This window comes from Geotrypetes seraphini, chromosome 4 (genome assembly GCF_902459505.1).
Source record: "Geotrypetes seraphini chromosome 4, aGeoSer1.1, whole genome shotgun sequence".
In the NCBI taxonomy this organism is placed as follows: domain Eukaryota; kingdom Metazoa; phylum Chordata; class Amphibia; order Gymnophiona; family Dermophiidae; genus Geotrypetes; species Geotrypetes seraphini.
In genome coordinates, this window is record NC_047087.1 from 245691527 (window position 1) to 245935319 (window position 243793).

Genomic DNA, 243793 nt, shown 5'->3' on the forward strand with positions numbered 1-243793 from the left:
CTCAAGGTTGGAGCTGTTTAATCATAGGTTATCAAAAAATCTTCACTCTCAAATATCTCAATATGAGAACTCAATATTGTTCCAAAAAATGCATGTGAAATTTGCTTCTGGTTCCAACTCAAAACTGTATTCAATACATGCACCCATGCAATTATAATGCTCCAAATCTCTCAAAACAATTATACAGTAACTTATCTTCCTCATGTTTTTAAATGCTATATTAAGTTATGTTATGTTAATCAGGTTTTCTATTCCATCTTTACCTATTCGGTTTAATGTTGGATTACATTACAAGAGGTTGGGTCAATTACTCAGGAAGTTACAATGGATATTTTGACATGGATATTCAACAGAGTTGTACAGGCACATCAGTACAGTTATTAATACAGTCTCAACTTCCTGAGTAGCTCATAGTTTCCAACAGGGGTACTTCCTATTTCGCTAGACCTGCATCAGGGGATAAAGTTGGACTTTCCCTCTTCATGTGATGGCATGGCAACATATTTTGAGAGATTTTGAGCATTATAATTGCAGAGTACATGCACTGAATACAGTTTATAGTCAGATATGGATAAAAATTTCACATGTATTTTTGGAACATTAGAATTGGCATGAGAGAAAATGTCATATATATTTTTGAATGACAAAAAACAAAAAAGTAGAGGAGAACAAATAAACAAACAACAGCTGTAACTCCAGTTATATTTGCTGCCGACAAAAAAAACACCCTCTTGCCAGACTCTCTCCTGATGAACTTATGCGCTTATAAGTAGGGGGAAAGGCCTCAGAAGCCACGGGGCAAATCGTTGCTCCGGAGCTATGAAGGGGAGCTAATAGTTCTCAACAGCTCTCCTCCATTGGCCAAAGATCTCCCAACCAGCTTATGTTTCTTTTATAAATTTAAAGTTCAGAAGCACTGGCTATTTTTTAAACAGTACACTACTGACTGAATATCAAAGAAAATGCAAGCGTGTCTTATCTTTTAGAACACAGGTGTCAAAGTCCCTCCTCGAGGGCCGCAATCCAGTCGGATTTTCAGGATTTCCCCAATGAATATGTATTGAAAGCAGTGCATGCAAATAGATCTCATGCATATTCATTAGGGAAATCCTGAAAACCCGACTGGATTGCGGCCCTTGAGGAGGGACTTTGACACCCCTGTTTTAGAAGTATGTAGCTTGCTTTTCCGTGTCTCCCCACTTTGTCTCTGTCTCTGTGCAGACTGTGTTAATAGCGGGATGTCCTCCCGGCTTTTACTCTGCCGACGGCCAACATTTCATGAAATAATCAATTCTTCAAGACACTTGTGTTCTCAATATATATTTTTTTATTTTATTTCTTCCATTTGTGCGTCGCACATACCTATACAAGCTCTAGGCAACATTACAGAGGAAGGGGTTAGAAGAGGGTAGGGAGGACTATGGAGGGCAGGAAGGAATGGAGAGGAGAGAAGCATGTAGAATATTTCATAGAAATTCCTAACTTTACAGATAGAAGTACCATTTATGTAAATAATATGTAAATGAATTAAAGTAATATGTAAAAAGGAATAGAAGGGAGGAACCGTTAAACAATAGAATTCAGTTAATAAAATAAAAATAGGGTAAAAACAATGGAATAAAATTAAAAATAATTCATAAACTGGAAGAAAAAATTGAAAAACAAAATCAAATAAGTCTGGCAGAAATCCAATTTCCTGAAGCAGCTCTGTTGCCTCAGCATATTTTAAATAATCCCAATGGCAAAAGTCCAGACGGGACAGATATCAGCTCGGGCTTTCCAGCTGCTGCAGCCCCGACTCATCGCTTCCTGGCAGAAGATGCACAGAGATAGAACAATCCCGCACTGCTCTATATATTTTTGAAACACTATTATGTTCTGTGGAGTGGAGCTTATGACTTATGCATTTAGCAGAACCAGTGTAAGCATGGTGGACCCCTTAGGTGCCTGACACTCCACCCTTCCAATTAACTGTAAGCTTCCTAGTCTGCAGCCACCTCAAAATGTTGATTATAAAACTCTACTGCCATGATAATCATAAAAGCATCCTATTAAAATATGCATGGATGGTTCTTTGAATTTGTGTAGCTGTTGGGACCTATTGTTTTGCTTTGACTGCAGCCACTTGTTTACACACCCAGAAGCTGCTGCCCTAGGCAATTGACTTTCTGGCTTAATGGCTGGGCCAGTCTAGATATTTATTTATACATTTAATTTTCTATACCATTCTCTCAAGGGAGCTCAGAATGGTTTACATGAATTTATTCAGGTACTCAAGCATCTTTCCCTGTCTGTCCTGGTGGGCTCACAATCTAATGTACTATACCTGGAGCAATGGGGGATTAAGTAACTTGCCAGGGTCACAAGGAACAGCATGGGTTTGAACCCACCACAACCTCAGGGAGCTAAGGCTGTAGCTTTAACCACTGCACCACTCACCTACTTGACTGGAGCTCTGGATACTCTGAGTCTCCTCTTACCTGTATCATGACAACAGCAGAGCTCAAGGCATTTCTGAACAAGCTAATGGTGGTTTTAGACTGGCCTTGACATACCTAGTCCATAGAAAGGTGTGTAAAAATGACAACTAAGGCTGCTGGTCATGTGTACAACCAGGAGAGGAGAGAACATTATATTAGGGGTCTGATGGTCAGCAGGAAGCTTATAAGCCGAAACAGATGCAAACAAGATATAGCCTGTTTGCTGGATTTTGATAAATAACATTTTAAAGATAAATGGCATTTTAAAGACAATTAATTGGCTACAGATGTAGTACAGACTATTTGTACATTCAAATAAATAGTACTCAATTTCTATATATTTCGACCGTGATTTGATGTAGGAAAGACTCATTTTAAGTAGTTTCTGTAGATAGCTTTAGATTCAGCATGCAAAACTGCATAATCTGGTTACTATTAGTTTGTAGAGTTTGAAAAATAAATCTACTGCTAAAACAGACATACCGTATTGTTATAAGAATTCAGTATACTAAGGGCTCCTTTTACAAAGGTGCGCTATCGTTCTTAGCGCACGCACCAGATTAGCGCGTGCTATAGCACGCACTAGCTAAAAAATTACCGCCTGCTTAAAAGGAGGCAGTAGCGGCTAGCGCGTGCGGAATTTTAGCGCGTGCTAAAACTGTTAGCGCGCCTTTGTAAAAGGAGCCCTAAGTCCCTGTCTTGAAGAGCTTATGAAATAAGTAGGTACCTGAAGCATTGGGAGATAGAGCAACTTACCCAAGGTCACAAAAAGTGTAAGTGGCAAAGAAGGAACCTACCTTGACCCTGTGTTCCAGCCATTAGGCTATTTCCTCTCCTTGGTACAAATCATTATTTAATCCTCTATACTACATAATATAAGAATAGTTTACCATGATACTTTCCCTCAGAATTACAATTCTATCAGGTTTCATAAATATAGCAATTAGAAAATGACTTTAATCATTCACAGATTGCATCCAGTAGCTGTACTAATGGAATGACAATACACAGCTGAGTGCTTCCAAATAGGATGGACTCCCATAAAAATAACTTGTATTTAGAATTAAGTCTGGGCTTCTAGAATCATGTGATCACTAATTTGAAAAAGTCCTGACTTTCTTAGCAGTTGACACTAATAGAAATCAGTGATCCACATCAATGCAATGTGAAAAACAAACTTGTGTTCCCACATTTAACTGACTGGTGCCACAAATGGCCTTGTCAGATCAACTTTGGTTCATCTTCTCTACAGTATATTTAGTCAACAAGTCACTTAAGGATGACTTATGGGTTTTTTTACATAATGTTTTTGAATGAATGAAATGCAGTAGTTTATAAGACAGAAATAGAAGAGAAAACATAAAAGGAGGGTGGCAAAAATAAGCTACTGAACATGATGATGCTCTACTGTATTCACTGATGAAAGATGTGGAGAAAGAGCACATGTGAATATGAGAAACACAAATGGAAGAGAGGTGGAGTCTAGTACATGTACATGAAGGAGTCCAGACAAAACAAGACAAATTACAAGTGGAAAAGGCAAAGAAGTATAGACTGGAAAAAACATACTATGATGCAGCAGTGCTTGAACCAAACAAGAAAGTTGACCCTCGTTCCTCCACCAAAAGGGAAACCAACCAAAACAAGAAACTTATGGAGGGTCGATGTCCAAGGTGAAGGCTTTATTGAAACCACTTAATAATCCAGATGGAAATGTCTAGGACCTAATACACTGAAAGCATTTGGACCCAACACGGTCCGTGTTTCGATACTATTGTCTTCCTCTGGAGTCCCTTTAAGTCCTATAAAGAAACTCATGGATTATATACTAAAAACAAACAGGCCACCAGCAACAAGTTCACTCATTGCCTCTGACTGCTGCCTGAAGATTTAAAATGACAGCAGCCAGGGAGAGGATAGGTGGGGGAGCCGAAGAGAGAGGGCTAGGGCAGAGATTTTGGGCCCCTCGAACAAAATGCGTTCTGCTGCCTATGATACATGTACCTAACACACAAGCTTAGATAGCCTGTAATAAAAGTATCCTCTTTGGGGTAATTTATAAAATATGCCGCACATATAAAACATGATATACAAGCAGAAGGCGACTCTTGGAAAACTGTATAGAACATTATCAAACCTGGTCCTGGAGGCAACTCAGCCAGTCAGGTTTTCAGGATAACCAAAATGAATATTCATGAGAGAGATTTGCATGCACCACTGAATTATCAGTAACAAAGTGAAGGAAGTTAAAATCGGAACTGAAGAAGAATATTAAGAGATGTTATGGTACATTTTCGTGTCTTAAAAATAGAATGTGTTATTTCTTTCTTGCTCCTGATGGTTCAGAATATTATTTTTCAAATGTATCTACTGAGTCTTATTTTGTTATGAGTATTTTTATGGGGTTTTATAAAACTGGAATCCTGGTATGAAATGACCTCTTTGTTCCAATACAGTTGATAAAACCAGAGTAGCTAGCTATCAGCTTTGTTCCCATGGCTTAGCCTGTGGTGCTGGGAGCAGAAGGGGAGGATTTCAGGCTGGAGCAGAATATCCTTGGCAATAGAAAACTGAGGGTGAAGCTGGAGATCAAAGAAGGTCTGTGATAATGTAACTGGAAGACATGTTTGATAAATTAAATGGACCTTATGATCATTACTTACCATTAGCTTCTACCATTCATCTTTCACAGCTTTATCCTAGAACTGCTTTGCAGTATTGGAGTTATGGAATTGGGTGATGTGAATTTAAAATTAGTAAAGCTGATTATACTGTAATAAATCAAATGTAATGCATTCATAATCAAAATGAGGTGGATAAATATTGCTTCTAAATAACATTTTAATTATTCATTGGCACAAAGGCTTCAGCTATATTAACTTATTGAATGAATTGTTTAAGTTTTACAAATCATGAATAAACTGCTCCAGCGTAAGAAATTCAGTGCAGTTTTTAAATCAGGTCCTAACAAGTTTCAAGTTTATTAAAAATTTGATATACTACCTTATCAATTTATTTCAAGGTGGTTATACATTTTAAAATAGGGTAAAAACAGAGAATACAAATTAACATAACTTTAACAAAAAAAAAAAAAAACCCATACACGACAAAACAATAATATACTCGACTAGACAAACGGGTACGAGTGGAAAAAAGGGGGAAAACTACAATGGTTAAAGAAAAGTAAGATATAAAGGAATAAACATAAGGAAGTCCAATACAAGCGGACTCATAAAGGATAAAAAAAAAAATTTTTAATCCTTAAAAGGACATTTATACTTGAAAGGCATCTTTAAAAAGGAATGTTTTCAGAAAAGATTTAGATTTTTCAAGATTAGTTATCTCTCTTAGAGCATTTGGTGCTGAATTCCAGAGGGCAAGCCCCATATCATTTTTGTCACTTTCTCTGGACCGCTTCAAGATTTATTACATCCTTAACCAGATACGGCCTCCAAAACCGAGCACAGTATTCCAGGTGGGGGCCTCACCAATGACCTGTACAGGGGCATCAACACCTCCTTTCTTCTGCTCCTTATGCCTCTTTCTGTACAGCCTAGAATCCTTCAGGCTACAAACACTGCTTTGTCGCACTATTTCATTGCCTTTAGATCCTCAGACACTATCACCTCAAGGTCCCTCTCCCCATCCGTGCATATCATTCTGTCACCTCTCAGCACATACAGCTCCCTTGGATTTCTACTCCCCAAGCGCATCATTCTGCACTGTGGAGCAACTGTGGAACTTTTCCTAGTGCAACATGTCAGTGACTAAAGGACTATCACAGAGTAAACTGTGAGTTGAAATCATTAAATTACTGAACCGGCCATATGTCATACATTCAAACACACATGAGCAATTCATAACTGGGAGCACTCTTGATTTCAAGGCCTGGGACAGGATTTATGTCAAACTTCTGAAGTCTCAATAGCTAGTAATTTGATAGAAAATGAACATAAAGCCTTATACCAATGATGTGGTACAATATTCAGATCAGTGTCTGGTTAACTTGCTGCATAAAGTTAGAACAGACCGAAAATAGCCTCTAATCATCTAAATAGCCACTCCGTCCTAACTCTGGTTAGGTGGGTTCTGTGATTGGATAATTTAGACATGTGACTGAATGTTTAAAAGGGGAAAATAAACATCATGGCTATGTTTTTGCCTTAAGAGTGTGGTATGTAGTAACAATGATGCTGGCTGGCTAATGTAATCATAGTTTTAATTTTTAATGTTTAATGAGTATTTATAAAATATTTCCAAGATGTGCACTTTAATAAGGTGTCTTTTATTTATAGGGGAAATCCTTGATAAAGCTACAGTGAGTATTTATTTAAGTATCTAATTGCAAGTTAACTTAGTAACATAGTAGATGACGGCAGATAAAGACCCGAATGGTCCATCTAGTCTGCCCAACCCGTTTCAATCTAAAAGTTTGTTGGGGGGGGGGGGGTTTCTTCTTCTCCTTAACTATTTCTGGGCAAAAATCCAAAGCTCTGCCCGGTACTGTTCTTAGGTTCCAACTACTGAAGTCTCCGTCAAAGCTCACTCCAGTCTATCTACACCAGTGGTTCCCAAACCTGTCCTGGAGGACCCCCAGGCCAATCGGGTTTTCAAGATAGCCCTAATGAATATGCATGGAGCAGATCACATTCCAACTTCGTTTCCCCCCCAGTGAGAGGTTGCAAACTGAAAAAACACCATGAATTCCTTCTCTCACACCAAGCAGCATCATGGGAGTAAAGACCTAGAACAATTACTTTCGCCCTCTACTTATGAGGAATTTAGGAAACGTCTAAAAACACACCTGTTCCTAAAACATCTTGACAACTGATCCACTTATCTCTTTCCTCTCAATAGCGACCTACTGTCCTTTTGATCACTTTTCTCCTCAACAATGAATTTCCTGTCTAATTACTTCTCTTTCTTCTTCCCCTCTTGAAGTCAGTCAATTTGTACCTTTGCTTAATCTTTTGTAAACCGCATAGAACTTCACGGTATTGCGGTATATAAGCTGTTATTGTTATTATTATTATCTGCATTCCTGGCATCTCCATTATATGCAAATCTCTGTCATGCATATTCATTAGGGCTATCTTGAAAACCCGACTGGCCTGGGGGTCCTCCAGGACAGGTTTGGGAACCACTGATCTACACCGTCCCAGCCACTGAAGCCCCTCCCCAGCCCCTTCTCCCCCAAACGGCCATATACAGACACAGACCATGCAAGTCTGCCCAGTACTGGCCTTAGTTCTTCAATATTTACTATTATTTTCTGATTCTAGATCCTTTGTGTTCATCCCATGCTTTTTTGAACTCCGTCACCATTTTCCTCTCCACCACCTCCCTCGGGAGCGCATTCCAGGCATCCACCACCCTCTCCGTAAAGAAGAATTCCCTTACATTGCTTTTGAGTCTTCTGATCCTCAACCTCAAATTATGCCTCTGGTTTTACCATTTTCCTTTCTCTGGAAAAGATTTTGTTCTACATTAATACCTTTCAAGTATTTGAACGCCTGAATAATATCTCCCCTGTCCCTCCTTTCCTCTAAAGTATACATATTCAGGGCTTCCAGTCTCTCCTCATACATCTTTTGTCGCAAACCTCCTATCATTTCCGTCGCCCTCCTCTGGACCGCTTCAAAATTATAATTCAATTTAGAAGCTAACTTTTATAAGTTTATAGAAGAGTATATGACCTATGAAGAATTTGGTATATTAAGTTTGAATTGACTCCCCAGTCATTAGTAGCAGTATAGAAGCCTTCAATAAACAGTAAACAATCTGTGTGGTTTGTTTTATGCAGAGAGTTGTGGTTTAAATATGTTACTATTTAGCATGCTCTAATTCCTTTAATGCATGTTAAGGCCATAATGCTACTTTACTTTATGAATTTCTCCCAAGTATCCTTATAAAATTTGCTAAAAATGGGCACCTTCCTGCACTATTAATCTAGGCACCCAGTTATAGAAGTGCCCTCTAAGAGGATAATTCTGTAACAGAGAGGCCTACAATAGCATATTCTATAAAGAAAAGTAGACAATTGCTTTCCTTTACAGAATACTAGTACTAGTGGCAGAAAGCATGCTAACATCTAGATGTGACCACTTATACCAGTTTGACAGCTGGTGTAAATATTCATGTCTAGATTTAAGCATGAACATGTCTAAATGATAGTAGTCTATAGTTTATGTGCATACATTTATACTCCACCAAAGCTATACCCATGCAAATGTAAGGTCATGCATTTGGGCTGCAAAAACCTGAGGGAGCAGTACAATTTAGGGGCTGAAGAACTTTTGCGCATGAAAGAGGAGCGGGACTTTGCAGTGATAGTATGAGATGATCTTAAGGTAGCCAAACATGTCATAAAGGTGACGGCGAAAGCTAGAAGGATGCTAGGGTGCATTGGGAGAGGTACGACCAATAGAAAAAAGGAGATATTGATGTTCCTATATAAGACTCTGGTGAGACCTCATTTAGAATATTGTATACTATTCTGGAGACGGCACCTTCAAAAAGATATACACAGGATGGAGTCAGTCCAGAGGAAGGTTACTAAAATGGTCAGTGGCCTTCATTATAAGGCGTAAAGGGACAGACTTAAAGATCTCAATACGTATAGTATACTTTGTAGGAAAGGCGGGAGAGGGGAGATATGATAGAGACATTTAACTACCTACATGGCATAAGGTGTCTCATGGCATGAGGTGTCTTCATTTGAAAGGAAGCTCTGGAATGACAGGTCATAAGATGAAGTTAAGATGTGATAGGCTGAGGAGTAATCTAAGAAAATACCGGAGAGAAGCGGACTAAAGGGAGCACTAAAGGAGGACAAAGCAATCGCCGACAGACTGAACATGTTCTTTGCGTCTGTATTTACTGAAGAGGATATACACAGCATACCGGAACCCATCAGGCTATATGCTGGAAGTGAAAACGGGAAACTGACAGGGTTAACAGTCAGTTTAGAAGAGGTATGCAGGCAGATTGATAGGCTCAAGAGTGATAAATCCCTGGGACCTGATGGTCTGCTGTACCCAACCCTTCCCTCCCCACAGCCCCAACATGAGGTCTGGCCCCATCTCCCTCACAACCCCAAGAACTCAACGTACTCCAAAAATCTGGCGGGAAAGTTGTAGGCAAGGGTGATCCCCACTTGTTTCTGCCTGGCACTACCCAACCCCTATTGATAGTGTCCTGGTACAACTGCTAGGGATCAAGCTGCCAAATTAGAGAGCATTCCCTTATTTGGCAATCTGACCCATGTAGATAAAAGGCATCATATAAACTTGCACTTGCATAAAAAGAAAGATGATCAAAAGTGGAATTTAATTTTGTGAAAGAAACAGAATTAAATGTGTTCCCTGTTAATCAGACACTAGCTTTTGCCTGCAACTATACAAGGGACCGCTGAAGAGTGCTCAGCCCAACCAACAAAGCTGGGGCAGGCTCCATCAAGGGCTACATACTTAGTTCAGTGATTTTCCACTTTTATTGTTCTGTATTTTTCCAATGGAGTGAAAAAAGTGGAGACTGCCCCAACTTTGTTAGCTGGACTGAGAACTTTTCAGTGGCCCCTTGTATGGCAGTGCTGTTAATGCTTTCTGATATTGCTTTGCTTAATAGTAAAGCACCTTTTACCATTGGAACTTTGTATAAGTGTTACCAACTCAACATAAATAATCTCCAGCTGTTAATTACTTTAGATCATGTTAAGAATGAAAACTAATAAACCTGTACTCTGTTTGCCAGTTTCCAGGGAAGATAAATGAAGGAAAGCAGGAAGGGGAGGGAGACAGTATCTCTTTCACTGAGAGCAAAGTACAGTGAGTCTGATTTTAATTTAAAGGGCTATCATTTCTTCTCAGCAGGAAAACATTGCTTTTCCTCTAGATTCAGCCATTATTATTACAGTAGTTCCCTTGAGAAGATGGAAGAAAGATTTCACCTTGTTTCAACTGCATTTGCAAGAAATCTCACTTGTCATTGTTAAACTCTTCTAAATGGGTACAAGCAATTATATTAATACACATAGAACAGACTACATTATAAGCCTATAATTCCACTGATGGGTTCTTGTGACATTTTAATAAACTGCAAGAGAGGAGCTTGAGTAGTCTGTTAAGTCATTAGACACCCAAGGAAAAATGTGACAGCATAATAATAGATGGTTATTTTCACTGCTAATTTTTATAGTCAAAGGAATTTAACAAGGTTTAAGAACATACATATTAGGTAAGCCAATTATACTGGGCATAGTCCAGATGAAGCTACACAAAAAGATCCTTGGAGCCTCTGAAATCAGAAATGCTGTCAAGCTTTTCCATAAAAGTTTCTACAAAACTAAAGAACATTACATATCAAAACCCATATTCCAAAGGGAAAAAAACCCAAAAAGGCAGGCATTATTCAACTGCTCTGGTCAGAGTTTATTTAACAGAGGATGGGAAATGAAAGTCTTCTGGCTATGTAACAACAAATGAAAAAAAAGTGAGGCTCCCAGAAAACAAAACCTGATAATCTATCATAATAAAACCCTTAGTGCACATACGCACTTTAATCTCCGTGCTTCCGTGCTTTGTGCTACCGTGCAGCGCATGCGCAGTACAATAATTTGCCTGCTGCCAATCACCCATCCCTGCCTCAGCTGATTTCCTGCCTTCTGCCCTAATCTCTGATGCCAGCTGACTTCCTGTCTTCTGCCTACGTCGTCAGGACGCCTCTTCTTCTCACCCCAGACCAGCAGCAGCCACGGTTTCATCAAGCAGCCGCAAGGCCTTTGCTAGGCCGGCCCACTTCGATAATACGAGGCGGACCGGCCTAGCAAAAGCCCCGAGACTGCCCAAGCTAGTGGATGTTGGACATGGGGAGCAGAGAAGGGAGAAGGGGTACTACTGGACAGGGGGGAGGTAAAAGAAAAGAAGAAGGGCTATTGCTGGACAAGGGGAGCAGGGAAGGGGTACTGCTGGACAGGGGGAAGTTAAAAGGAAGGGAGAAGGGCTACTGCTGGACAGGGGGAGCAGGGAAGGGGTACTGCTGGACAGGGGGAGCAAGGAAGGGGTGCTGATAGACAGGGGGGAGGTAAAAGGAAGGGAGAAGGGCTACTGCTGGACAGGGGGAGCAGGGAAGGGGTGCTGCTGGACAGGGGGAGGTAAAAGGAAGGGAGAAGAGCTACTGCTGGACAGGGGAGCAGTGAAGGAGTGCTGCTGGACAGGGGACAGGTAAAAGGAAGGGAGAAAGGTTGCTGCTGGACGGGGGAAGCAGAGAAGAGGTACTGCTGGACAGGAGGGAGGTAAAAGGAAGGGCGAAGGGCTACTGCTGGACAGGGGGAGCAGGAAGCAAAGAAAGAAAGAAAGGCCTCATCGCCCCATTGTGCTAAAAGTTTACACATCTATTCTAGCACCTGTTAATGTAACGGGCTTAAACACTAGTGTGGGATATAAGAATGTTTATTGAATCAGTATCAAATCCATTGTTTAAATATGTCTTACAACCTTATAAAAACATAACTAAAAAAAGAAATACTGTATATTACCTTTGTTGAAAACATGGACACGTGAAGGGGCATAATAAAAAAAAACGTTTAAGTCCCCTTTTGGTCTAAGGCCTTAAACGTTGAAAGTAGAAGCAGGGAAAATGTCCATTATAAAAAACGCCCAAAAAACGCCTCTACATTCAGCTGTTTAAATGCCCAGACCACCACTATGTCTACAATTACTACATATAATGAACCCAAAAAAAGCCTAAGTCCCAAACGCCCAAAACAAGGGTTTTTAGGCGAAGGAGGAGCCAGTCCTACCCCCCCCCCACTACAATATGGGCAGGAGGGATCCCAGGCCCTCCTGCCCTTGACACAATACCCCCCAACGACTGGCCCCCCCGGAACCCCCGATCGGTGTCCCCCCCGCCGACCCGCGATCCCCCGCCAACCCCATGACCCCCCCACCCCCAATCCCACCCCGCATACCTGTAAAATGTTGGCCGGACGGGCGGGTGCCAAACCCGCCCGTTCGGCAGGCCAGCCGGCTGCAGAATGGAGCCGGATTGGCCCAAGCGTCTGAAACAGCGCCAACAGGTGGGGCCTAAGGCGCCTGGGCCAAACAGAATAGGCCCGGGAGTCTTAGGCCCCTCCTGTAGGTGGGGCCTTAGGCACATGGGCCGGGTTGGGCTTGAGCTCCCTCTTGCCCCGATGTCATCGGGGTGGTCGCGGTTCAACGGGGTAAGAGGGCTTGGGCTCCCTCTTGGCCTGATGTCGTCAGGGGGGGGGTCGCGGTTCGACGGGGCAAGAGGGCTTGGGCTCCCTCTTGCCCCGATGTTGTTGGGGGGAACGCGGTTCAACAGGGCAGGAAGGCTTGGGCTCCCTCCTGCCCGGATCATTGTAGGGTGGAGGGGGTGGATTCTGTAACCGGTGTTGTTTTTGACAGACACCGGTTACAGAAACCAGCTTTTAGGCGAAGGACTGGCTCCTCATTCGCCTAAAAGCCCTTGTGTTGGACGTTTGGGGCTTAGGCATTTTTTTGTTTCATTATGGGGTATAAGTGTAGACATAGTGGTGGTCTGGGCGTTTAAACAGCTGAATGTAGAGGCAGGCCATTATCAAAAAAAACCTCCATTTGGACGTTGTTTTTTTAATTATGGACATTTTCCCTGCTTCTGCTTTCAACGTTTAAGGCCTTAGGCCAAAAGGGGACTTAGACATTTTTTTTTTATTATGCCCTTCCACATGTCTAATAAATAAACTTAGTGCCATCAGTATGGGCCCCAAGTGACAGACTGGGTTAGGAACTGGTTGAGTGGAAGGCGACAGAGGGTAGTGGTCAATGGAGATCGCTCTGAAGAAAGGTATGTTACCAGTGGTTTGCCTCAAGTTCGGTTCTTGGGCATGGGTTTTTTTTTTGTAAATCTTTATTCATTTTCAGAACTTATACAAAACGCCAAGAAAATATACAGTCAAATAATACAAATAACAGCACTTATCATTGAACAAATAGGAAACAAAGTACTTTACTCCCTCCCACCCTCCCTGGATGTGTGTAGAAATCATCAAGATTAATCAATCAATCAGTCTTTTATTTGACAAATGCCTCTAATGGCTGTTTCGCTGCTGTAGTGTATGCAGAATCCTGATTGATATTCATGCAATATTGAGAATTTTTCCAGGTAGTTTGTTAGATCGGTGTTGATCAACCCTGCCATCAGTTTGGTGAAGAAGGGGATGTTGGCTACGGGTCTGTAGTTGGTGATTGATGATATGAGATCTTTGTGGTTTTTCAAGATGGGTGTGATGAGGATGTGGCCAAGGTTGGTCAGAAATTCACTGTTAGACAGTAGGAGTGTGATCTAGTCGAAAAGCATTGCCTTGAAGGAGGTGGGGGCTGATTTCACGGTTATGGGTGGGAAGTTGTCTAAGCGGCAGTAGGAACTGGCATATTTTTTGTACAGCTTGAGAAATTGGAACCAGTTAGGGTTTTAAAAATGATTCCAGTACCTGTCTACTGGGGTTGTTTTTGGGTATGGTCGATGGGGGGTAGTTGAGAGGGGAATTTTGGAAGGAGGCTCTTAGATTGAGAACTTTTGTTTTGAAGTATGATGCAAAGTTCTCTGAAGATGGTGGAGGAAGATCTTTTGAGGAGGTCTATCTCAAATTGGGAGTTAATTAATCTGAAGAGTTCTTTGCTATTAGTTGTAGAATATCCTATTTTCGCCTACATATATTCATGAATATTCATTAGAGATAACCTAGGGATCCTTTTACTAAGGCGCACTAACTAATTTAGCACGCGCTAACCGATTTAATGCACGCTAAATGCTAAGGTGCTCATAGAATATAATGGATGCCTTAGCATTTACCATGTGCTAAATCAATTAGCGCGCTAAATCAATTAGTGCACACTAAATCGGTTAGCGCACATTAAATCGGTTTGCACGCCTTAGTAAAAGGACCCCCAGTTTTCTTACACTGACTATTTAGATTTATCCAATTAAGTGCTATATAACTGGTCAGTGTCATTTCTGGCCAGTTAAATAGCACTGAACATCAGCTGGTATAACTATATCTTTATATATTGCAATTAGACAGATTGTTGATCCCCTATGAAACTCAACGATCACTACATTCTTCTCAACAATATCTTCTTGAAGTTCCTTCCGTCTGTCTGGCAGTTGTTTTACGATACAACACGCAAAACAATCTTCTCAGTAGTTGCCCCCACATTGTGGAATGCCCTACCTTTGGCCCTTTGACAGGAAACTAACCTTTAAATCCAGTCTTAAAAGCTTTCTCTTCAAAGATGCTTATGAGATCTATTCCTAGGACTAATTGCTCATGAGATTCAGACAATTGGCCACACATTAAAGACTCCGTTTATCCCTTTTGTTCTTCCTATTGCTCTTTCTTTTTAGCTTCATGCAATGTGTCCTACCCACTTCCCTTATGTAGCATGTTTTGTCTATATGTTCATGTAGTCTGTTTTTTCCTATTTTTATACTTTTAAAATATTTTTTTTTACAAAATTCCTGTATAATTTTAAACCATTTTGCTTTTAAAAGTAGTATATCAAGACTAAATAAAATTGAAACTTGAAACTCTGAGAATTATTTTTCTGAGTAAGAGATGACTGTTTAATCTTTAATTTCATTTTCCTGCTTCTTATCAGAAATATTCAGCATAGTGCTTTGACTCCTCAGAACTCTCGCTGTAGAACTACCTTAGAGGAGAACAAAAGTTTGAACAGGGCATAGTTTTGCAGCAGTCAAAGACACATAAAGAAATGAAGCCACTGCTGCCAGTGGAACTGCTTTCTAAAAGGAAAATTATAATGAGAATGCAGTGAATGATAAGAGGACCGTTTTTCCTTAGGGCTAGAGAAGAAAAAAGGCGTCTTTTATCCCTTTGATTCTGCTGTATGGAGTTGATTCATGCTTCACACAATGTAAGACAATAGAACGAAGGAAGCCTTGAAGCTGAGCAAAAGAGAAATTAACAATAGCGAGAAATAGTTTTATCAAATATGAACTGCTGTATCATTTATAAAAGAAAACCAGCATTCTGCTCCAAAACAAAAATGGAAAATCTGCAACGTATTGTCTTTATTGTTTTTTAACGTGTTGTTTGTCCATTCACCCATGATAATCTTTATCTCTGACTCATGATGATAAACTGTTTGCCTATCTATAAGAAAACTGTTATTGGAGACTTAGAGATCTTCTGTTCTGGTCTTTTGAGTTTTTTTGGGTCACTCTATATAATCTTTTCCTAATCCTTTATCCTAGTTTTATAGAAATCAGCGCTGTGTCTACCACTAGATGCTTGGAATGCCCTCTTGGTGGAGGCGATAGAGACATTGATGGAATTCAAACAAGCATGGAATGAACACGGAGGATCTCTAAGAAGATCTTAGTAAGAAGATGGAATCAAAGTATAAAGTATTTTTGCTCAAACCACAGCATAAATGACTAACAAATGCAGGATGGGAAGGGCAGGCACAGCTTCTCTTTACCTTTTCCATCACTTTTCCCATTTCTTTTAACCTAGAACTTCCTAAACCTGTCTTGCAGATTATAGACTGTCTCCTAAAACTTTGTATAGCTAGTTCTCTGGGGCTAGGTAATGCATAACTTTGTAACAAGAAACCCCACCAGTATTAAATCTCTTAAGCATTCATTTTATAGATCCTCAGCTGGCTCTTCAGAGTTTGCGTTCATGCATTCTTTGTATGAGCCGCTATCGTCATTGGGTCGAAACTTTTTACTTTAAACTTTATTTTACTTTTAATTTCACTATTTAATAATCAAATTTTTAATATCAAAGCAACTTATCTGTTTTAGGCTTATTTAGTGGAATGCCTCTCCCAACACGATCATGTTTCATTTACACTTCCTCAGGGTTGAGGCTCCTCCAGCGCTCTAAACTGAAATAGAAAAAACTTTTATTAAAAAAAAACTTCCTTACACATCCAGGGTCGGGGTGGGGTGGGGGGAGGAGCTGGATTTTGAAGTTATACATTACTTAATTATAATAATATTATCACACAATATGTCTTGTGGTATTAATAAGTGGGAGGGGGGAGGGAGAAAGTGTCTGTTTTTATGTATAACTTCTGTAATTAATAGTGCGTTTTATGCTGTATTTTATGTTAAATTAATTGTATTGCACTTTCAAAGATTTATTTAAAAAAACCAAAAACAAAAACCTATCATGCCTTGAGGATAACTATTCTAAATTATATAGTACTTTAATAATTTAGCACTAATACAAGAGAGCCTAGTATCAGAACTTAGGGCTCCTTTTACTAAGCTGCGATAGCAGTTTTACCGCATGCTTAGCGCACACTGAATTGCCGTGTGTGCTAGACGCTAACGCCAGCATTGAGCTGGCGTCAGTTCTAGCCGTGTAGCATGGGTTTAGCGCATGCGGCAATTCAGCACGCGCTAAGCGTGCGCTAAAACTGCTATCGCAGGTCGGTGGGGAGGCGGTCTTGGGGGGTTGTGTCGAGGGCAGGAGGGCCTGGGATCCTTCCTGCCCGTATTTTAGTGGGGGTTAGAGGGTGTCACAGGTCAGGAGGGCTTGGGCTCCCTCCTGGCCCCATCGGACTAGGCGGGGGAATCACGGAGCAAGAGGGCTTGGGCTTTGGCTAAAACCAGCTTTGATTATGGGTACTTGGACGATCAGGCTTTTTGATTGTCCAAGTAGCCATTTAGGCCACTTTTTAGACTTTTTTTTTATTGTTATGAACCCCATACTGTCAAAGGCTTTGCTAAAATCTAAATATACCATTTCTTGCACTCTCCTCTCCAATTTTCTTGCCATCCAGTCAAAGAAATTGATCAGATTTTGTCTGATAAGACCTGCCTCTAGTGAATCCAGGTTGCCTAGGGTTCGGTAATCCACTGGATTCCACAAATGTCACTATTCTCTGTTTTAAAAGTATTTCAATTAATTTACTTACCACATAAGTCAGACTTATCAGCATGTAGTTCCCTACTTCTTCCTTACTTCCACTTCCATTTTTGTGGAGAGGGTCCACATTTGCCCTTCTCCAGTCCTCCGCTATCACTCCCGACTCTAGAGAAGCATTGAAAAGGTCAACTAGTGGAGCTGCCAGAACTTCCACAAGTACCTTCAGTACCTTCAGATGTACACCGTCTGGTCCCATTACTTTGTCCACCTTTAATTTAGCTAGCTCTTCATGAACACAATCCTCTGAAAATCAGTCAGGGTTTATCAAACCTCCAGCCATATTTGCATTTGTTTTCTGCAGTCTCTCTAGGCTTAGCATGTGGGAAAGTCCTGTGTTAGCACACGCTAAGCTGAACTTTTGCCATGGCTTAATACAAGGGCTTCAAAATTACCAAAATTGGGGGGTGGGATGTGCATGTATTAATCTGCAAAGTCTATTCATAAGAACAAGCAGCAAACTCAAAACAGGGCCATAGAAAGGCATAAACAGCTGGTGCAGCCACACAGAGTGCAAAAGAGATGATGGCATCAAAATTGCACCCCATTCTTTCTCACCTACTTCAACATGAGGTGGTAACTGTTGTGGGAGGACTAGGGTACTAATCACATAGGGCGTGTTTCTAGTTCAGGATGCTCCTGATACAAATGTACAAATACCATTTTTTGGGGTGGGGGGATTTAAGTCAGTTATTTCATTTGGTAGCTCAAGGTAAGTTACAAACAGGTAGAGTAGATATTTCCTGCTCCCAGGGAGTTTACAATCTAAACTACATTTAGGCTTTCTTTTACTAAGCCACGATAGAAGTTTCTACTGTGGCCCAGAACGCTACATGCTCCGACGCTCATAGGAATTCTTTGAGTGTCAGAGCATTTAACACTCCGGGCCATGGTAAGAAACCTCTACTACGGCTTAGTAAAAGGGGGGAGGGGGGTACTAAAGTATGCTGCCTCCTTAATGTGTACTAACACTTCTATCATGCATCTTTGGACCTGTAAACTATGTGCATTAATTCATGATAGCACATACTGACCCAATAGAACTTTTTAGTTTACTGAGTTAAGGCAATAAAATGCAATATTTGCCCATAATTTAATTCTCCACTTAATAATAATAATAATTTATTTCTTGTAAACCGCTATACCAAAAGTTTGAAGCGGTTCACAACAAAGGATAACATACAACCAGTATTTAAAATACAAGATGAACAATTAGTATCTAATACAAAATAAAAATAATCAGTAAAAAGGATACATCAGGTAAAATCAATAAAAGTTAACACATGGGTTCAAGGTGGATTACAAAATAAATTGATCATATAACTGGTCATTCTTATAAATGATTTCCAGAAAAATGGTACAACTATGTAATTAATCAAACAATATCTAAAGTCAATTGCAATCACCATACAATCTTTAAGATTCAAAAACAATACAAATTATGCAATCAGTCATATAAGATCAGCCCAGGGTAGTATATAATCCTTAATATTCAATCATAATGCTTGACTAAGGACCTGTTTTACAAAGCCACGCAACAACAGCCCAGATGCCCTTTAAATCTCTATGGGCTTCGGGGCCGTTACCACGCAGCAGCCGCTAGCACGGCATTGTAAAACAGGCCCTAAGTAATAAAATAATCCGTTATACTTAAATAATTCTACATAAGTAGAATCAAACCTATTCTAATAACAATGTCCTAACATCCCCCACATCATATATTAGATATTGCAAGAGCAGACAAGTTTTTAATTGCCACCTAAAGGTCATATAATTATTTTCCAGCCTAATCATATCTGGAAGAGAATGCCAGTGAAATGTGACAGTATAATTTAAAACTTTCTTTTAATACTGGATATTTTTTACTGCAATGCACATTAAACAATAATGACACAATATATGCAAAGCAGCTCATTATGATGCAAAAAAATATTGCAGCTTGCATTAAACCTTTCAGGCTGCACTATTCATAGAAAGTTAACACCTCAAAAAATGTCAGTAACTTTCTTCTCTGGAAGCAATTTAAGAGGGCCAGTGCTTATATAAAAAATTACTATCCCCAATCCATTTTGAAATCATCCTACCTGATCTCTTTAACACCACACAATTGTTTCCCACGTACTCACCTTTATAGGACCCCCAGGGACCCCTGAAGAAGACTTTTTGTCGAAACGCGGACCGTGTTGGGTCCTGTATCCCTAGCGGACTAGGTCCTTTAAGGCTCTTATGTGGATGATTTATTTTTATGTGGATGGAATTATTTTATGTGGATGATTTTAGTGTACCTTTGGAATTTTGACATTTTCAAATAAAGTGCATTTGGGAACATCGTCACTCCACAGAGTTTTTTTTTTTGTTTCCACTGAGAGATAGTACCATTAAACTACCACTAGGTGGCTGAGGTCACCATTTTGAATCAAGGAGCTGTCAGGGCAGGAGCTACTGAGGATCACTCTTGTCCCTACCTCTTCCCCCTCTCCCCCCATATTTTCTGGGGGTTTGGGAGTTAGGAGAACCAAAAACTTTGATTTTAAAAAAGGATTCAGGCATAGGAGTGAATTTAAGGGGAGTAACAATAGTGGATTAAGGGTACAGTGGAGAATGTTAAATGCTTAGAAGTAGTGGATATTGCACGAATACAGGATGTCCGGGGCGGTACTTGGAGAGACCTCCCAGGAAAGGGACTTGGGAGTTCTAATCGAGAAGTCCATGAAGCCATCTGCACAATGTGCTACGGTGGCAAAAAGGGCGAACAGAATGCTAGGAATGATCTAGAAAGGGATCACAAACAGATCTGAGAAGGTTATCATGCCGCTGTACTGGGCCATAGTGTGCCCTCACCTGGAGTACTGCGTCCAGCACTGGTCACCGTACATGAAGAAGGACACGGTACTACTCGAAAGGGTCCAGAGAAGGGCGACAAAAATGCTTAAGGGGCTGGAGTTGCCGTACAGCGAGAGATTGGAGAAACTGGGCCTCTTCTCCCTTGAAAAGAAGAGACTGAGAGGGGACATGATCGAAACATTCAAAATGCTGAAGGGAATAGACTTAGTAGATAAGGGCAGGTTGTTCATCCTCTCCAAGGTGGGGGAGAATGAGAGGACACTCTCTCTAAAGTTGAAAGGGAATAGATTCCATACAAACGTAAGGAAATTCTTCTTCACCCAGAGAGTGGTAGAAAACTGGAACGCTCGTCTGGAGGCTGTTATAGGGGAAAACACCCTCTGGGGATTCAAGAAAAGTTGGACAAGTTCATGCTAAACTGGTGAGACTGGACTCATTTGGAGCACTGGTCTTGACCTTGGGGCTGCCACGTGAGTGGACTGCTGGACAGGATGGACCATTGGTCTGACCCAGCAGCAGCAATTCTTATGTTCTTATGTTCTTATGTTCTTTCTGTTGCTAGTATGGCCCTTTGAAATATGTAACTCTGGTCTCATTCAAACAGTTTCAGGGTACCAGCTATCTCTTCAGGTCAGGGACCCACAACCAGGGCATACAAAAAAAGAAGAGTGTTTTTGAACTGGGTATAGGCAGCAGTTAAATTGATAACTTGAACTTTACTTGACTCTTGATAGCAGTTCCAATCTTTTGACTGTTTACAGCTAAGCCTTTAGAGCACATAAATTGCTCAAACTGTCCTTTTACAAGACAGTTCAGTTATTCCATCACAGTATCTCCCAATCTCATCATACAATTCTTTCAGTACTCGTGGTGAGCCACAATGAGTTCCCCTCTCCCCTCAGCCCGGGACCACGCTATCTTCCTGCGAAGCTGAAACACTCCACTTGGGCTCTGCTGAAAGCAGGGTCTCTCATAGTCACATTAACCCACAGAGATGGGTATCCACACAGTCCAATTTCTGTCCTCGCCTGGTGACAAGCTCTCAAGGATAGAGCCTCTATTCTTTTTCTCGTAGTGGCCATTCCAGGTACTACCCTTGCTCCACAGCTCAGGACCACCAAGCTGAAACACTCCACAGTCTGCTCTGCTAGCAAACCCTCTCAGAATATTATCCCACAAGCTGTCAGCACACCCAGGAGTCTCCCTCAGTACTTGGGCTCTGGTAGATCAGGATAACCAAAAGGGCATAGCTAAGAGCAGCTTATTTGAGGAACAGAGTTCTTTGGGAGATATATAAGGAGAGAGAAGAAAGGAGAGATGAGGGGCAGCAGAATGAACACACTTGTAGGTCAGCAATAGGAGCTTGAACTATATGTGATGGTGGATAGGGAGCCAGTGAAGATTTAAGGAGAGGGATGACATGAGTGTAGTGAGGTTGGTAGAAGATGAGTCATGCAGAAGAGTTTTGCACAGATTGCAGGGGAGAGGCAACACTGCTGGAGACCAGTTAGAAGTAGACTGCAGTAATCTAAGCATGAGGTTACGAGAGTGTAGACAAGGGTCTGGGTAGTTTGCTCAGAGAAGAAGGGGTGAATTTGGATGATATTGTAGAGATAGGGTCGACAGACCTTAGCAATTTGTTGGATTTGCGTAGAAAATGAGAGATTGGAATGGAAGACACAACTCCAAGGTTGCAAGCAGAGGAGACTGGAATGATGACAGTATTATTTACCAATATGGAGAACAGAGGAGGAGGAGCAGAGGGTTAGGAGGATAGAGGAGCAGCTCAGTCTTGGACATGTTTAGTTTTAGATGATTTGAATAATGGCTATGTTAGTTGTATTATTATTGGAGTCGGATGACAGCAGCCACCTCAGGAGACCCTTGATAAAGCGCAACGGCGCGAAACATGTCGGGTCAGGCTCCCAGATGTTGGCCAATGCAGAGATAAGTGCACATTATATATGATAAAATAGCTGAAGAAAAATAGAAAATGAATATTTAAATATATATAAAAAAGTAGACATATTAGTATTGGACTATTGGTAAATGCATAAGAGCCAATGATGAAAGTCACCACGTAATTTCTTCCCGCGGTTCAGAATCCTAACAGCAGTGGAGTGGTGGGACTGAGGCTTTTGCATTTAATCAACTATTACTCTATGAAACAATTTTGGTATCTAGTCCCATTTCTTACCATTAAATCATAGTTTTAGATGATGGCAGGACATCCAGGCAGCAATGTCAGCCAAAGAGGCAGAGACTTTTTCTTGGACTTTAGGTGACATTTCGGATGTAGAGATAGATCTGGGAGTCATCAGTATATAGGTGATACTGGAAGCCATGGATGTTAATAGGAGAAGCAAGATATGAACTGAGACTCCTAAGGGCTCACAGTCTACTGCTTTAACCTCTAGACCACTCCCCTACTCCAAAGTTAATGAGCTGCTGTAATGCTAAAGTATGCAAAATAGCTCATTAATTTTGTATCTAATGAAAATGTGCCTATGAAAAATGATTTGAAGACACGTTTTAATAAAAAATATAACTTTATCTCTTTCGTGGGTTTGCTCAGTAGCCTATGGGGTAAAAAGATTGCTACCGAGATAATTTGCATCCATAGCAAACTTTCTCCCCAGAACACTAGCTCCCTCTTCTACGAAACTACGCTAGCAGTTTCTAGCATGGGGAGCTGCGCTGAATGGCCCGCGCTGCTCCCGCCGCTCATAGGAACTCAATGAGCATCGGAAGCAGTGTGGGCCATTCAGCGCGGCTCTCTGTGCTAAAAATCGCTAGCGCGGTATCATAGAAGAGGGGGTAAGCTCTGGGAAATTGTCCCCTAAATGTTTAATAAACGTCCCTTACAGATATGTTTACGTGCTTCCAAGAATTTAAATGACAGGTGTTAAGGATACGAGTATATTACATTTCTGATGTTGTTGTATTTTCACCTTCTCTTTCACTACAAAATCCCCACACATCAAGATATAACCACCAAACAATGATTTCAGGGAAGATCACATCTCTGCTGGAGCAAGGACAACACTGCCCTAAAACATGCAAAGAAGCTCAGGCAACCATAAATTGAATGCAATAACTACACGTGCAATTCAACCCATCAACAGCAATTTAGGGTTGTGCATACAAAATAATAATAATGATAATAGTAATTTTGTCTTCCTTTCATGTAATTGTATTGCATTTGTTTCATGTTGGGGGTTTTCAAAAATCTATTTTGTATTTCTTTTGTTGCATGTGTCTAAAGCATATTATTTTCTAACAGTTCATTCACAACAATATAAATGGCAATACGTTGAGTTCATTTTATCTGCTGTTTCATGGAGACAATGAGACAAAACAACTGTCACTGACATTTGCATATTGTTTCCAACTGCACATCCCAATAGCACAGAGAAAATGAACTGCTTGTCTTAATGCATCCAGATTTATTTGCAACTTGCTGTTCAATTTGTTCATTAAGGGCCCCCTTTACAAAGCCATGGTAGCAAGTCCCAGCATGACATATGCGACGCAGCCCATTAATTCCAATAGGCTGCGTCGCAATTGTTGCGCTGGGACTTGCTACCACAACTTTGAAAAGGTGGCCCTAAATGTAAGGCTTTGTCCTCCCCCCAGCTGTGAGTCTTGTAAAATAGGATTTATAAGGTTGTGAAATAAACATCTTTGCCCAGGTAGGTAGATATTTTCAGTGTATCAAAATAAAGCAAATTAGTGCCTGCACAGTCAACCCGACAAAGAAGGCCTGACTTTAAAGCTGAGCAACTCTATGAGAAGTCCAAAAAGGTCTATTTTTTAAAAGCTTCTATCCACAAAGCACCTTCTCAAAGAACGTGTGTAAGTACTCAAAATAGGTAATAGAGGTGCATTTAAGAGAGAACAAAAAGTCAAATTTCATCAAGCAATAATAAACTTCTATTGATTATGACAGGAGTCGCCATGCAACATATCACCAGTAACTGGAAAAATTACAATAATCTTAGCTATACATTCTGGTGAAATTTGTTGTGCCACATTTACAAAATGGAAAGAACAATTGCTATATAGAAAGGGAATTATAATAATTTTAAAAAGATTTGGGGGCCATTGACAAATTATTGTAATGATTAGACATCATTTTCCACTGACAGTATATTTATACATAGGGGGAGGGGGGATGGTATAAAGTTCTATTAAAGGTTTAATCAATAGATAAGAATACAATATTTATATGATATTTTTGATTGAAATTTTTGTAGGAAGGGTGGGTGGGGAGGGAATACATTTATGTATTTACGATGACAATAGAAAGAAATTCAAGTGATGTGTAAAAGTTTTAAATGATGTAATATTGTGTACTTGATGTAAGATGAAAAATGAATAAAGAATTTGAAAAAAAAAAGAAACTACTCAAAACACAATTGTTTGTAAAAGATTTTCTGAGGATCTGATTATGTTTATTTGTTTTTTTATTTAGTTTTAAAACTTATGTAAGATTTTGTAAACCGTTTAGGCTTTAGACCTCCCTGGCATCCTGAAGACCTGTTCTGACCGGTCAAAGTTCAGGAAAATGTTAAAGACCGAACTATATGTTGAGGCCTTTTCCTGAATTTTTAGTGTGGATTTAACTGAACTATGATTACTGTGATATAATTCAATGATGATTGATACTTCCTCGGGTTCTGAGGTTATTCCAAGGGTGTTACGTTAGTGGGTGATGAACTGTATCCAAAATGCTAGCTTTGCTGTTGTGAACTATTGTGAATGTTTTTATTGTGAGTGCTTTTGTTGTTAACCGCTTAGTTATAGGCAGTCTATCAGTTTTGAAATAAATAAATTAAATAAATAGATGGTATAGAAATTTTTTAAATAAATTAATTTTTAAAAATACATTATAATTGTAGAAAAAATCTTTTTATGGGTCATCAAAATGGAGGCTACCATATTTCCACATATATACAATATACAGTAGAATCACCTTCTGCATATTTTGTCATCAGTCCATAACGGTTTTCTTGTAATATATTCAATATTTTCAAAAATCCAGAGTCCTGACAAGGAAGTACAAGAAAAAAAAAGGTGAGCAAAAGGAGTACCAATGCGATTATGTTTCGAGCACTGGCTCTGCTTCAGGGAACAGCATCTCAAAACTTAATTGCAAATATATTAGCCTTTCACTTCAATAGGTTATAGCAGTATCCTGCAAACTTTTTCGAGCCGGAGCACACTAAACCTAGTGTCCCTGGCTTGAGACACCGGACGTGCACTGGCATTGGCATGATGACATCATATGCATGTGTGACAACAGCACACTGCCGTCAGCATGTGCGCAAAGGCCCTTCAAACGGGCCTTGCGCCGAGAGAAAGACCCGCGCCGGAGAGAAGGGCCAGCAGAGAGAAGAGGAGCCGGCGTCAGGAGATTGCTTACAGGACGTGCCTCTCTTCGTGAGAGGCACGTCCTGTAGACAGTCATCAGACGCCGGCACCTCTCCTCTTCCCCAGTGTACCACAGCACGCCAGAAATCTCAGGAGGCACACAGATTGCGATACACTGGGTTATAGAATACTATCACACACACAACTGACATCAGATAAGCAAATGTATTTGTGCCAGCCATTGAGCTGGTGTACGTTGTCACGCCTAACGTTACGAGGGTAAATGGGGACTTACATGCAATGCTCCCTCTAAAGATTGACTGGTTGCATGCAAATGTTCTCTCATGTGAACATTTATCAGTGCTAATTAGCTCATTAATCAATTAAATTGCATGCACAAATTGGGCACATGCCCAAATTCATGCATACAATTTTATTACTTTTTATGTTGGTATAAAGAAATAAAACAAAAGAAAAAGGTAATACCTTTTTATTGGACTAACTCAATGCATTTTATGATGAGCTTTCAAAGGTAACCCTTTTCCTTCAAATCATAAATAACCAATGTTGACAAATAGCAATATATATAAGGAAAACATGAAAGCTTTTTATAGAATTTGGGGTAACTGGTAATGCACGTTTGTGAATAGGGCTGAATATGTCTTATATATTCTTTGACTGTAAGAAAACACCGCATGGCATCAGTAAAAACAATCTAAAAATAGAGTTTTGGAAGATTAGAGATAGCACTGTTTCATTTTATATCCTACATCTTTCTTCATACTTATCCTGCATGGTCTGTTTGATTAAGTAATTAAGCTACAGGACTGTGCTCTGCCTGCAGTATTCAGTATGGGGTTAATGCTTTGCACTTATAGCAGTAAAGCTAATTGACCTTTACACCAGAATGCTGCTGGGGAAAGAACATTTATCAGCAATGTTTTTTGAACCATTGTAGGATCCTTTTTAAAAAGAAAGAAAAAAGCTTATCTCAAGAAGGAATTCACCGTTCTTCACAGATTGATGAATGAAATAGTCAATATAATGACCCAAGCTTTACGATGTCCTTAAACTGAAACAAAGGACTGATTTAAAATATGCTCAGGTTGTGTAATTTCTAAGAAGATAAGAACAACCATATTGGGTTAGACCAATGGACAATCTAGCCTAGTTTCCTGATTCCAATAGTGGCTAATCCAGGTTGCAGTGCCTGGCAGAAACCCAAATAGCAAGATTACATGATATAGGTGGTTATATGATAAGAGATACTTCTTTTCATTAGATGTACTGCAGAAGACATCTTCTTGCATTTTTCTCAGGCCTGTGCATGGATAGGGCAGAGCTAGATGGGTCTTGAAGACACTAGGGCAGGAGCCTTCCCTCTGAGGGTTCTTTTGCCAAGGTTCAAATCATGCGGCAACTAGGTAGACTGGGCTGCCATTTGTGACAAAATGTCATTGGGCTGATAATAGTGCATACGCTTAAATATTGTACACTATGGGCCATATTCTATAAATGGCACTAAAAATTCAAAACTTGCTATTTTGTAACACTGTGCACATCTTTTGTGAATGCTCCAGAGATGCCCAAGTCCCTCCCATGGCCACACCCCTTTTGGGTTGCATGCAATCCAATTGAGGCACCCATTGTTACAGAATAGAGCATGCCAAGTCAGCATACAGTATATTATTCAGGGAAAAAGTTTCTCAATGCTGAAATATATTAAGCTTTTCAATTATTTGCACGTATGCAGTGATTAGGTGGTGGGTTCTCCTATAGGGTTTATCCTGGGGGGGAGGGGCTACACACTTCTCAGCATATGTGAGATTGAAATTTATATAAATTACATAGTTTAAATATAAGTTATACCAAACAATTAAAGTACATGTACATTACGAGTGTACAGAATAGAACATAGCCAGATCAATACCAATTAAGTGCTTGTCAGCTCCAATAATTATAATTAAATCATTGGAGCCCATCAACTAATTATTTTAGGCATTGATCTGGGATCCACACCCAATTTTGGGTTCCTAAATATGATCAACCTTAATAGAATTCAGGGGTATGTGCAAGCAGAATACATCCTTTAAAATGTGCACACTATCCCCCGGATTCCATATAGGCTGATGGAATTTGCACGTGGATCTGTGATCCACATGCAACTTAATGGGGAAATGACACCGATTGGCCAATGAACTGGTGATAATTGGTGCTTGATTGACGTTGCACATGGATCATATGGTTCCATAACTTGCCACCTAAGGTTTTCCAAGTCCAACCCAAAAAGAGATGTGACCTAATGGAATTGGGTTGATCTGTACCTAACTTTAGGCACTAGACTTACATCAGTTTCTGTCAGATTTACGTCCAGCACTCAAAGTTAGGCATCACCTGTGTGCCAGTATTCTGTAAAGGTCAGGTGCCCTTTACAGACTAGGGACTCAGTGCGTGTATTTTCAGTGCCTAACTTTCGGCACTATCCATAGTTGAGACAGCTGAGATCAGAAAGAGCAATGAGATTATCTACAGAGAAGATGGTAGGAGTGAGGTATGAGAAACTTATGCGACAGCTATCTCGGTGGCTGGTCCACCATTAAGAAAATACCTTACCAGCAACTCTGACATTGTGTCGCAGTGTGAGACAGCTTAGGAAGATGTTAAAGACACAGTATTTTGTTCAGGCTTTCTTAACTGATTGATATGATTAGAGACTGATGCAGGAATATGAGATAGTACTGGTATGAGAATTGTCGGTGGATATTTGTGTTGGCTTTCTTATATTTTATTATGTATGTTTTTCTATTGTGCTTTACTTAGATTTTAGGCAAAGAAAGCATTTTTAATAAATTCCCCCCCTCCCCCCACACACACATCCATGCATGCTTTTTTCCAGTAGTTGTTGTTGGGTACTATCGACTCGTGTTCAAGTTCTAGCAACTTGATGAATTGTGGATCTAAAAAGAAATCAGTATTGTGCTAGTCCGGAAAGGTCCTCCAGCATCATCCCCATGGTTGTTTTCAATATGTCCAGCCATCTGATTGCAGGTCGCCCTCTTTACCTGGTTCCTTCGATCTTCCCACATGATGTCCTTCTCCAGTGATCTCTCTTTTCCGATAGTGTGACCATAATAAGACAGTCGTAACTTCATCATCTGGGCTTCGAGTGACATAGCTGGTTTGATCTCTTCCGGAATTGATTTGTTAGTTCTGGAAGTCCACGGCATGGCTAAAATCCTTCTCCAACACCAAAGCTCAAATGAGTCAATCTTCTTTCTGTCTCGTTTCCATAGTGTCCAGCTTTCCAGTAGTACAGAATACATAATGGTTCATGCATGATTGATGGTTCACACATGTGCACAGTATCGGGAAAAAGTATGCACTTTTTGCACATTGCAGGGAGGGGAGACTTTAAGCTGTTTGTAGTCTTTTGATGGGCTCAAGTGGTGATACTATGCACTATAAAGCCAAGACTTTTCTGATTCCATTAACTGTATCAGTGTTTCCTCTATTTACAGAGAGGCATTCTAGGAGGTTAGGCAGGAGCTCTGACTGCCCATATTCATGATCTGGTCTAAAACTAACCAGTCCAAGGAGTCCAACAAGGGTGCCTGCTTCAGGAGTCCAATGCACGTATTGCATTAGCCTAAGCATGAGCAGGCATTGTGACATGCACAGTAGCTCTTTTGCCACTTACAAATACATTTCTTCTTCACTGCTTTTACTGTGATATACGATGTGCTTGTGCACTGGACTCCTGATGCAGGCACCCTTGACCAAATACGGCTGTGTCGAAACATGCTTCTCCTGTTGCAAGTGTTGACCCTGTTGCTGTTTCTTACATAATAAATAGAAGTTTTGAATTACCTTCAGACTCCTTGGGCTTGCTGGTTTTAGACTTATATTTGCTCCTTTGGTGTTTGTTACCTATAAGGATCTCACACTCTCCTTTTTCTTGCTTGTTCATAATTGGAGTTTTGTTTTGTTTTTAAGTTGAGATATAGTTTTGATTTTACTAGAAACTCTTTTCATAATCTCTGTAAGGAAAGATAATATAGTACTCAAATATAATATTCTTCTTGTTATCATCATGATATTTATAGTGCATACTAGATGAACATAGCACTTAAGCTGCTGTAGATGTTGTCTGTTGAGGACAGGCTGTTACAGTTTTGACTGCTAGGGGGCACTGTGTTCAGTGAAAGGCACATACTTTGCACAGATCATGTATGTGGAAAGACAGTGAATACTGGAGCCTCATGGGAATGTTGAGGGAAAGGCACAGGGATCAGGACAGGCTGAGAGGATAGATGAACCTGTTCAGACCGAGTGGAAAAGGGAGGGAAAGTAAACCTCAGGTTGGGCCCAAAGATAAGGATGGAGATGGAATGAAAGTACAAGATATAGGGGGTCTTTTACTAAGGCGCGCTAGCCAATTTAGCACATGCTAAATGCTAACGTGTTCATAGAATATAATGGGCGCGTTAGCATTTAGTGCATGCTACGCGCCTTAGTAAAAGACCCTCATAGAGAAGGAAGCATATGCTCCAGTGAATGTTCACAGTGACAACCAAGGCAGGATTAACCAATAGACCCAGTAGGCATGTGCCTAGGGCCCAAAATGGTCAGGGGGGCCCGATGAAGGAGGGCATCAACATTGTTTTTTCCAAATGGCGATGGGCCCCTCCAGCATCGATCGGCAACGCGGCCCCCCCCAATCAACGGAAAGTAAGACAAGCAAGCAACGTGGGTAAGAAAGGCAACGGGAACTATAATTTTGCAAGCGGTGCTGCATGCCCAAAGCTTCCCTCTGACGCAGCTTCCTGTTTCCGCCTGGGCACATGGTGGGGTGGGGCGGGGCAGGGGGCCCAGTATATTTGTGTGCCTAGGTGCCCTCGACGAATTAATCCTGGCCTGGTGACAACTAGTTTTAATAATTATACAAGATTTTGTTCCTCAGCATGCATTTATTTGAATTTTGTAGCTGCATAAAATAAGTTTTGACTCATTTGGTATAGAATTTTTAATGTTCACTAAACCAGTCCTCTTCTATTATACATGTTTCTCTCACATCAGACATTTATTCCTTTGGCAGGCTGAAGGTTTTATCAGACAATTATTTGAATAAACTTTAACAGATTGTTTTCATATATTTTATTTAGTCAACTTTTCAATGGCTTCTCCTGAAAAGCCTATCTATTGTGCTTGATCTTAAATAAACTTTAGCAAAAATGTCATATGTTTTTCTGAATTCTGACCTCTACCCCATGAAACAGTGACGAGAATTTTTTTCTTATAAATAATATTCTTTTAGGCCCCGATTAGAGCAAGATTGACGTCAACTGCAAATAATTTTGACAAGAAAGAAAAGAATGAAGGCCCCCGGAGAAGCTTTAAATATTAAAAGGCAGCTTAGCTGGAACTGGCAAGGTTATCTGAATGCTTTAAATATATATATATAAAAGAGCCATGAGAAATAAAAATGTCAAGAAATCAAATGCAATAGAAGGAAATGGCAACTGAAAAATAATAGGAAGACAATGAATTCCTCAGTGCCCTTGATTTACAGCTAGATTTGCCTGTGTCCATCATCAGAGCTCTGTGCATACTGGAAATTATTTTTTACTGACTTATCCTTAAAGGATGAAACTCTGAGGAAGACAATTCATATTAGACGCTCATAACAAAACTAACTATGCAAACACTCATTTCAGAGAAATCTGCATTTTCTATGCACTCTGTGATGCTTAGGATTGAGATAGGCAAACATCCTTTGACCTGATTTGAATCCAGGTTTGAAATCTGCAAATATATGACTTTAACAACACTCATAAATCAGAGTCAGCTTCGACCAATTCAGATTGCAGGCTTTTTAAAAATAAAGATCTTGCTTTCTTAGCCCAGTTTGGGTCTAGATAGCTGTTTATAGTCTTAATGTATTTGAAGAATCTGTAAATGTTCAACTACTGTACTTTGAAGGTAAGTGTGAACGTGTGAATGCTCACATTTGAAGCAGATGAAAGACATCTGATGCAAATAGCTGTGATATCAATGTGTGTATAATTTTATGAGCGACTTGAGTGTGGAGCAGCATTTTTACATGCTCAGATACATAAAATTGCATAGTAAAGAGCACATAAAAGCAGGTGTTCAGAAATATAACATAAAAGCTTATTTCTATACTGCAACACCGTAAAGTTCTACGCGGTTTACAAAATAAATTCAACTAACAATTTAATGGAAATTTCAGTTACAGTTACCCATGAAACTAGCAGATAGGTTTTTAGATTTCTCCTAAAGCAGGGGTAGGCAATTCTGGTCTTTGAGAGCCGGAGCCAGGTCAGGTTTTCAAGATCTCCACCATGAATATGTATGAGATGGATTTACATGCACTGCCTCCTTGAGATGCAAATCTATCTCATGCATATTTATTGTGGATATCCTGAAAACCTGACCTGGCTCTGGCTCTCGAGGACCGGAATTGGCTACCCCTGCCCTAAAGTGTTGGTTAAGTACTAGAAGTCATTATTAGAGATTGCAAATCCCTATCCCATGATGCTGCTTGATATGACAAGAGGCGTTGGTGATTTTTTTTTTTTAAATTTGCATCCTTTGACAGATGGAAAAACAAAGAGAGCTTATGTACGTCTTGATTATGAGAATATGGAAATATGGGAGTAATTTTATGAACCATCAAATGAAAATAGCTCCAAAAAAGGGGGCTCACCTACTATAGGTATCAGTCAGTAACAGTCCTTTAACAATTCGACCACTTCACTTATAGCCAATCAATATGGGCATTTAAATACTAGCAAAACCTAGGGGTAGGAAAAACCTCAGATTTACACCGGGAGACCGGGAGAGGGAAAAATCCCTCCAAGCTCCCTTTTCTCAGGCACTGGCATAAAAACCTATCCACCGGTGATCAAAATTTTAATCCTTTAAACAGAAATATTTTTCTAAAAAAATAAAGCTTCAGCTTCTTAGATTCACTGGGTCAGTTTATCAACTGTACTTGCTGTGAAACTTTTCAAATATATGTATGCTGTAACATTCAAACACAGTTTGTCAAAAGTTTTACTTTCAAGAAATCCTCATTATAAATAAGTGAACATCTTGAACATTCAAACCGGTAAAGATTCCGGAAGACTGGAAGGTGGCAAATGTTATGCCGATCTTCAAGAAATGTTCAGGAGGAGATCTGAGAAACTACAGACCAGTGAGTCTGACCTCGGTACCGGGAAAGATGGTAGAGTCGCTGATAAAGGACCGCATGATTGATCACCTTGATGGACACGGGCTGATGATGACCAGTCAGCACAGTTTCAGCAAAGGCAGATCGTGTTTGACGAATTTGCTGCACTTCTTTGAGGGAGTAAACAGACAGATAGACAAGGGCGACCCGGTCGACATTGTATATCTGGATTTTCAGAAGGCGTTTGACAAGGTTCCACATGAACAACTACTTCGGAAAATTGCAAGCCATGGAATTGAGGGTGAAATACTCACGTGGATTAAAAACTGGCTCGAGCATAGGAAACAGAGAGTGGGGGTAAATGGACAATACTCGGACTGGAAGAGCGTCACCAGTGGGATGCCGCAGGGCTCAGTGCTTGCACCCGTGCTCTTCAATATCTCTATAAACGATTTGGACATTGGTTACGACGAGTAAGGTAATTAAATTTGTGGACGATATAAAGTTATTCAGAGTAGTGAAGATGCAGGGGGATTGCGAAGATCTGCAACGTGACATAATCAGGCTCGAGGAATGGGCATCAACATGGCAAATGAGGTTCGACGTGGATAGTGTAAAGTGATGCATGTAGGTAACAAAAATCTCACGCATGAATACAGGATGTCCGGGGTAGTACTTGGAGAGACCTCCCAGGAAAGAGACTTGGGAGTTATGATTGACAAGTAGATGAAGCCGTCCGCGCAATGCGCAGCGGCAGCAAAAAGCCGAACAAAATGCTAGGAATGATAAAGAAGGGGATCACGAACAGATCTGAGAAGGTTATCATGCTGCTGTACCGGGCCATGGTGTGTCCTCACCTGGAGTATTGCGTTCAGCACTGGTCGCAGTACATGAAGAAGGACACGGTACTACTCAAAAGGGTCCAGAGAAGAGCGACTAAGATGGTTAAGGGGCTGGAGGAGTTGCCGTACAGTGAAAGATTAGAGAAACCGGGCCTTTTCTCCCTCGAACAGAGGAGATTGAGAGAGGACATGATTGAAACATTCAAGGTAGTGAAGGGAATAGACTTAGTAGATAAGGATAGGTTGTTCACCCTCTCCAAGGTAGAGAGAACGAGAGGGCACTCTCTAAAATGGAAAGGGAATAGATTCCGTACGAATGTAAGGAATTCTTCTTTACTCAGAGAGTGGGAAAACACACTTCAGGGTTTCAAAACAAAGTTGGACAAGTTCCTGCTAAACTGGAATGTACGCAAGTGAGGCTGGACTCATTTAGAGCACTGGTCTTTGACCTGAGGGCTACCGCGTGAGTGGACTACTGGGCAGGATGGACCACTGGTCTGACCCAGCAGTGGCAACTCTTATGTTCCTATGGTAGAAAACTGGAACACTCTTCCGGAGTCTATCATAGGTGAAAACACCCTCCAGGGATTCAAGACAAAGTTAGACAAGTTCCTGCTGAACCGGAATATACACAGGTAGGGCTAATCACAGTTTGAGTGCTGGTCTTTGACCAAAGGGCCACCGCGTGAGCGGATTGCTGGGCACAATAGACCACTGGTCTGACCCATCAGCGGCAATTCTTATGTTCTTATGGCATTCCCGGAGCTTCTTTATAGATTTCAAAATCTCTAACACTGACAGTGTTTTGCGGCAATGATTGCCACTGCATCAGAGAAATCATAATTGTCATGCAAACAATCCCCATGTAAGTTAAGAATCCTTTAGTCATAGCAAATTAACCCTTAATTATATAAAGCCCGTTTTACATGAAGAAAATGATAAAAGGGATGGGACGACTTTTCTATTAGGAAAGGCTAAATTGGCTATGGCTCTTCAGCTTGGAAAAGACAAGGCTCAGGGGTGATATGATAGAGGTCTATAAAATACTGAGTGGAGTGGAAAGGGTAGATGTGAATTGCTTGTTTACTCTTTCCAAAAATACTAGGACTAAGGGACATGTGGTGAAGCTACTAAGTAGTAGATTTAAAACAGACCAGAGAAAATATTTCTTCAAACAACGTATAATTAAACTCTGGAATTCATTGCCGGAGAATGTGTAAAAATTAGTTAGCTTAGCAGGGTTTTAAAAAAGTTTGGATAATTTCTTAAAAGAGAAATCCATAGGTCATTAATGAGATGGCCTAGGGAAATCCACTGCTTATTCCTAGGATAAGCAGTTTCAGCAGCCCCCCAAAAAGACACATAGATGTCCTATCAAAAATTCCCCTCTAAGTCCAATTTTGGACATTTTGAGAAAAAAATTAAAAAATTGGGTAGAGAAAAAGTCCATTTTCGAACCCATAAGAAGTAGAGGATTTTTAATGGCCCAACTACACATTTTGTCTAGCTGGATATCAAATGTTTTTGCCATTATTGAAAAAAGTCCAAATTAAAAACATATAAAACAAGCCATTTGATTATAGAAAGGGCCAGCATTTGTAATGGACTGGCCACACAGACATGCCAGCATAGCAATGGGGCAACCTAGGGGGCACTGCTGTGAACTTCACATTAAGGGTTCCAGGTACACATCTCACCATAATCCCTGTACATTATATAATGAACCCTCCAAAACTCCCCAAAACCTACTATACCTATCTGTCTACCAGCCCAATAGCCCTTATGCCTGCAGGTGTCACTTATATGGCAGTACAGAGGATTTTACTGGGCTCACATTTTCCATCACAAGTGTACTAGTTAGGGTGGCATATGGGCCTGGGTTCCCTTTTCTGTATCCACTGCACTGCCCACAAGGCTACTTCCACATGCATTTTCTCACATTCACGATCTATCTAAAAGGGACATCCTTCGTGTACTCTTTGTAAATAGGTGTTCCCTATTTGTCAATAGTGCACAATGTTAATGAAAGACTAAAGCAACAAAATTTGGAGATGGGTTACTGTCATTTCTGTTAGGAAATGATTGCACATCCCTAATATTAACCACCAGTGTGTAAGAGATATCTTCGAAATGATTTCAGATGTTCCCACAGTCTGGAAAGTGCAAAGTTCTCAGCCGTGCCAATGCATGATAAATTTTGTGCAGACATTTACTACAGATGCAGATGAATATGGACTGGGCTAATACATCGTTCTCCTTATTTCATGCTCTCTTCTCTGACAGGGACTGGCAAAGAGAAATAGCAAGGAAACTAATAATTTCAGCTTAGCATTTCTCCAAATTACTAAACTCTCCTTTTTACCTCCAAAGAGTGTTGTCAGCCTAGCTGTCGCTACCATTCAGCATTTTTAGTTGGCATTACTTATGTCAGGGAAGGCCTATGGAAATTATATCAATCTGACTCTGGCATGGGAATGCAGATAAACCCTGAGGGCAGGGAAACTGTTTCAAGTAGCCCTGATTGAATCATGACTAGCTAAAAGGTGTTAATGTCTGATTAAGAGGGTGCTTAGGACAATGGGTCCAAGTGCACAGATCAAGCACAGAGACTAATCCCATCTTCCATGCTTGCAGGTATCACACCCTCCTTTGTCAATTAAATTGACCATTGTCTCAAACAGTTTGCAAGTTCTAAACAGAAAGATACTGGGACATACAATATTTTCTATATTCAGAATAAGATTCCAAGGTATAAAAGCCTTCTCTCTTTCTATCTAGCTATCTCTTGGCTCTTGGCTTGGCACTCTGGTTCTCTCTTGAGCTCTCTCTATCTCTCTGTCTATCCTTCTCTTTATCTATGGAACACGAAACATCACCCCATCCCCCTTTTCTCTCTCTCTCTGCCTTTCCCTGAAACTTCACGCTTCCTTCTGGACTCTGTAAGGCAGGGAAACTGCTTTGCTCTCTACTTAATTGTAAATGCTTCATTGTAATGCTTATAAATATTGCTTTTCTGCAAGACTATTTCTATAATATATTCTTTATGCAATCACCTCTGGCTATGCCTTCTTTATTCTACTTCCTGGTGAGTCATCTGTGAGGGAACTGAACCTGGGACCAGCGTTTGTCAGTACGCCTTTCACTTAACCCCTACCACCATACATTGTGGGGGCTACTAACAAAACTGACAAGTGTGTGGTGCTAAACATTAGCAAGACCACAGGTCATATAAAGAAAAGAAAAAAAAACAAAAAACCAAAGAAAGGTCTGCCTATATATGAATATTGCCCCAGAGAAAATGTGCAAAGAATATTTTTGGTTGTTGCTATGTTTTTTTTTAAATTCCAAGAAACATATCACATGATGACTTGTAGCTTTCCAACATTTAAGGTGAAACTGGTATATCCAGTTTGTCAAAACATCAGGTTGCAAAGCTTGTCTTTTGTTCTCCTAATCTGCAATAAAGATCTCCAAAAGTATATACCAGACTAAAGTTATTACAGCTTGTCAGGCTGGACACTGAAAATAAAGGACAGCATAGAATTGGGGTTTTTTTAGCCACTGCCAGCATTATTCCTGGATATTCAATGCCGGGCCATGTCTGGGCTGAATTTTCAAGCTTATGTGGTTGGCTCTCTCTTATGTGGTTAAGTACAATATTTGGCACTTAACTGCATAAGTAACACTGTATTAAAAATAGCACTGTATTTAAGGGGTCTGACAGAGCCACTTAACTTAGGGAGTTAAATGCTGAATATTAGCACTTAACCACATAAGTGCCAGCTCCAACCCTGGACCGCCCACAAAATAGCCGGCTTTCACTTTAATGGTCCTTGGTGATATTCAGCAGCTCTAACTGGTTAAGTGCTGTGGAATATCAGTAGATAACCCCGAACAAGCAATTTAACCAGTCAAAAGCTGTTTCTGGCCAGTTAAATCACTTTGAATATCAACTCCAAAGGTACTAGTTTATGAAATGATATGTAGTGCAATGCATAGTATCTATTTAACTAGGATGGTGCATACTATTCATGGCATCAGAACAGGGTAGCCATAGGAACCATGCCCCCCCCCAACAAAAAAAAATGTGGTGGTCTGTTAGAAGAGATGGCTTTTCTGCCTCACCCACCCACCTCCTCCCCAGCCTCTCTCATTTTAAATCTTCGGGCAGTGACAAGGAGAGAGCCTGCTACTGCCAGCATGCCCCAGAAGTCTTCATTCTGCAGCGTCCAGGGGTAGGCCGACGGCAGCAAGCTCACTCATTGCCATTGCCCAAAGATATAAAATGAGAACAGATGGGGATGAGGTAGGTAGGGGAGGTGGGAGTTGGAGAGAGAGGTCTAGGGCAGAACTTTTGGCTCCCCCCTCCCAACAAAAAGTGTTCCACTGCCTATGTTAGTTCTCATTCACAGCCTTTTTGCTGTTCTAACTTTATCCAGATGTGAGAAAACAGCAAGGCAATCAGTCCACTATAGTATCCAACGTGGAACAGAGACAACAAGCAGACTATATGGAGATAAAACAAGGTTTAATCAAGTTGCTCCCAGGAACAATTCCCGACGTATTACGCCAACAAGGGTGCCACAATGGTGTCACAATGGACTCAGAATTTTGTTTTTCTTTTAGAGTTGGAGGATGCTGTTTTTCACACACTAGTGAACTGTTATTGTTTGTGAAAGCTGTTCTCTTATTCCAGCTAGTTATTTGCCCCTTTTTTAGATAGTGCCCTCTCGTTCTCTATACCTTGGAGAAAGTAAACAACCTGTCTTTATTTGCTAAGTCTATTCCCTTCGTTATCTTGAATGTTTCGATCATGCCCAGTTTCTCTAATCTCTCATTGGACAGCAACTCCTACAGTCCCTTAACCATTTTAGTTGCTCTTCTCTGGACCCTTTCAAGTAGTACCGTGTCCTTCTTCATGTACAGCATCCAGTGCTTGACGCAGAATTCCAGGTGGGGGTGTACCATAGCCCAGTACAGCGACATGATAACCTTCTCCGATCTGTTGATGATCCCCTTCTTAATCATTCCTAGCATTCTGTTTGCCCTTTTTGCTGCTGCCGCGCATTGCGCGGACGGCTTCATTGGCTTGTCTAACAGTTCTCCCAAGTCTCTTTCCTGGGGAGTCTCTCCGAGTACTGCACCGGACATCCTGTATTCGTGTATAAGATTTTTATTATCAAAATGCATCACCTTACACTTATTCACATTAAACATCATTTACCATGTCGCGGTACATTCCTCAAGCATGTTTATGTCACCTTGCAGGTCTTCGCAATCACTACTCTGAATAATTTTCTATCGTCTGCAAATTTAATCACCTCGCTCGTCGTACCAATTTCCAGGTCATTTATAAATATGTTGAAGAGCACGTGCCCAAGCACCGAACCCTGCGGCACTCCACTCGTGACGCTTTTCCAGTCCGAGTATAGTCCATTTACCCCCACTCCCTGTTTCTTATCCACCAACCAATTTTTAATGCACTTGAGTATTTCACCCTCGATTCCATGGCTCGCAATTTTTTTAAGTAGTCGTTCATGCGGGACCTTATCAAACGCCTTCTGAAAATCCAGATATACAATGTCGACCGGGTCACCCTTGTCTATCTGCCTGTTTACTCCCTCGAAGAAGTGCAGCAAATTCATCAGGTAAGATCTTCCTTTGCTGAAGCCGTGCTGGCTGGTCCTCATCAGATTGTATCCGTCAAGTTGATCAATGATGTGGTCCTTTATCAGCGCCTCTTCCATCTTTCCCGGTACCGAGGTCAGACTCACTGGTCTAAAGTAGAGGTCTGCATGGGAACGGGGATCGTGGGAATCCCCCCTAACCCACGGACTCCCACGGGGACCCCCCTCTAGCCAACGGGTCTCCCACGGGGATGGAAGGCTTTGGAAGCAGGGTTCGTCCATATAATATAATGGACACATCAGCCTTAGTAAAAGAGGGGGTTTATAAGTTAATTACCTGAACAGAAAACAAAAAAAGGGTTCCACAAAGAGATTCCACAAGGAAAATAGCAGCGCAAACACAAAAGAAATTGTGGAATTGATGATCCTGTCAGAAGTAATTGCTGCTTTTTATGGGGATGGGCGGGGATGGAGATAATTCCTTGCGGGGATGGGTGGGGACGGAGAGGATCCTGTCGGGAACGGGTGAGAACGGAGAGGATCCTGGCAGGGACGGGTGGGGATGGGTGGGATTTCTGTCCCCGCGCAACTCTCTAGTCTGTAGTTTCCTGGATCTCCCCTCGAACCTTTCTTGAAGATCGGGAGTAACATTTGCCCCTTTCCAGTCTTCTGGAATACTTCCTGATTTGATCGACAGATTGGCTATTAGTTGGAGCAGTTCAGCTATATCCCCTTTCAGTTCCTTGATTACCCTCGAATGGATGCCATCCGGTCCCAGGTATTTATAATTTTTAAGCCTATCAATCTGCCTGCCTACCTCTTCTAGACTGACCGTCAAGCCTGTCAGTTTCCTGTCTTTGTTTCCTGCATATAGCCTGCCGGCTTCTGGTATATTGTATAAATCCTCTTTAGTAAATACAGACGCAAAAAAATGTGTTCAGTTTGTCGGCGATGATTTTATCCTCCTTTAGTACTCCTTTTATTCCATGGTCATCCAACGGCCCCACCGCTTCCTTCGTGGGTCGTTTCCCCTTAATATATTAAAAGAACGGCTTGAAGTTTTTTGCCTCCTTGGCTATTTTTTCCTTGTAGTTTCTTTTGGCCCTTCTTACCGCCTTATGGCACCTGCTTTGATGTTATTTGTGCTTTTTTCAGTTTTCATCCGGTTTTGACCTTTTCCATTCCTTAAACAAAGTCTTCTTGTCTCTGATTGCTTCCTGGTGTTCTTAACACTTTTGATTCAACCATTGGGTTTTACTTTTTTCATTTACTGTACACTGACAATATTTTGCTGCTCTGTACTTCACTCAAATTCATCTGAATTGATTTCTGATATCAAGTTTCAAGTTTTATTTTGTCTTGATGAATCTCTTATTTACTTTACTAAGCGATTTACAAATTTAAAAAAGGTATAAGCATATACCAATTTAGTCATTAAATATAATGGGTTTAACTGACAGACTTACAGACTAACAGATACATAAGGTAAGAAGGGTAGAACTACAATTGTATTTATTAGAATATAAGAAGAGACATGACTGGAAAGAACAATAGGGGGGGGTGGAGAGTAAAAAATAAAAAAAGGACTAAAATGAACTTTAAGCATAGTTAAAGATTAAAAGCGTCTTTAAAAAGAAAACTCTTCAGATTGCCTTTAAAGCGACTTAAGTCATTTTTTCTCTTAAATTTTGAGGTAAGGTATTCCAAAGTTGTGGAGCCATTACTGAAGCTGGATAACATTGCAGACTGGCTTACTAGTAATGGACTAAAGCTTAATCCATCTAAGATGGATGCCATTATTTTTTCTTGGCATGATACCAATGCAATTCCACCTCTAACATCTATTCTTAGAGTTCAGGTTCCTTTAAGTAGCTCAATGAAGATTCTTGCAGTAACCTTGAATAACACCTGACATTTGACTTGCATATTTCTAACATAATGAAGAACATTTTTTACCCTGAGACAACTTTGAGCAGTCAATTCCCTTCTTGATAAGAGATCCCTTGTCATCTTTCATGTGGATTACTGTAATTCCTTCTATCGGTAACTGAAACTCTCAGGTCAGAACATTTTAGCTCATACAGAATATTTCTGTGAAGCTGTTCTATTGTGCAAAAAATGATTTGAGTTATCCCTGTTGATTAAAAAATATTGGCTCCTTATTTAAGATTCTTTGTATACTTCTCCCTCCATATTCGCGGGGATTAGGAGCCGTCCCACGAATAGGGAAAATCGCAAATAATTTTTTGGTCCGGCTCTGACCCACCTCCACCTCCCTCCTGCATCCCCAACCTTAGCTGGTGGTCTAGTGGTGATGCGGAGCAGGAGCGATCTTCCTATGCTCCTACCCCATGCAGAGCCGTCATCAAAATAGCTACCATGAGCTCACAGCAGCCATTTTAATGATGGCTCTGCACGGGGCAGGAGCATAGGAAGATCACTCCTGTCCCACGTCATTGCTATACTACCAGGTAAGGTCCGGGGAGGTTCAGGCAGCCTTCAAAAAGAAGAAAATAAAAAATTGCGAATAACTAAATTCGTGAGTAGGGAAACCACGAATCCGGAGGGAGAACTGTATTGTCCATTAGATTTTCTTTGTGATTACCCCCATTTCTGTACATTTCTCTTATCCTTAAGACACTTGTATGATCACCTTGCTGTTTCCAATATAATCTTGTTGTTCCAAACCACCAGGCCTGTTATGTTTATATCAGGTATTCATGCCTAAGTATTTTAGCCCTGAAACTTTGAAACAATCTACTCTTGATATACATTTGGAAACCTCATTTAGAAATTGTAAAACAGACATGAAGATCTATCATTTTTGTCAGGGATTTCCTACTGAGTAATTTTCCTATCATATTCTGTATGCCTATGAGTTAAGCTTCATGATGTTCTATGCCCTGCTTGCACAGTACATGCCTCTTCAAACTGTGGTAAAAGTTACATATAAATCCCCCCTTTTACAAAACCGTGGTGTGGTTCTTGACGCCAGCCGCAGCGGTAATAGCTCCGATGATCATAGGAATTCTATGAGCATCAGAGCTGTTACCGTCACGGCTGGTACTAAAAACCAATTTTATAAAAATGGGGAAGGGGAGGGAAATAAAGGATAATGACAATAATAACCTCCAATATACCCTTAAAATTCAAGAAACAAATTTTGCGAACTATCAAGTATATCAAAATAAAGCTGAGTAAAATTTCACTCATGCTTCATCAGTCCAAATTTTTTCAATAAATTCAGTATACAGTAAATTATCTTATAAGTATCAATATAGCACACTTTTCTGTTCAGTCAGACTTATCATGACACAGTTGCAATGATCAGTCACAGAGGAAGCTGCGTCAGTGATATGCACAAATAAAGATATATCAAAAGAGGTGACAAGTCAAAAGCGCGTGGGACAATCGCATACCGACAAAGCTGCTCAGACAAATGTGCGCAGGACATCAGCGTGCTTGATTAAAAGTTAACTTTAAAGTGCTCCAATGCGGGGTGTGGGGGGGGAACCCCTCACTTTACTTAGAAGTGTTGCTGCTGCTGTTGGGGGGTGGGGGAACCCCCCAGAGAGGAAACTAATTTTTCCCCTAAAAAAGAGGGAAAGTTATACTTTCCTCTGTAATGGGGGGGGATTTCCCCCCACTCCCACCCCCAACAGCAGCGGCAACACTTCTAAATAAAGGGGGGGGGGTGGGAGTTAGGCTCTTGCGCGCTTTAAAGTTTTAATCCGGCATGCTGACATCCTGCACGCATTTGTCCGAGCGGCTTTGTCGGCGCACGGTTGTCCCACACGCTTTAGTCTATGTACCATCAAAAGAAGATAGACCTCCGTAGTATATACTGCATTAGGATCACAACATGTTTTACAAGGTCATGGCAACATCATTGTTTCTATATCAGACCAAGATAGTGGTAGTGTCTGTTTCAAATACAAACAGACAATAGTCAGCTGATCCCTGCAACCAATCAAATTAAGCCACAGAGAACCATTCTAGCTCCTAATTTAGGCTGTTGGACATAACTGTATTTAAAAAATAAATCCAGTGTTCTCTGTTTTAATTTGATTGACTGTAGGAATTAGCTATTGACTTTGTATTTCAAACAGATGCCATCTTGATCTGATATAGAAACAATGATGTGGCATGAACTTGGAAAACATTTTGTGGATATCTGGGGTACTGTGATATGTGCAGGCATAATTTTCAGTTTGCTGTATTGCAACGAAATGCACAAAAGGGAGAAAGAAAATCCAACGTAGTCTGCAGTAAACAACAGCAACCAGAAAACAACGAACAGACTGCAGATAATGTACAAGATGCAGGCGTTGTTTATTAGTAAATGCAGTAACATATACAACCTTATAGCCAACCAAGGGATCCGACATGGTCCGTGTTTCGGATAACACGCTTTCCTCAGGGGTCCTAATGAATTTAAGCATAAATACTTAAGATATTGTGTAAATATAAAAAGAACATATTAAAGAGAAATAAAGTGAAAATGTGCAAATAAATAATATCGGGTGTCTCTAAGTGTGATTGAAATATATAGTGATATAGTGCAAAAGGATGCAAAGATTTTTAATGACTAGAATATCACTGAATGAAAAACTAGAAATAAAGTGACACGTGTCAAATGAAAAACAATTAGTATCAACATAGGGATACGTGACAGACGGAAGAAAAAAATCACAAATATAAGAAAAAAATCACAAATGCAACGACATGCGCCATTCTCTTCTTTCTGAGTTTCTTTTGGAGTTTTTATTTACTAATTTTTGCTTCAGATTCAGTGATTCTTGGAAGGGCAGCTTTGGTGGAACTAGGAATATCTTTTTTGGTGATTCATCCTTCTAGAGAACGTTGTGATTTTTTTTCAGGTTTTCATGCTCTAGATTGTACAAGGGAGAGGCTTTCTGAAGTTTTCTTTTCTTTGTACTGCAGTGTGATGTCTCTGTGTGTTTTAAGTGAAGAGGCAATCTTCCTAGAGCTGTAGTCTGTTTGAAGAATTCAGTCAGTATTTTATTTATTTATTATTTTTAGTATTTATATACCACTTATAGCCTATGGGGCTCATAATAATTTTAAAAAAAGTCTAAAAAGTGGCCTAAAATTAGGCATGGGTCCCAGCCTAAGCTCTATTCTATAAATGGTGGGTTCTCTGTCCTGTTGGACTTTTTGGGTGTTTACTTTGCCTAACTTTAAGCACCATTTATAGAATAATGCTACGCAATGTTTATTTTCACTGCAGTAGCTCTGATTTGATGAGCCACGATCTTGGAATTGAGAAGAGCATCTGCTTTTTCATGGAAAAACTGAATATATGAAATCGGCCTATTTAGATTGAAGGAGATAAAAAAGTTGAGTACAGTAGATTTTCTAAACAATTCAGTTCTTTTCAAATAGCAGATGAGAGCCCATTTACAGTCTAGAGCAGTTTCTCTACCCAGGCCAGTTTGATGTATAACATATCCACAATGAATATGCATGAGATATATTTTCATGCACTGCCTCCATTGTATGCAAATATATCTCATACGTATTCATTTTGGATATCTTGAAAACCAGACTGGCTTGGGGCTTCCCCCAGGACTGGGTTGAGAAACCTTGGGTACAGTATGAAGGGCTTTCTCATGAGGAACCACTAGTCAATGGACTGTCTACCTCATTTATCTCTGTGACTCTGTCTATCTCAAGGTATCTTTCATTGAACTAGATTAGCTCTCCTACTGTATGTTATCCTCCCCTAAATGTTCATACAATGTACTTTCTGCAGCACCTCTGAACTCAAATCCCAAAGGTATTGTAATGTATCTTTATAGCATCCTTGCTCTGTACTATTCTCCATAAACTGCACTGTAAGTAGCCTTGAGTCTTTGTAGGCACAACTCACAAATCCCAGATTGGGACAAAGGATGGCAAGCACTATTTCATCATTTAGGTGAAAGGCGTCAGCATTTTAGGCAAGAATTTGAGATGTGGTGCAAGAATTTGGGAAGCACGCACAGAAAAAAAACTTTCTAGAATCATGCTTAGTGCTGATTCCCACACATGATTTTGGGCACCAGACTACCTCTTCTGACATTTGGTGCATATGCTGGTATTCAAATTCAGTGCATTGACACATTATTCAGTAAAAACAAACAACATGTTAGAACACCCCTGACACGCCCATGCCATGACCCTTTTCAGCTTATGCCCTATGTGATTTGGGCGCCCAGTGTCATAAAACAATGCACAGTCAGATGCATGCACAAATCCTAATTGGTGCCAATTGTCAATAATTGGTTGTATCCACCCAATTATTGCATAGTAATGTTTTGTTAGCCAATTAAAGGTGTTATCTATGCTGGAAAATTAGGGAAATCTCTTTTCTTCAAAATCACCGAGCTTTGGAATAACCTTCCTGCCCAGCTGTGGAATCTGGGATCCTTCCAATTATTCTGAAAACATCTGAAAACTTGGCTATTCTCAAAAATGTAAATCTTTTTTTTTTTTTTTTTTTAATCTTTATTCATTTTTAAAACTCACAATAAGTGTAACATAAAATACAATCATTTTATACTTTAACATCACTTAATATATCATCAAATTCAAACTCACATCAAATATTCCCCCTCCCTTATACCCAACAATTATTCATAAGCAAAAGAAATCATGAAATATTCCCACCCCCACCCCACGTGTATGAACAAAAGGGAAAAAATTAATATATATTCTATATAATTTCAATGTAAATCTTGCTGCTCTCTATATAATCACTAATTCGTATTATGTTTGTTTCCTTATTTTAAAGTTCCTGTACACTGTGCCGAGCTCTATCTTTATAGAGATGATGTGGTATATAAATTAAAGTTTAGTTTAGTTTAGTTTTAATAATAATAATAATAACAGTTTATATACCACAGGACTGTGAAGTTTTATGCGGTTTACAAAGATTAAAAGATGGTACAAACAGGGATTGAACTTATCAGGGTGGAAGCTAGTGATTAACAGCTCAATGGATCAGTTATTGAGGAGAAAGAGTTGTACGGGTCAGCTGCCTAGATATTTCAGGAACAGATATATTTTTAGGCGTTTCCTGAATTCCCCCTAAGTAGTAGGCGTAAGCAATTGTTCTAGATCTTTACCCCATAATGCTGCCTGATGTGAGAAAAGGTATTGATGATGTCTTTTGAGTTTACATCCTCTAACTGGAGGAGAAACGAAGTTCAAATGTGAACTTCTCTTATGTCTGTTGGCTGAGAAGGAGAAAAGGTCAGTTATGTATTTAGGGGCTAGACCATATAGTACTTTAAAGCAGAAACAGGAGCATGTCAAAATTTGAATGCCAAATTCTGGATGCTATATATAGAATCCAGGGGATCGTGTCTAGACTGTGAGCACCGATACTCATGTTTCATCAAAAATTCTTCCGTGAGCATGCCTACTGTACAAGCGCACATCGGTTTGCACAATGTGCACATTTAGGAGTTACGGTTTTATAAGATGCCTTTCGAATGCATAACAAATTCATAAAATTGTCCTCTGCAATCCCAAGAGCAGTTAGATTAATCTATTTGTGCCTTACCTTTGATATCAGTCTGAAAACACACTTCATAGCCAAGCAGGCTTAAAAGCTATAATGAGCAAGCATTATGATAAAGTAGGATCCAGAAATAAAACTGAGATCTTATGTAAAGCGGAAAATGAGTTAACATGTGTTGCTCAAGTTTTCCTTGAAACTTCCCAAACCACAGAATCCAATATAGCAGTGACAACAGCTTTTGTAAATGAAAATGCAAATCTTCAGAGCTGGCACAGTAATTTTCAAATCATTTACAGGTAAAAAAAAAATTGGACCTTATTGGGTCTGTGGAAGGTGCCAAATTTTAATAACTTTCTAGCAGGATTCTGTCATTTTTAGACCAAATGTTAGACACTGAAATTACTTCTCAAGACCAAAAAAGCTTATAGGATTGGAAAATCTGTTAAGAGAAGGAATGATTCATGTGTAACAGAGCAATTTGATTAATACGCTATTGAAACAGATACAACAGAACAATGAGCTCAGCTTTTATGATCTCTTTATATTCAGAACTAGATAAAGATTTGGTGGTCAATTCACCACAACACTTTGGGCTTAAATAGGCCAGTAGCAGCCAAATAACTGATTTTGCCAGATAACTGCTGCATAAACAAGGAGATTTTGCCTGTTATGCAGCATGTTCTGAAATTTCTGAACAAATATGTGGAGAGTGATGAGGAGAAAGCAAATGTGCTAAACAAATACTTCAGTTCTGTGTTCACAGAAGAAAATCCTGGAGAAGGACCGAGATTGTCTGGCAAAGTTACACAAGAAAATGGAGTAGATTCTGCGCCGTTCACGAAGGAGGGTGTTTATGAGCAACTTGAAAAACTGAAGGTGGACAAAGCGATGGGACCAGACGGGATCCATCCCAGGATACTAAGGGAGCTCAGAGAGGTTCTGGCGAGTCCTATTAAAGACTTGTTCAACAAATCTCTGGAGACGGGAGTGATTCCTGGGGATTGGAGGAGAGCGGATGTGGTCCCTATTCATAAAAGTGGTCACAGGGATGAAGCAGGAAACTACAGGCCGGTGAGCCTCACTTCAATTGTTGGAAAAATAATGGAAGTGTTGCTGAAAGAAAGGATAGTGTATTTCCTTGAATCTAATGGGTTACAGGATCCGAGGCAACATGGCTTTACATAAGGTAAATCGTGCCAAACGAACCTGATTGAATTTTTTGATTGGGTGACCAGAGAGCTGGATCGAGGACATATGCTAGATGTAATTTACTTGGATTTCAGCAAAGCCTTTGATACAGTTCCTCATAGGAGGCTGTTGAACAAACTTGAAGGGCTGAAGTTAGGACCCAAAGTGGTGAACTGGGTCAGAAACTGGCTGTCGGACAGACGCCAGAGGGTGGTGGTTAATGGAAGTCGCTCGAAGGAAGGAAAGGTGACTAGTGGAGTCCCTCAGGGTTCGGTGCTGGGGCCAATCCTGTTCAATATGTATGTAAGTGACATTGCTGAAGGGATAGAAGGAAAAGTGTGCCTTTTTGCAGATGATACCAAGATTTGTAACAGAGTAGACACCGAAGAGGGAGTGGAAAATATGAAAAAGGATCTGCAAAAGTTAGAGGAATGGTCTAATGCCTGGCAACTAAAATTCAATGCAAAGAAATGCAGAGTAATGCATTTGGGGATTAATAATAGGAAGGAACCGTATATGCTGGGAGGAGAGAAGCTGATATGCACGGACGGGGAGAGGGACCTTGGGGTGATAGTGTCCGAAGATCTAAAGGCGAAAAAACAGTGTGACAAGGCAGTGGCTGCTGCCAGAAGGATTCTGGGCTGTATAAAGAGAGGCGTAGTCAGTAGAAGGAAGAAGGTGTTGATGCCCCTGTACAGGTCATTGGTGAGGCCCCACTTGGAGTATTGTGTTCAGTTTTGGAGACCGTATCTGGCGAAAGATGTAAGAAGACTTGAGGCGGTCCAGAGGAGGGCGACGAAAATGATAGGAGGCTTGCGCCAGAAGACGTATGAGGAGAGACTGGAAGCCCTGAATATGTATACCCTAGAGGAAAGGAGAGACAGGGGAGATATGATTCAGACGTTCAAATACTTAAAGGGTATTAACGTAGAACAAAATCTTTTCCAGAGAAAGGAAAATGGTAAAACCAGAGGACATAATTTGAGGTTGAGGGGTGGTAGATTCAGGGGCAATGTTAGGAAATTCTACTTTACGGAGAGGGTGGTGGATGCCTGGAATGCGCTCCCGAGAGAGGTGGTGGAGAGTAAAACTGTGACTGAGTTCAAAGAAGCGTGGGATGAACACAGAAGATTTAGAATCAGAAAATAATATTAAAGATTGAATTAGGCCAGTTACTGGGCAGACTTGTACGGTCTGTGTCTGTGTATGGCCGTTTGGAGGAGGATGGGCAGGGGAGGGCTTCAATGGCTGGGAGGGTGTAGATGGGCTGGAGTAAGTCTTAACAGAGATTTCGGCAGTTGGAACCCAAGCACAGTACCGGGTAAAGCTTTGGATTCTCGCCCAGAAATAGCTAAGAAGAAAAAAAAAAAAAAATTTTTCAACTGCAGAAGGCAGAAGCAGCTTATGCATTATAGGCTTTGGGTCTATCATCTTTGCTACACAAAAACTACAGTTTAATCAGCATGCATCCCACTTATTCGCATCCTCATTGAAATGTGCTCCTGTTCAGGGCATGTGTAAGTCTAGCTAACTACTCTTTGGTTCATTGTTTTCTATAGGAAGACAAAAAAATAACATTTTCTCATCTTGGTCTCCTTAGTAAACCCTAGTAATGGGCAGCTGACATGACAATGAAATATGTCTTTTAAATGTTTCTGGTTGAAGTTAAAAACAGTTGATCTTGTGCCATTTCTTGCAACTTCAAAATAATAATAATAATAATAATAACTTTATTTTTGTATACCGCCATACCCCGAAGAGTTCTAGGCGGTTCACATTAGTTAGACAAAGATTACAAGTGGTTACATATCTAATTGATCATAGAGTTGGGAACAGGAGAGAAGTAGGGGGGAGAGGAGGGAGACGGGGGAGGGGAGTAGATCAGAAGAGGGGGGTGAAGGAGGATTGAAAAGGGGCATTAAGGGTCTTGGCCTCGGAATAGGTGAGTTTTGAGTAATTTTCTGAAAAGAGACAACTGACAACTGAGAGATTGCCGCAGCACATAATGGCACTTCCATTTCCAGTGATGGATTGTTCCTCCAGAGATCACTCAGAAGAGAGAAGTCTATAAACCTGGTTCAAAAATGGCTACCTTAAAAACATTTGCACTAACAGGCAAATTCTAAATAGTCCACCTAAAGTTAGGGACCTCCATTGTTGCCTCTAGCCAATGTAGGTGCCTAACTTAATTGTTTAATAGACTTAATCAATACCAATAATTGACAAATAGCACCTCATAATGACATAAATTGTTCTTAATTAGATGTAGGCACCTAACTAAGTAGGCTGTTACCAATTCAAGGCAGGCGCCTAATTATGGTTACCAGATGTCTGTGAAAATCCAGACATGTCCTCTTTTTAGAGGGCTGTCCAGGTGCCCAGAGGGATTTCCAAAACCCAGCAGTTTATCCAGGTTTTAGAAGGCCCCGAGTTTGTGGCCGCCTCTGGAGGGCCTCTGCGCGTGTGCGGACATCGATGTGATGATGTCACATGCATGCGTGTGATGTCATTGTGCCGATGTCCACATATGCGTGGAGGTCCACCAGATGCAGCCCCGAGCTCGGGGAATGAGACAACGAGGTTCATGTAGGGGCTGGGCTGGGGGCAGAATGGGGTGGGGCCAGGTGTCCTCTTTTTTTAAACAGGAACTCTGGTAACCCTACGCCTAGTACAAGGTGCCTATCACAAAGTAGGTGTGATTTAAGGGACAACTTGTGGAAAGTTTTGCATGTAAGCACCTATTTTGGGCTTTGGTGCCAGTAGGCACCTAACCTAGGCTCATGCATTTAGGCCATAAAACCCTAGCATAAATAGGGTACGCCTTAAGTTAGAATGCTTAGCAATGCCTAGGTGGCGATAAGCATGATTATGTAAAATGTGTCTAACTTTTATAGAATAGTGCTTAGCGCCAATTCCTGTACTTAACTTTGGGTGCCAGACTTGCATCTGCTGAAGCCTGGTGTAAATACTGGTGCCCAAGTTAAGCGCGTTTACCCAGTATTTTATAACTACACGTGTAACTTTTCAGAACGCCATTGACACGCCCATGTCTCTCCCATGGCCACGCCCCCTTTTAGGATATGCACTGTGGAGCTAGGCACCCTGTCTTATGGCATAGTGCACAGCCAGAGGCATCTACCACCCTTTCTTAACACTCCATTGCCCCAGGTTCATTAGTCAGATTGTGAGCCCACCGGGTCAGAGAGGGAAGAAATACTTGAGTACCTGAATGTAAACCACTTAGGCTATAAGTGGTCCAATCTACCAGCATCTACCTTAAGGATGCCTAAGCATACCTAGATGCTGCTAAGTTGGATTCTATAAGCGGTGCCTAGCAGTTAATTAACAACCGCACTGAGCCTCCTACAATGTACTGTAGGCGTGCTTTGGTACCATTTATAGAATTTGGCCCCAAGAATCCAATATTCAGACTGTGGGAGGGAGACTGACTAACTCCCATGGTTGGTACTGACAGCAGATATTCAATGCTGTTTCTAGTGACCTGCACTGAATATCTGGTTTGCATTTGGACTGCATAAACCCAAGTAAACAGTACAGTTTAAGAAGGTGAAAAACTTTTGTGCACGAAAAAGGAGCAGGAATTGGGTGTGATAATATGTGATGATCTTAAGGTAGACAAACAGATTGAAAAAGTGGCAGCAAAAAAACTAAAAGGATGCTTATGGAGAGGAATGGCCATTAGGATAAAGGAGGTATTAATGACTGGTGAGACCCCCATTTGGAATATTGTGCACAATTCTGGAGACTCATGAGTAATCTAAGGAAATACTTTTTTATAGAAATAATAATTAATAATAATAATAATAATAATTTTATTTTGTATACCGCCATACCCAGGGAGTTCTAGGCGGTTCACAGCAGTAAGATGAAATACAAACAATGGAATTTAAATTGAAAATATGAACAATGCAATCATAGAAGTCAAACTAGTTATATGTCTACAATTTAAGTGAAGGAAAAAATACATACAAGCCATAAGGAGGGAGCAACAATCTTAAAAGAATGAAAGGAGATAGTAATGAAGTACGTTAAGGATTCGGTCTGTTGAATAGTTGAGTTTTAATCTGCTTTCTAAAACTGAAATATGAAGAGGCATCAAGCACAATTTGGGCGAGCCATGAATTTAGTTTAGCCACTTGAAAAGAGAAGGTTCTTTCGAAGAATCTTTTAAGATGACATGATTTTAGTGAGAGAAAAGCAAACAGATGTATTCTGCGGGAGCTCTTATTGTTGTAACTCAGGTAAAAATAATCCGGTAACACACCAAGTACTGTTTTATAGCAGATGCATGAGAACTTAAATAGAACTCTGGAGTCTAACGGCAGCCAGTGCAATTTGTGGTAGAAAGGGGTGATGTGTTCCCATTTCTTCAAGCCAAAGATGAGACGGACGGCCGTATTTTGGACTAACCTCAACTTCCTGGAGATTTTCTTAAAGGTGCCTAGGTATATGATGTTACAGTAATCCAGAACACTCAGAATAGAAGATTGTACCAACAGACGAAAAAAGGTGTCATCAAGTGGTAGATGCATGGAATAGTCTCCCAGTAGAGGTGGTGGAGACAAAGATTGTGTCTGAATTCAAGAAAGCATGGGACAAATATGTGGGATCTCTTAGGGAGAAGAGGAGATAGGGATGTTGCGGATGGGCGGGCTGGATGGGCCATTTGGCCTTTATCTGCCATCATGTTTCTGTGAGAGATTTTAGCAGTTTTGAAAAGGAAGAAACATGCTTTATCAGTCTTATGGGTGTATGTAGAAGAGAGAGAGGTATCAAAGACCTAGAATCATCTTTTATCGACAAATCTGGCTTCCTTATTGCAAATGGAGAGGTACTGAATGATATCTCTTGGGACTTTGTAACAAAGGATAGTTGCTGACTGTGATGGGGTGAGTGACTGATCGGTTGAGGGGTGGAAAGGGAGGGGTGTTTCCTGTGGGTTTTGTTGTGCTATTTTCTTGTTGGTATTCGGCCTGTATATTTACTTGTTCAAGTGCAAATAAAAATATAAAAAAGGCCTTTAATAATCTGAGATGATAGTGAATATGAATAACACATTCAAGAAGTTTAAATACAAAAGAGAAGAGGAAGATCACAAAATAGAATGGTTAAGTGGATCCAGTAAAGTCTTTTGAGGAGTAAAATGGTCACAGCATGTTTGAAGGAAGAGGGAACTGTTGCTCTTTATCTTATTTTCATGGATATCTAATTCAAAATAATATATGAATCAAAACCCCATGTTTTTGTCATATTGTTTAATAGATAAAAGTCTGACCACTGCTGCAGGGAAAGCAGCCATCGTTCCCTGCTCGATGACCCGAGTTTCAGTCCGCCTCCTCCCCACAGCCAGCCGGGAGAGGAGTCTTTTTCTCTTCAAACTGCTGCAGGGAAAGCAGCCATCGTTCCCTGCTCGTCGGCTCAAGTTTCGGTCCGCCTCCTCCCCACAGCCAGCTGGGAGAGGAGAACTTCACGGCCCCTGCATAGGCGCAGGTCATGGGCAGCAAACCCCCCCCCCGTCTGCAGGATCACTTAGACTCGGGCTCGACTCTGCCCATTTCAGTGTCCTGCTCCTCTCCAGCACACTTGAGAGCCGACAAAAGTTTTGCCCACCTGAGGACCGCCGAAAGTTTTGGCGTTCCCTACGACTTCACAAGGCAGAGGAAGGAGGAAGCTTCCCTCCATCTTGTCCCTCCTTCCTCCGCCCGACACCACTAGAGCCCTGCTGCGGCTCTCTCTTACAAAACTAATAGACACCAGCTAGACATAATTGACAAGTTTTATCCTGATCTGATTCCATGTTCAAGTTCTTCCATGTTCAAGTTCTTACATATTCTTAATATGTTTAAGTTCTGCCCAATTACCAAAGATCAGCAGATTTTATTCAATTGTTTAAGTTCTACTAAGGATCACTAGACTCTATCTAATTGCTTAAGTTCTGCCCAACTGCTAATGTTCATCAGATTCTATTTAACTGTTCTAAGCTCTGTCCAACTGCTACAGTTTCATCTGATTCTATTTAATTGTTTAAGCTCTGTCCAATTGCTAAGGTTCTCCAGATTCTATTTAACTGTTTAAGCTCTATCCAATTGCTAAGGTTCACCAGACTCTACTTAATTGCTCCAGTTTTGCCCAATTGCCAAGCCTATCTAATTGTTTAAGTTCCGCCCAATTGCTAATGCTCACCAGATTCCATTTAATTGTTCTAGTTTTCCCAGATTCTAGTTCACTAGATTCTATTTAATTGTTCTAGCTCTGCCCAATTCCCATGCCTATTTAATTGTCTAAGTTCCGCCCAATTGTTAAGGTTCACCAGATCCTATTTTAATTATTTAAGCTCTGCCCAATACCTAAGATCCACCAGATTCTTTTCAATTATTCTAGTTCAGCCCAATTGCTAAGACTTTCCTCTGTTCCTGCCTCCCAAAGGCTTCCCCAACCCCACCATGAAGCCACACCCGTGGATTTTTCTTCTCCTTCTCTGCTCATCCTCCAATATCACCCTCTGCCTGAAACCCCCCTCTCCCAACTTACCCGACCCCATTAATGTCAGCACTATTTGCCCAGGAGTCAAAATCCCCACGCTATTGCGCACCAGAAATCATCCTTTCAAAAAAAAACCCTTGAAGAATCAATCATGCCTCCTTAAAGCCCATTCCCCCTGCCAACCTTCCCAACCATGCCTCTGACTCTCTCACCCCAGTCCCGACACTTTACTGCAATGGCAGATCTGCATGCAACAAAACCCAAATTTTGAAGGACCTACTTGAAGATCTCGACCCCGGATTCCTATTCATCACTGAATCATGAATTGCAAAAGACGACATATTTACACAAAACGAACTTTGCTCACATGGTTACCAGGGCCTCTTCTCCCCCAGAATTAACCGAAAAGGAAGTGGCTTGGCACTCCTCCACAAATCATTCTTTGATGTCCAGCTTCTCGAAAAGGGTAGCCATGCCTCTCTTGAATATATGATTGTCTCTGTCAACGACAAACTCCACCCTCACCCACTGGGTATCCTGCTATTATATCATCTACCATCCCCCTGGAACAAATCCTCTGAACCCGTCCTTGAGACCATTACAAATGCCTTCCTCAAATTTCAAAGATTACTAATCATTGGGGATATTAATCTCCACCTAAATGATACCACCAACAAAGATGCAACTGATTTCAATAACTTCCTCACTTCTTTAGGCTTCCCCCCCCCCCCCCCCCGGCACTCTCTCCAACCCATGAAAAAGGGCACACACTGGACATCATCAGTTTCCTAGATCTCACCGATTCAAAACTTCGGTCGATGACACCCGTTGGGAACATGTCCCCTGGTCTGACCACTTCCTAGGGGCTTTTTGCCTCCCCATTTTCATGTCTTACCTCGGGCCCCCTCCTCGTTCCTCATACTCCATTACCTTCCGAAAAAAAATTGCTAGCGAACTATTCTGGACCAAATTCCTAAACCTAATTTCCACCATTCCTAGCCCTACAAACCCTGAATCCAACTGGCACAACTGGATCACCCTCTCTGAGACCACCTACCACTCTCTCGCACCACTATCCACTAAAACTGTCTCCTACTCCCTCAAGGCCCCTTGGTACCTCCCATATCACAGAGAACTGAAACAGAAATGTCGAATACTGGAACGCAAATGGAAAAAATCTAAATCCCCCACTGACAGACAGTCCTGGAGGGTTAATATTAAGACCTACAATACCGAACTAAAAAAAGCAAGGAAGAACTACTACGGTAACAAAATCTCCAGATCCAACAACCAAAGTAATACACTGTTTAACATCTGGCGCTCCATATCCTCGAAACATGTATCCACCACACTCCCCTCCTCTCCATCTGCCAACGATCTAGCAAAATTCTTCAATGAGAAAGTCACTACCTTACGATGCTCATTCCCACTAGCACCCTCTTACAATTCTCTGGTGTCTACCGACTCCAACCCGACTCTAACCGTCGCCAACCATATTCCAGTAGACAGATCCTGGACTGCCTTCGAGCTCGTATCCGATTCCCAGGTCGCTAAACTCTGCCTCAAGTTGAAATCCTCCAACTGTACCTTGGACCCTTTCCCCTTCTACCTATACGAGAAAATTTCCACACAAGCCATCTCATCTCTCACCAAACTTATAAATTCTGCCCTACTTTCAGGTCTATTTTCTGCAGAAATGGGACACATTGCCTTATCCCCACTTCTGAAAAAAGCGGATCTAGACCCCTTCACACCAGCCAGCTTTCGCCCAATAGCAAATATTCTTCTTCTGACCAAGATGCTGGAGTCCATCATATCCACCCAACTCTCATCCTATCTTGAGAGATTCTCCATTCTCCTATCCTTCCAACATGGCTTCAGACCCAACTTTAGCACCAAATCCCTCCTGGCCTCATTAATCTCAAAGGTCCAACAACTTCACTCTTGCAATAAGTTCGCTGTTCTTCTTCAATTCGACCTTTCTGCGGCTTTCGATATTGTCCATCATGATATACTAATTCTCCAACTTTCTGAAATTGGCATAAACTCAACAGTCCTAGATTGGTTCTCAAAATTCTTACGTTCCCACTCCTACTTCGTTAACATGAATGGCTCCTCATCCCTCCCTTGGAAACCGATTTGTAGAGTTCCCCAGGGTTCACCTCTATCTCCGATTCTTTTCAATGTTTATATGTCCTCCCTGAAACTCCTCCAACTATCCCCCTTGGGAACACTTTACACTTACGCCGATGACATCCTTGTCCTCGAGACCGACTCTAACCTCACCAATCTCTCTGAGAACATCTCTTCATGTATATCAAACCTCCAATCCTGGGCCCTCACCGTACAAATGAAACTAAACAAGACCAAAACAAAACTACTATGGCTCGGCCCAAAATTAGATCAGCTACCCACCCTCATCCCACTTTCCTCTGGCACCACTTTGCAGCTTGAACACTCAAGCAAAGTTCTGGGCATCATCATTGATTCTAAACTGTTCTTTAATGACCACCTTAACTCCCTAGTAAAAAAATGCTTTTTCAATCTTCACGTTAAGGAAAGTGAGATCCTGCTTCCATCAACAACACTTTGCAGTCCTCGTTCAATCCATTATTCTTTCCAGACTGGATTATTGTAACTCCATCTACCTAAGCCTAACAAAGAAAAGCCTTCATAGACTCCAGTGGATTCAGAACACCGCGGCTAAACTAATCTTCGCAAAAAGCAAATTCGACCACGTCTCCCCGCTTCTGTCTAAGCTTCACTGGCTCCCAGTAATCCTTAGAGTTCACTACAAATGCGCCTGCCTAACCTTCAAGTCTCTACACGGCATCCTTCCTTCCCTTTTTCCACTATCTTGGAACTCCTCGAATCCCAACACCACCAAATCTACTCAAAAATTCAAACTATCCTCCCCTCTTTAAAGGGCATATCCCATGCAGGAAAATTAGGGACATCCCTCTTCTTCAGGATCACCGAACTCTGGAACAGCTTTACTATCCCGCTTCGGAGTCTGACCTCCCTCCAACTCTTCCGAAAACATTTTAAAACATCGCTTTTCTCTAAAATGTAACGACCTCTCCCTCTTCGATATACTAAGTCTCTCTAAACTTCTCTGTACCAAGTTCTTCTACTTTTCTTTGGAGTTCCTTTCTATATCAATTCCTGTAAACCGTGCCGAGCTCTACTTCTGTGGAGATGATGCGGTATACAAACTTAAGGTTTAGTTTAGTTTAGTTTAGATCCAACACTATGGGCTTCTTTTAGTAAGGTGCGCTAGCGTTTTTAGCGCACACAGGACATTACCACGCGCTACGCTTCTAGAACTAATGCCAGCTCAATGCTAGCATTAAGGTCTAGCGCGTGCGGCAATGTAGCATGCGCTATTCCTTGCGTTAAAGCCCTAACGCACCTTAGTTAAAGGAGCCCTTTATAGTGTTGGTGATATTGTTTAATAGCAGAAGTAAACTATATATTATAATCCAACATAAATATCATACATTATTGTCTGGGAGCTCATTGGAGAATTACATCTGGAGAAAGGAAAGGAAATATGGCAAGGTTGAAACGTCATATTTGAGTTTGTTGTGCACTCATGAAAAATGTTTACTTCCTCTTAGAACCCAGTGTTCAGTTATTGTTTTTAAAAAATAAAGGCATCCATTCTTCTGACTAGTCAAATCTGCCTCTTACTTGGCAGAGAATATGCTATGACTAACTAAATGTTTCCTGAAATGATTTCTCTTCTTGACTTTTAGTGAGCGCTGTTCAAGTGTTTTGAAGAGCTGACCTTTTTCTTTCCAAACCATTCATTTAACACATTTTATTTTCTTGGAACAAACATGTCAATTTTCCTGTAAAGTTCAGTACTCTTCAGTCTGATAAGATCGCTGACATTAAGCTCTAATACTTGTTAATTTATCATTAATTGCTTTTACAGATTGTCATTTTACAAGAGATAAATAAGTCAAGGCGTAAAATTGGTTTAGATTTATATTTGATACACATATTCAATTTAGCTTCCATCGACCATCTGTAAAGGTCCTTCCAGATCAAATGGTTTGGTCAATGTTAAATCAATTTACCTTCAGAAATATTGTGCTTCATTCTGCTTGTCATACAGAACACCAATATACAGCTGGGAACAAAGAAACAGAGAAGCATGAAGGCAGATAAATACTATATGGTCTATCTAGTCTGTATAACCATGTCATCTACTAAGTCCTCTTCTCCCTTAAAGATCCACTGTACTTGTCCCAAGCCTTCTTGAATTCAGATAGACTTTTTGTCTCCCTCACCTCCTCTGGGAGGCCATTCCAAGTTTTCAATACCCTTTTCATGAAAAAGTATTTTCTGAGATTTCTTATGAATCTATCCCCTTTCGCCTTCGTCCTATGCTCCCTCATTCCAGTTTCCTTTAAGTGAAGCCTATTCTTTACACTGATTCCATGTACTATAGATTGACACAGGTTTCCCTTCAGTCTCACTTACAGATAGATACCCAATCACTCTTCCCTAAAAGTTTTGCATTCATTCAGGACCAATGTCAGTCCATATAGGCACTCTCAGATCAGGTTCTCATTTAGGCCTTGAAGGCTCTGGTTTTTACTGGGTCAGACTAACCAATTCTGATCTAAAAAAATAACATAAATTCTACTAATTTATGTGCAGAATCATTATTCAGTAGTTACACTCTTCCAGAGATTCAGTCCTCAATAACCCACAGGACAATAAAGAAATACAAGTACACAATCCTTTATCTGAAATTCTGAAAAACAAAAAGCTCCAAAAACCAAACATTTTAGCACCAGAAGTCCCCCGACATGACACACCCTGAAAACTATGCTGGTGCTTGTATCTTTCCTTTTCTTCGCTTTCTTCATGTCGGATGTATCTATGCTGCTTATTGAGGACTGTGAAAATGTCAAAGAAAGCTGCGAATCCCCTTGGGGTGGCAATGAGAAGCAGAAAAGCTTGAGGATTGTAGTGATGATGATGACATTGTGAATACCAGAGGAAAAAAATCCCTATAGACATTATGGTGAAAATGTATGACCAGTTAATTGCAGGCAAGGAACAATGTGCATTTATCAGTGAGCATGAGATTATGGCAGTCTACTCGATCAAAGAGAAGCTGCTTAATTAGACACTGGAAGAAATTTTTTTGCTGTACTAAAGAACACTGTTTCTGTACCATTATCAGGTAGTCGACTGCAGACTAAAGATGATGCATTTTAAGTTGGTTTATGTTTGCAGGTATTGCTCCACTTCCATCAGCATGTCTTGGCTGACCTGAGATGCGTTAAGAATTATTTTGAACACTAGTGTTTAAGCCTATTACATTAACGGGTGCTAGAATATATGTTTGTCTGTCTTTCTTTCTTTCTGTCTCTCTCCCTCCCGCTGTCTGTCTGTCTTTCTTTCTGTCTCTCTCCCTGGCCCCCTTTGTTAGTCTGTGTTTCTGTCTCTCTCCCTACCCCTGTATCTTTTTTCCTTTCTTTCTGTCTCTCTCCCTCCCGCTGTCTGTTTATCTCTCTCCCTGGCCCCCTTTGTCCATCTGTGTTTCTGTCTCTCTCCCTGCCCCTGTCTCTTTCTTCCTTTCTTTCTGTCTCTCTCCCTCCCGCTGTCTATCTTTCTTTCTTTCTCTCTCTCTCTCTCCCTCCCGCTGTCTGTCTGTCTTTCTCTCTCTCTGGCCCCCTTTGTCTGTCTGTCTGTCTTTCTTTCTATCTCTCTCCCTGCCCGCTGTCTTTCGTTCTCGTGCGCTGCCTGCCTGTCTTTCTGTCTCTCTCCATGGCCCCCTGCCTGCCTGCCTTTCTTTCTTTCTCCGTGGCCCCCTTCTGTCTCCCCCCCAAAAGCAAACCAAGATTGCTCCCTGCCCCCCAGCACACCCCTCCCCCCAAAGCAAAGCAAGTTCACTCCCTGGCCCCCTTTTCCTCTCCCCCCCCACTTCCCTGTGCAACAGCAGCATTTCCCTCCCACCCTTCCCTGTGCAGTAGCAGCATTTCCCTCCCCCCCACTTCCCTGTGCGCAGAAGAAACCACTGCTGACTCCTTCTACTGAAAGACTAGTAACTGGGCTATGTCTCTTATGTCTGTAGAGTCATCCAGTTGGAGTGAGAAAGCAACACAATTTGAAACATCCTCAACAATTGTTCAATTGTGTCTGCACACATCTTTTCTATTCGCCGCACAATGGTGTTTCTTCACAATTGTACATCTTGAATAGCAGCTATGATCCCTTTCTTATTTTTAAATCCTTTAAAAAGATTGTCAGCTGCTTCAAGAAAACAATCTTTTACAAAATCCCCTTCAGTGAAAGGTTTGCATTTCTTTGCCATCAGGTTGCTGACCTTGAAGGATGCTATGGTTTTGCTCTTCTTTGGAACACTCATCTTCGTTATACTGAGGTGGCTGGATGTAAGAAGGCCAAATCTGCTAAGTTAGTATAAACACTGGCTGAATCTGGCCCAAAACTGTCACTGTCCCAAAGTATTAAAGATCAACAGGAACTGAAGACCTCTGGATGATGTGCAATACAAGGAATGGAGATGCCAAAAACACACATGCAATTCTAAAAATAAAAATTAGAATTTATCATACTGGCACCAATAATCAAATACACAGAAAATCCTCTGACAGAAATTTGTTGCTCCAATATCGGAGTTTTCACCCAAAAGCTTTAAGATACAGTATTCCTATGGGCCAATTTCTGTTCTGATAAGGTTGATTTTGATAATCAGGCCTTTGACATGAGCCAAAAGTTCAAACAACGGGGTTACCCGGGGAGAGTAATAAAAAGAGCTTGGAAAAGGGCTAAGAACTGCGAGCATCAATGGTTAATAAATTCTCAATCTGATAAATCATAGGATAACTTGGCATGTACCATCAACAGTCACTCTATAAAAAGAATAATACAGAAACATTGGGTGGTACTGCAATACTATGAGGTTTTTACACAAAGCCCCAAATTTGCCTTTTCCAGGTCTCACAATCTGGGTGAGATTCTGAAACATAGACATTTCAATAGAGACAACATCAGGTCAGTCCCTCATTCGAAGTGCGGTAAATGCAGTCAATGCCAGTATGTATTGCAACAAGATTATATGATAAAATGATTACGGTATATGATTATATGATAATTCCCCATAGCGTTTTTTTCTTACCACAGGTACAGATTATGATTCTGTTGGTGTTGTATACTGTGTAGTTTGCTCATGTGGCAAGTATTATATAGTATGAATTAACGAGTGAATAAACCACAATACACTTATGGTGAGTGAGACCTGGGGTGTCAGATGTGACCAGTTTAAGCAAGAACGCTTCCACGGTCTGTCAATTCTTCATACATCCCCATTCATCATAATAATATGCTTTTTATAGAAAAATTTTTTTAAAATTCTTTTTTCTTTGTCATATTATATCAGTGCTACTATCTAAGGTTTTAAAGAACTTATCTTTAAAAGGCTGTATCTTCAGTCCATTATAGGTAATGAAGGAACATATCGTGTATTCCAGTGTTCCTGGGCAGAGGGGAGTATTGAATTGCATGGAACACTGGAATACACGATATGTTCCTTCATTACCTATAATGGACTGAAGATACAGCCTTTTAAAGATAAGTTCTTTAAAACCTTAGATAGTAGCACTGATATAATATGACAAAGAAAAAAGAATTTTAAAAAAAATTTTCTATAAAAAGCATATTATTATGATGAATGGGGATGTATGAAGAATTGACAGACCGTGGAAGCGTTCTTGCTTAAACTGGTCACATCTGACACCCCAGGTCTCACTCACCATAAGTATTATATAGGCCATACTGTTAGAAAGGTCAAGGTACGCATTACAGAACATTTAAGCAACATTCGTAGAAGCCGGGCCACTGTTTCACTAGTAGCCCATTGGTTAGAAATGGGCCATACCAGTGACAATTTTAGGTATACGGTCCTGTTCCAAGCGCATGAGTTTACAAGTGACCTAATCAATAGGTTATCCCTTAGAGAGCATAAGTTTTTTTTCAATTGGTCCACATTAGCTCCTCGTGGACTAAATGCCGAAATCAATTGGTTTCAATTATAAAGTTATTTCACACACAGAGGCAAGTCTGTTAAGATATAGGGATGACATGTTCAGTGTCACTCCTGAGCTTCGGATGGGGGCAGGATATAAAGCGGGCGGTTTTTGCAGTCTAGCTCATTCTCGGCCCGGTCTGGTTTCCCTCCAGGTTTGTAACAGCCTAGAGAAGGTATGTTATAAGCGTTAAAGTTTAAAATAGGGTTTAGAGGTTCAGAATTTAATACATGGGAGTTACAATATGCTGTTTTAGTGCAGATTAATAAATGAAGCAGGATTAAATAGATTCATTCTTAGGATTAAGTAGATCAGTAGCGGATTTTTTAATGTTAAGCCATTTAAGTTTCAATTGATTAGGTTTTTATATTTATTTTCATTTTGATCCATCATTTTATTTTTATTCATATTCACTAGAGACCCCTCCTGAAGAAGGACATGAAACTCGAGTCGAGGGGCTCGGTCTCTCACTATACCTGGTTAATTACATGCATGAGCACTTTCAAAGCACTAGCACTTTAATCAGTTTAATCTATGATTGCCGAGTCACCTGATAAGGACACTCCCATCAACAACTTCAGATAAGTTACCATTTGATGTCATTATAAGTGAATGAATAATGGTAACCAAGGGAGGAAGGGACTGTACAGATTACGATGATGGTCCCTCCGGCAACCTTAGTTGAGTGATTACACTGAATAAAATTGGTTGTAGGGTCTGAGCACTTTACACAGCAATATGGGTTTAATCATTATTCACTTATTTATACATTTTTATCTCTTTAATGAGTATTTAAAGGACTTTGAACTGTGATAATGGATTGAAATTAGTTATATCATCACAGAATAGTATTTGTTATATCCCTAGTTGCTGGGTATACCAATAATCAAATACCACCAAACAATCATCAAAAAAACTCAAACACCTGTCCAGCAAACCAGATAAAATCAAATACGGCCAGACAAGTTCATATATCACCACACTTGATTTAATAAAATCTGCACACAGTGTAGAATCAACGCAAAGGCAAGGCAAAATAAAATTGCAGAGGCAAGCAAAAGTCACAGTGGTTTGAACCAATTCGAAGGCAAGGTATAGGCAACTTAGGACAAAATTGGAAAAGGCCGCCAAAATCACCAAATTATTGACACTTTGTTGTGTTTGCCTGAAAACGTTTAATGAAAGCGAACTATAAAGTGACCAGTGATCAGCACACAACACAACTAATACGGTAAGTGTATTCAGGTAAAGCCCTGGCAAATGGATATCGCCCAGTATATAACACACTTCTAAGGGGTGTTGGAGTGGGGGCAGGAATGGATGATTCTGAGAGGCAGGAGACCAGGTATGAAGCCAGGCCTGTGGCGTATCGTCATGGGGCGCGGGCGGCGGCCCCCTGGGGTACCCACAAACTATTGGCACAAAAAACAACAAGCACCCCCAATAAACCTGCAGGCAAGATTCCCACAGGCAGGGGAAAAAGACAAGCAAAGGATCAGCAGCGGCAACAAGCCCTTGGCAGATGACCTGCCAGCATGAGCTCTCTCCTAGCGACGGGGCGAGCTGCTGGAGAGATGGAGCCAAGTGGGGCTGGCGATCTACCTCTGATCCCTCCGCGATCTACAGGTAGATCACAATCTACCTGTTGGACATGCCTGTACTATGCTCTTCAATGTCCCTACTTCTTAGATTATTTTATTGTTCTATTGCTCTTCTTGATGTTTTCTGTTATCAAGTGCTGCTCTGTTTTAGTACTTATGTAAACACCAAGGGGCTCATAATCGAAACAGAAATACATCTAAAATCCCGTCTAAATCGGCAGTTGGACGATTAATAAGACAAGTCGTTCAAATGCTGATAACCAAAACAGGTTTTAGATGTATTTAAAAACAGCTTAGGCCTCTTCACTGCTGCTGTACGCCCAGAGCTGAAAGGGGAGTTTTAGGAGGAGTGGTCAGGACAGGATTTGGACGGGACGTGGATTGACACACACACTCCCCCAGTGATCACTGACCCCGCCCCCCTCCCACAACACCATAAAAATCAGAATAAAAACGTATATACCTGCCTCCAGAACATCAGCACCTGGCATAGGAAAGCTTAGTAAAGCAGCACAGAGGTGGCTTAAGTATTCTGGGGCTATTGGGGTTGTAGACAGGTGGGTCTAGTAGGTTTTGGGGGCTCACCATGACCTATAAGCAGGGCAGGATTAATTCATCGAGGGCCCCTAGGCACACAAGTACACTAAGCCCCCTGCCCTGCCCCACCCCACCATGCCCCGCCCCCATGTATTTACTTCTTTATTTCCACTTTATTTATTTTATTTTAAAACTAGTCTTTAAGCCCATTACATTAACGGGTGCTAGAGTAGATGTCTGTCTATCCCCCTGAGCAGTAGTAGGTAGTCAATCCCAAAAGTGTAAAAAGGTTTCTCATATATGTCGCAACGGGATATCAAATATGACCTACGAGTGTAGCACTCTTTAGGCTTGTCATCTCCTCATTCATCCCTGCGTAGTATATTTTTTTGGTGAAATTTTTCGTTTACTATTATACTATTATATAGCTTATAAATAAGTTAAATAGTTTGAATAACTTAGCTCATTAAGAACACATGCTGTATGCATGGTTCATCAGTAATTGCTCCAACTTTAGAGTGAAGCTCCCCCGTGCCAACGCGTATCGCACATCTTTGTCAAGGCTGGGGATCTAAAGGAGCACAAAAAGACATAAAAACTAGTTAAGTTCAATTATATCTAAAATATATACTAAACCTACCTTCTCTATAAACGTACCTCTGTATAACATAAACACTACTTGTTGTGCCGGCGGCATTCAAAAGAGAACCCGCGGCATTCAGACCACCCATTAAGTACACTCCCACCCAGACGTCATATCCTGCAAAATTAGCGAGCTACTGGAAATCTAACAACTACGGAGAAGGATCTCAGGAACATGGATTTAAATATCAACCTGAGCTAACCAATCTGAGGTTTCATTAAGCCCCTCCGGGGCCATGGATTTTAACATAAACATATACTATGCAGGGATGAATGAGGAGATGACAAGCCTAAAGAGTGCTACACTCGTAGGTCATATCTGATATCCCGTTGTGACATATATGAGAAACCTTTTTACACTTTTGGGATTGACTACCTACTACTGCTGTGTTTGTTTTTGGAATTTACATTTATTATAAGTACTAGTGTGTGAAGAGGATATCCCCCTGAGCAGCATGTTTCCATTGAAACCCCCCCCACCCCACCTCCCCCCTGATGCCAACCTGCCTGCCTGCCTCCCATCCCCCTGATCAGCATGTTTTTAAACCCCTCCCCTCCTGCGCCGACCCTTCCCGGCACACCAGAAACCCCCGTTGACCCTCCCAGCCAACCCTCCCACTGCTAGATGGCCGACAAATCTCGCAGCTCCAGCAGCGTCCCAGGCACAGTAAACACGCTGCTTCACGGTCTTCTACTGGCCTAATTTCCTCTGCCGCATCTCTGATGATGTCATCAGGGACGCGGCAGAGGAAATTAGGCCAGTCTGTCTACATTAAATTCTTTCTTACTATTCAGCCCTCAGTTTCCCTCTTTTCACTGTGTCTACTCACAGCTTTCCACCCCTTTCCTTCACCCCTCCACTATCTCACTAACTCTATCTTCTTCCCCCATCCAGCATGTGGGAAAGCAGTAGCAGTTGTGAGGAGGTGAGGGCTGGCCACAAGTTCTCCCCACTTCCATCATCTGTCCTGCCCTGCCCCTTTCTTCCCACATCCAACATCTGCCCTGCTCCCTTCTGTCTCCCTTCTCCCCATTTCCATCATCTGTCTTGCCCTGCCCTTTCTTCCCACATCCATCATCTGCCCTGCTCCCTTTGTTCTCCCTTCTCCCCACATCCATCATCTACCCTGCTCTGCCGTGCCCCCTTCTCTCTCTCCCTCCACCCCAGGCCCATCTCACCACTCACCTTTCACTCCTATTTTTTTTATTTTAGAGTGGCGATGCTTCCCTCTGACGCACCCAGGCGGAAAAAAGAAGCTGCGTCAGAGGGAAGCTTTGGGCAAGCAGCACCGCTTGCAAAATTACAGTTCCCTTTGCCTTTCTTACCCACGTTGCTCATTTGTATTACTTTCCGTCAATGGGGCGGACCTGTGTTGCCGATCGGGGGGGGGGGGGGGCGTGTTGCCAATCAGGGGGGGCCTCCTTCATCAGGCCCCCCCTTACAATTTCGGGCCTTAGGCACATGTCTACTGGGCCTATTGGTTAATCCGGCCCTGCCTATAAGGGAGTTCTGGTGAGATGTTTATATGGCACCCTTTTTGTGAAGTTCGCAGCAGTGCCCTGTAAGGTGCCCCACTACTGTGTTGCCATGTCTGGGTGTCCAGTCCATCACTTTGCTGGCCTTTCCCATGTCCAAAAGATCTTGTTCTAGGCATTTTTGACTTGGACAAATTTTTGGACGAGAATGGGGTATAAAGATAGACGACTTAGCAGTCTGGCTGATCAAACGGCTGGGCATATAATTAGACGATTTAAAAAAATTAATAAATTTTGGTACGTATTTTTCAGAAATGGACTTTAGGCACTGCCGACTTTGGCAACTAGCGACTTAGGTCCAAAACGGACTTAGACGTATCTTTTGATTATGCCCCTCCAAGGCTGTTTTATCAAATGTCAGTATAACAGAGACAGTTATGAAGTCATCCATGAGCTAGAATAAATATATTCAGGGCTGAAAAATCCATAAAATTAAAAAAATAGCAGATGTGGTAAAATCACCTTAGTGTTTCAAGTTTATTAGGATTTTATATACCGCCTATCAAGGTTATCTAAGCGGTTTTTACAATCAGGTACTCAAGCATTTTCCCTCTCTGTCCCGGTGAGTTGATTTATACCAAGGGAAAAGCAATGGCTTCACAAGTCTACTTAGCTAATAATGGTTTATGGATATTTCCTCTAGAAAGTTATCTGACTTCTTTTTTTTTTGTTGTTGTTCAATATGTTTTATTGGTTTATAATAAATTTACAAATCATTTGCAAACATTGACCCAGCTGTGCTTTTTACCATGCTTTCCAGCAATGAATTCCACTGCTTAATGGTGCACTGAGTTAAAAAAATACTTCCTCTGATTAGTCTTAAAAGTTCTACCTATAAGCTTCATTGAGTGCCCCCTAGTGTTAAACCTTTCCAATTTACCCATTTCACACTACTCATGATTTTTTAGACTTTTATCATATCTCCTCTTCTCCATCTTTTCTCCAGACTGAAGAACCCTAACCGCACTAGTTCTTCTCAATAGGGAACTGATCCATCCCCTTCATCATTTGTGTTGTACTTATCTGAAGCTTTTCCAGACCCACTGTATCTTTTTTAGAGATCAAGAGAGCAGACCTATACACATGGATCAATACAGACACATTAGAATAGTCTTTCTTTTCTATTCCCTTCCTAACAATACCTAGCATTCTCTTTGCTTTTTGGACAACCACAGCATTTTGAGAATTTTAATGTGTATTTCATAAATGATTTCAATCTTTAATAAGAATGTGATGGTAAAAGCAATTTTAGATGATAAGGAATGCCAGTATTACAATAAAAGAATGCCTTGCATTATATTAAATGCTATATTTATTTTCCCTACTGCTCGGTAGATCAGTTGTTGCTAGAATTATCTTCAATAACTTGCACATATTTTAAGTGCTAGTTCTTAGATAGAAAAAAAACCTAGACCATTACAGAAGAGCCAACATCTCTGAATTTATGGTAAAGCTACTTAATGTAACATAATCTGCAAGTTAGCATACATAAAATAAATAACTCTCCTCAACATAACATACAATTTGATAAAAATGCTTGAGTACCTGAATAAATTCATGTAAACCATTCTGAGCTCCCCTGGGAGAACGGTATAGAAAATTGAATGAATGAATAAATTATAAAAGTAGGCATGCAGTCATAGTACCATATTACTCGTAAATTCAAATAAAGGTCTTTATGTTAAAATACTACTACCAGATACATTACACAGTACAAAACCTAATCACATGTAAAGAATGAAGCTCAGTAATAAAAAGTGATAAGATCACTCGACAGACAAATAGACTGTATAAAAACATCCCAGTATATGGATTTATGTTGATCTGTCTACAGTGGAGTCTGCGAGTCATTCACGTGATTCAATTAGAGATAGGTTTGGTTGAATTATGCATATACTGTAACAAGAGAAAAAGTATGATGTAGAAACCTGACACTAGAGAACTCACTACCATTGTTTGTGCGTTGAACACTTCAAGAGCAAGGGAAATGCATTTGTATCTACTACAAAGAAAAATGGGGGGATGGGAAGGCAGACAGTATTTGTGTTTGTACTGAAAAGGTCTCTTCTAAATTTAAATACTACTAAAATGCAAGGACTCTATTTTTTATTGTGGTAAGATTTTGAAGTTGTGAGTGTGTTAATTGATAAAATTATCTTACAGTAACTGAATCTCTGTATTTACAGTTGTATTATTTTCAGTACTTTCTTATTCATATGCCCCCCCAGATTCTATGAAAGTTACCCAAAATATATAGTTGGTAAATGTTTGGCAATCAGCAATTGGCTGCTTGAGGAATCAAACTTAGAGGGAACATTAGGTAGGCCTCGTGGGAATGCCGGATCTGCGTTCATCCTCATGGGAGTCCCATGGACCTAGGGGGGGAGTCCCGTGGACCTGGGGGGGATCCCCGTGGGAGTCCCATACACCAGGGAGAAATCCCTGTGGGAGACCCATAGGCCTGGGGGGTTCCCCAAGGGGTCCCCATGGGACCCGCGGGATTCCTACAGTGTTTTTGCCTTTTCATATTCTGATTCTTTCCTCTCTCCTTAAAGAATCTAATCTAATCTTCTATTTGTGCATTGCGCTTACCTATGCAGGCTCAAGGCAATTTACAGACAGAAGTAAATGAAAAAAGAGAGAGGTAGGGAGGAGAGGAAGGAGGGGAGTTGGGAGACACACAAGTTCAAAGGTAGAATAGAGGGAACATGAAGAGTTCATGTATCAGAGAGGAGGATTTTCAGTTTTTCCAGAATGTGGTGTAGCTAGATTCCGTTCTGGTTGTTCTGACATGGGAATGGTTTCCCAAGGTTATCTGCAGGGATGGGAACGGTGATGAATTTTGTCAGTGGGTCATTCTCTACATTTATAAAAGATTTGTGCAGTATTAGAGAATAGTAGGGATCTGTGCCAATTTGCACACCAGAATTTATATCCAATTTCAGCTGACATGCAAACACACTTTTAGTAGGTTTATCTTCTACTGATTTGTGAAAATTACAAATTCTACAGAACATAAGAACATAAGAATTGTCACTGCTGGGTCAGACCAGTGGTCCATCGTGTCCAGCACTCTGCTCCTGCAGCGACCTTTAGGTCAAAGACCAGTACCCTAACTGAATCTAGCCTTACCTGCGTACATTCTGGTTCAACAGGAACTAGTCTAATTGTCTTGAATCCCTGGAGGGTGTTTTCCCCTATAACAGCCTTCGAGAGAGCATTCCAGTTTTCTACCACTCTCTGGGTGAAGAAGAACTTCCTTATGTTTGTACAGAATCTATCCCCTCTCGTTCTCTATACCTTGGAGAGGGTGAACAACCTGTCTTTATCTACAAAGTCTTTTCCCTTAATTATCTTGAATGTTTCGACCAGGTCCTCTCTCAGTCTCCTCTTTTCAAGGGAGAAGAGGTCCAGTTTCTCTAATCTCTCGTTGTATGGCAACTCCTCCAGCCCCTTAACCATTTTAGTCGCTGGACGCAGTATTCTAGGTGGGGTCGTATCATGGCTCAGTACAGCAGCATGATAACCTTCTCCGATCTGTTTGTAATCCCCTTCTTAATAATTCCCAGCATTCTGTTCACACTTTTCGCCGCTGCCGCACATTGCGCGGATAGCTTCATTGACTTGTCAACCAGTACAGCCAAGTCTCTTTCCTGGGGGGTCTCTCCGAGTACTACAGCGGACATCCTGTATTTATGTATAAGATTTTTGTTACCGACATGCATCAACTTACATTTATCCACATTAAACCTCATCTGCCATGTCACGGCCTATTTCTTGAGCGTGTTTATGTCATGTTGCAGGTCTTCACAATCCTTCTGTGTCTTCACTACCCTGAATAAATTTGTATCATCCGAAAATTTAATCACCTTGCTCATCATACCAATTTCCAGATCGTTTATAAATATGTTGAAGAGCACGGGCCCAAGCACCGAACCCTGCGGCACTCCACTCATGACGCTTTTCCAGTCTGCGTATTGTCCATGTACCCCCACTCTCTGTTTCCTATCCGCCAACCAGTTTTTAATCCATGTGAGTATTTCACCCTTGATTCCATGGCTCGCAATTTTTCGAAGTAGTCGTTCATGTGGGACTTTGTCGAACACCTTCTGAAAATCCAGATATACAATGTCGACCGGGTCACCCTTGTCTATCTGCCTGTTTACTCCCTCGAAGAAGTGCAGCAAGTTCGTTAGGCAAGATCTTCCTTAGTTGTGCTGGCTGCTCCTCATCAGATTGCGTCTGTCAAGGTGATCAATGATGCAGTCCTTTATCAGTGCCTCTACCATCTTTCCCTGTACTGAGGTCAGACTCACCGGTCTGTAGTTTCCCGGATCTCCCCTCGAACAGTTCCTACACGTGGCTCATGGGTCGCCCATAACTCTAGAGGGAAGGCTTCTGGGTCAGCCGTGAACAGCGTGTAGAAGTCTCTGTTTGCGGCTTTGTGAAGAGAAGTGCGGCTGGAATAGGTAAACTCCCCCCTCCCCCAAATATTCAAGTACAGGTGATCTGGTCATGCTCTGGCTTTGCAGTAGACAGTAACCACTTTTTATATTTTTTCTGGAAACTGAAATTGAAAGTTTGTTTTTGTTGATATCCTTCTTCATGCTCTTCTTTTTACTTCTGGGAATTGGTTATTGCATCTATATTATAAAACTTCAATACAAAAGAATGCTTAAAAAATCTGTCTAAGGTGGCAGACAAAACAAATGTGATATACATTAGCATTTTAGGATTATATTAAGTGTTCACTAATGCTGATAATGCATATTTTGCCACAAGGCTCATTTTGTGCTATTAGGGGGAAATTCTATAAATGGCGCAAAAATTTAGGCATCTAAGTTAATTGAGAAACATAATATGAAACAGCGATTAACAATGAATTTAAAGCGCCTAGCCTACCAGTGCCTAAATAAATGTTTATTTGTACTTAAAGATCACTTTTCGTTACAACATCATAGCAGTTTATAAAATGGTGCCAAAATCACATCTCCAGAGGTGCATTCTGGCTAATGCCGGAAGTGGCTTTCGGTACTGGGGGGGGGGGAGGGAGGGCATGATTTATAGCAAAGATAGGTGCCAGAAATGTAGGCCCAGAAAACCCTGGCCTACATTTCTAGAGCCTATTTTTCATGGAGGCATGATTCGCTATACAATGCCATCGTGTGATTGACACGTGATCAGCAACTGCTTTGTAGGTGGTCACCGATATTAGCGCTGTATATAGAATCCAGGCCTCTATAAAGGGCGCCAGTAGGTGCCCTACCAGCGCCTAAGTGAAATGGTGATTAACATTGAATTTAAAATACTTACCGGTGCCTAAATAAAAAGCGCCAGAATCGTGCCTCCAGAGGCACCACTATGGGCATGGCCAACACTGGAAGTGGTGTTAGGCGCCAGTAGGCACCTATGTATGTGTGATTCATGGCAAAGATAGGTGCCGGAAAGGTAGGCCTGGAAAACCCTGGCCTATATTTCCAGGGCCTGTTTTTCACAGAGGCGTGATCCTGTAGACGGCACCATCACATGATTGGTGGCCACTTTTTAGTCAGCCGCTGATATTGGTACCGTATGGAGAATACGGACCTTAGTGAATGACCCTGAGAGTAAATATATTATATATAACTATGAATTTAATTGTCCATTATGATTCCCTAGAGTGTAGAGAAACATTTTCATTTAAAGAATGCCATGTGATCTGCTAAATATAGCACCAAGAGAGTAATTTTAAAAGCCAGGTACATGCATAAATCTGAGGTTTAAGCACAGAAATTGCTTAACATTATAAAATTTCCCAGAGCACATACCGTAAAGGTAAAAGCGGGTATGTGATATGAATTCACACAAACTTTTGCCCAGGAAGAGTGGGCGTATTCTTGGTGGTGAATCTGGGGCTCTATTTCCACTAACACACATATTTTTGGATTTCCAAAAGTATGCAAATTTTCTTAAACGTGTTGTAATTACTTAATGGCAGATATAAATATGTGCATGTAGTTTGAGTGAGGCAATTTTTAAAGGGAAATTATGTGCATTTTCGCTTTGAAAATGGGTGTAAATTATGTGCAAACTTGCTACACAAGTTAGGCAGCCTATTATGATGACACAGGGTTCAGTTCTCCCTTATCCTACTGACTCTTGTGACCCTGACTAGTCATTATTTTCTTGTTTCTCAGTTTACACAACAGTAGCTGGATAAGATAGAAGAAAAACAACATTTTTCTTTCTGAGACATCTCCTTTAGAAACACTCTTGCAAAATATATTCCAGACTTTCCATTCCAAATGTGACTGTGTAAATATTTGATTAGTATGTATTGCATATTGAGATCATGGCTGGACTAGAGACATTATATCAGTCCTGGCTATTATAAGATTTAGAGTATTTGGCCTATTATTTCAAGTTCTAGAGAGGAGATTTCTTGAATACACAGAGGCAGATCCAAAGAACAGTAAGCTATCAGTTCAGTGCAAGCAGCCTGCCTACTGTGCTGACACAGGCTTTCCACCACTGCGATCCTGTGTATTTTTGCCATGCATGCATGTTTGAGTTCTGTCATTGATTTCTGTCTGACCATGCCACTGAATCTCTGTTCCAGCTGGTGTTTGCTATCCTCCTTGAAATAAAATATTTTCTCACCTTCCATTTGAATCTCTTTCCCTTTATTCTCATGTGGTGTCCATTGGCTCCTCAGCTTTTCATTCTATGAAAAATACTACTATATTGACTCCTATAACCATTTGAATATTTTAGCATATTTATTCATTTAATTTTAAAAATTTACATACCGCCTGGAGTCTCAGCAGTTTCCAAGATAACATACATAAAAATAACACATACATAACATTGTACAGTAATTCAAAACAACTTAAGAAGTGCAACCTAAGGACTCTTTAGTATCATCCTCCACTATCATTACAGGTAAATTTAGAACAAAATCCTAGGGAGCAATTCACAGATATGCATCAACAAATAGCTTTGTTTTAAGCAATCTCATAAAGATATGATGATCTGGGCATAGTCTTAATTGACCCCGTAGTTTATTCCTTTAGTCTCTTCATAAATGACCTTTCTGTGCAGGCCATACATCATTTGGTAACCCTTCCTTGAACTGTAGTCTCCATAAATGCACACATTGGGCTCCTTTTACTAAGGTGTGCTAGCGTTTTTAGCGCATGCAGGAAATTACCGTGTGCTACACTGCGCGCTACGCTTCTAGAACTAACGCCAGCTCAATGATGGCATTCAGGTCTAGCACACGTGGCAATGTAGTGCGCGCCATTCCGCACGTTAAAACCCTGGTGCACCTTAGTAAAAGGAGCCCATTGTTTCAGATAGGGTATCTTCCGAGATCTGTAAAGGGTTAATTTTACTTCTCTCTTCTATTAATGATGCCTCTCTCTTTTTCTTTTCTGGTGTAAATTGAAGACACTGCCGAACTGTTTGTCGAGTTTAGCATTTTTTCCTGTTGCTGATTCACGTTCCATTTTATAGCACATCATTTTTGGACCATTTCAGATTGAGGTTCTGTCACACTGATCCCTAATGCAGGTGTTTGTGTCGGCAGGAGGGAGCCCAACCCCTCCTGCCAAGAAGCACCCGTGACCCCCACCCCCCTAAAATATGGACAGGAGGGAGCCCAACCCCTCCTGCCCACGGCACACCCCCACCCCCCTATAATACAGGCAGGAGGGAGCCCAACCCCTCCTGCCCATGGCGCACCCCCCACCCCACCTAAAATTTGGGAAGGAGGAAGCCCAACCTCTCTTGCCCACGGCACACCCCCCTAAAATACGGGCAAGAGGGATCCTAACCCCTCCTGCCCACGGCACATACCCCCGTGAATGCCCCCCGAACCCCTGATCTGCCCCAACCCCTGTTCACCCCACCATGAACCCCCATAACCCTGCAACACCTCACCCCCAACACCCTCCTTGACTTACGGTAAGTTGGATGGATGGACAGTTGGGGGGTCCCAATACTATATATATAGTATTGGGCTCATAATCGAAAGAGAAATATGTCCAAAAACCAGCCTAAGTCGGCACTTGGACAAACATTTCTCAAAAACGACCAAGTGCCGATACTAAAAACGGGTTTTGGACATATTTCTAAATGACCTAGGCCTTCGTAATGCCGTTGAATGACCAAAGCTAAACGGGGCATTTTGGGAGGAGTGGCAAGGGTGGGAGTTGGGCAGGACATGGGCCGGCTTAGACTTAGTCTAGGGCTCATCTTCTACATTTACGCAGACGATATTACTGTAGTGATTCCTCTAACCTCCCTAGCGTCACAATACATCAATTCCTTAACCAACATCCTAAATCAGATAGAGCGCTGGATGATGGCCTTCAAACTGAAACTCAACACAGAAAAAACCAAATTCTTCCTGGCATCCCCCAACGAAAAGATAAAAGAAAATACAATTCACTTACAGAGTCGAGAATACAAAATTGACCAAACCATAAAGATACTGGGGGTAACCCTTGACAAGCACCTAACCCTGGAAAATCACAGAAACCTATTGTTTAAAAAAAGTATATCGGTTCTATGGAAACTTCGCACTATTAAAAAATTCTTCGACGAAAAGTCCTTCCGTTTACTAGTACAATCATCCATCTTAAGTACTCTAGATTACTGTAATATCATATACCTAGGAGCTTATAAAAAGAACCTCAACAAGCTGAGATTAATTCAGAACACCGCGATCCGACTAATCTACGGTTTAAAAAAATGGGAACACATTACCCCTTACTATCAGAAACTCCACTGGTTACCCATAGAATCCGGAGTCCTCTTCAAATTTGCTTGTATTTGTTACAAAGCTCTCTTTGGGATTCTTCCAGCTTATCTAGTCTCCCAGTTCTCTCTACAAGAGCACTCGCAGAACAAACCTATTTAATTACCCCTCCCTGAAATCTTACCAATACAAAAAGTTTCTAGATAGAATGTTATCATTCCAGGCAGCTAGGCTGAACACATGGCTTGGAAAACCCATACTTAAGGCCACTACATACGCTGACTTTAAAAAATCCCTGAAAACTCAATTGTTTAACAAATTCTAAATTCCCAACCCACCTCATCCTCTCTACAGCCCTCTTCTCTACCTCGCCACCATCCCAGTTCAAGATTTGAGACTAACTTATACTCTCTTTCCACCTTGTATCCCATGTACTGAAAAATGTATCTTTATTGTAAACTGCTTGTATCCCATGTACTGACAAAATGTATCTTTATTGTAAACCACTTTGAACTTCACGGTATAGCGGTATATAAGAAATAAAATAATAATTATTATTATTAGTCATACAGCATGAAAGTTATACAACCCACGATCGACGGAACTTGGATGTAAACATGGTCTAAGTCACAAAAACCCACCTAAACTCACCAGATAAGCACTGAAAACACATAACACAGACACCACACACTACCCCAGTGATCACCGACCCCCCAACCCCCATAAAAATATTAATCACATCTTTAAAATTCAGCTTCCAGACCATCATCACCTGCAAGCCTGGCATAGGAAAGCCTAGTCGTCCAGCACAGAGGCAGCTTAAGTTGTCTTGGGGGTGGGTTAAGGACCCATAGAGAGAAGGCCCCATGCCCATAAGCCCCTGTAATCACTGCATTGATAGTTAAATATGTGCACTCCCCTATATACCCCCAAAACCCTTTTTTTACTGGCATATAAGTAGCTCTTGCAGCCATAAGGGCTATTGGGGAGGTAGATAAGTGGGTCTAGGGGATTCTAGAGGTGGTTTGGGGGGCTCACCGTAACCTATAAGGGAGCTGTAGGGAGAAGAAGACATGGCACCCTTTTTGTGCCCTGTAAGGTACCCCACTATTTAGGTGGCATGTCTGGGTGTTCAGTCCATCACTTTGCAGAACCCTCCCCTGTCCAACAGGGCTTGTTCTAGGCATTTTGGATTTGGATGAAAAGTTGGATGAAAATGTGGTATAAAGATGGATGATTTAGCGGCTTGGACGATCAGATCGGCAGGACGTATAATTAGAGGATTTTCGAAACGAAAAAAAAGTTGGACGTATTTTTCGAAAATGTGTCTTAAGCTGTTTTTTACTTTGGACGACTTGCAAGTTGGACGTAAACGGACTTAGACGTCCCTTTCGATTATGCCCCTCCACTTATATAACAATAATGCCTTTCACCTGAATTGTTTCTGTTTTAAAACCAACATAATCCAAACTCATAAGAACATAAGAATTGCCGCTGCTAGGTCAGACCAGTGGTCCATCCTGCCCAGCAATCCGCTCACGCAGCAGCCCCCAGGTCAAAGACCAATGCTCTAAAATGAGTCCCGCATCACCTGTGTACATCCCAGTTTAGCAGGAACTTGTCCAGCTTAGTCTTGAAACCCTAGAGGGTGTTTTCCTCTACAACAGACTCTGGAAGAGCATCCCAGCTCTCCACCACTCTCTGGGTGAAAAAGAACTTCCTTATGTTTGTACGGAATCTATCCCCTTTCAACTTTAGAGAGTGCCCTCTCGTTCGCCCTACCTTGGAGAGTGTGAACAGTCTGTCTTTATCTGCTAAGTCTATTCCCTTCAGTATTTTGAATGTTTCGATCTTGAAGAACAATAGGTAAACTATCACAGTAAAATACGCTGGGCAAGTTGCATGCAGTAATGCCATACCACTTCCCAGTATAGCAAACATTTTCTTCATTACTTAGGGGACTAGTTGTCAACATGGACTACTATTAAGATTAGGTATTGACCACAAATCATGCTATTTTAGCACAGGATCCTATTTTGGGGGGAAGTTATCAACATGGTTTAGTTGTTGGGTTTATTTTTTAGTTTATTATCATTTCTAGCCCGCCTTTATCCAAGGCGGGTTACAAAATGTATATACATCATAAAACAAATAAACGTGCATACACAACAATTAACAAAACAACTTGTCCATAACAATCAACCTTATCACCAAATGATATACTTCATGGTACAGAGTGCATATCATCCTATCCATTGTTTCAGTTATTACATCACGTTAAGTGCCATATATCATAACACAAAAGAGATGTTTTTTAACATTTGTTTCAGGTGACTTATTTTACCACAATTCGTGCTTTTTTAGTACAGGGTTCCATTTTATGCAATGAGATCCATCCTAATGGGAGATCATACTGATAACTTCTCCACTAAGAGTTAGATATTAACCTAGCAATACCATATTTTACATTACTTGCATACGTCAAAATATCAAATATCTTGGCTACCGCTACACAAACCTCGACAGGGTTTGGCCCTTCAAACAGACATTTAACACTCATGGTAAGAAAACTTGACTTAACAGCAGCCAACATTGATAAGTTCTCCTCTAAATTCAATACTCAAAATCTACCCCTTCCCCCTTTCACATGTCTAACCATAAAACACTGCAATAATCTAAACAGCTATTAAAACCACTGAAGGCCGGTCCTGACATCTTCTGCTACACATCTGTTTTCACAGACATGTATAAACAAAAACTCAATAGCCCTTTTACAAAAGTGCAGTAAAATTTAGGCTTAGCACTTTTTTTAAGAGCCAAGTGAAAGAAAAATCCAGAACATATTAACAAATGTCCTTTCTAAGCACGTTGCCAAGACCCTCATCCATGCTCTTGTCACCTCTCGCCTGGATTACTACAACTTGCTTCTCATGGGTTTTCCACTTAGCTCTCTCTCTCTTCCCTTCAATCTGTTCAGAATTCTGCTGCATGTTCGTATTCCACTAGTGTCATTATGCTCACATTACTCTTCTCCTCAAGTTGCTTTATTGGTAGGGTTACCATATTTTCCCTACACAAACCCTGAGCGGAAAATCCAGACCCATGGCCACGCCCCCAGGTCCGCCCAGTTCTGCTCGCATCCCGCCCCAACCCTAGCCCCCCTTAACCTGTTCGTGCGTTGGGGCGGCATGCACAGATGCGACATGATGATGTCATGCGTGTGTGTGAGACGTCACCGCATTGCATCTGCACATTCGCGGATGCCATCCCGACATCAGAAGCGTTTCAAAACCCAGATGTTTGGTAACCCTATTCATTGGTTCCTTTTCTGTTTCCGCATACAGTTCAATCTCCTCTTACTGGCCTACAAGTGTATTCATTCTATGGCTCCTCAATATTTCTCTTATTTTTCTCTATGTTCTGTCCCAGGAACTCCGTTTGTCAGGCAAGTCTCTTTTGTCTGTACCCCTCTCCTCTACATTTACAAAGTCCTGAGTTTCAGTGGGCTTTATGCTGCTTTTCAAATACTTTCCTATCAACTGGCCAATTATGTTACTTAAATTTTAGAGGAAGTGGGAACTTCAATAACCCCCACCCCCCTTCTGACTCTGTCCCTTCTGCCTTGCTGCGCTGTATGCATGGAACAACCTGCCTAACTCAGTACTTCGGGCTCTGCCTCTGGTGGTATTAAAATCCAGGCTGAAATTTTCCAAAGCTGAGTTTAAGTCCTAACCCTACCAACTGGTAAAGCACTATATTTGTTTATCATTCCCTCTGTAATCCTCTACCCTCTCTACCCCTTCATCCCTTTCTATTTCCCTACAGGAGTAGCTTATATTGATTCACCATTTTATCCACTGTATCTGTCATAATTAGACTGGCTCTTTTGAGGAGGGGTCATCTCTAGCATGTTTCATGTACAGTGCTGTGTGCGTCTGGTAGCATTATAGAAGTAATAAATATAAGTAGTAGTGAGCTTTTAACTTGGACTTGAACACCAGGATGTGATCTCAAAATGGAGCCATGGCTGGCATGAGCAGCAGGTGGAAGATGTTGCTCGCGCTGGCGAACATTTCAAGAGGTATGTTTGGGGGGGGGGGGAGAGGGGGGCGGGGCGCTCCAGCAGTGGAAAAAGTGTGTGTGTGGGGGGGGGGGGGGCTCCAGCAGTGTAAAGAGCGCTAACCTCCCTCACTGCGCTACAGTCTATGACTTTTGTGGCTGATTCAGGCTGATATACAGTACTGATAACTGGATAACAAACTAGATATAATTATAACTTCTTTTTATACAATTCCACTCAGCCAGTAACCTACCAAGGCACAGGCATTAAATATTGACAGTCCCCAAAATAACTTCTGAGCCTTCCCCAACTCTGCCTCTGGACCACCCCTGCACTAACTGCCCAGTTAAATACAAAAGTGTTCAATACCTACTCCTTCAAGGGAAATGTTCAGCAGGAAACATATGATGAATATTCAGCGATGATAAATGAGTCAGAAAAATGTGATAAGGTAGCATTTAGCTCTCCTTCCAGTTATTTATAGACACTTTTATTCTTTCTTGATAGACAGCAAAACCTATAACCCGTACTAGAAATAGAAAATGACATGTATTTGAAAAGCAGAAATATCACTGCCCTATTCAATACACTTGATTTTTACATTTAATTTTCTTCCAGGGCCTCATCGAGGACACCCACACCGATATTTCAGGTTTTTTGTGTTTTTTTTTATATCTTTATTAGCAATTGCAAAGGGAACATACAATATCGGCATCAAGGTTTCTCCCTCTTCTCGGCAGTGCCGCTGTCACCTTTCAACTTGGTTCTTAGCTAAGAACCAAGCTGAAAGGTGACAGCGGCACTGCCGAGAAGGGGGAGAGACCTTGATGCAGCAATAGCAAAACATAAGTCGTGTCACTCATCGAGCCCCCTGCCCAATATTGATTCATACTTTGAAGAGAATGAGATAAGTGATTTTTATTATTAAAAGTATTGATGAAAATGCAATAAGCGTTTATACTATAAAGTTTAAATAAGTAATGAATGCTGAAGACTACTGAAGACTGAAGTGAGAATCAGATTAAGACTATGGGAACCGGTAAAGATAGGATGAATAAATCCAAGCCGATATAAAACTGAAGTATCAGTGCGGATGTCATTGCTGAGGCTCCAGAAGAAAATTATATATAAAAATTAAATATGTTGAATAGTGCAGTGATAGTTCTTATACTTAACCCCCCCCCTTAACAAAAGCTTAGCACGGTTTTTAGCGCCAGCCGCGGTAGTAATAGCTCCGACACTCACGGCCAATGCTAAAAACCATGCTACGCTTTTGTAAAAAGGGGGGGAGGGGGGTTATTGAAGCTCCCACTTCCTCTAAAATTTAAGTAACATAATTGGCCAGTTGATAGGAAAGTATTTGAAAAGCAGCATACAGCCCACTGAAACTCAGGACTTTGTAAAAGTGGACATGAATGGTGTTAAATAAGCGTGTGTGTGTGAAATTCATTTTTCCAGTTTAAGAATATTTTTCTCACTGCCTTCCTCAACCTGAAATCAAACCGAGCAGAGTGCTGAGAAGCAATTTCCCTGACATAGGGTCGCACATTAAGAAATGTCCACAATGCATGAAAAGGGGAAAGCCTTGTAATTTTAGGAGTCACACCACCACCACAAAACAGTGCTTATTCTTTGGTATTTTGTTAGTGCATAAGTTAAAACTGCTGTTCAGTTAAAAGCTTTACAATCCTGGTGAAAGCTGTCAATCAGTTAACTCCAAATATATGGTAATAAACAATCCCAGATGTTTCCCTCAAGGCTACGCCGCATAATCCATTGTGCAACAGCTGGCAACTGTTAGAACCTTTAAGGGTCAAGAGCAGTCCTAGAGAAGAAAATGAGTGAAAAATTTTTTTTTTAATGTTGCCTTTGGGGCCTTTTACTAAGCTGTGCTAAAATTTGCAGTTACGGTGATTTAACGTGGGACTTTACTGTACAGTATCTGCAAATTTAATGCAGCATTCCCAGCATTTGCCATTACAGTTTCCAACCCGACCATGTGCCTCAGGCCCTGCCCCCAGGAGGGACCTAAGGCTCCCTGGCCTATTCTGATTGGCCCAGGCGCCTTAGGCCCCACCAGTAGGCGGAGCTTTGGGACGGATGGGCCAATCCGGCCTCATTCCGTCGTTGGCTGCCTGCCGGACAGGCGGGTTTGGCTCCCGTCTGTCCGGCCAACTACAGAAAGGTACGGGGAAGGGGGTTGGGGGTGTCGTGGGGGTCGGCCAGGGGGGTCGCGGGTCGGCTGGGGGGGCGGTCGGAGGTTCTTGGGGGGGGGCGGTCGTTGGGGGGGGGGGGGGGTTTGCGTCGAGGGCAGGAGGGCCTGGGATCCCTCCTGCCCGTAATGTAGTGCAGGGTGGGGTTAGGGGGTCGCCGTGGCCAGGAGGACTTGGGCTCCCTCCTGGCCCGATATTGTCGGGGAGTTGGGGAATCGGCGGGGCAAGAGGGCTTGGGCTCCCTCTTGCCCCGATCGTGTCGGGGAGTCGGGGGGGCAAGAGGGCTTGGGCTCCCTCTTGCCCCGATCGTGTCGGGGAGTCGGGGGGGCAAGAGGGCTTGGGCTCCCTCTTGCCCCGATCGTGTCGGGGAGTCGGGGGGCAAGAGGGCTTGGGCTCCCTCTTGCCCCGATCGTGTCGGGGAGTCGGGGGGGGGCAAGAGGGCTTGGGCTCCCTCTTGCCCCGATCGTGTCGGGGAGTCGGGGGGGCAAGAGGGCTTGGGCTCCCTCTTGCCCCGATCGTGTCGGGGAGTCGGGGGGCAAGAGGGCTTGGGCTCCCTCTTGCCCCGATCGTGTCGGGGAGTCGGGGGGGGGCAAGAGGGCTTGGGCTCCCTCTTGCCCCGATCGTGTCGGGGGGGCAAGAGGGCTTGGGCTCCCTCTTGCCCCGATCGTGTCGGGGAGTCGGGGGGCAAGAGGGCTTGGGCTCCCTCTTGCCCCGATCGTGTCGGGGAGTCGGGGGGGCAAGAGGGCTTGAGCTCCCTCTTGCCCCGATCGTGTCGGGGGTGCCAGGGACCACACGGAGTCACCCACCGTACCACCCGATTCGGGTAAGCGCAGGTATCGGTGGGTGGCTTATTTGCGGGGGGGTGCCTTATTTTACATTTTTTTCTAAAAAGGGGGGGCTGTCTTATTTGATGGCCCTGCCTTATCATCGGGGAAACACGGTAGAAAAAAAAAATGAACAGTTAAGTCCCAGTTTTTGCCGCTGAGACTCTGCCCTCTCTCACTGTAAAATTAGACTCTACTTAGTCTGTCTTTAAATTTAAAAAATGTGTGTTGTTTTAAAAAACAATTATGTTTTTAGATGTATCTAAATAAAAATAATAACCAAAAATTTATCTTTTTTTATGTCATCTTAGCATATTTTATGCTGCAGAACGAATTATTTTTTTTTACATGTATTCTTATGGGAAAACGCGTTTCACATAACGAACGTTTCGCATAACAAACTTGCTCCTGGAACCAATTAAGTTCGTTGTGTGAGGCACCACTGTATTTGTTTGCATATGTTTAGTGAAAAGGGCATTTCCTGTTTCTAACACTCTTGTAAGCAGGCTGTTCACTGCACAAGGGTCCGGCATTCTGTAAATAAACCTCTTGTACTTTCTTCACACCTCTGACTTTGTGTGTCCAAGTGACCTTTCATATCCACTTTGGTCTCAGGCCCACCCAAAATTGGCTGCCTGTCTACTCTACTGATATCTTGTCTGCTTGTTTTACTTTATGATTTTTTTAAAAACATACAGACTACTTAGAATTGTAAAGATGAAAGGAATATAAATGTATTAAATTAAATGAAATCTCTCAGCTAAGCTTTACTCTGATTTGGGGTGAAACAGCTAAAAGTCCAGAGACACACAGTAGGGACAACAGGAGAGAAACCTGAAACATGTTAGAAACATAGAAACATAGAAAGATGACGGCAGAAAAGGGCCATAGCCCATCAAGTCTGCCCACTCCACTGACCCACCCCAATAGTCTAGATGCTAGTGACTCGACCTACGTAGGGATCCCACGTATGTGTCCCATTTTCTCTTAAAGTCGAGCACGCCGGTGGCCTCGACCACCTGCACCGGAAGCTCATTCCAGTGGTCCACCACCCTTTCCGTGAAAAAATACTTCCTGGTGTCACTACTAAATTTCCCCCCTCTAAGTTTAAGCGGATGCCCTCTTGTGGTCGAGGGTCCTTTGGGGAAGAGAATGTCATCTTCCACCTCGACACGTCCCGTGATGAACTTAAATGTCTCAATCATGTCCCCCCTCTCCCTGCGTTCCTCTAGAGTGTAGAGCCGCAGTCTGCTCAGTCTCTCTTCGTACGAGAGACCCTTGAACCCCAAGACCATCCTAGTGGCCATCCGCTGAACCGACTCGACTCTAAGCACGTCTTTACGGTAATGTGGCCTCCAGAATTGCACACAGTATTTCAGGTGAGGTCTCACCATGGTTCTGTACAGCGGCATTATGACTTCTGGTTTCCGACTGACAAAACTTCTATTGATACATCCCATCATTTGCCTTGCCTTGGATGTGGCCTTCTCCACCTGTTTGGCAGCCTTCATGTCTGCACTGATGATTACTCCCAAATCTCGTTCTACTGAGGTCCTAGCTAATGTTACTCCATTTAAGGTGTAAGTTCTGCACGGATTTCTGCTACCGAGGTGCATGACCTTACATTTCATAGCATTGAAGCCTAGCTGCCATGTCGAGGACCAGTTTTCCAACATACGAAGGTCCTTTGTCATGCTATCCTGTAAAAAGCTTCCACTTACTATGTTGCACAGTTTTGCGTCATCGGCGAATAATGTTGCTTTACCCTGTAGTCCTAGTGTCAAGTCCCTTATAAATATGTTAAAAAGGAGAGGACCAAGGACCGAGCCCTGCGGCACTCCGCTGGTCACCTCCGATGCTTCAGATAGGGTACCGTTAACCACTACCCTCTGAAGTCTACCACTCAGCCAATCATTGACCCATGCAGTTATCGTCTCACCCAACCCCATTGATTTCATCTTGTTTAGCAGCCTGCGGTGTGGTACGCTGTCAAAAGCCTTGCTGAAATCCAAATATACTATGTCCAGAGACTCTCCTGAGTCCAACTTTCCTGTCACCCAATCAAAGAAGCTGATGAGGTTGGATTGACACGACCTACCCTTAGTGAATCCATGCTGACTAGGGTCCCTAAGATTCCCCTCATCCAAGATCATGTCCAACTTACTTTTAATTAGTGTTTCCATGAGTTTACATACTATCGATGTGAGACTCACTGGTCGGTAATTCGCAGCCTCCGCTCTGCAACCCTTCTTGTGTAGAGGAACAACATTCGCCGTTTTCCAGTCCAGGGGGACTCTCCCCTTTTTTAGGGAGAGATTGAAGAGCATGGCTAATGGTTCCGCCAGGACATCGCACAGCTCTCTGAGCACTCTTGGGTGCAGTCCATCTGGACCCATGGCTTTGCTTACCTGGAGTCTTGACAATTCGCTGTAGACATCAGCTGGTGTGAACTCGAAATTCTGAAATGGGTCTTCCACGCTTGACATTGCTTCCAGATGTGGCCCTTGCCCCGGTGCCTCGCAGGTAAAAACCGAGCAGAAGTATTCATTCAGTAGTTTGGCTTTATCGGAATCTGTTTCCGCGTAATTCTCGTCCGGTGTTTTGAGGCGTACTATCCCGTTTGTGTTTTTTTTTCTGTCACTAATGTACCAGAAGAAGGATTTGTCCCCCTTCTTAATGTTCTTTGCTAGAGTTTCTTCCACTGCAAGTTTGGCCTCCCTGACTGCTGTTTTGACTGCTGCAGACCTGGTCCTATATTCAGTGTTAGCTTCACCTGTTCCCGTACGTTTGTATGAAAGAAACGCTCTTTTTTTCTCCTTGACGAGGTACGCGACCTCTTTAGTGAACCATTTGGGTTTTTTGTTTCTTTGTTGTTTATTTACTGATTTTGTGGTGAGCAGAGCAACATGAGATTCCAAATCCCTCTCTAGATAAAAGTTAAGATTGGGGGAGAGGGGAATAGGAAAGCTGATTCTATCTTGAGAGAAAATAACAACAAAAGGAAGAAAATGAAGAACCTAAATGGGATCTAGTACTGGTGTCTCATTGGTACAGTAATTCCAACTGCCAAGATCTTCAGCGGGAAAAAGAGACAGATGGAGTAATGAAGCTAAAATTGTATGTACACTGTTTGTGGCTTCTGCAGTGCCTCATTATATAAAAACTAGGTGAATGGAATTTCTGAAAAACAATCGTGGGGCGGGATCCAATCTATGGAGAAAGAAAGTTCACAATAATGGAAATTTATCCTGCTCAAGTTTAGTAATTATTCATTGGTTTGCATATTCCTAATGATCAAAACTAAACTCTGGCTAGGCTTAAGGCCCATTGACAATTTTCTACATATGGATCTTCCAGTTAATTTCTCAAGTTTTAAGTTATTTAGGGGTCCTTATTTAGGGGTCCTTTTACTAAGCTGTGTGTTAACCTGCCTTTACAGTTAAAACTCCATTGGCATGTACTGATTTAAACATTAATGGAGTTTTTGGTTATGAGGCATTACCAGGTGGAGCATGGGAATGGAGTGCTCCCTGCAGAGGCATAGCACCTCCCCCGCCCTCTTCTCCGCTCCCACCCCACCCCCTCCTGTCACGCACGTTCACACCCCTCCTTTCCCCCGCACCTCTTTAATGTTCGCGGCGCGAGCAGCCAACCCAACCTGCTGCTTGCGCCAGCTCTTCCTCTGACGTCAGGGTCCAGGAAGTGACATCACAGGAAGAGCCGATGCTGTCGGCGCTCCCACCATGACAGCGCCCGGGGCGAACTGCCCCCCACTTACTACGCCACTGATGTTATGCTGACTGACTAACATAGACGCACTTACCAACTCCTAAATACGAGGGGAGAGTGTGGCACAGTGGTTAACGCTACAGCCTCAGCACCCTGGGGTTGTGGGTTCAAACCCACGCTGCACCTTCTTATCCCTGGGCAAGTCACTTAATCCCCCCATTGCCCCAGGTACAATAGATAGATTGTGAGCCCACCAGGACAGACAGTGAAAAATGTTTGAGTACCTGAAAAAATTCATGTAAACCATTCTGAGCTCTCCTGGGAGAACAGTATAGAAAATTGAATGAATGAAAAGTGCCTCTGTGGTAATGTGCTGGTCCTGCACATTACCAGTAAATTTAATGCTTGACCAAAACAGTTTTGTTAGCCCAAAACTTAACTCATTTAGGAAAAGAGTCCTTTACTCAGTTAGGAGCCCTTTTACTAAAGTGCTTTAAGCACTTAGGGCCAGATTCTCAACATGGTGATTTCAGTTAGGCAGCAGTAACTGCATTACCACTGCCTAACTTAATTGGTTTGATTTGGTTTTATTGACGCCATAATTGGTCACACCCATAAAACCCAATTAAAAAAACTCATTAATAAGTCCCCACTGCATAGCCTACCTATCAACACCTATCCATGGCAGCTATTAACACCTAGTGATGCCAAAGGCCGGCAGTGGCCGTGGTTAGGGGCACTGCCAGCCTTTGGCATCGCTGGGCGATGATAGCCATGATTCATGAAGGATCCTGGGCGCCGGAAATGTAGGTCTGTGAAACCCTGGCCTATATTTCTGGCAGCTAGGGTCCTTGCTAGGCGCCAGTATGCCCAATTCTATACACTTCAAACAGTACAATAGCGCTGGATGTGTCATCAATATTTTTTACTTTTTCTCAATCCAATTCACCATTGAGAGTACTTCTTGGGAGTTCAGATTTCCACCATTATCAAACAGATGCAGGCGGTGGGGTTCTTCATAATTCCCAGTACTTCATCTGCTTTCTACTTTTTATATTTCTTTTTCAATTATATTATTTTTTCATTATTTCATTTCCTAATCTTATTGATAAATATATAAATAGTACAAATAGTATAACTTAGCTTTGTTAGAAGTCCATTCTCCTTCCCGATGCGTTTCGCCTAGCTTTCTCAAGGTCGGGGGAACTATAAAACAAAAGGTAAAAATTAATTTGTCAACAACGGTAATCCCCTTTTTACCCTAGTAAAATCAATCCTAACTTGTGTTATACCTGAACATTACAGCATTGCTTCTCCTGTTGTAACCAGCCATCTGCGGTTCAAAAATGGCCGCAGCATTCTCAGCCAGCACTAAAGTACACCCTCCCTAATCGTGATGTCATAGCGTCGCCGTGCTGCCAAGTAAACTACTGAGGAAGCCAAAGGTCAAGTTAGCTATCAACTTGGGCCATCCAGTCCGAGGTTTCATTAAGACAATTCGGGGCCATAGTCTGAAGTTCAAACATCTATCTAAGTTCCCTAAGGTTCAACGTACGCTCTATGTTAGCTCCCTCCCACCCTATCTGAATAGCATAGAGCGTACGTTGAACCTTAGATGGATGTTTGAACTTCAGACTATGGCCCCGAATGGTCTTAATGAAACCTCAGACTGGATGGCCCAAGTTGGAAATCTGAACTTCCAAGTACTCTCGATGGTGAATTGGATTGAGAAAGAGTAAAAAATAATATTGATGACACATCCAGCACTATTGTATTGTTTGAACTGTTTTGGTTTGACTTTTCGTAAAGAAATGTGAGGTTTCTTCTACACATTTTAGGAATATAGGAAGTTGGCTCAATTCTATACACAGCGCCTGTCTTTTAGTAATGTAGAGAAATCAGTAATATGAATATTAATTAAATCTTAATCCTGAACAGTGGTGTAGAGAGGGTGAATGGCACCCAGGGCAGTGGCGCATCACCCCTGATAATAATAATAATAACTTGATTCTTGTATATCGCCTAACCATAAGTTCCAGGCAGTTCACAGTCATGAAGAACTGTACAATCAGTGAAGCATACATTAACAAAGTTGAAAACAATAATCATGTTACAAACTTATCAAACAAATATGTTTTCATGAACTTTCTGAAGACATAATATGAATGCATTGGTAGAACCAAAGGACTTAACCAAGAGTTCATTTTTCCTAACTGGAAAGCAAAAGTCTTATTTAAAAATCTCTTGTAGCGACAAGTCTTTACAGATGAATACATGAACATACAGTCGTTACGGGTATTTTTAGATGATTTGTATAATTTAAATTGGGAGGATAGATATCCCGGAGCCAGAACTGGAGCTTTGAAGCAAATGCAGCCAAATTTGAAAAGAATTTGTGCTATGAATGGCAACCAATGTAACTGCTGATAAAAAGGACTGATGTGGTCATATTTTTTTAGGCCAAAAATTAGATGCACTGCCTGTTCTGTATTACTCTAATACGATCTAAGATTTTCTTGTAAGATGCCAAGTAAATAATGTTGCAATAGTCAAGAGCAGACAGAATTAGAGACTGAACTATCAGTCTGAAAGAAACTAAGTGCTCCTTTTACAAAGCCACGCTAGGGTCTTAACACACAGAATAGTGTGCGCTAAATTGCCGCACGCGCTAGCCGCTACCGCCTCCTTTAGAGTAGGCAATAAATTTCCAGCTAGCGCGCACTATAGCGTGCGCTAATCCGGTGCATTTTTAAAACCGCTAGCATGGCTTTGTAAAAGGAGCCCTAAGTCCCCGCCCCCTTCTCCCCCCCCCCCCCCACTGCTCATGCGCGTCCCTTCCCTGTACATTTTTAACTTCTGTGCAAGCAGCCACTAACTTACTGTCTGCATCAGCTTTGGCGCTTTCTCTGATGTCACTTCTTAAGGTGTGGGTTCCGGAAGTGATGTCTGAGTGAGTGCCGAAGCCAACACGGGCAGAAAGTTTGTGGTTGCTCACACCGAAGTTAAAAAGGTACAGGGGAAAGAAAGGGGCACACCTGGCAGGGGGAGGAGTGGGAAGAGGGGGTGGCAAAAAATTGATATGTCTTTAAAAGTTTCCCAAACTTGAAATGATGATGAACCGCTCGAAGTTGAACTGAAAGATTATTCCAGATCTTGGCTCCTAAATAATGAAAAAGAATACTGCAACAGTCTTTAAAAGACTGTACAAATAGGTAATAACAAATTCTGAAAACAAACAGAAAATACAGAAATAAGATATGATTTGTGAACTGCCTCAAGCTATATTAGACAGGCAGTGCCTGCTGAAAGAAATAGTATCTAACTAATACGAGAAATTCTTGAACAATAAAACATCCTTCTTAGCAAAGCCAGACAGAGTAACATTAATAATAATAATAATAATGTCTATATACCGCAGGACCGTAAAGTTCTATGCAGTTTACAATAATTACAAATACTACAGATTGAATAAAACTTACAAAGCTAAAAGCTCGTACACTTCTCCCTCCGTATTTGCGGTTTCAACATTTGCAGTTTCGATTATTCACGGTTTTTAGCTTGCTGGCTCCTCCCCCTAAATTACATCAACTTGCATAAAGAAATCGCTGATTCCAAGCGTTTACAGAGAAAATCGCTGATTCCCAGCACTTTGTTCACCATGTTTTGCTGCTTCTTCAGATACAGGCCAGGTCTCCCACCATGTTATTTGTGGTTTCACCATATTCACGATGGTTTTTAATAGAAAACAGCAAATAACATATAGAAAGGTTTTTCGCGTTTTTTCAGTATTTGCAGTTCTGTTAATCCCCTATCACAGCGAATAGAGAGGGAGAAGTGTAACTAAAACCTTAAAGATCAATCATGGTATAAAATTTTTAATCAGCTACCTAAGTGCTTCAGGAACAAATATGTTTTTAGGTGTCTCCTAAATTCCTCATATTAGCAAGCAAAAGCAGTTTTTCCAAATTTTTACCCCATAATGCTGCCTGATACGGAAAAAGACATTGATAATATTTTTTAAATTTGCATCTTCTAACTGGTGGGGAGACAAAGTTCAAGTGTGAGCTTCTCTTATGTCTTAGAGAATGACACGGGGAAAAAATCTGTCCCCGTCACCGCCCCGTCACCGGCCCACCATCCTCTGCACCGCCCCGTCACCACCGTTCCCTTCACCGCCCTGTCACCGTCACCGCCATCCCTTTCACCGCCCCGTCACCGCCACTGCCATCCCATTCACCGCCCCGTCACCGTCCCCACTGCAGCCATATAAGCCTTAGTACTGTAATATTTAGCTTATTCCTTTCTTATAAATCAAAGTTCCTGCTGCTGAACTAGAGAAAGAGATGTTCAGCTGGCAGGGCTTTGTTTATAAATTTTTATCAACACAACTAATATACTATTTTATCCTAAAGCAAAAAATAAATAAATAAATATAATTTTTTTTTCTACCTTTGTTGTCTGGTTTCTGCTTTCCACATCTTCTCATTCAATTCCTTCCATCCACTGTGTGTCTTCTCTCTGCGTCTTCCACTTGCTGTTACTGTGCCTCTCCCTTCACCCCCCACCCCCTCCAATTGGTCAAGCACCCATCTTCTTCCCTCCGCTCCCCCATAGTCTGGCATCTGTCTTCTTCCCACTCTGTCTTCCACATTTCCCTTCGGGGTCTGTTCCTCTCCACTCTCTTTCAATGTCTGTCCTATTCCTTTCCACCACCACCCTTCCCTCCCTCCTTTACCATCTGTTCCTTTCTACTACCCTTCAGCTCCTCTCACGTGGCCTATCTATCTACCTTCCTCCCTCTTATTTTCATGGCACGTTACAATGTAATTTGTGCAAGCCAATGGAGCCTGCGAGCTCGGTCCCTGTCCCATCCCCACAAACCATCTCGCTTCTGTGCTATTTTCCCCATTTCTAATATCTCCCCTATGTATCTGCCATCCCCCCCCCCCCCGTGTCCATATACCATCTCCATGGCATGTCCCCTTTATGTCACTATCCCTATGCCCCATGCACATAATTTCCCCTCTTTCTGTTACCTTCCTGTGTCCAGATTTCCCCTATCTTCCTCTTCCATACCAGTGTGTCTCTTCTTTTCAACCCCATCTAGCTTTTTTCCCTCTTTCTTCCCCTCCCCCCCCTTGCTTCTAGCATCTGGCTCACCTGCCTGTCCTTCCCTTTCTTTCCTGCTGTGAGTTTTTCTTTCCGTCTTCATCCCCTTGGCCCAGAATCCTTTTCCCTTTCACTCCCTCCTTCCAATTTGAGCCGGGAACACGAGCGATCGCACGGTCCCCGCAGCCACCACCCGCCTGCCCAATGGATCCTACTGTTTAGCCAGCTCTCTCCCTTCTCCTCACCTTAGTTTGTAGGTTTTGTTTTTCGGCGACATGCACGCGCGGCTTCTCAGTGTTCAATCTTCTGCTCTGCTACAACTTCCTGTTTCCAGTTGCGTCAGAGCAGAAGATCGAAACTGAGCAGCGGCGGGTGCGCAGCTCTCTGATAGCGTGCGGGTCGCCGAAAAAGAAAACCTACAAACTAAGGTGAGGAGAAGGGAGAGAGCTGGCTAAACACTAGGATCGATTGGGCAGGCGGGTGTGTGCTGCGGGGACCGCGTGATCCTTCATGCCTCACTGCGGTGAATGGCCTTGTCCCCGTCGCCGCAGCAACTGCTAGTTTTCGTTCCCCGTTTCGGCGGGTGACCCGCGGCTAAAATGCGGTGGCCGCGGGTAAACCACCACCGTGTCATTCTCTATTATGTCTATTGGTTGAAAAAGAAAAAAGGTCAGTTATATATTTAGGAGCCAACCCAAATAAAACCTTAAAATAGACACAGCCAAACTTAAATTTCACACGTGCCTCCATCGGCAGCCAATGCAGAAGTCAATAAGAAGGTGTCAGCCAAAAGATCAACCTGACTGCCGCATTTTACACTAATCGCAATCGCTGCATATTCTTCTGAGAAACTGCCAAATAGGCAATATTACAGTAATCTAGTTCACAGTTCTTCAACCGCCGGTCCGCAGACCGGTGCCGGTCCACATAAAAATGTTGTCGGTCCGCAAAGGATTCAGGACCCCGCCCCAGCAAAAAGTGCCGGCGTCAGCTGACGTGCAACTTCCTGTTGCCGTCGCTATGCCGACACTCCTGCCTTCCAATCAATTATCGGAATACATAGAAAAAACTAACGTATTACATCCAAATCAAACTGGATTCAGACAAAATCACTCTACAGAGCACTCTTTGATTGGAATGACCACAACGATACTTTACCATTTAGATCATCACACTTCGGTCGTACTAATTTCTCTTGATCTGTCCTCCGCCTTCGATACCATCGACCATACTCTTTTAATACACAGGCTTCAGTCCGTTGGTGTAACTGATCAAGTCCTGTGCTGGTTCAAATCCTATTTTGAAAACCGTTCCTCCAATGTTTTCTTTAATAATACGACCTCTAACAGCTTCTCATTACCTTATGGTATCCCTCAAGGATCAATACTTTCTCCTATTTTATTTAATATCTTCCTCGCTCCACTTATGACTTTATGTCAATCCATTGGTTTTTCGGTATTCGCCTACGCTGATGATATACAATTATTACATCCAATTGATCCCAATAATTCACAGGAAATAACAGCAATAAACGACAAACTGGAACAAATTCATCATTGGCTGGATGCTAATAAACTATCCTTAAATATTCATAAAACCAACATGATGCTCTTTCCATGGAAGGATTGTAGTACACCGCTTATTCCAATTTCTATTAATGGCACTCCATTGCAGATACACCAAAACATTAAGATCTTAGGAATAATATTTGACAATAAATGATCATACCACGATCACATAAGCAATGTGGTTAAATCCACTTTTTTCAGACTGCGCCAAATACGTTCCGTCGCCAAATTCTTATGTGCAAAATCCCTAAATATTCTAATACACTCTTTAGTCATCTCCAAACTTGATTATTGTAATGCCTTATTTAAAGGCTTACCGCAAAAAGAAATCAGACGGCTTCAAATTATTCAGAACGCATCCATTAAAATAATTCATAAAGCAAAAAAATTTGACCACGTCACACCTTTACTCAAGGAGTCACATTGGCTCCCCGTTGCACACCGCATATTATTTAAAATATGTTTGCTCACTTTTAAATCATTAATATTTCAAGCCCCCGCTTTTATTTTTAGAGTTTTAATTCCTTACACTACTTCCAGAACACTGAGATCCCAGGATCAACATTTGTTGGCCATTCCCTCATTGAGAGTCATTAATACAAGACGTCTTACTATTTTTTCAGTGACTGCTCCCCAGTCTTGGAATGATCTCCCACTTTATATAAGAGAAGAAAAGAACTTAGATAAATTCAAGACTAAGCTTAAAAGTTTCCTTTTTAATGATGCTTTTAGTGATTAAATGAGTCTTCAATTCCTCTTTATTTTTTATTTCCTTCTTTTTTTTTTTTTTTTGTTGGTTGTTTGTTTTTAATTTATTGTTTGTCTATGTAATAATTTACCTATGTTTTTAAATACTTTTACTATTTTGTATATCGCCTAGAATGTAGATTAGGCGATTAATCAAACTATATAATAAACTTGGAAACTACTCCTGCCGCGTATGTCTCCGCATCCCCAGACAAGCAGGGGCAGCTCTGTGTGCTTTTAACTTCAGCACACAGCTGCCCCTAAGCAGTATTTTAGCCGCGGTTTCATGAGGCAGCCTCGGGGCCTTTGGTAGGCCGGCTCATTTCGATGATGCGATGTGGGCCGGCCTACCAAAGGCCCCGAGGCTGCCTCATGAAACTGCGGCTAAAATACAGCTTAGGGGCAGCTGTGTGCCGAAGTTAAAAGTACACAGAGCTGCCGCTAGCCTACATCGAGGAAACATTTGCTGGAGAGGGAAGGGAGTAGGGGTGCTCCTGGACAAGGAAGGGGAAGGGGCTACTGCTGACAGGGGAGAAGGGAAAGGGAAGGGATGAGAATTACTGTTGGATAAGGGGAGGAGGAAAGGGAGAAGGGGTACTCCTGGACAAGGGAGGGGAAGGGGCTACTGCTGACAGGGGAGAAGGGAAAGGGAAGGGCCGAGAGTTACTGTTGGATAAGAGGAGGAGGAAAGGGAGAAGGGATACTCCTGGACAAGGGAGGGGAAGGGGCTACTGCTGACAGGGGAGAAGGGGAAGGGACGAGAATTACTGTTGGATAAGGGGAGGAAGAAAGGGAGAAGGTACTGCTGGACAATGGAGGAGGAACATTGGAAGGAAACAGCTGGCAGGGAGATTAGAGGAGGGGAAGGAGTCAGGATGGAATGGAGAGATCAGATGAGAGAAAGGGGAGAGACAGAGGAATGACAAAGTAGAAAGAGATTGATGCTGGGAAGGGGGGGGTCAGATGAAAAATAAGGAAAGAGGGACAAAGATGCTAGATCTGGTGTAGGAGAGAGGGGCATAGAAAGAACGCAGATACCATATGGAAGGGGGAGGGGTGGAGGGCAGACAGTGGATGGAAGAGGCAGATGCTGGATTGAAGAGACAGAGGGCAGACGCTGGATGGAAGAGAGTGAAAAGAAGATGAAAGCAGAAACCAGAGACGACAAAAGGTAGAAAAAATAATTTTATTTCTATCTTGTGATTAGAATATATCAGATTTAAAATATGTATCCTGCTAGAGCTGATGTTAGACAGGCAGTGCATCTTTAGCTTCCAGCTGGCTTAGGGCTCTCTCTGACCAGGAGGCAGTTGCCCTAGTTCCACTCCCCTAACACCATTCCTGCCATGTGTGACTGTGGTATTCTGTTAGCATGATATTTGTGTAGCATTCTGTAATAATTTGGCTTATTCCATTTTCTTGATAGTAGAGGGGATATATGTGAAGGGGAGGGGAGACGGGGGTTTTGTTGATCCTTGCCCTGTATTATTTATATTTATAACATGACAATTGTACAGAATATTGTTTCTTTTTATACTTTAATAAAATATGTTCAATATAAAATCATAACTATTTGAGGCTTGTGCGGATGGGATCAGATGGTTAACGGGACCGAGCTCGCAAGGATGGGGTGGCAATGGAGTCAGTCTTATTAGTTTGCCGGTCCACGAAATAATTATTTTATTTCCGCCGGTCCATAGGTGTAAAAAGGTTGAAGAACACTGATCTAGTTGACTTACTATAAGGGATTGTATCAAAATTCTAAATGTGAAACATCAAAATATGCTCTAAAGGACCGAAGCTTCCAAAGAGTAAAAAAAACCCTTTCTAACTAAAGAGTCCACCTGGTCCTTCATAGTCAAACCGTTATCCAGTATTACACCTAGAATCTTAATAGTAGATTGAATAGGTTAACTAAGGGCTCCTTTTACGAAGCCGCAGTAGCGGCTTTAACGTGCGTGACTTTTTATCACGTGATAACCTGCTTGCTAGCTGGAAAACTACCGCCTGCTCAAGAGGAGGCGGTAGCGGCTAGCGCAGCCGGCAGCTTAGCACACGCTATTACGCGCGTTAAACCGCTACCGCAGCTTCATAAAAGGAGCCCTAAGTTTATTGATACACAATGATGTTTTAGTATCAAACAGATGTGATGAAACTACAAAAAATTAAGCCAATGTCTCTATAAAAATGTTTTCCACATACTTAATCAAAACATGGCATAATAGTAGACTACCCAGCCTGGTATGTAGAACATGCACAGCCCGTCTTAACTATGAGTGAAAGTATGTTGTCACTCTTCACACCCTATGCCTCACAATACACCTGACAAATGATGCTGTTTGGTAAGGCTGTCTGTCATATCCTGTTTGTTACATGTTCCTGTTCTAGGAAGCAGTGCTCCAATTCAGTACAAACAGACTAGGAAAACCAGCAGAGGGCGCTCACTCAGATACACTGAATTATCAACATTTGAAATCCAGAGAATTAAAAGAATGAGAGAAGAATCCTTCTTACTTGATTTCTGTCATTTTTAGTTTATCTGATTATTATATTAAATAGGTAATGCATATGTACAATGCAAAAGCTAAGAGCTTGGTTTGAACTCATTTTAAACAAATTTTTCCTGATGTTAGGGCACTTTTTTCCTGTTCATTTTATCTATTCATTCTTTTAGCTTGCATGTTAAATATGCAAACCAACAGTTGACCTGGATTCTATGTATTGTGCCCATATTTGTGTGCCCAAATTTGCATGTGCTCCTGAGATGCATGCAAAAATTAATTGACAACCAATTATTGAGGTTAGTTGAAACCTACTAGAATTTACACAAGCATTTGGCTGTGTGTTATTCTATAAGGCAGGGCTCCTAATTTCCATATCATGTAACTGAAGAGGGAGTATGATCATGGGAGGGGCAAGGGCATGTCAGGGGCATTCCAAAAAGTTGCACATGTACTTAAAAAATGTGGGGTCAGTACACCTAACTTGAGTGCCAGCATTTATACCAGGTTTCAGCAGTCATAAGCTTGGCACCCAAAGTTAGGCACCTACATTGGCGAACCTAGATGATCTAGGCACCTAACTTAATTTTTTTTAATTGGCTTAATCGGCACAGATAATTTAAAGCACCAATTTAAAAAAACATTTTAAAATGATTTTAAAAATTAATTAGCTGGTGGGCGCCTACCACTTGGAGATAGGCATCTATACCAAGGTGCCTACCAGTGCCTACACAGCAAGTAAGCATGGTTAGAGCCAGATTTGGGTAGAGTTTGGGTGTGGATTTGACAAAATACCTTAAGAAAGACTTCTGAAGAAATTAGAGAGTCACGGGATAGGAGGTAATGTTCTATTATGGATTAAGAACTGGTCGAAAGACAGAGTAGGTATAAATGATCAATATTCTCAATGGTGAAGGGTAAATAGTGGGGTTCAATTCTCCAAACAAGCCCCTGTGGGATTTAAGAAACTTCCTATCACAAGGATAGCTCCAAGCACATATAACTCACAAATGGCTGGATTTGTTTTAAGAAGGAGGAAAAAGCCTCAGACTCAGGCTTACCGCCAGGGCAGGATTAATTCATTGAGGGCCCCTAGGCACACAAGTACACTGGGCCCCCTGCCCCGCCCCACCCCGCACCCAGGTGGAAACAGGAAGCTGCGTCAGAGAGAAGCTTTGGGCAAGCAGCACCACTTGCACAATTACAGTTCCTGTTGCCTTTCTTACCCGCCTTGCTTGCTTGTCTTACTTTCCGTCGATGGGGGGGGGGCACGCGTTGCCGATCGATGTTGGAGGGGCCTATCACGTTTGGAAAAAAACAATGTTGATGCCCTCCTTCATTGGGCCCCCCTGACCATTTCGGGCCACCCGCAGTCCAATGTGTTAAACTCTTTTGGCGGGGACGAGGTCTTAAGCTGGTGAGTTTGCTTTAATGGGTGGAGGGGGTGCAGAGATGAAATTTGTGGCCCACCCACTTTGGTCTCAGGCCCATCCATAATCAGCTGCCTGTCTACACTACTGGTATCTTGTCTGGTTGTTTTACTTTATGGATTTATTTTAATATACAGACTACTCAGAATTGTAAAGATGAAAGGAATATAAATGTGATGCCGATCTCCTTCCTTTCCCTCCACTTTTTCTCCCACCCTTTGCTGCACCATGATCTTCCCTAGTCTAGTTCTCTTTCTGTTCCCTTGTTCACATATCCCCTCATCCACTCAGGGCTCAGCCACCCCCCAAAAAATTGCAACCCCCAAATCCTGCCAGCAGAAGAGGTCCTCCTCTAGCTGCCAGAAACTCAGTGTTGGCAGTTGGGGGGCACATTTCATGGACTGCCTGTGCTGCTTTCCTCCCCTCCCCCCAGCAAAAACTGAGCATGCACATGGGGGGAGGGGGGCAGCATGGTGGCAGCTCATGGAAAATGTCATCAACTGCTAACATTGAATTTCTGGACACTAGAGGAGAACCTCTTCCGCTTGGAGATCCCCGCTAGCTCAGGTATTTAAAGTTTGAGTTGCATCATCATATTTTGTTTTTATTAAGGTTATACAGAATGACAGTAAAACATCTTTTTGGCTGGGAGGGCCTAAAAAAAAAAAAAAAGATCACCAGCTCCACCAGACTGTATGGGTAAAATATTGGGAGCCTTAGGAAGGGGGCACATGCAAGGCCTGGGCCTCCATTTGCCATTTGGGGAAGAGGAAAGACAGTGTAAGGAGGAGGGGGTAGGAAAAATAAGAAATGCTGGCTTCGAAGGGGATGGGGAGAGAGAGTGCTGTTTTGGGGACAATGGGGAGAGAGTGAGAAGTGCTAGCTGGGGAGGATAGGGAAGACAGAGTGAAATGCTCAGGAAGGATAGGGTGGAGAGAGTGTAGGAGTCGGAGATGGTTCAAGGGGACAAGGTTGAGAGAGATACTTGCTGGGGAGGAATGGGTTTGATAAATGCTGGCTCAGGGAGAATAGGGGAGGACAGGGGTGAGAAAGATGCTGGCTGGGGGGGGCAGAGTGAACGAAGATGAGAGATGCTGGCTTGAGAGAGAGGTGCTGGCTCAGAGATGCTGGCTGAGGGGCAGGGCCGGATTGTCCTATAGGCTAACTAGGCTTCAGCCCTGGGCCTCAAGATCAAGAGGGGGCCTACATTCAAATTCTAAGCAAAATTAAAATTACACTATTCTAAAAACAGTGAACACTAAAACACTGAACCGAAAATAAGGAGAAATTCTACGCATATGACTAATAAACAAACATAAAAATGTATTGGTTAAGATCAACGCGTTCGGCTCATTGGGTCTGTTCGTTTGTATATACTAGATTGCACCAAAGTATAGTTCATACGTTCACTGATTGCTATGGCAAATATTGACGTGCCTTATGCTACTAAGCTTTGGTTTGTTCTTGCATAAATAAAGTGCAGATTGGTGTAGATTGGAACAGACAAACGAACAGACCTATTGATATCCCGACGTTCGGTTATATTCCTGTTACTTCAATAATATGAAACACGTGTTAATGTTATTAGAAAAGATGAGACAAACACATAAACCTTCAAAAAATTCCACATTGTCGCATACAGACTTGTATCAAATAATATTCAAAGAAAATATTCAAGTGGCCTTCCCCAATGTGGAATCAATCTTACGGCTGTTTCTCAGTTTAATAGTCACTAATTGTACTGGAGAAAGGTCATTTTCAAGACTTAAAAATATCAAAAATCAATTAAGAAGCACAATGACCCAGACGAGGTTGTCTTCATTGAGTATTTTGTGCATCGAAAATGAGACCTTCAGAAAAATAGATTTTGATGAACTTATAGAAGAATTCTGTGTGAAAAAGTTTAGAAATAAATTCTTCTAATCTACTATTTCGTTTTAAATGTATACTTGGATTGAATCAGTTCTTAAATAAAATAGCTATTAACATAAAATTTAATATGATATACAATTTGATATTTTCTTTTTTGTGATCTGGATTTTGTTTGAATAAAATTCCATTTTTGGTTTAGTTTAAGACTTAAAATTCATAATAATTCATACTTAAACTTTAAATGCGAATTATTATGAAATAAATTTATCTGAATTGAATTTGGTTTAATCTTCAATGTATTGAATATATTTAATTTAATTTGATAGAAAATATGATAATTTTTATTGCGTATTTTATTTTCGTAGTCAAAGATTTTCATTATTTGAATTTTGTTTCTTTGTAAATGTTATGTGTTATGTTTGATTAGTTATTGTTACAAGTACTATATATGGTGCTGAGAATAAATGTCCAAATAAGTGTTCTCATTTATTATCCAAATAAGTGTTCTTATTTATTATCCAAATAAGTGCTCTTATTTATTATCCGTGTCACATTTTTTATAAAGGTTAGTACCAATAACAACATGTTTCATTTAATATATTGATATATATCACAGTAATGATGTATTTTATTATCTCTCATGTAATTTACAAACTTAAAAATGGGAGGTGAAAGAGCCTCATAAGTGGAATAGCCTAGGGCCTCTTTTCATCTAAATCCGGCCCTGCTGAGGGGTGTTAAGGTAAAAGAGGGATTCTGAATTGGGAAGGAATAGGGGAGAGTGAGAATAATGGATGAGTGAGAGATGAAGAATGGAGGGGTAGGGAAGAGAGGCTGGCTCAGAAGTGGAAGATCCTGCATACCAAGAGGCAGAGGCAGCGGAACGCTTTTGGGGTGAGGCCCAAAAGCTCTGCCCTAGACCCCGCCCCAGACCTGCCCACGCTCCTTCCCAGACCTCACCCATTTAATAACAGTACTAATTGTAAACACCATTTCTTCCATTCATTTTTCATATACACACAATATAATCTTATTAATAATACACAATGATAACCACAAAATTAAACTACACAAAGTGCAATCTTTTCCCCCTCCTCACCCCTGCACAGCATTTCTTCCTCTCTCCTCCACCCCCATGTGCAACATCTTCCTCTCTCTCACTGTCCACCATCTCTCTAAACTAAACTAAACTGTAACATCTTTTGTAATCTAGAATATATTGTAGTTCTTTATTCTCCACCAGTTGTAAATTGACTCAGTTGCTATGTAACATCTCCTGTGATATTGAATGTACTGTAATTCTTCACTATTACCTGTAATTAACTCTTCTCCTGTAATGTAATTCTACTGGAAATGCCCAGATATCTTCTTTATTGTAATCCGTTGCTATGTTATATCTGCTGCGATATTGAATGTATTGTAACTCTTCACTGTTACTTGTAATCTACTCTTCTCCTGTAATGTAATTCTACTGGAAATGCCCAGATATCATCTTTATTGTAATCCGCCTAGAACCGCAAGGCACAGGCGGAATAGAAATCCCTAATGTAATGTAATGTAATGAATATGTATACCCTAGAGGAAAGGAGAGACAAAGGAGATATGATTCAGACGTTCAAATACTTGAAGGGTATTAACGTAGAACAAAATCTTTTCCAGAGAAAGGAAAATGGTAAAACCAGAGGACATAATTTGAGGTTGAGGGGTGGTAGATTTAAAGGCAATGATAGGAAATTCTACTTTACAGAGAAGGTGGTGGATGCCTGGAATGCGCTCCCGAGAGAGGTGGTGGAGAGTAAAACTGTGACTGAGTTCAAAGAAGCGTGGGATGAACACAGAGGATCTAGAATCAGAAAATAATATTAAAAATGGAACTAAGGCCAGTACTGGGCAGACTTGCACGGTCTGTGTCTGTATACGGCCGTTTGGTGGAGGATGGGCTGGGGAGGGCTTCAATGGCTGGGAGGGTGTAGATGGGCTGGAGTTTTGACTGAGTTTTCGGCAGTTGGAACCCAAGCACAGTACCAGGTAAAGCTTTGGATTCTTGCCCAGAAATAGCTAAGAAGAAGAAAAAAAAAAAATTTATATTGAATCAAGTTGGGCAGATTGGTTGGACCATTCAGGTCTTTATCTGCCATCATCTACTATGTTACTATGTAAAACATAATACATAAAATTTGACAAGAAAAAAGTAGACTGAAATAGTAAATTTCCAAAATGTTTAGCAAACAAAAAAGTTTTCAGAACTTTCCAGACAAGGTAGAAAAAAGTTTTATTTTGGATTTATTAACTGGAATATGTTGGCTTTGGGACATGCACATCACAAATATTCAGTAATTGTATTCTGTTCAGTAGCATTTGTGGAGGGGAGGGCTGGATCCCAAAATGGGTGGATGGGCACCAAATTTTCTCCCTACTTGAATGCAAAATATAAATACTTGAGCTAGTGGTGATCCCCCAAGCCCTGCCAACAAAAGATCATCTCCAGTCTAGCAACCAGAAATCTCCAAGCTTTGCAGCTAGTGGCCCTATCCTCAATTTGCCACTGCTTTCATGAATGCATGAAAGCCAAGTGGGTGGGGAGGCAGCAGCAGCTCTGAAATACTGTTGCAAGCTGCAGAACTTGGAAAGTTCTGGTCTCTGAACTTGAGGAGCTGGTAGCTTGGGGAGTCCCACCAGCTACAACAAGGGAGATGTTCATTTTGAGGGGGGGGGGCCTAAGCTCAAAGTGAGAGGCCCGGCCTCCTCTCATGGTTATGCCATCGTGTTTAGTGCAAAATGAAGTACTGTACTTGCTGAGTTTGTTTTGGGCTTTCCAGTTCAATTGTGGGCAGGGCAGGACCTAGGGGCCCTCGAAGAATTAATCTTGCCCTGCACACAAGGAGTGTAAAGGAGGTGGTAGAATCGACTGGGACGTTTTCAGAGGTATAAACTTTGAGTGGTGGGCTACTTTCAGTTCTTGCTCATCGTTATGCTGCTTCTTTGTCTCTCGCCACAACGTCCTGAAAGGTCATTTGGACACACAAAGTCAGAGGCGTAAAGAAAGTACAAGAGGTTTATTTACAGCATGCCGGACTCTAGTGCAATGAACAGCCTGCTTACTAGAGTGTTAGAATCAGGAAATGCACAGACTTTTATACCCTTTTCACTAAACATATGCAAACTAATACATGCAAAAACTACAACTTCTCATTTGTTACTTCTATAACTTTTCTACAATTATTATTGGTCCTAAGCCAGCACTTATGATAGGTTAAGGGCTACAACTTATAGTCCTATAGGAAACTAGCTCATTTCTCTGCTTATCTAAATCTTACAGTTCTAAATGTACAGGAGGGAAGGGTACATCATGGCTCAAACTCTTATCTATTTAGCTTACAATGTGGTAAGGGACATACATTTTAGGCAGATGAGGTCAGTAGATTATACACTGTTTTCAGCTATGTAGGCCAGAGCAATATTTTAAACAACAGTTAACCATTTCATGACCCTACAGTCCTACAGAACGGGACGATTCATCACGGCCACTTTATCGGTGGTGGGTTGAAAAGGTGCTCATGCATCAGCTGCATGCAGCCAGACCAGAGGGAATTTAGGGGGTGGGGTTTGAAGGTCGCACAGCGGTGTTAAATGGGAAGGCAGCGCGCGCACAGGTGCACTCAGTGTTACCAAACTGGGCTTTTTCATACCCAGTAGGTTAGTTTATTTACTCCTTGGGCAGTTTAAAAAAAAACAACCCCAACAACCGTTGAGCGCGTTTAGAATCCAGCCTGCTGACGTCATCAATTTCCCCACGTGCTGCGCCTGCCCTTAAGTACGCGCACGTGGGGCACTTGTCTAGCCAACCTCGCAGCAGTTGTTTCGCTTATAGTACGTCCTTGTCTCTCCACCCCCCCCCCCCCTCCTGTTATTTCTATTAAAATTAAGTTCAGTCCTGCCCTGTGCTTGATATCAGTCACCTAATTGTTTTGCGTGCAGCATAGACTCTGACGAACCATCCCCCTCCCTTCCCTGGTCCTGGCAGCTGTGTAATAATAGTAGTTCGCCAGGAGGTGAGTCCTGGTGCTTTCTGCCTACCTGGTGAGAAAGACTTGAGAAACCACTCAGGGCGAGGAGTAGTAGCAGCAGCAGCAGCAAAAAAAAAAAAAAAAGATCTGCCTGCACACCTCACTGGCTGGGCTGACATCAAAGTGCAGGCACTGTAACGTGAGAGTAGTAGAAGCGTGGATCGCCTACCTCCCTGCCTGCTCGTTACAGGGATATAAAGCTCGCGTGGGGCGCTGCAGCCCGGGCTGGTTTGCCTTTGCCTGACTGAGGTAAAACTTGGCTGTGAAGACAAAAGAGAAAGCTATGCCCCAAGAGGTAGGAGAAAAAGAAAAGCGGTTGACTTGGGCGGGGGTGTCTCGGTTGAAGGGGACAGAGACGGATCGTCACTGCTGGCCATGGAGAAGGGTCATGTGAAGGAAGGGGGTTGCTAGCCCTGGTTGCATGGGATGGGAGGAGGTTAGCAGAGAGAAAGGGATGCAGGCAAGGAGGGGGGAGGGGGGAAGGGGCATGCCCAGCGATTAGCGGTAATAGGGGCTGGGGGCAAACGAGGACGGGGTCGCTGGGTTGGTTAGAAACTAAAATATGTGGAGTGGATGTTAGAAAACAATGAACAGCCGGCATGTCAAAGGATGCTTGAGGAGGAGGGAAATGCTATTCAGGGACACAAAGCAGATAAGATTTTTTTTTTTTGGGGGGGGTGAGGGGTTATTTTGGGGCTGTTGGTAGGTTAGTTTTATTATAAGTGGACTTCACCAGTACACCTCTCCAAGGTTTTCTTTCTCCCTATTCACATAGCAGCTCGCAACGCTCTTAGCTGTCTTGATTCACACTATTAGGTTTCATTGACTAGACCTCGTTGACGTCACTATCTGTGACGCAACGCATCAATCTCTTTAGCGCGTCTTTTTAAACAGCCTGCCTGGAGAACCTTATCGCTTTCCAAAGCTGCAATTTTATTGCTGTTTAGCTCTACAGGTAAGATCAGTGTCTGCACATAATCGATCAATCAGTCACTTCCCATTGTTTCAGTGCTTTGTCTTAGCAGTACCGAAGCTATTCACCGTTTTAATGGTCAGTCGGACACCTATCAATTTCTCGCTTTTTTTTACGTTGTAAATTGAATTTCAATCAGTACTGTTCGGTTTGTTTTTAAGATTTAGACTAAGTTACTTTTTATTCTTTATAAGTAATATTCATTGGTCGCTTTGCAGCATCTAAGGAATGGGCACTGCAACAAAATATCTACCAGTGCTCTACGTTTTGGTGATAGGTTTGGTATTGGTTCCAGGTATAAAACCTCCTAGTGGTGATGTGATGCAATTACATTACAATTTAATTATTACAAATAAATGTATGAGAGAGGGATTGGGACTTGTATACCGTCTTTTTGTAGTTTTATAGAACCATACTGGAGGCGGTTTACATATAGGTATTATTTCAGGCATTTTCTGTATCTATCACAGTGGGCTCACAATCTATCTAATGTACCTGGGGCAGTGGAGGATTAAGTGACTTGCCCAGGATCATAAGGAGCTACACCAGGGTCAGATGTTTCAATAGGCTTCCCCTTCCATTCACACTAACACAGAGGTTAAATGTTTTGTATTTGTTGTAACTAAAAAAAACATTAACACTTGAGGGTGAAAGGGAACTAAAAATTATGTCCAGCAATTGTTATCGGATGTTGTTTAGACAAAGTAGATTAAATTTAAATATAAACAAATAGCAAAGGGTCATTCTGTGTCATGTGGTCCAGAGCTCCCCACTCAACCATCTCAGAAACTGATGAAATTTTTTCAGGGAATATGTTGGGACCTCTAATGAAGATATCATCCAAAGTTTTGGGGCATGATCTCAATTAGGTCCAGAGTTATGGCCCCTTTATTTGGGTATCCGTGGAAGATGTTGACTGGTGACCCTGCTTGAAATTGGATCAGTTGACATAGAATTACCCCAAAGCTAATTTACCAAGTATACAGTACATTGATAATGCCAATATAGATAGTGATAATATTGAAACTTCAAACATATCATGCCTTTCAACTTAATACCAACTGTTCCAGGATATTCAGAATCGCAAGTAAGTATTTCAGGAGGAGACTCTTTTCAAACTAGAGGGTGTTTCTCATTCCCAAAGTTAAATAAAAATATAGTGAAACGTCGATTATCCAGACTATCTTCAGCAGAGGGTAGTCCGGATAATCAAATATCTGGATAATCCGATGTTAATTTTTTTCTTTTGTAATAAAAATACCTTCAGCACCCCTCCACCCCCCACCCCAACAAGAAAAGGCAGCATTCCCCCTGCCTCCCTGAACAGGCGCCACCAAACTCCTCCCTGACCCACAGGAAAGACCCTAGGCCTACCTTGTTTCCCTGGTGGTCTAGCGGCAGTGCTGGGGCAGTAACGATCCTACTCGCTACTGCCCCTGTTCTGTCAGTGATGAAAATAACTGCCGAGACGACCAGTGGCAGTCTCAAGAGGCAACGAGTAGCTTTAAACCTTCAGTTCTCAGAAGAAAATTTTAGCTTTCAATAAATAGTTTTAGATTCTCTAGACTTCACATAACTGAAGCCTGGATGCACTAAAATGGTCATTAAGACCGTGCGGGTCGCTGTGTTCTGATTTGTGGGCCAGTTTTAAAATGGCAAAGGATGTTCCCAACAAGTTTACATGCAAATGAGTTTCACAGAGATCAGCCATAATCCCATCCAATCAATCGTTCAGAAAGCGACTCTCACACATGCTCAGAGAACGCAAGTGAAGCTTGAACAGCTTAGTGGCAGGGGAAGCCCTGAAGCAGCCTCCTGCAACTCAGCTGTTTGGGGCAGGAAGACCTATTTAAAAAAATTAAAAAAAATTTGAACAGATGTGTGTGTTTTTTTTTTTGGGGGGGGGGTGTTACATATGCACAATACATGTCCCCATTAAAAAAAAAATGTACCAACCACTCCAATGATGGCCCCCCTCCCAAAAAAAAGAGTGGCAAGAGGGATGCCTACTACTTCCTGATGCTGGAATGCCCACCATGGCACCAACTCCCCATTGCTGTGAACAGACGCCCCTTCCCCACCCCTGAACTTAAAAAAAAAAAAAAAAATCAGCAGAAGGGATGCCTACTCCTTCCTGCCACCGGGTGCCCCCCATGCCAAGACACCCCCTCCCCCCACCCACCCCTTCCCAACTACCCATACCTTAAAAAAAACAGTTAGAGGGATGCCCACTCCCTCCTGTCTCAGCTTCCCCCCCCCCCAGGCTCCTTTATCTGACAGCAGGAGGGATGTTTAGTCCCTCCTGCCTGCAGGTCTGCCTCCAAAATGGCGAGCTTTCCCCTTTCTGGTGTATCCTGGATTGCATGGGGAGGGCCATAGGTGTTTGAGCCAATCAGAACCTAGAATCCTCCCAGTGTATCCCAGGATGCACCAGGCAGGCAGCCTGAAGCCCTGACTGGCTCAGACACTTAAGTCCTCTCCCTGTGCATCCCAGGATGCACTGGGAAGAGGAAGGCCCACCATTTTGGAGAGGCGGACAGAAGAGAATGGACATCCCTCCTAATGTCGTCTTCAGATAAGGTATGTGGGGTGGGAAATGTGGGGGTGCCAGAGGGCTGAGGCAGGAGGGAGTGGGCATCCCTCCTGACAATTTTTATTAAAGTATGGGGAGTAAGGAAGGGGAAGTAGTCTGTGGCATGGGGGGTTTACGACATGGGGGATTGATTCTGCGGTGGGCCTCTCTTTATTTTTGTTCTGGGGGGTGGAAGGGGGCTGGCACAACTTTTTTTATGGGGAAGATATTGTTTGTGTGTTACACAATGGATGCTTAAGAGAACATATTTTGGTTATTGTCCAGTTTGTGTACAAATATATTTATTGAGCTCATCAGAAGAAACCAAACAAATATACAAGATAAGACATCATATCCCTGATGGAGGCTGTTGCTGAACCATGCCATATCATGCTTCCTTTTGTTGATAAACCATACTGGTCTGTATCTGTGATTTGTTTTGGCTTTTCTGGTGTCTCCAGACCAGTGGTATAGCCAGGTGGCCGGTTTAGGGTGACCAAAGATTTATCTTTTCCTCATTCTCCATGCCAGCCAAAGCCCTCTTTCCAGCAGAAAGAGCATTTACACCCTGTGCTGCTGGCAACAGTGTCCCGGAGTCACTATCATGGCCAGCCTCTACATGTGTACAAACTGATCATGTGCGAAGGTGGGGTGGCAATGGCTTGGGAACGCTGAACAGGTTGTAAGGGCTTTTTATTGCCAGGATGAGATCTTCAGCTGGAGGGGCTTGAGTATCTCCCCCCCCCCCCCCCCCCACCAGCCATGCCACTGGAGCACTGATTTTGGGTGAATCTGAGCCAAAGGTAGGTGAGGCCAGACCCACCAGTAGCTAAGCTTTTACTCCAGACCAAGTTGTATTTTTTTTTGTTCTTCACATCCATGATTCGATTGCTTCTGGTTGTTTCCTTTAACATAACTGGTTTCATGCTTGTGTGTGTATATGTAATGCAATGTCTGCCATACTATGTTTTACCATCGGAGGACAGGATATAAAACCAAATAAATAATTTACAGTAGAGCAATACCTTGCAAGTTAAATGATTTGTTCTTCAGTCCCACAAACCTTAACATATTTATAAAGAACACATCTATCAAGCAGAATCTGACTACTTTGAATTGCTTGATCCTTAATGTTTTTCTAAAGTCCATTTTCTAAAGTACGTAAATTAGCAAATAATAGCTAGAGATTGAGTTGTGATGAGTAGCATTCATTAATTAACATAACTTGATATCATTCAATGTCCTGCCAGGCACAGAGTTGGTCACAGAGCTCTTGAAAGGTTAATGAGACAGATCTTTACTGAACACTTGAAAGGTATTCCTATAGAAACAAATTTCATCCAGAGATGGAGAAGCAGTAAACAAGGTGACATGAACTAAAGTTGCAGGATGGTAGACCTAGGAATAAAATCATGAAATACTTTCACACAGAGAGGAAGATGAATGTCTATGGGATAAACACAGAGGATCCCTATACTGAAAGAGGATGGAATCAAAGCAAGATTTAAATAACCTCATGGCAATTGATGGCAGGAGTGGTGCATAGAAGGTAAATCCGGCAGTTGAGAAGTGAAGCAGACTTCCCAGGTTTGTCTTGCCAAAATGGCAAAAAAATAAATCCGAATGGGCTGGAGAAGGGCTTTTTGCAGCAACTCCTGCAGTTGGGAAAATAAGGCCTGAAATTGCAAAGTCGGATCAACTATGTGTATTTTATTCTTCCTTGTTGGGTAGACTGGATGGGACCATGCAGGTCTTTATCTGTTGTCATTTACTGTGTTACTCTGTTACGTTAGCTGTTCATAACATATGAACAAACCATTGCCGTATCAACAACAAATGAGTATTGGGTCCTTACAGATCCACTATAATAGTTTTCCTTTTGGTTTGTATTATGAGGTGGTACTGTAAAACAGAAATAATGCATTAAGTAAAATGTGCACTTTAATCTTCTACTAGATGTTTTGAAGTTCTTCCAGTCCACCTTCGCCCCTATTCCCTCCAGGCCATTGCAAAAGAATTGGGTGTCCTAGGCAAGCCTTAGCCCCCCTCAGTTACTTTTCAAATCTGTAGCCTGTGGGTTTCCTATCTAGATTTTGATAATGAAATGCTACAATCAAAATCACCCTACAACAATTCTATAGAAAGACACAATTGAATATGATGCTTTTAAATGAAGTTTTGTAGAAAAAAAACTTGGTACTTTTTGTGGCTGTCAGGACTTGTTTGTTTTGGAATGCTGCTGCATTTTGCTGCCATACTGGGCAACTGCCTAGTCTTGCCTATTGATTGGGTCAGCCTTGTATTCCATCACCCCATTTTCTTCCATGGTAAATGTGTTTTCTTAAGTCTCTTGCCTCAACTCAATTAGCACTTCAGTAAAAAAAAAAGCTCATCTTTCTGAACTATGCCCAAGTAAAACAGGAATGATTTTTCTTTCTCAAATGTTTCTCAGAATTTACTGTATTAAACTAGAGGTCAGCTATTTTATTCTGACAAAAGAGCAGAGAAATGCAATCTGAACATAGGGGTCGATATTCAACTGGTGGCACTCAATATTTTGCTGACTACCACAAGCATTATACCTGGAAATTTAATGTCGTGTCTAGATTCCAGCATTGAATTTCCAGGTTTATAGAGCCTACAGAACTATAGCCAGTTAAGTCTGATAGCACTTAACTGGCATGGCAAACCACATAAAGATAAGATTGACTTTTAAATGGTTACTTTGGCTGGCTAAGTGCTGAATACTCTTAACTGGCCAAGTGCTGATTCCACCCCTGGAAGGCACCCAAAATAGCTAGTTTAGAAGAACAGGATGGAAGGTTGGTATCTCCTAAGCTACTGGTCCTGTCTTCCCCTGCAGTCTATTGGCTGGCTAAGGAATATCTGACCAATGGATTAATAGCAAAACAGAAAAGAGCTGCAGTATAGGTCAGACAGGCTTCCTGCCTTAGGTCTACCATAAAGAGGAGAAGTGCTGAAGGAGGCTCTGGGAAAATAATGAGGAAACAGAGTAGCACAGGCACTAAGAGCAGGAAGAGATGGGTTGTGAGGGGAAGAAAGGCTTAGAGAAGACACACGGGCTATTAAAGGAAGAACAGAGCTGAAGCAAATGTAAGCTGTGGGGGCATGGACTATGATACAAAGATGAGTGGGTGAGGAATGGGCTGAAGAAAGAAAAACAGATGAGAGGGAGAGGAACTGTATGGGGTTCAAAGAGCAGGGGACTGAGAAAAGGGTTCTTAGAAGAGAGGATCAGGTTGGAAGGGATGGAAGTGGCAAAAGGTGAAACTAGGAAGAAACCCCCACCCCCCCAAGAACAAACAAAGAAAAGATAACTTTTAGATTTTTGAAGGCATGGTTTGAATCACTGGGTAGGAATTGAGCTGGGTTAGTTTTATTTATCTGCTTTTTTCTTCCAGCCTTGAAGTCAGAGATAAATAAGGTATTTTATTAGAAGGATGGGGAAAGGGGATGAGGTTGTGGAAGCACGGAATTCCATGAACTGGAAATTTTCCTTTTAAAACTTGCTTTCTTTTGGCATCTCTGGTATTGAGATCTGGTATTGGTATAAAAGATGTCTTGATGGCTGATTCTTTTTGAATAGATCTGTACAAGAGATGATTTATCTTGGTTCAGAATTAGCTTTTCCAGAAGAAACTGAGTTAAATTCAATTGAAGTTCGTCTACAGTAACCCTGAGCTGAGATTTAGCAGGGGAAGCCACATTAATTGTAGTGATCTTAAGTGCTTTGCATTAAAGATGTGCACAGAAAAAATGTTTGGCATTTTTTCATATCGCATTTGGATTTTTTTGGCCATTTGGGTTATTTCAGAAATTAATGTAAATAAAATTTGATACATGTAACAAATGCCACATATACATAAACTTTGTGCTTGCTAATGTAGAGATTTAATCTGCATGAAGATGATTTAGCCTATATTTGATATATGAATAGCTTTTTTTGTAACTGGAAACTGAATACTCATGACTATTTTGGAACATGAAAGCAATTAAACAAAGGTATCATTAGACATATTTAGATTCCCTTGATCCATGAGTTTAATTATGAAATGGCTACTACTTTGTTATCCTGTTATCACTTTTCAAACTGCCTGAGGTTAGTACAATCCATACCTACTTTACCAGTAGGTATACAGTCCATTCTCGTTATTTGTGTGTCCCAGATCTGCGATTTCATGTATCCATGGTTGCATGCATTGTGACCACTATTTGCCATTTGCGACTGTGTGTATTTGCGGACCTATGAACTTAAAAATCAGCTTTCTTTGCTTTCACTTTGTTTTGCCATTTGCTCCCAGAAATGCCCACCAAGCGTTGAGAGTGACTTTTATAAGCATCTGCTACCTGTACTCCAAAAAGAAAGAGTGATAAAATATGCGTTTCATAGGTTTCATTCTGGCAAGTCTATCGGCTGTGAGTTTTATGTGAATGAATTAACAATTTGATCTATTTGGCAAAAAGAGGAAGATATTCATTGTTTAAAGCCACACTGGGAAGTTCCAAAACATCTGTGGTTTGTGATCAGCCAATGGAGAAGTGGCTAAATTTGTGGATAATGCAAATGGTGAACGAAAAAAAATAGCACAGTGGACAACATTGTAAATTTCTCTGGCTTTTTTCTTGACAACAAACATGTCGCCCAAGGGCAGGAAAACGTGAAACCATTTTCTGCAAGTTCAGGTTGGCTAGCACATTTTAAAAAGCGATATGCACTATAAAAAATAGCTGACAATGAAGCTACTGAGGAATTTAAAAAAAAAATACCTGCTAACCGTAATTGAAGAAAAGGGGTATGCTCAGAGCAGGTCTTCCATGTCGATCAGACTGGCCTGTACAAGCAGACTGGGAAATGGACAAATACTGTATAATGAAAATTGTAGCAAAAGCCCAAAGATTCAAGGCATTTTAAAGATTGCACTATCCTGTTAATGTGTGCCAATGCCAAGGGTGATTTCAAATGCAGACCACTTATGATCGACAGAGCCCAAAATCCTCATGCATTTAAGAGAGATGGCACCGCAAAGCATGGATGATGTGCACGTTATTCTGGTTCAACATCTGTTTTAATCCAGAAGTTAATTGTTATCTCTATGGTATAAACCTCACCCTGAAGGTATTGCTGATTTTGAATAATGTAGGCAAGACCTTGAATTACACACCCTGATGTTCTCTTCATGCCTCCAAACACAACATCCCTCGACATTATTCCCTCGATCAGGGAATAATAAAGGCTTTCAAGAGCCACTACATGTGAGTGCTATATAGCAAGGCCTGTAAAACTTTAGATGATGACAAGGAAATCACCATGTTTGATTACTGAAAGACAGCAACGATACACAATGCAACAGACTGTTGGCATAGCATGGGATGGTATCACACAGGCTATTTTGAACAATTGTTGGAAAATTTTTTGACTAAACTGTGTAACAAACTTTGAGGGCTTTGAAGGTGTTGCAGAAAACACAAATAGAAATGTGGAAACTTTATCATGTGCTATGCTCGGAAAAATCAATGGAGAAGGCTTCAAAGACATGACACATGACATTGAAGAAATTTTGAAAGAGTGCCATAGAGCCCAGCAATGAAGACCTTGATGAGATGACTCAACAAGGTGTCAGAGACAGTGATGATGGAGAGGTGTCAAACATTCCAAAACTTGTGCCTCTCGCCTCCTGCAAAAATAGCAGGATGGCCATCAACGTTGGAAAAACTATTCAGAGACATGGAGGAATATGATTCTATGCTGGAGCACAGTCTAAAATTCAAGCTGTACATGTGCCCCTTACACTGAGACACTTAAGGACTTAAGAAGGAAAGCCAAGCAGATGAGGCTGACATAGGTTTTTTCAATCAATGAGCTGCGAGACTCATACGTCAGATGTTGATGTAACAAAAGTTGACTTACCAGCCTCAACTCATGCGCCAGAGGTTGATCAGGCTAAAGTCGACCTACCAACATCGACATCTTCATCTCCTACTGTCATTCTAGAGCAGAAAGTCTCTCCCTCTCCAGTGGATGATCTGACAGAGGTTCACCTTGAGTGATACAACACGGTATGCTGTGCTGCATATCTGTATTTGTGTAAAGCTGTTTTGTGTCAAGCAGTGTTTTCATGATAGTACAGTAGTCCTAATGGTGAGCACACTAAGGGCCCCTTTTACAAAGCCCAATAGCATATCCCAGCGTGGGAAATGCATCAAAGTTCATTCAACCCTTTGGTACATTTGTCACAGGAATATCGCTAGTATGGCTTTGTAAAAGTGGCCCTAATTGCTTACTGCGGTTGTGCAATACTATGCAGTACATTACTATGTTTATTTTCTACCACTGTTCTGTGCAGTGTTTTTGTTTAACAATGTTACTTCTACTGCATAAGCAGCAAGTTGTGGTTTTTTTGGGGGTTTTTTTAATACTATACTCTGTGTTCATCTTATGTCTTTTTTTAATTCAGTCACTGTTTTTTTTTTTTCTGTACTACCTCACTCAGGGCTTTCCAGGCATCCACCTCCCTCTCTGTGAAACAGAATTTCCTGACATGACTTAAGCCTAGATGCACAAAAGTCAGTTGGTATTACCGATTGGATCGCTGTTGGCCGATTCGCTGGCCGATTTCCCCAACAGCGATCGATGTACAAACAAGTTTGCATGCAAATGATTTGCATGCATACGCGACCGATTCAATTGCTCAATGAGCGATTGACACATGCGTGAAGCTGTAACAGCAGTGACAGGAAATAAGCCTCCTGTCATTGCTGTTAAGGCTTCTGGTTTTGTTTTGTTTTTTATGACACAGATGTTCTGTGTTAAACACAATTTGTCCTATTAAAAAAAAAAAAGCCACCGGCACCCTGACCTGAAGCAAATTGGCAGGAGGGATGCCCACTCTTTCCTGCCATGAAGGTGCCCACTCCCCCTCCAAGCCCCCTGCTCCTGCTCCTCCTCCCTCAACGACAATACTGGGCTATAAGCCCCTCCCTGGTGCATCATGTAATGCACAAGGAGGTTCCTTCCTGGATAACACTGGGCCTTAGGCCAGTTACCGACAAATAACCAACAGGTTTAGTGCAATTGGGTTTTACGATTAGTAAAACCCGATGCTAAATAGCCAAGCGATGTTTGTGCAGCAGTTGCTTGGCTGTTTTGCATGGGGTTTTACTAATTTGCATGGATCAGATCACATCAAGGCTGCCCTGTGAACTTCTAAAAGCTAAGTTACTCAGCATTTCATATTCTGCTCTTTTCACTGGTTTTCAGCATTATATCTGCTTAATTTCTCTTCTCCTCCCTGTTTCTTACTAAAAAAAAAATATTAAAAAACACAAAAAAATAAACCCTTCTCTTTCCTCTGTTAAATCTTATTTCCTCTTCCTCTTCATAGGAAAAAGGGTAAGACTTTGTTAACTCTAATTAAATCCTGGTGCCTGTGGCTCAGGGTGACTAAAGTAGGGAAAATCCTGTTATAAATCCTGTGTTTTAGGGTAGCACTGATAGAACCTGCATTTTTGTTTAAAATACTGTGTTTTAGGTGGTATAGAGCCTATATTTCTGTCTTACTAGTATTCAGCCATTGTTTTCTGCTGATTAGGTGGAGAAGGGAGGGGCTCTGTTTTACTTCTAAGGTTAATTGCATTATCTTTGGGACAATGCTGTGAACAAGGCTGCCCTGTGAACTTCTAAAAGCTAAGTTACTCAGCATTTCATATTCTGCTCTTTTCACTGGTTTTCAGCATTATATCTGCTTAGTTTCTCTTCTCATCCCTATTTCTTACTTTAAAAAAAAAAAAAAAGCACAAAAAATAAACCCTTCTCTTTCCTCTGTTAAATCTTATTTCCTCTTTCCCTTTCCCTTCATAGGAATAAGGGTAAGACTTATAGTCCCACCAACCCCAAGGACCATTATTCATATATAGAGACCCATATAATCAGGACTACTCAAATCAAGTCACTTCACAACCAATCAAGATGACCTTTATTCTATGCAACCACTGTGGTGCTTTAATTCCAAGACATACTATTTGGAGGCTTAAGGCTTGCCCCATCTGTCTTCAACTTGCCAGTATTAAGGAGGAGCTCGGAAAACTTAAACAGGAATTGAATACAATTAAAGCAGCTTCCATCACTCCACAAAATCATACCAACTTACCACCTCTACCTCAAAGAATAAAACAGCCCAGGAATAAATGGGTCACAGTAGGCTCAGGAAGACTGCGACATGTAACACAGAAACATCCACCTTCACTAATATTACCTCTACAGAATTCCTTCGCTCCACTAGTGCACTGCGATACTCAGGAAAACAGAAGGGAGGTGGGACTGGAACCAATGAAGGTAACTCAAGAGAACAAGCGCACCCTAAGTACAAATAAAAAAGCCAAAAACAGAAAACTATTACTGTTGGGGGATTCCATCATCAGAGGCATTAACCTTGGAACACAGGGCGAGGAGACCAAAATAGTGAAATGTCTTCCAGGATCCTCAGCTACCAGGAGTTCCAGGCAAATATTGACTATAATTAAGGAAGAAACTAAGGATTTTAACACTGATGTTGTTATCCATCTGGGAACAAATGACCTGGCCAACAACTCCACACTTGCAGCACAGAAAGCTTTTCGGGAGCTTGGTGAGGGCGTGAAACCTTTTGTAAAGACTTTAGCTTTTTCTGAAATACTGCCTGCATATGGAAAGGGAGAGCAAAGAGTGAAAAACACAGAGGACTTTAATAGATGGCTCAGAGCCTGGTGTCATCAAGAAGGCTTCAGGTACATAGGAGGATGGGGAAATACATGGAAGGACAAGAAGCTATATTGCACTGATGGGCTACATATTACTACAGCAGGAAAAAGAAACCTTGCAGAGAAATTTAGACAATATTTTTCTAGGCATTTAAACTAGAAGGTGGGGGTGGTGTATGTACGAAGGACAATTATAGAGACCACCTCCGGCAAAAGAAAAGATGTGATAGTAGTAAAGGCTGCAACATAAGCAATATCAGCAACTCATTTCTTAGTATTGCAACGGAAAGGGAAACGACACAAAAATCCATACGAAAAAGGAGAGTATCGCTGAAAAATAGCTGGAAAGCGATGACCACAAATGCAGTCTAAGCATCAAAGTTCATGATCTGCAAGCCCTGATATTAGAGGCAGATCTAGATATTGTTGCTATCACAGAGACATGGTTCAGTGAATCACATGGATGGGATGCAAACATACTGGGATATAATCTTTTTAGGAAGGACAGAGATGGTCATAAAGGTGGAGGAGTAGCTCTCTATGTAAAGATCAATATCCAAGCGACCGAAATGCAAGGGACCTGGGGAGAGGAAGAAGCGATATGGATTGCTCTGAAAAGAGAAGATGGAACTTCTATCTACGTGGGTGTAGTCTACAGACCTCCAACTCAATCGCAGCAAATCGATAAGGATCTGATTGTGGATATCCAAAAGTTTGGAAGGAAAGAGGAGGTTCTGCTGTTGGGAGATTTCAACCTGCCGGATGCGGACTGGAATGTTCCGTCTGCGGAATCGGAAAGAAGTAGGGAGATTGTGGATGCCTTTCAAGAGGCTCTGCTCAGACAAATGGTGACGGAACCCACAAGGGAAAAAGCGATATTGGATCTGGTCCTCACAAATGGAGAGAGTATCTCTAATGTTCGAGTGGGTGTTCACCTGGGTAGTAGAGATCATCAAACAGTTTGGTTTGATATAACGGCTAAAGTGGAGAGCGGCCACACGATACTTTAAAGTCCTAGATTTCAAACGTGCGGACTTTAATGCAATGGGAAAGTACCTGAAGAAAGAGCTGTTAGGATGGGAGGACATAAGAGAAGTGGAAAGACAGTGGTCTAAGCTGAAAGGAGCGATAAAAATGGCTACGGACCTTTATGTGAAGAAAATCAATAAAAACAAGAGAAAAAGGAAGCCGATATGGTTCTACAACCTAGTGGCTGAGAAAATAAAGGCGAAAGAGTTGGCGTTCATTCAATATAAAAAAAACCCAAGAAGAGGAGAGCAGAAAGGACTACAGGGTGAAACTGAAAGAAGCCAAGAGAGAGATACGTTTGGCGAAGGCACAGGCGGAAGAACAAATGGCTAAAAAAGGGAGATAAAATTTTTTTCAGATATATTAGTGAAAGGAGGAAGATAAAAAATGGAATTGCTAGGCTAAAAGATGCTGGGAACAAATATGTGGAGAGTGATGAGGAGAAAGCAAATGTGCAAAAGTTCTTTCTGTTCTGTGTTCACAGAAGAAAATCCTGGAGAAGGACCGAGATTGTCTGGCAAAGTTACACGAGAAAATGGAGTAGATTCTGCGCCGTTCACGGAGGAGGGTGTTTATGAGCAACTTGAAAAACTGAAGGTGGACAAAGCCATGGGACCAGACGGGATCCATCCCAGGATACTAAGGGAGCTCAGAGAGGTTCTGGCGAGTCCTATTAAAGACTTGTTCAACAAATCTCTGGAGACGGGAGTGATTCCTGGGGATTGGAGGAGAGCGGATGTGGTCCCTATTCATAAAAGTGGTCACAGGGATGAAGCAGGAAACTACAGGCCGGTGAGCCTCACTTCAGTTGTTGGAAAAATAATGGAAGTGTTGCTGAAAGAAAGGATAGTGTACTTCCTTGAATCTAATGGGTTACAGGATCCGAGGCAACATGGCTTTACAAAAGGTAAATCATGCCAAACGAACCTGATTGAATTTTTTGATTGGGTGACCAGAGAGCTGGATCGAGGACATATGCTAGATGTAATTTACTTGGATTTCAGCAAAGCCTTTGATACAGTTCCTCATAGGAGGCTGTTGAACAAACTTGAAGGGCTGAAGTTAGGACCCAAAGTGGTGAACTGGGTCAGAAACTGGCTGTCGGACAGACGCCAGAGGGTGGTGGTTAATGGAAGTCGCTCGAAGGAAGGAAAGGTGACTAGTGGAGTCCCTCAGGGTTCGGTGCTGGGGCCAATCCTGTTCAATATGTATGTGAGTGACATTGCTGAAGGGTTAGAAGGAAAAGTGTGCCTTTTTGCAGATGATACCAAGATTTGTAACAGAGTAGACACCGAAGAGGGAGTGGAAAATATGAAAAAGGATCTGCAAAAGTTAGAGGAATGGTCTAATGCCTGGCCACTAAAATTCAATGCAAAGAAATGCAGAGTAATGCATTTGGGGATTAATAATAGGAAGGAACCGTATATGCTGGGAGGAGAAAAGCTGATATGCACGGACGGGGAGAGGGACCTTGGGGTGATAGTGTCCGAAGATCCGAAGTGAAAAAACAGTGTGACAAGGCAGTGGCTGCTGCCAGAAGGATGCTGGGCTGTATAAAGAGAGGCGTAGTCAGTAGAAGGAAGAAGGTGTTGATGCCCCTGTACAGGTCATTGGTGAGGCCCCACTTGGAGTATTGTGTTCAGTTTTGGAGACCGTATCTGGCGAAAGATGTAAGAAGACTTGAGGCGGTCCAGAGGAGGGCGACGAAAATGATAGGAGGCTTGCGCCAGAAGACGTATGAGGAGAGACTGGAAGCCCTGAATATGTATACCCTAGAGGAAAGGAGAGACAGGGGAGATATGATTCAGACGTTCAAATACTTGAATGGTATTAACGTAGAACAAAATCTTTTCCAGAGAAAGGAAAATGGTAAAACCAGAGGACATAATTTGAGGTTGAGGGGTGATAGATTCAGGGGCAATGTTAAGAAATTCTACTTTACGGAGAGGGTAGTGGATGCCTGGAATGCGCTCCCGAGAAAGGTGGTGGAGAGTAAAACTGTGACTGAGTTCAAAGAAGCGTGGGATGAACACAGAGGATTTAGAATCAGAAAATAATATTAAATATTGAACTAAGGCCAGTACTGGGCAGACTTGCACGGTCTGTGTCTGTATATGGCTGTTTGGTGGAGGATGGGCTGGGGAGGGCTTCAATGGCTGGGAGGGTGTAGATGGGCTGGAGTAAGTCTTAACAGAGATTTTGGCAGTTGGAACCCAAGCACAGTACAGGGTAAAGCTTTGGATTCTTGCCCAGAAATAGCTAAGAAGAAAAATTAAAAAAAAAATTTAAATTGAATCAGGTTGGGCAGACTGGATGGACCATTCGGGTCTTTATCTGCCGTCATCTACTATGCTACTATGGGTGATCGGGGGAAAAGCAGTGGGTAGTTGTGCAGCAGAGAATCCAATCCGATCGATATGTTTTGTGCATCCCCCAGCAAGTCTACTACCCTGATACCTCAATTCATGCCCTCTAGTTTTATCATTTTTTCTTCTCTGGAAAAGATTTGTTTCTATGTTAATACCGAACAAGTATTTAAACACCTGTATCATATCTCCACTGTCCCTCCTTTCCTCTAATATGCATATTCAGGTCTTCCAGTCTTTTCTCGTATGTCTTTTGGTCCAAGCCTTATACCATTTTTGGCAACTTTCTCTGGACCGCTTCAAATCGTAGCCAGATACGACCTCCAAAACTGAACACAGTACTCCAACTGGGGCCCCAACAACAACTTGTACAGGGGCATCAACACCTCTTTTTCTTATGCTGATTATGCCTCTCTCTAGCATCTTTCTGGCTATAGCCACCACCTTATCACATTGTTTGCTTACCTCCAGATCTCACACTATCACCTGAAGGTCCCTCTCCCTGTCGGTGCATATCTGCCTCTTGCCTCCTAGCACATAAAGCTCCCTTGGATTTCTACTCCCTAAGTGCATCGCTCTGTACTTCTTTGCATTGAATTGTAACTGCTAAATATTCATCTTAACGTTTTTTGCAGATCCTTTTTCATGTTTTCTACTCCCTCCGGGATGTCCACTTTGTTACAAACCTTGGTATCGTCTGTAAAAAGGCAAAGCTTATATTCTATCCCTTTGACAATGTTGTTCACAGAACAGCGCTGAAAACTAGCCCCCCCCCCCATGCCCAAAGGAAATAGGATGCAAATTTTATGCACACTAATAAAGCAAAACAAAGGGGAGGAATGTGATTGACACATGCACACAACAGCTGCATTTAATCACAAAACTCCTGTGTGAATGTGCCATGCAAAACAATATGAAAGAACAAACTGCAGCCTTTCCTTATGCCATGAAATATAAGCCCCCACCCCCCAAAAAAAGTTTTGCAGTTTAAATCCCTTAAAAGGCTTGCACCAGAGCACAGGACTATAGATGCCAATGCCCACCTTTATCTCCGGCTTTGCTTGGACTCACAGACTTGTTCCTTTTTTTTTTTTTTTCTCACTATCAACACTATAAGATACACAGGCTTCTTTCTCCTTTCAAAAGAAGCCAAGAACTGACAATTTAATGTGAAAAATGCAAAATAAATCCTCAAAACCCCAATGCCTTCCCTGACCTGACAGTATTAGTTTCTGCACTGTCTTCTGAGCATTCAGAGTGAATATATAATTGCCTGATTTGAATGAATTTAAATACAATTTGCACTGATCTTCAGTGCACAGATAGCATGTCCACTGAAGGATTGTGTGCATGCTGTGCACATTAACATGCATGCAGTCTCAGCGCTAATCACTCTTACCGCTAGCATTAGGTTTTGAGCTTCGTGACCCTGGAATTTTCTTTCCTGTTTAACTACAAAAAATCTAATTTAAACATTATTTGGGGCAATTATTCAGTGGGTACAAATCTACTAACATTTAGGTCCTGCTTAAGAGATAACGACCTGATGGCGCTGATTATCAGTGCTATAAAAAGAGGCACTACCAGTAGAAGAAAGAAGGTGTTGATGCCCCTGTACAGGTTGTTGGTGAGGCCCCACTTGGAGTATTGTGTTAAGTTTTGGAGACCGTATCTGGCGAAGGACATAAGACTTGAAGCGGTCCAGAGGAGGGCGATGAAAATGATAGGAGGTTTGCACCAAAAGACATATGAGGAGAGTCTGGAAGCCCTGAATATGTGTACCTTAGAGGAAAGGAGGGACAGGGGAGATATGATTCAGACGTTCAGATACTTAAAAGATATTAACGTAGAACAAAATCTTTTCCAGAGAAAGGAAAATGGTAAAACCAGAGGACATAGTTTGAGATTGAGGGGTGGTAGACTCGAGAGCAATGTAAGGAAATGCTTCTTTACGGAGAAGGTAATGGATGCCTGGAATGCGCTCCCAAGAGAGGTGATGGAGAGGAAAATGGTGACAGAGTTCAAAAAAAGTGTTGGATGAACACAGAGGATCTAGAATAAGAAAATAATAGTAACTATTGAAAAACAAGGCCATTACTGGGCAGACTTGCACGGTCTGTGTCCATATATGGTCTTTGGTTGAAGATGGGCTGGGGAGGGCTTCAATGGCTGAGATGGTTTAGATGGGCTGGAATGAACTTTGATGGAGACTTCAGTAGATGGAACCTAAGCACAGTACTGGGCAGAGCTTTGGATTGTTGCCCAGAAATAGCTAAGAAGAAGAGAAAAATTTAAATTGAATCAGGTTGGGCAGACTGGATGGACCATCCAGGTCTTTATCTGCCATCATCTACTATGTTACTATGTATTTAGTTAGCTTTTAGCCCCATCTCCAGGACACTGATTTATCGCTCAGACTTAAGTGCATAACTTTTCAGCTGTCCTGAATTTTCAAAACCAGTGGAAATCAAACCGCATAAATAGTTAAGACTATTAATAACCACAAATTTAGAAAACAACAAACATATAAAAATGAATACAAGCCTAGTTCAAACTGTCACTGATCATATGAGAAAATAAGAACTCTGATCACACAGACCTTCCCCTGAATAAACAGTGTGTTTGCACCATTTAAGATGTTAACGTAACTTTATTATGCCTAAGACACTGGGTCCGAGACTGCCATCTCGTAAATACAGGCAGTTGCCCTGGACCACAATGCCACAGGCCCCAAGACTGCCTCAGCTGAAGGCATCATAGCCCAAAGAGGGCCCTTACACATCTAACACAGGCCCTGGTCATGTAGATATCAAAATAAAATAGCTCATGGAGCTTCACAGCATATGTCTGTTTTTAATTGGTCTCTTCTTTGTTTCAACATCTGAGAGGAAAATTATGTCTTCAAGACCCTTAATTCATTATATGGAATCTTACCATGAAAGTGTCTTGGCTTATTGTTTCTTTTTAAGCTGTGTACTATCTGGTGACACTGGCAGCTCTAGCAGATGTCCTTGGACTTAATGCAAGGTCCATTGGACCTAATGCAAGTAAACTGAAAATGGAAATCTAGTATATGCCCCTTGTCTTCACATAGTCTTAAAAGGATGACTTCTGAGACTGGATGGAGGGCCATCAATGGGCTAGCTCTATCTAAATAAGAACAGCTAAGTGCAGAGCTATTGATTTTCATCTCTGCTAGACAGTAGCTGCTCTTTATTCACAGAAATAAAATGGTTTACTTTCTAGAAAGTATCTGGGTTGTAATGCTAGCCATCAAGAAAATAAATCATGCAGTTCTACAAGGTCAGTAGATGAAATGTTGGAAAAGTGCCATTTCCCAAGGGTATGATCTTGAAAAGGAATCAGTATGCACAGTATAGACCACCTCCTGGCAATTACCTCCAGTTACTCAAATAGCTTTTGCAAGTTATCTACAATTAAAGCTTCTAATCTTAGATACTTATAAATTATAAATTTTAGGTGTTTTTATGTTTACAACTTATTACAGGATCTTTGAGTTGATTTTAAAAAAATCACCGATCAATATGGATCTGTGGTGTCAGCATTTTCTTTTTTTTAAATTTTGCCCATACTGTGTTTTTTTTTTTGTACCAAGCTGTAACCAGATACTATGCTGAATATTATGCAGGTTTAATTTTAAGCAGTTGCCAGTTGTCTGGGTTCTAGCAACATTCAGACTAGTACCTCAAAGATAAAGATTGACCATTTAACCCTACCCTCTGTTTTTTATCCAATAACCAATTCCATTTTTGTCCTTGCCAAACCCTCTCCAAAATATATTTAAAAAATAAATAAATCATACCCCTCCTTTTACAAAGCTGTGTTAGCGGCTGCCGCTGGTGCGGTAATGCTCCGACATCCATAGGGATTTAATGGACGGAGTGTTTGCTGCTTGGCTTTGTCAAAAAAAAAAAGCCCATAGTTAACTTGTGCTTAGAGCATGCTAACAAGCGAAATACCGCAAAACGATTTAACACGTTTTGCAATGACATGGTTTTCACACACTAAACATGCGTTAGGACTCAACATCCATTGACTAACGGGCCCTTAAATTTGGATAGTGGACTACAGTTAAGACAGCAAAAAAAAAAAACACCTCTCCTTTTTTCTCAATTGAGGAGAGTAAACAGTGGAGTGCTGCACGGATCTGTACTGGGGCCAGTGCTATTCACTGTATTTTTCGCTCCATAAGACTCACTTTTTTTCCACCCAAGAGTGGGTGGAAATCTTGGTGTGTCTTATGAAGCGAAGGTACAAATTTTGTTACCCTCCCCCTGTACCATTGTAAAACCCACCCGCCGCGCACCTTTTTAAACCCACCCACTGCCGCCAAACTTCTTTTTTTTAAATCTGCCTTCCTGCTGCCGCCACACAACCTTTTTTTATGCCCCTTCCTTTTAACCCCCCCCCCCAGTCTGTCCATCCACCCGCCCGCCCTGGTCCGTCCACCAGCCTTCCCTGATCTATCCGCCCGCCTACTTCACCGTTGCTCCTGTTTACTTGGTGCTCCAGTGTCTAGCTGGCTCTTCATTTCCCCAGCGGCGAAACAAATCAGCAGCGCGGCCGTCAGGAGCAAACTTTACGCTCTCCTGCTTGGCCCTGCACTGCTCTCCGAATAGCTGTCGTAAGTTCTCGCGAGACCCTATGGCAGCAATTCGAAAAGCAGCACAGGGCCAAGCAGGAGAGGTAAAGCTTGCTCCTGACGGCCACACTGCTGATTTTGTTTCACCACTGAGGAGCCCAAAAGAGCGAAGGCTGCTGCGGCAGGCAGGGAGGGAGCGAAGCCGGCTGGAGTTTTAAGAAAATTTTTAAAAGGTACGGGGGTTTGCTTGGGGCTGGCTGTGTGGTTGGCCTGGAGATAGCTTGGGGCTGATTGGCCTGGAGTTGGTTGCCTGGCTGATTGGCCTGGAGCTGGCTAGCCTGGGGCTGGTTGGCCTGGGGCTGGCTGGATGGTTTGGGGCTGGGGGTCCTGGGGCTGGCTTGAGGCTGGCTGGCTGGCCTGGGGCTGGAGGGCTGGCTTGGGGTGGGCTGGCTGGGGGCAGGATGGCTTGGGGCTACCTACCATTAGACATGCCCACCACTAGATGTGTCCTGTACCCTGTCCCGGCCTATCACTATACCATCAGAGGAAGGACAGGGTACGGGGCACACTATTTGGTTCAGAATTTTTTTTTTCTTGGTTTATTCCTCCTCTAGAGGTAGGTGTGTCTTATGGTCAGGTGCATCTTATGCAGCGAAAAATATGGTAACTTATTTATAAATGGAATGGAAATTGGAACAACAATTGAGGTGATCAAATTTGCAGATGGCACTAAACCAGGGATCTCAAAGTCCTTCTTTGAGGGCCGCAATCCAGTCGGGTTTTCAGGATTTCCCCAATGAATATGCATTGATAGCAATGCATGCACATAGATCTCATGCATATTCATTGGGAAAATCCTGAAAACCCGACTGGATTGCGGCCCTCAAGGAGGGACTTTGAGACCCCTGCACTAAACTGTTAAGAGTTGTTAAAATGCATGCAGATTGTGAAAAATTGCAGGCACCAGTTTATAGAATTGCCCTGAGCACCAGCATATGAGAATGAGGCACCTCTACGCAGAGTACTGCCAGAAGTGCCTTGAAAAATATACTTCTCCCCCTCCCCTGGCTGCTGTAGTCATCCCACCCTCAATCTGATTGGGAGGGGCAAAAGTTCTAGATAGATGTGGTTTTCTGTCATTTGTACAGTAAAAGACTTTTTTTTTTGCTTTAGGTCAGAGGTGTCTAACCTTGGTGCTCGAGGGCCGTAATGTAGTTGGGTTTTCAGGATTTCCACAAACACAAATAAAGGAAGGATAAGATTTTAATACCACTATAATTTCCTAACTTATCCACAATGTATCTGAAGGATAAGGCAAAAACCCTTGACAATCACACCTGCAGTATCATTGGAAACTCAAAAATTGGGAGAAAAAAGGCCTCAGTTGTAGCCATCAAAAAAAACTCCCAGTCAGAAATATTTTTCAAACTCTTTTTACTTTTAAGGTCTCCAAAGCTGCTCATAACTTAGCGCTAGAGTTTAGACTTATCATTGAAAAAGCCAGCATCAAAATTTAGAAACCAACACTTAGCTTGTTCTTCAATATGGTCCGTTTGTTAGTTCTTCCCTGCACAAGACAAATTTTCAGGATTTTCCCAATCAATATGTCTTGATCTATATGTATACACTGCCTCCATATTATGCAGATAGATCTCGTGTATATTTATTGATCCTGAGAACCCAACTTGGTGAGGGCTGAGGTTGGACACCCCTGCTTTTAAGATGTGTTTAAAAAAAATAGGCTAATACCTAGTATCAGAAACCCTATGTATAATTATTTATATTAAATTTAAGGGCCCCTTTTGTGAAACCACATTAAGTAGCCTCACACTACTGTCTCCTGTGCTAAAAAGGCAGCCACTGTGGTAAAAATCCTGCCTTAGCTGCTTAATGTGAGAGGGGGACCAGATCTGGGTGTGACATAGGTGGGGATATGACCTGTGACAGCTAGCACTGTGGGTTGTTTAATGTGTTTTGGCTGTCATAATTGCTGATAGCTTAGTCAAACTAGAGAATGACACTTGGAAACTCATTTTCCCAACCCGGCGAGCTCTTTTCCTGTCCTTGTCCCATTCCTGCAAGCTCTGGCCTCATCTGCATTAGTCTCAAACACTTTTAAAATCATAAGTGTTCGAGGCTTGTGCAGTTAAGGCAGAGCTTACAGAAAAAGGACAAGGACAGCGACATTTGTGGGGACACAACAGGAAAATTGAGTTCCAACGGGGACAAATTTGTCCTTATGTCATTCTCTAAGTCAAACCTACCACCACCTCAAGAGGAAGACAATAAGTGCTGTTACACTACCAGCAATTGGGTAACTGGTTTCCATATAAGAAATAATTAGCAGTAGTACTGCCGCGACAGCGCACCCTTTCCCACGTTTCCTCATCCAGTCATTCACTTGCACTTTGATTGCTCCATCAAATGCCTACCAATAGATGCTTTGAGTTGGGGGGTAAGTGGCTTCCAACTTTTCTAAAGGGACCTTGCTCTTGTTTACACTTAGGAGGGATTTCTATAAATGAAGATAAAAAATCAGCGCTGTAAAAAAAAATTGGCACTAAGAACTATTCTATAAAAAGTACTCTGGGATGACCTGGTGTAAATGCCAGTGTCCAGCTCATGGCATTTTGGTACATAAATGGTACTATTCTATAATACTGCGTGTAGTATGTCTGCATGCCCTTGTTCCATCTGAGGCCACATCCCCCTTTAAGCTGTGTCTAGTCCTTTAGGCACAACCTATGTTATATAATAGTGTGCAGCCAGATCGGCACATGAAACATAATCCCAATTAAGTGCTTGTGAACTCCAATAATTAAATCATTGGAGGCTTGTTAACCAGTTTATTATGCATGCGGATTTGGGATCCAGACCCAAATTTGGTCTACGTTTATAGAATCTGGGGGTTAACATCGCACCTTAAACTCTATTTGAAAGGATGACCCTAGCGGTAGTACCACAAAGAAGGATTATTAGCACCATTTTGGAAACTGGCACCAATCAAGGTGGCAACAGGAAGGGATTACACCACCACTGATGGCTCTGGGTAGGTCTCAGGGGGAGGCATGGTCAGGAGGGTAGGAAGAGATAGAGCTTGGGGGCTTGTGTTTGTACAGGGGACTGTGTTTGCAAGGAAGGCAAGAGATGTTTTGTGTTGATGGAGGGGCATAATGTTGCAATTGGGGTATAGAGGGAGCACTTTAATGTTGGGATTGGATTGTGGCGGAGCACCTGATGGAGTCATTGGAATATGGGGGACACTTTGTTAGGATTGGGTTGCAAGGGGGTACGATGGGGCTACCAGAAGAGGGATCAATGGGGAAGGGAGTGGGGGAGCCAAGTGCCACCACACCATACAACTTTATTTATATAGAGTTGGCCCTGTACCATATTACATGCAAATGCATGAAATGTGGCTGCTCCCACATTCTCTTAGACGGCATATAACACAGTGCCATGCACTGCAGTAAGCAAATGCCCTGTGTAGTAAATGCAAGGCAGATACTGGACATGCTTCCCGTATTTATTGCATTAGCTCTGCAGATCTGACACATCAATTTTTGTGTATATATACGGTAACTGCAAACCCCCACTACAGATACATTGTGAGCCCACTGAATAAATCCATGTAAACTGGTCTGAGCTCCCCTGGGAGAACGGTATAGAAAAGTTAATAAATAAAATTAATACATTTTAATAAAAGGGTCCATAAACTATAAATATTTTATTATTAACTATTTATTAAATATATTGAAATTCTCCAGATGCATATTGGAAAGAAATAAATTAATATTCTGTTCTAGTGCTTACAACAGCTTAGTAAAAGGACCCCTTAGTAAACTAATAAGTCAAAATAAATAATTTGAATGCTGCATGATCTTCATAAGATGTGTACTTTTTTTCCCCTCCTCCCAGGCTATCCACAGCTGAATAACACATGAACAGTTCTCTGTAACGCTGGTGTGTAAGCACTGTTTGTCAAAATGGAGTTGCATACTTTTTATGGCTTTGGTTTGGTGAGTAGCAGCTGATTATCAATTACATTATTATTTTTTTAATTTAATTTCTTTGCTTGTCTCTCACTTTGGTCCACAGTTTTTCCTTTGATTTTAATACTGGGGTTTTTTAGTGTCTTTTTATATGAAAAATCCTTTGTAGAATCCAACTCCTTTCTCTCCTCTTATTGAAAAATGACATCTAACAGTGGATATTGGATTACATTTCTCTCTGCCTTAGAGGCACATGTTCAAATATGGAAATGGCTAACAAGCAAAACTAGGTGTTGTATTAATCCATAGTCAAGGTAGGCATTGCTAGAGTGAGGTGGGAGTTATGTATAGATCAGGCTTTTCCAACCTTTTTCTATCAGGGACCGCATTTTATATTTTATAACATTCAGAGGGTGCTGCTTCAAATAGTGGCAAAATTCAATAGTGCGTTGTCCCTTCCCTGACAATCTGCCTCTCTCATGCTCTCTCTTCTCTGTGTCTCATCTACTGCAGCCTTCATTCAGTCTACTTACTGTCTCTTTCCACTCACCTGGTCTGAAATTTGGCAACTAAGATTTAATGCTAAGAAATGCAAGGTCATGCAAAATACCAAGGAAATGGTACAGTTTAGGAGGTGAAAACTTTTGTCCACAAAAGAGGGGTGGGACTTGGCTAAACAGGTTGAAAAGGCGACAGCGAAAGCTAGAAGGGTGCTAGGCTGTAGAGGGAGAGGTATGACCAGTAGGAAAAAGAAGATATTGATGTACCTCTCCCCAGTGGCGTACCTAGGGTATGTGGCACCCGGGGCCCATCATTTTTTGACACCCCCCCCCCCCCCTCCTGTAAAATTTTTTTTTTTTTTTTTTTTTTTTGCAATAACCATTAAATGGAATAAATGGTCAGAATAGAAACAGGCAGTGAAAATTTTCTTTTTTTTTTTTTTTTCCAAAGTATTTTTATTGAGAATGGCAAAAGGTCCAGACAAGCAACCATGGTCTGTACAGAAACTTATACATTATCAAAAAGAACACAGAATGAGAGTAACAGCAACAACAAGCATGAACAAGCCTCTCCCAAGAGAAAATTGCCAATGAGAGGCATAGCAATACACAACAAAAGGCCAAAACTTGGGGCAAGCAAACAAATCCCACCCCAGAACCCACAAGAATAATAAGCCGGACTAGACCCTCAGCCATATTTTATAATGAAAAAAACCCCCACAAGCAACAACACCCAGACCGCTCACCAGACACACCAATCCGCACAACAAGCACCCAAGAAACACCCAGCCACCACCCAGACAAAACTACCAGACACACCTACCCCACCAAGCCCAGACCCAACCCCCCCTCCCCAGAGAGTGCAAGCGCAAAGTGGACCGTGAAAAGGGCAGCTGCAGAAGTGGAAAGCCCCAGATAAGTAGGTTAGCTAAAGAAAGCCCACAGATAGAAGAAATCAGGATAACAGAAGTTCCAACAAATGCTCCCACAGAAAATTTTCTTTTATTGAACCTCATTTATGTAACCATTATTCCAAACATAACATAACATAAATTATGTCTGAATTGTCATGACATCAGAAGTACATATGGAGTAGTTGCAGGTGATGCTTGGGACAGTTCTGATTATGTTAGTTTGGTTTTATGTGTTTTTTTAATAGAAGGGTTTTTATTTCTTTTTTTAAGGTTTTGTAGTTTGTGGTCGAGGTCAATAGGTTGTAGAGTTGGGGGTCAAGTGTTGCAGCTCGAATGGCTAGGAGGTTGTCGAACAGTTTTTTTCTTTTGACGTTTTTGGTTGGAGGGTGTGTGAATGGTGCGTGAGTTCTCCTATGTCTGTTTGAAGTGGATTGAATTATTTAGCTGAAGAAATTAGTTACCCCCCCCATTCCACACACATTAATTCTCTTCCATTTTTGTTCCCATTATAAAAAAACACTGATAAGTTCCCAGGAAAAAAATACATTAAAATAAGAAGTGAAAACAAAGGCCCCTACAGATGAGAACATAACATAAGAATAGCCTAACTGGGTCACACCAATGGTCCATCATGCCCAGTAGCCCATTCTCATGGTAGCCAATAGTGCTGCCCGATTCAGAGAAAAATATTTCATTCGATCCGATTCACCCTGTTGAATCGATTTTTCGATTAGATTCACTGTTAATGACACCGCTTTTTAAGTTTAAACAAAGTATAACAATAAATTTCACAACAACAATAAATTTCACAAAGTACTTAAAAAAAAAAAAATCAAATTTTTCCATTAAAGCAGTTCTGGAGACATTTGCTTGAACAGTCTTTTTTCCCAGTCCATAAGCAAGCAATATGAAAAAGATTTCCTTAATTATCTACTCAAACATTTTTGCTATTTACTTTCATTGTACCTATACTATTATTCAGTAGAAAAAATGGACTTAACTGTGCAGGAAATGAATCTCCTCATACACCCACCATATAGTGCAAAAATGTGCAAAGGTCTGTTTTTTTCTTTCGATCACTACATAGCCTAATGCCACACAAGCAGCGCTGTTACAAACATATTCTGAAGGTCAATGCTAAGGTTGACAAAGTTTCCTTCCTTGGACCAGAAGGAGATACTGACAAACCACTGGAAGAGATTCTAAAACAACTACCCAGAAATAACACCCAAAGACCCACTCAGTGTGTGAACCAGTTGAGTGGAGTGGACTAACTGGGGGTGGAAATGGGCCCAGAGTTTGCTCAGCAGAATTTCCCAGACTACCTCTTCCTCTCAACACACTGACATGCTACCACCACCACCAACACTAGGAACACCTCACCGAGTATGCCAGCAATGCTTATAAACTTTATAAAACACATTATTATATTTTCTTATAAAGCATATATTTTAACTGAACTCAGCCTTGCCATTCACAAAAATAGAAAAGTTCCCATTTCAAGCTGTCTCATGTACACTTTTCAAATCTAACATATTGTAATCACAAAACAGAAAATAAAATTATTTTTTCTACCTTTTGTTCTCTGATCAATATTCAAATCTTGTTGGTCCCAGGCTCTTGTTGTCTTGCTTGCCAGGGTCTCCTTTCTCCGTGCTAACCATCCGTCTGCCATCTCTGTTCTCCCCTTCCGTTTCCCTTCCCTCTCCCGGAGATCTGGCATCTTTCCTTTTTTTTGTCTCCATCCACAGATTCACCTTTTCTCAACTCCCCACCACCCCAGGATCCACCATCTCTCCCTTTCTGTTCCCAACTATCCTCCTATCCAGTATCTCTATCCCCCCTCCACACCATCCCCTGTTTCCAAGTTCTCTCCCTTTCTGTTCCTTCCCTCCCTAAATCCCATTATGCACCATCTCTCTCCCACTCCTCTGTTTTTAGACCCATTATTTCTAACCCCCAAAGTCTGGCATATGCATGTATCTTTGAACCCCCCCTTCCCTCTCTCCCTCTGTGTACTTTTACACCAGGACCCCCTTCCCCCGAAGGTCTGTCCCCCCTCCGAAGGGCTACACCCCACCCCTGAAGACCTGCACCCCCCGAAGGACTTTACCTCCCACCCGAAGGTCTGTCCCCCTCTGAAGGCCTAAACCCCACCCCTGAAGGACTGCACCCCCCCCGAAGGCCTGCACTCCCTTGAAGGTCTGCACCCCCCCGAAGGCCTGTCCCCCCCTTGAAGGCCTGTCCCACCCCCTTGTAGGCCTGTCCCCCCTATAAGGCCTGCCTGCCTGCCTTTCCCCCCCTTGAAGGCCTGTCTCCCCCTTGAAGGCCTGCACCCCCCTTGAAGGCCTGCACCCCCCCCTTGAAGGCCTGCACCCCCCCTTGAAGGCCTGTCCCCCCCCTTGTAGGCCTGTCCCCCCCCCTTGTAGGCCTGTCCCCCCCCCCTTGTAGGCCTGTCCCCCCCTTGAAGGCCTGCCTGCCTTTCCCCCCTTGAAGGCCTGCACCCCCCTTGAAGGCCTGCACCCCCCCTTGAAGGCCTGCCCCCCCCCTTGAAGGCCTGCCCCCCCCCTTGTAGGCCTGCCCCCCCCCTTGTAGGCCTGTCCCCCCCCCTTGTAGGCCTGTCTCCCCCTTGAAGGCCTGCCTGCCTTTCCCCCCTTGAAGGCCTGCACCCCCTTGAAGGTCTGCACCCCCCCAAAGGCCTACACCCCCCCCCGAAGGTCTGCACCCCCCTGAAGGCCTGCCTGCCCCCCTTGAAGGCCTGCACCCCTTGAATGTCTGCACCCCCCCCCCGAAGGCCTGTCCCCCCTTGAAGGCCTGCCTGCCTGCCTGTCACCCCCTCCCCCTTGAAAGCCTGCTTGCCTGCCCGCCCGCCCCACCCTGAAGGCCTGATGCCCCGACCCACCCCGAAGGACCGCTCGCCCCCCTGGCCTCCCCGCACCACCTATGAACAGCCGCAGCAGGATCGCGAAGTCAGCGTCGGGTACCAGCCCTAAGGGGGTGTTCCCGGCCTTGCCGTTCAGTCCCCCGCCACCCCCGAAGGACCGCTCGCCCCCCTGGCCTCCCCGCACCACCTATGAACAGCCGCAGCAGGATCGCGAAGTCAGCGTCAGCGATCCCTGCTGCTTCCTGCGCCACGGTCCCGCCCCTCCTCTGACGTCAGAGGAGGGGCGGGATCGCGTCGTAGGAAGCAGCGCAGGGATGCTGACGCTGACTTCGCGATCCTGCTGCGGCTGTTCATAGGTGGTGCGGGGAGGCCAGGGGGGCGAGCGGTCCTTCGGGGGTGGCGGGGGACTGAACGGCAAGGCCGGGAACACCCCCTTAGGGCTGGTACCCGGGGCGGCCCGCCCCCCCCGCCCCCCCCTAGGTACGCCACTGCCTCTCCCCTCTGTATAAGATTCCCCCCCTGTATAAGATGCCCCAGTATAAGATTCTGGTGAGACCTCATTTAGAATATTGTGTACAGTTCTGGAGACATCACCTTCAAAAATATATAAAAAGGATGGAGTCAGTCCAAAGGAAGGCTCCTAAAATGGTTGGTGGTTTTCATCATAATGTGTATGGGGACAAACTTAAAGATCTCAATATGTTTACTTTGGAAGAAAGGCAGGAGAGGGGAAATATGATAGATGTTTAAATATCTACAAGACATAAATGCGCATGAGGCGAGTCTTTCATTTGAAAGGAAGTTCCAGAATGAGAGGGCATAGGATGAAGTTAAGAGGTAATAGGCTCAGGAGTAATTAAAGCAAATATTTTCTTTAAAGAAAGGGTGGTAGATACATGGTATAGTAAAGGTGTTGGAGACCATGTCTGAATTCAAGAAAGCATGTGACAGGTACGTGGGATCTCTTAGGGAGAGGAGGTAGTGAATGCTGCAGATGGGCAGACTGGATGGGTCCATCATACATACTGTATCTGTCATTGTACAGTAGAATCTCAGTTATCCAGCACCCATGGGATTGGTGGATACCGGATAACTGTTTTTCTGGTTAATTGAGAGTGTGTTGGAAACCTTGTCTAACACTCTCAATCTCTCTCCCCCCCTCCCCCCAAAGCACCAGCGCCACAGCGGTCCTGAGCCACAAAGTCATCCCTCCCTCAAGCCCCAAAGTGGCAGAAGCAGGCGGTGGTCCTGAGCCGCGAACATCCTCACTTCTTTCCTCCCTCTCTATCTTCCTTACTCAAAGTGCAGTGGTCAGCAGGAGGCAACCATAAAATGGTCAGCAGGAGGCAACAGTAAAAGAGGCTGCTTGTGGCCAGCCCTGGCAGGACATTTCCTCTGATGCATTGGAAGTGACGTGTCGGAGGAAAAGCCCTGCCAGGGCTGGCTACAAGCAGCCTTTTTTGCGGTTGCCTCCTGTGACCGCTGCACTTCGGATAAGGAAGGGATGGAGGAAGCAAGGAGGATCGTGGCTCAGGATTGCCATTTGCTTCTGCCTGCGAGTGCTGCTGGCCCGATGCTTCTCTGCAGCAAGGTATTTATGGTCGTGGTCAGCAGGGATCAGTTGGGAGGGAAGGATGGAGGGTCATCGGCAGTTCAGCTGTGCAATGGGGGCGGCGGCAGGTGCTCAAGGGTTCTGCTGCACGAGGGATGGGAGGGAAGGATGGAAGCTGAGAAAAGGGTTCTGCACAGGGGGATGGGAGGAACGGAAGTATGGAAGCTGGGCAAGGGTTCTGCTGCACAGGGGGATGGAGAGATAGAAAGATGCTGCAGAGGGAAGGCACGAGGGGATGGGTGAGAGGGGAGGAAAGTTGTTGCACATGTAGGGAAAAGCAAAGAGGAAGAATTGGGGTGAAGGAGAAGAAGGGATAGATGATCATGTACGTGAAAAAAATAAGCCCTAACCAAAAATAAGACCTAGTGCTTTTTTTGGGCCCCAAATGAATATAAGACACTTGTCTTATTTCTGGGGAAACACAGTAGAAATTTTGTCATAGGCACAAACCCTATGGGCGCTAGATAACCCCAAATATTCTTTCCAATATTACCCAGACATCAGAGCTGCAATCATCCCAATGTAGAGCTTCAAGTTTCAAATTTATTAGGTTTTTTTATATACCGCCTAGCAAGGTTATCTAAGCGGTTTTACAGTAAGTACTCAAGCATTTTCCCTATCTGTCCTGGTGGGCTCACTATCTAATGTACCTGGGTCTGTGGAGGATTGAGTGACTTGCCCAGGGTCACAAGGAGCAGCACGGGGGTTTTGAACCCATAACCCCAGCGTGCTCTTTTCTTCCTACCTTGCAGTCACATAGATAACTAAGGTATTTTATAGAAGGATGGGGAAAAGGAATGAGGTTGTACAAGCATGAAATTCCATAAACTGGGAATCTCCCTTTTAAAACTTATTCCCTTGGAAGCTCTGGTATTGAGAGGAGTTATGGTCAAGGTTTGAACTGAAGAGGTATAGAGTAGCACTGTTCTATTCCTCAAAAAATATTATTCCCCATTATATCTCACAAGAGGTAGAAATGGGCACTGGGCTATGTGAGCCTAAAAAGGTAGCGCAGAGGTGTCAGGTAATCATCGACAAAGCTGGAAGGAGGGGAGGAAGGGACATATTGTGTCTCAAACTTTGTGTTTCTTGGTTTGGCTCCCTAGCGTTCCCCGCGCTTAATTGCTAAATCCTTGTTTTTGGCTCTTAGTACAACTCTGCAACCATCTCCCAGATCTCAAACTTGGCTACCTGAACAAGATGATTTTTCCTTAGCTACTGGAACAATATCATGTAGGCAGCCTAAACATACCACCCACCCACCCTTTTTTTTTTTTTTTTTTTACTAAGGCATGGTAGAAGTTTCTACCACATCCCAGGGTGCTAAATGCTCAAGACACTCATAGGATAGTCGGGATAAAGCCTGCAATGCTGTTCAACTCTTTGCAATAAGGTCTCGCGCTGCACTGGGTCTGTGGTGATGCCAGAGGCATAGTTAGTTATCCGTTTAACATTTCACTTGGCTGTGAAGGTAGTTAATGTCACAACCAAGTGAGATGATGACTGACTTTGCTACTGCCATCACCACAGACCCAGTGCAGCACCAGGTTTTGCTGCAAGGAGTTGAACAGCATCACAGTCTTTATACTATCTCAAGAAGACATTGAATGCTTGAGTGTATGGAAATCCACTGCTAGATGACTACACCAAAGTTTACATGGTTAGCTATTAGCGAAGTATTTTAGAATTGTTATTTTACACAATAATGTCTTTTTATCAATGCATCATTGCTGAGTGTGAAAACATAAAAGTTATAGCTATAATACCAAGAAATGTAGTCCATTAAGCAAAAATAAATAGCAAAATTTCTTTAAAATGGAGCTTTTTATAATCAGTGGCTTTGAAGGCAGACCTTAGGAAATTGGAAGACTGGGTGTTCAAGTGACAGCTGAAATTTAATGTGGACAAATGCAAAGTGATGCACATTGGGAAGAATAACCCAAATCAGTTATCGGATACTAGGGTCCTACCTTGGGGGTTAGCGCCCAAGAAAGGCATCTGGATGTCATCGTAGACAATATGATGAATCCTTCTGCCCAATGTGTGGTGGCTGCGGTGGCCAAAAAAGCAAACAGGATGCTAGGAATGATGAAAAAATGGATGGTTAGCATGACTAAGAATATTATAATGCCCCTGTATTGCTCCATGGTGTGACCTCATCTCGTGTATTGTGTTCAGTTCTGGTCTCCATATCTTAAGAAAGATATAGCGGCACTAGAAAAGGTTCAAAGAAGAGCGACCAAGATGATAAAGGGGATGGAACTCCTCTCTTATGAGGAAAGACTAAAAAAGTTATTTCTCTTCAGCTTGGAAAAGAGACGGCTGAGGGGAGATATGATTGAAGTCTACAAAATCCTGAGTAGAGTAGAACGGGTACAAATGGATTGATTTTTCACTATGGAACACTCAAAGTTAACAAGGAAATACTTTTAAAACCAGAAAATAGTTAAGCTCTGGAACGCATTGACAGAGGTTGTGGTAAAAGCAGATAGCGTAGCTGGTTTTAAGAAAAGTTTGGACAAGTTCCTGGAGGGAAAAGTCCATAGTTAGTTATTGAGAACGACATGGGGGAAGCCACTTCTTGACCTGGATCGGTAGCATGGAATGTTGCTACTCTTTGGGTTATGGCCAGTTACTAGGGACCTGGATTGGCCACCATGAAAATGGGCTACTGTGCTTGATGGACCATTGGTCTGACCCAGTTAGGCTATTCTTATGATCTTATGCCTGACCTCTCTTTGCTTATATTACGAGTAGACACACTTCAGTAGATGTCCAAATTGATGGCTTTGAAAAATAATTGGCTGACTTCTTACCACAAGATTTGGGATTGTTATTCTGGCTTGGCGTGAGTATACTCCATCATAGCCCTTCAATAATTTTACATTTTCAGTTAAGAACATAAGCAGTGCCTCTGCTGGGTCAGACCAGAGGTCCATCATGCCCAGCAGTCTGCTCACACGGTGGCCCATCAGGTCCAGGACCTGTATAGTAATCCTCTATCTGTACCCTTCAATCCCCTTTTCCTTCAGGAAATCATCCAATCCCTTCTTGAAACCCAGTAGCATACTCTGTCGTATCACACCCTCTGGAAGCGCTTTCCAGGTATCCACCACCCTTTGGGTGAAGAAGAACTTCCTAGCATTGGTTCTGAATCTGTCCCTTCTTAATTTTTCCGAATGCCCTCTCGTTCTGGTAGTTTTCGAAAGTTTGAAAAATCTGTCTCCCTCTACTTTCTCCATGCCCTTCATGATCTTGCAAGTCTCTATCATGTCCCCTCTAAGCCTCCACTTCTCCAGGGAAAAGAGGCCCAGTTTCTCTAATCTTTCCGCATATGAAAGGTTTTACATACCCTTTATCAATTCACATCGTTCTCCTCTGAACCCTCTCGAGTCTTGCCATTTCCTTCTTAAGGTACGACAACCAATATTGAACTCGCAATTGACACCTGCTTCCTTGGAGTGGTATGTGATTCTTGTGCATATGTTCCCCATTCTACCTTGTATTAGCTTTGGTGTGTGTGTAGGGGGGGCTTGGGATTGGGAGGGTCTTTTATTATTGTTGTTTGATTGCTGCTTATAGTCATGTACTGAAGAATTACAGTACATGTTTGCTTCTTATTTTGTTAATGTTTTTTCACATTTAAATAAAAAAAGAAATAAGTTTCAGGAATGAGCCAGTACTGCACACACTTTTCTACAGTACAGGCTCATTTAAATTTTGTTCAATTGGATCTATAGGATATTTTTTTCTGGAGAATGTCCCATGTGAAAACTGCATTTTATCACCAATAAATTAACTACAACTTCCTGATATGTATTTAAGAATCATGGCAAATTGTAGCTTTGTATAATCTTCTGCTTCATAAATGCTAAATCTAGCTAATGAAAAATGGTAAGCAATGCATATAAAATTTTTGGATGATTGTTTTTGCCCAAGTTAAAAGACTTTCATCAGAACTGATACTGTAGATGCAGAATTACTTCTCATGGTTCAGAAAACACTGAAAAGGAAATGTCTGCGAGTCTATTGCATGTGCACTCCTGAAAGAGTATACAGGACAAATAGAACAAATAACATTCTTTTTGGATATTTAAGGGTCCTTTTTTACCAAGCTGCAGGAAATGTTGGCTTTAGTGCACCCTTTTCTGGGTTTTTCCCACACGCTAAGGCCACTTTTCCCGCACCAAAAAATAGCTGACTTTTCAATTAATGACCATGCACTAATGTTGCTATTAGCACACAGCCATTAAGAAAAATTAGCACATGAACACTTACCGCCACTTATTTTGTGGGTGGTGAGGGTTCATATACTCATATGCATATCAGTTAGTGAGTGGTAGTGCTGTCCAATTCAGGAAAAAAATTTTGATTCGATTCAGCCTATTGAATCGATTTTTCAATTCTATTTTCCTGCCCAATTGGGTGTTGTTTTGGGTTTTTTTTAAACATTCTGGTGGGTTTATTGTATAACCTCTTCACCCTTTTTATAGCCTCTTCATCCCCTTTGCCTTCTCCTATGAGGGCGGGACCGAGGCAGAGAAGGCAGCTCGAAGACCCGATGGCAGCTTGCAAAGATCGCTAACACTAGCGATCTTATGCAGGCTGATAAACTGAGGTAAATTGATGCCGGGAGGCCAGAGGGGAAGCCGGACAGAAGCACCGACGCTCCCACTCGCCATCTAAAGCAGGAGCGGCAGCAGCTGGCCAGCAAGAGGCAGCGCTGCCGAACCTGCTTTAGGGGGCAAGGGGGGGAGGGTCAGTGCCGAATTGGGAGGCCAATTTTTGTTGTTGTTTTTGAATCAATTTAAACCGATTCACCTGAAATGAATCGGTGAATCGATTCAAATCGTGAATTGGGCAGTACTAGTGAGTGGTAATGTAGATGCACTGACTAAGGTAGAAACACGGACTCTGTACTTCCAACATGCTCCTACTATGGAAAAATATTCTTTTGTGCACGGTTTGTACATGTAAATGTCAAACTTACCACAGGATACCTGAGCATGTCCTGCAGTACGCCCTTTTAAGCTGCATTAAATAGCATTTGTGCCTAATGCAACTTAGTAAAAGAGACCCTTAATTTAAAAAAAATTGCAAATGAGCTGTGTCTGAATTAGCAAAATCTTAAGGATTAAATAGAACTAATGAGGCTAACCACCAGCACCACCAATCTATTCATGTTAAATACTAGCTTTGGCATTGGATCCTTCTCTCAGCATAAATAGCTTTCTTTCTGTCTGCCTCCAGCTAATCCTAGCTCCCTCCCTCCTGCCCCAATCTTTGCTTCCAACTTTCTCACCCTGCCTAACTTATCCTCTCTCTTTCCCTGCTCATACTCAAGAGCACTCTGTGCCCTGTTGCATCCTTGTCTCCCTATCTCACATGCTCTGCCTAGCAACAACATTCTCATGCCCAGCAGAATCCTATTTTCTTCCTTCCCCACCCTCTGCCCAGCATTGTCCTTTCATATCTTACTAGTCAGCAGCATCGTGTTTCCTCTGTGTGTGTGTCTCTTTTTTTTTCTCTGCACCACTATCTCTCTATCTTTAGCCCCCTCATCTCGCACAGCATTTCCATATCTCACACCCCAACATACCCCTCTTTGTAGGCTGATCTTTATTTACTCAACCCCCTGTGGGTTCTGGCTCAGGCCTAGTGCTTCCTCCCTCCTTTACTTCAGGGCAGTAGCTCTTCCATCGCAGTGATGAGCACTTTGTCTCCTCAGGCAATGGCTCAGCAGTGTCAGCACATACGAGTATGCCATTATAGCTCCTGCATGCGCTTCCCATGTTCTGTAGCTGCACCTGAGAACGTGAGCTTCAAGCCACCTTGTCATATTGATGGCACAGGCATGAGTGCCCTCTTATGCAAGATATCCTGGGGGCTGCATGCCCAAAAGCAGGGCTGCCCAAGTCCAGTCCTCGAGATCTACTAACAGGCCAGGTTTTCAGGATATCCACAAATCTCTCTCAGGCATATTCATTGTGGATATCTTGAAAACCTGGCCTGCCAGTAGATCTCAAGGACTGGACTTGGGCAGCCCTGCCCTAGAGCTTGCTTTAGCTATTTTCAGAGTGTAAAGGTAATACTCAGTACTGTAATCATGTGCCATAAACAGTTGTGTGTTAGGAAATAGGAAATTGCAAAATTATATGCAATCAGTAGGTCTTCTTAAGAGGATTTCCTTTAATTATGTAACAAAAATTCCACTTTCCTGTATTCTGTAAAAGTAGCAATATGCAAACTTCATTGGCTTGATAGAACCTGAAAAAACAGAGCATGGTTTTCATTATTAGCTACTGTTATCAGCTGTCATTTGCTTTAGAAAGCATTCAGTCTGTCTTCCCCATGGCTGTGTGGCTAATAGGGCACCTCAACTTGGAGAAGGCAACGCAGGTGATATGATATAGATGTTTATAAAATCCATAAACTGTCAGCAATATAGACTTGGGAAAGCCATCAAATACTTTCTAGTGATCTGGATTGGCCACTTTCCATTTCCATTGCATTTTTATCATTTGATATCCTGTGTGATGCATAGTGATAAAGCAGTTTATAATACACAGCAAAGCCACCAAAAGAGTAAAGATGGGAAAACACACCACTAGGGATGATCTTCCTATGAACAAGTTTATTATAACATGTAGGATTCAAGGAGAATCTGACAGTTTGTTTTGGCTCAAAAAGAGTCTGCCTCAGGGATCACAATATCCTATAATACAAATATAAAAACAATCAAATGTCTCACAAAAATTCATAAATATAAAAATGTAAACAATTGTGATAGTGATAAAGTCCATATATAAAACTAACTAAACATATACAATGAATAAAACATTTACAACATGTCTACGGAATATATGACTTACACAGACACCATTCAAAAAATAAGTAAATAAACACACTTAAATAATAACAATCATGAATAAAATCATGCATAAAGCTAAACAACTTATACAGAAAGTCAAAAGGATAAATGAATGAATAAGCCCAAATGCTCGGATTCTATAAGCTGCCTAAAAAATGAGGACCAATAGCTTGTCAATCATGCAATGGTGCCATTTATAGAATTGCTATGAAAGATAGGTACTGGAAATGTAGACCAGGGTTTTCAAGGCCTATATTTTCGGTGCCTGTCTTTCACATGAATCACGGCTACAGAAGCAGAGTAGCGATTGTGGTGGAGAGCAGGAAAGTTGGTGCAGAGAGCATTGGGACAGAGAACTGGAGACTTGGGGCAGAAGCAGGGCGGCAATCATGGCGGAGAGCAGGAAAGTCAGGGAAGAGAACGGGAGACTCAGGGCAGAAGTAGGGCAGCGATCGTGGCTGAGAGCAGGATAGTCGGAGCAGAGAACAGGAGACTCGGGGCAGAAGCAGTGTGGTGATCGTGGCTGAGAGCAGGAAAGTCGAGGCAGAGAAAGTTGGGGCAGAAGCAGGGTAGCGATCAAGGAGGAGAGCAGGAGAGTCATGGCAGAGAACAGGATACTCAGGGCAGAAGCAGGGTGGTGATCGGGGCAGAGAACAGGGCAGCAGAAAGCAGGGCAGTCGGAAAGGACCTGAGCGACTGTCCTCGGCAGTCGCTTATTTTTGGATCAGTCAGCCCAGTCGGTGTGCCTCGTTGTTTTTAGTGAATCGCTGCCTGCCTACATTTAAAAGCCATTCCCCTTCATTTGCAGGCATGGATCGAAGGATGATCGGGTTGGAGGGAAATCGGGTCGCTAAGTGGTTGGGACTTGATTGGCAGGCTTAGTGAATCTAGCCCTTGATCTGGCAGACCAGTGTCTCTCAAACTGTGCCACGGCACAGTGGTGTGCCCCAAAGAGATTTCAGAATTTTACACTCTTAACATTGTCAGATTCTTACATATGTGACATACATGACGTATGCGAAGTACTGAATTTTACTTTATTTTTCAAAATTCTCTTCATCTCGTACGTCATGTATGTCACATATGTAAGAATCTGACAATGTTATGAGTGTCTGTGTGCATAAGGATACAATCACCCAGACAAGCATCTTTCTTTGGCGTGATTAGTCCTTGAAAACTAACTGCAAGTAATTTTAGTTTTATTTTGTATGCAGTAGTTAGCGTAACTTGCACAACAAAGCAATCGAGGCTTTGTTACCGTTTGGATCTTCTTATCTTTTCAAACTTGCATTTTCAGCTTTGACAGAAAAAAAAAAAGAACGCCTGCAGATGGTGGATGATGAAATGTGTTTTTGCATGTCGACTATTGAGCTGCGTTGTGAGTTAATTTGCACTTAGAAACAAGCACATCCATCGCATTGATTAGTAATTCTATTCTATCTACTTTAGTTTTAGTGTTGTTACAATTACCGAAAATGAAAGACCCAGAGGAAGAACACCTCAAAATCAAATTATATAATAGTTCTTCAAGTGAGCACTGAGAGAGAAGCCGAATCCACTCAAACGATTGTATCACTACAAATAATAATTTGGTGACTTGGAAGTCCCCCGTGTGAATGCATAAGTCAGAAAAACGCAAAGCGTTCAATACTTATCTCATGCAAGAGCACAAGGCTCGATGCAGCACACCATCACAGGATCTTCCTGGGGTGTGATAATAATAGTGTAGAGTGTAAACCCACTCAGATAATAATGGAATGGAATGAGTGGAGACCAATCTCAAAACTGCTATAACATTGCACAACCCGCTAAGAGTGCAAAAATGAAAAACTTATCTTGTGCTGTAAATGTTGCCATAAGTGAATTTGCAGCGCCCGGCTCAACTGAGCTCGGTTTCGGGACCACCCCTTCATCGGGAACCTCCAAATTGCTGCTTGAATGATAACTCTCAGTTTTAAAGTAGACTTTTCAGCAGAGCAATTCACGTACACGCCTGACCGCAAGCTCCCAGCCTGAATTTTCCATATCTCGGTGTATTAAAAGCTGTGCTGTGGTTTTGAAAGCTTTGTAAAATAGAGATGAAAAACAATTCTGACACAGGTTGGCTAATCCCAGCCAGGTTAAATGTTAGAATCTTGGGCAAGAGCACTGTGGAAGCATCTGGCTTCAACATGATGAAGACAGGCTAGAAATGTACACATTATTGCAGATATAAACTCAATAGTCCTCAGTAGTAGAACTTACTAATTATCTTCTGTACATCCCCAATATCTCAGAATATGAGTAAATATTTTAGTTTGCAGCTTGAATTGGTTTCCATATTGCATATTTCTGCAAATATTTGCACACATTCTGACTAGGGAACCATGGCAGCATGCAAGCCACAGCTGTTTAAAGTGATTGACTAAGAACATCTAAATTAATTCTTTGTGTGCTCACTGAACTGTTTCCCTTGTATGTCAGGCACAGAGTGGCATCTACTGAAGACCCTCATAATAATTATTAAACATTATTTAAACATTCCACACACAATTTAAGCTGTATTGAATCACACAGCACTTCAACTCCAAAATATCTTCTAATTACAATATGTCATCTAGAATAGACATATGATATAAAGAGCTACTGCCACATCATGGAAATAATGTCATTTAGAGCCTTAGACACACTTTCAGTTATGCATCATTTTATTTGTAGTCAAGAATTTTATTTGCATGCAAACAGGATTTCATGATTCTGGGATTTCAAACTTGCAATTTCCAGACCTGTCTACCTCACGCCCCCCCCCCCTCTTTTACTCCTTTCTCCAAAGGCAAATAGGGTACCAGTAGGACCCCCCCATGGAGAAGTCATTGAGTCTAGGGCAGAAATTAAGGAGAAGACCTAACCAGTAGCAGGTGCCCTATAATGTCTAACACTAGTACTGTTCATTCTGTCGAATCAGAAATTATAACATGTATCCTCATAGTAGTTATGTGAACAAGTGAAGGGATGAGGGGAGGGGTGAATACAGAAATAAGGCAGTCCATGGAGGATGAGGGGAAAAAAGGACAAGTGAATAAATAGGGGACTAATTAGCATTGTTCCCTCTAAGCTGAGCAGGTATCCTGCAACTGCATTGCTGCCAGAGGAAGATGGTGCTTCAATATTGTGTTTTCAATTGCAAGGGGCAAGCAGATTCTCTGGAGTCCTGAAGAGCTTACCTGTCCCTTGCTAATAAAAATTTGTGACGGTGAAACAGTGCCCCCCAGTGGCAGGACAGTTAGTGGAGAATTTCTGCTCAGCTTAGATGAAACGGTGCTAGAGAGTATTTGAAGGATTAGAAGAAACAGGAGGCTGGGAAAATAGTGGTAATAGAATACTGGGAAGAGAGAAAATTTGGAATATTTGGGACTGGAGAAAGAAGAAAGAAGGTAGGATGCAAAACAATAAAATGTATAGAACTGACGAAGAAAAGCTTGAAAGAGATGGTTGGGAAACTATGGAAACTACCTTTGCTAAAGTCTCCAATGACCTGTTGCTGGCCAGATCCAGAGGCCTCTATTCTATATCCTTCTTGAACTATTAGTTGCTTTTGACACTGTAGACCACCACCTTCTCTTTTTTTTTTTTAATCTTTATTGATTTTCCAAACTTCCAATGTGCAAACAATTTCAAAATACATAATACAAGAAAAGTACATTAAACTTATAGACATTAACCTTTTCCTATCGTAATAAATTTTATGTTATGCTGGTTCCAATCGTAATTATTTTAGCAAAGTTTTGTATTATTCACCGTTATCATTTACGGCTATTGTAAACATAATGTAAATAAGTTATAAGTCTGTAAATTCAAATATTTTGTGTTCCTGGCTCTTTATTAGTCCATACAGACTGTTTATCCACTGTTTATGTCATTTTTGGAATGTCCCGTCATCCGGGACACACGATGGGAAAAGGTTAATGAACAAATATTTCCCCCACCCCCCACCAAATAATCAGAAAGAAACTACCCATATGTTCTCTGAATTAAACTCCAGTGCAAACCCCCTCCCCCTCCCACTCTCGATGTGTATGCTGAAAGGTCAACAAAATAAAATAAATTATCATTCCTTACAATACTTCGCCAATGGTTCCCAAACATCCATAAAATTCTTGTACCGTCCCTGTTGTATGGCCATCGAGCGTTCCATTTTAAATGTACAACACAGAGATTCCCACCAGAAAGTATAATTCAACCTATCCCAGTTCTTCTAATTCTTAATAATGAGTTGTATGGCAACCCCTGTCAATATAAAGTTTATTATTCTGAGCTGATATTCTGAGCTCTCATTAACGTACCAAACAAGATGGTATCATACGTCATTGCCACTGGATTTTCCAATATACTGTTCACGTGATCCCAGATAGATCTCCAGAATCTAAGTATGAAGGGACAATAGTACAGTAAATGATCCAACATCTCGGCTTCGAGATCACAGTGCCAGCATCTATTAGACTTTGAACTAGTTTCTGTAAACGCACTGGGATCCAAAATGCTCTATGTAATAAAAAAAACCATGTTTGTCTCATAGATGCAGACACCATACATCTCATCCTTCAAGTCCAGATTCGTGGCCATTGAGACGCAGTAATCTGGTGCTTTATCTCAATGCTCCAAATGTTACGAAGACCAGTTTTTAGTTTCTTATTTAAAAATCCAGATATTATTTTATACCACTGAGCGGCCTGGTGTCCCAGGAAGTCCGCCTGAAAGCATAAGACCGGCAAACTATACTGATTATTCAGTTTTTTCCGATCAGGGAACCCCTCCTGAATGGCCTGCTTCAACTGCAACCATCTGTAATTTTGTAATTTATTAAGACCAATTGTGTGTTGCAATTGTGAAAAGTCTTATATTACATCCACCACCTTCTTAATATGATATCCTTACTTGGATTTCAGGGCTCTGTTCTTTCTTGGTTCTCTTCTTATCTCTCACATTGCACCTTTTAGTGTATGCAGTAGTACCGTAGATCCTTCTCCACTGCTATCCCACTATCGGTTGGGGTACCCAAGGCTCAGTCCTGGGACCTCCATATATACTCATTCCCTTAGTGTTCTGATTTCCTCCCATGGTTTTCAATATCACCTCTATGCTGATGGCTCCAGATCTTCCTCTCTACAGCAGAAATCTATACAGTAATCCAGATTCAAGTCTCAGCCTGCCTATCTGACACTGCTGCCTGGATGTTCCACTGCCACTTAAAATTAAACATAGCCAAAACTGAACTACTTATCCTTCAATGTAAACCCACCTCTCCTCCCCTTCCTCGTTTTTGTCTCAGAAGATAACATTGTCATCCTCCCTGTCTCATCAGCTTAATCTCGGGATCATCTCTCTCTCGCTCTTTTGCGCGCTCATGCGTGCTCGCTTATCTGTTCAAAATTCTGCTGCATGACTTATATTCTGCCAGAGTCCTTATGCTCAAGTCACTTAATTAGTTTCCTATCTATGGCTTCCGCAAACAATTCAAACTCCTCTTATTGATCTACAAGTGCATTCACACTGCAGTTCCTCATGTCTCCTCTTATCTCTCACCTTGCACTCCTCCCCAGGAACTCTGTTCATGGGAGAAGTCTCTCCTACCTGTACCCTCTCCTTTCCTGCCAACTCCAGATGACATTCCTTCTCTCTTGCTGTACCATATGCTTGGAACAGGCGGCCCGAGTCAGTATTTCAAACTCCAGGCTAAAAATCCACTTTTCGAGGTTGCTTTTAACTCCTAACCCCTACGTGTTTGTAAAGCACCCTTGCATGAAGCTCCCTCACCCCCTACTTTTCCTGTTTGTCTGTTTGATTAGATTGTAAGTTCTACTGAGCAGGGACTGTCTCTTGAATGTTTTAATGTAGAGCACTGCCTAGGTCTAGCAGCTCTATAGAAATAAGTAGTAGAAATAGCCCATTTTGGGATAGTAGGAGTGAGCAATCATTCTAGTAACCACAAAACCTCTCTGGGGTAAATGCTGGGGATGTGTGCAACATCTTACCATACAGTTAACACATAGTAAATATGTATATTTGACCAGCAATAAGCACATTTCAGATAATGTAAATATTTTTAACACCACCTATTAAGGTGGCATTATATTCAGATTCTATTTAGGTTGTTCAGATTTGGACACGGAGCCCAGATGTGCACGTAAACTAACTATCAATTGGGTGCTAACAATTATAGAGGTTAATTGCTGCTTAATTGGCACTAATTTGGATTTAAATTTGCATTTACCTAGGTGCTGTTCTATAACACTGCATGGCCAAAATATCTCGCGGGCAACCCAAAAGAGGGAATGGTGTTCTGAATATTTTAGGAACAGTATTCTAGAATAACTGGGATATACGCCCCCCCCCCCTCACTCTTCAACTGATGTAACTCCTTACAACCAAAGTTGGACATAGGAGTCTGCTCTAAGCGCTAATCTATAAAGAGCGCACAGCCCTTGGCGACTTTTATAGAATAGCACTTAGCATTACCTTTTCCTAGTGCTTAAATTTCAGCATTGTTTATTGAATCTGACCCTAAGTGATTTAATGCACCATACCATACATAATATGATACATAAAACTGTTAAGGCCCAGTTCATGCCCATTCCCTTCTATGCACTTAATGAACAATTTACTGCAGTGACTTGACATTTAGCATGCACTAACTTACCACAGCTGTGCACTAACGGAGCTCACTAATTCATGCAGGTAAAGAACAATTCTATAATTGGGCACCCACATTTATGCAACACTTGTGTATAAAAATACAAACACGTCACAAGTTGACCAGCTGCAGAAGTCAAAGGTATTTTTCCCTGTCAAAAATTAGAGAACTCAGAATTTCACCAATAATAATAAATTTAATTTTTCTTTCTTTTCTGTTTATGTATGTATAAATGCTTAATAACTCAGAGTAAATACAAGTTTAAGTATGCATAGATACTTATCAAATCAAAGTGAATATCCTTGCTTGGAAATTCTTTCATTCTGTCTCTTTCTGCTTACTATAGTGAAACATTCTATGTTCTTTGCCCTTTACCTGCAATGGAAAACTTACAATCTTTCACCTGTCCAAACAGTTTACAGCCCTTTACCCTGTCCACATTCTATCATTAACCTTTTTTATGATTTGTATGCTGTTTCCAACTATACTGTAGTTACCTTACCTCTGAGTTAGGTTACAAAGTCTGTGTGTTCTGAGCAGCAGTAATGGTCAAGCTGTCAAGATTTTCTAGAACTGTTTCTCACAAATGCTCACATATGCCTCTGGAATCCCTTTGGGCCTGAAACACAAGCCAATAGCACTATATTCCAAGACTCACACTGGCTCCCAGTACAAGTACGCATACAAGACAAATCCTACTGCACCCTATTCAAAGCCCTAAATGGAAATGTACCAAGCTATCTGAACAACCACCTAATCAGTAAAAACACATCCAGACCAAGGAGAACTCAAGCACATTTTACGCACCTATTCTTTATGTACACTTGGGTGCACTGTCCTTTATAGAATACTAGTGTAACATTTAGGAGCTCCCATTTACATCCACCACAGAGCAAGTGTAAATGTGGGGTGCCTAAAACTAGATGGTAGTGGCGTACCTAGCATATGTGACACCCGGGGCCCATCATTTTTTGACACCCCCCCCCCCATCTATATGAAAAATATGATTTTTAGTAACAATCTACATATCGCACAACAAGAGTGTACCTAAGAAAAGGCAGCATCTTAAACACTGCAGTGAGCACTAGAACACCAACACATACATTGTAAAACTAAACAAACCAGATCCTGCACAGTCAATTGATCCAGTACAGTCGATGCTATCAGAAAGCCATGTCCCTTTTATACACACAGACAGATACACCCTCGCCCAATATGGAATAATCACAAACTAAAAATAGAAATATGTAGACAAAAGTTAAATTGAACTGCCAAGAAACCAGACTTTGCATACAATGCAACACCACAACACCACAAAAACAGTAATACATGTCCTCTAATACTGTGCAAAATATAAAGACAGTAGATGTAAATTTGAAAAAACTGATACATAACAATCACCACTTTACAAATTAACAAATAATGAAAAATTAAGAAAATACAATTTTATTGGACTATTCCCCATAAGCTCGGTCCTCATCCCCACAAACCACCTGATTCCATCCACACAAGACTTGAATTGTTTTATATTGAACTTATTATATTAAAGTATAAAAAGAAACAATATTCTGTACAATTGTCAATTTATAAATCAGCATCTTCTCCCTACTCTCTCTTCCCCATTTCCCTACAGCGTCCTCAGCTCACTCTCTCTCCACTTTCCTTCAGCGCACGCACATAAAAACAAGCAAGTAATTTTATATCATTTTCATTCTATTCATTCATAGAAATTAAAGTCTAAATAATGCCAGTCCCATAACAAAACATGATTTTACAAAAATAATTCCCTGCAGTCAAGCCTGCAAGGATTACTAGATGTCTTTCAACAGCTCCCCTCCCTCCCTCCCCGTTACCTTCGTGGCCAAGTCAAAATGATCTACCAACAATAAAATTTTAAAAACACAAAGTACATTGTACGCAGAGAAAATGTTAATTATCATTTATATTCCGTGGGTTTTCAAAGAGGTCAAGGCAGATGACTTTATGCAATGTCACCTCAGTAACAACTATACAAAAATAGACAAATATACCCCCTCCCTTTTTATTAAACCGCGATAGCGTTTTTTAGCGCAGGGAGCTGCGCTGAATGCCCCACGCTGCTCTCGACGCTCCTTGTGCTAAAAACTGTGCTATTGCAGTTTAGTAAAAGGGGCCCAAAGTGCAAAATATAGACAGCATATATAAATTCTCAAAACGGACACATTTTGATCACTAAATTGAAAATAAAATCATTTTTCCTACCTTTGTTTGGTAATTTCATCAGTCTCTGGTTGCACTTTATTCTTCTGATTGTGCATCCAATATTTCTTCCCTTCTTTCAGCCTCCTGTATGCTTCCTCTCCTCCAGACTTCATTCCCTCCCCTAACTTTTTCTTTCTTTCACCCTGCCCCCTTCTTTCTTTCTCTCTCCATGCCCCCTTTCTTTCTCTGTCTGTTTATTCTTTCTTTCACCCTGCTCCCTGGATCCACCCCCTTTCTTTCTTTCTCCCTTTCCTCCCCCATGCCACCGCCCCTACCACCACCATGCTGCCACCACCACCGGGGAAAGGCTGCCACTGGCCATCGGAAACATGCCGGCGCCGAATTCGCCCTCCTTCTTTTCCCGCGGGCCGACCAACTCTGGCTGCATGACATCAATTCTAACGTCGGAGAGGACGTTCCGGGCCAGCCAGGCAGCAATTGGCTGGCCCAGAACGTCCTCTCCAACATCAGATTTGACGTCAGATGGCTAGAGTTGCTCGGCTGTGGGAAGGGAAGCAGCAGGGAGGAAGAATTCGGCGCCGGCTTCTTTCTGTTGACGGCAATGGCAGCCTTTCCCTGGCAGCAGCCTATTGCCCGGTAAGTGGCCAGCTGAACACCCCCTCGGGCCTTGCACCTGGGGCGGACCTCTCCCCCCCCCCCCCCTTGGTACGCCACTGGCTTACATTATTCTGTGTATTGTCCTCCTAATTGTCAGCCCTACCTATGGCTTGATACTGCAACAGTGTGGAGCGTTTGAGGGGGGAGCAACATTTTAACCGGTTTTGGTGCAAGCATTACCAGCCTGGGTTTTTTTTGTTTGTTTGTTTTTTTTAGTTCAAAAATTTGTATTGATTTTGTATAATAAAATGGTACAATACCAACAGTGTGAATGTTCCCTAAAGGGGAAACAAATAATATAACAAGCATTAACACTTGTGAAGTACATCGAACAATAAAGTGATAATCTTATGCCGGTACATGCATAATCACAGGGTACGGGATAACAAAAGATGAAAGGTAAAGGATATGAGGTTTGTCATAATACACATGCCAGGGGTATATGGAAAGAGCAGTATACATAAGAGTTAGGTATGAGGAATTTCAATATAGGTAATATTTTAAGCTCCTGAGGCAGCCTGTTTAGGTGAAACTTGGCAGAGTTGGGCGTGGCTTTGACACCCCTCCCCCCCCCCCTCCACTACTGTTTGCTAATAAAGTTGGCTGCATGTGGAATACCTTTAGACCTTGGTGGTCTTGGTTTTGACTTTTGTATAGTCTGCTTCATCTCTCTGCCGGAATATCAATTAAACACTATTCTGGCATTCTCATGGGTAAGTCTACCCAAATGTCAGAATTTTGTACATTTAGGTACACAGTTGGTAAACGTAAGCAACGTGTTTATTGCCCTGTAAGTGCTTAATACTAAAAGCCTTTTAGTTTGATCTTTCATGCTGATTTTCATTCGCTTGGAACAGGAAACACTTTAAAGCCATACTTCTACTTTGCCCTTTCCAGCTTCTTTCTCGTTCTTGGCTAGGAGCTGATTTCAAAATGACTGGTAGTGCTAAACTCAACAGAAATTGCCCCTCCTTGGACTTGGTGGAGGAATTGTCTCAATACTGATCATGCTTAGGCACCCACAAAGCTGGCACAAGTGTCAGAATGCAGATGCCAACAACCTGTAGCTGGAGGTCCTTTTCTGAAAGCCCATCTTCCTCTGCATTCAGAAAAAGTTCTGATCTGGTATTTGCTTCGCTTAATTCCCTAATAGTCCAGTATGGTTAAACATTACAACACTTAAACAGAAATAAAATGTTTTGTGCTACCAACCTAGCTAGCAGGTTTTTTTTGTTTGTGTTGTTAAATAGGAGGTGTAATTTTTTAGTTTTGCCCAGGTTCAAATTGTTTCAAGTTTCTTTGGGCTTGAGACCCGGATACACTAAAATCATTGTTAAAATCCTGTGGGTTGCAGTAGGGCCATCAAATTGTCTGTTTTGAAAACAGCGATCGATCTTCAAAACGACTTCACATGCAAATGAGTTTCACGAAGGTCTGCTGTAATCCCATCCAATCAATTGTTGGAAAAGTGACTTTGACACATGTGCAGCGTTTACAAGGAAAGTCTGATCAAGTGACAGCAGGGGAAGCGCTAAAGCAGCTTTCTGCTGTTCAACTTTTTGAGGCAGGAAGGTTTTTTTTTTCAAATGGGCTAATCAGGGCCTTAGTTCTTAGACCATGCATCGGGAAGGGGAAGTTGCACTATTTTGAAGAAGTGAGCCTGCCATCAGGAGGGACTGGGCATCCTTCTGTATAAGGGATGGGTCGAGGGGGGGGGGTCCGGGCTGTTGAGGCAGGAGGGAATGGCCATCCCTCCTGCCAACAATCTTCATGTGAGGGGAGGGTCGGGGGTCCGGAGTAGGGGGTTCCGATGGATGCGATTTTCATTGGGGAAGGATCAGGGTGGCTAAGGCAGGAGGGAGTGGGTATCCGTCCTGCTGATCTTCACGGGACGAGGTAGGGTCGAGAGGTCTGGGGGTCAGTGGCTAAGAGGAGTGCGCATAAAATGTGTGTTTAACATGGTGTATATGGCAAACCTGTCGGTAATTTCAGGTTGTTAGAAGTTGGCGCTAGATTTTATACATGCTTAAGTGATGTTAGGGCATCGGTCGGAATGCTTGTTTAAATTCTAATGAGTTAATTTGCATAGCATAGTCGGAGGCTGCAATGAACCATGGAAAAGCCTGCGATAAGCCATTGTGTGCATCAGTCAGTAAATTATTGTGACATTAAACCAGTTCAAGTTGGTTTAGCGACAATCGTTAAATGCACAGTGAGTTTAGTGCAGCCTGGCCTGACTGGCAGTATTTTAACCCCTTCACATTGCACAGGTTCTGAGCCTCAGCCAACAGAACCAAAATAAATTGCCCTCTGAACTTAATTCCCACAGCACTTGAATCTTAGCCAGAAACCTAGTTTGGAATTTAGATATAAATTATCATGGAGTCTTTTGATTATGACAGAGTAAATTTAATAAGGAGGAAATTAGCAACCAGAATGAAGAAAATCTGGTTTAAGTAGTTCTTGCTACAGGAGCCACTCTTTTAGTTCAGAGATCACACATACAGCTTCAAATGCTCATAACCCATTTAAGAAAAATAATATTTAAGGCACTGATGTGCTGATGCACAAAGCCTAATGCTGGCGCTAGAGGCAATTACACCAGCATTAATGTGCACAGAAAGTTTGGAAAGCTCTAGCAGAAGAAACAAAATGTGTGCGCTAAAGATTAGCACAAGTAGCATTTAAATGAGGTCACTAGCTATTCCTATCCACCCCCCTCTCCTCGGTGAAATATCACATAAAAAAGCCCTGCCCTAATGCTGAAAACCTACCACCAATTCCAAGGTTGCGCTGAGAGGATTTCTCATGATTTTGATTATATTTGAACGAGGAAGGAAGCACATCCAAGCTTTTGAGCAACAAATGGGTATGAGTCTGAGCAAAACTGAAAGTAGAAGCATACACCAGCACCTGTTTTCTGCACTTAAATATAAGTTTTTAAAGTGAAAAAAAATTTGATAAGCTGATATATAAGGAACAGAAAAATGGTGCAGATGTGTGCCTGCACTTTGGGGTTTGAATAGGAATGCAGCACAACAAAGAAAAATGGGGAGACCCGATGATCCGCAGTCCTTAGCATTTTTTTTTTGCTACTTCAGCTTGTCTGCGGTGTTCTTTGCTCACACGTTTAAAGACAATAGACTGTTTTCAGTCCAATTCTTTATATGTGAGTTTACAAACCATTGGACCCCTGAGGAAGGCGAAACACGGACCGTGTAGGGTCTGGGTGGATTTTTATCACCATATTTTTTTAGCATTGTACTTTTTAAATTGAATTTTCATGGTTTTATATGTCAGTGTTTAATAAATTATCTCCAGAACATCTGTATCCATAGTTTTTGTTTTTGAATAGGAATGTACACAAGAGCTTCGCTTAGGCAAAACTCTTGCGTGCATGCTCCAGGCATATTCCTCTCTTGTACAGCTGTATTTTCTGGTACTGTCTCTATATAGTGCTGGAGTTTGAATGTCGGCCCATGAATCAGGAGTGGAATTCACATACACACTGATCTGTTAACATCTTTAGCAAAAGTCAAAAGAGAAACTTAAATCTTTATCATGTTGATTTTCCTTCTACCCAGTTACATGCTACTGTCTGCTAAAAGGTACCCACGGACAGGTTCAAATCATATGAAGCAGTTCTCCATCTTATCCTATTGATTCTATACCCAGCCAGGTTTTCAGGATAACCACAGTGAATATGCACTGGAAATTTTAATATACAGTCAAACCTTGGATAGCGAGTAATGTGGTTTACGAGTGTTTTGCAAGACAACCAAAACATTTTCTTAAATTTTAATTCAACAAACGAGCGTTGTCATGCAGTACGAGCACATGTACGTGCATCATGTCAAATACGCACAATATATGCGCGCCGCATCACTGATCGCGTCTGAGCGTAATACATGCCCCCGCAGTTCAAACGCGCACAACATACACACATCTCATGTGAGCATGGCTGAACATAATAAAAGCATCCGCCCAGTTCATCCGCAGTGTAGTGTCTGTTCGAAACGAGTGAGATCTTGCAATACAAGTATGTACAGTACTGTATGTTCTATTAAAGTTTTGGGGATATGGAATGAATCATCAGTTTCCATTATTTCCTATGGGGAAATTCACTTTGATATACGAGCGTTTTGCATTACGAGCATGCATCTGGAATGAAATATGCTCGCAAACCAAGGTCCCACTGTACTGGATTCCTCATCTGTAGAGTGGATTCATTATCTATAGAAATCTCACTGTAGCTATTCTGAAAACCTGACTGCCTATAGAGTCAGTAGGACAGGTTTCAGAACCACTCTCCTAGTCAGTGCAAAAGATTTGGTTTCCTTTTTTTTTCAAGTTTGTTTTGAAACTACAGTTTATATACAGATAGTGTAGTAGTTTCTGTCATGTTTTCTGCCCTCATGCAGTGTTTTTAAAAGAATAGCTGTCACAAAAAGAATTAGCCATCACCTTCGATAAGGTTAATGCTTCCATTCCACAGGCCTGAACCATAGTGCAGCCTAGGGGTTAAATTACAATTTGTGGAGCTCCCAGCATGCCTCACTTCAGCAACATAAATTTTTTTATCTTTACTAGAACTTAAAATATACATACACACACATCTTTATATCCTGCATAGGTGTTTTTAGTTTAACATTGTACTTTTGTATAGTGGAAATATAAGAAAAGCCTCACCTTTTTTCCTGAGCCACCTTTCACTCCCACAGAGTTTCAGGACTGCATAAGACTTTTCTTTTAAGAACATAAGAACATAAGCAATGCCTCTGCTGGGTCAGACCTGAGGTCCATCATGCCCAGCAGTCCGCTCACGCGGCGGCCCAACAGGTCCAGGACCTGTGCAGAAATCCTCTATTTATACCCCTCTATCCTCTTTTCCAGCAGGAAACCGTCCAATCCTTTCTTAAATCCCAGTACCGTACTCTGCCCTATTACATTCTCTGGAAGCGCATTCCAGGTGTCCACCACACGTTGGGTAAAGAAGAACTTCCTAGCATTTGTTTTGAATCTGTCCCCTTTCAACTTTTCCAGATGCCCTCTTGTTCTTTTATTTTTTGAAAGTGTGAAGAATCTGTCCCTCTCTACTCTCTCTATGCCCTTCATGATCTTATAAGTCTCTATCATATCCCCTCTAAGTCTCCTCTACTTGACTATCTCAGGAGTATGGTTGTATAACACCTCAACTCTTTTTTTTTTTTTCCCTCCTTTACTTTTCAAAATATAAAATGCTCTATATGGTATAATTTATTTTCTCAGAAAAACAGTAGTTCTACCAGTTAGAATTGGTGGTGTTCTTTTCTTACGAGTTTTCTGGGAAACTAAAAATTTTTGTTAAGAGGATTTGGTTTAAGCTGAAACTGAGTCTGAAACTAAAATTGACTAATACAGCCCCTAATCAGGGCTGCTGCTTCCTTCCTCTCCCGCTCTCACTCCCAAACAGTAGTCCCTCTCCAAGAACCTCCAAACAGGAGTAGCCATCTTCCTGTGCCTCCCTTCTACCAATCTGTAGCCCCCCCCCCCCAGACTATCTTACAATTGCTAGGAGTCTAGTGGTGTAGTGCTGTCAAAATGGTTGCCACAACCTCCACTGGCAGTCTTGCAAGATGGCCGCTAGAGATCACAGCAACCATTTTGATAGCGAAGCCAGCTTGGGCAGGAGTGACTGGGAATCACTTCTGCTCCAAATATACCACTAGACCACTATCGATTATAAGGTAGGCCTGGGGGGGAAGGCCTACGGGTGGATAGAGGGAAGGCACTAGAGGGACGGGGAGGAAGTAGGGGCTACTCCAGCCCAAGGGAGGGAGCAAGGAAACTACACAACACAGTGCTTTTAATTCTGGCCAAATCTGAAACAGGGCTGACTATGTATTATGGGCTGTTTTTGGTGATGAAATTGAAATTTAATTGGCCTCTAGTTTCTGTGTTCCTGGCTCTGAATCTGGTTTTGGTTTGGTTTCGTTTCTTTTCATGGCTATAAGAAGACCCCCAGTGAATCCCATTTCTTAGTGATAGATTCTAGGACTGCAAATACTATTTTTAGCAGGGCCCTGAAGAGTGGGAGGGAATATATGCTCCAGGATAAGAGCCCTGGAGACTTTCTTTGTCAGGCAGAAGCAAGACAGAGCATGCATAAGTAAAAGCATAAATATTTAATATATAGGCATTTAAATTAAAAAGACCCAACAAGTTGATGTTTTGCCCAAACATGGGTTGTATCAGGGTAAGCAGAGTGCAAGACATTTAAATGTTACAACCTGAAATACATATAAATTAAAATAAATAACAGCAATGTAAATAAAACTATAAAAGATGAGATACACATAACTAAAGTAGCTGAAAATAAAAGAATCTAACATACCAAACAAGTCAGTTGTTCTAATGACTGCTTCTATCACAAGGGCACCGAAAGATCTGATGATTTGGTCAACTAACCCCCCCCCCAAAAAAAAAAAACAAACCAACCTATAAAATTATGTGCAAACAAATTACATTGATACTCTTTCTAACTAAACCTCTTTATAAATATATATATATATATATATATATATATATATATATATATATACACGGGGCCACATTTTGGATTTGTAGGTACTTGGAGGGCCGCAGAAAAAATAGTTAATGTCTTATTAAAGAAATGACAATTTTGCATGAGGTAAAACTCTCTTTATAGTTTATAAAACTTTCCTTTAACAGTTAAAAGGAAAGATATATAAACTATAAAGAGTTTTACCTCATGCAAAATTGTCATTTCTTTAATAAGACATTAACTATTTTTTCTGCGGCCCTCCAAATACTCTATTTTTTTCTGCAGCACTCACATTTAAAGTTCAATATCTTTTCTTTCTCAAAACTGGCACATTTCAATCGCTAAATTGAAAATAAAATCATTTTCCTACCTTTGTTTGGCAATTTCATCAGTCTCTGGTTGCACTTTATTCTTCTGACTGTGCATCCAATACGTCATCCCTTCTTTCAGCCTCCTGTATGCTTCCTCTCCTCCAGACCTCATTCCCTCCCCCAACTTTTTCTTTCTTTCTCTGTCTGTCTTTCTCTGATTCCGTGCCCCATTTTTTGCTTTGTTTCTGGTTCCCTGTCCCCCCCTCCTTCTTTCTTTCTTCCTTCCTTCCTCCGTGCCCCATTTTTTGCTTTTTTTTTTTTTGGCTCCCTGTCCCCACCCCACCTTCTTTCTTTCTTTCTTCCTGCCCTCCCCCATGCTGCCGCTGCATAAGCTGCTGCCGCTATCGAGAACAGGCCGAGATCTCCCTGCTTCTCTTCTGCACGGGGCCGACCAACTCTCGCTGTATCAACTTCCTATTTCTAGGGAACAAGATGTGGTAGAGGAAAGGCTCTATGCTAGGTACAGGCAGACTTTTATGTTGCCCAAATCTTATAATATCGATGTTACTAGCTGGAAATATAAGTTTTTCTTATTTATGACGGGGTACAAACAGGAGAGCCATGGTCTGAATACTTGGGGGTGATCTAAGAGAAGCTGTCTCTCTCTCTTTTTCCCCAAGAATACTCTTTGTGCATAAATATTCTTCATCTGGCTGCCTGTAGTTACTCATTTATCACTTTCTAATTATAAGGCAGCACTCAGTCAACCAGAAGACTTCATTTCTCTGCATATGTTAAATGTATAAGCAGAGGAGTAAACCTCACCTGCAAGATCACTGGATCAGAGAGGCGATAATGAAGAATCCACAAGAATGATTATTTAAGTCACTGCTTCTGCTCAGTCTCCAAGACCACAGACAATGGAATGCTAGCCCATCAAAAATAAAATTTATTAAAGTAAAAGCAATATTGCTGTTGGATAGAGCTGATTAAATAAGCATGCTTACATGAAGGATGTGGCACCGTTTGGAGACAGGTAGAGAAACCCTGTGAAATTCTGCTGGGTAGCATGTACTGGGTAGCATGAGCATATTGACATGTGTATGTGCAAATGCATGGGTATGCACGTTGATGTGGTCATGCATGGTGCACGTAACACAGTGGAGCCTTTACCTACCTCCAAAGGCATTTCATGCTTCAGGTGAACAAATTCTATATTTTCATTATCGTTTGAGAACTCAGTTCTCACGGGAAGCAGCTTGGGACCAGGCAGGCAACCCTACGCACTGCTATGCCACCAGAGAACAGAAGAGGAGGAAGCCGTGTCTGCTGTTCTCGGCGGAAGTGGGGACCAGGCAGCCAGCAACCCTTCTGCACCACTCTCAGTGAGTGAGGCGCCAGAAGTTTTTTAAAAAGGTACGCGTGGGGGATGGGGGGGAGAGGAGGAAGAGGGCTGGTGGCAACATTAAAGTAAGTTAACTGGGGGGAGGTGCGCTTTGCTTATTTGCTCTATTAGACGCACCCTTATTTCCACCCACTTTGGGGTGGGGGGTAAAAAGTATGTCTAATGGAGTGAAAAATACGGTACTTATGTTTAGTTCCCCTTTCTGTATTTCCTATAGAAGCCAATGCTCTTATATTACTAATGTGATGTCTCTGGAAAGTTGCCACCGGGCAGTCTAGTGCTTAAGTTTCTGAGTCAGCAAAGCTCAAAAGTGTGTGCGGGGATTATAATGCAACTACTAGCTATGAAAGGAATGTCAAAGTGAGCCATGAGATTGAGAGAAACTTTATTGGCAGCACAGCTACAAGGAAGACAGAGGTAAAGTTAGGAAGCAAATTGGCAGCAGGCATCTTCAAGGTAAACTCTCCCCATTTGTTTCTCTGCACATCTTTTATCAGCAAAGAGACCCGCAAACCAATTGGTTTAGGACATTTTGCATCAGGTGTCACACTTTGAAACCAGATGTTTGCATGGCATTTCCACCACCAGAAGAAAAAGGGTTGCAGGTACGAGTTAGGTCCAGTCCAGGGTGGGTCCTTCCAGTTTCATACAGGGTGTCTTGGAAGGTCACTGAGCTCATTCCATAGAGGCCTGCATCTCTTCACAGTCAGAGCCAGTTCTATAAGCTTGGCAGAAAAAAAAGTATAAGCTTTGACATATTGGGACAAATTGAAGGTACATCAAGCCCAATATCCTGTTTCCAACAGTGCCCAATCCAGGTGACAAGTACCTGGCAAATAGAATAAAGCAGATTTTATGCTGCTTATGCTAAAAATAGACAGAATTTTCCAAGTCTATCTTAATGTTTTATGAACTTTTCTTATAGGAAATATTCAAACCTTTTTTTTAACCCATTCTAAGCCAACTACTTTTGTAAGTTTATCTGGCAACGAATTTCGGGGCTTAATTACATGTTGAATTAGAAAATGTATTCCTTTACTAATTCTGCTATATCTCTTATGAGATTTGATCATCAGAAGAGGGCAAAAAAAATACTTTTTCTACTAAAATTCTAACTTCACCTCTGTAACCTCCTAGCTCCTCCCTTGTGTTTTCCATTTTGGAAGTCCAACCAGAAAAGGCCTGGGGGCATATGTTGCTTTCAGGGCCTCTTGAATGATCAGCACTGATAAAATTATTTCCTGGGTGATATGAGTAAAATGTTTTAAAGGGAATTTAAGCTAATTAATTCCTCTCTTCTTAAAAAAAAAAGTCTATAAACATTAATTACTTGTTTAAGAAATAACTTAAAACCTGCTTTTCTGAGCAAGTGTTTAGTTACATTTCCTGTTTCAATTACTTGATTTTGATTCTATAGCACTCTGTGTGTGTGTGCCCTTGATTTTTTTTTTTTTTTAATTATTGGATATTTTTTTGAGGTTTTATGTCTTTTTTGCCTACTTTGTCGAGAATAATCCAACCTAGAATCTTTTGGGGTATAAATAGATAATGCCAACAAAAAATGTAGAAAGGCAATATTTCTACTTGCTATCGACAGTAAATAAATCTGCTTCTTCTACCAATATGTACATCAAACTTAGTCACAATTATAAATATAATGCTTATCCTCCTCATTGACACTTCCATCTCCTCCAAATTCCCTTGTCTCGTTTACAACTACTTTGTTTTTCACGTATATTGCATGTTTGATTTTCCACTAACCAATGTTGTTCTTGATGGTTGATAGGGCAGGCTATAAACACAGTTCCATGCAGTAAAGAGCTGAACTGCTGAACAAGGATATAGGAAAATCATAGTTTTTCTCTATCACATGATTCAACTGGTCACCTCTTGAAGAGTTTTAGTAATGTTTTTGTCAGCAAAGGGAGCATTTTTATGTTATGCATTTTTATGTTTTCATATATTGAGAAGATGACTTTTGTTACATAGTGCTATTATCATTTTGCTGCCTGTGGAGAATAGTGACTTATCTTACTAAGAACACCACCTATAAATTAACTCTTGGATTCTATATATGGTGCCCAAAATTGGGCACAGATATTTGGGTGCTAATATGCACCCAACCAAGGGCCCCTGTTATCAAGCTCCGCCAGAGGTTTTTAGTTTGAGCCGGTATGGTAAATGCGCCAACACTCATAGAATTCCTATGAATGTCAGAGCACTTACCTCGCTGGCCCTTGCTAAAAACCTCTAGTACAACTTGATAAAGGAAGTGAGGGGGAGGGGGGAATTGGCTTATTTGTACACACATCTTGCTATGTGCTATTCTATAGCGATGTGTGCCAAAATCCCAAACTATGCAACAAAAAAGGGGGCATATCATGGGAGGTGCATGTGTGGGTCAAGATTATTCCTAAAACTTACACATAATGTGTTGAAATACCAGAGATGTGTGCCCAAATTGGGTGCCAGGAATTACACCTGGTACAAGTCCTAGCACCCAAATTTAGGCGCCAGAATTGACAATCGGTATGATTCTATAATGGGTGCCCCATCCTTGAGTGCTCATAATAAAATAGTATTGAGCATCAATTTTTTTTTTGTACCATTTTAGCCCTAAATGCGAAGTTCCTCTGTCAAAGACAAACCAACTTGCTAGCAGTCTATGTGCAGCACAGAATAAAGACAGTTTTATAACTGGCTACAAATAGGTGCCTTCCAGCCCTCTCATCCTATTTTAAAGGCACATAGGCACCTATGTGTCTTTATAAAATGACCCCAGAAATTATGGCTACAATGAAACTGCAGATATTATGCCTGCTTGGGATTAGGTGTAAATATTGACTTGCAAAATGCACAAGTAAATTGTGACTTTCTCTGTGATCTACCCAAAACCTACCCTCAGCTCAGCTGTGTAAAGTACATATGTAGGGTAGAATTGAGAGGCATGAAAATGCCTTTATAAATTACTCTGTGTGTCCAATTATAAAGAAGGCATGAAAAAAAAAAGCACATGGTAATGTTTATTTCTCTGAATCTTAAGGACTGTGGCAGTCCAGATGTTTCAGAGTAAGCATTAAAACTAGTAAGGCTGCTAATGTACTTTCACTATTGCTTTATAAAGTTCCATTTGTGAGTCTTTCTCCTAGCAGAATATGGACTTACTACAGTTAAATCCCTTTTTTATTTTTGTAGGAGAAAAAAGTAAAGTAGAGCAATGCTCGTGGAGATTGTTTCTAGGTTTGGAAGAATGGTCAATACAGCTACAGTGTGTCATAGTCAAAGGAAGGGGACTAATGGGTGGAGCAGACAGCTAGCTAGAAGAAATATTTAGCAAGCAACCCTGGGGGAGCACATAAGAGAAATTGGAGCAAGTCTTTGAGCTCTGAGCAGATGTTTATTGCAAACAATATTTCATATATATTTACTATTTATAAACAAACTAAAAGCGACAGATATTCCACTCTTCCTCATGGTTTCATTCGATGAAGTTACAGGGAAATACTTTTAAAAGCAATAGGAGGAAATATTTTTTTCACTCTGAGAATAGTTAAGCTCTGGAAAGCATTGCCAGAGGTTGTGGTAAGAGTGGATAGCGTAGCTGGTTTTAAGAAAGGTTTGGACAAGTTCCTGGAGGAAAAGGCCATAGTCTGTTTTTGAGAAAGACACGAGGGAAGTCACTGCTTGCCCTGGATCGGTAGCATGGAATGTTGCTACCCCTTGGGTTATGGCCAGATACTAGTGATCTGGATTGGCCACTGTGAGAACGGGCTACTAGGATTGATGGACCATTAGTCTGACCCAGTAAGGCTATTCTTATGTTCTTATGAATAAAAAGGGTTTTGTCATGAACCTGAATTGATGTCAGTATCTCATTATTGATTACAGAAATAAAATACTCTAATTCTTCATCAAAAGTGAATTTACATTTTTTATGGAATTATGGTTAAAAAAAGTCTAACTATTTCCACTGAGAACAAAAAGATGTTACATAACATAATAGCCTTACTGGATCAGATCCATGGTCCATCTAGTCCAGTGGTCTCACACTTGCGGCCCGTAGACCACATGCGGCCCACCAGATACTATTTTGTGGCCCGTGGTCTGTACTAGTGCTGCTCACTCTTTGCAGCGTCCTCCGGCTTCCCCCTGGCCTCCACTCTTACCTTCAGATAATTACCGCTGCCTGCAGAGAGGATTGCTGATGCTGTAGCGATTCATGCAGGCTGCCGTCATCCTCAGCAGCACGTTCCTTCTGCTGCGATCCTGCCCCTGACATCAGAGGAGGGGCGGGACCGCTGCAGCAGGAATGTGCTGCGGAGGCCGATGGCAGCCTGCAAAGAATGCTACAGCACCGGCGATCCTCGCTACAGACTGCGGTAATTAGCTGAAACTGAGGCTGGGGGAGGGACAAGCCGGAGGACGCTGCAAAGAAGGGGGAACATACAGGCCTTCGGGGGAGGGGAAGATTTATAAACTATAAAAAGTTTTACCTCATGCAAAATTGTCATTTCTTTTACATTAACTATTTTTTCTGCGGCCCTCCAAGTACCTACAAATCCAAAATGTGGCCCTGCAAAGGGTTTGAGTTTGAGACCACTGATCTATCCCAATATCCTGTTTCCACAGTGGTCAATCCAGGTCACAAATACCTGGCAGAAACCCAAACCGAAACATTCCATGCTGTTAATTATCTACCAGAATTAAATTCTATCCAAATATTAAAGAAGGAGTGGCCTGGCCACTTCCAGTATCTCAGCAGCCTTTAGAAGAGTGGAAAAAGGCCTCTTCACATAGAACAGTGGGGTTGAGAATCAAAGAAACTGATGGCTAAGTCTTGCTTCTCCCATTGTGACACTGGGCAATTCACTTCACCCTCTAACTTTGGTACTAGGACTGTAAGCCCTCTGGAAAAAAAAAAAAAAAAGGCAATACTTACTGTATCTGAGTTGTAACACCTTAAACTCAGGTTTGAAAACTTGAGTAATTAAAAATCCAGATACAGGACCTACTGAGCACTGCTTGAAGGACATTATCACCTAACTCCAAATAACCTTATTTCTTTGGTTTATTTTCTGATCGAAATGAACTGTAGTGCGTGTAGGATAATATTAGGCAAAACAGCCAGCACATCTAATGTTAATTATATTAATTGGGGGAGAGAATATTTTTTTAGGGTAGAAATGAGGCCACCTACCCAGTAAAGCAGTAGATCGAAAATTGGGAATGAAAAGTATATCAAGTATGAAAATTCATATTGATGTCACGTTCAGTATTTTTTCCCAAAAGGCTTGTGACTCAATGTGGAAAGTCGTCATCTTCAGGCCCTTGAATGTGAAGTGTCTATTGGCATGGCTGGCAGTATCTCTTCACTCCTCAATAAACAAGGTTGATATACAAAAAAAAAAATTCAGATTGCCACAGACTAGTTCTGCTAAGGCCTATTCAGTGATAATGGGCCCCATGTTAGAAAAGACTCAGGAGATGCAGGTCAGGGCATTTCAAGTTATCATTAATATTTTGGTACAGAATCATCTGGTATAGAGACTGACTTAAAGTAAAGGAAAAAAGGATGTTTATGTGGCATAGACATCCATTGTACTGTAGAAAAAAAAATGCATCAAATTTCAACAGGTTGAAAAGCAACACATATACATTTATCTTTGTCATTAAAATATATATAATATATATTCTCCTATCACTATCACAGAGGATGGATTCCCTTGCTACTATGGCATTTGGGGGATGGGGAAAAAACTAATGAGGGTGCAAACTCCCCCCCCCCCAAAAAAAAAAAAATCCTTCTGTAGGGGTACTGCTTGATTGTAGCTGTTTACCAAATCCTAAATGTACTTGGTAGCAGGTGCAACTTCCACTGTCAATTTTTTTAGGATGTAGATGTTTATATAAAATAACACTTTTATATCCCGCAAAATCTACAGTTCTATGCGGGTAAGCTGGAGTGAGCTTGGATGGTAACTTAGCATTTGGAATCTAAGACGATACCAGGTGGACTTTACAGTCTATGACCCTGAAATATCAAAGAAGAGACAAGTTAATTTTAACATATAATGGGTATAACTAATGGGCAGACTGGATGGACTGTTCAGGTTTTTATCTGCCATCATTTACTATGTTACTATGTAAGTACAAAAGTCGCATAACCAGAAATAACAAATCAGGACAGTCAGCTATTCTCACCCCAAGAGAGGTTTGAAATAGGTACTGGTAGACCTTTAATAGCTTCATCAAGTGGAAACCCACCCCCCCCCATAAATACTAATGAATGAAACTCTAGCTCCCAGCTAGCAGCTTGATAGGCAACAATTGCCCTTGATGCATCTTGTAAACACAGCCTATGGGTAAGAGAAATGTTAAAAAAAAAATTTCACATTACACAGAGGTCATGCAGAAGTATATATATAAAAAAAAAAAATAGCACTTTATAACCAACCAACGATCCGCACTTCTACTGGGAGGAAGTGTAATTCGTAGAGATAAATGTTACATGATCAGTCTTACCTAAATTGACAATCGGGTGTACTGCTGTGTTTTGAATCAAAGCAAGCCTTCTAAAATGTTTTATAGTTTGCAAGATAAGACTATATCATAATGGTCAAGTACAGATAATACTAATGACTGTACCAAAATTTGAAAAGCTGGTTTCTCAAAACCACTCCAAATGGAATGTAATTTTCGTAGAGTAAGAAACTTGTACGAACCACAGCATTCAATTGATTTTCCATCGTTAAATTTTGGTTTAAAAATGCCCCAAAAACTTTCAGCATAGGTTCTATAGCAGTGGTTCCCAAACCTGTCCTGGGGACCCCCCAGCCAGTCAGGTTTTCAAGATATCTCTAATGAATATGCATGAGAGAGATTTATATACCTGTCACTTCCATTATATGCAAATCTCTCTCATGCATATTCATTAGGGATATCTTGAAAACATGACTGGCTGGGGGTCCCCCAGGACAGGTTTGGGAACCACTGTTCTATAGTATACACTATGCCAGAGGTAGGGAACTCCGGTCCTTGAGAGTCATATTCCAGTTGGGTTTTCAGGATTTCCCCAATGAATATGCATTGAAAGCAGTGTATGCAAATAGATCTCATGCATATTCATTGGGGAAATCCTGAAAATACGGCTCTCGAGGACCGGAATTCCCTACCCCTGCACTATGCCATTCAAATAAGGACAATATTGGGTAAGCTTAGATGGGAATAAATATCTACCCATTTTCCATGCCCTTGGCCTTCCCATCACATGCCCCCTTATCATTTGCATGCACTTGGGTTTGAGATGCGTACTTACCCAGCATTGCAAAATGGGGACTTCGTGTATGTAAGATAAACAAAACATTTAAGTACTGGTTTATGCAGGTTCCATGTGCAAATAGAGCTTGTAAAATGTATTATGCTTGTAAATGTGTATTATTGCAGTAGTGTATATTTATGACTAGGCCTGACCATGTAGTATAAATAGCTTTTATAAATCAAAGGACGTAACTAAAAATGCAAACACATAATTAAGCAGAATATAAAATAAGATAAATAGATCTAAATGGGAATGCAAGAACAGGTAAATGGCATTTTTGAGTCCTGAGTGTTATTTTCCATCTTGTGTGGCCTTTGATTAGCATGGCAGTTTAGAAATCAGTCAACTCTTTTTGCTTTGGAATGTGCATCTTGTTTTTCCATTTAAGAGAGGAGATGAGGACAAGGTTTTCCTTTCCTGTCCTTGGACTTGTTTACAGGCCAGCTTAATTATTTAAGCATTGTAAAACATTTTCCTGATTAAATAAATAAATCTCGCAATAAGTGTACAATGTGTGAAATAACCCTTTTATAACTGCATACAGCAGGTCCATGAGACTCTATACTCACTGAATTCCATCCCACCCCACAGACTCTGACCGATGAATCTGGTTTAAAGTGATTCAGAGTTTGAAAAAGCTAAAACTACTTTTCTTAATCTGCAGAAGAAGTGGGGTACTGTAGAGTCAGTAAACCTCACTTTGGAGGTTGGAAATTAGAGAATGACACGGTGGCGGTTTACCCGCGGCCACCTGCATTTTAGCCGCGGGTCACCCGCCGAAACGGGGAACGAAAACTAGCAGTCGCTGCGGCGACGGGGACAAGGCCATTCACCGCCCGTGGGGTGGTGAATGGTCTTGTCCCCGCAGTGAAGCATAAAGGATCACGCGGTCCCCGCAGCACACACCCGCCTGCCCAATCGATCCTAGTGTTTAGCCAGCTCTCTCCCTTCTCCTCACCTTAGTTTGTAGGTTTTCTTTTTCGGCGACCCGCACGCTATCAGAGAGCCGCGCACCCGCTGCTGCTCAGTTTCGATCTTCTGCTCTGACGCAACCGGAAACAGGAAGTTGCAGCAGAGCAGAAGATTGAACACTGAGCAGCCGCGCGTGCGCGGCTCTTTGGGAAAGCGTGCATGTCGCCAAAAAACAAAACCTACAAACTAATGTGAGGAGAAGGGAGAAAGCTGGCTAAACAGTAGGATCGATTGGGCAGGTGGGTGGTGGCTGCAGGGACCGTGCGATCGCTCGTGTTCCCGGCTCAAATTGGAAGGAGGGAGTGAAAGGGAAAAGGATTCTGGGCCAAGGGGATGAAGACGGAAAGAAAAACCCACAGCAGGAAATAAAGGGAGGGACAGGCAGGTGAGCCAGATGCTAGAAGCAAGGGGGGGGGAGGGGAAGAAAGAGGGAAAAAAGCTAGATGGGGTTGAAAAGAAGAGACACACTGGTATGGAAGAGGAAGATAGGGGAAATCTGGACACAGGAAGGTAACAGAAAGAGGGGAAATTATGTGCATGGGGCATAGGGACAGAGACATAAAGGGGACATGCCATGGGGATGGTATATGGACATGGGGGGGGGGCATTGACAGATACATAGGGGAGATATTAGAAATGGAGAAAATAGGAGCACAGAAGCGAGATGGTTTGTGGGGATGGGACAAGGGACCGAGCTTGCAGGCTCCAGTGGCTTGCACAAATTACATTGTAACGTGCCATGAAAATAAGAGGGAGGAAGGTAGCTAGATAGGCCACGCGAGAGGAGCTGAAGGGTAGTAGAAAGGAACAGATGGTAAAGGAGGGAGGGAAGGGTGGTGGTGGAAAGGAATAGGACAGACATTGAAGGAGGGTGGAGAGGAACAGACCCCGAAGGGAAATGTGGAAGACAGAGTGGGAAGAAGACAGATGCCAGATTATGGGGGAGCGGAGGGAAGAAGATGGGTGCTAGACCAATTGGAGGGGGGGGGGTGAAGGGAGAGGCACAGTAACAGCAAGTGGAAGACGCAGAGAGAAGACACACAGTGGATGGAAGGAATTGAATGAGAAGATGTGGAAAGCAGAAACCAGACAACAAAGGTAGAAAAAAAAATTATATTTATTTATTTATTTTTTGCTTTAGGATAAAATAGTATATTAGTTGTGTTGATAAAAATTTATAAACAAAGCCCTGCCAGCTGAACATCTCTTTCTCTAGTTCAGCAGCAGGAACTTTGATTTATGAGAAAGGAATAAGCTAAATATTACAGTACTAAGGCTTATACGGATGCAGCGGGGACAGTGACGGGACGGTGAATGGGATGGCAGTGGCGGTGACAGGGCGGTGAAAGGGATGGCGGTGACGGGGCAGTGAATGGAACGGCGGTGACGGGGCGGTGCAGAGCATGGTGGGCCGGTGACGGGGACAGATTTTTTCCCCGTGTCATTCTCTATTGGAAATGTACTGGAGGCACTGCTGAAGGAAAGGATAGTGAACTTTTAAAATTCAGTGGGTTGCAACATCTGAGAGAACATGGATTTACTAATGGAAAATCATGCTGAGTGAATCTTATTTCCTTAACTGGAGGACCAGAGAACTAGATCGAGGACACACACTATTTGGATTTCAGCAAATTTTTTTTTTTTTTTTTAAACAGTTCATTGTAGGAGCATGAATGAACTGGGTGAATTTAGACCCAGAGTGCTAAACTGGTTGATAAGACAGAGGGTAGAAAGGTAACTAATAGACTACCTCGGAGATCAGTACTGAGCAGACAGGATGAACCATACAGGTCTTTACTTGCTATCATTTACTTTGTTACTATATAGATGAGACAAGATAATTTCCATAAGAACAAATCATAAAGCATAACTTGTACTGATCTAGCCTAGATTTGAAAATGTTGAAACATTAAAGTGCCTTAGAGCAATAAGACTTTCCTAAATTGACTAGAATGGATAGAGTCCATGCAAGCAACTTTGACCATTGTATAAATGTCTGGCCTTTGTCCTAGAGTAGGAAGGGGTGAGTATTAAGGATAGAGCAACATAGGGTGATGGAAGGGTGGGTGTGATGGTGAAAGGTCACTTGGACACACAAAGTCAGAGGCGTGAAGAAAGTACAAGAGTTTTATTTACAGCATGCCGGACTCTTGTGCAATGAGCAGCCTGTTTACAAGAGTGCCAGAAACAGGAAATGCACGGACTTTTATGCCCTTTTCACAAACTAATATATGCAAAATCTACAACTTCTCATTTGTTACTTCTATAACTTTTCTACAATTATTATTGGTCTTAAGCCAGCACTTGCGATAGGTTCAGGGGTACAACTTATAGTCCTATAGGATCTTGCAGTTCTAACTGTTACATGTTTAGGAGGGCAGGGTACATCATGGCTCAAACTCTTATCTATTTAGCTTACAATGTGGTAAGGCAGGGACATACATTTCAAGCAGATGATGTCAGCAGATTGTACACTGTTTCCAGCTATATAGGCCAGAGCAGTATTTCAAACAACAGTTAACCATTGCATGACCCTACAATGGCACAAGGGGCAGGGAAGGAGTTGTTAAGACGTTCTGGTATCTTAAATTGTTTTTGTATGAGAGTTCTATTGTTAAATCTTTAAAATGACAAATAAAAAAAGCACTGACAACAATGCTTATTTTAATTTTGATACCCTTTTCCCTTCCTCACTTCCAACCAACAGCTACAAGTCACTTCTCTGTAACCGGATTGGAAGCCTCCTCCAGTGCATCCTAGATGATCACTTCTCCATTCCCATCTTCTGTCTCTCCTCAGATTGCCCAGAAATGGAAAAGAAATGCTCAAACGTAATTTAACAACAAAACATTCTCCATGGCTTTCCATGCAACAGTAGGAAACAATTTTTTTATAGAAAAATGAAAGATAGGATTTCCTTTTCATGCAAATTTGAAAGGTTAGAATTTTTACAGTGGAAACAAACATTATTGTAAGCACTGTTCCCTCTAAGCTGAGCGGAAATCCTCCAACTGCCATCTGTCACTGGGGAAATATTGTATTTCCAATTACTGGGGACAGGCAGGTTTCCTGAGTTCTGCAGAGCTTCTCAAGAACAAAAGCAAAAACAGGGGCACCTCAGCAAGTCAAACAGAATATTAAGGACGAACAGTTGCTTCCACTGTAGAAATACAATTACAAGGTCAGCTTTTATTTACAGAGGAACGTAATAACCTAAAGGAGATACAATCTGGCCAGTGTTTCAGAGTAAATAGTGCCTTCCTCGGGGGGTCTAAAAACAAATATAAAGAAATTAAATTAAAATAAAATAAACATTGACAGTTAGACCAATTGTTTATTGTTGGGGTGTCGGAAAGATCATCAGTCCTATGCTGAGGTATATCAGTGTTAAAAAAAAGATCAGTGATGTGCTGTGAGAGGGGAACAGAGCTGGGGTGGGGGGGTCACTGCAGGAAGGTACATTCCATTATTTATTTCCTGGGCCCACATCACGTTACATGCCTTAGCTCAGGGGTTGGGTAGCCTTGAGCTTCTGACTTGTAATCCCGTTAGGTTTTCAGGATTTCTCCAATGCATATATTTGAGATCGCTTTGTATTCCCTGCTTCCATTGTATGCAAATAGATGCATTGGGAAAATCTGATTGGGTTGTGGCCCTTGAGTACTGAAGTTGTCCACCCTTGCTTTAGCACGGGTGCTACCATACTATCTGGCATGGTATATAACATGGCACCTGTGCTGTGCTAACTGACTGCGCTGTGCAGTGGATGTAGGGCCCAACCTCTGATTTTATTGCACAAGCTTTGCACTTACCACACATTACTTTTTGCATTAACTGTGCGATAAATGTAAAACTTACCTCCCTTAAGTAAAAAGGGCCCCATAAACACTAGGGTGCATAATCTAAAAATGATCATTTTGTTTAATTTCCTGTGTCTTTACAGGAATTTTTGTTTTGTTTTTGTAATTAATTTCAGAAGCAATATCAGTAGTAGTGTACACTGTTTCAGAAGAGTGACACAGACACAAAACATAGGAAATGTTATTTCAAACCTATACATATCCGTAGCAATCATAATATATTCATTTAGAAAAGGATATGTGTATTCTGTAATCAATTGTGCTGTATACGAGTCGTTGCAACCTCTTGGAACTCCAGACTTCCCCAGAAACTACAGCTAGTGGAACTGCATGCAAAAATGAGATGGTGCTTTTTAAGAACCAGTTCAGCCCTCTTCCAGTAAACAAAGTAGCTCCGAGGTATTGGCCCAATAGTTTAATTACCTCATTGTAATTAGAATCCCTGTAGGAGAGGACTAGACACTCTAGGAAATATTTACAAGATTATTATGTTTGCACATTAGTGTTCTGTGTTCCTGCAGCTTTTCCACCTCTACAGAAACATGCAAAACTATTCATGTTCTCAAAATATCTTGTTTTTCTTTGGATCACCTCCCTCTCTGTCTTAATCATTCCTTGCCTGTCTATTCTTGTCCAAAACATGGTTTGTTGTGTTTTAATTACTTCTTCTTTTGCATAAAGTGGTATGAAGCCTTCTGCTGATCATACTATACATGCTGGGAATATTTGGATGACTTTGCAATGCAATTCTCATAAAGGACAGCACTATTTGCTTGGACCCTTAGTCTAGAAAAGTTTTTAACAAAACCTTTATATTTATTTCACAGGTGTGAAGCTAAAAAAAAATATATGCCTTCTTATACTGAGTCACGGTAGAGGTTTCTACTGTGGCATGGGACACTAAATGTTCCGACACTCATAGAATATTGAGTGTTGGAGCATTTCGCACTCCAGGCCGTGGTAGAAACCTCTACCGCGTCATAGTAAAAAGGAAGGATAGACTGCTTTGGGTCTTAAAGTTTAATTTAATTATTTAAAACACCAGCTCCTCCTACTCAAAATTAAAATCTACAGAAAACAGAAGGGGAAAGCTATTTTGGGACAGGTCCTTCACCTGACTCATCATTACCCAGGGCAATCTGAGAGCAAAGGTTATGCTCTCAAGTTCTGACTGGCCACCTAGTGGTTCCTTCCAATGACATCGGCATGGGTCGTTTTACTAATTCACATTAACGCTGCTTAAAATGGCATATCATGCGATGCACTCGGGTGTCCTGCAGTAAATGCTGTTTTAGCACATGCTAATCCACACTTTAAAAATATTTTTAGGAGGAGGTATGTATGCTTTTGGAGGAAAGGGGAGAGGGGTGATATGATAAGAGACTTTTAAATGCCTACGTGATGTAAATGCACATGAGTTGAGTCTCTTTCATTTGAAAGGAAGCTCTGGAATGAGAGGGTATACATAAGGTGACCATACGACCCATTTTCAATGGGACCGTGGCGTTACTGGACCGACCGTCCCGTTGTCCCAACCCACTGCTTTGGGATGCCAAAATGTCCCGTTTTCAGGGACAGCGTCTCGAAGCTGTGCGTGGGGGCAACGGACTGGCGATCGCTTTCCCTTCCTGACACACTAAAGCCTGCCTCCCTCCCTGCCTCCCTCATGCCATCGCTGATTCAACCCCCTCCCCCCCCCCCCCTCCGGTCTGCCGCAGCTACTGCTGCTTGCTGCCCAGAAGCCTTTTTCCTGACATCAATTTTAACCTTTGAGAGGAAGTTCCGGGCCAGCCAGGCAGTGATTGGCTGGGCCGGAACTTCCTCTCCAACATTGTAACTGACATCAGGAAGAAGGCTTCTGGGTGGCAAGAAGCAGTGGCTGCGGCGGACCTGGGGGGGGGGGGGGTTTGAATATGCACTGGAGGGAGGGAGGTAGGCTTAGGGGGAGGGTGCACTGGGAGCACTAAGGATATGGTAAGGAGGCACTGGGGGGCACTAAGGACATAGGAAGGAGACACTGGGGGCACTAAGAACATAGGAAGGAAGGAGGGAGGGAATAGAAAGGGACAATTGTTGGGCCTGAGTGCAGAAAGAAATGAAAGAAAGGATGCACAGTCAGAAGGAAACGCAACCAGAGACTCATGAAATCACTTGACTAGACAGCAAAGGTAGGAAAAATGATTTTCAAGTTAGTGATCAAAATGTGTCAGTTTTGAGAATTTATATCTGCTGTCTATATTTTGCACTATATTTGTCTATTTTTCTATAGTTACTGAGGTGAAATTGCATATTTTAAAATCATCTGCCTTGACATCATTTTAAAGTCATCTGCCTTGTTAATATAAATGATGATTAACATTTTCTCTGTGTATAGTGTGCTTTATGGGGGGGGGTTAATTTTATGGTTACCATTATGAATTAATAAGATATGTGTACATGAAAAATGAATGGAAGAAATTGGGGGCGGGATTGAGGGCAGGGCTAGGGTGGGATTAGGGTGGGGCTAGGACAGGATTGGGGTGGGGCTAGAGCGGGATTGGGGGTGGGACTGACAATAATAGATGTCCCGTTTTGATGAAAAAAATAAGTGGTCACGTTAGGCATACTATGAAGTTAAAAGGCGATAGACTCAGGAATAATCTAAGGAGATACTTCTTTAGAGAGATGGTGGTAGATACATGGAGCAGTCTCCTTGAAGAGGTGATGGAGACCGAGACTGTGTCTGAATTCAAGAAAATGTGGGATAGGCACATGAGATCTCTTAGAGAGAGGAAGAGATAATGGTTACTGTGGATGGGCAGACTGGATGGGCTATTTGGCCTTTATCTGCCATCATGTTTCTATGTTTCTTTTAATACAAAAAATAGAAAACTTGTCATTTTACGGCTGTGGTCTTAACACCCAGGAAACATGCAAAAGAGTCACTTATTGCCACAACTTAGTTAAGGCCCACTAATAGCCTTTCAGAAACTCAAAATAGTTTTAAATTCAGTCTTTGGGGGCTGTAGACTTGTCAGGTTTTCAGAATACCTATAATGCATACAAAAGCATGCAAATCTCTCTCATGCATATTCATTAGGAGTGTTCTTAAAACCTGACCTTATGGTAGCCTTCAGAATGAACATTTGCATGGAGTGCTAGTGGCTTAACTCATGTGAAATCACATTAGTATTGCCGAGATGTTTGCAAAAAGGGTCCACTTGGGCCACCCTATACTTCTACTCATTTCTGTAGTGCTACTAGACATATGCAGCACTGAACATCAAAATAGTGAAGAGACAATCCCTGCTCAAAAGAGCTTACAATCCAGTCAAGACAGACAAACTGGACTAGAAGATGCATCAATACACAGTGCTCAAGTTGGTGAATTACAGAGGGAATAAGCAGGTGGGTTAGCATTTGGAATTGAAAGCATCTTCAAAGAAGTGAGCTTTGAATCTGGATTTGAATACTGCCAGAGACGGAGCTTGATGTACCGAGTCAGGCAGTTTGTTACACTCTATCTGCCTATTTGTGTGTGCTCACTGTGGGTAAGAGCTTTCACTTCCTCCTTGTTCCCACTACTGAAATCATTTTGATCTCATCCCGTTGAAAGCTTGAATTCTGCCACAGTTTTGAGTTTTATCATTTCTGCCAGAACTCCACCAGTGGAGTTTTCATTTCGTCTTTCCTTTCTCACTCGCCCAGAAAAATCCAGAATCCATTCCTGGTGTTAGCTGTGAATAATCTGGAAAATCAGGCATGTTCAACAGATTAAGACTTTTGAAATTAAACAAGAGGAAATTCCAGAAGCGAGAAAAAATGGCACCCAAATAACTTGGCAACCTTGGATCACCATGAGGTTTTTTTGAGAGAAAGGTACTAACTACCATAATCTGTCTTCTTGAATAGCTGTTTTCAAATAAACAAAATCCAATAAAGCCACAGCAATATGAAAAGGAAATGGAGCTGGTGATAAACAGTCCAGCACAATATGTTGGAAGTCATTTTATTTCAGAAGAGCCCATTGTGGCCACATTTCAGGTTGTGTCAGTGGTGGTGACATCATTTATTTTCACATTCTGGGCTGATTTCTGAACAGGAAACATTCCAGGGCAGTTACCCCACTGTCATGTCTGTCACTGAAATGATCCTATCCTTGTTTTAAAATAGTTGGGTCTGTGGCTATTTGCAGTTTCGAAGGGAAACCTTCCCCATGCTCTGCAATAGGAGGTGGCCCCTAAGCTTTGAGACAGGTTTTTTGCAAGTGTGACAAAGTTAACAATTTCTTCCCCTTCCGGTGTAAGTAATTTTGTTATGCAATGACAAATAATCCCTTCTTTGATCTTCTCCAACAAATTGGTGGTGATGGTGAAGGTGATATTTTTGGGAATTACAAAAGCCTTTCGATGTCTTTGGTTTTGAATGGCACAGATGAGTCCATGACCTGGAACATCACCTCTGACGCTCTGCATGACTTTGTGCATCCTATTAACTGCCTAGTAAAGTAGTAATGAGAGAAGTCCAAGGACTCAGCTTTGTACTGCAGAAATGTAACTGATCCACAAGTCAATAAAGCCAAGTCCTTGACATTGTTTCTCCTCTTTGCCCCCACATTTGATGACCATGTAACCCAAAGTAATACAAGAATGCTGTTGTTTTTCATGTGTGTTGATGTGATGACTACCTTTCACAGTAAAAAAGAAATAAATAAAAAGCTGTAATGTTTTACAGTTAAAAAAAAGTGTCTGCAGCAGTGCATATTGAATAACCAGCTGTGGGTCAAGAGGATATATAACGATTGATTACACCACACAGGAGTGCTGCAGTATCCATCTGTAAAGGAAATGATGAGAGGGAAAGAATGTGTGACCAAGACTGTTAGTCACACATTTTCAGCTGCTGTGTATTGCCACATTTCAGGAATGCAGGTGCAAACATAACGCTCATATCCATCTTAATTTGTGGACTTAAGTTTTTTTCAGTCTTGACGTCAGGATTTACTGATGTTTGATATGATGAATTTCAATGACTGCACCTCTGTCTGACATTTTTTTAGCATCTAGAAATCAGACCTATGACATCTAATACGTGTTCTGAAGAATAGTGTACACATGGGTGTGGTTGGAATCTTTTATGGCATGTTACATAGCCTGGCAATAACGATTTTATGATCCTAACTATTCTCACAGGGGAATGTGAAGGCTTTTCTTCTCTACTGATCTTTGAAGTATGTGAAATCAAGCTAGGAATATAAAAAATATTCAGAAAAATATGTATATCCAGCGCTAACTGTACCATTAGATAACAGGGGGGGGGGGGGGTGAAGTTATGTAGAACACCAACATTTGAAGGATCACCAAAAATAATCTGCGGCAGGGCCATACCAGCCAAAGAGAAAGGAGCTACTATAGCTTGGCAGAGCAGTAGTCCAGCCTGCTGAAGCGAGAACAGATACATCTTAACAGATACCTTTTTTTTTTTTTAAGCTTTATTCATGTTCTTTTATTCATGTTTATTCATGTTAGTTTATTCTGAAAACTAACATTTAGACATCCATATTGCATAGATGTCCAAATCTCAATTTTATAAAGTCGTTTCCTGTATTGGGGTAGATAGTTAAGGAAGCATGAAAGGAAGTTAACACCTACCCTGGACAACGGTGAATGAAAGGTGAATTAAGATATAATAGAATTAATAAATAGTTACAAGATGATGAATATATGTAACGGTTTATTGAAACTATTTTTATCAATGTTTAGATGAGATTGGGAGCCCCTTCCAGTTTTAGCTCCTGAAGACGCTTTTAGCAAAACACAGCTCTGTGTTGGGTTAGACTGTTATTCGTTCAGTTAAGAGGAATAAGACTGAGATAGAATTCAAACATTGAAGATCTAAAGGATTATTGTTGAATTTGGAACTCTGAATGCATTCACATAAAGACGGACTGGTAAGAGCAATACGACATGAGAATCAGAAACGCATGGGAAATGACCACTGATATAGTGGTCACTGTGTAGTTAATTTAATTTTGAAGGGGGTTTCCATATGCTTACAATTGTAAAATAAGTTTGTATATTTATTAGAGATTTTAAGCATTAAATTATGTAAAAGTAATTCATTTGGAATTAAAATAGAATGAGACAACACAAATAGCTTCTATTAGTTAATGTAAATGTTATAAAGCTGAGACATCTAAAACTGGAGTACATGCTTATGGCAAGTGGGTGTAGTCTGGGTGTGTTTGGGCAGGACTAGGGAAGGATAACCCCCCCCCCAAAAAAAAATAAGAAAAACAGACATACAACTTCGGTTTCAAAAGGGAAATGGGTGTCTCTGTCCAAATAGATGGATGTTGGTTATTTAGACCTGATACCTGGCACATCCATGTTACTGAAAGGTGCTTCAACTGAGTAGTTCTCTGCTGGAGGGATTTGAGGACAATCACGGGTAGGATAGCTCTGTTCCTGGAGGGCTCACAATTATTTTTATTTTAAAAAGCTACAATAGTACCCCCTCCTTTTCTTCCTACCCTATCTTTCCTGAACAGATTATAGCCCGGTATAACTACATCCTAGTCATGCTTCTCTGTGAACCACGTCTCCATGATCGCCACTATATCCAACTCATCATCTCCATTACAGCTTCTAAATCCAAAATCTTGTTTCCCATACTTCATGCATTAATATTAATTTAATTTTAATACAGAGTTTATATACCGCTAAATTGCCATGGAAGATTCAAAGTGGTTTACAAACAATCAAATTGGGTACTTTGAACTTCCCTCTCTGTCCATATGGGCTCACAATCTAGCTTAAAGTACTTAAGAAAAATATTTAATTAAATAGCAGAGAGATATAGAAAAAAAAAATCCTGGAATCAGTTTCTTCTTAGCTGCCTCCCGTTCTCTCCTTGTAACTTGTTCAAGTTCATCCTGGATGATTGCCACCTCCTGCAAAGATCATCGTCACTGTGCATCCATGGTTAGAGAAGTCTGGTAGGCCTGAGATCCATTGGCAGCAGAGACCTGCCCGAAGTTGGATAAGCAGCAGGTTCTGAAGTCCGAAGGTGCGGCAGCAAAAAATGGTTGCACTACCCGGCTCCCGCACATCACAAGTCTCAGCCCAATGGAGGAAAAAGAAGAGGAGCCAAGAAGAGGAAAGTGTCGGCCTTGCCATGACCGCAATAATTCCAAGGGGAAGGAGCACAGAGGGCAGCAACAGCACCGAGCCAGTCACAGCACAAGCTGCAATGTCCAACACCTCCCTCACTCCTGCAACAAGATGGAAGGGGGACCAAGAGAGGAGGCAAGCCCAAAGAAAACTGCCTACCACTGTAGATGCAAGAGAAGCTTCTCGACCTCTGACTCATCAGACAATCCCCAAGCTTGAGATTGTAGAACTGCAGTGACACTGGCCTAGTCCCCGTCAACCATCACATTCAGCCCAAACAGAAATGGACGAACAACACCAGGAATAACAACTCCATCAGGAACAAAATCCAAGGCAAGACAAAATAAAATTTAAAAGATAAATAAATGTAAAAAAAAATAACCAAATAAAACAAACAAACAAAAAAAAAACCAATTGAAGGAAATACTAAAGCTGACATCCTAATGAGATGCCATCTTGAAAAAAACAAACAAAAAAAACCCTAACGCTGCTTGATAAAAGGGGGGGGGCTAAAAATTTTGAGCATTTTTTTAGATGGAGAATAATTGTGGTCTTGGAAGAGCAGTACTTTTTACTCCCTCTTAGTAACTCTATCAAAGAAGCATTTTGGCTGAGTTGCAACCCATGGATAAACAAACAACGAGCTAGGAAAAATAAGTGCTTACTTCCTAATTTAGGGTTTTCTGTGTTACATGTTTCAACTTGCTTTCCTGCTTCTTCCAGCTGCTGGGAATTTTTAGTACAGCCTTAATAAGTTTAAAAGTCTCCTGAAAAGCTGGCTTTTTAAGGACGCTTTTAACTGAGTTATGCAAATTTTATATATTCAGGATGCATGTTAAAGGACTAGTAATGCTGATAGGTGAAAATTGAGCGGGTAACCTTTCCCCCTTCCTATTGTTTTATTACCTTGCCCTTTTTATTTGTTTATAAATTGTATTTAACCCTTTATTTTTTTTTTCTTTTTACCTTCTGTGTTTGGTTGGTCTAAAGTTGTATTAACCGTCTGGTTTGATTAATGTGTGTTTCTTTTTTACCCCAATTTTATCGTTATTTGTAAATCGCATTGGATTAAGATTTTGCGATCAAATCAAATTTTTAATTAAACTTGAAACTTGAAAAGGATAAAGCATTAGAATTACTGAAGGATGTTAATCTACCCACACTTTGTTCAGTTTAACCATATGTTTTGAATGTTATTACACTGAACACTTATGCAAAAATATGCATACTGATTTACAGCAGTAGTTACCAACCTTGTCCTGGAGGACCACCAGGCCAATCGGATTTTCAGGCTAGCTCTAATGAATATGCATGAGAGAGATTTGCATATAATGGAAGTGATAGGCATGCAAATCTACTCCATGCATATTCATTAGGGTTAGCCTGAAAACCCGATTGGCCTGGTGGTCCTCCAGGACAGGGTTGGGAACCACTGATTTACAGAACTGTCTGATCTACTCATACTGGTTCATAGTCAAAAGCGCGCACCGAGACAACTGAGTGCAAGGCGGAAGCCTGCGCCGAAGAAAAACAGTGTTTTAAGGGGCTCCGTCGGGGGATGTTTGTGGGGAACCCCCCCACTTTACTGAATACAGATCGCGCTGGCGTTGTGGGGGGTTTGGGGGATTGTAACCCCCCTCATACTGGAAACTTAACTTTTTCCCTGTTTTTTAGGGAAAAAGTGAAGTTTTCAGTATAATGTGGGGGGTTACAACCCCCCAAACCCCCCACAACGCCAGGGCGATCTGTATTCAGTAAAGTGGGGGGGGGGGTTTCCCCCACACACACCCCGTCGGAGCCCCTTAAAACATTGTTTTTCTTCAGCGTGGGCTTCCGCCTTGCGCTCAGTTGTCTCGGCGCGCGCTTTTGACCTGTCACCACTCATACTTGCTTCCAAGTGTACTTTTCTAGACATTTGTGTGTTCTTTTCTGCTGTAACCTTTAGAATAAGAGTTCTGAACCCAGTCCTCAAGACACACTCAGCCAGTCATGTTTTCAGGATACCCACAATTAATATGTATGTGAGAGATTTAGATACAATGAAAGCTATGCTTATAAATCTATCTCGTACATATTCATCATAGATATCTTGAGAACCAGACTGGCTTGGCGTGCTCAGGGACAGGGTTGAGAACCCGTGCTTTAGACTAAATTCTAATAATTTTTTTTTCTTGTCCAAAGAAGCCCTTTTCCAGAAAATTTTCTTTTTGGTAGATGTCTGTATAGATTAAAGGCTCCTTTTACTAAGCTGAGATAGTGTTTTTAGCGCACGCTAGACGCTAACGACAGCGTTGAGCTGGCGTTAGTTCTAGCCATGTAGCATGGGTTTAGCGCATGCGGCAATTCTGTGCGTGCTAAAAACGCTATCGCAGCTTAGTAAAAGGAGCCCTAAATTTTCCTTTTGGTGGAAAACTTTATGTTTATGTTATAAATATGGAAAAATGAATTCAGAAATATCGTGTCATAATAAACTATTTAAATTAACATGGGGTCCATTGACGAATTTTGTTGACTCTGATTAGTTGGATTATGCCTTTATTTCCTATTTGATTTGCACATCCTGGGGGGGGTTAATATATTTTGTTGTATTCATTGATCGATTTTTAAGTGCTGTCTATGACGTTAATTGTAAGTATATATTTAAATCACTGTTCTCGAATTGAAAATTAATAAAGATTTATATATAAAAAAAGATATCTGTGTAGATGTCATCAATACTGTAAAGTATATTTAGTCAACTGGATCATTTAAATGACTTGGATTGTGCACTTTTTTATTGCACAACTTCATGTCTTGTCAGCAGCAAGTGGATCCATCTGCTATAATATGCCGGGCAGCAGGGAGTTTATTTCCAATATTCAAAAAGGAAATGAACACAGAGTTGCTCTATTGGGTCAGAACAAAGGTCAAACTGGCCCAGTATCAGTAGCCAGTCTAGGTCACAAGTACAGTATCTGGCTGAGTCCCATATAAACACAGAAGAGATCACTTTGGAAGTCATTGTATGTACAAGTAGAAATAGGTTATTACAGAGACACATGGGAACATACTGGCACAAATTATATGAGTTGGGATCCATGTTCTGCATTCCTGGGGAGGCAGCATGCTGGAGATGAAGCTGAATTCCAAACTACATTGATACTTTATAAAATGTACTCAGACTCTATATATGGCACCCAAAATTGAGTGCACAGCCAAGATGTGTGGGCAAAGTGGTTAACAAGTTCTTAACCATCAATTGGGTGCCAGCAACCAATTATTGATATTAATTGGCACTCGTTAAAAACTTACACGCGCATCTGCCTAATTCCTGTAGCACATATCTCAAAAGGGGGTAAGATCATGGGTATATCGTGCATTCAAAAAAATTATGTATAGAATAATGGGTAAGCGTGTCTAACTGGGGCACCAGCATTTACACCAGGTTTCAGCAGGAATAAGTCTGGCATCCAAAGCTAGGCATGGGAATCGGTGGGCTGCACTATTCTATAAGGGTGTACACAGAACCGGATTAAGGCATAGACAAACTAGGCACGTGCCTCGGGCCCAAAAGTTTAGGGGGGGTCTTTTCAGAAGTGCTCAGGATTCAGAAGTCTAGGATTGTCAACTGTCTGGATTTTTTTCAGGATTCTAAAAAGTTGTGTATTACCTGTCTCAAAGCCAGAAGGATGGCTAAGTGTGTGGATATTTTTCAGTGTTTAACCCACTGCAGCTCTCCATTTTCTCCCCCACCCCACCCCCTCTCCAATGGGATGGCTGCTCTTGTGATAAGAAAGACTAGGGCCTGAGTTACAAAGGCTGTGGGGGAAGCAGATTTCTGCACAGAGTCTTTGGACAGAATAAGTGGAACAAGTAAGTGGTCTGGGGGTGGGGGTTGTTGAAAAAGATTATGACTGAAGAATTGGGGTGATATGAAGTTTGCTGTCAGTTGAGGAAAAGAACTGTCAGCAACTGCCAGAATTTACATGATGGTGGACAGATCTGGTTGGAGGTAAGGGTTCTACCAGGAGCATATGAACAACAGGACAGCAAAAGAAAAGAGAACACTTATTTAAGTTTTTGTGTCTCTGGAGACTAGTCTCATATAAATAAATTTTTCCTTTAAAAATCTGGGCTGAAATGAAGAGGTTCATTGGTACCTGTGCACATACTAAGTGGAGAGATGTTGTAATTATTAAATTTCTTGAACACTGCCTAAATCCTTTCCGATATATTTATTAGATACTTCAGTTTTTGTTTTAAGCCTTCAGACTATGCCAACCTCCAACCAATTAATTCCTTGTTGAGGCATTTCCTGGCAGATTGATCCTCATGAGACTTGTTTTCATAAACAATTTTTTTGAATTGGATTGGTAAGTACAGTGTTCCCCCGGTCTTCGCGGTCGGCGGTTCGCGGTCCCGGTCATTCGTGGTATTTTCCGACCACGAACCCCTGACGAGAGGGCAGCGGGAGAGGCAGGAGAGAGCAGCCGGAGCGCCAGCAAGTGCAGGAAATCACTCGTATGTTCCAACCGCCTCTTCCTGCACTAAATTGGGCCTTATCCAATCAGGAGCTGCTTTGACATGCTGCTCCTGATTGGTAAGGCCCGACTTAGTGCAGGAAGAGGTGGTCGGAGCATACAGAGAGTGATTTCCTGCACTCGCTGGCGCTCCAGCTACTCTCTCCTGCCTCTACTGCTGCCCTCTTCAGTCTCCCCCATTGAAAGACCGTATTTGCGGTTTTTCACAATTCGCAGGGGTTCCTGGAACGGAACCCCCGCGAATATCGGGGGAGTACTGTATTTCTAAAGTGCTACTAAAGTGCTTCTTTCAGTGCAATAAATAGTTCTAAAAATCTCCGATACTTAAAAACTTTATATATTGTACTTCATTTTATATTTTATACTTAGCTTTTCATGCTTGCTGATTGCATAAGTTGCTATTAGTTAATCATAAACGTCGGGTAGGGACTTGTGCTCTCCAACATGTTTTGCCACAGGCTTTATCAAGAAGTCCCCCCTTCAGTGTTGATCCGCTGCATCCCGACCAAGCCTCTAAAGTGGTAACTTCCTGGTATCGGCTAATTCTGAACTGGAACTTTAAAAGATAAGTGCTATGAAATTTTCAACACTATTTATTCAAGCATTATCATTTTGATATTTATAAATTATAAACACACGAATAGAGATTTAGCAACTATAAAATATAATGATGAATTGGTACAGGAGCCTATGAGGAAGCATTAGCGGCAATATATAGCCCCTGGAATCAATACTTTGTGTATTTGGAGTTCAGCTTCTGATGGCTCTATAAATACCAATTGAGGATTCTTTGGGAAGTTAAGTTAAGAAAAGATTTGTACAACTTGATGAACTTTATGCTAATTGCAAATCTAAAAAGAATTTTCAGCTGGTTTAATTGATCAAATTTAGATGTGCATGTTATAGAATTGGGTGCAGGGCAGATCCATGTGTAATCCCAAGTGATTGCCAATTAATGGCTCATTAATTTGCAAAAAGTAAACAAAAAAATTAAAAAGCAGGGCTGTAGAGCTGGGAATTCACTGAATCTCCTGAAAGCTCTCGCCACATGCCACTGCCTTTTAATAAACTGTGTTAGGCACTATTGTACACCTAACACAGCAAAGTAGCCTAATGTAGGACACACTAAAATGTTTTATGCTAGTTTTGCCATCTGCACATGTGAAGTGGTGGTGGGGGGGGAGGTTTGAGGGTGGGTATGGAAGCCTTAACCAGCTAGCCTGTTGATATTACCATGCGTTAATTGTTCAAAACAGACAACAGACAACATGGTAAAAGCTATTACATTAATTTTTTCAAATGGTTGTGTATTAATAATAGAGGTAGACCAAAGAGTTCCAGCCAAAGTGTGTATAAACATGCTTATGTTGGTGACTTTTGAATAAAAGATCATTTATACACTGACTGAAACTTCATTGGTCTACCCCAAGGGTAGGCAATTCTGGTCCTCGAGAGGCGAAGCCAGGTCAGGTTTTCAGGATATCCACAATGAATATGTATGAGATTTGCATGCACTGCCTCCTTGAGATGCAAATCTATCTCATGCATATTTATTGTGGATATCCTGAAAACCTGACCTGGCTCCAGCTCTTGAGGACCGGAATTGCCTACCCCTGGCTACCCCTACTTTGGTTTGGTTTATCGTGTGCTAATAGTAACATGAGTGCACAATCAGAAATGAAACAAAATGAAAAGAGGCTATTTTATGGCCATACCTGAAATGGGCTTAGCATGTGGGAAAGATGTACGTTTTCATAAAAGGGCTCTTTAGATTGTAAGCCTTTTAGAAACATGGAAACACCTAGGGCTCCTTTTACGAAGGTGTGGTAGCGGTTTAACGTGCATAATATCATGCACTAAACCGCCGGCCGCAATAGCCGCTACCGCCTCCTTTTGAGCAGGCAGTAGTTTTTAGGTCAGCGCGGGGGTTAGTATATGATGAAAAGTCACGCACGTTAAACCCGCTAGCGCGGCTTTGTAAAAGTAGCCCTTACTGTACCTCACCTTGAACTATAACTGGAAAGGTATGAGTTAAGCAGGCTGCATTAAGATTTAGTTGTTTTTTGTATTTAAAATTATGTAGACAGGATAATTTGTATGCTAATGTCAACAGTTATGGCATGAGTGTTGAGCTTTCTGAGATCTGTTGCTGTATTACTCAACTGTGTGGCCACTGTGATAAGTGTGCTAGCTTTTGTACACAGGTAAGCTTGGCTTTTGTGTAGTTTTGTGTACACCCTAGGAAGAAATGAGTCTTGTGGTTAAGCTAACTGTGCGCAAAGCCTCAAGTAAACATTGGCACACAGAACATTTAAATCCATGATATTGAAGCTTTTAACCAAGAAGTCTTCAGTCCAATGTTGGAGTTTTGATGCAAAGTATTTATCTATTATTTATTAATTTATTATTTATTTATTTAGTCCTCTTCATCTCAAGTAGCATTAGTGAAAATTTCTTCTCTTTACTTCAAGCCTAAGGACCTATAGTTTGTTTTTTCTAGCTTTCGTGAAAAAGAGCACAGATAAAAAAAATAATACTAATAAAACCACCTGAGTAGTGTGCTGGACAACTGGCAAATGGCGATTGGCACTTGTGTGCTGGACTGTTATTTTGTGTGTCGGTCAGACTTCAGAATGGGAAGGCCATGGGGGCCATGGTACCCCAAAAAATTGGTGGTAGGAAGTTATTTGATTTATAACTTCCTACCACCTTCTATGCAGTGTCTGCTTACTTCCTCCTGCATACAATCACTGATACCACCAGACTATCTCCAGGCTGGAGATCCTCTTTCGCTGCCAGCTGCTACTGTGCTGTCTGGGGCCTCTACTGCTGCTACCACAGGCTACTACTATAGGCTGAAACGGTTACTGTGGGGCTACTTTTTAGCTCCCTCCAGCCCAATTAAGGTCCATTGGGCTATGGCCTGGGGAACTTCTGGGGGGGGGGGAGAGGCTGAAGAGATCAGGGGAGTGGGGGACGGAAGCCTAAGGGAACATCCTGCATCAGGGAAAGGGGCTGCTCCTGGGGAACATGGGGGGGCTGGAGAGGAGACCATCGGAGAGTGGGACTAGAGAGGAGTGCATTGGGGATGGGGGCTGGAGAGGAGACCATTGGAGAGTGGGGCTAGAGAGGAGAGCATTGGGGATGGGGGCTGGAGAACATGGAGAGGCTGTAGAGGAGAGCATCAGGGAGGGGCTGAAGGACATGGGGGGACCATAGAAGAGAGCATTAGGGTGAGGGGACTGAAGAAAATGGCATTACAAATTAGTACTATTATTATAGAGGTGGGGTCTGGGATAGGCAGGGTCTAAGGTGCTTTTGGGCCCCCCAAACAAAAAGTGTTATGCTGTTGGCATCAGTAAAGGTACTGCAAAATTTGTATGCACAGAATAGCATTCCAGCACATGTGTGGAAGTATTTATTTATTGGGGTTTATTAACCATCTTTTCATGAAGAGAGCACCCAAAATGGTTAACAATACATTGAATAGTAATCAGGTACTTTTAGGTATTTTCCGTATGTCCTGACAAGCTCAGTATCTAACTATGGTACCTGGGGTAACGGAGGGTTAATTGACTTGCACAGAGTCATAAGGAGCAGGCTGAGATTGAACTCGCAGCCGGGGTGCTGAGACAGCAGATCTAACCACTAGGCCACTCAACTCCCCATACAATCTGACAAGTGCCAATGCAGCTTTTTTTGTGTGCAAGGTGCGGTTGCCACTAGTACAGATCCATGTGCACATGCATCTGATGTGCTTTCCCAGGTTTGCATATTTTTGGCATTCAGCTTATTTGCATTCTATTTCCCCTGGGTTTTATAAATAGGTCACAAATTTCATCATGCAAAATTGCACACTATCTGGGTATTGAGACAGTTAGTGCCCATAATTGGGTGATAACAATTATTGTCACTAATTGGTAGCTCTTTGTATTGGCTTACGCATCTTGCTAAATGCTATTATGTAAAGACCCTTACCTCACAGCATATAACTCAAGAGGAGGCCCATGGGAGAGGATTGGACAGGTCAAGGGCATTCACTAATGAATACCAGAGATCTTTTCCTAAATTATGTGCCTAGATATATACCAGATTTCAGTTGGTGTAAATCCTCGTGCCCAAAGTTTGGCACAGAAATTGGCTCTGAGGAATGGATTCTATAAAAGGTCAGTTGTCAGTTCAAATTGTACAAAATTCAGCAGCGCCTGTTTTGATAGGAAAATCACAATATGAACATATAACACCAATTTCAAAGAAACTGCTTTGGTTAACAATCTGCTTTCAAGTATAATTTTAAAATTTTGAAAATAATTCCTCAAGAGATATATGGTATTTTGCCTGAATACCTGACCAAATGCCTGAAAATGTATACTTCTCCCTCCAAATTCACGAGTTTAGAACTCGCAACTTCAGTTATTTGCGAGTTTCTAAACCCTGACCCACCTCCTCGACCTCTCCACACACTGTACCTGTTGGCCTAGTGGTGAAGTGGGGCAGGAGAGATCTTCCTATGCTCCTGCCCCTTGCTGAGCCATCAACAAAAATGGCTGCCGTTGAGTTCCCGTTGTAGTCTCGTGAGACCACGGGAACTCACGGCAGACATTTTTGTTGATGGCTTTGCACAGGGCAGGAGCATAGGAAGATCGCTTCTGCCATGTTTCACCACCAGGTAAGGTGTGGAGATGTCCAAGAGGCAGGAGGATGGTAGAAGTGGTCAGTTAGCCCTAAAGGTTTTTCACAATTTTTCCATATTTGCAGGCTGGCTCTGCCCCTAACCCCCACGAATATGGAGGAAGAAATGTATAAACCAAGATCAGAAAATAGTATGCTCCTAGATGTACGAAAGAGAGATGAAGTGAGATATGTCAATACCCGCAAATCCTGCTTTTTGAAGAAAGGAAAACAAGATTTGAAGGATGGTTTTTCTCCTGATTTTATTATTTGCTGGTCCAGTAATGATTTGTAAAGTTTATTATATATTTTTGTTAATGATTGTGTATGTTTGCTTGTTAGCTGCTTAGGTTGTAAGCAGATTATAATTTTTTTTTTTTTAATAAATAAATAAATCCCGCTAGGTGACATTTATAGAATCCGGCCTAGTGGTGCCCAGGCATTGCTAGGTGTCCTGGAGGTGGTTGCTGGTATATTAGGCCAGGTTTTACTAGGACTAATTTACTGGCACCTAACTTGGATACCTATCAATGCCTAAATTAACCATACCTATTCTCCACTCCTAACCATGCCTAATTTTCAGGTAGGCATCAGATGACACCTCAACTTAGGCATCACTAGATGCCCTAAGAATTCGGCACCAAACTCATAATTGTTAAACTTTTATTGGCTGAAAACTGCCAATTAGGCCAATTAAAGAAGTTGCTTGCAGATTCCAAAGTTAGGCGTCACTAGGCATCCTTGAATAGGGCGCATAGCGGTGCCTAAAGTAGGCGTCCTATACAGAATCTGGCCCCAGCTGCTTTTCTACAAACTGTACCAAAGTAGTGCTCCATGTAGATGTTTTGGGTGCCGTTATTTTGAGCTCTCTTTACTGAATCTAGTCTTTTTATATACTGCATTGTGAATCAATATTTTTTTTGCATTAGGATTGTGTGTTGAGCTTTTTTAGCACACAGTTCTAACACAGGATTACTACGTTGGCCTCTGTACAGATTTTGACATGCTGTGTTCCATTTTTTTTAAATAGCAGTAAATTTTACATTCTAAAAATTTTTCATTGACTTTGGGGTAGTAGTTCCCTAACCTGTTGAGGAGAAGTTTGCATATATATGCATACTTTAGAAATATATATCCATGTGTTCACTGGCTGTTTAAGTGTAACTTTTTACATTTTGAACATACGATTTTATAAGTTTGTTTATGCACAGAGAGGCTCTTTAAAATTATTACGAAGGCGTGGTAGCGGTTTAACGCGCGGAATACCGTGCATTAAACTGCCTGCTGCACTAGTACCTAACACCTCCATTGATGAGGCGTTAGGATTTTAGGCTGCCGCGGGGGTTAGCGCGTGATGAAATGTCCGACGCGCTAACCCCCGTAGCGCGCCTTGATAAAAGGAGCCCTTAGCTTACTAGTTAGCATCTATGGAAATTCCCCCAAGGCTTTTTGGATTCCTTTGCTACAAATTTGACTCCAACCCATGGAGTTATCATGACAGGGGGCACGTGCACATCCTGCCACTTGACAATGGGTTGTATATCTGCACGGGTAAGAGGGTGTGCATGCAGATTAGAGTTAGGGCAGATACAGCACTGTGCACAGTTTAGGGCTATAATACATACATAGATCTCCAGTAAACCAGAAGATATAGTGAATATGTTGTGGTCTGTTGAGTTTTTAAGTCAGCTGATTCAAGTGTTGGTGAAGATAAGGACTGAATTGAGTCACTTAGTAAAGAAGCACACCTGTTTTTCCACAAAATAGATACCAGCTCATCCATAATGGTGATTGTTATGCATCCCTTTGAATGTAGACTTTATTGATATTATGTGGATATAAAATCAAATATAATTTCAACTATCCACTTTTTCTTTGTCTTATTTGCTGTGAAATAAATGACAAAAACCTTTTAGATTTTAGCAAAAAAAACCCACATTTTTTTTGTAAACACAGAAAAATGTTTGACCAATCAGGCTCTCTTCCATTTTCTTCCTGCTCTGTAGAATTCCATTGTTCTGGGATTAAAAGTATGCCTGAAAACTAAAGGATGCATGTCTTTGAAAAATGTGAAGGTTTTCATGTCCTTTGTCAATCCTACCAAGTACACAATTTGCACATCCCATTCCTTGCTGTTACTGGCTTGCAGGCAGAGAGGTCTTGTCTGGAACCATCACAGACCTGAATTTCTAGTAAGCTGCTATCGTTTAGCCCCAATGGCACAACCATGCCATGGTTCAGTGTTTCCACTGACCTTCACTAACATGAAGAATGAAGCAACTCAAGCATCACTCAATGTGACCTGGTATTTAGGGCATCATATGTAACCATCATACAGCACAATAGACTTTCTTGCTAAGTGACTGTTTTCCATCCTCTATATATGGAGAGAGAAGTTTATTAAATGAAGTTCAGTGTATGAGGATATCGCGTACTCAAGCCAGGAAACGTAAATAGATATTTATTCTAAAATCAATATCCTGAAAAGAAAAAGAAAGAAAACATTTCTTCAACATCTCAGTATATTAGCTCAAAAAGCACTCACTTTTATGGATTTTTTTAAATAGCACAATAAGGACTTTGGGTTATGCCATCTCCAATTAACAAACCGGAGCCAAAGATCAGGTTTTTCCATGCTATGTAGTGTAGCCTTCTAGCTCAAATTCACCAGGACAGGTTGTGCAAGACACTTTTTCCATTAGGGGATGCCACAACTCCAAGACCTCATTGATGGATCTTGGTCTATGGACTCTGCAAATGTTTCAAAGTGTCCCTGCTCATTTTCTTACTCAATGTCAGACATGTGCTTATGACTCCAGTATTGTGCTCCCTTCTCTGGTTTCCTTTCTGTATCAAATACCAGGCAACAAACTCCATATTGTATTTAGGGTTGTGCCACAGGTCTACTAGGTTTTCTTAGAGATCTCCTGTTCTCTTACATGATAGGTGGTTTTTGGTTTGTTTGTTTTTTTTGCATTCTAATAATTTACACAGGGCCAGCCTACCCCCCCCCCCCCACCATACACACACACACACTGCAATCTGATACGAGCTCTCTCCTCCACCCATCCTGTAACCTGGTATCTCCCCCTCTTTCTCAAATCTCCCTTTCCTGCTGGACCAGATGAGGCACTGGCTCAGGGTACTGATGATAAAAGGGTGCCAAAATCCCAGTCCAGCATCTATCCTTCTAGAAGTTTGAAGGAAACCAGACTGGGATTTTAATGCCCTTTATCACCAGCTCCCTGAGTCAGTGCCTCATAGTAACATAGTAGATGACAGCAGATAAAGACCCGAATGGTCCATCCAGTCTGCCCAAACTGATTCAATTTAAATATTTTAAATTTTTTCTTCTTAGCTATTTCTGGGCAAGAATCCAAAGCTCTACCTGGTACTGTGCTTGGGTTCCAACTGCTGAAATCTCTGTCAAAACCTATTCCAGCCCATCTACACCCTCCCAGCCATTGAAGCCCTCTCCAGCCCATCCTCCCCCAAACGGCCATATACAGACACAGACCGTGCAAGTCTGCCCAGTACTGGCCTTAGTTCAATATTTAATATTATTTTCTGATTCTAGATCCTCTGTGTTCATCCCATGCTTCTTTGTGAGCCAACCCTGAATTAACACGTATTTCCTTAGTGTATGAAGCTGGGGGGGGGGGGGGTGGAACAAGATTATCACAGTTTTTTTATAAGCAGTTGAAGGCACACTCCCCCCCTTTTACAAAACCGTAGTGCATTTTTAGCGCTTGCCACAGTGGTATCAACTCCAACGCTCGTAGAATTCCTATGAGTGTTGCAGCTGTTACCACAGCTGGCGCTAAAATACACACTACGGTTTTGTAAACGGGGGGGGGGGGGGAATTAGAATGCCTTGGCAGTAAGAGGAGGTATGTTGATTCTGGGTGAGTTTTTTTTGTTCTGTTTTTTGTTTTTTGCTTCAGTCAGAGGGGTTTATGTGGTATCTGTCTTATGTATGTGGTTATTTTACTTATGACTGCTCACATCAGCTCTGCTGGATGCACAGTCTATAAATGTGATAAAGTGAATGAACGAATCGACAGAGTGGAACAATTTTTCAAAACTATCTGCACAGGAGCAGAGTTTCTTTCACCTGTGGATTCTGCACAGATTCTCAGAGGGAAACTAGGAGTGGAAAACATTTCTGGAGAAATTTGGGCCTGTTTATTTTTTTTTTGGGGGGGGGATAGTTTTTACCATGTAAACCAATGCGCATAATTGTGAAACAGTCTATATATGTTGTTTGCATTCCTTTGTGTCCCTCCTCCAGGGCCACCTCCATACAAAGTATCTGCAAGTGTCCATGTCGTGGAAAAGTGCAACTCAAAGAATCTACTACTCATTTTATCGCTGTGTTGCACAGTTGCTTTCATTCATGTTTTATTTGGAGGTAGGGTCCATTTCACAAATCCAAAGCTGAAACCGGACCTCCCTCTTACATAATTGTAAACATGATTAGTTGTAAGAAGTATGATAAATATCTGGTTAACTTGAATAATCAAAATAATTATTTGATTTAATAATATATGAGCTAATGCAACTTTAATAACCCACCTTGTCTGTCAGCTGCTGCTTTAACATCCAATGTTAAGTGTTGTGACTTTGCTTCCTCTCCTGTGTTAGCAATATTCAGAGCATGCATACACAATCTATAAAGTAGTTTCTAAATATTAGTGATTAGGGAAAGAAGGTTCTAATCTGATAGGGGAGAGTGGCGCAGTGGTTAAAGCTAAAGCCTCAGCACCCTGGGGTTGTGGGTTCAAACCCATGCTACTCCTTATGACCCTGGGCAAGTCACTTAATCCCCCCAGTGCCCCAGGTACATTAGATAGATTGTGAGCCCACCAAGACAGACAGGGAAAATGCTTGAGTACCTGAATAATCTCATGTAAACCGTTCTGAGCTCTCCTGGGAGAACAGTATAGAAAATTGAATAAATAAATATGAGGAGGCAAGGAGTTCCATAGCTTAGGACTTACATAGTAAAATGTGCTTTCTTGGGATATGTGAAGTATTGAAGATGGAGGAAGGAGCAATAAACCAGACTGAGATGAACTTAGGAAAGGGAAAGGATTGTAGAGGGTAAGGAGACATTAGAGATAATCTGGAATAAAACTTTCAAATCCCATGATCTTTCATGCTGCCTGCCTCTGTTTGGGATATTGTAATTAAACTTATTTGAGGCATTCATACTGAGGTATTGATGCCACAAGGTCAGAACTCATAGTACATGCATGCGTGCACAGCACATTCTTCTATATCTTCTCGGGTGACGCTTCCTTCAGCCATGCAGGACTTAATACCCATTACTGAGAAACATTTTACAGTCCATCTAGTGCAGTGGTCTCAAACTCAAACCCTTTGCAGGGCCACATTTTGGATTTGTAGGTACTTGGAGGGCCTCAGAAAAAAATAGTTAATGTTTTATTAAAGAAAAGACAATTTTGCATGAGGTAAAAGCTCTTTATGGTTTATAAATCTTTCCTTTTGGCTAAGTCTTAATAATAATATTGTCATTTATAGCTAAAGAGATATATGATCAAGAAACTGTTTTATTTTACTTTTGTGACATGCTGAGGGCCTCAAAATAGTACCTGGCGGGCCGCGAGTTTGAGACCATTGATCTAGTGTGAAGCATAAAAGAACTTTCTCAATTTTCATATGGTTTAACTTTGAAACATATTTAACCAACAGGGAGACTTGTAGACTTACATTGTCAAAAGCATTCAGAAAGCCTCTATCAAGTTTCTTATTTTCTGTTTCCTTGGTGGTTCTTTGAAGACATACTGCGGAAAGTTAAAACAAAGAGATAACATGACATGCATTTTGAAAAGTGATAATGCAGATGTTTTCCAATGAATGTGAATGAAGCAGCACGGGTTACCTGCTTCATTGTAATGAAACTAGAATCACAAAGAAGTAATTCTATCATCGGTTAAATAGTATTTTAGGTTTGAACGATATTAAGCTTTAGTCAGACTAAGGTTTTGGCATGTTTTTAATTCTCTAATTCAAGACTGATTCACTTGTAACCTATTTTGACCATAAATTGGATTTATTGTTTACGGAGTTTGAGTTGTATTTTCTGCACTGTGAAATGTGGTTGGAACTTGCCTTCCCAGCTCTACTGTTTAGTGTAATCTTACAATACCTGGCATTAAGCAAGTTTATGCTAGAATGCCTAAGGTGAGACCCACACATTTCCAGTCTCTTCCAACTTTCAGTGTAAAGTATGTTTAATAAAAAGTCCATGCAAGCCAGCAGTCCTACTTTTGGCCAGATTTATCTTCTGCAAGCAAGTTCTTGTTTTGAGAAAACCTGGGGCAAATGCAGTAAACACACCTGAGGTCAGATGAACTCCGTCTGCTATGATAAGTGTAGAGTATAAAAAGAAATTGTTTGCCCATATCAATGTTCATTTTGGGTTGACTACCAGTGTATGTTGCTTGCTGCTTGGGGATTTGATATAGAAATTTAAGGATCAAACCTGTTAATATTTTAGTTGTGGGGTAAAACCATGCAATTATTGCAATTGTCTTATTTCAGTTTGCTATAAATGGACACTGACATGGATTACGAAAGACCCAATGTTGAGACCATAAAGTGCGTGGTGGTGGGTGATAATGCTGTGGGAAAGACTCGTCTTATCTGTGCAAGAGCATGTAACACAACCCTAACCCAATACCAGCTTTTAGCAACTCATGTACCGACTGTATGGGCAATTGATCAGTATCGTGTCTGCCAAGAGGTAAGGTTTGCAATTCTACCAAATTTGTATTTTTATTGTGTTGTGATAGGGAATAGGACCATTGCTATTCTTAGTTAAAGGTGGAGAATGATTGAAGGATAACATGAATTTTTGTAGGGAGTCGGAGAAGAACAAAACTGAAGGCATTGATATGCAGAGGGCCAGTGTTCAATTCCTGGGTCATGTCTTCCACTTCTCCAGGCTGGCTAGGGATGGGAATGTTTTTAAAGTTGAAGGAGTCCTAGTCATCAAGCCTAGGTGAAACCTAATAGATAAAATAATGGTCCATATTGTATCCAGAGAGCGTATTGGTACATGGGCCCTGGCTAAGGACTTTTGCTGCAATAAATGGTTTAGATGAGAGAGGAGTGGATTTAAATTTGTGGGAATAATTCCTGAGTAGTTTTAAATGAAAGAGAGCACCAAATGTCATCTTTTGTTTAGATTGATCAAAAAGCCCAAAGGAATATTTATTTATTTCAATTTATATCCCGTCCTCCCTGAGGAGCCCAGAACAAGTTACATGGTAGCATATATAACAGCAAACAAGATGCATAACAATTAACAACAGAGAACAGAAGATTTAAGGCAATAGGGTACTATGAGGTGCCTATAGTTCAATTATTCTGGATTAGCAGACACTTGGAGCCTGAGACATGCACAGGGAGAGAGTCAGTTGGACATCTATTAAGAATACCGTGGTTTGGGAATAACAATCTGAATACTAGCTTGCCATGAGGAATCGGGTGAAGAGGTAGATTTTTCATTTTAATTTATTTATTTAATGATTTATATACATAAATGAAACATTTTGTAACAGAAAAGAGTTTAACCCTCAAATTAAATAAAGGAAAAACAAATCACCGGTCCTTAGACCATAAAGGATTATCATGCTCAAAACTTTTATAACAGTCCACAGAAGAGGTAGATTTTTATTGCTTTCCTAAAGCTCAAAAGTACATTAAGGGATTTGATGTTGAGATTGACATGGGGACAAATTTTTCCTTGTCCCTGTGGTAACTCATTTTCCAATTCCGTCCCCATGGGAACTCATTTTCCAATCCCATCCCCGCGAGTTACTTTATCCTGCCCCTGTCCCATTTCTGCAAGCTCCGTCCTCGGCACAAATCTCAAACACTTTAAAATAGTAAGTGTCCGAGGCTTGTGTGGTTAAGGCAGAGCTTACAGGAATGGGACAGAGACAGCAACAAAACTCACGGGGATGGGGAAATTGAGTTCCGATGAGGATAAATTTGCCCCCGTGTCATTCTCTAATTTGATGTTAGGAGGTAGCTGATTCCAGTACTTTGGTAGGGAGGGAGAGTGTGACCTTTGTCTGGCTCTTTCTAGTTGGAGGCTCTGACCAGGGGGATATTTGAAGATGTGTTTCCTCTTGGGAGCAGAGGGGTCTGTTTGGGACATAAGGCAGGAGTTTGGCTGATATGTAGCCTAGCGCCATGTCGTGTAAGGAACGCAAGTACTAAGCCTATGAAAATGCAATGTTTGGCTACGGATAGCCAGTGGGGTAATGCTAGAACTTGGGATACTAAATCACGGTCGCAAAAGGTTCTTCAGTAGTCTGATTGCTGCATTATGTACACGTTGGAGACGCTTAATATTTTTTCTCTCAGTCCATTGAATAATGCGGGAGAGGACAAAGGCATAGAGAAGTTGTGAAAAATCTGTTTCAGCGAAATAGTTTCTTATTTTCCATAGTTGTCGTAGATAGTAGAATGAAGATGAGACCCCTTGCAGTAAGTGATAAGTTAGAGTCGAGAACTACCCCTTGGTCTTTGGCAGTTATGGTAGATTATTCCCAGAGGAGAGAGGGGCGGTTATAAGTGCAATGTTCTTTATGGATCCAAGGAGTTCAGTTTTTATGGCATTTAGTTGGAGCTTGTTTGCAGACATCAAGATTTTGATTTCTGAGAGACAGTTTTATAATTTTGCAATTTGGGAGTTGGTTGTTTCCTAGCGATAGGTATAGTTGGATGTCATCGGCAAAGGAGTGAATCTTGATTTGGTATTTGTGGGCTATATCCACTGCCAGGACAGAACAGGCATAATATAGAGATTAAACAGCAGAGGGGATAGTAGTGTTCCTTGTAGTACCTCATACTTGATTGGCTTTGGCTTTGATAGGGTAGTATCGAGTAGCATTGGGATCTGTCGCTTGGGAAGGACGCGAACCAGAGTAGTGCCGTATCTCTGATGCCCAGTTCAGCGAGTCAGGTGAGGTGGATGTCAAGGTCAATGGTTTCAAATGCTGAGCTGAGGTCTAGTAGCTCCAGAAAAACATTGTTTCCTTTGTCCATGAGTTTCCAGCAGTCATTGATGATATGAAGGAGGACAGTTTCAGTGCTATGAAATTTCCGGAAACCTGATTGGAAAGTGGATAGGGCTTTTTCTGTTGTCAATAAAGGAGTGTAGTTGGTTGAGTACTTTTTTTTCCAGGATCTTTGAAACAAAAGGTAGGTTGGAGCTCAGTGAACGAGTGAGACATGCAAAATATCTGTGCCAGACCCAGACCCAGGCAGACCTATTAGTAGCACAGTTACCGACAGGTCTACAGCAGTCAGGTTTTAGGATTGTAAAACCCAATGCAAAATAGCCAGGCAATGTAAGTGAACTAATCGCTTGGCTATTTTGCATGGGATTTTACTAAATTGCACGGCTGGATCGGAAAATAGGTGATCGAAGGGAAAAACACGCAGTGGGCCATTTAGTGAATTGGGTCGGTTAGCAGCGATTGTTGCTGATTTTAGTGAATCAGGGCCAAGGTGATGACAAGAGCTAAAAGGATACTTTGATGCATAAGAAAGGAGGAAAAGGGAGTGCCTCTGTAAATCTCTGGTGAGACCTCATTTGGAGTATTGTGTGCAGTTGTAAGGATGCATCTTCAAAATTATATAAACAATACAGAGGACAACTACTACAATGGTCAGTAGTCTTTCTCATAAAGAGTGTGTATACTGTGGTTAAAGGCAGACCAGAGTGATAGTGGACATATTTAAATATCCCTAAGATATACAATAGATATACAGATGGCAGACCTCTTGCGAAGAAAAAGAAAAGTCTGGAACAAGGGGGGGGGGGGTCATAGGTTGAAGGTGAAAGGAGTAGATTAATAATTTAAAGAAATATTTCTTTACAAAAAGGACAGTTGATGCTACAGCCTCCCAGCTGAGGTAGTAGAGACAGTATCTGAAACCAAGAAAGCATGATACAAGTACAGAGGATCTCGAGCTAGAAATAATGTAGTTTATACAATGTTAGCCCACTTTAAAGATAATAAAACAGTTTCCAAATTTATTAAAATTTTGATAAAACGTCTACCATAAATTCTAAGCATTTTACAGTAATAAAAGGGAACACGAACAAGAGACTAATAAAACGGGACATAATATTGGAAAATAATATTGACGTACAAAGGAAAATCAAGTTTCAAGTTTCATTATAAATTTGATTAATCACTTATTCCAAATTCTAAACGATGTACATATCAATAAAATTACAAAATCTTAGGAGATAACAAAACAAACGAAAAACTAAACCTTGCAGAACATATTAAAGACTAACCTTACAAACATATTTAAAACAAGATGAAAGAATGGGAAAAGAAATACAAATTGTTGATAGTAGATAAGGCAATTATGGGAAAAAACAATAGAGAGGGAGATGATACCTCTTTTTCTTTGACTAGCTATTCAAAGACCAGAAACTTCTTCCTCTGGTCAGGACAGCAGCACTGTACCAAGAGCTGTGCAAGCACTGTGGCTGCTCAAGGTACAAGTATGGAAGGGCACATATATGTCTCCCAACCCACTGTCTCATTAGCAGTGGCAAAGAAAGCAGGGTGGAGGATGCCAGGAGGTTAGTCGCACAGGGTGCAACTATAACAGGACTATTAGAATATAAAAGCATTCCAATGACATTTTCAAAGGAAACGGTTGAGATGTGAGATGGGGGAAGGGGGAGGAACAAAGAGAAATGGATGACATTGGAGAGAAGGTGACAAAGCAGCATAACTTATGGTTTATAATGTGATAGGAAATCCAGACTTTTACATTTGTATTGGTGTCAAAAGTATTTTGTCGTCTTAATTGCAGAAGTCTTACATTCTGGATTGTTTTACAATTTCTTCATAATATTCTTCCATAAGGTCATTAATGCAGTACTGTAGTCCTGAAAAGAGCAAGGAAAGAATTACCGAGTTGAACTGTTGGTGCAGATGGGCAGATCAGAGAGGCCATATGCTCTTCATCTGCCATCATTCTGTTTCCTCTGTTTCAATTCCATGTTCACACAAGCCCATGACAAGAAAATGTTAACAGGTTATAGACTAATGGATGGATGTTGCATATTGTAGGAGTATGGAAAGAGCAATAGGCTTTGGCACAATGTGATTTTGAGCTGCATTATCTCTGGTCTGTGCTGAAATGCATGCACTGAAAGGTTCAAGGTTCAGCTTTATTTAATATACTGCAAATCAGTGAACATCCTAAGCCAGGGGTGTCAAAGTCCCTCCTCGAGGGCCGCAATCCTGTCGGGTTTTCAGGATTTCCCCAATGAATATGCATTGAAAGCAGTGCATGCAAATAGATCTCATCCATATTCGTTGGGGAAATCCTGAAAACCCGACTGGATTGCGGCCCTCAAGGGAGGGACTGTGACATCCCTGTCCTAAGCGGTTTACAAACAAAAGTATTGATAAGAGGGAGGACTGAATATCACTTTGTGGGCAATCTGGGAGTTAGTTGTTTCCTAGCGATAGGTATAGTTGGATGTCATCAGCAAAGGAGTGAATCTTGTACAGAAACAGACCAATAAAATAGGCGAGAGAAAAAAACCTGTGTACTATGCACCTGCTATTTGTGCAGGAGATTGAAAGGGAAGAATAGAGCACATATTTTTTTAAAAAGTAAAGGATAGGTGATATATTAAATCTTCTGACCTGAACATTTCCATCTAATGGGCTTCCAGTAAGGGCATACATGCATTTGAAATGAAACGGGACATTTTAACAGAATTTCACTCTCATTTCATTTGGTTTTCACAAGGAAACAAAAGAAAACTAAAATAATTTTATTAAATTTTCATTTGTTTTCAAGACTAAGCTAGCCCTGGGCCTCTCCCATGCCACCACCTTCCCCAGACAGACCTTCCTTGGTCCTACTTCCCACTGTCCACCACTCCTCTTAGTCCATCTGCAGCATAAAGTGGTAAAGCATATGAGCAATCTCCAGTTGCTTCTACCCTTCCAATACCTTCTCCAGAATGGCATTGGCTGACTTAAGCTACTTTGAATGTTTGCCATATACAAAAATGTTGCTTCTGCATCATTTTATAATATGGATGGGATAAGAAGAGTCCAGAGGTGTGAAGACAATGGGGTGAGACTCTGGTGGGGGGAGCTTGGTTGATTTTGGCAGGATCTGTGGACCTGAACAAGTCCATATTCAGTGAGATTTAGCAAGATAGGAAAGCTCCTACCTGATGATATTCCACTGAGCAGCTGTTCAAGTCCCTTTGCAATTCTTCGCAATACTATTTAGTTCAAGCTCCACTAAATAGTTTGGTGTCGTCTGCAAATTTTATTATTTCGCACTTCGTCCCTGTTTCTAGATCATTTATGAATATATTAAATAGCTGCGGCCCGAGCACCGAGCCCTGCGAGACCCCACTCGTGATCCTCCTCCAGTCCGAGTAGTGGCCCTTCACTCCTATCCTCTGTTTCCTACCCACCAACCAGTTTCTGATCCATCTATGTACGTCTTCTTCCACCCCATGGTTCTTCAGTTTTTGGAGTAGGGGTTCATGGGGCACCTTGTCAAAGGTTTTTTGGAAATCTAGATATATGATGTCTATGGGGTCTCCTTTATCCATCCGTTTGTTAATTCCTTCGAAGAAGTGCAATAAGTTCGTCAGGCATGATCTCCCCTTGCAGAAACCATGTTGGCTGGTTATCGGAAGTTCATTTCTTTCAAAATGTTCATCGATGCAGCTTTCCCTCTGATTGGAAGGAGCTTCCATGTCAGCTGCGGACAGCATGCAGGAACCACTGCTCACAGCTTTGTGAAGAAACAAAAGAATCTGGAAGGAAGGAGGAGGTGGTGGCTTACTTGGTCATTGTAGAGATGGCCAGAACACAGGTACACACTCCTGGAAGGGGGGCACGGACTGTAGGGGTGTTTCCTTATTTGCACCTGAAGGTTAGGCCTCTCTGACATCATCAAGCCTGAACCATTATTTGCAAGAAATCATTCCAGCCTGAACCTAGCAAGAAGAGAAAGAAGAACACATCTTTGCTGTTTCTGCTTGATGCATTCTGGGTATGTACCAGAATTGTATTCTAGTCAAGGACATCCAGTTATGCCTCCATGCTCAGCCTGTGTGAATCTTGGGGAAGGAATTGCTCCTGTGTTTCTTATCTAACGAAGGCGCCTCTGTCTCCCAGATTGTACGAGACTCTATACAGAAAGGCTATTCATCTAAGTTCTGTTTCTGGATTGGTCCGGGAAGGTCATCTGACGAGATCCAAGTGAAAACGTGCTAATTATAATTTAGTCTGTGTTAGGATTGGGTGAACTCGCATCTTATCATAGGTGTTCTTCATGCACTTCTTTTATAATAATTGAGACCTGAAAAGTTACCTCTTGTGACTCTCTGAGAGAGAGAGAAACCGGACTAAATGGATCTGGTTTTCATATCACATAAACGAAACCTTTGCTGCCAACATAAGTTACAGCTTCTCCAGTGGCTGATGAACTCTTGTTCCAGTACCAAAAGAATTCTTATCTTCAGTGCTGAGTAGAAGACGTCTTTCCTTTCACCGGATATTGTGCCAAGGCCTAATTGGATGGTGAGAATACGGAATTCTATTATCTTATCAGCTGGGGATAAATGAATCCTATTGTGGTTCGGGATAAGGAGAAGTGAAACTACTCTAGGTGATAATCTGTAACAGTTGCTGCTAATCAGGAATTATTATTATAAGGAATTATTTAGAGTGTAAGAATTAGTTTTACTTATTTATCTAGCAAGTGTTGTGTGATAATTATATACTGAGTTTCATATATGTAATCAGATATATTGTGATCAATAATTAGTTATTGCTGGTGGCTTATGAAGTATATTTTTCTATTTTCATAATAAAATGTAATGTAATGTAATGTAATTTATTTCTTATATACCGCTACATCCGTTAGGTTCTAAGCGGTTTGAAGAAAATATACATTAAGATTATAAATGAGAAGTAAGAAGGTACTTAAAAAAATTCCCTTACTGTCCCGAAGGCTCACAATCTAACTAAAGTACCTGGAAATGAATAAAGAAGAGAAAATAAAGATGGTTGAAAAAAGAAAAATTCTATGTGAACTTATAGGATGGAAATTAAACTGACAGTGAAGAACTGTATGAAAAATACATATGGAATGCAGTTAGAGAGGGTAGGTAGAAATAAAAGTATTTCTCATTAGCCTGGGTCTGGTGTCATGTAAGTAGGCAAAGATAGCTGAACCTGGATGAGATATTATGGTCTTCCCTAGAATACTAACAGGCACGTATTTGTTTATGTAACTGATTAGTGGGACTCAGAAAGGAGGGAGGGAGAGGGATGCATTGGGACATGGGAGAAAAGAAGGAAGGGAGTCTGAACTTGGGACACAGAATGGAGGAAAGGAGTGCATTGGGCCATAAGGGAGGGGGCATGAACTTGGGACATGGATGGAAGCATGTTGGGACACAGCGGAAGGTAGGAAAGGGGCACAAACTTGGGATGGAGGGAGGAGGGGAAGAGATACTGAGGTGGGGGAGGGAATAGAAAAGGAGAATTGTTGGGCAAGGGTGTGTGAGGGAAAGAGAGGTTGGTACACATGGGGAAAGGAAGAAAGGAGAATTGTTGGGCATAGTAAAGGAGAGAATTTTTGGACTTGGTGGTGGGAGAGGAATGAGATAGAGAGGTAGAGATGCATGAGGAAGAAAAAGATGAGGGAGAAATGTTGGATGTGGTGGTGGAAAGTGAACAATGGGACAGATAGGAAGGGATGCAAAAGGGAGGAATGGTGGAGGGAGAGGTGGCATGGTGCTGGAGAGGGGTGATATAAGGAGAAATGGGCATGGGGCTGGTGGGCAGGGGCAAAAGATGATGCACATGTCTAGGGGATGACAGAGGGGGAAATGTTAGATGTGGCAGTAGAAGGGGGTGGGAGAGATGCACCCTGGATCCTTCTCTCTCTCTCCCCATTCCCTTTATAACAAGGGAAGAAATGAGAGAAAGATAGATGGTAGACATTGAGAGAAAGGAAGAAATACTGTGCAGGAAGGGAAAAGTAGTATGCTTTGTGTAGTTTAATTTTGTGGTTACCATTGTGTATTGTTAATAAGATTATCTTGTGTGTGTGTATGTGTATATAAATATATAAAAATGAATGGAAGAAATGGCATTACAATTAGTACTATTATGGGGGCGGATTCTAGGGCAGAACATTTGGGCTTCCCAAACAAAGAGAAGCATTTTGCGGCCTGTGGGAACATGCTCTACTGTAAGGCTTTTTATTGGTTGGTCCCCACATTGTAGATTAATCGTCATAAAGAAGTAAGAACAGAAGGTAGTTTTAAGGTATCATTATTTTAGACAAAGGGAGGAATATGCAGTATACTAATTGTTCTGAAAAATATGATTCTGTATTGGATATAATTTTTGTTTTTCTAGTTTAAATGTGTCATCTTTCCTATTTGAACTAATGGAGTTCTTTCTTAATTCTTTCATTTACTTTCATTTTAGACCACTATGTACTGTACAAGGTCAGCAGATTATCAAGTTTAATAAAACAGGTCATGATAAACACCAAAAAAGGAGCAAATCGATGAGTTCTGAATAAAAATTGAACCTCAGGCACAGAGTTACTTGCAAAGGGGCCATATGAAAGCCTGTAAAAATGTTTCTCTAATGGCACTTGGTACTAGAGCATATATCGGACTTGATTGCATTCATTTCTGAGATTGAATTTTGGTAGACTTTTAGCTAAGCATAGTTTTTTGTGGGTGGTTTTTTTTCCTCTCATAGGTGCTGGAGCGGTCACGGGATGTTGTTGATGAAGTCAGTGTTTCTCTCAGGCTATGGGATACCTTTGGGGACCACCACAAAGACCGAAGATTTGCTTATGGAAGGTAAATGGAGTGGATTTCAGTTTTCTACAGATATCTTGTACAGTAAACCTAAACAGAGGCATGAAAGGAACTTGAACACTGAAGAAACTTTTTTTATTTGCTAAACATTTTGAAAATTAATCTCCTTGCAATTTTAGCATATCTTTTTTAATTATTGTTAACCGAGTCGAGCTTCCTCTGGTTGACCCGGTATATAAAGCTAAGTTTTAGTTTAGTTTAAGAAACAAGAATGGCACCTAAGATCTAAATGAATGTTCTGATTTTCCCCTGGCCTATTGTGCAGCATAAGAATCCTAAATATTTATATAATGTTCTTATTTCATTCGGCTAATGAATCTAAAAATAAAGTAACACACATTTGGTTTGCCATTGTTACATGAATCTCTCATCACAAACTTGTCACAAAACAATGACAAGTCCCCTATTTCTATAAACTTGAGCACTCAAATTTCTGACTGGCATGCAAATTTGCACATGCAAGTTGTAGAATAAGGTCAATTGTACATGTAATTTAATTCAGTAATTGGCAGTTAATTGGTGTTAACAGCAGATTTGCTATAATTGGCCCTGATTAACATCAATTGGCAGTTATTCGCATAGCTGTCTTAGGGCTAGATTCACAAAGCAAACCGATCGGTTTGCGACCAGATTTCCCTCCTCCACTATTAACTAACCTCGCCTGTGATCCGCTTCAAATCCGTGCATGCAAATGAGGAGAAACACATGCAAAGTAGACAGGGACGCGATTCACCAACCAAATTTTTAAAACCGACTGGGCTGGCCGATCAACCAGTCAAAAACGTCTCCAGCTCTATAGAAGCCCTGCTCTCTGCCCTGCTCTTTGCACGCCCTGCTTTCTGCTGCCCCGATGCTCTGTCCCGATCTCTCCTGCCTGCTAGCCCCGAATCGCCACCCTGCTCGTCCCCGGTTTTCTCTTGCCCTTCCCCGCACTGCGAGCCTGTGGTTTTAACCCGTGGGTTTAAGCGGATTAAAACCACAGGCTTACTGGGCTAAAAAGTAAAAAAAAAAAAGTTTTTAAAAAAGTTGCAGCTCGGACAGGTCTAGACGCATGCGCAGACCATCTACAGATAGTCTGCGCATGTGTCGGGATCGCACATCAGCGATCTGTGCCGGCAGATGGACAGGTTCATTATTAGTCACTATTCTAGAAGTTGCACTTAGGTCTAGATGCACTAAAGATAACTGACTCGATCACTGTTGTCCAATTCTCTAGCAGTGATCTATGCGCTATTGTATGCAAATGATTTGCATGGAGGTGCAATTAATTTGCATATAAACGCAGTGACAAGGGAAGCAGCCTTCTGTCGCTGTTGATAGGGCTTCTTTTTTTTTAATGGCACAGATGTATATGTGTAGATGACACTAAACTGTTCAAAGTTGTTAAAATGCATGCGGATTGTGAAAAATTGCAGGCAGACCTTAGGAATTTGGAAGACTGGGCATCCATGTGGCAGATGAAATTTAATGTGGACAAGTGCAAAGTGATGCACATTGGGAAGAATAACCCAAATCACAGTTAACAGATGCTAGGGTCCACCTTGAGGGTTAGCGCCCAAGAAAAGGATCTGGGTGTCATTGTAGACAATACGATGAAATCTTCCGTCCAATGTGCGGCGTTGGCCAAAAAGCAAACAAATTGCTAGGAATTATTTTTAAAAAAGGGATGGTTAACAAGAGTAAGAATGTTATAATGCCTCTGTATCACTCGATGGTTCCACCTGACCTGGAGTATTGCGTTCAATTCTGGTCTCCTTATCTCAAGAAAGATATAGCGGCACTAAAAAAGGTTCAAAGAAGAGCGACCAAGATGATGAAGGGGATGGAACTCCTCTCGTATGAAGAAAGACTAAAAAGGTAGGGCTCTTCAGCTTGGAAAAGAGATGGCTGAGGCTGAAGGGGAGATATGATTGAAGTCTTCCTTGCCCTGCAGATCTGGCAATATGTGGCTTTAATTTGATATTTACCGTATTTTCACTCATATAACACGCACCCGTGTAAAACGCGCACACGGGTATAGCGCGCGAGGAACTATAATTTATGTAAATAAATTTTTATATACTGCGCACACCTGAATACCGCGCATGCCGCCCCGACTCTCCCGTTGGTGCCCGACTCTCCTTTCGCCCGCCCCGACTCTCCTCTGGCCAGCCCGACTCTCCTTTAGCCCGCTCCGACTCTCCTCTGGCCAGCCCACTCTCCTTTAGCCCGCCCCGACTCTCCTCTCCCCCTTGAAGTCCTGTCCCCACCCTGAAAGCCTGATGCCCCCCCCGACGTCCGATTCACCCCCCCCCCCGCAGGACTGCTCGCACCCGCACCCCGAAGGACCGCTCGAACACGCACCCGCACCCCCACCCCGACGGACCGCTAGCACCCCCACAGCCTTTAAGGGTGGGACCGCCGGAAGAGGAAGTAGCGTAGACTCAGGGCTAAGAGAAGGGGCAGGACCGCCGGCAGAGGAAGCAGCAGGACGATGGTAGGAAACTTCTACATGATGGGGGGGAGGCTGTGGGGGTGCGAGCGGTCCTTCGGGGTGGGGGTGTGGGTGCGGGTTCGTGTTCCAGCGCGAGCGGTCCTGCGGGGGGGGGGGAGTGAATTGGACGTCGGGGGGGAACTATGTAAAAAAAAAAAGGGATAACGCGCTCATGCATATAACACGCATGGTTATACACGGTTTGTAAAATCATGTATAACGCGCGCGTTATATGTGTGAAAATACGGTAACTTATTAACGCTACTCCCCCCTCTTAGTTAGGCCTATTTTTAAAAGTAGCTCTCAAGCAAACAGAAACTACATGTATTCGGTATCTCTCAATCCCCATGGGTGCCGATTAACTGAGTCTACTGTAATCCAGTTAGTCCAAACCAAGTACAAGTGCAGAGCAGGCTGGAGTATTAAGAAATTGATACTGAAGAAATCAAAAAAGGTCCAATGTGAAAATTATATGAAACACCCTGTATGTGGGGATATAACACTAAGACACTGAAATAGAAGTGTCTTAGGATTTCTGGAAAGCTGAAGGTTGATTATGGTCAGTACTGTTTTATTTATAGACAACAATTCAGGTTTGCAGAACAAATTGTAGCCTTGAAGCCATTCACCTTACATCTCTGTATAACAATGTGTTTGTAGAACTGCATGGGGAATGAGCAAACTATTGTGTCTATGAAATCTTGAGCACATTTTCTTACTCTTGGTCTAATACAAAATTATAGTAGCCATATTGATCTTAGAGAAGATTATTTTTTGCGGGCAGTAATTCTTTTTATTAGAACATTTCTTCATAAAGGCAGTTAATAAATCTTAATAAACAATATTAGACCTATATTCCAAAGTTGATTATTAATCTTTCAAGACTACTTAAGTCTGTTTTAGATGTGACTCTTGTCATCTGAAAATCTTGTATACAAGATTATCTTCATACCTGGAAAACTATGACTTGTGCTCACTGTTGATTTAGAGGACAGTTAACATAAGCTATCATTTTTAAGCTCCAGGTTACTGTATTCCCAATCTCTCTCCCACTCGCTCTGGATACAGTGACCGAAAGGGAGGGTGTAAGCCTAGAGCAGACATGGCAGAACAGAAAATGATTGCTATGCTCCTGTCTCTAGCCTCTCTCCTCTAGTCCCTCCCCTTCAACCAATTTGCAGGGAACAAGAGCTGTAAGCTTCCCTGAAAGCACTTGTATAGTGATACAACTGCCTTGAAGCTTTCTGATGTTTTTCTGTAGACCTGGTCATTATGCACATTCTTGGAGTCTCTGGATGAAACAAAGCGAATTTCCAGGATTGGTTATTTTTAGATAAATTCTATGTACATCCAATGTACAATATTGCATCCTTCTCACACAAGGTGACTTTTACATCCCCTCCCTTTTTTTTGTCAAGTTGTGATGGTGAAATTGCATGAATTGCAGTTCAAATTAATTCCCCATCCACTGTACTCTCTGGATTTGACCCAGTGCGACTTCTTTCTGTTTTCAAACTGTGAAAAAAAATGGCTGGCTGGGAAGAAATTTTCTTCAGATTCTGCAGTCATAGATGATATAAGCACATAGCTACTATATTTTTACAGTTTAGATGCTTCGTATTTTACTGAAGGCTTGAAAGGTCTGGAAAAACGGTACAAATGTATTGAGTTAAAAAGAGACTACACTCCCACCTCCATATTTGCGGGTTTTGGATTCGCGAATTCGGTTATTCGCAAGTCTCTAAACCACTCTGCCTCCCTCCCAGAACTCTCCACACCTTACTTTTAAAACCTGGTGGTCTAGCAGTGAAATGGGGCAGGAGCGATCTTCCTACACTCTTGCCCCATGCAGAGCCATAAACAAAAATGGCTGCTGTGAGTTCCCTTAGTCTTGCGAGACTACAGCGGGACCTCACAGCAGCCATTTTTGTTTGCAGCTCTGCACGGAGAAGGAGCATAGGAAGTTGTAGCTTTTATTAAAAAATAATGTGCAGTAGTTCATATGCATCTGTTGGCACATCCAGCAGGAGCTGCAATATTAAAATATTAACATACTAAAGACCTGCATGGTCCATCCAGTCTGCCCATTAGCTATTCTCATTAGAAATACATGATTTAGTTAACTTGTCTCTTCTTTGATATTTCTGGGCCATAGACTAAAGTCCACCTGTCCTAGGTTCCATCTGCTGAAGTTGCTATCCAAGCTCACTCCAGCCTATCCAACCATCCCATTGTTTGCTGGATATGTAATGTAATGTAATGTAATTTATTTCTTGTATACCGCTATATCCGTTAGGTTCTAAGCGGTTTTAAGAAAATATACATTTAAATTGAAAGTAAGAAGTTAGAAAGGTGCTTAATAAATTCCCTTACTGTCCCGAAGGCTCACAATCTAACTAAAGCACCTGAAAGTTGATAAAGAAGTGAAAAATAAAGAAGAAGATTAATGTTAAACATTTTAACTAGACAGTATTAATCTGAATAGTACTTTGGTAATGGAAGAGAGGAGAAAAAAGGAATAGATGTAAAAGGGAGAACCGTAGGAAGACAGAATTTTGGAGAGAATTTAAATAAAGGAGATATAACATAATAAAGGCAGAATTAAAAACAATAGATAAGGTTAAAGAAATTCATAATATGAAAAGAAAAATAAAGTAAAAATAAAAATAGTGTCTTTAAACACAGTTTCAGTCATTGATGAATGTGGAGCAAGCAAGTGGTGTTGAAAGACTATGTGTGCCGGTGCCGTTGTTGCTAGGGTAGATAGGGTACTCCTGTCCTGTATTTACTGTGCCAACCTGGGCCGACGGACAGCGGGACACTAGGGCAGAAGTCCTCCGAAACTCGGGTAGGCAGATGACGATTAGACCAACGCTGTTAAAGTCCTGCATGCAGGATACAGGTGGAGGAGGCAAATGCACTGCAACAGTCACAAGTCAATATCTACTGTAAAGGCTGGCCAGTAACTTCCTCATGTTCCAAGTTAGTAGAGTTCCCATTGATGCCCTTCCCAGCCCATCCTACACCGAATCACCTCATATGGGACACAAACCGTACAAGTTTGTCCAATACCGGCCTTGGTTCTTTAATTTATATCATTTGTTTGTTTTCTAATTAGAGATCCTTTGTGTTTATCCCACACTCTTTTTTAATTCTACCACCGTTTTCCTCTCCTCCACCACCTTCTCTGTGAAAAAGCTGAGTTTCTCAGCTTTTTTTTCTGCAGCTTCTTAGAATTGCAACATCAATTTCCACGCCTTCCCGCACCTGATAATGTTAGTATTTATATCCTCATCCCTTGAAAACCTATGCCATTATTGGTATCTGTAATACCCTAACTCTCCTGTCAACACCCCATCAACAAAAACAGCTACCTGTGACAAATATCTCAAACCTTGATCTTCCCTTAGTCTTACCAGGGTTTTCACCTAGTGTCTAGTGGAGGGGGGACGGGGACAGAAGTGATCCCCCAGTTGCTCCTGCTTCTTCTGGCTAAGGGTTCAAAATGGTGATGGCTTCGCCACCCCCCCCTCCCCCCGCACAGTAATCTTGGAAGCAGACTACCAAATTGCTTTGTAAAAGTTGGGGGCAGGAGGGGGGGTGGGGGTGCAGATTCAAATGATATTGGGAAAGGAGGATTCATCATCCTTTGTATCTGCCCCTTCAAGTTAACACAATATTGAATAGATCAGCATGTGCCTACCTTTTGCCGAAAGGTACAGGTAAACTGTGTTTGTGGTAGGGATTAGGGATTACACTTGTGTGCCTCAGGACAGGTATAAAAACCAATATGGAAACATTTAGGTCTACAAATGTATTCCTTTTGTAAAACAGGGAATACACATGTAGATTTTTAGCCTGCCCAAAACTACACCCCTTAAATTCTACATGTTATGGATCTCCATGGGTAAAGAGCAGCTTTTACACATGTAGATCAGTTACCGTATTTTTCGCTCCATAAGACGCACTTTTTCCCCCCAAAAAAGTGGGCGGAAATAAGGGTGCGTCTTATGAAGTGAATATACAATTAAAAAAACAAACAACCCAAAAAAAACCCCGGCGGTACCTTTAAATGTTGGAGGTCAATTGGCGGCTGCTTGCTGCTTGTCGGGGCCCGCAGCACACAAGCGCGCTAATGCCTGGGCACGGACACTTCCCTAATTGGGCTGGTCGCTGGTGCTTCGCAGGGCTGCTGCCTGATGATTACCGGCTGCTGTGTGGGCAGGCGCCACTTCTGAATGGCTGCCTACCAATAAAGCCCATGGTTCTTCTTTTCAGCCCTTTTTGACTTAAATAAGGCCCCACAATGCTTCTACTTCTCCCACAAGTCACCTTTGATCAGAAGCCCTATATATAGGGATGGGCAAAAAGCTGGAGTCAGAGGTTGGGATATTGATCTTTGAAATTTGAAGAAACAGTACAGCAGTGTTGCTGTAAGCTCAGCATGAGCCATACTTGTGCACTGATTGCTTCAGAAAAGGACATGACAGGGATAATGCTAATAAGATGGTAATGATCAGGTTTACTTATGAGAGGAAGATCAGAGTTCTACCCATACATCCAAGGGCAAGAAATAAATATATCCATACTTACTTTTTGGAAATACATAAAGTCTACTACCCACTGTGCCACTTAGACCCCTTCTTGAGAGTTTTTAGTTTTTTCTTAGAACTGTACCAAATATTTGTATTCAATTCAGCCCTGAATAGTGTACCAAATAGATTTGTGTTCGGCCAAATAATGACTTAAATTCAAACGCGAATAATCTGTGGCTCTACTGTGCTAAATCCTACTGAAATAAACATTTACCTCTGATTTAAGTATTTGTATTGGACCGAAGAATAATTTTCACTGTCCGTACTTGGCAAAATAGTAAAATATGCTATTCAGTATAACTGTAGGAAAAGAATACCTAAAATTAAAAGTAAAGTCCAAAGTCATTGGCACTAAGGTATAAATTCAAGAAAGGTTTACTAAGTTAGGCAGCAAACATGATTGCCAAAGCATCAGTTCTGTAACGGGAGTCCCACATGGAGCAACCTTCATGAAATACTAGTGTTAAATTTGCAATTTTGCACTTAACTTTAGGTGCAAACAACTGGTCTAAATGCTTGCACCCACATATTAGGTATATAAATGACAGCATTCTGTAACATTGTACCTAATTCCTTGGCACGTCCCTATCTACCCATTTCCTGTTTTGATTTAATAAGGACAAATGTATCATGAAAGCCCTTGACCTCAAAATTAGGTGCTCAGTTTTTAGAATAGGGGGTTTAACTCATTTGCTCATGTAACTACAAATTATTGCGAATTAGGCCCGGATTCTATAAATGGCGCCTCTGTAGGTTCTTTATAGCACCTAATGCCACTATACTGTATGCATGGATAACACCACAAGGGTCGTAAGGTGCCATAAAAGTAGGCACCGGAAATGTAGGCCTCAAAACCCCTGGCCTACATTTCCAGCACCTACCTTTGGAGGTGCGATTCTCTAAATGACCATGCGATCAGCGGATACTTTTAAGACGGCTGCCGACGACAACGCTGTTTAGGTGAAGCAAAATCAAAAAACAAACTGCAGACTCCTATGTACCAGATGCAGGCAATGCTTATTATACCAAATATTTTAGGCAGTTGAAACTACCACCTTATAATAAACCAAGGGACCTGATACGGTCCGTTTTTCGGAAAACACTCCTTCCTCAGAGGTCCATGGTTGCTAAGGTATAAAATAAACCCCAATGAAAGATATAAAACAACCGCCTGTATGGTATCCTTCTCCACTTAAAATGTGCGACGCAAAACTAATAAAGCAAAAACACTGCAATAAACTTGCTGATGATAAAGGGGCTGGTGATACTGCAGTTTTCGTTGGATTTCTTTGTGTTGTCCTTGCTGTTTAGGTGAAGCCAGGCCTTAGTGTTTAAGGCCAATTATTGGTACTTATCGACAATTAAGTGCCTATTTAGCACCAATTAGCTAGTTAATTTATGTGCATACTGACCCTATTCTATAACTACCTACCCAGTTAGTTAGCTAACTTTGGAAGTCATTTATAGAATTTGAAGGTTAGTAACATAAATAGATTCTTATCTATATTTAGGGATGTGCAGGTAAAAAAAAAAATTGTTTTGAGATATCTGTGTTGAGGGTTTTTTTTTTCCATTTTTGTTTCAGGTCAGTTTTGTAAATTAAGACGTGGGTGTTGCTGCTGCCCAAACAAAGAAATACACATTCATGGCATACCACCTCAACTCCCCCCCCCCCCCCCCGAGTTATAAGCCAAATCCACCATGACAATTTGTACCGCACCCAAGAGCATCACCCATCCCACCCATGACCCCCTTAGTTATTCCTGGTATCAGGGTTTAAACCCTCCCCATCAAAGAAGCAGTTGATTCCCCCTCCCCCAGGCACGTATCATTGGTGGTGTAGTGATGGACAGCCATGATTTCCTGGAATTCCAAGAGCTGGAGTCTTGGAAGTAGGAGGCTTTGAAATGTGACTTGAGGGTCATAGCAGTTACAAATTGCACAGGAGTAGCTGTTTTCATCCAGCATAAACTTTTTCCTTGGAAAAGGAGACAATAAAGTCTACCTGGGCCTCTTCTATAAGAAACCCCTATAGATGTGCCAGGAATCACAGGAAGCAATTTGTTATAAAAATCTCTAATGCAGAGTTGCCAAGTTATCTTTTTTCCAGGAAAGAGGTGTGTCCAGTCTTGGTTTCAATTTATACCTCCAAAGCAATGTGAGATTTATATCCCTTATTCTACCCATTGGAATCTATGCTGCAGAACCCATAATGTATCATGATAGGATTTTCACAAATCTAAGACTAACCTAGCATCTCCCCTTTTTTTATGGACTACTTAGCAGTTCTGTTTAAACTGGTATGAGCTCTCAAATTTAGCTGAGTGGTTGTTATTAGCTTTTTATTTAGGTGACTGAATCAATCTTATAGTACCTTCATTTTGGCTGTTTCATTCTCTCAGAGTCCGTAGCAAGGACTTCTGAGGCTTGAATATCAAAGTAGAACAAGACAAGAATTAGGTTTACTATCATTAAATCTTAATGTCACTATACCTCCAAGAAGTGCATCCAGCATAAAAGGGCAAACAAGAATTATTGAGAGTTTTACAAGATACTGGTATCCTGAGCCCTCTAGCAGCAAGAAAAAAACAGGAACTAAATGAATGACTAGACAAGAAAACAATACTGTTACAACCAAAAACAAGCTCAGTGCAGGGTAGAAATATTGAACCACACGCCCTGGGTTGGTCTCTTTGTGTCAGTCAAGAAACAGAAACTAAAGGCTCCTTTTACTAAGGTGTGCTAGGGCTTTAACACGTGGAATAGTGTGCGCTAGACCTTAACGCCAGCATTGAGCTGGTGTTAGTTCTAGAAGCGTAGCACACGGTAATTTCCTGCGTGCATTAAAAACGCTAGCGCACCTTAGTAAAAGGAGCCCTAAGAGTACCAGAAATATAAGACACAGCTAGAAATAATCAGGCTAGATGCCAACTCAAGAGACTGAATAATTCCTCCTGAAAGGTAGATGATCTCCTAACCCAAGAGTCACAGGTTCATGGCTGGCTTGTGTCTGATAGCTATTAATACTGGAAAAAAATCTGTAATTTAAAGTCACTGGAAAGAAACCTGACATTTCAGGGTTTTTTCCTGTCGGTTTGGGTTAGAAATAACAAGCACATCCCTTTCAGGCGTATTATATATATAGAAAAAGCAGCACCTACATGAATCTATTCATTAGGGGTGGTAAGGCTTTCATGATACATTTGTCCTTATTAAATCAAAACAGGAAATGGGTAGATAATTAATTAATGAGATGAAAGAAAAATGTTGAGGTGACCAAAATTGTACATCTTACAAACTGCAAGGAAAAAAATGATTGGCCAATAGAACTTTAATAGAATGCACAGGTGAGGCAATAGGCAGCTGGCCATTTTTCCTAGAAATGAGTTGCTCTGACCAAATTGGCTGGCTCAGAAACCATACTTATTTCTTACCATGTCTTCAAATCTTTGCCTGAAAGCCATTGTTCTTCAATTTCTTTTCATTAAGAGACATCTATAAATACGAAGGTTGTTGGTATAGTGGCTTTCAGGGAAACAGCTGTGTGGTGGATTAAGTGAAGATTGAAAGGAAGGTCTGATCCAGGTTTTAACCCCATTGCATGCAGCAACTTGAAATTTTAACTTCTGTATTATTTTCCCTAGTCCAGTGCCTCCTTTGTCTACATATCTATGTCATGCATATTTATTATGGACATCCTGAAAATCCAGCTGAGTGTGTCACAAGGAATGGGTTGAGAAGCAAGATTATAAGTCCAAGAATGTAGTAGAGATAAAACAAGAACTGAATCGGCCTGTGCTGAAATTCTGGAACAAGTTAACAGCCCTGACTTTTTGTCTAAACCAAAGTGTGAAACTTTATTTAATGTATAAGTTAGAACAGTGATGTACTTTTGAAAGAAGAATATTGTTAATGAAATAACTGTTGTAGTCTCAGATGATTTACAAAATAAGAGAATGTCATGAAATCATTGTTGAAAGCTGAAAAAGGGATACATGCATCAGTGTTGTCATGCTAAAGCTTATTAAAAGAGCCATTCTAATGGCTTGTAACATCCTAGAATCTTGGCAAACAATCTCTTCCATTCTAATCAACAGTATGTACTGTTGTACTTTGCCTGTTTTCATTATAGGGTTTATATTAGTCCAAATTCAAGAAATGGCAAATGCAAGATGCCGTAAGTTCTATGACTTTGGTAGTTTTTGAAAATAGCGCTATTTTTTTATACTAAAGGTGTTGGAAGTACTACTGTGTTGTGTTATATGGGATGACCATTGTTTGCTTGCATAGTGCATGGAGAACACGTTCATCCCTTCTTGAATAACATCACATTTTAAAAATTTTCTTTGCTGCCTTGAATTGGTTCCAACATTTTATTTTAAGTGTTAGGCAATGACATCCATATTAAGCTGTTTTCACTCTGAGCTGAAGCACCGCTGCATGTGGTAACAATCTAAGCAAGTTATGAAAGGTGCAGGATAGTAAATTACTATGATTGCTGCAGACCAGGCATTAATATCTGGCAGTAAGCATTAATCTCTGAAATTAAGAAGCTTCCTAGTATTGCTGTGTTGTGATGGGATGCTGCCGTGTTGGAATGCCAGGCCTAAGCAGTTTTGTGCATGAAGCTGGGATGCATTCACACATTTGTATTGTGCTGAGTCATGGAACGTGCACCTGACTGTTCACATGAAATGGATTTGCTTTAAAAATGTTTTTTTGAAAATATGCATTTGTTCTTTTTATGTCTTCAGATCGGACGTAGTGGTGCTTTGCTTTTCAATTGCAAATCCAAATTCCTTAAACCATGTGAGAACCATGTGGTCCTTAGAAATCAAGCACTTTTGCCCTCGCACACCTGTAATTCTGGTTGGTTGCCAGCTGGATCTGCGGTATGCTGATCTCGAGGCTGTTAATCGAGCCCGTCGTCCATTAGCAAGGTAAAACTTACAATTCTGCTACTTTTCAAATAAATAACTATCAAATGGCCCATTAGGTGGATGGAAGTTTATTTAACATTCATTTGCCAAGTCCCAAATTGCTGAAATCTTAGACATTTTTGATTTATGGATGATGGTAGAGTCTGATATAATGCTGGATCATTTGAAATGTGATCAAAGGTTGGCTCTCTTTCCAGTGGCGTACCAAGGGGGGGTGGTCCACCCCGGGTGCAGCCTTAGGGGGGTTGCACAGTCGGACAGGTCCAGAAAATTCAGCGGTGAATGGTGTTGAAACAGCTCCCTTTATCCCTCCCTGCCCTAACCTTCGTGGCGCTTCCCCCCCCCCCCCTCCGCCCGACAACAGGCCTGGTCCAACAAACCTCCCTGCCCTGTGGCCGCGAGTCTAAATTACCTTCTTACAGCAGCTGGAGCATTGAAGCTGCGTGTAGCTGCCGTAAAGGTCATCTCTGACGCAACCGGAAGTTGCATCAGAAACTACCTTTACAGCAGCCATATGCAACTACAATGTTCCGGCTGCTATAAGAAGGTAATTTAGACTCATAACCACAGGGCAGGGAGGTTTGTCGGACCGGGCCTGCAGTCGGGCGGGGGGAGGGGGAAGCGCCACGAAGATATGGGGCAGGGAGGGAGAAAGGGAGGAAAGGTGGAGTGGAGAGGAAAAGATGCTTAAGGGAAATGGGTAAAACAGAGGGGGGAGAAGGACGCTGAAAGCACATGGGGAAGACAGAGGGGGAGAAGGACACTGAAAGCACAGGGGGAGAAGGACGCTGACAGGACATGGGGAAGACAGAAGGGGGAGAAGGACACTGACAGGACATGGGGAAGACGGGGGGAGAAGATGCTGAAGGGAAATGGGGAAAAGAGAGTGGGGAGAAGATGCTGGCAGGGAAGAAGACAGAGATGCCAGAATATGGGGGGAGCGGAGGGAAGAAGATGGGTGCCAGACCAATTTGGAAGGGGGGAGAAAGGGAGAGGAACAGTAACAGAGCAAATGGAAGACGCAGAGAGAAGAGAGACAGTGGATGGAAGGAATTGAATGAGAACATGAGGAAAGCAGAAACCAAGCAACAAAGAAAAAAAATTATATTTCTTTTTTTTTTTTTTGCTTCAGGATAAAGTAGTATATTAGTTGTGTTGATAAAAATTTATAAACAAAGCCCTGCCAGCTGAACATCTCTTTCTCCAGTTCAGCAGCCAGAACTTTGATTTATAAGGAAGGAATAAGCTAAATATTGCAGTACTGAGGCTTGTATGGATGCTGCAGGGTCGGTGATGGGGCGGTGAAGGGGATGGTGCAGTGACGAGGACAGATTTTTTTCCCCGTGTCATTCTCTAGTGCTCACGTCAAAAGCTTCCCTCTGACTCAGCTTCCTGTTTCCGCTTTTGACTGAGCACCGCGTTGCCGATCTGAAGTTCTGTTGATGCCAGGGGTAGAAGGAAGCCCGTTGCCGATCTTAAGTGTCATCGCAAGCAACTGAAAACCTGGCTTTTCACTAAAATGTAATTCTATCCCCCCTTACTCTTCTCTTCTATATATAAGTTCATGTAAACCTTTTTTTTTTCCTTCTCTTCCTATATTTTAAGTTCTTGTAAACCGTGCCAAGCTCCGTGGAGATGATGCGGTATATAAACTTAAGGTTTAGTTTAGTTTAGAAGAGGGCAGATGATGGGGGAAAAGGATTGAGCTAGGGAAATACTGGAGGGGATGAGAGAAAGAGGTGGTGAGCTGTAGGTAGACAGTAAAAAAGGAAATTGATGAGAGGGTAGTAAGAACGTAATCTAGATGGATGCAGAAAATAAATTGAAAAGGAAAATGAGGGAAGAAAGGGATTGCAGAAGAGAAGTGTGGGAGAGGGAAGGAGAGGAGAGAGATGCCAGACCAATGGGGGTGAAAGGAGAGATGGAAGGGGAAGGCACACAGTTTCTGGAAGGGGCATAGAATTAGAGAAGATGCCATATAGGGAGGGGCAGAGAGATGGCAGACAGTGGATGGAAGGAAGACAGTAACAAGAAGACGAGGAAAGCAGAAACCAGAGAAGAAAAAGGTAGAACAAAAATTTTCTATTTATTTATTGCTTTAGGAGACATGTGTCACTGTTTCTGTGGTGTTGCATTTTATGCAGAGTCCAGCTTCTTGCTGGTTCAATTTAACCTTTGTCTATGTATTTCTATTTTATCCCCCCTTTTACAAAACTGTAGAGCATTTTTTAGCGCCAGCCGTGGTGGTAGCAGCTTTGATGCTCAGAATTCTATGAGCGTCAGAGCTGTTACCACTGTGGCTAAAATCCACACTACAGTTTTGTAAAAGGGGGAGGGGTTAGTTTGTGATGACATATTCCATACTAGGCGAAGGTGTTTTCTGTGTTCTGTGTGTTCGAAAGACATGGTTTTCTGTTAGGATTGACGATGTAGGATTGATCTCTACTAGTCTGGCTTGTTTAGTTTTACAATGGGTGTATTGATGTTGTACTACTCACTGCAGTATGTAAGATGCTGCCTTTTCCTAGGTATACTCTTGTATGACATTTGGATTGTTACTAAAAATCATGTTTTTCATATAAATGGGGGGGGGGTGCCAAAAAATGATGGGCCCTGGGTGCCACATATGCTAGGTACGCCACTGTCCCTTTCTTTGTTTGCTTTTTGTTATTACATCATACACTAATATAAAATAGATTTACTTACAATATGATCAAACATCTTGGAGCCTATTGTCCATGTTATATTGAGTGTACAGTATACTATGTAAACAAAATAAGGCAAGATTGAGACATGCAGCTGAAGTCCCATATAATGTTTCTTCTTTTTAAATCCTAGACCAATAAAAAGAAGTGACATTTTACCACCAGAGAAGGGCAGAGAAGTTGCCAAGGAGCTTGGGGTACCATACTATGAAACTAGTGTATTTGATCAGTTTGGGATTAAAGATGTGTTTGATAATGCAATAAGAGCAGCACTGATTTCCAGACGACACCTTCAGTTCTGGAAATCACATCTGAAGAAAGTTCAGAAACCGTTACTGCAAGCTCCCTTTCTACCTCCCAAAGCTCCTCCTCCTGTCATTAAAATACCGGAATGTACTGCAACCTGTAACAATGATGTTGGATACTTATTGGACAATCCTTTGTGTGCTGATGTCCTGTTCATTCTTCAAGGTCTAAGACACATTTTCGCCCATAAGATTTTTCTAGCTACCTCCTCTTCAAAGTTCTATGATCTTTTTTTAATGGAACGGGAAGAACCTCACCCTTCAGTTGAAAATAATGTGAAAAAAGAAAAGCCTGCTAGGGATTTATTTACCAGAGCATTAAGTCTTAATACAGAAGGAGATGGTGATGGCAGAACCCTAAAACCATCAGGTGCCAATCTCCGGATGTCAAAAAGTGATGGCACCCTGATGGTTGATATTGAGGATGAAGAAATGTTTGAGTCTGGATTGGCTTCATGGAGTAAGGGATTTGTCAGCATCCGCACAGAGATACAAGTCAATCCAGTTTCAAAAAGGTTATGCCCAGTGACTGTGGTCAGGATGGACTCATCTATTCAGCCTGGGCCTTTCAAGACTGTTTTACGGTTCCTATACACAGGTGAACTCGATGAAAATGAAAGAGATCTAATGAGGGTGGCCCAAATTGCTGAAATCTTAGAAGTTTTTGATTTACGGATGATGGTAGAGAACATTACAAACAAAGAAGCCTTCATGAATCAGGAAATTACTAAAGCCTTCCATGTGAGGAAGGCTAACAGGATCAAAGAATGCTTTTCCAAGGCAACATTTTGTGGTGAGTGAATAAATGGTCAAAGCAACAAAATAACACATTTAGTTTGCTCTACTTTTTTTTAATTTTCCTGTAGAATATGGGCGATCAGCAGTTTCTACCTGCTGGTTTTCTGCTTCCAGCTAAAGCCAGACCTGGGATCTGCCATTTTGAGTTCTGTTTGCAAGTATTGGGAGATCTCCCCTATTTCATATCCCCTCTGAGCTCAACTGCCCAGGTGGTACAGCCATCAGTCCTCATACAGGGCCTAGGCAGCAGAATTGCTTCAAGAACACTGCAAATATAGACTTCCAAATTCAGTCACAGTAGTACAGTAATTGGAACAACTGCCCTCCCCCCCTCCCACACACACCATGCCTCTGTTAATTTTAGTACTGTATCATAGCATTTATATTTGAGGTAGACAAACAGCAGGTGATATCTGACCCACAGAAGGCTTCTGTCCATCCCTCAATTGTGAGTCTGGTCTTAGCCTGTAGTGGACCTTCAGGGGATATCTGATCCTCAAAATTCATGGGTCTGAGACCACTTCTCCATTATTCATTGTCCATATCCCCCCTTCCAACTGGACCTGGCTTCCCATGGTAATTGCAGAATTAGTATACATAAAAATAATACTAGGGGCACACTAATACCATTAATGTGTCTAATAGCTCATAGGTCCCATTATATAAAATGGGCTTTGTGGTAAATAACACACACTAATGTGTATAAGTTCGCATTGAACCTTAAATGAATTTAATTGCTCCTATAAGCTAGCAGCAAGTGTTGCTTTAAGCACTGAATTTCAGTTTATGATTCTGTTTTGATCTGGGATGGTTTTTTTTCCATGCTAGATGTGACATTTAAATTGGATGATGGAAGAATAAATGCCCATAAACCATTGCTAATCTGCAGCTGTGAATGGATGTCTGCTATGTTTGGAGGGTCATTTGTTGAAAGTGCAAACAGTGAGGTATTTGATTTTTTTTTTTTTTTTGTAAAGAGATTCTACTCGCTAGCAGTGGGGTCCTTTTTACTAACCTGTGTTAGGGGCTAATGCATATTTAATGCATCAAAATATGGCATTCCACAGATCACGTGCAGGCGTCCTGCCGTTATTTGCAAATCTATGTGTGCTAATTGCACACTAAATAATTTTTCTAACTTTCGGAGGGGTGTATGTCATGGATGGAGAAGGTATAGACATCCTGATTAGCCGATTGATGTGCCAGCTCACATCTTCTTAAGTGTTAATACAATATGGCTATTCACAGTAGCAGCCAAATGAATGATACCTTATGGAGAGGAACTGCTACTCTTAAACATGACAATTTTGATACTGGGAGCCTCAACCCTGACGAAAGGTTTTTGAAACATGGACATGTTGGTAGAGGCGCTCCCTTAATATGTGAACAAAAATATTAAGACAAGTACTATTTAAAATTAAATTATTATAAGTGATATTTAATGAAAAAATAACAAAAATCATAAAAATAAAATAAAATATTACATCAATTGATCCTATGACGATCGGGTTTTTGCGATTTGTTTCACATCAACCACTGAGGCATTCTTAATAGCCCTCTGAGGATCATTAAAAAAAAGAATATAAAAATATTTTTAATATGAATATGTTTGCTGGAATTTAGATTTTATGCTATATACATTACATTTGGGCCTGTGAATAGCCATATTGTATTAACACTGTAAGAAGATATAAGATGGATGGAGAAGGAGCATTCCTGTCCTAATCTGTTAGCACATCTACATTGCTGTGCACTAACTACAAAATGGGTGGCAGTGAGGCCCTGATTCTGTAAATGGCACCTAACTCCAAAGTGCTGTTGAGAGCAATTGTCAAATCATCTACTAGGTGCCGTTTATAGAATTGTGCCGTGTAGTGTCTATATAGAGAATGACAAGGGGACAGAATTTGTCCCCATCCCCACAGATAACCATCCCATGTCATTTTTTAGTGTCTATCTCAACTTCAATCCTTCTACACTAATGTTCTTCAATGCAAGGCTTGAGGGTCAGTGGCTATGCCCAGTCATACTTTTCCCTCTCTGATTAAAGAATGACATGGGGATGGTGGCTTGCCTAAGGTGCCCCAGTAGGCATTGAAACCTTTGACCCACTCTCATATAGACCAGTGAGTGCCAGCCAAACCATACCCAGAATCCACTCCTAACTACTCCTACTTGTTGGTAAGCACCTCAGAGTAGATACCTCAAAGTGTTAGATGCCTACCAGCTAATTATATTTTTTAATGGGGGGGGGGTGTTTTTTTTAATGGAGCTTTCAATTATCAGCACAGATTAAGCCAATTAAGAAAAAAGTTAGACACTTAGGCCCAGATTCACTAAGGTCAGTGATCGTCGCTAAACCTGTTTTTACAGGTTTAGCAACGATTGCTGCTAACCAACCCGATTCACAAAACGGCCCATCGTGTGTTTTCCCCTCGATCGCCTATTTTCTGATCCGGCCATGCAAATTAATAAAACCCCATGCAAAATCGCCAAGTGATTGATTCACTTATTTACATTTGCTTGGCTATTTTGCATCGGGTTTTACGATCCTAAAACCCGACTGCTGTAGATCTGTAGAACTATGTTACCAGTCTGCCTGTTTTTGTGGGGGGGGGGGGGTTTCATTTATTTTGCATGTATTACACACGCAAAATATCTGCCCAATAAAAAAAAAATGAAAAAGCTTCCTGACATTGCCTCCCCCCCGACAAAGTACTCCCTCCCTCCCTAAACCCAAAAAATGGCAGGAGGGATGCCCACTCCCTTCTGGCACCAGACGCTCTCCCTGATATCCTCCCCCCACGCTGAACCTAAGTATGGCAGGAGGGATGCCCACTCCCTCCTACCACCAGACGTTCCCCCTGATGTCCCTCTCCCCCCTCCACACCAAACCTAAGTATGGCAGGAGGGTTGCACACTCACTCCTTCCACCATACACTCCCCTCAATGACCCCCACGTACCGAACCTAAGTATGCCAGAAGGGATGCCCACTCCCTCGTACCACCAAATGTTCCCCCCTCCTGCCAACGCCCCCCCCCCCCTCGGCTACACCACCAGGGCTTCAAAGGTAAGCTGTGGAGAAGGGTAGGACTAAATTTGTGAATCCCAAAACTGGGAATATGGAGGGAGACCTATACCTTGAAATGTGATCCATCATGTAAAACCTAGTTAGGAAAGATTGCTGCTCCTTCTTAAAATTTTAATTTTCTTTTCCTGATAGTCTCCTATAATAATATGAATGCAGGTCACCTGAAGGCAGGAAGAAAGGACTCAATTTATCTTCCCAAAATAGACAATGTGAGAACTCTTGGATGTATCAATGTTCAACTAGGTAACATTAAAAACATAGCCGTGATCCTTGAGGGCTGCCAACAGCTCAGGTTTTCAGGATAGACCTAATGAATATGTATAAGAGCGAGTTGCATGCAGTAGAAATATCGCTCATAGATGTTCTTTAGGATATCTTGAAGTAAGATCTGTTGGTGGCAGCCTTCATACTGAGTGAAGACCAAATATACACATAAGCATTTTAGCTCTTGTCAGAATCAGCAACAAATCTGCTTGGCTGAAAGTCTCTAAAGTTTGTTATATAATATATATATATATATATATATATATATATAAAGAAAACAAGGAAAGTTTTTGACTAAGCAGAGTTCTACTTCTCTCTTCTTCATTACTTTCAATGCACCAGTCAGCAAAGTTTCCCTCCCTAGAGTCACACATGGCAAGTTCTTTATTAAAAAATACAGTATGCTATGCTGGTAATTAAGCTATATCACACAATAAGAATGGAAATAAATTCTCTATATTAGCCTCTCACTGCAATTAATATTTCAAACAGTCTTGTAATTGGAATTTTTTGAACCGATTTTTTGAACCTAAAGAGCAATTATGTTGGTTGCAGAGACATTTATTTCTGAAATGTTTTCTTCATTTTGATGGTGCGCACTGTTTTCTAGCTCAAGTGTCCATTGGAGGTGAAATATTGGGAAAGATTTGCTTTCGTCTGAACAAATGCAATCTTCGCAAGAGCTTTTTGGGCTCCTCATACTAAACAGTTCATTTGTTTAAGGTTTCTCAGAGTGCCTGAGTCTGTGGATCATGTATAGACAATTTCCCAGTCATAATTTAGGAAAGTCAAGATTAATTGCCTTGTTTTTTGGTTGGTCCCGGAGGCACCAGAAGCTACAGTATCTTGCCAGAAAGTGCACAGAGACTCCATGGCAGAGGCACACCTTGAATTCAGGCAGTTTTCTTTGAATAATTTTCTATGTATTGTGCATAGCTTCTACCACAGTGTCTGCAACTTCTGCACTACTGTTTGCCTATACATTTGTGATCTCCACTGTCCAGTATTTAGTATTACTTGATTTGATTTATTTTAGTTATTTATATATTGCCTACTCGGTCATTTGTCCCTATCTGTCCCAGTGGGCTCACAATTTATCTAATGTAACTGGGGCAATGGAGGCTTGAGTGACTTGAGCTAAAAACTGATTTGTTTGATAAATTTGTAAATTGATGTTTTAGAATCTTGATTGGTAAATTGTTTTTATAGTTCATTTATTTTAGTTTGATTTTAATGCATTTTTAGTCAATTGTATTTTATTTTTTTACTGTATGTGAACCACCTAGAACTATGTGGTATGGCGGTATACAAAAATAAAAATTATTATTATTATTATTGAGTAATGAAACATACTTGATCGAACAGCACCTGATGCTCTCTTTCTCTTCCGATGATGCATTTATTTATTTAAAAAGCTTATATTCTGCTTTTACTTAAGCGGGTTACAAAATACAAACATAATTATAGATAAAAAAGCCAAAAATAACAATATAAAACATACTAAAAATAATGTACAGTGAACAAGGCTGCCCTGTGAACTTCAATAAGATAAGTTGCAAAAAAGCACAAAAAAATAAACCCTTCTCTTTCCTCTGTTAAATCTTATTTTCTCTTCCTCTTCATAGGAATAAGGGTAAGACTTATAGTCCCACCATATATAGAGACCCAAATAATCAGGACTACTCAAATCAAGTCACTTCACAACCAATCAAGATGACCTTTATTCTATGCAATCACTGTGGCGCTTTAATTCCAAGACATACTATTTGGAGGCTTAAGGTTTGCCCCATCTGTCTTCAATTTGCTAGTATTAAGGAGGAGCTCTGCAAACTTAAACAGGAATTGAATACAATTAAAGCAGCTTTCATCACTCTACAAAATCATACCAACTTACCACCTCTACCTCAAAGAATAAAACAGCCCAGGAATAAATGGGTCACAGTAGGCTCAGGAAGACTGCGACATGTAACACAGAAACATCCACCTTCACAAATATTACCTCTACAGAATTCCTTCGCTCCACTAGTGCACTGCGATACTCAAGACTGGAACCAATGAAGGTAACTCAAGAGAGCAAGCACACCCTAAGCACAAATAAAAAGGCCAAAAACAGAAAACTATTACTGCTGGGGGATTCCATCATCAGAGGCATTAACCTTGGAACACAAGGCAAGGAGACCAAAATAGTGAAATGTCTTCCAGGATCCTCAGCTACCAGGAGTTCCAGGCAAATACAGACTATAATTAAGGAAGAAACTAAGGATTTTAACACTGATGTTGTCATCCATCTGGGAACAAATGACCTGGCCAACAACTCCACACTTGCAGCACAGAAAGCTTTTCGGGAGCTTGGTGAGGGCGTGAAACCTTTTGTAAAGACTTTAGCTTTTTCTGAAATACTGCCTGCATATGGAAAGGGAGAGCAAAGAGTGAAAAACACAGAGGACTTTAATAGATGGCTCAAAGCCTGGTGTCATCAAGAAGGCTTCAGGTACATAGGAGGATGGGGAAATACATGGAAGGACAAGAAGCTATATTGCACTGATGGGCTACATATTACTATAGTAGGAAAAAGAAACCTTGCAGAGAAATTTAGACAATATTTTTCTAGGCATTTAAACTGGAAGGTGGGGGTGGTGTATGTACGAAGGACAATTATAGAGACCACCCCCGGCAAAAGAAAAGATGCGATAGTAGTAAAGGCTGCAACATAAGCAATATCAGCAACTCATTTCTTAGTATTGCAACGGAAAGTGAAACGAAACAAAAATCCATACGAAAAAGGAAATTATCGATGAAAAATAGCTGAAAAGCGATGACCACAAATGCTCGCAGACTAAGCAACAAAGTTGCCCTGATGCTAGAGGCAGATCTAGATATTGTCGCTATCACAGAGACATGGTTCAGTGAATCACATGGATGGGATGCAAACATACCGGGATATAATCTTTTTAGGAAGGACAGAGATGGTCAAAAAGGTGGAGGAGTAGCTCTCTATGTAAAGATCAATATCCAAGCGACCGAAATGCAAGGGACCTGGGGAGAGGAAGAAGCGATATGGATTGCTCTGAAAAGAGAAGATGGAACTTCTATCTATGTGGGTGTAGTCTACAGACCTCCGACTCAATCGCAGCAAATTGATAAGGATCTGATTGTGGATATCTAAAAGTTTGGAAGGAAAGAGGAGGTTCTGCTGTTGGGAGATTTCAACCTGCCAGATACAGACTGGAATGTTCCGTCTGCAGAATCGGAAAGAAGTAGGGAGATTGTGGATGCTTTTCAAGAGGCTCTGCTTAGACAAATGGTGGATCTGGTCCTCACAAATGGAGAGAGTATCTCTAATGTTAGAATGGGTGCTCACCTGGGAAGTTGCGATCATCAAACGGTTTGGTTTGATATAACAGCTAAAGTGGAAAGCGGCCGCACGATACTTAAAGTCCTAGATTTCAAACGTACGGACTTTAATGCTATGGGAGAGTACCTGAAGAAAGAGCTGTTAGGATGGGAGGACATAGGAGAAGTGGAAAGACAGTGGTCTAAGCTGAAAAGAGTGATAAAAATGGCTACGGACCTTTATGTGAAGAAAATCAATAAAAACCAGAGAAAAAGGAAGCCGATATGGTTCTCCAACCTAGTGGCTGAGAAAATAAAGGCGAAAGAGTTGGCGTTCGTGAAATATAAAAAAAACCAAGAGGAGGAGAGCAGAAAGGACTACAGGGTGAAACTGAAAGAAGCCAAGAGAGAGATACGTCTGGCGAAAGCACAGGCGGAAGAACAAATGGCTAAAAATGTAAAAAAGGGAGACAAAAATTTTTTCAGATATATTAGTGAAAAGGAGGAAGATGAAAAATGGAATTTCTAGGCTAAAAGATGCTGGGAACCAATATGTGGAAAGTGATGAGGAGAAAGCGAATGTGCTAAACAAATACTTCTGTTCTGTGTTCACAGAAGAAAATCCTGGAGAAGGACTGAGATTGTCTAGCAAAGTTACACAAGAAAATGCCCCATTCATGGAGGAGGGTGTTTATGAGCAACTTGAAAAACTGAAGGTGGACAAAGCGATGGGACCAGATGGGATCCATCCCAGGATACTAAGGGAGCTCAGAGAGGTTCTGGCGAGTCCTATTAAAGACTTGTTCAACAAATCTCTGGAGACGGGAGTGATTCCTGGGGATTGGAGGAGAGCGGATGTGGTCCCTATTCATAAAAGTGGTCACAGGGATGAAGCAGGAAACTACAGGCCGGTGAGCCTCACTTCAGTTGTTGGAAAAATAATGGCAGTTTTGCTGAAAGAAAGGATAGTGTACTTCCTTGAATCTAATGGGTTACAGGATCCGAGGCAACATGGCTTTACAAAAGGTAAATCGTGCCAAACAAACCTGATTGCCCAGCGCTGCTCTCGATGCTCATAGGCTCCCTGCACTAAAAACCACTATTGCGGTTTAGTAAAAGGGGATCATATTGTAAAATATAGACAGCAGATATAAATTCAGACACATTTTGATCACTAAATTTAAAATAAAATCATTTTTCCTACCTTGTCTGGTGATTTCATGAGTCTCTGGTTGCACTTTCTTCTTCTGACTGTGCATCCAATCTTTCTTTCAGCCTGTATGCTTCCTCTCCTCCACACCTCATTCCCTCCCCCAACTTTTTCTTCCTCTCTCCCTGACCTTTCTTTCTTTCTCTCTTCATGCCCCCTTTCTTTTTTTCTGTTTCTCTTCTTTCCTTCTGTTTCCCTCCTGCCCCCTTTCTTTCTTTCTTCCTGCCCTTCCCCAAGCCACTGCCACTGCCGCTGCCATCGGGGAACAAGACCCAAATGCCACCAATGGATAACAGGCCCCAAAGCCGATGCCAACGCCGACGACGCCCATGCTCTCTCTGCTTCGGGCCAATCAATCTTCCTCTCCCCGACGTCAATTCTGCCGTCGGAGAGGAAGTTCCGCCCAGCCAGGCAGCGATTGGCTGGCCCGAACTTCCTCTCTGACGGCAGAATTGACGTCGGGGAGAGGAAGATTGATCGGCCTGATAGATCGCCAAGGCAAAGTGAGTCCTCGATGATCGACTCACTTTGCCTTTGCGAGCTACCGGTCAATCGCGATTGACCTAATAGGCACCCCTGCCCTAGAGGAAAGGAGAGACAGGGGAGATATGATTCAGATGTTCAAATACTTGAAGGGCATTAACGTAGAACAAAATCTTTTTCAGAGAAAGGAAAATGGTAAAACCAGAGGACATAATTTGAGGTTGAGGGGTAGTAGATTCAAAGGCAATGTTAGGAAATTCTACTTTACGGAGAGGGTGGTAGATGCCTGGAATGCGCTCCCGAGAGAGGTGGTGGAGAGTAAAACTGTGACTGAGTTCAAAGAAGCGTGGGATGAACACAAAGGATCTGAATCAGAAAATAAGATTATATATTGAACTAGGCCAGTACTGGGCAGACTTGCATGGTCTGTGTCTGTATATGGCCGTTTGGTGGAGAATGGGCTGGGGAGGGCTTCAATGGCTGGGAGGGTGTAGATGGGCTGAAGTAAGTCTTAACAGAGATTTCGGCAGTTTGAACCCAAGCACAGTACAGGGTAAAGCTTTGGATTCTTGCCCAGAAATAGCTAAGAAGAAAAAATTAAAAAAATTTATATTGAATCAGGTTGGGCAGACTGGATGGACCATTCGGGTCTTTATCTTCCGTCATCTACTATGTTACTATGAATATAAACCGAGATTTTTGGGCACAAAAAATGGCCCAAAAATGGGGGTCTCAGCTTAAGTTCATGTCATCACCCACCTGCCCCCTCCCAAACTTGTAGGCCTTGGCTGGGCCTGCTGGATGGCCTGGTGGGGTGGGCCAAGACAAGAGGGATCCCTCCCATCTCCTGTCCTGGCCGACTCTGCCAATTTTTTTTTACCTCTCTCCCACCTCCACCTGCTTACCTTTTTGAATCCCTGGTGGTCCAGCAGTGTACCAGGCAGGAGCGAGCTTTCCGCCCTCCTGCCCAGCTCTGAGCCCATCCCCTCCCTTATGGCAGCCATTCAACTAGTGGCTCAGTGCTGGGCAGGAGCGAGGAAAGCTCGTTCATGCCCAGTACACCACTGGATCGCAAGAACTCGAGGCAGCCATTCAGAGAGGGGCTCAGTGTGGGGCAGGAGTGCAGATAGCTTGCTCCTGCCCAATACACAGCTGAACCCCCAGGGATTCAAAATGGTACGTGGGGGGAGGAAAACAAATTGACAGTGGGCCTAATATTCAATTCAACCGTTTTTTCCTCCTTTTGGGGGGGTGGGGGGAAGGTACCTCGTCTTATAATTGGATCGACATATTCGAGTATATATGGTATTCAACATTAAAAAATTTATACTAATATTGTTTCTACAGCATTTCAAGGATATATTTTAAAAACTCACTTTATTTTGGATTGCCAACAGTAGCAAATTTCATAAATAAAACACTTGAGTAGCACACTTAAGAGATTGCTTGCAGTTTCTGTATCAAGTGGGCAAGATTGAAATTAACCCGTTTATAGGATTTGAAGAGCATTTCTGCCAACTGTTTGAGGGCTGCATTGCAGGCTTTCAGGGGCCGCGCATTGGAAACCACTGCTCTAGAGCAATGACTGGGATTCTCTCCCTCCCCACACCTTCTCAGAGACAGCATCCCCAATTCTGTCTGGGCTCACAAAATCAATTCTCTGTCTTCCACAAGGCAGTTTATGGCCTTTGCTACTCAACCGCAGGGCAAAGCCAGACATAGCATTTTATGTGCTGACTCATCCTTAACATTGACACAAGTTTAAAACCCAAAGCTTCATAGCCCATACGTATATGATATGATATGAAACGAGTAAATGTAAGAGTGTAGGGCTCTATTTAGTAATTTCTTTCTAAATTATACATACAAACGGAACTTACAGTAGAGGCAAGAATCATCTTTAAGTTCGCCTGCCTCTGCTTCAAAACTCTAACCGGCTCTTCTCCTATCTACCTGTCTGAGCACCTTGAAATAGCAGGCCACCTCCCGCACACGAAACGCCTACCTGTTCACCTTTCTCTCCCTAAAAGGCTGCCTCTACAAGAGATTCCTCGATAGATCCCTAGCATTCCAAGCAGGCAAATGGAACAATTGCCTAACCGCCCTCATCTCCAATTCTCTGCCCTACCAATTGTTCAGGAAGTCATTAAAAACCTATCTCTTTAACAAATTCCTCTAACTCCCCTCCCCCTCCCCTGCCCTTGATATGCCTCCAAACTCTGAACCCTCCTACCTTGCCAAGCCACTATTTGGCCTCTCATAATAGATTCTGTTTATCTAAATGGTCTGTCCTTGTTACACCTATATATCATATGTCTTATCATTGCCATGTTTGTAACTTCGCTGTAAATGTACAGTCTCTTCCTCTGTTAACCGCATTGAACTTCCATGGTATTGCGGTATACAAGAATAAAGTTATTATTATTATTATTATCAGATTGATAGACTGTCATATTAAAATATGGAGAGATAAAGATAAATCAAAGTACAGTACAACTGAGTAATGTGAAACATAAAGGCTTAGTAAATTAACATAATCACTAATATTTCAGTTCAAAGGGAACCGTCCTCAAAGGATATCAGTTGGTACTATTTATTCTTAATATTGTTTTGTTGTGTTGCAGTAAAGGTTTTCTGTCGTCTTAAGCCCTTGCTAAAAATGTTTGGCAATTATGACCCATAATTTGACTGTAAGGCTTATTTTCACAAGTTTGTGCTTTGAAAATGAGTACCTCTATCTTTTTTGATGCAGTGTGTGTTTTTATAATGAACGTTTTAAGTTCACATTACCTTTCAATTTTGCAGGTTGTTCTTCCCAACATAAGCAAGTCTACTATGCAGGCAGTTCTAGATTATTTGTACACCAGGCAGTTGCCTAAACTAGACTTGGAACCTCTTGAGCTAATTCCAGTGGCCAACAGACTTTGCCTTCCACGCTTGATTGCTCTTGCAGGTAAATGTGTTTAAAGCTACAGTATAGTTTGGCAAAGTCAATGTGTATACCAAAGCTTAAAGAAGCATTGTAATTGCAAATTATCTATCATTTCTAAATTAAGTATACCATATTTTTTACTCTAAATGATGCACCGGGCCATAAGACGCACCCACCTGTAGAGGAGGAAAAACCAAGAAAAAAAAAATTTGGTTCAGAATTTTTTTTCTTGGTTTTTCCTCCTCTTCTCGTAGGTGCGTCTGGTGCTGGGAAGCCCAAAGCACGCAGCCCCCTGGTAAATTTTTTTAACTGGCGTGGTTGGTGCTGGACGGCTGCCTTTCTCCCTGCAGAGTGGCACAAAAGGCAGGAGTGCCCTTTGCACTTCCTGCCTGGTCCCGCACCGCTCCATGATTGGCTTGCCTTCAGTTTTCGCAAATTGCGAGAACTGATGGCAAGCCAATCACGGAGCGGAGCGGGACCAGGCAGAAAAGCGCAAAGGTCACGCTCCTGCCTTATGCACCACTCTGCAGGGAGAAAGGCAGCTGTCCAACACCGACCATGCCAGTTTAAATAAAATGTGTTGGGGGGGGGAAGAGGTGTATTCGCTCCATAAGACGCGCCTACTTTTCCACTCCCTTTTTTGGGGTGGAAAAAGTGCATCTTATGGAGCGAAAAATACGATAATTGAAATGGTAACATTTTTCTTTTTGTGTATTGTATTGAAACAGAACAGTATGCTGTGCAGGAGCTGACTAAGTCTGCAGTGAATGGAGAAGACATAGATGGTGAAGTGCTGACATACTTGGAATTGGCCCAGGTGAGAAACCACTGTATGCAAAATTTGCTGATATTTTAGTATCTTCCATAAACCTGAACTGTATGCACATTCTTTTATCCAGTCCAGAATGTGCCCAAGTTATACAGTTATACAGCTGCAGCATGTTCAAACTGACTTGCGCACACAATGGAGGGAATTCTATAAATGGCACTAAATTTGGCACTGTAAAAAAATCAGCACAAAGCGCAAGTCTTTGAAGAGCATCCGTATTTTATAGAATTGCGCTTAGCGCAGATTCCAATGCCTAAATTTTGGCATTTACGCCTGAAGCCTGATGTAATTACTGGCATGCAAGGTTGGCACACTGAGGATGTATTCTACAATTCCATGTACAACTCTTTGGAACACCCTGACACGCCCCCCTTTTGAGTTGCGTGCTAGTAGAGTTAGGTGCCATGCATTACAGAATAGCACGCAGCCAGATGTGCATGTACTGAGTACCAGTTAGCTTCAGTAATAGTTGTTGGTACAAATCATGCACCTATCTTTAGGCATGAGCACTTAATCCATATCAAAGGCTGATGTATATGTCCATGCCTAACTGTTGGCAGTTGTGCACATAAGTCATTATATTCTATAACTTAGCATCAGCAAGACACCACCATCCCACCCCTTGCAGTTGTGTGCTGTAGCATTTAGGCGTTAAGGGCCAGATTTAGTAAATGGCCAAATTTAGGCACTGGGAGCTTGATGCACTAAAGAGGATTAGTAAGACCGTGTGGCTCCACTCTGATCTGATTTTTTGTTGATTCTAAAAGAGCTATCGATGTACTAAAAATTTTGCATGCAAATGATTTGCACAGAGGTTCATCATAATCTCCGTCTCTCCCATCCGATTGATCACTGTTAGAGCGATTTTCACACATGCGCAGAGGCTGCAGGAGAAGCCTGAACAGCTGAGAGGCAGGGGAAGCCCCAGTGCAGCCTCTTGCCACACAGCTGTTCGGGGCAGGAAACCTCTTTTTTAATGGACACACAGACAGACAGTCTCTGTCTCTCTCTCTCTGTCTCTCTCTCTGTCTGTCTGTCTGTCTGTCTATCTGTCTCTCTCATTAAGAAAAAGACAGCCCTCCCCAACATCCCCTGATGACCCTCACCCCCATGGCAGCAAAAGTAGCAGGAGGAAAGCTCTCTCCCTCCTGCCATGCCAACCTCGCCCCCGCATGAGAAAAACTTGGCAGGAGGGATGCCCACTTCCTCCTGGCAACAGAGGTCCCCCCCATGCCAGGCACCCTCCTGAACCATCCCTTACCCTCCCCCTTCTACCCCCCCCCAAAAAAAGGCATAAGGGATACCCAATCACTCTTGCCACCGGATGCTCCCCCTGATGCCCATTCTTTCCCGCTGCATCACAACACCCCTCCCATGTAGCAGCAGCGAACATTCCCCCCCCCCCGAATGGCAGCGACAGCCCCCCTGCAGCAGGAGAGATGCCCACACTCTCCCGCTGCCAAGAAATCCTGGCAGCACTCCCCCCCCCATGCAGCGGTAGAGATGCCCACATTCTCCCGCTGGCAAGTGACCCCCCTTGCCTCCGAAGCCCCCTTCCTTTTCCCTCTAAGTCGATGCACGAAGGGATGTGGACTCCCTCCTCCCAGCTGTCCTGCATCATTGAAAATGGGCCTTACCCTCCCCAGTGCATGTTGCTAGTGGGAGAGAGTGGCCATCTCTCTCACTGCGGGATGGGGGGGAGGTTGCGTGGCTGGGATTTCTTGGCAGTGGGAGAGTGTGGGCATATCTCCCGCTATATGTGTTGGGGGGGGGGGCATCGTCACCATTATGGGGGGTGTTCACTGGCAAAATGGGGTTCTTGGCAGCAAGAGAGAATTGGCATCTCTCCTGCTGCTAGGGTTGGGGGGGTGTTGTTGGTTCACAGTAGCAGGAGAGATTGAACATTATGTTATGGGGGGTTTTCTTTCTGTGTTTTTTTTCTGCGCATGTGCCCATCGCTATCACCAGCAATGGGCACATGCAAGTTTAGTGAATGTTCGCTTCTGTCCGCCGACTTCATTTGCATGCGTGATTTTTTTGAGAATGTCTCGCTTTTTTCAATTCGCTATCAAAACATCTGCGTTAGTAGACCGTTGCTTTTTAACTGGGTTTTTAAAAATCCTGGCCTCAGAGTTTAATAGGGACACCTTGTAAATGGATTTAGGGATCATCACTTCAATATCTGGTCTAAAGTAAATTGGGATGGGATTACAAAATAAGGAAAAATTCCCAGGAGGCTTCATGGCGCTAGATCATAGCTCTGGATACAAATTAGCTGGAAAGCAGCAAACTGCTTGGTCAAAAAGACAAGAATATATAATATATCCCTTTGAAATGATCAAAAAGCATCTATACTTGTATACCTTATGATATCAGACTTTGTTAGCCTCTTTCTCTTTTGTCTACTGCTCGTGTGCAAATGCAGAGTAAGTTCCCTATATTTAAATTCCAGTGTCTTCCTTTTTCTCTTTTGGAGAGGAGGGAAATGCAACCTCTTTTCCTTGATGGTTTTTTTAGCTATTTAGAAAGGAAGATGCTTTTAAGCATATTTATTTTATTGGCGGTGTGATCAGAAATTCTGGGGCTTTCTTGCAGGTGCTGCATGTACCTAAGTTGGTCCTTTTTTTCTTGATCAGAGATTATAATGAATCATTTGCTTTACAGTTTCATAATGCTCACCAGCTGGCAGCATGGTGCCTATACCATATCTGCACAAATTACAACACTATTTGTTCCAAATTCCACAAGGAAATAAAGGCAACATCTCTGGGTAAGTACTGGACATAAGAATTCCCTTCTAGACATTTTATTTACTTAAGAACGTTAAAAGTGCTTGGTTGTGTCCGACCGATGGACCGTTGAGCCAAGCATCCCGTCTCCAACAATGGTCACTCCAGGTCATTTGAAAGTAGCTCTTTGGAAAATGGAGATGAACCCCCAAATCTCTGTGTCTGTCCTTGAACAATTTATCCAGACTTTTTTTTCTTAAACCCAGCTATATTGCTAGCCTTGACCACATTTTCTGACCAAAAAATTCTCACAGCTAAATCATGCATAGCTTAAAAAAAAAACCGTTAAGGGATCCTTTTACTAAGCTGCGTTGAGTGCTAATATGTGTTTAAAGGGCAACATTATCACGCACTCCTCATCCTACCTAAGTTTCAGAAAATTAGTAAAAACAAACTCGTTAACCAGTCTGTAACCTAAGACCTCTCAAGCCTTATCTCTTCAATACTCTAACCGAATTGTTTCCCAAGATCTCTTTGCCTGTATTTTGATGACTTTACATTGTACCTATATTCGCTGATTGTCCAGCTCTCCTTTGTTGTAAACCGCCTCGAACTACTACGGCTTTGGCGGTATATAAGAATAAAATTATTATTATTATTATTATTATTATTAATACGGGAAAAAATTGCCTAATGCAGGATGGGCTAAAGCGTTCTGCATTGGTGACTTCTAGGAGGTTCACATCGAAGAGGCCTGGACAATCAGCGAATTACAGAATGCAAATAGTGAAGGTACAACATATTACACAAGGAATAGACAGAAGGAAAATATAAATTTGGTATGGCTTCTGTTTAGGAGATGAATCTGTCAAACAGTACGGTTTTCCTTCTGTCTATTCCTTGTGTAATATGTTGTACCTTCACAATTTGCATTCTGTAATTCGCTGATTGTCCAGCCCTCTTCGATGTGAACTGCCTAGAAGTCATCTGACTATGGCGGTATAGAAGAATAAAGTTGTTATTATTATTATTATTATTTGTGCACAGTAAGGCAATTTTTTTACTAAGTGACGTTGACGAATACCACACAGCAACTGCACCAAAGCCCATAGAGATTTAAACGTCTTCAATGCAGTTACTTCGCTGACCAGTTCTAATTGCCTTAGTAAAAGGGAGCCTAATTGCACAGTATTTATTATTTTGGGTTTTTGGTTTTTTTGAAGGGCCATGTCAGGGGTGTGGGATGCACTAACTGATCAGCACTGCTATAACCCTTAGCACCTCCTAAATAGATAAGGGCTCCTGCATTTATTTTTTTTAAATGGTGACATAATGCTAACATCTGTGCATAGCCAAATGATCATCGGATTTAAAAAAATGCCTATTTTGTAACCATACTAGAAATGAGCTTAGCAGGCAGGAAGTACCTGATTCCAGGTGTTCAAGTTAATATTTTTCAAATTGGTGATGATAATTGAAAGTGCAATTAAAAACCAGGGCATCTACCAACTCACAAGTAGGCATCTACACTGAGGCACCTACCAGTGCCTACATGAAAATTAGGTGTGGTTATGGGGCAATGTTTAGGTGTGGATTGAGTTGGACACTGGTATATTAGGCCAAGAAAACCCTAGCTTAATATACCAACACCTAACATTATGATTGCCTGCTAAGACAATTTAGGCACCACTGGGCGTGATTCTACAAAGGGCACCTAATTTTGATTGACATGCAGTAGGTGCCACTTTGCTAGGCATCTAATGAGTTAGGTACCGTTTTTAGAGTCTGGCCCAAAAGGTCCATGTTAGGGCATACTAAGCCCGTTTACTAGTCCAGCTTAGTAAAAGGGCCCTTAAATTTGCTACTACTTTGTTTCATGCATTATTCATGGGTAGGCACAGTGGTAGATTTTAATATGTCATATTACCAGTAATGGTCTACACCAGGAGGTCCAACCTTTTGGTTTCCCTGGGCCGCATTAGCCGAAAAAAATGTTTCTGGGGCCGCACAAACACTGCAGCAAGACAGAGGAGGGAGCTGGCAAGATGGTAAACACCCAGGGGCAGCAGAGGAAAACACTGCATCTCCCTCAACCGGGGCCACACAAAATACTTCACTGGGCCGCATGTGGCCCTCAAGCCACAGGTTGGACACCCCTGGTCTACACGTTTGTATTTGAGTTCCTTCAGAACAGTGGGATCAATAGCATCAGGTTCCAGTGATTTGCTGCTGTTTAATTTGGTGTTGGCTTTAGCACCACATCCAGATTAAAAGTAATTTATTTCAGTTCCTCTACATTATCACCTACAGAGTGTTTCCAATGTTGGTAACTTTTCAATATCTTCTGCAGGGAAAACCAAAGCAAAGAATTAATTTAGCTTTACTACTCCTAGTCATCCAATAGTTCAACTGTCTGCTCTCCAGTCTATACTTATTTTATGTACTTTAAAAAAAAAACCTCTTTTCTTTGATATGTTTCTCCTCAGATTCTCTCTCAGCACGTCTTAGTAATGTTTTACATCTAATTTCTTGTTTATACTCTTTATATTCTTCTTCATTAGAAACTGCCTTTTTGGCTTTAATAGCTTCTTTCACAGCATGTACTGTCAGTCATTTGATCTTTTCTTTTTTCAACTTGAAGGAATGCATTTGATCTGGGCTTTAAATATTGTTAAACACAATCTCTATGCCTCATGCAGACTTTTAGCCCTTGCAATTGCTCTTTTAGTTTACATATTTTCTAAGTTATTTTGCTAATAACATAATTGTAGTTGCTATTCTTCCTCCAGCAATTGAGGTATAATCTTAGGAATATAAAAACTTAGAAGCCAATAGTCAAAGGGTTTAGGCTCTTAAATTGCCCTTTTTGAAAATGTGCTTGCAGGCCTCACATTCTGCTGAGACCTACATATGAAATTGTTATTCCTCTCATCAGTTTCAGGACTATCTACTCCTAGTGGCACCCACTAACTTTATTAAAACTGAAAACACAATTAGAAGCGGCAGATTTCAACTAGATCAGAACATGCCAGGGAGACAGTCTGTGTAGTATTTCATGGCTGTGTGGCTAGTGGAAGGAGGACGGTTTGTAGCTCTCAGCTCACTCTGGAGGCCTTCCAGCTTTCCAACGATTGCAGTGTTGGCATGCAAAAGCTGCCTCAGCAGTTCATTTGTCTCCCGTTGGCCCTCCAGTGACTGCTGTTTCGCCTCCATACCCTCTCTCAGCAGCTGGAGCTTCTGCTGCCAATATCCCTCCAGGGTCAGATTGTGGCCCAGTAGCCTTTGGACCAGTCTCAGCAGGTGGCGATGCTGGTGACTGGGTGCCCTCCAGCGGCCAGGCTGTGCGGCCTCACTGCCCTCCTCGATATCGGCAGCCACATTGGCAAACTGCTCAGGCGGTGGGAGAATTGGCAGCTCCTCATCCCCATTGACAGGCTCCTGGGGTTGGGTGTCCTGGGACTCGTCTGGCCCCTCGTCTGTCTGCTAATATTTCATGGCTGGCTTTATCATTCTTATTAGGTAGACAGTGCAGTCTTTCTCGAAGAACATTTTTTCCTACTGGCTATTCTCAAAAATCTGATTCTTTTTCCATGTATGACATCCTAAGCCCTCAAAAAACTCTTCATACTTGGTCCTCTAACCCTTCATTGTAGTTCCTTTCTTTCCCATCTCCTGTAAACCGTGCCGAGCTCTACGAATGTGGAGATGATGCGGTATACAAACCTAAGGTTTAGGATTAGTTTAGGATACATTTAGGATAGGTTTAGTTTAGTTTAGGATACATTTTACTCGTTCTATCATTTTATTCGTTCTAATGCCTAAGATCAACAGATACAATATACCATTTTAGAAAACAAAAGTGATATGAGCTGCAATATAATGACCTCCTAAATAATAAAAATTCAAATCACAAGTGTCAATGACAAAATAATTGGAGTAACCACATTTTAATTACACAACCTCATGAAGGAAAACACAACTCAAAAATGAAAGTCGGAAAATGTAGCAAGGGCTGCAAGTAGTTGTCGTGGCTCACACCCGGAAGTACGCGGACGTTGCCTTGATGACATCATGCGTATGCGTGACATCATCATGTTGACATCCGCACATGTGCAGAGGTCTTCCAGGTGGGCCCTGAGATGCCAGTAGGGGGTGCCAGCAGGGAAGAGGGCGGGAGAGAAGGAGAGGCATGGGTGCCAGCTGATTGCCTACAGCAGTGTTTCTCAACTACTCAAGCTAAGTATCCCCAACCACAGATCTCCCAAGCTCTGCCCTAAACCCACCCAAGCTCTGCCACAGATCCTGCCTTCTTTACTAATTGTAATGCAATTTTTTCCTTTCTTCATTTTTCATATACATACAATACACACAGCAGATATAAATTCTCAAAACTGACACATTTCAATCACTAAATTGAAAATAAAATCATCTTTCCTACCTTTGTGGTCTGGTGTTTTTTGTTTTTTTTTTTTTAATCATTTTTATTAAGGAGTCAGCAAGAGAAACAATTAGTTTCTGGTTGGACTTCCTTCTGAATGTGCATCCAACATTTCTTTCACAATCCAGCCCCATCCTCTTAGGGTCCAGGTCTCTTTTTCTCCCTCCTCTGTTATGATCTTCCATCTCTCTGTTCTTCCTCAGGGTCTCTCCCCCTCTGTCTGCATCTGCCATAGTCCAGCATCTGCCTCCTGCCTTTCCCCTTTGGTCCAGGACTCTCTCTGACTGTCTTCTGCTTATAACACCCCCTCCCTCATGTCCAGCATTTGTTCTTCTTTCTTCCAGGTCTTTGCCTGTCTCTCTCTCTCTCTCTCTCTCTCTCTCTCTCCCCTTCTCCCTCTCCCTTCCCTCCCCAGTCCAGAATCTTTCCACCTCTCTGCAGTCTCTTTCTCTCTCTTCCTTCTAGACCCCCCCCCCCCCGTCCAACATCTGCCTCCCTCTCTTCTGCTTCCCCTTTGTTTCAAGTCTTTCTGTCTCTCACTCTCTTTGTCTTCCCCCTCCTCATGGCCTAGCATCTCTTCATCTTTTTACTATTCTTCCCAGTCTCCCCGTCCGCGACCCACATCTCTCCCTCATTCTCAAACGCTCCATCTCCGCGTCCATTCTACCTGCGTCCATCAACACCCAAAACTTTGCTTCTCCAATGTCCCGCACCCTCTTCCGCAACTTCTTTCCATGTGCCGCATCCCACCCTGTCAGAAACAGGAAGTTGCGGCAGAGGGAGCGAAATGTAGCCACTGGAAAGCTTCGGGGCTGGTTCCTGTCAGTGTCGGTGGAAGAAGCTGGCAGTGCTATTGCAGTAGCTGAACCCCCATGGGCAGGAGAGCAGAGTGAGAGCCATTTTGGGCCGCATGGTGTACAGTCTAGAGAGGGATACAATTAGACTGTCAATTTATTTTCTTATCAAAATGCAATAAAAGCCAAATCCCATGAGACCCTTGAACATTAGCAATTGGGGAAAACAACAACCAACAGTTGAAAAAAAAAAATCCTATAGCTTCCTAGGAGCCAACTACCTCATGTCTTTAAAAGTTTGTGAAAGGACAGATGTTCTGAAACAGCCTGATCTCTCTTAAAAGCCCATTACAAAACAATGAAAAATGTCACAAAGATCCTCTCAATATTTGTTCAAATGTTCTCCTACACTTTAGATTTCATATGTGGCATAGCGCATAATCTGTGTACTTAATTTAATTAGCCATCAAATATTTTATGATTTTAATCTGGACCCTAACATTACCTACATAATTCTTGAGAACTTGTGTAGTGTTTCTGCATATGTGGTTGATTTTAGACCAAATAGTATTAGATGAAATGTGTTATTAGACCAATTCTCTTTTAAGTCAATTGTATCATTAGCCATTGTGTACTTTAGATGAATGGCCATTATACCAATAGCCCATTAGACTAACTGTAATTAGACCAATTGTCACAGCAGTTCTGAATTCCATTCTCTAAGAGATGCCTGGAAATGGGAGTGAGAGAAGAGAGTAGGAGAGTGCAACAGGAAAGAGCTAGGGAGATGTCAGGCTACGAGGATGGGGAGGAGATGCTGGGCTATAAGAGTAAAGCCAGGATGATGCTGAGAATGGTAGAACCCAGAGGGGAGGGGAGGGTGGCAAGGAAGTGAATAAGAGGATAGATACAACAGAGGGTGGAAATATGGTAATGGAGGTACATTGAAGATGAAAGGGAATGGAGGGCTGAGGAAGGAATGAGATATGGAATGGGAGAGAAGATGGAAATTTGATAGGTAACTGAAAAGTGGAAAAGAGGAGAAGGTAAGAAAGAGGCAGAAAAGAGCTAAAAAGGAATGATCAATATGTTTGAGGCAGATGTAGTGTGGGAATAGACAGGAGAGAGTAGAAAAGACAAATGGATAGCAGCCACTTGAAGGAGAATTTGCAGATGACAGGAAAGCAGAAAAAAGAAACTGAACCAACATGATGGTAAAATAAAACATCCAGATAACAAAGGTAGAAGAAAAACATTTTATTTTAACTGTTTAAATGGAATATGGATAATAAGTAGCAAAAAATATTGTATATATTTTGACAAAAAACTTGCAGAATTTGCTAATTTTGTGCGCATAATTTTTTAATTGTTTTGCACAGAATTCTGCTAGAAGTAAACAAAGAGGTAGAAAGGGTGAGAGGGAGAATTCTTGCATATGGTGGAGAGGAGGGAGACATGCATGGATAAGAGAAAGAGAGAAAGATTGAAAATAGGGCGGAGGGCAGGAAGAAATGGTGCATGGGGAGAGAGAAAGAAATGTTGCACTTGATAATGGAGGGGAGAAAGGAAGAGATGCTGAATGGAGGAGAATTGAAAAGTTTGACCCAGGGCACAAAGAAGGGAGAGAGAGAGTGAGAGAGATGGGATACAGTGGGAAAGAAACAGAAATGTTGGATATTGCAGTGGAAGGGAAGGTGCAGAGACGAAAGATGAATGTGAGCATAGGAAAAGAAGAAAATGTCAAATGGGCAGGAGATCTTGGTGAGCAAGTTAACAGAAGACAAACAGAAACCAGAGCCTGGGACCAACATGATTTGAATAATAAGATGATCAGACAACAAAAGGTAGAAAAATAATTTTATTTTCTATTTTGTGATTACAATGTCAGATTTGATATGTATCCTGCCAGAGCTGAAAAAGGAGAGAGGAAAAGTCTTTTTTGTTTTCTTTACACCACAGCACTGGCATGGGGTTGGAGAGGGAAAAGAGGGGTGGGATAGGTGAAGAGGCTACAATAATAAACCCGCCAGGCCGTTTAAAAAAATCACCCGCTTGGACGAGAAAAGTGAATCAAATTGAATTGAAAAATCAATTCAATAGGCCAAATCAAAAAACCTTTTCCCTGGTAACACGATCATACACTATTAGCACTCAGCCATTCTGACGAAATCTGTTCTGTAAGTTTCTTCAGGGCTCAAGTTCTAGCCCAAAACTCAGAAAACTATTGTTACCTCAGGGCTAAAAACCCCCACACTCCTTTTTAAAGTCAGCCCCTGCCCTGTCTCTTTATAGACAATCCACAGTAGTCTTTCATGCAATTCTCGTGCTTTCAGCAACCCAAACCAGAGACTGAGTGTCTCTAGGCTCCCTGCCACCCTGTAGGAATCCTATAGTAATACCTTCTTCAAGTGTACAGGTTTCCTCCCCACCTAGGAACAACTGCTGGTTTTTGCTGCTGTCAGTCTTTAGGTAATTTCCTGGATGGTGAAATTTTCTCTTAATAATTGACTGGGTTATCCCTATCCCAGTTTCCCCCTTCAAATTAAGTCCATACCTTCTGGCTCCTTGGAACAACTTTCAGTTTGTTCATTTTCCTTTCCTTCCTGGATTTCCCCTGTGTCCTCCCAGTCCATCTCAGTTTGGGTCTCCTCTGCTGCTTCAAATTCTTTAGCTAATTACTTGTCAGCACCTATCCCCTGCCTTTCCCAAAACCTGGGTTTTGAGTCCCTGAGTGACTAGGATACTGCAAACCAGGGAGGATGGATGGTGCCCATTCCGTGAGATTCTCCTGCCCCAGGTTTCTGTATAAACTCTGGTAACTGGCTTAAGGGAGGCCAATCCCTGCAACCTTGGAAAGGTTAGTGTTCTTCATTGGGGCTAGAGGGAGACAGGGGCTCAGATTCAGCCTCTACTGAATCTTATTTAAAGGAACATATATCTTTTTCCCTTTAGGTTTAAAAATCCTACTAACTTGCCAAGCCTTTCCTCCTCACAATATTACATTGAATGTATAAATTTAAGTAGCTTGTATAATTCAGTGGATTGTTGATGACTCTATGGAATTTCCATGTAGTGATATGCTGCTTGTAACCTACCATTTTGCAAGGATTTAGCGGGATATAAAATACAAATAACATAAGATATCGCAATTATCTGAATAAAGGATAGCAGGCCACATGAACCCCGATATTCAATGCTGGTACCCAACATGGCCCAAGCATTGAATATCCAAGCATAACACTGGTGGCAGCCAAAAAATGCTGACCACTGCCAGATAAATATTTACCTAATTGTCTTCAATAGTATTTCTGGAATACCATAATGCATCGGACTTTACAGCAAATTACTACCAACTCATATTTATTAAACTAATACAACAGTAAAGGCACCATATATTGGTCAAGCAAAAGTATCACAAGCTACATATGTTCTGGTTTTCTCAAGGGCCTGTACAATTGATCACCAGTTAGTTATATCAGGAAGAAAAAAATCTGAGAACACTTTAAAAAATTATTTTATTTATTTTTCTCATATCAGATAACCAGGAGTATTTTGAAAGGCACCGCTGGCCTCCCATCTGGTATTTGAAAGAAGATGACCATTACCAACGCGTTAAAAAGGAGAGAGAAAAAGAAGATATTTCATTTAAACATAATTCAAAACGCAAATGGTGCTTCTGGAACTCACCAGCTGCAGTTTCCTGATTACTGTAGTAAACCCAGTTTGTTGTGTTGTCTGCAGTTAATACTTTGTCTTAGTATTAGATACAGTACCATCAGGTTTCAAACACTGGTCTCTTCCTACATGAGTGCAATTGTTATTGAAGCATAAAATACACAGAGTCTGCACAAAGCAGCCATTATAAAACAATCACAGATCCTTTATTGAAAAACTGATCAAATCATTGCCAAATGGGGCTTTACGTGAAATATATGAACCCCTTCCCCACACCCCCACTTCATACTGAACTAGCAGTGTTTCAGAGCAAAACAATGCTATAGAATTTTATGCATTTTAAAATTTGATATTGATTTTCTATATTTTTGAATAAAGGGGTTGCTTTTACTGTATTTTAGCTGTTTTGTGAAGTCCCTGTCCCATTTTATGCTATGGAACTACTGGAGACTATTTAAGCCTAATATCCAAATAACTTCTGTCTTCCCTGTGGTGTAAGTGTTGGTGTCATTCAAGTTTCTGAACTTTGCTGGGAAGAGCAAAGCACAAATTCTCCTTATCTGGGCCTGGTCTAAATTGCACTTCCTAAATTCATAGATAGTTTTGGTTAGGAGGAAAAAGTAAACATACTTCATTATGCCATTTCATTTCTAATTTAAAAAAAAAAAAAGAGAGAGATGCTTCAAACTGGAAAATATTTTTAGACTCTTAAGTATTTTGTTTAAACAAAAACATTATATAAATGTGTAGAGGATAACTGTATAAGATCCCTATTCAGCAATAAAATATCAGGACAGGCGGGGATATAGGACAGCGTGAGATCATTGTGACCTGGAATTTTATGTTTGACCTGGCTTGTATTAGAAGATCTTAATTCATGTTGGCCTCCAATCTGCAAAATTCCTAAGCCTCAGGGCTGCATATCTCTGGATATGTGACACATGGCTCGCTGTCATGGAGATTGTCATGCTCCTGAACACCTTTTTGCATGCCTACCAAGTTTTGCAGTTTAGAGGCCATGGTTATTGAAGGAAAATGGCACCATATTAATAATCGAAATAAAATGAACAGTTACTCAACATCACAGATGCTAATTCTGTAAGG

General features: G+C 41.7%; 1 protein-coding gene across 7 annotated transcripts; it reads left to right on the forward strand.

Annotated features, from left to right (window-relative positions):
• The first annotated feature begins 103627 nt into the window (after positions 1–103627).
• On the forward strand, positions 103628–243084 carry RHOBTB1 (Rho related BTB domain containing 1). Of its 7 annotated transcripts, XM_033942876.1 has the most exons (12): positions 128001–128101; positions 169642–169808; positions 176536–176723; positions 193704–193905; positions 202973–203076; positions 214917–215102; positions 217941–218905; positions 219739–219857; positions 230098–230245; positions 230953–231041; positions 233718–233823; positions 242552–243084. In XM_033942876.1, the coding sequence occupies exons 4-12, from the start codon at positions 193714–193716 to the stop codon at positions 242716–242718; spliced, it is 2076 nt and encodes a 691-aa protein (XP_033798767.1). In that variant the 5' UTR covers positions 128001–128101; positions 169642–169808; positions 176536–176723; positions 193704–193713; the 3' UTR covers positions 242719–243084. The 7 variants fall into 7 exon arrangements, with proteins under 7 accessions (XP_033798765.1, XP_033798769.1, XP_033798770.1 ...); XM_033942874.1 differs by lacking the exons at positions 169642–169808; positions 176536–176723 and adding an exon at positions 103628–104077; XM_033942875.1 differs by lacking the exons at positions 169642–169808; positions 176536–176723 and adding an exon at positions 104490–104737.
• Positions 243085–243793: the final 709 nt, after the last annotated feature.

Excerpts from the sequence above, each read along its gene's own strand:
- RHOBTB1 (XM_033942874.1), top strand. The coding sequence starts at position 193,714 with ATGGACACTGACATGGATTACGAAAGACCCAATGTTGAGACCATAAAG. Across the intron at positions 203,077-214,916 it reads CGAAGATTTGCTTATGGAAG|ATCGGACGTAGTGGTGCTTT; the intron begins GTAAATGGAGTG and ends TTATGTCTTCAG. Across the intron at positions 219,858-230,097 it reads TTGAAAGTGCAAACAGTGAG|GTTGTTCTTCCCAACATAAG; the intron begins GTATTTGATTTT and ends TCAATTTTGCAG.